The sequence below is a fragment of the Melozone crissalis genome, unplaced genomic scaffold (genome assembly GCF_028551555.1).
Source record: "Melozone crissalis strain CALT ecotype California unplaced genomic scaffold, PUWL_Pcris_2 ptg000026l_1, whole genome shotgun sequence".
NCBI classification, from domain to species: domain Eukaryota; kingdom Metazoa; phylum Chordata; class Aves; order Passeriformes; family Passerellidae; genus Melozone; species Melozone crissalis.
In genome coordinates, this window is record NW_026535804.1 from 7,586,541 (window position 1) to 7,834,584 (window position 248,044).

At 49.5% G+C, this 248,044-nt stretch overlaps 2 protein-coding genes across 2 annotated transcripts; both read left to right on the plus strand.

The window, feature by feature from the left end:
• The first annotated feature begins 62,396 nt into the window (after window positions 1-62,396).
• ELAC2 (elaC ribonuclease Z 2) lies at window positions 62,397-75,772 on the plus strand. The gene is made up of 24 exons (XM_054278632.1): window positions 62,397-62,590; window positions 62,667-62,717; window positions 62,794-62,864; window positions 64,095-64,159; window positions 64,726-64,783; window positions 65,241-65,309; window positions 65,782-65,931; window positions 66,411-66,469; window positions 67,233-67,291; window positions 67,382-67,454; window positions 68,233-68,345; window positions 69,228-69,326; window positions 69,510-69,648; window positions 69,725-69,810; window positions 70,774-70,883; window positions 71,133-71,229; window positions 71,340-71,478; window positions 72,347-72,385; window positions 72,519-72,628; window positions 73,040-73,139; window positions 73,209-73,329; window positions 73,527-73,605; window positions 74,219-74,363; window positions 74,918-75,772. The coding sequence occupies exons 1-24, from the start codon at window positions 62,397-62,399 to the stop codon at window positions 75,158-75,160; spliced, it is 2,469 nt and encodes an 822-aa protein (XP_054134607.1). The 3' UTR covers window positions 75,161-75,772.
• A 1,065-nt stretch (window positions 75,773-76,837) lies between these two features.
• Window positions 76,838-226,438, plus strand: DNAH9 (dynein axonemal heavy chain 9). The gene is made up of 70 exons (XM_054278578.1): window positions 76,838-77,251; window positions 79,411-79,607; window positions 80,220-80,378; window positions 81,677-81,807; window positions 83,092-83,303; window positions 84,479-84,712; window positions 86,133-86,300; window positions 87,338-87,454; window positions 88,687-88,837; window positions 89,965-90,068; window positions 91,180-91,184; window positions 91,403-91,468; window positions 93,265-93,391; window positions 94,445-94,700; window positions 95,724-95,965; window positions 97,034-97,169; window positions 98,191-98,387; window positions 98,956-99,383; window positions 101,166-101,388; window positions 104,509-104,675; window positions 105,495-106,365; window positions 106,978-107,108; window positions 108,187-108,313; window positions 110,872-111,024; window positions 112,939-113,064; window positions 113,928-114,167; window positions 115,089-115,249; window positions 115,837-115,993; window positions 117,166-117,270; window positions 119,016-119,173; window positions 119,496-119,634; window positions 120,954-121,241; window positions 122,057-122,267; window positions 124,432-124,559; window positions 125,209-125,317; window positions 126,135-126,282; window positions 127,346-127,520; window positions 129,607-129,780; window positions 130,798-131,005; window positions 133,934-134,099; window positions 134,967-135,069; window positions 135,990-136,229; window positions 139,218-139,379; window positions 139,628-139,824; window positions 142,337-142,499; window positions 143,419-143,542; window positions 144,689-144,831; window positions 145,782-145,943; window positions 147,262-147,495; window positions 151,957-152,217; window positions 153,386-153,811; window positions 157,339-157,458; window positions 161,350-161,538; window positions 162,734-162,963; window positions 165,522-165,644; window positions 167,142-167,346; window positions 169,133-169,297; window positions 171,724-171,864; window positions 174,518-174,688; window positions 175,611-175,733; window positions 186,541-186,734; window positions 190,103-190,251; window positions 193,958-194,085; window positions 205,658-205,885; window positions 207,612-207,803; window positions 208,062-208,253; window positions 208,986-209,156; window positions 211,811-211,993; window positions 219,319-219,708; window positions 224,986-226,438. Exons 1-70 carry the CDS (start codon window positions 76,838-76,840, stop codon window positions 225,211-225,213), a joined length of 13,446 nt encoding a protein of 4,481 aa, XP_054134553.1. The 3' UTR covers window positions 225,214-226,438.
• Window positions 226,439-248,044: the final 21,606 nt, after the last annotated feature.

A 248,044-nucleotide genomic window follows, 5' to 3' on the forward strand; every position in this document is an offset into this window, starting at 1 on the left:
GGCAGGGAGCCAGAGCACCATCACCTCCAGCAGGCAGCTTTACAGGCTGACACTATAAATGTTCTGTGCTCTCATGGATTTGATGCTGTTTTTATGAACTTGGAGCTCAGTGTGGCTGTTTAGTTTGAGATGAGCGAGGAATGTATTAATAGTTGGGTAAAGCGCGCTCCGAGCTTCTAATCTGACTGGGCTGTTTGCTTTAGGGAAAAAACACTTCACTTTTTCCATTCATTACTGTTCCTGCTCCTCAGAGGCTGCAGCCCCTGCCCCCAGCACACCGGGGCTGCTTTAACCCCTGTGCCACCCCACCCCAGCCACCCACGCTGTCCCACGGACAGGAGAGTGCTTGGCACAGTGACACAAAGGGTATCATCCCCTCAGATGGGCACAAATCCTAGTGCCAGGCACAGTGACACAAAGGGTGTCGTCCCCTCAGATGGGCACAAATCCTAGTGCCAGGCTCAGCCAGAGCTGTGGAGAGGCCATGGCACCTCCTAAAGCTGGGCACAAATCCTGGTGCCAGGCTCAGCCAGACCCAACCCCTGTCCCACTGTCCCATCCATGCTGTCCCATGGAGAGCAGAGCCCTTGGCGTGGTGACACAAAGGCTTCAATCCCCTCAGACCATGTTGAAACACAAATCCTAGTGCCAGGCCACCTCCATGGCACAGGGTGCCCATTCCTACCTGGGTGAAGGACACCATGGTTTGAACCCACCACTGATGACCCAGTGGGTGCCAGTGTGGGACACAGAGGGGCCTCCCCCACCCCAGAGCCCACACTAAGCCTGGATTCAGCTGAAGGACACAGCCCTGGCACCAACAGAGGGCATGGGAGGGTGTCTGCATCTTCCACTCACAGGGTCCCAGGCAGGGCCAGAGCTCAGCCAACACCAGGCACTGCAGCCCCCCAGCCCTGCTGTTTGTTGTGGGGCTTGAAAGAAGAGTGCAGAGCCTGTAAATCAGGACAGAGCTTGTCACAGAGCCTCTTCCACAGGAGATCAGCCCACAGCAGCCAGGAAAGTGGAGTGGCCATCCCTCTGTCTGTCAGCTGCCAGGCCGGGGTGGGCAGAGCTCTGGGCAGAGATCACACCTTCTCCCCAGGTAATGAAACCCCTCCAAACTCCTCCCTGGCTCAGAAACACCAGAACCCCCCAGGAGGGAGATGGAGAGACTGCACAGACCCTCTCTGCAGGGTGGCAGGAGGAGCAGTGGAGCCCCTCAGGGCACTGCCAGGCTCTCAGCAGGGACCAGCACCCCCTGAGCTCATCTCCCCCAGACCCAAATCCTCACTCTGTGTGTTCATCTCCCCCAGACCCAAACCCCCTCCCCTGCTCTGTGTACTCTGATCCTTGTACCCCTGACTGATCACCAGACAGATCCCCCTGCAGCAGACTTTTCTTTTCCATGCATGCCAGATTTTCACACAGTCCAAGCCCACAATTAGCCTCTGCAGCCTGTTCCCAAGCACTCTGTCCTATCCAATTTTAAATTACTCCAGCAATAGAGTGCTTGCTCTGTCCCCTGGGAGCCCACTCTGCTCCCAGAGATCTCAGTGCCTGCAAGACAGGGTTGTGCTGATACCCAGCCCACATTGTCCTGCAGTTCAATTCCCTGGGGGGCTCTCAGCTGTGCTGCCCCAGGCTGTTACATCTCCTCCACTTCCCTGCTTCTCCCATTTGCCTGTTTGCAGTGACCTTTCTGCTCAGCTGGTTTTCCCACTTTTAGCTCTTGTGCCCTTTAGGCTTGTCAGCCCCTTATCATTTTGTTTGGCTTTCAGAAGGGATGGGATCTCAGCAGGGTTTGGCAGAGGATTCCTGGGATTGCTTTCCAAATCCCTGTCAAGGCCTTTCTGCTCCAGCTTTGGATTAAGGAGGGCTGGTCCCTCCTCCTGAGGGGACCTGCTGGTGATGCTCTCACATCTGGAAGGATGTGTTTGCACCTTCTGTTTGCACCTTCTCTGCTCCGCGCTGTGTTTTCATCTTTCTCCTTGCAAAACCTGAGTTCTCCTGAGCTTTCTCCTTCCAAAACCAGCCTTGCTTTGTTGCGGAGAAGTGAAGAATTAATACTGGGTTTAGCACAACAGGCATTTGGAGCAGACACTGGTTTACACACGTGCACAGGTCATTTCAAACTCTCCCTACCCTAATTTACAGTGGGGATTAATGGCTTAATTAATGATTAATATGTGCTGGCAGATCAGAGCTCCAGTAAATCAGACTGAGAAGGCAAGCACAAGAACGCCATCAGAAATGTCAACACTGAGAAGTTTCTTCTGATTCTCATTAAATTGATGTTTAAAAGTCTCAACATTTTCTCAGCATGGCGAAAAAGGCAAAAAAGTTACTTCCATATTGTCTGATTACTGTACAAAAGGTAACAACATGATGCCTTGTGTACAGTAATACCTAATGTCATACTATAAGGTTGAAAAAAACCCCAAAACATAAAATTACAGCATATTAGTGAAACAGCACTTTTGCACTGAAGTGCCTCTAACACTTCATTTGTGCACATAAAGCATGCAAACTTCAATTATTCATTTAGACATTTTTGCAACAATAATGAGCATGGAAACCTAGCCAGTTGTGTGTGCTCTCCACAGAGCATCCAAGGAAAATGCTCAGCCCAAAACTCATCCCCATAATGAGCCTTGAGCTGAAGCACCCTCTGAGCACCCAAAGCACAAACCTTTCCTTGCCCTAGACATTTCATGGGAGGAAAAAATACACCTGGAAGAGGGAAGAATTATGGTGACACTGAAAATCTCAGCCTCATTTCCCAGCATATTTAACTGGAATTCTTTTTTTTACTTCTCTTGTGTCAGAATTCAGGACATCCCTCTGCCTGTCCTGGATGGCTCAAACCCCTGCCTCAGAGACCCTAGCACAGAGCCCAAGACCCCCGTGACTTTGATTTTGACCCATGGAAAAAATTACCAACCTTATATGAGGATCTGTAAGCCACAAAAAATTAAGTGGAATGATAGTTTGTCACAGGGTGAAAAATAGATTTTTTGGGGTTTTTAGAATGGGGGCTTGAGATCCCAAGATGGAGGAATTGGGGCCTGCCTTGTCCTTTTTCCTTTTTCTTCTTGGCCTCCATGTTCTGGGTGATGGTGGCATTTTTGGATTGGTTTAAGGTAGAAGCTCACTGTCTAACATAGGTGATGGGTATTGGGAAGTTATGGTAAATAATGTACAGGTGGTTTTTAGTATAAAAAGATAACACCACCCCAAGGTGGTCAGTGTGCTGAGTGGACCTGGGCAGGCCAGGAGAAAGAATTTTATAGATAAGGAACAATAAACAACATTGAGAATGGGAAATGAAGAGTTCTGACTCCTTCTTCGACTGCTGGGCTGGAAAAAGGGACTTTATGACATATCAGAGTCACTGTGAGCAGCAGAAATCCCAAGACTCTGGGTTGGTTCCCCCAGCTCCCCTCATTTTCCTTGTGAACAAGCACCCAGGTTTTGGGAGAGGTGAGGAAGGTGAGCAGCCTTCCTCAACAGCACCCTGATGTGCTGAGGGTGTGTGGGATGTGTAGGATTGATGGGGGCAGGACGGTCAGGATGGACAGAGATGAGAGATCTCTGCAGCCAGGTCAGGAACTTTTGATTTATTGCAAAGGGCCTGGGTGCAGGGCCCTGCTGGGAGCTGCCAGCCACAGCTCAGAGCAGGCCTGAGAGAAGAGAGGGGGAGAGAGGATGAGAGGGTGAGAGAGTAAAAGCATAAGAGGGTAAAAGGCAAGAGCTAAGAGGCAAGAGTAAGAGTATAGAAAGTTAGTAAGCGAAGTTCCCGTTATAATACAGTAAATCTTCTTCTGTGTCGAATATTCTGATTCTCACTGACCAATCTAGTACAATATACAAATCCTATAGCATTTAGATACAGCCTAAAAGAATCACTACATTACCATGCTGTGTTACATTTTAAACCCTAAAAACTCCTCTTTGGGCCCCTTCTGCCAAGCCAGCAGGGTCTGCTCTGACCCTTGGAGCTGTCTGCAAGCAGAGGGTGTTGTTCCATCAAAAGGGGATCACCTTCAGCTGGCCACACCATTGTTTTCCAGTTGTTCAGTAACTGAGGTATCTCAAAGCTTGCTTTCATTTCAATCTTGCTTATAGTTTCTATATTCTCAAAATCTTTTGCCAGACAATCATATTTATAAGGTTTTCCTGTTTCATCTTCCCCAACAGGGATGCTGAGGGCAGTGCAGGTGTGCAGGGTCTGGCAGGTGCCAGAGCAGGTGCAGGGCCAGGAGCACTCAGAGGTGCTGGCTGAGGTGTCAGCAGCTCCTGCTCCCCTGGAGGGATGGATATGGCCCTGATAAGCCCTTTGCCAGCACTCTGCCTGTCAGGAGGCTCAGAGCCTGGCTCTCACTGCGTTTCTACTGGCACATTGCACCTCTAATTTAGGAGAAAATCTGGCATCCCAGTCCTGCAGGGCTGCCAAGGGCTGCTCCAGATAATCTCTGCAAATAGAACGATGAGAAGGCTCCACTGGGCTGATGTCATGGGCAGAATTGCTGCCAGACCCAGTGAGACCCCAGCCTGCCTGTGGCCAGCCCAGCACCGAGGGGACAGTCCTGGCCTCCGGGTGGGGACAGGGCTGGCAGCTCTGTTCCCATGGTGCCAGGGCTGTGCCCGTGTGTGTGTGTGGCACTGGCTGCTGGTGCTGGGTGGAATTTCACCTCAGCTGAACCTTCCAAGCCCTCTGGGATCGTGGCCCTGTTGATAAACAGCCTGTGGTGAATGACACTGATGCCACCGCCCTGCTCTCCATCCTCCTCATGTCTGGAATGACACCAGAGACAACAAACTGTTCCTGCAGGGCTCATGGTGAGATGTCCCCGTGCCCCAGGAGCTGATGGGGGACCCCAGGAGCAGCTCCCTGAGCTGCTGGGGCCACCCTCCAAGCACAGAGAGCTGTTCCTTGGGCATGTGGTCACTCTGCAGCCCAGCAGTGCCTGCACAGCTCCTGGGTGTTGGATTTGCTGGGAATGTCCTGGTGAAGGCAGGAGTGATGAACCTGACTCCATGTTCTCAGAAGGGTAATTTATGACTTTATGATACTGTATTATATTAGTATTATATATATGATACTATCTATATTAGTATATTATATTAGTATTATATTAGTATATATTTTTATTTTATGATACTGTATTATATTATGATACTATATTATATTAAAGAATACTATACTAAAGAATCCAGAAAGGATACGTACAGAATGCTAAAATAATAATAATGAAAACTTGTGACTCTCTCCAGAGTCCTGACAAAGCTTGGCCCTTATTGGCCAAAGAGTGAACACAACTCACAGCAGAATCCAACGAAACAATCACTGTGGGTAAACAATCACACATTCCACATGAGCACAACACAGGAGAAGCAAATGAGATAAGAATTGTTTTCCTTTTTCTCTGAGGCTTTTCAGCTTCCCAGGAGAACAATCCTGGGCGAAGGGATTTTTCAGAGAACATGAATGCCACACCTGTGCCATGGACAGTCAGCACAGAGAGGGACCAGGGCTGCTCTCAGGTGTGACAGCAGCAGCCAGAGCTCCCTGCCAGGCTGGACCACTTGGGGAGGGAGGAAAGATCTTCCTGTAGCCCTGACCTGGGGTTTGGGGTGGCAGACTGCAGGAGTTTAGTGCCCACATCCAAAACCTCTTTCACAGCTCTGTCCTGCCCCAACCTCAACCTCTTCCCAAACCTCCTGACCCATCTCCTGTGATAAAGCAGCTCCCAGCCCTGCCAGACCATCCTGAGGGAGCTGGATGTTCCTGGCCCTCAGGAACACACCCTGAAACTGTTTGGAAGCTTTTCCTTCATTCTCACAGCAAGTTCAGATTCTCAGGAAGGGACTGATGACCAAAACCTGCAGCTCCTGTGCTGCCCTTGGCCATGGAACAGCCCTTGGAGGAGGAAGGGATGGGCACAGGGAAGTCCAAGCAGTGGATCTGCCAGGAGATGCACTATGAGGGGCCAAACTTCAGCTCCAGCCCATTCACACTTTGATCAAAAATTGGCAAGATTTAATGGAAAAACAATTCTTTCTCTCGGACCATGTTTTCTTTACATGCAGGGATTTTTTCTCTGATTTCCTTCAGCTCCCTCCTAAGCAATGAGGTAAGAGCCATGGTGCTGTCTGTCCAGCCTGTTTGTGTGGGACAGAATCCAGAGCAGGGCCTGTCTCTCCCTGGGGCTGTTCACAGGGCTCAGCACAGCACCAGCAGCAGCAGAATTCCCTCAGGCAGCTCCTGGATTAAACACAGCCAATGCAGGAATAAACTCCACAGGTGCCTCCAAAAATGACAGATACATTTGCACAAAAAACACACACACAGTGCACAAACAAATAATGAAAAGGAATCATAAAAGGATAATAAAAAGGAATCCTAAAAGGATAATAACAAGGAATAATAAAAGGATAATAACAAGGAATCCCTGGCTGTGGGATAAAAGCCATGCTGCACTTGGGGTGGATGTGCTGCTGCAGGTCCCATCTGAGCCATCCTAAATAGAGGTGGCAGTGCATGGATCAGGGTCTGTGCTGGCACAATGTCACAGAGTCACTCCAGGCATTTCCAGGCCTTTCTCTGAGCTGGGGTGGCAGCCAGCAGGACATGGGGCTCCTCCTGGTGCTAATGAGAAAATTACCCCCAGATCTGCTCTGCTGCTTCCAGCAAGGAGCCAGCTCTGAGCAAAGGGGGTTTGGCAGGCACAGAGGATGGAGGGTGGCTGCTGTGTGGTCTCTGCTTTTGGAACACCAGGGGCTCCCCAGTAAACACTTCCCACATAAAACCAAGCTGGTCTCTGTGGGGTGGCTGGTGCTGGGAGGTTCCTGTGCCCCAGGACAGAGGAAATGTCCTTTCTGTGGCTATGGGAATGATGGATGTGCCCCTCCTGCAGCAGTGCCACAAGCACCAAGTTCATCCTTTCTTCTCTGCAGTCAGGCCCCTCCAGGCTCTGCCTTGGCCAGTCTGTGCTCTATTGGTTTTTTGAGGTTTGAAGGTACTTGAGATGGTAGATCACACTTGGACTTAGGTGTTTATTATTTCTTATTAGGGAATATATTTATACATATTTACAACTATTAATTTGGTAGTTTTTTAACAGTAAAGTACAAAATGGCTAACTAGTTTTTGTTACAAGGTCTTTTAAGACTAAATTATCTAATTAAGAAATGACACAGATTATTTTCCCTTTTAACTCGATAACTGATCCTTTGAAGTGTGGACTTTTTTGTCTAATTATAAACTATCACTTAAACTTATGAAGAAGAAGGAAGAAGAAGGTGAAGAAGAAAGAAGAAGGTGAAGAAAAAGGTAAAGAAGAACAATAGAAGAACAATTTGCTTCTACCTTAAAACCTCCATCCTGCTTCATATTTATCACTATATTCTAAGACTCTAAACTCTTATGTTTTTTACTTTGTGATATTGCACACTTCTAACCAACTACACATTCATAATCTTAGTGTTATTAATGAATTTTGGAAGCCTTCTCCACAGCCTCAGGTCAAATGCAGTGTTCTCTTGTGGGTCTGTGCCTGTCAGCAGAGAAAGTTTAAATTCTCAGGGTTCCAGCAGTGCTGAGGGGCTGAACAGTAGCTGCTGTGTCCTTTCCCTTTCCTGGACCTTGCAGTCTGGAAAACTTTCTCCATGGATGAGGGTCAAAGTCAGGGCTCCCCTGGGGCTCAGGGCACCCCAGAGCAGACACAGAAATATTCCCTGTGCTGCCCTGGCTTTCCACACCTCTCCTGCTGAAGCACCAGCTCTGGGGGCAGAATCAATTCTCAGCTCCTCTGGTGGCCTCAGGCTGTGCCAGGGCAGGGTGAAGTTTGGTATAAGGCAGAATTTCTTCCCTGGAAGGGTGGCCAGGCCTTGGCAGGGGCTGCTCAGAGAGGGTTGGAGTGCCCATCCCTGGGGGTGCCCAAGGAATTCCTGGAGGTGGCACTGAGTGCTCTGGACTGGGGACACGGTGGGGATGGGGAACAGCTGGGGTGGATGATCCTGGAGGTCATTTCCAACCTCAGTGATTCTGGGATTCTGGGATTCCAAACTCAGTGATTCTGTGACTCTGAGATTCTAAGATTCAGTGATTCTGTGACTCTGGAATTCTGTTATTCAGGGATTCAGTGATTCTGTGACTCTGGGATTCTAAGATTCTGGGATTCTAAGATTCTGGGATTCTGGGATTCTGTGGTTCTAGGATTTTGTCATTTGGGGATTCTGGGATTCTGTGATTCAGGGATTCTGTGACTCTGTGACACTGTGATTCTGTGATTCTGTTATTCAGGGATTCAGTGATTCAGGGATTCTGGGATTCTGGGATTCCAAACTCAGTGATTCTGTGACTCTGGGATTCTAAGATTCAGTGATTCTGTGACTCTGGAATTCTGTTATTCAGGGATTCAGTGATTCTGGGATTCTGACCCAGCTGAGGAAGGCTGGCACATGGCCATCCACCCCTCCCAGCTGCCAGGAGGCACTGAGTCACTCTGCTTTCCAGGGAGAGCCAGGGCAGCCCCTTGGACTCTTCTCAGTGTCTCAGCAGTGTCTGAGCCTCAGCAAATCCCACCCGGCTGGGAGAGCTGGGCTGGGCAGGATGCTCCTGCAGGTGAAGAAATGCTGGGATGCAGCCTGGGCGTGGGGCTGGGTGGGCCCTGAGGGCTGCAGGAGCTGGGATGAATTTCCCAGGCTGACTGTAGGGGTCATCAGCCCTCAGCTTTTACAGGGCCTGTCAGCTCCCTCCTGCAGCCCTGGGGATGCTGCTGTCCCCACGGGCCACCCAGCACCCAGACAGACAGAGGATAAACAAACCCGGGTTTGGCTGAAGGACACAAGCCCAAATGCAGGAAGGGTTTCCCCCACAGCTGCATGGTGCAGGCTGGGGCAGCAGGAAAGCATCCAGCACTTCTGCTCAGGGCACAGAAAGCAGCTCTGAGAGGAGCCAGTGCGACAGGAGCGGCACCAGAGCCTGTCTGGTGATGGCGACCTGTCCTGGGAGCTGGGAGGGGTGGATGGCCATGTGCAGGCCTTCCTCAGATGGGTCAGAATCACTGAATCACTGAATCACACAGTCCCCGAACCACGGAATCCCAGGATCACCAAATCACAAAATCCCAGAATGCCAGAGTCACAGAATCACTGAGGTTGGAATCCCAGAATCCCAGAAACACTGAATTCCAGAATCTCAGAACCACAGCATCACAGAATCCCAGAATCACAGAATTCCAGAATTCCTGAATCCCAGAGTCACAGAATCACTGAGGTCGGAATCACTGAATCCCAGAAACACTGAATCCCAGAACCCCAGCATCACAGAATCTCAGAATTCCTGAATCCTAGAACCACAGAATCCCAGAGTCATAGAATCACAGAATCACTGAGTTTGGAATCCCAGAATCACTGAGTTTGGAATCCCAGAATCTCACAATCACTGAATCCCAGAATCACAGAGTCTCAGAATCACTGAGGTTGGAAATGACCTCCAGGACCATCCATCCCAGCTGTTCCCCATCCCCACCGTGTCCCCAGTCCAGAGCACTCAGTGCCACCTCCAGGAATTCCTTGAGCAACCCCAGGGATGGGCACTCCAACCCTCCCTGAGCAGCCCCTGCCAAGGCCTGGCCACCCTTCCAGGGAAGAAATTCTGCCTTATACCAAACCTCACCCTGCCCTGGCACAGCCTGAGGCCACCAGAGGAGCTGAGAATTGATTCTGCCCCCAGAGCTGGTGCTTCAGCAGGAGAGGTGTGGAAAGCCAGGGCAGCACAGGGAATATTTCTGTGTCTGCTCTGGGGCGCCCTGAGCCCCAGGAGAGCACTGACTTTGACCCTCATTCATGGAGAAAGTTTCCCAAACTCCAGAATCAACTGGAATCCACAAAAGTGTGAAATAGATTATAGACAGCAGTGTAGGTGCATCACTTGGTGAGAAATTGAGGTTTTGGGATTTTTAGTGTGTTGTGGATGGTAGCAAGATGGAGGGCACAGGGTGTTGTTCTGGGTTTCTCCTTCATGCTTCTCCTTCCTCCTTCTCCATGGGTTTGGGTGGCATTTTGTAATTGGGCAGACAAATCCACATTGGGGCTCTTTGGGATCAGTTATTGGGTTAAAAGGGGAAATAATCCAGGTGTCAGTTCTTAATTGGATAGTTTAGTCTTAAAAGACCTTGTAACAAGAGATTGTTGGCCATTTTGTGCCTTCTGATGAAAAGCTGCAGAACTCATGCTTGTGGTGTTGTTTTACTGATAAGAAATAATAAACACCTGAGTCCAAACATGAATTACTACCTCATATGCCTTCAGTCCTGACTCAGAGAAACCCACAGCTGGTACCCCCAGAGAGAGGGGGGATTGCTGAGAGCATCAGCCCTGCCCATGGGATCCCCCTGCTCCTGCAGCCCCCTCCCAGCTCAGCACCATGCACAGCACACACTTGGGTCATAATCCCAATCCAAAACAAATTTTGCCCTTTGGAGATTGGGTTTTATCCCTAATCAGGATGAAAACAACAAGTTTTCAACTGGCCAGTCTCGTGTAATGTGAAGAATGGCACTAGAGCCAACTGAAGTAATTCAGTTTGAATTTTTTTCATTGTTTTACTTCTTTACTTCTTATTTTTATGAGGTATACTGGAATAACAAAGTCAGTAGGATACAGAAACAAAAAGTCAAAACAAAAAATCAGGGCATTTCACCAGCTAATGCAAAAGCCAAGTATCTTGACATCAGCAGAATGTTTCATTTCAATGTTTTTTCTAAACAGATTTAGACTATGGAAAGTTTCCATTGAGTGGAATTGGCAGGAAGGTGTGACCACTCTCCTGGCAGGGCTGTGCACAGAGGAATGGGGCACAACCCACCTCACATGGGCACACATGGGCACCCTCCTGCCTTCCTGCAGGGTATTCCTCAGATTGAGGCCCTGGAAATCCCTGTGTGCCTGTGATGGAGCTGAGCTTGAGCTCTCTGAGAGCCCTCTGTGAGCTCTCTAAGAGCTCTGTGTGAGCTTTGAGCTCTTTGTGAGTTCTCTCTGAGCTCTCTATGAGATCTCTCAGCTCTGTGATCTCTTTGTGATCTCTTTGTGATCTCTCTGAGCTCTCTCTGGGATGTCTCTGAGCTCTCTGCCTGGCTCTGGGCACACTGTGCTCTCTGTGAAGCCCCCAGACCATGGAACACCTGCAGCAGGGTGACTCAAAGCTGCAGCACCATCCCTGATGTTGCCCTGATGTCTGCCAGGCCCTGCTGTCACTCTGGGGCACAGGAATGGGCTCTGCAGCTTGCTCCTGCCAAACCAGTGCTCCCAGGAGAGGCTGTGGTGTCAGCCAACATAGAGATTTGTCATCTCATATATTTACAACAGTTCGCTTATCATTATGGTGCAAGGATTCCATATCACCACAGTTTCATACTGCCTCGATGTTTCTCACAGGCATCTCCTCTAAGCACATCCTGATCCTTACAGCAGCCATCTGACCCCTCTGACTTCCATTCCCACCAATCCACTCTTTTATACCACTTGTTCTTATTTGCTACAGGTGTTGCCTGTTATCATCTGGTCTGCTCCTAATCTTTAGTAATTGGTTTCAGCTGCAACTCGTTGGGGGCTAAGATTACATTCTACATTACCTTCATTTACCCATCCTGTGTTCCCTACAGAGACTGGTGGGTTTGGATGCCCCTGTTGGGTGTCAACCTCTGTTCTGCCCGAGTGACAGCCAGCCAGCCCCCCTGGCAGGGGCAGAGAGTGCCCAGCCTGCACACACACCCTGGAGAAGGCAGAGCTTCCATGTCCATCCTGCAAGGGGGAGGCAGCCTGAGTGTCCCCTGAGGCACAGCCATGTGTCCTTGTCCCTCTGCAGGCTGCTGCTGCCCCAGCAAGGGGACAGGGCTGCTGTGGCACAGTGAGAGCATCCCTGCCCTGCCCCACACTGAGCCCTGGGGCAGGGGAAGGGCAGGAGTGTTCCTCAAGCCCTGGAGTTGCTGCTGTGGGCATGGAGCACCTCTCCTGTGAGGGAAGGCTGGCATTGTGCAGCCTGGAGAAGTTCCAAGGTGACCTAATTGTGGTCCTTCAGTGCCTGAAAGGGCTACAAGAAATATGGGGACACACTATTGACGAGTGACAGGACACAGGGAATGGCTTCCCACTGCCAGAGGGCAGGGCTGGGTGGGGTGTGAAGAAGAAATCCTTCCCTGGCAGGGTGGGCAGGCCCTGGCACAGAGTGCCCAGGGATCCCTGGCAGTGCCCAAGGCCAGGCTGGATGGGGCTTGGAGCAGCCTGGGACCTTTGAGATCTTTAAGGTCCCTTCCAAGCCAACCCATTCCATGATCTACCTGATAACCCAGGTGTCAGTGGCAGAGCCCTGAGCTCAACTGAGCTCCAGGCTGGAAACAGCAGTGCCCAGGCAGGGATGAGTCTCTCACAGTGCCAGGCATTGCTGCAGGGCTGTGCAGGATGGGATGAGCATCCCAACAGCGCCAGGCATTGCTGCAGGGCTGTGCCATTGCTTTCTGCAAAGGTCACACAGGAGCTGAGGGCTCCTGGCCAGGTCACAGTGCTGGGCAGGAGGATCCTCCCCATCCCAACAAAACCTCTGCAGGAAAGCAGCAGGAAATGTTCCCACCCCACACCAGCATCAACCCAAAAGCTCGAGACATTTCCATGAAAAACCAATGTTCCCCATGGATTGCCATGGCTCGGGACCAGCTGGGCTGTGGGAAGGAGGACCAAGGTCCTCTCCAGTGCTGGCAGAGGGGGGACTTGCCTGGAAGTGTCCCAGACCCCAGCTGAGCTGCAGCCCAGCGTGTTTGTACGGCCTGTCCCACTGCAGCTCTCCACAGCATAAATAAAGGAATGAGCACTTGAACCCCAGCCCGGGTCAGTACCTTAACGAGCAGACTGCAGTCCAACTTTCCCTTTGCCTTAATGAATATTAATTAAGCAGACACAATTGAGCAGCCCCAGCAGGACAGTTGAGGCATGTGCTGGTGCTGGGGTGTGCCCAGGGCTGTGTGTGCTCCCCTGGCTCTCAGGGCTGGCTCTGCTGTCCCCTCCCAGCTGTGACCCCAGACCATCCCTGCAGGGTGGTCTGCCCTGCCTGCAGGAGACAATCCCTCCCCAGCACCCCTGACCCTCCCAGATAAGACTTTGACTCAAACTACTGCATTCCTGGGTGACATTTCCTCTTGATTAACCAACGAGTTCGTTTTTTTCCTCCAATGAAACTCCATTGTGATGGAAAATTCTGATGCAGAGGTGAAGCTGCTGCTCCTCAGTGCTGTGGCTGTTGGCTGCTGCTCTGCTGGATCCCCAGGGTGGGTGGACACAGCAGCCTTGCCTGGCTCTGGCACACATGTGTGACCATGTTCACAGGGGTTCTTGGATGAGGGAAGAGATGAGAATGTTGACTCTATGCTTCAGAAGGCTTGATTTATTATTTTATGATATATATTACATTAAAACTATACTAAAAGAATAGAAGAAAAAGTTTCATCAAAAAGCTAGCTAAGCTAAGAATAGAAAAAAATGAAAACAAAAGTTTGTGGCACGGACAGAGAGCCTGAGCCAGGTGGGCTGTGATTGGCCATTTATTACAAACAACTCTATGAGACCAACCACAGATGCACCTGTTGCATTCCACAGCAGCAGATAACCATTGTTTACAGCTTGTTCCTGAGGCCTCTCAGCTTCTCAAGACGAAAAAATCCTAAAGAAAGGATTTTTCATAAAAAGTTGTCTGCGACATACATGGGCACACAGGGTGGGTGGGCACAGCAGCCTTGCCTGGCCTTGGCACACATGGGCACACAGCTCTTTAACTCCTGCACCACCAGCAGAGTCAGACATTACAGACATTGCTCTGCTGTGAAGCAGGCAGGTGAATTCACGTGGCCCAGGGCAGGGGAAATGATTCTCCACGGTGTCCTGGCACAGCTGGCAGCACAATGATGTGCTCCAAGGCTGGGATGGGGTTTGGGGAGTGGGGATGAGCTGCTGCTCTCACGCTGGGGACTGGGGAGGGCTCAGCCTCCCAGGAACAGCCATGCCAAGAGTGCATGATGCTCTCCAGATGCTCCCTCTTCTGCTCACAAAGGCAGAGATTGACACAATAAACAAACAATTTGTAAAATTCTTTAGTGAGGGCAAAAAACCCCACATTAACTGGAAACATGGATACCCCCTGAAAGAGTGCAGGAGGGGGGAGCATTCCCAGGACCTGATGTTATAGCAGTGGGTATGGAAATGGAAAATGCTCAGCCCTGGATCTGCAGGCAGGGCAATTCACCAGAGAATAGCAAATCCCCAGGCAATGCTGTGCTTTGCTCAGCAGAGGGGACAGGATGTGTCTGCACGTGCCTGGGGAGCTGGGGGTCTGTGCAGGGGGCACTGACACCTCCCTCACCCCACACTGCTGGGCTTCTCCTCATGGACCCTTTCCCTGCCCCAGGCAGCTCCAGGTGATGTGAGCACCATCACTGCCTCATGAGAGGGCTCTGATCACCCACTTTGGCCTTAGCTGACTTTGTTTAAAGCCCTATGTGCCAAAGATCTGTGATTATGTGAGAATCTTCTAGAAACTCTGTTTCCCTCCTCACCCACACTGCTGGCCTGGGCACCAAGTACATAAGAGGAGAAGTAGCTCCTCCTTAGCTGTGAACCTCAGAGTTTTAAACTGAACCATTTAATCCTGTGTGAGTAACAACTGTACTTCTGTAACTGGAGGTACTGAACCTCTCTACTCATCCACTATTTAATTACTGACTGCCCTTGAAATACTGCCCTTACTTGCAAACTCTCCATGACAGGAGAGGCTCTGGAGCAACACTGGAGCCTCACACCAGACCTCTGCACTGGGCAGGAGCTGAGTAAGGGCTGGAATCTCCATCTTCTCCTGGCTCTGCTGAAGGGAGCCAGCACAGGGCAGCAGTTCATGGGTCTGGCTACAAGAGGCAAGGAGGCCACGGTGCTGAAAAGAGGAGTTTTGGTTTTTATTGGTGAGACTCCTCAAGGAAGCATTGAGATCCTGTACTTTTCTTCAGCCTCTTGCTAACAAAGAACGTGGCCTCTTGTAGCCAGACCGATGAACTGCTGCCCTGTGCTAGCTCCCTTCAGCAGAGCCAGGAGAAAATGTAGATTACAGTGCAAGCCTGGTATGAGGCTCCAGTGTTGCTCTAGAGCCTCTCCTGTCACTGCAGTGACCAAGGAGAGCCCCATCACTGTCCCCAGGACACTTTTCTCCATCCCCCAGAGCTGGGGCAGAGGTGGAGGAGTCCCTTGTGTAGGAGTGATGGGGGTGGGATGGTCAGGATGGATGGAGATGAAAGATCTCTGAAGCCAGGGCTTGGAATTTCTGTTTTATTGCAAAGGGCCAAGTGCAGGGCCCTGCTGGGAGCTGCCAGCCACAGCTCAGAGCAGTAAAGAGAAATAAAAAGAGAAGGCAAGAGAGTGGTAAAGAGGATGAGAGGTCAAGGTTCCCATCACAATATAATAAATCTTCCTCTGTGCTGAATATTCTAATTCTCACTAACCAATCTAATACAAGATACAAATCCTATAGCATTTACATACAGCCTATAAGAATCATTACATTCCCATACTGTGTTACATTTTAAACCCTAAAAACTCCTCTTTGGGCCCCTTCTGCCAAGCCAGCAGGGTCTGCTCTGACCCTTGGAGCTGTCTGCAAGCAGAGGGTGTTGTTCCATCAAAAGGGGATTACCTTCAGCTGGCCACACCATTGTTTTCCAGTTGTTCAGTAACTGAGGTATCTCAAAGCTTGCTTTCATTTCAATCTCGCTTATAGTTTCTATATTCTCAAAATCTTTTGCCAGGCAATCATATTTATAAGGCTTTCCTGTTTCACCTTCCCCAGCACCCCTGGACATTCCCTGTGCTGTGCTGGGATGGGTGGCAGTGCCCTGGATGCTGCAGGATGGAGCTGAGCTGAGCTGAGCACAGCCTCCAGCCCAGAGCCAGCGTGGCCTGGCCAGGAGCAGCTCCAGGGATGGTTCAGAGCCAGAGTAAGGATGCTGCCCCCCCAGAGCCCCAGATTTCACACGACCTAGGTGGGCTGTTCCTGCGAGGCGCAGCCAGCAGCTGCTCCCTGCTCCTATCAGATAAAGCACCCAGGGCTCGTGTCAGGGACTCTCTAACAAGCAAAACCTGGAGAGGGAAAGGGGAGAAAGAAAAGCTGTGGGTTTGCTGCACATTCCAAGGCGCTTTGCAGAGGCAGGGAAGTCTTTCCTGGAGTTATTTCTGTCCTTCTGTCCCTTGTGAGGGGGGAAGTGGCATTGTCACTGCTAACCACGATGTCACTGGGCTGCTGCCTCTCCCTGATTCACCATCTCCAAATCCCTCAGCTGGCCCTGGCCAACTGTTACTTTGGCACTTCAGGAGGAAAAAGCACAAATGTCTGTGAAAGTCACCAAAATATTCCCCAAGTTTTCATCACTTGAATGAATGAAAAGAATAAAAAGCAGAGCAGGGGAGGGGGAGGGCTGGGCAGGGTGCAGAGAGCAAACAAGCTTGGTTTAGAGAAGCATGCTGTTATTCCTGGAAGTTGGTTTGTGGAAAGACAATTTCCAACGCCTGGGAAAAGTCTGGCTGCCCATCCCAGTCCCATTTGGGGCTGGTAACCACAAGGGCAGGCTCCCCTTTGCCATGCAATTACACAGTGTGAGCTCCAGAGCCAAACAGCTTCACCCAGCCCCAAGTGCTGCTCTCCAGCTCTGCTGCTGGCCTGGATGAGCTGCCCTGAACAATGGGCAAAACTCAGCACTCTAAGTGAGGCCACTACAGAAGATCACAATAAAATAAAATAACTTTCAATTTTTTAACTTTTAAAATATTTTTAATTTTAAAAAAAAAGTCTTAAAACTTCTTTTTTTTACCTTTCGAATTTTTTCAAACTTCCTAACTTTTAAGTTTTGTTTGCCCTTTCCCCTTTTTGCAAGTTCTGTTTGCTCTTCCCCCTTTTTCCACATTTTGTCATTTGCTTTCAGTTTGTTTTCTACAAACCCAAAAGGAATTGGTGATGCTGGGATTTGAAGGGGGAAGGGTGAATTAGAGAGCAACCAGTGAGAAATAGGTTTGGAGGTCTCGAAGAAGGTAGTTTTAAAATTGTATTCCTCACCAAAAAAAGAAAAAATATATATTGTATATATATAATAAAATATATAATATATGTACATCATATATGTGTATATATGTGTGTATATATATATATATATATATATATATATATAGGGGAGACATGGAAAACCCTACTGGTTGTTGCAGGATTGTTGTTCCTCTCAGTACAGAGCTGCCTTTCCTGTGCCCCAAGGCAGGCAGGAGAGTGTGGGTGATGTCCAGAGCTCTGTGCTGGAAGCCTCAGCACTGACCCAGGGTCTGGCTCTGTCCCTCCTCCAGCCCAGTGACACATCGTGCTGACCAGACCTGGTCCCTCCTCTAAAATCCCTCTGGCCTGGCATGCTCAGCATCCCTCAGCCTGGAGAAGCAGACAGACAGACAGACAGACAGACAGACAGACAGAGACAATTTCACCCTCCAGACCCCAGGGCTGTCTCCCCCTCTCATGGCTGCATCCTGGTCCCTCTCCTGGGGCATGGGAGGAGATTTCAGAGCTCCTGGCACTGCCTGTCCTGCCCACCTGTAGCTGCTGTCTCTGGAGCCAAAGCACCTGGGTTTGGGTGCACATCGGACACCTGAAAGGCCCCATTTCCTCCAGAATAATCCAATAATCCAATAATCCAGAATCCAGGCCCTTGGCTGCCTTCTCTGGGTGGGAAGTGCAGTGGGGCAGCAGAGAAGGAGTTTGGCTTTGCCTCCTCACACATCCTGGAGGTCTGTGAACCAATTCCAAAGAGTTGGGCTCTAATGTGCCTGCTTTTCCCGTCCTGTGTCCCTTTCCTGTTCACTGGAGCAGGGAAAACCCACCTGGAGAGGTTTCTGTGCTGGTTCCCCAGCAGAGCCAGCAGCTCTGCTCCTCCTTCCCCTGTGGGTGAGGAGAGTGGGTTTGTGAGGAGAGGGCTGCCCTGGGGGCATCAGGGTGGGCAGGGGGCATCTCCTGGCACAATGTTTGCTAAATAAACAGCGCTTTAAAATAAACCCCAGAACATGCATGTTCCTGAACTCAGGCCCATACTATTTGGGGACTCAGCAAAGCAAATAAAATGCCTATTACAAAATAACTATTTCAAGAAAATGCTGCAGAAAGATCCAGAGAGAACTCTGTGTTTTAGCATGGTCTGTTTACAGTGCATCACTGCTGCTCTGTGGAGAGCTGTGCTGTAACCCAGCAAAAATGCATCTGCATTCCTTCCCTGCAAAAATACCCATGCCCAGACATCACAGCAGCATCACAGCTATTTCCCTTTCTCCCTGCCTTCTTGTTGTGCTGTTGTTGTTTTGGTTCTCTTTGCTTTTTGGTGCTTTCCCAGCTCCTAGAGGATTGACCTAACATATCCTTGTGCTGTCAGTCAGACTCCTGGTGCTGCTCCAGTGCTGCAGGCTGGTGGCACTGCTGGAGTAGGGACACTGGCACAGGACATGGGTGGCATTGAACTCTGCATTTGGGGCTCTGCTGGAGCTGGGGACACTGGCACAGGGGCTGAACTCTGCATTTGGGGCTCACAGAATGATGATGCTTTCTGAAATGGTAGAGTGTTGCTCTGTGTATTCACAGAATTCACAGAATTCACAGAACCACTGGGTTGAGAGAGACCTTCAAGATTGAGTTCAACCCATCCCCAACACCTCACCCAAACCCTGGCACCCAGTGCCACATCCAGGTTTTGTTAAACACACCCAGGGATGGGGACTCCACCACCTCCCTGGGCAGCCATTCCAGAACTCTATCACCCTTTCTGTAAAACACTTTTTCCTGATATCCAACATGTATTTCCCTTGAGGCTGTGTGCTCCGGTTGTGTCAGTGCTGCTGCAGACAGAGCCCAGCCCCAGCTGAGCACAGGCACCTTTCAGGAGCTGTGAGAGTGATGAGGGCACCCCTGAGTCTCCTTTTCTCCAGGCTGAGCACCCCCAGCTCCCTCAGGGGTTCCTCTCAGGGTTTATGGGGCTGTCTCAGCAGTGCCAAGGGCACCAGGCACAGCCCCAGCCTCTGCCCCTGTCCCTTGTCCCTGTCTCTGTCCCTGTCCCAGCCCTGTCCCCATCCCTGTTCCCTGTTCCCTGTTCTCTGTCCCTGTCCCTCTCCCCTTTCCCTGTCCCCATCCCTGTCCCATCCCTGTCCCTCTCCCCTTTCCCTGTCCCCTTTTCCTGTCCCTCTCCCCTGTCCCTGTCCCTTGTCCCTGTCCCTGTCCCTTCCCTCCCTGCCTGCCCCAGGCTGGGTGGCCGTGCCTGTGCACAGAAGCTCCCAGGGAGTGCAGCTGCATCACCCTGTGCTTTCCCACTTCTCATTCCTCCTCCTGGCTCTACATCCCTCTCACATCCAGACAAGATTTTTTCCCTTCCCTTTTGCTGTTTATTGCTCTCCAACCCTCTCTGGGTGAGCTGAGCTCTTCTGGGACAGATTATTTACTAGAAGGTATTTGGTACATTGCTTTAATAATGAGAACAATTTTTATTTTTTTTTCAAAGCCCTACAAATATGTTTAAAATCTAAATACAATGAGGCAATGCAGCATCATTTAATAGTTCCAATAATATGCCAAGCCTGGGAATGACAAAAGCTGCCAGCAGGGTGCTACAAAGCAGGGTTCAGAACCCCACTGCTTCCCAGCTAAGCAGAAACAGATTTCCAGCAGTAAGACATTTGTGAACCATTGTGGAGGCTGCAGGATGGGGCGTGGAAGGAGCCTGGCTGCCTCTGTGTCACTGCCTTGCAAAATCCTTGGCACAGGCGTGCACCAGCGTCCTTGGAATTAAGGCCCTTGTGAAGACTTAAAGGCTTAGTGGACTAATATACTTAAGATGGATTTTTCCAAATATTATTCTAAGTCATTGAGAAACACCGTGTCCTGGTGCTGGTGTGAATGAGCAGAGCTGCAGGAGCAGCCACGTGTGCCAGCCCTGCTCCCTCAGGGAGGAGGCACCCGGCCCTGGGGGGCTGGGAAATCATGGAATTGGCATGGAATTGGCATGGAATTGGCATGGAATCACACAATGGACTGGGCTGGGAGGGAATTCAAAGCTCATTTCATTCTCCCCCTCTCTGCCATGGCAGGGACACCTTCCCCTGTCCCAGGGACACCTCCCACTGTCCCAGGTGCTCCCAGCCCTGTCCAGCCTGGCCCTGGGCACTGCCAGGGATGCAGGGGCACAGGATGGCAGGCAGTGTGGCATGTGCCATCCCTGGGGCTGCAGGGTGTTCCCAGCTCAGTGCCACGGTCACTGCCAGCTCCAGGAGGGACAAGGGACACAGGTGCTGTCCCTGCAGGGCACCCAGTGGGGCTCATCTGCACCCACAGGTGAAAATCTGATGAGCACCTCAGGGACAACCAGAGGGGTTTGGGGTGGAAAAGACCTCAAAGCCCATTCAGTGCCACCCCTGCCATGGCAGAGACACCTCCCACTGTCTCAGGTGCTCCCAGCCCCAATGTCCAGCCTGGACCTGGGCACTGCCAGGGATGCAGGGATGGGCACCCTGTGCCAGGGCCGGCTCACCCTGCCAGGGAACAATTCCTAACTCCCAATATCCCATCTCTGCCAGTCTGACTCTTTCTGTCCCTGGGGAAGGGGCAGCAGAGGTGTCAGAGCATCCTTGAGCTCCTGGGATGCTCCCCCAGGACACACAGACACCTCAGCTGTGCCACACCTCGCCTGGTGACACCTTGGCTCAGGGAAGTGACACAGGCTGGGCTGGGCTCAGGGGATGGGGAGAACAAGCCCAGCTCCCTCTGTACCCCATCCCTCCTGCTCCTGCCCCATCCTGCTCCCACCAAAGGCAGAGCTGGAGCCAGCAGAGCCCCACCAAGGCTGCAGAACTGCTCCCAAGCTGGGCACTGAGCCTCATTCCCGGGAGAAAAAGGGTGAGAAAATCCAGTGTGAGAGCAGGGTAAGGATGGAACCATCAAAGGCAACCCCAGCCCCGGGCTGGCCTCACACACCAAAAGCCCTAAAAAGCTGCTAATGGGAAAAGGGATCATGTTCATTACAGGAAAACAAGTTTATGATTGCTGCAGGAATGACATCATAACGCCCTGTGCCAGTTTAAACAATATTTGGGGAATTCATTTGTTTTGTGCTATTTAAAATTACAGTGTGGGAGCCTATTTAAATGCACTTGTGAGAGTGAGAGTGTGTGTGTGTGTGTGTGTGTGTGTGTTGATGTAGCCATGCTAATGTTTATTTAAATCTTTTTATTTATAAAATTGATGCTCCTACGCCAAAAATGGAAATTTTTCTGCTCTAAAACATCTCTGAAATAGTGGAAAACTATGGTATATATTTACATTTTTCCCTCACATTCACATCAGTGTGTTTATCATCGGGCATGGATTTTCATGGTGACACCAAAGGTGCTGCCACCTGTGAGAGATCCTCTGAAAAATGGCAAAAATGAGGAAATGAGCTGCAAAGCTGCATCACTGTCCGCCCCAGACACCAACCCTGGTACTGATGGATCTGCCACCAGCCCAGGGGGCAGGGGACAGCCTGGGGCAGCAGGGCCTGTCCCTGTTCCCTCTGAGCTTGCCCTGCTTTTCCCACACACTGTGCAGCACTGGGTAACACAGCCCCTGCCAGAGATCTGCTGGCACCTATCGAAACCCACAGGAAAATTCCTCTGTCTGCTCTGGGGTGCCCTGACCCTCCGGAGAGCACTGGCTTTGACCCTCATTCATGGAGAAAGTTTTCTAAACTCCAGAATTGACTGGAACCCACAAAAGTGTGAAATAGATTATAGAGAGCAGTGTAGGTGTATTACTGAGTGAGAAATTGAGGTTTTGGGATTTTTAGTGTGTTGTGGACGGAAGCAAGATGGATGGCACAGGGTGTCATCCTGGGTTTCTTCTTCATGCTTCTTCTTCCTTCTTCTCCATGGGTTTGGGTGGCATTTTGTAATTGGGCAGAAAAGTCACCATTGGGGGCTCTTGTGGGGTCAGTTATTGGGTTAAAAATAATCCAGGTGTCAGTTCTTAATTGGATAGTTTAGTCTTAAAAGACCTTGTACCAAGAGATTGTTGGCCATTTTGTGCCTTCTGATGAAAAGCTGCAGAACTCATGCTTGTGGTTTTGTTTTACTGATAAGAAATAATAAACACCTGAGTCCCAACATGAAATCCTGTCTCATGTGCCTTCAGTCCTGACTCAGAGAAACCCACAACTGGTACCACCACAGGCACCCAGATTTTTGGCTCCCCTGTGGGATGGAAGTGCCCCCTGCTTCTGGCACCACTCCCAGCACCACTGAGCGTCATGGCTGGGCATCCCTGTGCCCCAGGGTGAGCTGCCTTCCTTTCCCCTGAGTGCATTTGCTGGGAGTCCCTCCCTGCTGGTCCCTTGTACCCTTGGCACAAGGGCAGCCTGGGGGTTTCACGTGCTCCAGCCCTCCCACAGCACTGGCCATGCTGGGCATCCAGACCAGCCCTGCTCCTGTGGGGCTGAGACCCCAGCAGAGATGGAGCAGCATCAGAACCACAGAACCACAGAACCACAGAAATACAGAATTACAAAATCTCAGAATCCCAGAACCACAGAAATCACGGAAATCCCAGAACCACAGAACCACAGAAATACAGAATTAGAAAATCTCAGAATCCCAGAACCACAGAAGCACAGAAATCACGGAATCCCAGAACCACAGAATCACAGAATTACACAATCCCAGAACCACAGAATCTCAGAAACATGGAATCACAGAATCCCAGCAATAGAGAATCTCAGAACCACAGAAACCACAGAACCAACCACAGAACTACAGAATCTCAGAACCACAGAACCACAGAATTACAGAATCCCAAAACCATAGAATCACAGAATCCCAAAACCACAGAATCCCGAAACCACAGAACCACAGAATCCCAGAACCACAGAATCCCGAAACCACAGAACCACAGAATCAGAGAATCCCAAAACCACAGAACCACAGAATCCCAGAATCCCGGAATCAGAGAATCCCAGAACCACAGAACCACACAATGAGCCAGGTTGGAAAAGCTCTTTGTGTCCTCAAGTCCAAGCTGCCCTAACACCTCCTTGTCAGCTGAGTGCCCTGTCCAGGCTGTGTTTAGCACATCCAGGGACAGTGACTCCAGCACCTCCTGCACAGATGGTTCCAGTGCCCAAGAGCCTCCCTGCAGACCCACCCCAGGTCCAGGATCCCACCCTGAGTTCACCCCTGTGCTGCAGAGGGGGAAGTTTTAGCAGGGGTGATCCCTGCTGTCCCCAGCAGGCAGCAGAGCAGGGTGACCTGATGGACAATCCCCCATGTCCCAGAGGGATGCTGCAGCATTTTTTGGCAAGTTCCCCCTGCTTGGCTCTGAGGTGAAGGGACAGAAGGCCTCCTCCAGCCTTTCAGGAGGATGTACCTGTCCTCCCAGGCAGGGCAGAGCTGGTCTAGACAGCCAGGCCATAAATCTGCTGGCTGCTGCTCTGTGCAGCACTCCCACCATCACTGGGACGGAGGGAGGCAGCCCTGGCATGGCCTGATGGGGAGCTCAGTGTCCAAAAAGGCTTTTGAACAGCCTGTCTGGAAACTTTGGCAGGATCCCACAGGAATATATCCTAAATCCTCCCCTCCTGGGCACCTGGGAAGCTTCAGTAGCACCTTGGGGCCTCAGGATCAGGGCTCATGTGCATCCCTGATGGTGGGGGCATCCAGCAAGTTTTCCTGAAGTTTTCAGAGCACTCCTCTTCCTTTTTTAGTGGGGCAATGAGGCACAGCCCAAGCCAATTTCTTCCTCTGGATCTTGCCAGACTTTGAGTCCCAGCCTGGTCCTGGGTCCTCCTCGTGCCATGGACCAGAGTGGGGTCAGTGCCCTGACACTGGAAGCTGCCATGGGACATGGAGCAAGGCACCCCTGAGAGCTCAGCACCTGCAGCCTGGTGGCTTCAGGAGAGCACTGTCCCCTCCTGTCCCCTCTCACCACTGCCAGGGTAGCGGCATATATGAATATACCACTATATATATAATATATAATAAATAATAAATATATAATATATTATATAATAAATCATAAATAATAAATAGTAAATAATATATAACATATAATATATAATATATAATATATAATATATAATATATAATATATAATATATATTACATATTATATAATACATATATGTAATATATTATATATAATACATTATATAATATATAATATATAATATATAATATATAATATATAATATATAATATATAGTGGTATATAATTATTAATATAATATAATATAATATAATATAATGCCACTGTATATATGTATATTTTATATACATATATATATATAACTATATATGCTAGTGTTATAGTCCTTGATAATTATATCATTTCACATCTGTTATTGATTGTGTAATTATCTGAATAATTTCTGTATATATATGTGTATATATATGTATATGTTATATATATATATATGTATAAAAAACTATATGCCAGTGGTATAGTACTTGATAATGATATAATTTCACATCTGTTATTGATTGTGTAATTATCTGAATAATTTCTAATTGCTATCAGCCTCCTCTGCACCACATGCCTTGCTTTGCTCTGCTGTTTCCTCACCCTCACAATAAAGAGATGTGAGAAATAAGGGCTGGGATGGGCTGAGGAGGAGTCTGGCCAAGCTGGGCTGCTCAGCTCTCTCCCTTGGTGGGTGTCAGTGCTGGGAGGGCTGGGCCAGAGTCCCCAGGAGCTCTCTGGAGCTGCAAACCCCATCCCTGGCCAAGCCCTGTGGGATCAGCATCCCCAGGGGCTCGGTGAGTCGCACTCGCACACGCTGCAGCTGAGCACTGCTGGCACAGCACGGCTGGAGCGCTGAGAAACACTGAGTAAACTTTGTTTAAAGGAGACAGCTGTGCACTGGAATGAGCTCCACATGAGTGAGATTCCCAGTGACGTGGCTGCAGCTCTGCTGGAGTCTCCCACCGCCCACGGCGCAGTGCTGTGAGGGCTCTGTCCCCAGAGCAGCCTGCAGCAGGGATCTGCCTGGGGCTTTATTGGAATTATTGCCAGTATAGCCAGAAAGGACAGGCCTGGGCTTGGCTGGCCCTTGCTGCTTGACCAAAGGCAGCAACTGTGGTGATTTCACCCCAGACACACCTTTGGCTAATTGGATGTGTGGTGATTTCACCTGAGACACTTTTGGCTGGCTGGGTGTGTGGTGTTTCACCCCACAGACACTTTTGGCCAGCTGGGTGTGTGGTGTTTCACCCCACAGACACCTTTGGCTGTCTGGATGCTGCAGCTCGGTGCTTGGAGACAAGTCCAGGCTTGCAGGAGCTCAGGTTTACCTCTGGTGGAGTAGCTTCAAGGCGATGGTGAAGGAAAGGAGCTGGTTCTGATGGAGGGTTTGGATCCAGAGGTCAGAGGGTCAGAGCTCCTGAAGCTCAGAGGGTCAGAGTCCCTGAAGGTCATAAACTGTCCCTGAAGCTCATAGGGTCAGAGCTCCTGGAGCTCAGAGGCTCCTGTCCTCTCCTTGAGCTCCCAGGAGAGGAGCCAAGGGTTAATCAGCATCTTGGGGGGAAGGAGAGCCTGGGGGAGCACTCTCTGCCTGTGGGTGTGTTTGAATGAGTTCAGCTCCAGAGATTCCTGGCATTGTGGTGTTATCTCTCACGGCAGGGATGGGGACTGCACCCAGAGCAGGGTGAGGAGCAGCTCCAGCCAGGGCGGGTGCCTGGGAAGGGGCGAGGGAAAGGCACCAGCCTGGGTACCATGCCCATTCCAGCCTATAAAAGGCTCTTTGCTTGTCAGAGACAGAATTGACTTCCACCCCTGACAGCTCCTAAGCTCCAGTGTTTCCTAATAAACTCCATATCTTTATGCAAAGGAGTTGCTTCATATATACAAGATATGCAGGAGGATGAGGCTGGGAGCCAGACTGAGGCTTCAGGACAAGGGAGGGAACAACTTCTGCTTTGGGGAGCATCTTCTGCTTTGGGAACATCTCCCCCCTGATGGCAGGGAGCCTGGAAAGGGACAGCAGGGGTGTTCAGAGGCTCTAGGCAGGGCAGGTGGGTTGGGAATAGCTGGGTGCCCCCAGGGAAGCTGCAGATGGACAGATGGACTTTGTGTGGCCAGAGTTGGAAGTGACCCGACGGAACCTGCCCTCAGGGAGGGGTGGCAGAATGCAGCAGTGACCCCAAAGTGCCACCAGCAGTGGCTGTGCTGGCACAGAGGCCTGGGCACCCCAAAGAGCTCAGCCCCACCTCAGTGCCCACAGAGCTGCTCTTCCCCACATCATTCCTCTTCCCCAGCCCTGGCACTCCTGGCATTTGGGCAGCTTTCCTCTCAGCTGGATTTATCCCTCATCAGTCCCTGTTCACTGTGCTACAGACTTCTCCTCATGGCTGAGTACCAGCACAAAAATAATTAGCTACTGTTCCCCCTTGCCTTGGATTTCCTTCCAGAAATGAGCCAAAAGCAGGAAAGCATGGAAGAAAAAGGAAGGATAACCCTGGGCACCTGGGATCACTCTCTGAGAGGCCTCCTGGAGCTGCAGCCTGCTCCAGTTTCCATTTTCACAGCTGAAAGAGGAGGCGGTGACATTTTCTGCTCTGGATGCTCACAGCCCTGGGCAGAGCTGAGCACAGGTGGAGCTGGTGGCATCTCCAGGGGATTCTGGGTTTGTCCTGGGCAGGAACAAGACCCTGTGGTCACAAGCTTTACCTACAATGTCACAAGTGCCACCAAGTGCCAGGGTCTGTCCCTCCACACACTGCACCAGGCTGTGGTTGGTGTAATGAGGTTGTTCCTTCTGGCTGGCACCACCTGCAGCCACCTGGAGGACAATTTTCAGCTGCTGGATGATGAATCTTCCCTGGTTGAGCCATGGGACCCAGTCTGGCTCCCTACAGCTGCCCTGTCTGCCCCTCCCCAGGGGTTTGGATCTTCTGCAAGCAACAGCAAAAGGAACATTTCAGTGCTGGGTCAGCAGAGCAGCACTGGCTGAGCAGTGACCCATTCACAGAACTTAAACCCCAGAATCCCAGAATCCCAGAACCACAGAATCCCAGAACCACAGAATCCCAGAAGCACAGAATCCCAGAATCCTAGAACAACAGAATCTCAGAACCACTGAATCCCAGAATCCCAGAACCACAGAATCCCAGAATCCTAGAACCACAGAACCATTCACAGCCCTGCTCTGCCCCAGGATTGGGATGCTCCACTTCAGGATAGATGACAAAATCACAGCTCCCCACTCCTGCTCATCCTCTTCCTCCTGCCAGGCTGAGCTGCCCTTGCCCTGGGATTTATTGAGCCCACCAGCTCCTCACTGCCCATGGTCCTATAATGGCACCGAACAGCAGCTGGCAGGGACAGATATGCTGCTGTTCAGTGCCACAGGCCCTCCTGTCCCTGCCTGGCCCCTGGTGTGATCACAGGAGCTGTGGTGGCCCTGCTGGCCCAGTCCCACCCTGCTGGGGACCAGCAGGAACCCTCTGGGGCTGGGATGTACTGCTGGCAGCCAGCAGACAAAATGTCCTTAAATCTGAAATCCCCAGGGAAAAGAAAAACTCTCCATCTGCTGGGACAGCCGGGGGCTGCTGTGCCAACCCACTCTGACCTCTGCCCATGGCCTGGGCCCAAGGTCTCCTGACACCAAAAGGCAACGAGCAGAACCCAGTGGGGAAGAGTAAACACAGCCTGAGATCCCCAGTTTGGGCTGAGGAGGGCTGGGACACTGGGTACATTTCACAAGACTTAAGATCATTTCTGCTGGGGCGCTGGGTCAGGGCTGTGGGAGCTGGCCCAAGGTGAGCTGGCCCAGGCAGGACCTTGCACAGCCCCTCTGTCTGTCCCTCCCTGACCCAGCAGGACAGGCCAGGGGTACCTGGAGCTGCAGGGGCCAGGTGTGGGCAGGAGAGCCACAGGAGCAGCAGCAATCAGGCCTGGGGATGGGGCAAGTGGCTCAGCAAGGAGCTGATGCTCAACCACTGCTGCAGCATGACTTATCAGGCTCTGGGGTCACTTTTAGGGATGTACTGTTGGTCTTGGTGGGCCCCCATCCCTCTGTCACCATCCTTGGGCTGGCCCAGGCAGGGACCTTGCACAGCCCCTCTGTCTGTCCCTTCTGAGCTAAGAAGGTCCAGCAGGACAGGCCAAGGATAAACTGGAGCTGCAGGGCTCAGGTGTGGGCAGGACAGCCACAGGAGCAGCAGGCAGGGCTGACATGGCAGCAATCAGGTCTGGAGATGGAGCAAGTGGCTCAGCAAGGAGCTGATGCTCAGGCATTGCTGCACCACAATTTATCAGGCTCTGGGGTCACTTTTGAGGAGGAACTGCTGGTTTTGGTGAGCCCCCATCCCTCTGTCACCATGGGCTGACTCAGCAGGGTTGGCAGGCCAAGGGCAGCCCCCATGACCTGCCCATCTCCCAGCACCACCTGTAAAACACATTTTTCCCGAGCACCCCAAGAGCCTTTCCTTTGCAAAGCCACCCAGATAAACCCAACTTATTTAGCTGGTAATGTATAAACAGTTTATCAGCTTTGTGCATTTGCAGTGCAGCGGGATGGATGTTGTTCTTGGAATTCTGTTTGGTCATAATATTTAGAAGAGGGCTCTGATAGCACAGATAAGCAGCTCGCCCACAGCAGATGGCTCGTGAGACACTCAGCGGAGCCAACATTCTGTGGGGAATGAATAAACTTGTAATGCAAGTTGTTTGTAAGTGGTTTTAGCTAAATGTCACATGTAAGACTGCACAGACATGCTCTGTCCAAGGTGTTTGAATTTATAGGAGCGAGGATTCAAAGGCAGGGGCCAAATTTGCTTTTAAACTTCCTCAAACAAATGTACAGAGGATAAAATACCTCTGGGTTTGCTCTTGGAGCAGGGGTGTGAGCACGACACAGCCCATCCCTCCTGCAGGGCCTGGCCAAGGGCTGTGCTGCCCCTGTGCCCAGCCTGGGCTGGGTGAGCCAGGGCACTGTGACCTCAGCAGGTCCCACAGCCACTTCATGAATGACCTCTGCTGGGCTGGCTCATTCACCTTCCTGCAGAAGGGAAGCAGGGAAACCCTCTCCTCCCATGGAGCTTCTTCTTTATTCTCTCTTTATTTTCTTTATTCTCTCTTTATTTATTCTTTTTTATTCTCTTTTCCTTTATCCTCTTTTTCTTTATTCTTCTGTTTTTTGCTTTAAAGGTTCCTGCCCAGCAGGGCACAGCCTGTGCAGTGTGGTGGAAAATCAGCACCAGGAGCATGAGCTGCCTGGAGGGACTCAGCCCTCTCACAGGGCACCTCAACACCCAGAAGGGACCCCAGGAGTGGCTGCTCAGGACTCAGAGCATCCAAAATAGGAGAGAGGTTGAAGCCAAGGAGCGTTTGTCTCGTCCTGTGCTGCAGGAGTTAATGAATGTGGTGTTTGCAGCCCTCTCCATTCATCCAGCCTTCGCCTTCCAGATCCCAAAGAGCCACCCAGGTCACCCTGCTCTGGGATGTCCTCATGCCAGAGCTCCTTGGAAACTCTTTTGTTTCCAAAATCGCCCTCCTGCCCCAACATAACAGTGTTGGGCTGCTCTGAGTGCATCTCATAATTGTCCAGATTTATGAGGCCCCTACTGAAGTGTTGAAGACAGCATTTAGAGTCCCTCAGTTCTTGGTCTGTTTAATCCATTCCCCTTTTCCCTGGGTTGTGATTCCAGCTCAGCATGTGAAGCTCTGCCATTGCCAGCAGGCTCTTTCATTTCCAAAATGAGGCAGCTCAACCTCTCTGTGGTTCTGTTCCCTTCCCTCTCGTGGTCCCTCTGCACCTTTTTTACAAATTGTTTCATTGGCACATTGACTGCAGGCTGGGCACAGTGAGCAGGGATTGAAATTCCTGTGGCCAGCAGCAGTGACAATCTGCTTGCCCTCAGGATGGGGCCAATGTCCTGACACTGGGCCTTCATTCAGAAACCTTCATATTCTCTGAGGGCTTCTCAGTAGCATCAGTCCTACCACCTTCATCTCCACTCTGGGGCACTCTCTGAAGGACAGATCCAGGCTGCAGGTCACAAATTTATTGATTTTGGTGAAAGGGCTTGAACTTTTTCTTTACAGCCAGAGAAATATGAAAGTCAACAAATTGTGGGAGCCCCAAGATTGATATTTCACCCTGAGGCTGCCAGGGAGCACCTTCCCTTGGCACAGTCTGGTGGATCATTCCCTCAGGGTGTGAGTTATCCATGATCCTTCCCCAGAAAAGGTTTAATTGCATTTATAGCAGCAAAATTGCATTTATAGCAGCAATTTAACTGAAGGAATGGGACTGATTCACCTCTGAAATGAGAATTGACAAAGGATGCTCCTATACAGGATTCCTACATGATTCTTACACGATTCCTACCCATGCAGTTGGTCCTGCTTCTGCAGTCCCCCTCCCTAACAGAGGGATCTGCCCACTCCTCTCTGGCCCTTCAGCCCCACCAGAACCGTCTCCAGGTGCAGCAAACAGGGGTGGGCAGGGGCACAGGCTCTTTTGGGACTGTGAGTGAAGCAGCCACAGCTCCTGGGCTGGGTGCCTGCAGGGGACACTGCCCAGGACACCAGCGTGACACTGTGTGAGTCCCTGCAGCTCCAGGAACAGGCTGGTGACCTCAGAGCAGCCACAGAAGCTGAAGCAGCCCCAGCTGTCCCCTCCCCTGTCCCAGGGGTCCCTCCCCAGATGGGGTCCTGCCAGCAGCTCTCGCTCTCCATTGAGATGCAGCCATCGAACAATCCCTCTCTAATTGGCATTGTTTGCTAAAATTAAACCCCTGCTCAATGAAACACAGCCAGGAAGACACAGCTCCCCCAGGGCTTGGGCCCTCCCCGTCCCTCAGAGCGCTGCCCTCGTGCTTGGCCATGATCCTGCTGCAGGGATGGTGGTGGTGGCATGGCCAGGGAGTGGCAGACTGTGCCTGCAGGTCCCCCAGGTGCCCAGATGTGGCACAGCTGTCCTGGCAGAGGCTGTGAGCACCCAGCACAGAGCAGCTCTCCCTGCCCAGGAGTGTCCTTGGGGTTTGGGTCCATCCAGGATGTCCCATTCCCCTTGTCCCCAAGAAGTAACCAGCACAGAGATTCTCCTCTCCAGAGCAGGACAGGAAGGCAGATAGCAAACTTTGCATGCTGAATTTTCTGAAACTAACTATAAATGGTAAAAACTCAAAGTCTTGCTTTCTCTGGAGGTTTTCAAGCAAAATAACCCCAAGAACGGCAGCTTTGACTTTTACTCGGATGAGAAAACATTCTTTTATTTTGACATCATCTCTGTCCGTTTTTATCATAGGGATAAAGTGTCTTTTATCTGGACACAATGCATCAAGTTGCAGGGTGAGTCATGAAGTGAATCTATACAATGGAGCCAAGGTGCTGCTCTGGGGTGAGGCTGGCAATGTCCAAATGTCACCCTTGAGGTAGGAGGCAATAAACAGCCCTGTCTGCTCTCCAAAGAGAGGGGAAATGTCACTTCAGAGACACCCCCATGGGCTGGGCAGGGACCTGAGCCCATCAGTGAACCTTTCTCACACCTCCTCAATCCAGCAGGGTCTGTCCATGTGCCCTGGATTGCCTTACAGGGCCTGGCACGTGGGCAGCTGTGGGAGCTGCTGTGGGGTGATGCTCTGTCAGGCAGGGCTCAGGGGTTTTGTCAGGGTTTCCATCTGCTCTGTGTTCAGTGTCACACTCCCAGAGGATTAACTCAGGGTCTGGAAGGTTCCTGCACACTTTTAAGGGAAGGCAGCCCTTGCAGAGGGGTGCCAGGGGTGTCAGAGAGCTGGGAACAGCCTCATCCCTTCCTGGCTGCTGCAGACCCATGGCCAGAGCTACCCTAGTGACAATTGTGCCCCACAGTTTTTGGGGAGGGAGAGGGATGTCGGTGAATCACTTTGGCTCTCATGGAAAGCCTGTGTGACCTCCCTGGGGGCAGCAGGGCCACCTCACCCTCTCTGCTCCTGGAAGGGCTGCTGAGCCAGCTGGGGGTGAGGAGGAAGAGGGTCCCAAGACATACCACACACAATCACAGAATAATAAATGATAATAAAATGATAATAAAATCTTGTGACTGGCCAGAGAGTCTGAGACAGCTGGACTGGGATTGGCCATTAATTAAAAACAACCACATAAGACTAATCAAAGATGCACCTGTTGCATTCCACAGCAGCAGATAACCATTGTTTACATTTCATTTCTGAGGCCTCTCAGCCTCTCAAGAGAAAAAATCCTGGCAAAAGGATTTTTAATAAAACATGTGACATGTCTGTCACAGGCTGGGGCTCACAGGGCAGGAGTGGGTCAGTAATGGTAGGTCAGGGTGGAAATGTGTTCTGATCCAACAACTGGTTTGAGGGTACCCCTCTATGTCTGCTGAGTGCAAGGAGGGCACAGGGAACACCCAGAGCTCCCCAAGGCGCCAGGGCTGGGTGAGCAGCAGCACTGCACTGACTGCAGCCACAATCACAGCCCAGCTCAGCCCAGGGCAGAGGTTTCCTCTGGCAGGGACACTAAAGCATCTCTGCACCTCTGGGGGACACAGTGGGACTCAGCTTTCACCGTCTCCCTTCTCAGAGGGGTCTTCTGCTCCACAGAGCCCTTGCCCACCCCCTCTGTCCCCTGCACTCCTCCAAAGCCTTGGATTAAGATTCAAAGGTGAAAGCGCAGCAGGAAAGGCTTTGATACCCAGAGAGGGACCAGCCCAGGAATGTTACAGGATTTTTCCATGGCTGTTTCTTCTCAAGCATGCACACGAGCAGCAGCACTGGGTTGTGCAACTTTGCCTCAGTGCCTTTAGCAGCTCCAGGCAGGGAGACGAGAGTGTTATTTAGAATTACCCCTCCTTAAATCAGGCTGAGAAATCCGGACTGGCACGAGCAGCAGGATGATTCCAAATGTTCCCACTAATTAGCACAACACAGCATCTTTCCAAGAACAGGGGAAGCTCTGAGAGCTGTGGCAATGCAAATTCAGGCTGATGGAAGTGTGTGTCCTGAGGGTGGGTGGCCAAGCCCTTGTGGATGTGGCCTGGCTTGGCTCACAGCACGGCCTGAGCACGTGGCAGGGCTGGAAAAGCACTCTGATAAAGGCACCCTTCAGCAGCCTGATGCATTTGGGTGTGCTTTCCCTGGGGATGCAGCTCCTCTGAGCCTTCCACAGATGCTGAACTTCCACCCTGTGCTCCAGGAACACCCAGTGCCATCAGCTGCTCTCAGACCTGCAGGACACAGCTGTGGTGCCACAGGAACTGCAGGGCACCTCAGCCTGGGGTGGGATAGAAATGGAGAGAAGGACTCCTCACAGCTCCTTCCCATGTGCCTGCTGGTCAGAGCCAGGCAGAAATGTGTCCGTCAGCTTTGAAGGTCTCTTTGAAGGCTTTCCTGCCTGGCCCTCTCCCTGAGGCTGGGCTGTGGGAGGCAGGGGCCTACCTGGATCTCTGGGTACACAGAATCACACAGAATCCCAGAATCACACAGAATTCACGGAATCACTGGGTTGCAAGAGACCTTCAAGATTGAGTCCAACTCAACCCCAACACCTCAACTCAACCCTGGCCCCCAGTGCCACATCCAGGCTTTGTTAAACACACCCAGGGATGGTGACTCTGCCACCTCCCTAAGCAGCCATGCAGGATGTGTGTGGAGCGCAGCAGCAGACAGGGTGTTGTAGGAGGATAGAATATAAGTAAATAAAGGTAGTATAGCAAGTAATCTTGCCCCCTAAAGAGTTGCAGCTGGGTTAATTAATAAAGATTTGGAGCAGGCCTGATTTAACAGGCCACAGCTGTAGCCAGTAAGAAGAGGGTTATAAAAGAGTGGATTGGTTGGTTACTGTGATGATAAGGAAGAGTCAGTGCCTAGAGGAGATGCCTATGAGAAACATCAGGGAGGTACAAAACTCTAGCAATATAGAACCTTTTGTTCCGTTACCTTTTGCAATGTAATGGCAATAGAACTCTTACAATATAATGACACCACTGAACTTCCACCCTGTGCTCCAGGGACACCGAGTGCCATCAGCTGCTCTCAGACCTGCAGGACACAGCTGTGGTGCCACAGGAACTGCAGGGCACCTCAGCCTGGGGTGGGATAGAAATGGAGAGAAGGACTCCTCACAGCTCCTTCCCATGTACCTGATGGTCAGAGCCAGGCAGAAATGTGTCCTTCAGCTTTGAAGGTCTCTTTGAAGGCTTTCCTGCCTGGCCCTCTCCCTGAGGCTGGGCTGTGGGAGGCAGGGGCCTACCTGGATCTCTGGGTACACAGAATCACACAGAATCCCAGAATCACACAGAATTCACGGAATCACTGGGTTGCAAGAGACCTTCAAGATTGAGTCCAACTCAACCCCAACACCTCAACTCAACCCTGGCCCCCAGTGCCACATCCAGGCTTTGTTAACACATTCAGGGATGGTGACTCCACCCTGGGCATGGAAAGGAAGACTCTTCACAGCTCCTTCCCAGAGCATTCTGCAGACACAGCACCAACCCTCTGCCAGGTCTGCAGTGCTGGCCAGGAGCTCTGAGACAGGTGGGATGGATAAAGCATTTCAAGGAGGCTCAGGTAGCTTCTGCATCACCTCCCAGATGTGCTGGCCCTTAGAAAGTCATCTTCTCTTCTCAGCACGCCCTGCTCTGGGCCAGCCTGAGGGAGGAAGGGAGAAAGCTGAAACCCCAGTGAAATCACAGGAGGTCCCTTGTGGTTCCTGGCTCGAGCTGCTGTGGATCCATTTCAGCTGAATAAAGGATTATCTTGACAGCTTGAAAGCTGCTCTTAACCACAGCTTGTGCCCAACGCCCCCCAAGGCTGGGGGAGGCTCCATAAATCAGCAGAAACCAAATCAGTGAGAGGAGATAAGGGACAGAGCAGAGGTGTGACACTCTCTGACAAATGTCTGTGAGGTGGCAGCCCCAGGGCTCGGTGCTGCAGCCATGTGGGACACCAAAGCTCTGGGCTGATGGATGGCTCTGTGGGCCTGGCCCTGCTGCCACATCCTGCAGCACCTCACAATTCCTGCCCTGCTGGCCTGATGGGCAGGAGCTGGCTGCCAAAATCAGAGGGGTTTGGGAAAGCTGCAAAAGGCCTCAGAGACAGCAGAACTGTGGTTAGAGCTAAGCAGCAGCCATGAGATTGGTCAGCAAAAAAATTATTTTTAAAAAAAGTAGGAAAGCAAGGACAAATAGAACAATGCTCTGTGTATTAACACTTGTCTAGAATAACTCCCTAAGCTGCAGAAAAGTTTATCAGTGAGATATTAGGGAGTTCTAAGCTTACTAATGGAGTTCTGTGCATTGTGTTTTAAGGCTCACAAGCAGGTATTGTATTTGAAATAAGCAAGCATTGTTTAACCAGAGGTACCTGTGCTTATAGTGGTTGGATGGAACTACTGTCAATGTGCTTTTGCTTTGTGTGATTGGTCAAGAAGCTTTTAAAGTGAGTTGTAACATTAAATTCTGTGTCTGCTGCCTGGGATATGAGCTGCTGGCATCTTCCCATTGTCATACCCATGTAATGAGACTGATGCTGGAAAATCAAACAGCTCAAGGCAAGTTCCCAGCAGTCCTGTCCCGCTGGGGCTTTGTACAGAGACCCTGGCTGGTGATAAGAACCACAGAGGCTCTGGGGCCACAGTCAATTCGTCCTGGGCTGAGAAGAAGCAACAACTCCAGGAAATGAGGCAGAGGAGCTCCAGGCAGAGCTATCCCCAAGTTATTGTTCCAGGTTATTCCCAAGAAACCTCAATGGGAATCTCAGGGTGGACTCCAAACCCTCCTGATGGCCTGCACCACCCAAAGGTGGCAAAAATGCATCAGCTCAGTCCCTCATCCCATCCCTTGTCTCAGCCTGACTCTCTCTAACCGGCAGCTTTGCCATGACCCCATTCCTCAGGAAAAAGCAAAATGCTGCAGGAGGAGCAATGTCTCTGCTCTTCAGGGACTGAGAGGCAGGAGAGGAGGAAGAAACAGGCAAAACTCTGACCCCTCACTGCATGTTTGATCCTTCCCTCCTTCTCCTGTGCTCAGGATTCCCTTCCCTTTGCACCTCTGCTGCTCTGGGCATAAGAGAGAAGGAGGCAAGAAAAATCCCGGTGGGAAAGCAGAGTAGATGCAGCATTCTGATGGAAAACTGACTGAGTAGATGGAAACTTGGAATCCTCAGGAATCCACTGCAAAGCCTGCAGAGACAGCCTGGTGTCCCTCAGGAGTTAAGGATGTGCCCTGTGTGGGGAGCCCAGATGCATCCAGGAGGAAATTGGCCCCTATAATGGGATCTGTAAACCTACAGATCTTCCAGGGTGACAATTCTGGAGGCAAGTAAGTGTTTGAGTCCCCAGGGCTGCCCATGCAATGACCTGCAGGGTTTGCCTGAGGGGTGTGGACACTAAATCAGGTTTGTGTTCTCCTCAGCTCACTGAAAGCAGCAGTGCCTGGATTGGAGACAGTCTGATGGTCTCTGGTGACAACAGCCAGGAAATCCCAGCCTTGGCAGGGCCAGAGCTCCCTCAGGTCAGCTTTGGACCATCCCTGCACCCCAGAAATGGCCTTTAAATGGGGAGTTTTGAAGGTGCCAGCATCTAATTTCTCAGCTTCTCTTAATTTTTGCCTTCTTGCCAGTCCTCTTGCTTTACAGACAGGACATATCACTTCTTCTAAGTGCTCCATGACTCCCTGGCCAGGGCCTGTGTGAGGCTTTGGCCATTAATAACAGCCATGGTTCCATATCTCAACCAGCGTCCACCTCCCTCCCTTGCAGGTGAGCCCCTGCCAGAAAAGATTTGGGATCTGTGGCAAACTCCAAGGCTCTGGAGAGCCCTTGGCCTCCTGCACTGATCTCCAACCCCAACAGAGTGCAAGTTTATCCTGGAAGCTTTCATTGATACCCAGCCACGTTCGTCACTTGAGTCTCTGCAGACCCTCTGCCAGTTCAGGTGGGGTTTCTTGCTTCTCCCTTTCCCCCCAGCTCTCAGCTCTGCTTGGGCCAGCCCTGAGAGGTGCCTGGCTCCCAGCCACACATCAAGGGCTGGTATCAGATCTGGAGCTCAGAGTTCCTTTTTTATGGGGAGAACTTTGGCAGCGGCGGGTCCACCCGAGCCGGCTGCTGAAACCTCTCCCCCTGTCTGCTGCTCCAGCCATCCCTGCACCAGGGTGGAAGCCAAGCCAGAGACACCTCCTGGGCACATTTCACTCCTGCCCATGGTCTCTGACCCTCTGTGAGAAGAACAGCTCTCCACGTCCTGCCCAGTACAACCCCATGTCCTGTCCATGCCCTTCTCCTTCTTCCTGGCGTTCAGGCTGAAATCAATAAAATTGGCATATTCATTCTTTTTTTTTTGGAAATGCAAGGATGGTACTCCTGGCTTCAGGAAGTTAGATCAGCACATGGAGATATCCTGCTGGAGGAACGTTCCCTTCACCTTTCTTGTTTAATGTTCGAAGGAGGTTTTTATTATTTTTAATCAGTACAAAAATCAGACAAAAGCCACACTGTGCTGCAGTACTGAAAGTACATCCCAATAATTCAGAGTAAAATACCGTACGAGACAGGAGGACTCACTCCCCAAACAACCAAGAAAGAAATTCCTGGTTCAACTCCTAAAGACCTGGCCAATGCTGAGGATGCATGAGTTCCAAATGAGCCTGTATCTTAACACACTGCTGCACAGGTGGCTGAGAAAGCATTTAAAGGGTTAATGGCATCTTTCTGATCATTTGGGCACCATCTGGGCACACTGAGCTGTGCCCAGGAGGCAGGGATGGGTGGGAAGCACATTCCCAGCTCCAAGTCCCCAGCAGGGCGTGCTGGCCCCAGGGAAGGGCTGGCCCAGGGTCCATCCTGCTGCTGTTTTGTCTCTGACTGAGGGGTCAGGCAGCCCCAGGAGCTGTCAGGAGCTCCCCATGCCAGCAGGCTCCGTGTGAGGCCTCAGGGAGCTTGCACAACACAGCAAAAAGGGATTTTACATTTAGAACATTCATTGTTGTAAATGTAAAACACTTCACGTTCACAAAAACGTGAACACTTCATGTCTTCTTGTGCTTAGCAATGAGTGGGTGCTTTCTAGACTGGCTGGAAAAGTCTGAAGGGGAAGATGAAACAGGAAAGCCTTATAAATATGATTGCCTGGCAAAAGATTTGGAGAATATGGAAACTATAAGCGAGATTGAAATGAAAGCAAGCTTTGAGATACCTCAGTTAGTGAACAACTGGAAAACAATGGTGTGGCCAGCTGAAGGTGATCCCCTTTTGATGAAATAACACCCTCTGCTTGCAGACAGGCCCAAGGGTCAGAGCAGACCCCACTAGCTTGGCAGAAGGGGCCCAAAGAGGAGTTTTTAGGGTTTAAAACTACTCCAGAGTGTAGTTTTTAGGGTTTCCAAAGGGTAGTTTTAGGCTTAGCAGAAGGAGTCCAAAGAGGAGTTTTTAGGGTTTAAAATGTAACACAGTATGGGAATGTAATGATTCTTATAGGCTGTGTGTAAATGCTATAGGATTTGTATCTTGTGCTAGATTGGTTAGTGAGAATCAGAATATTCAGCACAGAAGATTTATGGTATTGTAATGGGAACATCACTCTCCCATCCTCTTTACCACTCTCTTGCCTTCTCTCTCTTTACCACTCTCTTTACTGCTCTGAGCTGTGGCTGGCAGCTCCCAGCAGGGCCCTGCACTTGGCCCTTTGCAATAAACCACAAATTCCAAGCCCTGGCTGCAGAGATCTCTGGTCCCCATCCATCCTGACCATCCCACCCCCATCACTCCTACAAAAGCCCTTCAGTCCATGGCTGCTCCACAGAGCTTCTGGATGAGGAGCTGGCTGTGTGTGCTGTCCTTCAAATCAATCTCCACCACTGGAAACATCTCTGGAAAGCTGATTTGGCAGAATTTCAATAAGAGCTGCCAGTCTGGGAATGACAGGTGTATTTGGCAGTGTCTTGTACAGCTGTGCATGGTTCCCACCTTCCAGGAAACACTCCCTGGGGAGCACTGGTCAGAGAGCCAGGCTCCACCAGAAACTCATCCAGAACTAAAGCTCAGCACAACCTAAGAGCCATTCCAAATATTTGTTAATAGAAAAAAAGCAAACAGAAATTATACACGAGGAATTTCAGTCTGAATCAAACTGCACATCATCATTTCTCACCATCCTTGTAAAGGCCTGTTGGTTTCCAAGTGCAAAATGCCACTGATAAACTACTTGCACTCCAACAAAGCCACCTGGCTTCCATCCTGACACTTGCATTCCCTTGGCTGACTTTTTTCCCCCCAAGAACACACTTTTTTTCTGTACAAAGCAGAACTCTCTTGTTCAGGAGAAAATTCAGAGGAGCTCAGCAAGGCTCTCAAATACCCAGAGGGACACTTGGGACTGTGTAGGGTCAGAATTTGGGCACAATGGCCCTGTGGGTCCCTCCCAGTTTGGGATATTCTTCAATTCTGTGATTCTATGAAACGTTTGTTGGTGTTTGCATTCAGACAAGAGGCTGGGGAGGTCTGTGTGTGTCAGAGCAGCCCAGCAAGATGAGGGATGAGCTCATGGGAGCTGCCATGACATCACAGGGCATGGCACCCCAGCCTGCTGGAAATGCCTGTGCTTGACAGAACCTTCCTGCACAGAACTGCAAACATTTATTCTGGAAGGCTCTGGATGCTCGTGGCTAAGAGCAATAAATACAGATTTCATTTCATGGTTAATACCCTGTCCAGGGTAAAATGCTCATTTTTAATATCGCTGCCTGCAATCTGACATTACCAACGAGATGTTGCAATGCAATCTCTGAGTCACTGAGCAGCAGATAATGGGATTTTCTTGAGTTCAATCTGGAGGAGTTGGCCCCATTCATCAAGCTCAACAAAACGATGCCAGAGAGTCTGCCAGAGAGTCTGTCTGGGCTGTGCAGCACGAGTTACGTGACCCAGGGCTGCGAGGAGAGGGGGGAGAGGGAGCAGACCTGGATGTCACCAGGGGGATGTCCTGGGAGGGTGAATCCCTCTCTCCTTCCTTGGGGTCAGCCAAGAGTTTGGGGTATGAGGGAGTCAGGAGTGACCATATCGCTCTGCCTTGGGTTTCAGGCTGCCCCAAGGGAGCTGCTGTCCCACAGCTGAGATTTGGGGTCTGCGCAGTCCCTGTGATATGGAGAAGTGGCCCAATGTGAGAGGATCCCAAGGGGGCTGCTGTCCCACAGCAGGACCAGGCACACCTGAGATTTGGGATCTGGGGGTCCTGGGGGCTCCAAGCATCTCTCCCATGGCATAGGGTAGGTTCATGGGCACCTCACTGTGTCCCCAGGAAAATGAAACCTATGGCCAGGTCTGGGCAGTCCCTGTGACATGCAGAAGGTCGCCAATGTGAGAGGATCCCAAGGTCATGCTGTCTTCTCCTTCCTTCTCCTGCCTTCTCTGGCCTTCTCCTTCCTCCTTCTGCCTTCTCCTTCCTCCTCCTGCCTTTTCCTGTCTCCTCCTTCCTTCTCCTTCCTCCTTCTTCATCCTCCGTCCTCCTCCTGCTTTGTCCTTGCTTCTCCTTCCTCCTCCTTCCTCCTTCTGCCTCCTCCTTCCTTCTCCTGCCTTCCCTTGCCCTCCAGCCCAAGCTGCCCAACAGGATCTCCCTGTCCTGTGGATAAAATCGCCATCCAGGCTCTGCTGAGGGTTGGCACTGAGGGCTGGGATCTGTGTCTGGGACAGGAGCTGCTGACCCACAGGAGACCTCCCAGCTCTGAGCATCCTACCCAGAACAAGTCACCACTGCTTGCTCAAATCCTTGTCAGTGAAATTTGGCATTCTGGGCGTCAAATTCGTAATTTCAAAGAGAAACTTAATTTTCCTACAAAAACAAACAAACAAACAAAAGCATTAATTTTATTTCCAATTAAATCTGGAAAAAACTCAAAGTGATTGAAGAATTTCTGGTTTTAATTGTCAAATGCAGAATGTTGAGGAAACTTGGAGAATCCAAAATAAAATTTTGGACTCAACTTTCATTCGCCAAAGGAGGGATGATGCCATCTTAAAGCTGCCAGATTTCAGATGAGCCTCAGTTTAATCGAGTTAATCTATATGTTGACAAAAAACACTTCATGAAAACAACTTTTCTCAGGAACAATTTCCATTTCCCAGTTTTGTGACCCGACAATGCATGCCAAAAGTCTCTAAGAGTGCTTTAGTTTATTTAACTGAAAAGCAAAATGACAATAAAGGGAATATTTAAAGTGAAGCTCTGTTCTGAAAATACATCCACTTAATGCTTAAACGATTCAGCTTCACAGAGCTGGAAACAATTATGAACCAAATCAATTGGGAGAAGGAATTTAATCATAAAAATGTGAATGCTAAGTGGGAATTGTTGAAAAACATTTTACGCGTTACCCCAAAACCACAATCCCACAATTGAGCAAGAAGGCAACACTGGTTACAAAGAAAATAGACAACTCTGGCTCATGAGGGAAGTGAAGACAACAGTGAAAAATAAGAAAACCATATATAACTTAAGAAAGTGGAAACTGATCCTAATGAATGAGAAGTGAGGAGCTGCAGAAAGCTGATAAGGAAAGCCAAGAGCTGAGAACAACGTTTGGGCTGCAAACCTGAGTGAAGGAGCAGCAACTCCTGTCAGTGAAAAGGGAATAATTATTGCTCTGGGAGGCTGTGGCTCGTGTTAGACTCAGGGTGGGTGCACCAGAGGCAGCAGCTGCAGCAGAAATCTGATTTATTCACCAGGGGCTGGGCATCACCTCTGGGCAGGGCCCTGCCAAGGCTGCCACCGACAGCAACAGAGAAATTTAGGGGAGAGAAATGGGATTAAAGCCAACTCAGAGACCTACAGAAGACAGAACATGTCAAACTAAGGCTCACCTTTTCCCTGGAATTGCCATTTGATTGATAAAATTATATTGGTGCTGTAATACACTCAGACTCCTGCAGGGCCATTGCACTGCTACATTTTGGTGAAGGAACCAGAACAATACCCAATTAACACAGGCCATATTTAACAGATTAAAGCTGGCTGTGGGGTGTCCCAGCTGTGCCTGTCAGTGGGAAATCCACACCCAGAGGGGGGAAAGGAGCTCCCTGGGGGTCAGGGCTGGGCCCTGGGCTGATCAGCTGCCTTATCAATGATCTGGAGATAGATTCAATCATGTGTGCTGGCACCGAGACAAACGAATGGTCACTGTGTGCAAGCAGATAAAGCAGCCACACATCCAGGGACAGATTATTGGCCACAGAGACAGCCCAGGGTGCTCTGTCATGGGGAGGGGTGGCTGTGGGACCCCAGAGAGTCTGCAAAGGTTGTGCAGGCTGTAGCTCCTCACAGGAAATCCCAGTGCCCTGAGTGCCCCTGGGTGTGCCAGCACCCAGCTCTGGGGCTCACTGGGCACGGGGATGTTGAGAGGCTGAGGAAAAGCTGGGAATTTGGTTATAGAGAACCAGCCCTGCAGTGAGAGTCCTTCAGAACACATCAAATTTACAGTGACCCAAACCAGCTCTTAATAGAACAGCAGAATCCCAGGTGGTTTGGGTTGGAAAGGACCTTAAAACCCATCCAGTGCCACCCCTGCCATGGCAGGGACACCTCCCACTGTCCCAGGCTGCTCCAGCCCCAATGTCCAGCCTGGCCCTGGTCACTGCCAGGGATCCAGGGGCAGCCACAGCTGCTCTGGGCACCCTGTGCCAGAGCCTGCCCACCCTCCCAGGAACAATTCCTTCTGTATATCCAATCTAAACCTGCTTTCTGTCAGTGTGAAGCCATTCCCCCTTTTCCTGTCAAGCCCTTTGTGGGTTCTCATCAGGTTCTGGAAGGCCACAATTAGATCACATTAAAGCTTCTCCTGTCCAAGTGAACAGTGCCAGCTGTGCCAGCCTTTGCTGCCAGCAGAGCTGCTCCATCCCTGGCATCATCCTGGAGCATCCCTGGGCTCTCTGCAGCAGTTCCAGCTCCTCCTTGTGCTGGGACCCCACAGAGAGACAGAACTTGCCCTGTGGCATCTCTCCCACTGTTTATTTCTAGTGGGGAATGACCCCCTATATGGAAATGGACAAAAACTCATAAAAGGGTGAGAACTCCTGACTCTGAGTCCATCCTGGGTCCATCTTGGGTGCAGCCCTGGCTGGGCTCTTGCACTGCCCAAGGTGGAGCCTCTGAGGCCTTTTAATAAATCCCCACTTTATTCCTTTAACTCTGTCCAGCCTGTGCTCCAGGAGCCTCTCCAGGCACCCCCAGCACTCCTGGGTGCCAAGAGTGGCTCTGGCTGCCCCTGTGCCAACATCCAGCATGTTTTCCAGCTGACCTGTGAGGAATGTGTGTCACTGAGGAGGATCTGCAGCCCTGCAGAGCACAGAGCACAGCTGCATTGTTTAAAAGTGCCTGATGCAGCAGAGATGATCTCAGGGAGATAACTCCAGGAGTGTGCTACAGCAACTACCTTCGCCAGTGGAAGATTCTTATAAATTCACTCCTCCTGCCATCCTTTTGCAAAGGGTCAGGAGATGTACTGACAATAGCAGCATGCAAATATTTCAGGACTTGGCCACACGCTGAGCAAACACTCTGGATAGTTTCAGCACGAGATTAAAATGCCAGATCAGCGAGCAGCGCTGCACTTTAAATATGCTCACTAATTTATGAAGTTTATTCTTAGCAAGCTTGCAGACTTCAGAAAGTTGAATTTCTTGCTGACAAATGGAGCTGGGCAGGCTGGGTGTGCGTGCTGTGGCCCCAGAGGCAGTGCAGGGGAGCAGGTCCCACTGAGCCCTGCATGGGCAGAGGCAGCAGGGCTGGGTGTGCAGACTCTTGTGCAGCCTCACAAGAGTACAGAACCAGGCTCTTGGCACACCCCATGCCCCTCCAAGGAGCTGCTGCCTCCCACTCCAGGCTCAGACATCCCTTATCTGCTTCCCCTGTGTGCTGTGGGTTAACTGCTCTGAGCAGCACTGCCAGCATCAGTCCCTGTGCTCCAGGAGCTGCAGCAGGGTCACCTCCCACACACCCCCAGGGCTGAGCCAACACCTCCCCTACCAGCACAGCCTCCTCCATGGTCCCCAAGGACAGCCCTGTTCCTTTTCCTGGCAGTGCTGTGCCCAGCACCTCCCATCTGCCTGTGCTCAGCCCTTGGGCTCAGGAGCTTAATGGTGATTTATCCCAGTCCAGGCTGATGGGAGGGGTCTCAGGTGGGACACAGCAGGTACCAGGAACACCCGCAGTGCCCCTCAGCCCTCTGCCTCTGCTGGGCTCCATGGCCCCGAGGAGCTGGGTATGGAGTAGCAGGGCTTCCTCGGGAGGGGACCAGTGCTAGCACTGCTTCTAAAGAGATAAGAGACAAGATAGATATAAGATAGACATGATAAATATAAGATGATAGATATAAGATATAAGAAGATGTAAGATATGAGATAAGATGATAGATGTAAGATATAAGGATAAGACATAAGATATAAGATATAAGATAGATATAAGATGTAAGAAATAAGAGATAAGAGATAAGATAGGTATAAGGTGGATATAAGATGTAAGGCATAAGATATAAGATAGATATAAGATGTAGGATGGTATAATATATATATAAGATACAAGAGGTAAGATATAAGATAGATATAAGATAGATATCAGATATATATTTTTAGTTTCCCTCTTATCTAATCTGAACTAAAGAGTGTGTTCAGGAGCCCTTCTGAAGGGCTGTGTGTCCACCTTTCACCACAACCAACCTGAAGATGAAGCCGGGCAGCAGGGCAGAGTTCTGGGATGGTGTTTGGAGTCCTGTGCACCAACACTTCCCAACCCTTGGGCCCGGTGACACAGGGATGCAGACAAGGTATGCTCTGTGGCACAGGGATGCAGAGGAAGGATAATCCCATGTGGCACAGGGATGAAAAGATGGGATGCTCTGTGTCACAAGGATGAAAAAAAGGGATGCCCTATGGCACAGGGATGCAGAGAAAGGAAAAGCCCTGTGGCACAGAGGTGCCCTGTGGCACAGGGATGCAAAGAAGGGATGCTCTATGTCACAGGGGTGCCCTGTGGCACAGGGATGCAGAGAAGGGATGCTCTATGTCACAGGGATGCCCCGTGGCAGAGGGATGCAGAGAAGGGATGCTCTATGTCACAGGGATGCCCCGTGGCACAGGGATGCAGTGAGGGGCCATCCCCAGGCCAGGAGCTGCTTCAGGGCCAGGGCCAGGCTGGGCACTGCGTGCTGGGCCAGCTCCTCAGCAGGGCAGTGCCAGCCCCCGTGTTGGTGCCCCCGTGCTGTGTGTGGGGCAGGGATGGCACAGAGGGCAGCAGGATCCCGTGGCTGGGGCTCGCAGCCATGCAGGGCCACCCTGCAGCTCCGGGAGCTGTCACTGCTGTCCTGCCAGGGAAAGGCTTTCCCAGGAACATCTCCTGAGCTGGGGGCAAATCCCACACGGCATCTCAACAGCAAAGGCATGTCCTTGTTACTCACACTGCAAATGGGCTGAATGTGCCTCTGCTGGGAGCTCAACAAACTCCTCTGCCCCGTCCAGCAGGGCTGGGTGATGGGAGAATGATCCACCAAAACCAGAATGAAACCAGTCCTCCTAGCTGGGTGCTGGATAAATTTCCCACCTAAAAACCCTTCTGGCTGGGTGATGAGAAATTTTCCACCTAAACAAATCCTTCTGGCTGGGTGGTAGATTAATGTCCCACCAAAATCAATCCTCCTGGCTGGGTGATTGGAGGATTTCCCACCAAAACCTGGCTGGCTGATGGGCAAATGTCCCACCAATCCTCCTGGCTGGGTGATGGGTAAATTTTCCACCTAAACCAACCCTCCTGGGAAAAGGCTGGGTGATGAGTGAAGTTCCCACCAAAACCAGTGCTCCTGGCTGGGTGCTGGATAAATGTCCCACCAGAATCAACCCTCCTGGCTTGAGTGATAGACAAATGTTCCACCTAAACCAACTGTCCTGGTTGGGTGATGGGTGAAGGTCCCACCCAAACCAACCCTCCAGGCTGGGTCATGGATAAATTTCCCACCTAAACCAGCCCTCCAGGCTGCTCCCCACGAGGCAGAGCCCTGTCTGGGGGCACACACCCCACACCCACAGCACCAGCCCAGTGCCATCCCTGCAGAGCTCAGCACACCCCCGTGCTGTGAGTGAGGGAGACACAGCCCTGTCCTGCTGGTGGCTGTCCCAGTGTCCCAGCAGGGTTCAGAGCCAGGAAACCCCTGGGAACAGCTGATAAGCCCTCTGCATCTGCTCCAGGAATGCCAGTGCAGGCAGGGTGCATTTTTTGGCTGGAGGTTGGGCCATAAATCAACCAGAAAAGCCCCCTGGCAGTTTGTCCCCCTCCCTGGTGCCTTCTCCAGGGCACTGCCAGCAGTGCCTGGGACATGGGCACAGGGCCTGGGGCAGTGCCAGGGAATCCTGGAGGAGCCTGGCAGTGCAGGATCTCCCTGCTCCTCATGCCCAGGGTGGGCTGGGCCCTGGAGGAGAGCGTGCCAGGGGGGCTGCCAGGGGAATTTGGGGCTGCCAGGGGGGTTTGGGGCTGATCCTGTGTGCAGTGAGAGCCCTGAGGGAGCCAGGCAAGGGCAGGGCTGCTGCTCTGGGGGCTCACATTGGGCTGGGGAGGTCCATCTCTGTGGAGGAGCAGGAGCAGTCTGGTGCCTCTCCTCTCTTCCAGAGAGGATTCTGTGCCTCCTGCTACTGCTCTGCTGGGTGTGGGGGTCTGTGCAGCATCCCTGGACCCCCCATCCTCCATGGGGCTGTGCTGGTGGGCCCACAGGTGAGGTGACACCATGAAAGGTGTCCCCCCCAGCACGCACAGGGGTACATCACTGAGCAGGGGACACTGCAGACTGTCTGTGCCCAGCTGCCAGCCCGGGATGGGGACATGCTGGGGGGTCAGAGGTGGGGAGGGGTCACAAATTTGCCACATCTGGCAGATGTGACACAGGTCCCTGGGGGCTGGAGGGGCCTCAGAGCTGGGGAGGTGACACCACTGCCATGTCATACCTGGGAGAACACCTCTATAGCAGGTCCCTGAGGGATGGAGAGGACTCAGAGCTGGGTGATGGATAAATTTCCTTTAATTTGGGTGAATGTCCCACCAAAACCAACCCTGGGAAGCTGAGGAGGTGACACCACAGCCCTGTCACATGTGGCAGAGCATCACCCCAGCAGGTCCCTGGGGGCTGGAGGGGGCTCACAGCTGGGGAGTGGACACAAATTTGTCACATCTTGCAGATGTGACACAGCTCTCTGGGGGCTAGAGGGGGCTCAGAGCTAGAGAGGCGACACCACAGCCCTGTCACATCTGGCAGGACACCACCCCAGCAGGTCCCTGCCCTCCAGCTCGGGGGTTTTGTCCGGGTTTAAGGCACCCCTGAGCCCAAGAGCAGGGATCTCTGGATCTCTGGATCTCTGGATCTGTGTCACCCAAAGCGCAGAGCACGAGCTCAGCTCCTCTCCAGTCCCAGGCAGGAAGGCCAAGAAATAAAGCAGGTACATTCCAGGAATGCTGCAGCAGCAAACACTGCATGAATCACATCAGGCCACGTCTCCTTCCCAAAAATCACATTTGGGGTGGGCACCCCACCTTTGGAGCTGGGCCCTTCCAGCACAGACAGGTCCTGCCCACCTGGGGTGGTGGAGGGGTGGGCAAAGCACCAGGCACAGGGAGGTTTGGGGAGCCATGAGGGGTGGAAGGGCCACACAACATCCCCCAGGCAGTGTCCCTGCTCCATCTGCACCCCCTGAGCTGCTCAGGGGCATCAAACCAACCCCACAGGCCTTGGCACAGCACCCTCAGATCCCCTGCTCCTCTGGAATATTTATAAATATCAGAAATATTTATTTATTTATTTTCTCAATCTTAAACCCCGCTGGAATGGATATAAATATTATAAATATTTATAAATAAATATTATAAATATATATATTTATAAATATACATTTATATATTTATTTAGGAATATATACTGTAAGTATGTTATGAATATTATAAATATTGATTTATTTGCTCCATATGAAATCCCACTGGAATATTTATAAATATTAGAAATATTTATTTATTTATTTATTTATTTATTTATTTATTTTCTCCATATTCAACCCCACTGGAATATTTATAAATATTAGTAATATTTATTTATGTGTTTTCTCCATATTAAACCCCACTGGAATATTTCTAGATATTAGAAATATTGATTTATTTTCCCCATATGAAACCCCACTGGAATATTTATAAATATTAGAAATATTGATTTATTTTCTCTATACAAAACTCTACTGGAATATTTATAAATATTTATTTATTTATTTATTTATTTATTTTCTCCATGTTAAAGCCCACTGGAATATTTATAAATATTAGAAATATTTATTTATTTTCCCCATATGAAACCCGAATGGAATATTTATAAATACTATAAATATTTATTTATTTTCCTGCTCCCACACAACAGCCCTGCCCTGCACAGCATGCCAGGGCTGGCCTGGCCGGCCTCCAGAAGGAATTGGAGTGAGACCACAGTGCCCACCGAGCACTCACCCCTGGCACAGCAGGGCACTCACCCCGGGCAGAGCAGGGCACTCACCCCTGCCAGGCATGGACAGCTCCTCATCCCCAGCCTCAGCCCAACCCCTCGGGCACAGGGGAGCAGCTGGAGCGTGCCCAGAGGAGGAGGAGGGTGGGAGGAAGGCCCATGGAGCACGCCCAGAGGAGGAGGAGGATGAGGGTGGGAGGAAGGCCCGCGTGCCCGGGATGCTCCAGCACTCCCAGGATGCAGCACAGCACACAGCACAGCCCCACAGGACGGAGCTTTCTGCTGGTTACACGTTTTGAGAAAAGCTGCTGGCAAAAATGCGCATTTTCTTTGGCCGTGTTTTGCAGGGATTTGGCAAAAACGTAACGTTAGTGTCTCCCCTTGAGAGAACTTTATTGAGTGGAACAAAGTGGGATATTTTTAGCTACCCATTGTTAGCTGCAGAACAAAGCCATAACTAAGATATTTTGTCTCTTACACTGAAATGGGACTATCAGACAAATCCATGTACAGTCAAATGTGGCTGCCCATTCACATGGAGCACGAGAGGGAAACTATTTTTAGCCTGAACACTCCACACAACGACCACATTTCCACATTTCCACATTTCCCCTCCACGCTGGACCACCAGAAAACACGGAGCAAACACAGAGAGGCAGCACCAGAGAGAGCAGCACTGGGCGGGGGGACCTGGGGTCACCTCCTGCTGCTGGCCCTGGGGACATTTGACAAGTGACATTTATAGGAGAGGTCGCCTAAAAAAGAACACTTTCATTTTTCTGCCTTTTGGGGTGTTTTACCCCCTGTGCTCGGAGCTGAAGTGATGAGAGTCAGGAGGAAGCAGTAAAGCAGGATACAGAGGGCTCTCAGAACAGTGCTGAACCCTGAGCCCTCCCTGTCCCCAAAACACTCGTGCATGGCCCTTCTGGGGGCTTCTAAATCCTGCCAGAGCAATGAAGCCCTCCTGGGGCTACCAAACAATCCTGGGGGCTCCCAAACAATCCTGAGGGCTACCAAAAAATCCTGCGGGCTACCGAACCCTGCCAGGGTCACCAAGCCCTCCTGGGAGCTATGAAACCCTGCCAGGACCAGCAAACCCTGCCAGGGCCACCAATCAATCTCTCCTGGAAGCCACCAAACTCTCCTGGGGGTCACCAATCTCTCCTGGAAGCCACCAAACCCTACCAGGACCACCAAACCCTGCCAGGGCCACCAAATCCTCCTGGAAGCCACCAAACCCTCCTGGGGGCTACCAAAGAATCCTGGAAGCCACCACACCCTGCCAGGACCACCAAACCCTCCTGGAAGCCACCAAATCCTCCTGAGGGCCACCAGTCCCTAGGATGAGGAGGGAGGATGCTCACGGGCAGCGCTGCCCCCTCCCCGCTCCATCCCCGCTGGAGATGCCCCGGCTGCGGTGCCAGGGCGCTGCTTTGGAAAGTTTTAACCCTTAGACACCCGAGAGCCCAGCCCGGGGCTGCTTTGGGAAGTTTTAACCCTTAGATATCCGAGATCCCAGCCCGGGGCTGCCCAAGCTCCCCGAGCAGCGCTCAGCACATGACATGAGCGTTTCTGTGAAGGATTCGGGTAACAGAAACAAAGCGCTCCATAAATGCCCCGGATTTCTGCGTGTGAGAGATGCCGGGAGCTTCTCTAAACACTCCTTGTGGGTTGCAGTGTGAGTCACTGAGAGGCTGCATTAAACACTGAGGGTTTGGTACGACCAGGATGACCCTGCACGGTTCAAGGAGCTGTGACACGCTCATGGCAGAGGAGGAGTAAAAGAGGGGTGACACCACAAAACTCAGCTGCTGGGGGGTCCCACCGCGCCAGCTGGGGTGGGAACACCAGAGAAGCCACCAGAGCAGTGTCCCAATGGCTGCAGCACAGATAGAAACTTTGGGAACCTTTAGGGAGCTCCAGGGCCCATCAGCTCCATCCTCCCCATGCTCAGCCACCTCTGGCTGCCAGGCTGGCTCTGAGTGCCAGCCACACCGTGTGCCCTGAGTGCCAAACACCTTGTGCCCGCTCCTGAAGGAGTGCCAGCTCCTCAGAGATCTCTCTACACTCCACAACCTGCCAGGTGCCGCTGGCACCCCTCAAAACCCCAGCAGCAGCAGGGGCAGAGGCGATGCCCGGCTCTGCTGTGTCCCCAAAGCTGTCCCCACACACCGTGTGGCACCGTGACCGAGCCGGCAGAGGACAGGACAACAAGAAGGAACATGAATTCATTACCTGAGGGCTTTTCGAGCGTCCTGCAGGAGATGCTGCTCTGCCGCTGCTCCGCGGCTCGGGGCTGCTCTGACCAGGGAGCACCGATCGTGTTTTATAAACTTGAAGCACAGTAAGAACGGGTTTAAAATAGAGTGAACGGAGCTGGTGCGGGTGGAATTAGACAAACTCTGCGAGCTGCTTTTCCAAAAATAAATTAACTTCTTGCAGCCCTCGGCGGAGCAGAGGCGGGGGCCGGGGCCTCCCGGGAGCGCTGCCCGAGCGCCTCTGCCGCTGCTGTCCCCTCCTGGCACAGCCCCGAGCTGGGGCTGCCCCATTGCTGGGGCTGCATGGCCAGGGGGCAGCCCCACCGCATCCCCCCCGGCCCCTCTGCACCCCAGCGAAGGGTCTGTGCACTGGGAGAGAGGAGCAAGGCACCTGAGGAGTCGTGCCCTGGCAGGATCCCAGCCAAGGGTGGCACTGATGGGGCAGTCCCTGCCAGGATTGCTGTCTCAGGGTGTGCTGGGCATTGCTGTCAGCCCAGCGAGGCCAGGCTGGGTGAGCAGAGCAGGGCTTGGCACTGCCAAGCGCCCCTGCTTGGGTGGAACTGGGCAATGGGGAGCAGCAGGAGGGGGCACAGAAAATCAAAGGAAAGTTTGGAAGTGTTGGAAAGGACTTAAAGATCATCCCATCCCACACCTGCCATGGCAGGGACACCTTCCACTGTCCCAGGGACACCTCCCACTGTCCCGGGCTGCTCCAAGCCCCAGTGTCCAGCCTGGCCTTGGGCACTGCCAGGGATGCAGTGGCAGCCTCAACTGCTCTGGGCACCCTGTGCCAGGGCCAGCCCACCCTGCCAAGGAACAATTCCTGACCCATATCCCATCCACCCCTCCCCTCTGGCAGTGGGAAGCCATTCCCTGTGTCCTGGTGCTCCAGGCCTTGTCCCCAGCCCCTCTGCAGCTCTCCTGGAGCCCCTTAGGGCACAGGAAGGGGCTCTGAGGCCTCTCTGGAGCCTTCTGCTCTCAGGGGTTGATCTCACACAGGTGGCAGGGGGAGGTGGCAGTTCCTGCATCCTGCTCTCCTGAGTGTGGCCTCAGGGACCCCACGGTCTGTCCCCACATACCTGAGCTCTGGGACATTTATTGAACTCTGCCCAGCCCTCCCAGAGCTGCTGTCACCTTGGGCACAGCAGGCTGAGCCCCAAAACAGGCATGGCATGACCTGCCTGTAAAGCCCTGCACATCCCCAGGGCTTTCTCCTCCCTGAGAAGAATGAGATATACATCCCCAGTGCTTCCTCCTCGCTGAGAACAAGCACAATGATGTCCCCCCACATGTGCCCTCAGTGCCACTGTGCTGCTGGGGACAGTGCTGGTGGCAACCCCTAAAAAACCAAAAAAACCAACCAAACAAATGAGCAAAACAAAGCAAAAATAAACAAACAAAACAATCCCTGTAGGTTTTTTTACACCAGCAGGGAAGCAAATCCCTCTTCCATCTGGCATCCAGGCCAAGGGCAGCTCTCCCTGGGCGGGCAGGATGCCACTCCAGGCAGGGAAAGTCCTTTTCCTGCTATTTATTTATACCCATGTGGCTGTAAACTCCCCCGCCTGCTGTGTCAGTGTGAACCTGCTGCTCACACTAACAAACACATCTCCCTTTGGTCAGAGCAGCAGTCCCTGCCTGGGGAGCTGGGGATCTCCACCAGCCCTTGCAGAAATGCCCAGCTCCCACTGGGTTTGTTTACACAGCAGCCTGTGAATTCCTTTTGGCAAAGCAGCTCCCGGTCTGAGGCAGAGCCCCAAAGGCCACAGCAGTGATGGGACAGGGTGATGGTCACCTGGAAGGTTCTTCAATGTCACACCCAGGAGAGCTCTGCTCATGGTGGGTTTGCACTGGGCAGAGCTGCAGTCCAGACAGAATATCCTTTAAAAGCAGGAGGGTTTTAGGACAGGCACAGAAAGGGGAACAGTGACATTTCTGGGGTGGAGAGGTGGGAATTTCTGTATTAACAAGTTTCTGTACCAATACAGAAATACCATTGTATTTGTATTATATTTCTGTATCAATAAGTTTCTGTACCAGTACAGAAATCCCAGGGCTCTGTGTATTTAGGGTGTTTTTTGTGCCAGTACAGAAATCCCATTGTATTCCTGTATTAATAAATTTCAGTACCAGTACAGAAATGCCAGGGCTCTGTGTATTTGGGGTGTCGTTCTGTACCAATACAGAAGTCCAGAAATCATGATGTGTTTGCACAGGGCAGAGCTGCAGTCCATACAAAATATCCTTTAAAAGCAGGAGGGTTTTAGGACAGGCATAGAAAGGGGAACAGTGACATTTCTGGGGTGGAGAGGTGGGAGTTTCTGGATTAACAAGTTTCTGTACCAATACAAAAATACCTGTATATTTCTGTATCAATAAATTTCTGTACCAGTACAGAAATCCCAGGACTCCATGTATTTGAGGTGTGTCTCTGTACCAATACAGAAATCTCAGGGCTCTCTGTATTTGGGGTGTGTTTCTGTACCAGTACAGAAATCCCAGGGCTCTGTGTATTTGGGGTGTTTTTTTGTGCCAGTACAGAAATCCCATTGTATTCCTGTATTAATAAGTTTCAGTACCAGTACAGAAATGCCAGGGCTCTGTGTATTTGGGGTGTGTTTCTGTACCAATACACAATACAGTTGTTATTTAGGTTGCCATCCTTAGAGCTCAGAGTTAAAAATCCACAGTGGGCAGTGGAACAACTCCCACTTCCCTCAGGTTCCTTCTGAGCCATCTCCTGTCCATCACTGCCCCAGCCCACTCTAAATTGGAGTTTTTGCTGCTTCAGAGGAAGATGCTCAGCTCAGTTTTGCCCCGCAGGTGGGGCAGGACCTTCCTGCAGCAACATCAGAGCATGGCCCAGGGTGAGGAGGAGAGGCAGGGTGGGCTCAGGGGCACTTCCATAGCAAGCCCTGCGTGCTGGCAGCAGTGCAACCCCACAGGGCACAGGGGATCCCCCTGCCAGCCCCACACCTGGAGAGTTGATCCCATCCAAAAGGAGCTGAAATGATGCTCAGCAGAGGGCTCAGCTCTGCCCTGCAGCCCAGGATGGGTGTGGTGTTGGCTTAGGGGCACCCGTGGGTGGCACAGAGGTGGCAGGAAGAGACAGGGCTGTCCCCTGGCAGCCAGCACTGATTCTTGGAGTCACTTGGTGCCCGTGGGTGGCACGGAGGTGGCAGGGACAAACGGGGCAGTCCCCTGGCAATCCCACGGAGCAGCCAGCGCTGGTTCTTGGGTCACTCCCAAGTGTGCCACAGTGCGCCAGGGGAGGCGGCGGTGTGGCGGTGGCTGTGTCACTGTGCACATTCGGGATGGGGACACCGGGGATGTCCTGGGGTGTTGATGAAGGGAACCAGGACGCGGGTTCGGCTGTGGCAGCACCCCGGATCCCAGCAGGTTCTGACCCAGCGGGGTTTTTGGCACGGCGTGTGCAGGGCTGGATTCCCGGTGCCGGCTGTGCACCAGGAGGTTTTGCTGTGAGCTTCGCTGTCTGTGCACCAGGAGGTTTTGCTGGGAGTTTCGCTGTGCAGCAGGAGGTTTTGCTGTGAGTTCTGCTGTCTGTGCAGCAGACAGTTTATTTTAGCCACGGAAGCAGCAGACGGCTGCAGGACCGCGGCTGGGGCTCTGTGGGCGGGCGGGGGCCGGCAGCCCGTGCCTCCAGCGCGTGTGACACGCGTTCGGTGTCACCCGAGGGGGAGACCTGCTGAAATATGAGCTGCGGGATCCCGGCTGCAGCTGGAGCAGCTCGTCCTGCAGCCCGGCTCTGCTCCCGCCCCGGGCCGGGAGGGCAGCGGGAGCCGCTGCGGAGAACGGGGGCTGCAGAACCATCCCCGGGCGGGGCGGGACGGACAGCGGGCAGCGGGACAGACGGGCAGCGGGCAGCGGGATGGACATCGGGCAGCGGGAGGGACACTGGGCAGTGGGATGGATAATGGACAGCGGGACAGACGGACACCGGGCAGCGGGACAGACAGACAGCAGGCAGTGGGATGGACAGACACAGGGCAGCGGGACAGACAGCGGGGAGCAGGACAGACAGACAGCGGGCAGCGGGATGGACACTGGGAAGTGGGATGGACAGACACCAGGCAGTGGGACAGACAGACACCGGGCAGCGGGACAGAGAGACAGCAGGCAGCAGGATGGACAATGGGCAGTGGGACAGACAGACACTGGGTAGTGGGATGAACAGACACCGGGCAGTGGGACAGACACTGGACACTGCCTCAGGGCCAGCAGTGAGGCCAGTTGGCTCTGCAGAGCCTTGAGAGCCACATGCCAGGGCAGACAGCACTGAAGACACACAAGGCACACAGCACCCAGGACACACAGCCCCTGCTGCAGCCTGTCCACCCCTGAGCACCCCCTGGCACCCTGCAGCCTGTGCTGGGGCTGCTCCTCCTGCCCTGTCAAGCCCCAATCCTCCAGGAGAGCTCCTTCCCTACCTGTGACCTGAAGGGATGGGGAAGGACAAGCTGAAGCCTTTCCTCAGGATACCCCAAAAATACATACACAAATAAAAATGCCCTTTCAGAGCCTGTGAAGGCCCAAGCTGCCATCAAGGGAAGACACAGAAGCCTCGTGTCCCTGCTGTGGGCAGCTCCATCACAATGCAAAATCCCAGGGCTCTGCTATTCGGGGTGTGGATGAAGGAGCCCCATCCCATGGGGGAAGTGGCAGGGTTGGATGCAGCTGCCATGCCCTGAGACATGAAATAGCTTCTTCACCCCACACACTGCATGTCTGGGACACAAACACTTCCCTTAGGCACGCAGCCAGCCCTAGGGATGCTCTCCTGCACCAGGATGCTCTGCCCTGTGGAGGAGGCCAAAGGGAATGGGGCACCTCCCTTGGTGGTGGCACCTGTGCCTGTGTGGGGACAACAGGACTTGTTCAGGGACACCCTGGAACTGGTGCAGCTGCTCCTATGCTGTCAGCAGCCCGAGGGACCCCAATCCCTCCTGGCCCCACTGCTGCCCACACCCAGCTGGGCATGGGGGCACCGAGCATGGGGCCGGCAATGCTCTCCCCACGCTATTCTTAGGAAGGGTAAAGTTTATACAAGAAATTTAAGCTTTAAGCCCAGGCACCATAAATAGTCTATTTTTCAAGGGCTTCAAGTCAGTTGTAGGCTCAAAGCCAGAGCCGAAATTTGGCAGCTGTCTTTGTTTAGTGATTAATTAAAATGAGGTAACAAAACGAGACATATCTATTAACGAGGGTATTTGCAGCGTCAGTAGAGGATTCCAAATGGCTGATTTTTTTTCCCCTTTTAATCTTCAAACCTCTCGTTAGGAAAACAAGCTCTTCCTCCGGGCTGGGAGGGAGGGGCCGAGCCGCGGCCCCTCGGCCGGGCAGGGAGGGGAGCGGCGGCGGGCGAGGCTTTATCTTTATGGTCCTCTTCCTTTAAACAAAGCAAACCTCTGCATAAAGATTTTTCCAGCTTGGAAATTTTATTAGACCTTAAAGTAAACTTCAATGGAGAGACCCTTGGCTGTGACAGAGGCGGGAGGGGGGAGGATTTGAGCATCGCCGGCCTCTCCCCAGCGGGTGCCACCCAGTGGGACTAAAATGGGAGTGATGCAGGCAAAGGGGCATTTTCCGGGCACTTTTCCACATTTGCCAGGCAAACAGGGCCAAAGCCGTGTTCCCTCCTTGTCTTGGGGAAGCAGTACACGGCATTTTGGGCACCCTGAGGAGGTGAGACCAGACGAAGTGACAAGGAGGAGGAGGGTGAGGATGGAGCCTGGGAGGCTCGTTCCCATCCGCCGTGCTCTCAGCTCATCCCTGACACTGGATGCATTTCCCAGCTCCAAAAACCGAGTGGAGCATGAAGCTGGCGTGTGTGGGAGGTGCCTGTGGTCAGGGGAGGGGGTTAAAGTGTGTGCAGGGGTCAGAGGCAGCTCTCAGGGGTGTGTGAAACAGGTTCACCCTCCCCGAGGCTCCGAAGGCTTTGCCACATGGGAAAGCACCCAAGTATGAGGAAAAGGGAAAAACATCCCAAAATAGTTTAGTCTTGTTTTCTGCACTGAGAGCCCAGACAGGGTGGGAGTTCTGGTTGTGTCTGAGCTAAAAATTACAGTAAATAGAGCAGTGGCTGCAAAGCCCCATGTTCTGGATAAGAGGAACATGTGCAAACGCCGTCCATCAGGGCGAAGCCATGCTGAGGTGAAGGACCATAAATAAATGAGGAGGGGGATGGAGTAAAACAAGCTCTGTGTCAAGGGTGAGCTGTCAGCCACCCACTGAAGCATGTGCTCACCCCAGTTTGGTTCATGGGGTGACTGGGAGTGAGGGGAAGCAGCTTTGAACTGTGGGACCACTCTGAGCAGAGCTGAGACCCCAGCATCTCTGTCTGCATGGGGCTCTCAGTGCAGAATATGGGATATGGGATATGGGGTATGGGATATGGGATATGGGCACCACTGAGCCCACTGGCACCTAAAGCCCCTCTTGGTTCTGCGAGGACAGAGCAGCTCTGGGCCCTCCTGCTCTCCCTGCACCACCCTCCAGGCCCATCTCAGCTGCTGGGGAAACCCCAGCAGAAATGCTGAGCTCTGGTTTCTGGAGGAGGTGATGGAGTGGGGGTCATCCATGGAACAACCAGAGAGGTCCTGAAGGGATCTGATCCTGTGGGACACACGAGAGGAGCAGGACGGGGATGGGGAGAGAGCTGGAGCTCAGGATTTGGCCAATTGTGGCCAAGTTCATGCATGAAGATTTGCAGGACCCGCATTTTAGATAGGTGTTGCTCAAATTTTCACTGCGTAGGCCTATTCTTCAAAGTGTAAGATTGCCAAAAACCTGAAAGAGAAATCCAGGAGGAAGGGGAGGGGAGGAAAGCCCACTGCTCCTCCTTGGGGGATCACTGTCCCAGGGAGGAACAAACGTGGGATACATCCCATAAATGCTCTGTGGCTCTCTTTAACCATCAGCAGTTGCCCACACCCAGCCTCAGGGCCCTGTGATAGTCCTGGGCTGGGTGAGCTGGTGAAAACCCAGCAGCAGCTTGGGGTCCTGGGCTGTCCAAGCTGTGTCTGGAGCTGGCTATGGGCAAGGTGCCACCCTCAGTGGGGCAGGGACAGGGTGCCACTGCAGGAGCTGGCTCTGCTCCCCGAGCAGGGGCCCTGCCAGCCCGGCCCTGCCGCTTGATTTGCGCTGGGGGTGCCAAAGGTGACACCGAGGGCAGGTGACAGGCAGCCAGCCGGGGTGGGAGCGCTGCCCTGTGGGATGTCCCGGTTCTTCGGAGAGGATGAGCCCGGAGGAGCAGCAGGTGCTGGGCAGGGACGTGCTGCAGCCCAGGGGCGGCACGGAGGGGATGGGGACAGTCTGGGGACAGCCGGGGGGCACAGAGCAGCCCAGGGACAGCGGTGGGAGAGCCGGGGACAGCCGGGGGAAGCGGGACAGCCTGGGGGGCACAGAACAGCACAGGGACATCGCGGGGAAGGGGTCAGGAGGGAGGCGGAGGGGCTCGGGCGCTGCCGGGACCCGCCGGGGCTGCCCCGTTCTTGTCCCCCGCCCGGTGCCGGCGGGACGCGGTGGCGGCGGCGGAGTCGCGGTGCCACCTAGGGCCGGAGCCGGGCCATGGCAGCGCCGGGGCTGCGGGATGGGGAATGGGGTGTGGGATATGGGGTGTGGGATATGGGGTATGGGATATGGGATTGGGATATGGGATATGGGATATGGGAATGGGATATGGGATATGGGATATGGGATATGGGATATGGGATATGGGGTATGGGATATGGGAATGGGATATGGGATATGGGATATGGGATATGGGGTATGGGATATGGGAATGGGATATGGGATATGGGATATGGGGTGTGGGGTGTGGGATATGGGAATGGGATATGGGATATGGGATATGGGATATGGGAATGGGATATGGAAATGGGATATGGGATATGGGATATGGGGTATGGGATATGGGAATGGGATATGGGATATGGGATGTGGGATGTGGGATGTGGGATATGGGATTGGGATTGGGATATGGGATATGGGATTGGGATTGGGATATGGGAATGGGATATGGGATATGTGATGGGCATTGGAATGGGGGAATGGGGTGGGGAATGGGATGGGGAAGGGGATATGGGATACAGGAATGGGATATGGGATATGGGATATGGGAATGGGATGGGGACCGGGATGGGAAATGGGCTGTGGGACAGGGCTGGGGAATGGGCTGTGGGAATGCACTGTTCTGTTCCCCCTCAAAGAAACAGGAATTGATTTAACTTATACTTTGCCAGGCAATATTGAAACTAATCCCAAGCCACTGCAGCTGGGTGGGGGTGTTTACCTTTCTTTTATTGAAAGAGCAGAAGGAAATATCCCTGGACTGGGAGGACTGGGAAAGGGAGATTGGGCTCTGCAGGGACCAGGCTTATCCTGCATCTGCTGCTCTGGCACACACAGGGCCAGGGGCTGGGGCAGATTGCAGATAAGAAAAGTAAACTCTTCTTAAATGAAGCCCCCTCGGTTACACCTTGCTGTTGGCTCCCTGAAATCATTCTACATTCAAATATTGAATTTTTCTCTTATTTAGTTGCCAATATCTCTGCATATTTATTTTTGGGGGGTTTTATTTTGAAGGTTTTTCTGGCTAAGGCAGTGCCTGTCATGTCCTGTGCCCCTTCTTGAGAATTTTTTCCTCCTCTGCCAAGTACTGTCATGATCTCTTGCTAAAGAACAAGAACTTTTCAGCAAAATGCCTCTAATCTGAGGGATGAGCCACCTGAAAGCTCACCTTTAAAGGTAATCCTCCCCACAATCTCCATTAAATCCTTCATGACAAAAGAAGCATTGTCAAATTGCTTTCTCCTCCTGGACTCCCTGTATGTTCCCCATCACTGGATGCCATTGGTAACTCAGTTATCCCTCAGGAACCACAGGTTTGCAGGGTAAATCTGATAGTGTAGGGATAAAATGTTTCTAAAATCATGAGATATTCAGGGGAGGTGGAAAGAAATGTTGGCCTTGGTAGGCCCTGGGAAAATTTTAGGCTTTACTGGATCATGTGAAACTGTGCCTGTAAAATCATTTAATGACTATGATAAACGATATGATTGTTAAATGATAAATCATATGATTGTTAAATGTGATAATTGTTTAGTAATTGCATATAATTATTATTTAAATGTAACAAGAATAATGAGAAATTATGTTTGGGGGGTTTGATGGAAATGACAAAATCCATGCTTGGATGAAATCAATGTATACAACAGAACAACAGAAGTTTAATAATGAATATGTAGTTATATAATGATAATAATGATATATATGTATGTGTATAAGTATATGTGTGTATGTGTATATATATATATATATATATATATATAATGATAATGACAAGGATATAAAAACGTGCTCTTTCTGAACCCATGTTGGGTCAGATTTGGGTCTGTACCCCTGACACCCAGAGCTCTTCAATAACAGCTCCTGCATAGAATCATTCCATGATTCTGTGTTTCTGAACAAATCCACCTCTGGGACTGTGCAGAGCCAAACTCAGCAGGATTTAATGTGAATCCTCTGAGCTGCAATGCTGAGAAAGAGGGGGCCCCTTTGTGAGACCCTCCTGCCATACCACTCTACATTCCAAAATCTTTCTGCTAAGCACACATATCTGTGAGACTTTCTTGTCAAACTTTCATCCTTCCCAACACCCTGTGCTTGGAACCAGCATCTTGTGGTTATTGCTTCACCCTCAAGATCTACTTTCCACTAATTTTACTTCTTATCTTGACCAGACTGGTTACCTTTATGAGCCACTGACACAGCCAAACTTCCCATATTGTCCTGTGCTGTCTTTAACCTGTGTGTAAACCTGCTCTTCTCATAAACCCAGGCTCCAGGGGATGATGATAATTATGGAATACACAGCAAACAAAGGGAAGTACAGATATCACCTTGGGGAAACCCAAAGATAAGGATCCCCCTTGGTCTGTCAGTGGGGTCTGTGAGGATATTGCTTTTAAATCTCCTTTTAAATCTCCCCTGTGTCATGGCTGATGCTATCAGTGCAGCTGGATGTTTGCCCACAGGTCCTGAACGGGCTCCTGGAATGGGGGAGAGGGAAGAGACGAGAATCTTGACTCCATGTTTCAGAAGGCTGGTTTATTATTTTATTATATATATTATATGAAAAGAAAATGATATATTAAAACCGTACTAAAAGAATAGAAGAAAGGATTTCATCAGAAGGATAGCAAGGAAAGCAAGGGATGATAATAAAATCTTGTGACTGACCAGAGTCCGAGCCAGCTGAATGTGATTGACCATTAATTAGAAACAACCACATGAGACCAATCACAGATCCACCTGTTGCATTCCACAGCAGCAGATAATCAATGTTTACATTTCATTTTCTGAGGCCTCAGCTTCTCAGGAGAAAAGATCCTAACAAAAAGATTTTTCATAAAATGTGTCCGTGACACCTGGTGTGAGAAATGGTTACTCACTTTTCACAATTTTAGAAAAGTTTATTAAACCTTATCAAAAATACAACAGAAGACTGATTGGAGAAAATATTACAGCACCAGGAGCAGAGAATTTCCCCCACTATGTGCTCAACCACACAATGGATTTTTAACCCTTTAACCCCTCCCAAAGTTCTGTGCATTGGGTCCTTCTTCCCGGTCCAGTCATGAAGATCATTCCTTAAATTCTGATTAGAGGTCAGTGTCACCACAGTGACAATCTGACCCTTCCAGATGTCCCAACCCCGGCTGTCCCTTGATGACAATGCAAGGGGCTAAAACATAACTATAAATGTATAAAACTTTTCTTAACCTATATTCATTATATTTGTCTATTATCGTATCATATACGTATTATTATACATGATATTTGTCTATTGCCAATCATGGCATTACTCATCTATCACACTGGGGAATTAAAAAAAAAAACCAAAACAATTAAATCTGTTTTCTAAAAAAGCCCTTTTAAAGTTCTCTCCCAAATTTGCCCTAAACCAAAACAAACACACAGGAGTTCAAAGGGGTTCTGAGAGGCTCAACCCCCTGATGGAGGTCAGGGCTCCAGGGCTGTGTCCCCAGAGCCCCGGCAGGGACCAGACACGGAACGCACTGGACCGGACATAGAGCTGGCAATGACCGGACACTGAACCGAACAGACCGGACACAGAACAGGCAGTGACCGGACTGAACAGAGAATCCCGGCAGTGACCGGATACTGAACCGGCGGTGACCGGACACAGAACGGGCCGGGCCGGACCGGACACTGATCCACCCGGACCGGACACAGAACCGCCCGGAGCGGAATCCGCCGAACACCGACCGGCAGAGCCCAGTCACGTGTGAGCAGCCGGGCAGCCCAGCGGCGCCTCAGGGGCGGGGCTGCACCCGCTGTTCTCACTTCCCATTGGTCCGTCAGCATGACGTAACGAGGGAGGGCGGTCCTCCGCGGGCATTTCTCTGCTCTCATTGGCCGCGGCCCGCCGGGCGGGGCGGGCACGCGGATGTGGGCGCTGGCGCGGGCGCTCGTGTGGCGGCGGCTGCGGGCGGGCCCCGGCGGCGCGGCCCGGGCCATGGCCGAGGGGCCCTCGGTGGCGGGCGGGTCCCGGCGGCGCCCCAAGGACGTGCCCCGGCACGTGTGGGCCCGCGAGCGGCGGCGGAGCGCGGGTACCGGCCTGGCGGGGCCCAACACCGTGTACGTGCAGGTGGTGGCGGCCGGCAGCCGCGACGCGGGGGCCGCCGTGTACGTGTTCTCCGAGTTCAACCGGTGAGTGCGGGAATGGCGGCGGCAGCGGCGGTGATGGTCCCCGGCCCGGCCCGCCCTGACCGCGCTGTCCCCGCAGGTATCTGTTCAACTGCGGCGAGGGCACGCAGCGCGCCATGCAGGAGCACAAGTAAGTGCGGGACACCGGGGGGACACGGGGGCACACCGGGGCTCAGCGGGCCCCGCTCACCCCCTGTACCCCGCAGGCTGAAGATTTCCCACCTGGACAGCATCTTCCTGAGCCGCGTGTCCTGGGCCAACGTCGGGGGGCTGCCCGGTGAGTGCGGCAGAACGCGGTCACTGCCCGGGGCCCGTGCGGTTTGTGGGGTGTTCCAGACGGCGCTGGGGACGGCGACATCTGCGGCTGGGCTGGGGCTCTGCGGCGGATTTGTTCCCAAAATCGCCTGAGCAGGAGGGGTTGGGCTGGGCTGGGGCTCTGTGCAGTGCAGACACGTGGTGAGATACCCAGACCCTGCCTGAGCAGCATGCCTGACTTCAGCTGCCCAAAATCTCCTGAGCAGGAGGAGTTGGGCTGGGCAGGGCCTGTGTGACACTGCAGAATCACAGAATGATGAGGTTGGAAGAGATCTCTAAGATCATTGAGTCCAACCTATGCCCTAACACCTCAACCAGACTCTAGCACCAACTGCCATGTCCAGTCTTTTTTTAAACACATCCTGAGATGGTGATTCCACCACCTCCCTGGGAAGAGCATTCCAGTACTTTATTATTCTTTCAGTGAATTTTTTTTTTCCTAATATCCAACCTATCCCTTCCCTGATGTAGCTGGAGACTGTGTCCTCTGGTTCTGTCAGAGACCAACCCCACCTGTCTGCAGCCTCCCTTCAGGAAGGTGTAGAGAGCAATAAGGTCACCCCTGAGCCTCCTCTTCTCCAGGCTGAGCACCCCCAGCTCCTTCAAACGTTCCTCACAGGGTTTGTGTTCCCAGCCCCTCACCAGCCTTGTTGCCTCCTCTGGATGTGCTCAAGCATCTCAACATCCTTCTCAAACTGAGGGGCCAGAGCTGGACACAGCACTCAGTGCTCACTGCAGACATGTGGTGGGACAGGCCCTGCCTGTCCAGCATGCCTGGATTCAGCTGCCCAAAATCTCCTGAGCAGGAGGTGTTAGCAGTGTTGCCAGCAGGGTATCAAGCTGGTCTTAGTCCAAAGGAGCACAGAAAAATTTGTGGGCACCATTTTGCTCAGTGCAGATGAGGTTAGGATAGATGGCTATGGGTCTTGTCCATTAAAATTATCGAAGTTTCCAAGAAAAGGAGGAGATTCATGATCTGTTCTGATGTCTTGCTCCAGATGAATTTTATCAAGATGTGTATTTTCTTTATCTGTAGAGGCAAGTGACATGTTGAAACTGCCACAAAATTCAGGTCCGGGTGCAGTTCTGTCCTTTGTGGAGAGGCCAAGCACTCCTGAACAGAGAGGGCTCTTTTGGGATCTGCCAGTGCTCACTGGAGCTGTGCTAAAGCTGTTTCTCTGCTTGCTCTTAGGGATGATCCTCACCCTGAAGGCCATAGGGCTCCAGAGGTGTGTGTTCCTGGGGCCACCAAAGCTGGTGAGTATGGCAAGGTGCACAAGGCAGAGCAAACCCTCAAAGGGTTAAAGCTCACCCTGGAACTGGGAGAGCTGAGAAAAGGGAATCTCTGTGCAGGTGTGAAATGCTGCTCTGAATTTGTGTCAGCATAAAGGGCTGGCTTGGAAATCCAAATCTCTTTAGTTACAGGACAGCAGAAATCTTCTACACTTGTCTTGTAGTCTCATATCCTGATAAATCAGCCTTTGGGAGGAGAGGATCTTTGTTCCCTTGCCTGCTCCCTCCCCATTTTACATTAACAGGAACTCAGTCTCTGCTCTCCTGTTTGATGTGGTCCTTGCCAGCCTAATGCCGTGTCTGGACCAGAAATTTACAATCCTCAGCGTTGTTGTAGTGATTCTATTTCCTTGCAGTTTCTGCTGACTAATTGCACGGCTGGAGGGGGTGGGGAGAGTGGCTCTTTCCCTTTCTGAAGGCACAGTGCCTGCCCTGAGCTGTCTGAGCTGCTCAGCTTGGTCTGGCTGGCTGTTTGGGGTGTTTGGCATGGCACTGCTCCTATTCCTGACAGCCTTTCTCCTCTTTTCCAGCAAAACTACTTGAAAGCCATTCGCCTTTTCCCTGGGCCCCTCAAAAGGATGGATTTAGGTAGGTCAGGGATGGGGAGCAGAGGAATTTGGAACTTGTTTCCTCTCTAGCCAAGGTTGCATTGCCGAGCGGCAGCCTCAGCCTCTGGTTTAGGTCCACTCAGAGGATGTTTTAAACATTTCTTTTGCTCTGATACACTGTTAAACCCCTCACAACAGTGTTTCCAGCTCTGTTTCTGCTCAGGCTGGCTGATTCAGACAGCATTTCGTTTTAAAACACTGAAGGCAGTTTGCTTCTAGAGTCTGCCAGTGAATTTGCTCATCATGGCACCATGAGGATGATGGGCTTTTAAAACTTTAATTGTTCATTGGAGTGTTCAGTTGGGCAGAGAAAGGGAAGGGGAACGCTCAGCAGGTTGTGTTAAAGAAAGACAAAGACACTTTTCTGATTTATATCCTTGAAGAGTGTGAATCTCTGCTTATGCACTTGTTAATGGTGGGTTTTGATCTCTTCCCAGCTGTGCAGTTGCACACAGAGCCTGAGTACAAGGATGAGACAATGACTGTCTGCCAGATCCCTCTGACAGGTGAGCCCTGCTGCTGCAGGGAGACAGGGGCGGCACAATGAAGGTTAAGGAGCAGCTTCTGAGTAAGCAGAGGTTCATTAATTTGCTTTTCTCAGGAGAAGCATCTCATTTAAATAGCATGACCTGCTGAGTCAGGCTTGTTCCTTAAGGTGTGGGTGGATGGAATGACCTGTGCAACATCCCTGGGTTTGGCTTTCTCAGCCAGCTGCATTCTTTCTGCTGCAAAATGTGATACTGAGGGTGCAGCACAGACTTGACAGAGTTTGGCAGTTTGGGGAGAAGGACTTGGATGAGGGATGGCTCCTGCAATAATGACTGCAGAATGCAAGTGCAAGCTAGACTGGGGGAGGAGCTCTGTATTCTGGTGCAGTTTAAACCTGACTGCCATGGAGGAGGGAATGGTACTCATGCTTTTCTTTTATGTTGCTGTGGATTGAGTGATCTTTGTCTGCTTTTATTGGACTTGGGACAGCAAAACCACTGGCTGCTGGAAGTTCACCCCCCCAGAGTCCTGGAGCATCTCCCCGAGGTGGAAACAGCCCTAAAGGGGACACAGGGCCTGGATCCCCAAGAGCTGCACAGCAAAGCTTGGAGGAAGGAAAAGAGAGCCCAAAGAAAGCAGGTGAAACACATGGAAGGGCCTTTTTAACTTTAATGAGATGATTCTAAGGGATAGGAATTTGTTCTCTGAGCCATTTGCTGTCTAAAAGTGAGGTTGGTAGAGAAACTCAGCTGGAAGGTTCCATGGAGCAGAAATTGTTCTTTGGAAGTTTGAGAACTTAAAAGACCTAGAAATTGGACATGATTGGTGCTTGGGTGTGATTTGTCCCTGTGGTGGTTTGCTTCTGGCTGGGGTAGATGCTCCAACCTTTGTAATTTAATTACAGGTGGATGCTGGGCTGATTTTCAGTCTTGGGTTTTAGTTTGGCTTCCTGTATTTGAACCCATGGGCTCTCTGGCCTTGGGTGTTCATAAGATTTTGCTGCTGGGCTCCAAGTTAAGTGGATAATGTTCCTGTTAATGCTTTAGCAAATTTTGGTATGTTTTGGTTCTAAGAAAAGCAAGTGATGATTTTTTTTTTGATTTTGCTTTGTTTTACAGGTGATGAGCAGAAATGTGCAAGGAAGCATCCTGAGCTGGTGACAGCTTTTCTTTGCAAAGTGAGTTTGGGCACAGGGTCTCTAAACCAACACAACAGATAAGAGAATAAAACAGGGTATTTCAGGGGGAAGGGACATACAGTGATCATCTATAACCACAGGATGAGTTGAGTTGGAAGAGACCTTAAAGATAATCTCATTCCATGTCCCTGTGGGCAGTACACCTTCCAGTGGATCAGGTTTCTCCAAGCCCCATCCAACCAGGGTTGAACCATCCAGTCCAGCTGCCTGGCTACTTCAACCTGCCCAAAATTTAAAATATATTATTAAGGGCATTAATAATCTCTTAAACACTGGCAGGCTTGGGGTATTGACCACTCTCTGTAAGGAAATGTTTCCTAATGTCAGCTTGCTGCAGGGGTTTAAATGAAGACAGTGTTTTCAGGTAGGACTTTGAAGCTCTAATGTGTTCCTGCTTTTCAAGTGTCAGAGTTGCTGTAGCATGAGTAGGAATGTGTAAACCTGGAGGTGTTTTTAGAATCCAGCAGTGGTTATGAGTGTACAGGTTCCATTCTTGCTCAACCCTCAGAGGAGGGCAGGCTGTTGTGCTTGCTTGGCTAGGGAGGGGAGCAAGAGGCAGCAGCATGATCCTGGAAAGTAGAGAGCCCAGAAAAGCCTTTTTGGGGTAAATTGGAGCAGTGGCTGTGGAACTGAAAAAGGACAAAACACTCCCTTGGTTTGTGGAGAAGCTTTTAAGCTGGCAGTACATGATCCTGTTTCATGGCCCTCTTAATTTGGGTGGTAATTGTGTTTGACTCCGCAGGTTCACCCAAGGAAAGGGAAATTCCTTGCAGCCAAAGCCCAGGAGTTGGGCCTGCCAGTGTGAGTATGAGAGCCCAGCCTGGGCCAGGGGGCAGCAGGAGCAGGCACGGGGGTTCTGGCAGCTAAATATTTCTGTGGCCTTGTTCTCAGGGGCACTCCAGCCATCCTTCCCATCATTACAGCTCTCAAAAATGGGGAGAGCATCACTTATGAAGGCAAAGAGGTAAGATGTGTCTGTGTTTTGTTGTGGCTGTGCCACTTTCCCTCCTTCATTGGGCTCCCAGGGTGGCAATTTTTATGCAGAATGCTTTGCCTGCCAGGACATCCAGGTTGTTGCTGAGTGTGGCATGCCTGGGGGTGTTGGGGTGCTGATCAGGGAATGAGCTCCTGTGTGGGTGTGGCTGGGTGTTCGCTGTTTGGCAGAGCTGCTTCATCTCCCCTCCCCAAAGCTGCTGCAGGGGTAGGAGTGAGCTGGTGGAGTTAATCCCTGCATTGTTTAAATGGGGGTTAAATGCCTGTGCAGCCATCACTGACACCAAAATAAACTCAGTAGTTCTGGGGTACAGGCTCTGCATCTCTAACACTGGAGTGAGAGGCAGAGCCAGCTCTGGCCATGCCCAGGTGTTCTGCAAGTGCTGATCCTGACCTGGGAGACAGGATCAGCACATCTTTGTGTCACAAGAATTTTATAAAGCCTTTTTGTCCTTACACATGCTTTTGCTACCATCTGAATCTGTCATGGGAACCTCAAAACTGCTGAAATTCTCCTCCTTGGTTAGGTTGTGGTTTCTGTGAGACCAGGGTTGGGATTTGCTGTTACACACATTGGATTTTGCTGTGAAATGAGAGCAGAAGGGGCTCCAGAGCTGCCCTGGCTGGGTGCACTGAGCTCTGGGAGTGGCTGCTGGGCTCTGTGTGACTGAAGGAGTCGGACACAGAGGGGCAGGCAGGGCTGTGTGTGCAGGCTGGCTGTGCTATGACCACTGTGTATCTGCCTGCAGCTCTTTCCTGAGGAGCTGTGCACCCCCACTGACCCTGGCCCAGTGTTCCTCGTGCTGGAGTGTCCCCACGAGGGCTTTGTGGATGCTGTCTGTGAAAATGAGACCTTCCAAAGGTAGGGCTGGGGCACCTGCAGGGCCTGGGGAAGGACCTGTGCTGAGCTTTGGTTTTGTTCTTGTTCTAGCTCAGGTGTGCTGTTTCTCATGGCTGATGTCTGAGCTCTTTGGCACTGTTAAGGAGCTTCAGATACAAGAAAGGATTTTGGTGATGCATTTTGGGGCTTTTAGGAAAGGCAGGACCTGTGGGTTCTGTGACTGCCATGGGCCTGTTTTCCCTCAGGGACTTCAGAGCAGGAATGTGCCCTGGTGTCTGCCTGGGGAGCAGTGCAGGCTGCTGGAAGCCTGGACTGCACATAACTCTGTAGGGCTTGTGCAGAAGCATTTGGGCTCCTGGAGGCTCTGCAGATGTTTTTAGTGGAGGAGAGGAACTGCCCTGTGGGGGTCAGTGGAGATGTCAGCAAATGGCCTGAGTCTTGTGGCTAGGGTGATGCAGTCCTGGAGCTCCAGGGCCATGCTCTGAAAATAAATCCCTGCTCTGCCTGCCTCAGGGGGCACCTCTGGCAGCACCAAAGGGGGAGAGGGGAGGGATGCCAAGGACTTGGACTGGAGCACAGATGGATGTCACTATAGGACATGAACACAAGCACACACTGCTGTTCTCAAGGTGAAGAAAAAAGGGGAGTTTATTTTCTGACTCCAACATTTGTAGTTTTCCAAAAGTGGCAGTGGATTGGAGGGTGACAGTGCCACCTCTCCAATGACACTGAACAAACCAACAGTCCATCAACTTTCTCCTCCTCCATAAAGGAACGCAAAACAATGAGTTATTTACAGAAAGTGTGTGAGAAAGTTTGCTACAAGTATACCAACATCAGAAGGCTTAGAAAATCTTAATAAATCAGGGTGACAGATGTTCTTTGTGCTTGCATGTGTCCCAGGTACCAGGAGGGAGCTGCTGAGCACCAGGTGGCCTTGGTTATCCACATGACCCCCGAGGCAGTGCTGCGAGACAGCCGCTACCAGCAGTGGATGCACAGGTATGTGTGCTGTGCTCTGGGCTCTGTCTCTGTGGGCAGAGCCTGTTCTGCTGCTGCACATCTTGTTCCAAAGTAAAGAGCTCTAAAAAGAGGGCTCTGCTGCCTCAGGTGAGATTTTTAGCTCAGTATGCAGATATACCCAGTTCTAACATGAAGCTGTTGGGCATTGTTGTCCTCTGGCAGATTTGGGCCTGGCACTCAGCACTTGGTGCTCAATGAAAACTCCTCTGCTGTGCACAACCCACGCAGCTACAAGATCCAAACTCAGCTGAACCTCATCCACCCAGAGATCTTCCCTCTGCTCACCACCTACCAGAGCAAGGTAATTCAGGCCCAGCTTGCCCCTGTGCCTGCTGCCCTCAGCAAGGGCTGTGTCTCACTTCACCCTCCTCCTGCAGGAGGCAGAGGCTGTGTGCCCTGTGCCCATCGTGAGAGGGGAGTGCCTCCTGAAATACCACTTCAGGCCACAGCAGGAGTGGCAAAGGTCAGTGGGAGCCTTTTTCTTCCCAGGTTTTGGGGGTTTGCTTGAAGCAGCTTTTTGGTGAGGGAGGGCACTGTGTCAGGATCCCCTGCAGATCCTTTCTGATGGCTGTGCTGGGGTAACTTTTGAGGGCTGTGTCCCTGCCCCTGAGAGTCTCAGACAAGGTGTAGCACACAGAGGAGAGAACCACTGAGAGCAACACCTGGCCAGTGCTTGGGAGTGTTGTTTCTGTCCCTTGCTCCTGTAGCCTTGTGGTCCTCTGTCCTTTGCTTTGACTCATGCTGTGACCCAGCTGTGGCTGTGGCAGAACAGATGAGGGCAGGGAGAGAGTTTTTGGGGAGTCTTACCTTCTGAAGACCTAGAAGGCCTGACATGAGAGCTGAGAGCTCTAAAACAGTTACTAGCATTGCTCCTTAGTGGGCAAATGGGTGAGAACCTTAAGGGCCAGGGACCACAGGGGGCAAGGGGATTTCAGCCACCATGGCTCAGATTTCTGTCCTTGCTGGGCACAACAGGAAGATACAGGTGCCAAGAAGAGTTTAAGCTTCTCTGTTGAGGTAACTGAAGACCTGTAGTGCTGCACATGCTCTGAAGCAGGCTCATGACACAGGTTTCTTACATTTTTCATCAGTGCCTGGATCTCTTTAGGGTTCTGCTCCTCTTGCAGGACCTTCTGTGCTGCCTTGCAGTGCCCTCTAGTGCCTGGCAGCTCTGGATGGGATGAAGTGCTATTGCAGCAGCTTCTCCACTTGGTGGAATGATCATTTCTGTGCCTGGCTCAGCCCAACCAGGCCTTTTTGGCACACACCACACTTGTGGATGTGTCTTCTCCAACCCCTCAAAATGGGAAGAGTGTTTGTCCCCTTGTTGTAGGGCTGTTTTGTCACAGGAGTTTGGCACTTTGCTCTGAAAAGGGCTGTTTCAGCTCCTGCCTTGCCCCATGCTGATGGGTGGCTGTTGTTGCAGAGATGCTGTGACTGTGTGTGATCCTGAGGAGTTTGTCAGTGAGGCTTTGGATCTCCCTGACTTCCAGACCCGTGTGAAGGAGTGCAAGGAGAGCCTGTCTGCTGTACCAGGTACAGATCAGGATCAGTGTGCTGGAAAATAGGAGCTCTTGGTGGCTCACTGCTTCAGAGCCCAGATGAAGCTGTGAAGTGGTGGGGCTTGTTCTGCCTTCCCTTGTAAACCTCCTGCTGAGGGGGGCAGAAATGCCTGTGCTGGCCATGTTGGCTCTGGAGTTACTGGGCTGGTGAATTAGATGGTGTCTGACTGGGCAATGTGCAGAGAACATTTGCCTCCAAATCCTTGCTGTCTGTTTTCTCTAGGAAATGTGGGTGCTTATCCTGAAATTGTGTTCTTGGGAACAGGATCTGCGATCCCAATGAAAATCCGCAATGTCAGTTCCACACTGCTGAACACCAGGTGAACCCCAGGGCTCTGATCTCTGCCTTCCAGCCCCAAAATCCCCCTCCCTGCCTGGCCCTGTTCAGAGCTCTGAGTGGCTTCTAAATGTCTCTGTCACCTCTCACCAGTGCTACCAGGTCCCTGCTCCTGGACTGTGGAGAAGGAACTTTTGGCCAGCTCTGCCGCCACTATGGAGAGCAAGTGGACCAAGTGCTGTGTAACCTCGTGGCTGTGTTTGTGTCCCACATGCACACAGATCATCACTCTGTGAGTCCAGGGGCTGGGAAGGGGCTTGTGCAGCTCTGCTCTGAACCTTGGGTTCAGAGCTACCTGGGTAGCTCTAGCTCAGGAATGTGGTCTGCCCTGTATGGGAATGAATCACACGAATTCCATTTTCTTCATGGTGGAAAAAGCCCATTCTTTATTATTAAGGAGGAGTTTTATTGTTATTTATATTAATATTATTTATAGGATGCTTGTTATTTATATAATATTTATATCTATTATTTATATATTTATTATGATGTATTTATTTATACCCCATAGTTATTAAAATTATTTAAATTATTATTATGGAGTTATGTATATAACTCCATTTTATACAGTTTTACAGACCTCAGGTGTGACTCCAATTGGTTAGTAATTTTCTTGCCAATTACTTTTATTGGTTAGCAACAAGTTGTTATTCTGTATTGGATGGTCACTCGAACCCCTGGTGTATATGTGCAGGGAAGTTGGTTGTGAAATATAGCTTTCATTTTTCTGTCTAATGGTGCAAAAACAGTTGATGCAGGTGCAAGTTGTTTTTTTACCCAGGAAAAAGGGTAATGAATGGCTCACAATAGGATTGCATTCACATGGGAACTTGCAAAATGCTAGCTTTGACAAGGCCAGCCACTGATTCCAGGAGAGCAGGCTTGATTTTATGAAGCCTTTCTCTATGGTTTTCCTACCTTACTGCTGCAGCCCTGCTCTGCATTCCTCTCTTCATTCATTCCCCAGGCACTGCTGAATCTGTCTGTGTTTCTAATCCTTCTCCCTTCTTGTTTATTCTGACTCTGGGCTTGCTGAGCTGTTGCCTCTGACTCCCCAGACAATTCTGATTCCCTTGCTGTGTCCTGTGTTCCCTTTGCAGGGGCTGGTGAATATCCTGATGGAGCGGAGGAGAGCTTTTGTGAGTACTTTCTATGCTCCTGAATGTGAGGTGAGGTGGAGAGGACCACCAGCCTTTCCCTAGCATTCCTCCTCTCTGATTTGATGTACACCTAGCACTGATTTTTTTTTTTTCCCCACCTTTGGTTTTTCAGGCAGCCCTGGGTCAGGATTTCAGCCCTCTGTTTCTGGTAGCACCTGAGCAGATCATGCCTTGGCTGAATGAGTACCACAATCACTGTGAGGAGATCCTTGGAGACATCAAGTGAGTGTTCTGTGTGGAGAAATGTCCTTGGTCTTTATTTAAGGCAAACTCATCCATTCCCCCAGCCCTTTGTTGGAGGTGGCTCTGACTCCTTCCACTGCCTGTAGAACAAGGATATGCAGTCTGCAGAGGGCAGGGTGGGGTTTGTACTCGGCTGTGCTGCTCAAATAGAGGTTTATGTGCAAGCTTCCCTTTGCTGTAGGAAAAGGAAGTTGGGCAAGAAGAAGAGTATTTGGTAATGGGGTAGAAGTGATTGGGTGAGTTACTGGGGCACCAATGAAAGCAGGAATTTATACAGGTCACCAAGGCACTGAACTGAGACAGGGAAACAGGAGAAATCAGCTGCTTGAAGAGAAGATCAGGTTTTATTTTGTACCTGTCCTTAATTATCTCTTCTTCCCTCCCTCCCAGAATGATTCCTTCTCAGTGTCTTGTGAAAGGCTGTGAGAACATCAGACCCAAAGCCAAGGAGTTTGTGAGCTCTCTGTTAGAGAGTTATGACCTGGCTGAGGTGAGTTCCTGAGCTAGGGGCTCTGTGGTTGGAGGGGACCTGGAGTCTAACACTTGTGTCCTTGTTCAGTTTCAGACCTGTGAAGTCCAACACTGTAAAAATGCCTTTGCATGTTCAGTGATCCACAAGTCTGGCTGGAAAGTAGTTTATTCTGGTGACACAATGCCCTGCATGGCCTTAGTGCAAATGGGTAGGTAACAAAACCCTCTGCTTGCAGCATCTCTTGGAGAAAGTTCTCCATCTGTCAGTATCCAAAGTGGGCATCCCCAAATCTTTGGTGCTGTGTCTGCCCCACAGTGAGGGGCTGAGGAGGGACAGGAGGGATCCTGTGGGCAGCTGGGCAGGTCAGTCTTCATCTGAGGATTGAATTTGTGATTGTTTGCACAGGTAAAAATGCCAACCTGCTGATCCACGAAGCCACGCTGGAAGATGGCATGGAAAAGGAAGCTATAGAGAAGACCCACAGGTGGGGTGTGTTCTGCTGTCTGTCCCTGCTAGGAAGGTAAAGGTAAAGTGCACAGCTGGGTGTGGTCCTTGGAGCTGGTGGTGAAGGGCTCAAGTCCTGTCAAAGATTCTGGTGTGTGTAGAATTCCTCTACAGTAAAGATGGGGTGTTGGTCATTGCAGCAGCTCTGAGACCACCACAGCTCCTCTCAACATCCCCAAAAAAAATGGGGAAAGCTTTCAAGCAGACATTGGTAACTCTACAAATAGAGCAGCCCGAGGGAAAGACCCTTGGCATGGGTACAACCTGGGTAGAAGAGTTGTTTTACCCCCCAGCTCCCTGAGAGCCCTGCAGCCAGGGGTTCCACGTGCTGCCCAGGCAAATGTGGCAGCAGCTGCTCAGCATTCCCTGCCAGGCACAGTTGAGCCTGTTGGCACCCCTGGGACAAGTGCCTGTTCCCAGGTTGTGGAGCTCTTAAATGCAAGGCTGCAACAATTACAGCTGCATTCCTGCACTCAGGGTTCTGTGGAAGTCAGAGAGCTGCCACCAGTCCAGCTGCCCGAGGGAGAGGTCTCTTAGTGTCCTGTGACCCTGGGTGCCAGCCTGGCTGTGAGCAGGGTGTGTTCCTTTTGCAGCACAACCTCCCAGGCCATCCAGACTGGCATGAAGATGAATGCAGAGTTCATCATGCTCAATCACTTCAGCCAGAGGTACGCCAAGATCCCACTCTTCAGCGAGGACTTCAGCGACAGGGTCGGCATTGCCTTTGACCACATGAGGGTGAGTTGGGAGCTTGGGGCCAAGCCTGGGAACGATGTCTAGGTTATTTTGATGGCTGCTCATGAATTAAATGCTCCTTTTGTATCAGTATTCCATCTCCTGAAGAGCAGTGTCTGAAACAGCTCCTTTAACTGCTGGCAGCAGATACTCTGTGTCACCCTTTCCCCACGCTGTTGTGAGCCAGGTGCTGATGGCCCTCAAATCCAATTCTTGGGTGCTTGCCTTGTGCCACCTCAAGTCTGTGCTTGCTATTCCCAGCCAAAAAACCTGATTTTGCTTCCATTCCCATCCCAACTCATCAGCTGCTCCAATGGCTTTCTGTAGCAGACAGAAGCTGGCTAAATGCGCTCGTGGCAGTGAGGGCAGCTCACTGTCAGTCAGAATATGTACTGGGCCGCAGCATTTCTGTGAAGCAAACATCAATAACTCGCTGAGGTCAGGGCTGCTGGGTGCTGGAAGGGGCAGTGCCCTGCTGCCTGCACGGGCCAAAGGCAAGGGGGAGTGAGGAAATCAAACTGCAGTTGTCACACAGGAGCTGTGTGCTTGTGTTTCAGGTTCGTTTTGGTGACTTCCCAGCCATCCCAAAGCTGATCCCACCCCTGAAGGCTTTGTTTGCAGATGACATCGTGGAGATGGAGGAGAGGAAGGAGAAGAGGGAGATGAGGCTGCTGAAGGAGACTGCCCTGGTCCTGGACAAACTCACCAGGGGGGACAGCACAGAAGCAGCATGCCAGAAAAGAAAACAAGCCAAGAACCATCAGGAACTGCCAGACAAGAAGCTTAAAACAGCCAACTGAGAGGGACAAGGCTGGGAGTGCTCTGCTCTAGAGAGAAGCCTGGCTCTGCACAGGCCTGGGCACTGCATGGTGCTGCCAGCACCACGGGACAGGGGCTGGCCTGGGCGTCTGGGTCTGCTTGCTCATCATGGATGTCCCTGGGCTGCAGCTCCGGGGGCTGTCAGCAGCACTGGTCCTTGTGGAGACAGGATCTGCCCACATAGCTCCTCTCCTGGGGGCTCACCAGTCTGGGGGGGAATTCTTCTTTTAACCAAAAATTCTCTGAACTGTTTTAATTTTGGGGTTTAGGCTATGAGGTATTGATAATGTAACAGCAGCAGGTGTGACCTTTGCAAGAAATCAGGTGTGAGAGGCCCTGGAGGGGCTGTGGGTTTGCCAGAAGGTGAGCATGTCTCAGCTGGGTATGCCCCCCTTCACTATCAGAACCCAGATGATAGGAGGAAAATTAACAGTAAAATGGGACCCAATTGTAGGGTTTAGGTTAAATTAGGGCTGAGAATACATCTGTACATTGGTGTTCCCATTTTATTTTGGTTTTCTCTGCTGGTTTTTTATTCAAAAGATCAGTTTTCCAAACCCTTTATTTAGAATCTGAATAAACCACTCGCCATCCTCCAGAAAGCTGTGTTGTGTATGGATCACTAATGAGGAAACAAAAACCTGGATTTCTCTGGCAAAGGACCTTGGCTTGGCTGGCTTTGGGGTAAAGACCAAGATCTTGCTCATCAGATGCGGCTCATGCTGGAGCCTCATGGCTGTGAGTGTCCCTGGGCAGATTGTGGTTCTGGATGCAGGGGACAGGAAAGTGACACAGCAGGCAGAGAGAGGGGAGGTCTGTGGTTAAGAGGAGTTTTTCTGAAGCTTTTCGTGGGTCAGCCTTGCTTCTTCCCTTGCCACTGCTGTCACTGCCTGTGTTTGGGAGTAGGAGGGGAGTTCTGTGCTGTTCCAATAAAGGAGTTCATTTTTGGAGGCAACTTTTAGACACCCAGGCCTAACTCGGGAGATGATGCTTGCACACAAGTCTTAAGACTTCATTTTGAGTTTATGGGAAATTAAGGGGCAAACTATCAGCAAATCTTTTGTTAATGAGCTCTGCTTTAGTGTGATGCTTATCTAAAGCAGAGACTGGAGAATTGACACATCTGTGTCCTCCAGAAATGCTGTGCAGGGCTTTTATGATTAGCAAGGAACTGGGGAAAACCAAAATGTTCCTGTCACTGGACAGGTGGAGGTAGGAGCAGGCTGAGGTGCCCAGGAGAGAGAACCTGGCTGGGGTGACACGAGCAGCTCTGGGACTGCACAGAATCCGTATGCAGCTTTCCAGGGAATTTCCAAACAGAAGGATCTATTTGGAAAATAGTGAACTGCTTTTCCCAGAAGAGGGTGTTAATAATGTGGAAATGCAGCGGGCACACCAGTTTCAGCTTCAGGTGGTTGCTGCAGGTGCCGGTGTTAGGAAAAAAATTCCCGCGGAGCGAGCCGGGCTGGAAAACTGCTTCTGGAGCTGCCCGGAGCTGCCCAGCGCTGCCGGGATGAGCGAAACGGGCCGGAGCAGCCGGAGGGAGGCGGCAGCGCTGGCACCGCCCCCGCATCCCGGCGGGGCACGGCAGCGGCTCCTGGGAGTCCCCCGGGCAACGGCGGCGGCTGCTCGCAAACAAAACGCTGCGGAGCCGGGGGATGGAGAGCGAGGGGGATCCCGGGTTAGCTGGGGAGGGTTCCCCGGAGGATGCCCGGGATGATGCCCCGGAGGGCTCCCCGGAGGATGCCCGGGATGATGCCCCGGAGGAGGCGCGCCTGGCCCGGTGCGCGGCGCGGGCGCTGGCGCTGCCCCCGGAGCGCTGCCGGCGCTGGGCGGCGGGGCCGGCGCTCCGCGGTTTCGTGCGGGGCGCGGCGGGGCCGGCGGCGCTGCTGGCCTGGCGGGGCCCGGGCGGGGAGCTGGGGCTGTGCCCCGGGCCGCCCCCGCCGCCCCCCGGCGCCACCAAAGCGCTGTTCTTCCTGCGGCCGCCCGCAGCCGGGCCCGGCCCCGCGGAGCTGCTGTGCGGGGACCTGCCCGCCGAGCCCCTGCCGCACTTCGCTGCGCTGGTGGAGGAGGTAAGGCGGGGGGAAAGTGGTGCTGGGGGCTGCAGAGCCCAATGGAACCTCCTAAATCATGAGCTGTGTGGGCTCTGGGTGTCTGGTAGGGTCCTCCACAGTCGTAGGATGGGTTCCTGAGAACGGAGCTTGTGCGAGTGTTGTCTCGGGGCATAAATCGGGCTGTTCAGTGGAAGGGTCAGGAAGTGGTTTAGTCAAAAATGCCAGCTTTGGGAGTTGGAGATGAGGGTTTGAATCCTTTCTTCATGAGATAGGATGGTGGAGTAACTCCTAAGAAGGGATTTAGTCTTCAATCTTTGGCTTACAAGACCAATGTTTTTATAAACTATTAGAGTTAATTAGAAGAGAAGCTGTGCTTGTCCCATCCTTGAAATCTTCAAGGCCAGGGTGCAACTTCAAGGCTTGGAGCAAACTGGGAAAGCAGAAGGTGTCCCTGCCCATGGCAGAGGGTGAACTTTAACATCCCCCCCAACCCAAACCATTCTGTGATTCTGGGATAGTTTGTGCTGTGTAGCACATCTCACACACAGCTGGTCCAAGCCCTGCTCCAGCCAGGCCACCCAGAGCCCAGGACCATGTCCAGGTGGCTTTTCAGTATCCCTGCAGATGGACACTCCCGTGCCAGCCCTCGGTCACCCTCAGGAAAGGGCTTTTCCTGCTGTTCAGAAGAGCCTCCTGTATTTGAGTGCCCTGTTACCTCAGGTGGGCCAATGTTTTCCCAAAGGGATCTTCAAGAGGTTCCATCAGGGGCCCAGTTGTCATTTTAACAATCCAAAAGAATACAAGCAGCTGATGGGACTGGTTATGACATTACTCTCATCAGCAGTCTGTGTGATTTGAGTAATGGAGACAAAGCCTGCTACTATTACAGCTGGAGATGTAGAAGGTGAGCTCTGTGTGCCCTGGAGTTGTTCTCCCTTCCCATGGCTCCCTGGACATGGTGGTTGCTCCTGCTGCTCCTCTTTGCTTGTGGTGCAAAGAACTTTCAGCCCTCTGGAGTGGCACCCTGGTTGTTCCTTTTAGATTCTGTGTCTGTTTGTAGCTGGTTTTGTATCTTTATCCTCCCCCAAGTCTGGCCACAGGAAGGCTGCTCATCACCGGGGTAACCTGGCTCTGATCCCAGGGAAGGTGACAGGCGCTGCTGCTATCCCAGCACAAGAGAGCCAGAGGCAGCTCAGCTCCAGGCAAGCCCAGCCCAGAGCCCCCAGCTGCTGAACTCCACTGGTAAAGACAGGAACCATGTTTGCGGGGCTGCAGGTTTGGGAAATAACCTAAAATGTGGCTCTGCTGTAGATCAGGAAGTACCAGAGGACCTTCCCTCTGCTTATGGGGCTGGCTGTGCAGGGACAGCCCCTGGCCTGTTCATCATCACCTACAGGGAGATGCTCGGGACAGTGAGGGTCTGCAGGTGTGGTGGTGTTCACAGGCATCCCAGGAAGAGGGAAGAGGTGAGGATCTGACTCCATGTTTCAGAAGGCTGATTTATTATTTTATTATATATATATTATTGAATATATATTATAAAATTATTATTATATATTATATATTATGTATATATTATGAAAACTTTACTAAAAGAAGAAGGATTTCATCAGAAGGCTAGCAAGCAAAGGAAAAAGAATGAAATGATAACAAAATCCTGTGTCTGACCAGAGTTTGATACAACTGGGTTGTGATTGGCCATTATTTAGAAACAACCACATGAGACCAATCCCAGATGCACCTGTTGCATTCCACAGCAGCAGATAATCATTGTTTATATTTTGTTCCTGAGGCCTTTCAGCTTCCCAGGAGAAAAAATCCTAGCAAAAGGATATTTCAGAAAATATCATGGCTACATCCAGGCTTGCCCAGGACCTCAGAGCCTGGTGGCCAGTCCACCCATAGTGCTTTTTGTCATAGAATCATCAAATCACAGCATGTTTTGTGTTGGAAAGGACCTCAAAGCCCATCCAGTACCACCCCTGCCATGGCAGGGACACCTTCCACTGTCCCAGGGTGCTCCAAGTCCTGTCCAACCTGGCCTTGGGCCCTGCCAGCCACAGCTTCTCTGTGCCATGGCCTCTCTACCCTCACAGGGAGCAATTTCTTCCTAAATCAAACCTAAATCTGCCCTCCTTCAGCTCTTCCCCCCTGCTCTCCCATGGCTCCTGTTGCAGGTGATTGTGCCCATCCTGACGAACCGGAGGAACCACCAGGGCTGGCCACGAGTGGTGTCACAGGACATCATCCACCACGTGCACAGCCTGAAAAACACTGTCTTCAAGGTTGTTGGCCAGGTGAAGGGCAAGACCTTGCTGCCTCTTCCAGCTGCCTCAGAGGGAATTGAGAACACTGATCCTAAAAGTGAGAAATTGTGAGTGCCAGCCCTTGCTCTCCACTGGGTTTTCCTCTGCTGCTGCATGTGCTGCACCTTTTGTGGATCCTCCCTGTCTGACATGGGGGCTCTTCTTGCTCCCTGTCCTGTGCAGCTCGTCAGGCTGCCAAGGAGGGGTATTTTGCTCTGTCTTTGGGGACTGTGCAATGATAGAAGCAGGAAAAGCTCAGGAGGTGGAGGGGATGAGGGCATGCAGAGAAGCAATGAACTGCTGGGATCACTGAGGGAAAACTCCAAACTCTGCAGTCAGGCTGCTCCAAGCCCTGCCCAACCTGCCCTTGGGCACTGCCAGGGATCCAGGGGCAGCCACAGCTGCTCTGGGCACCCTGTGCTGTTGTCTCCTCACCCTCCCAGGGAAAAATTCCTTCATCATATCTAATTTAAACCTCCTCTCTTTCAGTTTAAAACCATCCCTCCTTATCCTGTCTCTAACTTCCCTTGTAAATATTCTACCTCGTGAACTTCATTGTTTTGTGGTATTGAAACATGAATCTGGGCTGTAGCTGCAAAATCCAGCTGCCCATTGAGGTGGACCCAACTCAGCAACGCACATGCACGAGTGGAAAATGACCCTGATGCTCTTTCCTGCAGCTTGGAGCTGATCAATAAATCCCTTGTGCATGCCACCGAGTCAGCCATCATCGAGTGGAGCCAGCAGATCCAGAGAGTGCTGAGGAAAGAGTCCTCAGAGCCCCTCCTGCAAGGCACCAACCCCACCCCGAAGGTGGAGCTGCAGTTCTGGAGGAGCAGGTGCTGGGGATGCTGCTGGTGCTGGGGATGCTGCTGGTGCTGCTTTGGGTATAGGGGATGCTGCTGGTGCTGCTTTGGGTGCAGGGGGTGCTGCTGCTCTGAGCCAGGAGCAGCTGCTCCAGGTCATGTCGAGTCCTGAACCCAAAAATATTGCTAAAATCATGGTGATCTCTGAGTGTGAGGGTGGCTGGGCAGTTGGCTCAGTTTGGCTTGGTCCAGCCACAGTTCAGGGAATTTAGTTGGAAATGTGTTTGGTTGTCTGCAGACAGCCAGGACACAGCTTTGAGCCAACTGGCCAAGGAAACAAAACAATCTCCAGCAGAATCTAATTGACAAATCACTTCAGATAAACAATCTTCTGAACACATTCCACGTGTGCAAAACAGCAGGAGCAGCAAGTAGAGATAAGAATTGTTTTTCTCTTCCTCTCTCTGTGCTTCTCTAAGAAAAAACCCTGACAGAGAGAATTATGTCTCTCTGTTCAGAGAATGTGAATGGCACAATGGTGTTTCCATCACTGGGCACTCTCCATGCTGTCAGCTGGGGGTGCCACAGGGGGGTCAGATGAGCCAGGGAGTGGAATTTCAGCTGCCCTTTGTGCTGTGCTGGCTCAGGATGGCTGCAGACAGAGCCGTGCCCGTGCAGAGCTGTCAGCCGTGGCTGCAGGAACAGCACCTGGCTCCTTCTGGCACTGCCCTCACCTGAGCCTGGCACCAGCTCTGTCCTCCAGGGCTGGCCCCATCCCCTGCCAGCTCAGTTCAGACTAAAACATAGGCTCTTAAGCTCTAAAACTAAATGTTTCCTAAAGTGAGGGATGTTTCCTTTCTGGGTGAGATCTGTTTGCACTGCAGCCTGTGCAGAAAAGCCTCCCAGTGGCTGCAGGATTTCACCACTTCTGTCTCTCCAGCCACAGCCTTGTTCTTCTTACATCCTCTCTACTTTCCTGTGCTGGAGCTCTTTGCTCATGCAGGTACATCTTCTGCTTTCCAGAGGTGTGGGGGCTTCAGGAAAACTGCTTGGAAAACTTCTTGTGTGTCCTCCAAAAAACCCCGAAATCTAAAACAAACATGACCCCTCCCTCTAGATTTCTTATTCTTCAAAGGGTTTTTTTTCCCCACATAAAAATAAGTTCAGGACTCTCACTACTTGGAGATCTCAGTTCCAAACCCTGCTGTACCTCTCACTTCCCAGTTGTACACAGTCTGTGCCCCTGTGTAACTGCAGAAAATCCTGAGCTGGGGCTTTGGGGCGCAGCTGGGGCTGCCCCAGCCGGGCTGGTGACGTGTCCTGTGCTGCAGGTGTGCTGACCTGGAGGGCATTCACAGACAGCTGACGTCCAGGAGGGTCAGCAACATGCTGGAGGTGCTGGAGAGAGTGCAGAGCATCTACGTGCCCGCCTTCCAAAGCATGCTCGGGGATGTGGAGGCAGGTGAGAGCCTGGGGCAGCTCTGCCAGGTGCTGATTTCTGTCCTCTGCCATAGCCTGGGGTGCCAGGGCGCTATGCCCTCCCTGCTGGGGGACAGGGTGGCTTTGTGGGAGGGAGATGCTGATAAGGGAGAGTTTCTCCTTCTTAGTCTTGAGCTTTGGGGTTATTTGCACCTGTGCTTCTGAAAAGGCTGAGGTGATTGGGGTTGCTCAGTCCAGAGAAGAGAAGTCTCTGGAGTGATCTTATTCTGCCCTTCCAGTGCCTAAAGGGGCTCCAAGAGAGCTGGAGGTGGCTTTTTACAAGGGTTGGAAGTGACAGGACAAAGGCAAATGGCTTCATGGTGTCAGAGGTTAGATTAGGTGCAAGGAAGAAATTAGGAAGAAATCCTGCCATTAGGAAGAAATCCTACCCTGGCAGGGTGGGCAGGCCCTGGCACAGGTGCCCAGAGCAGCTGTGGCTGCCCCTGGATCCCTGGCAGTGCCCAAGGCCAGGCTGGACAGGGCTGGGAGCACCTGGGACAGTGGAAGGTGTAACAGGATGTGCTTCAAGGTCCCTTCCAGCCGAAACCATTCCATAGTTCTATGATTAGATGATGATGATGATGATTCTCTTCATGTTAGTCCACAGGTTTAGTTGCATGATGACATCCTGATTTTATTAAAACTCATCAATTTCATAAAAATGAATTAATTATTAATTCTGGAGTAGTTCTTCAGTGTGCAGCAACACAGCTCTTTGTGCCAGCACCACTCAGTTCCTCACCAGGACTGTGTGCTCCCCTTTGTGTTCCCAGCTCGCGCAGTGTTGGGACACTGTGTGTATATATATGTGTGTATATATATAGTGTGTGTGTATATATGTATATATGTATATATGTATGTATATATATATACACATATATATGTATGTATGTATATATATATATGTATATATGTGTGTATATATATGTATCTATACAAATATATATCTATACACAAGCATATGTATTTATATATATGTATACAAACATAGATATTTTTATATATACAAACATATATTTATATATACACACATATATATACAAACATATTTATATATTTATATATACACATATATATGCACACATATATACATATATATTCACATATTTATATACATATATGTGTATATATAAAATATATATGTTTGTGTATATATGTGTGTATATAAATATAAATGTTTGTATATATGCATATAGAAATATATATGTTTGTGTATATATATACACCCCCCCAGCCCTTCTCACCCCTTCTGCCCTTCCTCCCCCAGCTCTGAGGGAAGCTCAGGACATCGACCTGCACCTGACAGCCCTGCAGCAGCCCCTGGAGCGCTTGGAGGCTGCTGAGTTCAGCAAGGTGAAGCCTCTCCTGGTGCCCCTGCTGCACGTGGTGTGCTGGATCTGGGCCAGCTGCCAGCACTACAGCGTGCCCCTGAGGCTGGTGGTGCTGCTCCAGGAGATCTGCAACCTCCTCATCCAGCAGGTGAGGTGTGCCTGTGGCACCTGGGCTTGACAGGGAGGGGTTTAGGGAAGATGAAACAGGAAAGTCTTATAAGTATGACTGCCTGGCAAAAGGTTTGGAGAATATGGAGACTATAAGTGAGATTGAAAGGAAAGCAAGCTTTGAGATCCCTCAGTTACTGAACAATTGGGAAACAATGGTGTGGCTGGCTGAAGGTAATCCCCTTTTGATGCAATGTGGTGGTGTTTGTCCTAGGACAAGGGAAGAGATGAAAATCTTGATTCTATGTTTTAGAAGGCTGATTTATTATTTTATTATTTATATGATACTAAAAGAAAATGGTATAGTAAAGCAATACTAAGAGAATAGAAGAAAAAATTTTATCAGAAAGCTAGCAAAGAATAGAAAGGAATGATAACAAAAGCTCATAACTCTCAGAGGGTCTGAGCCTGCTGACTCTGATTAGCTATTAATTAGAAACAACATGAGACTAATCAAAGATGTGCCTGTTGCATTCCACAGCAGCAGATAATTCTTGTTTTTCTTTTCCTCTGAGGCTTCCCAGCTTCTCAGAAGAAAAATCTTAGCAAAAAGATTTTTCTGAAAATATCATAGTGACAAATGAAATAACACCCTCTGCTTGCAGGCAGACCCTACAGCTTGGCAGAAGGGGCCCAAAGAGGAGTTTTTAGGGTTTAAAATGTAACATAATATGGTGATGTTATGATTCTTATAGGGTGTGTGTAAATGCTATAGGATTTGTATATTGTACTAGATTGGTTAGTGAGAATTAGAATATTCAGCACAGAAGAAGATTTATGGTATTGGAACGGGAACTTTGCTCTCTTTTACTTCCCCTCTCACTCTCATCCTCTTTTCCCCTCTCTCTCTTTCTCTTTACCACACTCTTGCCTTCCCTCTTTTCTTCTCTTTCCTTGTCTGAGCTGTGGCTGGCAGCTCCCAGCAGGGCCCTGCACTTGGCCCTTTGCAATAAACCCCAAGTTCCAAGCCCTGGCTTCAGAGATCTCTGGTCTCCATCCATCCTGACCATCCCACCCCCCTCACTCCTACAGGAATTCTCTCTTCCTTTCCCCTGTGCTTCCTTCCAAAGGGATTCTGACTGAGAGGAAGGGTCAGAGCTGTTCAGTTTGCTGTGGCAGCAAAGGGGCATCTCTGGTGTGTTTTGGTTCTTCCAGGCTGTGCTGTACCTGTCCCCAGAAGATCTGCTGAAAGGAGAGGTGGAGGAGAGCCTGGGCAAGGTGCAAACAGTGTTTGACATCCTGAGTGCCTTCAAAGGGGCGCTGGAGGAGAGGAGGGCAAACCTGCAGGTGTACTATGAGCCAGGCCAGCAAGTGAGGAGCTGGGACTTCCCCTCCAGGCTGGTGTTTGCAAGGCTGGACAGCTTCCTGCAGAGGCTGGACATGGTGAAGGTGAGAGGTCCTGCAGCCATGAGCTGCCTGGCTGGCACCTTCCCTCCCTGGTGCCAGGGGATCACTCTGTGCCCTCTGGTCCCCCTGACATCAAGGCCAGGACTTGTTTGCCCAGGTCCTGGTCAGTGCCTGTGTCAGGTTTGCTGCTGTGTGCTTGTGGTGGCTGTGTCAGTGCTCCCAGGGCCCTCTGGGACTGGTGCTCCTGTTGGGACAAGGGGATGGGGGTCATGGGGCTGTGGTTTGCATGGCTGGGAATAAACCAGGACAAGCTCTAAGGTTTCCTGGAGCATTCAGAGACACCCTGGAGCATCTCCTGACTTGGACAGGGGGCCTCAGGAGGAGCAGGGACACATTCCAGATCCCTCACCAGGGCATCCCTTCCCATCCCAGTGTGTGCCCAGCTGTGGGGTGTCCCTGTTTGCTGTGGTTGTGAGGCAGGGCAGGGACAGGGGGTGTTGTGAGTGCCATCATTGCCCAGCATGGCTGAGGCTTTGTGAGTGCCTGTTACACAGTGTGTAGCTGTCACACAAACACTGTGCTCACCTGTGAGCTCTCCTGTGGGTACCAGCTCACTGCAGCTGCTGGGCACACTGCTGGTGTTCAGGAACATATAATCACAAAATTATTATATGCAGGTGCTTTATTGAAGAGCTCTGCGTGTCAGAGAACACAGACCCAAATCTGACCTGATATGGTTTCAGACTGAACGTGTTTTATATTCTATCATTACATAACTTACATATTAATTATTAAACTGACATTGTTCTATTGTATACATTGATTTCATCCAAGCATGGATTTCTTGTGATCCCCTCAAACCCCTAATATAGTTTCTTTATATAACTGTGAGATGTGATTAGATATAATTATTGTCTAATTTATCATATACTGACTACACAGGTGCAATTTCACATGATCCAGCAAATGCAAGGCCTAACATCTCCCAGGGCCTACCTTTAACATTTTCCCAGGGCCTATAAGCCTAAATTTATTTCTAACTCCCTGAAATTTCTGTGGTTTTAAAATCTTTTACTATCAACAATCTCTGATTATGGATGAGCTGTTCCCAGGTGGGTAGTCAGGTGGGCACTGCACTGGCTGCTTGTGCCTATGCAAGGCAAGGTCTGGGTTGCTTTTCTCCTTCTCTCATTCCCTGCCCTGGAACACATGGTTTTACTGGTTTAGCCACACTGTGTAACTCTGCTCCTTCCTTCAGGAACTGTGTTGAAAAGCAGAGTGGATGGCATCTGTTTTAAAACCACCCAGTTGTAGAATCACAGGGTGGTTTGGGTTGGAAGGGACCTGAAAGATCATCCTGATTCAATCCTGAGGATGGCCCAGGGGCAACCATGGCTCTGTGCTGTGCTGACTTGTCATCTGCTTGTGGCTGAAGCTGTGTGTGCCTCCTCTGGCTCTGCAGGGCCTCCTGAGCACAGCCCTGGACCTGGCCCAGCTGGAGAAGATTGAGTTTGGGGGCATGAGAGGGAAGGCCCTGGGCCAGCAGGTGCTGGCCATGCACGAGGAGTTCCAGGAGTGCTACCAGGTGTTCTCAGAGCGAGCCTACGACTGCCTGGAGCTGGCCAACGTGGTAGGTGGGGCCCCTGTGGGGATGGCAGCAGCTCATCCTCCTCTCCAGGGAACAGCTCCCTCTGCAGCAGAGCCTGGCTCCTCCTTCCAGCTCCTTTCTCCCTTTGTGGGGCTCTGATCTGTCCCTGCAGGGGACAGGGAGCTGCTGGCCTTTTCTGCAGGCACTTGGCAGTTCTGGCAGCTTCACATCTCAGAATCACACCATGAGCCAGGCTGGAACAGGCCTTTGAGGGCATCAAGTCCAAACTGTGCCCCAACACGCCTCATCAACTAAACCATGGCCCTGAGTGCCACATCCAGCCTGTTTTTAACATGTCAGTGACTTCCCCACCTCCCTGGGTAGATGATTCCAGTGCCCAATCTCTCTTCCAGTGAGGAATTTTTTCCTGATGTCCAACCTAAAGCTCCCCTGGCACAGCTGAAGTCCAGCATACCTTGCTGTTTCAGTGAGTTGGAGCTTCTGTGGGTGTTTGGGGTGGTGGCATGGTATTCAGGCCAGTTCAGGGTAATAGAGTGTGGAGATACCTCCTGTCTTGCCTCCAGCAGAATTTAGGACTTGTTGGACTGTGGGTCCATCCTGGGGGACCTTGAGCTCAGCCATGGGATGGGATAGAAGTGTCCTTGACTGTGGAGGAGTGTTTAAATTCCTGGTGAATAAGACTATACATCCATTCAGCTTATACATACATTCATTCTTTGCTCTGCTTTACAAGAGTGTGTTTTACTTCAGATTGTTTCTCCCCACAAACACACAATCCCATTTTAAAAGCCATGAAAGATGCTGCTTTTCATCTTCACTTGGACAGCAGCTGTTAAGAGACTCAATTACCTCTGGACCTGTTAGGCAGGAGCCAAATGCAAGTGTCTCTTGCTGCTGCACAGCACAGTTGATTCTGGAAGCATTTCTGGCTCTAAACTACAAATATACCGAATCTGTTCCTGGTGAATAAGGAGAGCAAACAGCTCTGGGCAGGGGGGTGGCAGACACGTCCCCAGTGCCCTCTCCCAGCCCAGGACCTGCTGCTGCCCTTCCCACAGGAGTTTGAGCAGGATGCCCTGGAATTCCAGCAGAAGGTGCAGGACATTGACCGGCGGCTGGGCACCGTGTTCAGCCAGGCCTTCAGCGACGCCCCGGGCATGGAGCACATCTTCAAGGTCTGTCTGTCTGTCTGTGCCTCCCCTCCCTCCCCGGGAGCCCCACTGAGAGCCCAGACAGGGCTGCAGCTGGAGGCTGTGCCCGTGGGATGGACAAGGGGACAGTGACATTGGGTTGGACTTGGGGACGGTGACATTTTGGGTTAAACTTTGGGACAGTGACATTGGGATGGATTGGGGGTGGTGACATTGGGATGGACAAGGGGGCAGTGACACTGGGTTGAATTGGGGGCAGTGACATTGGATGGACTGGGGGCGGTGACGTTGGGTCAGACTTGGGGACAGTGACATTGGGATGGATTTGGGACAGTGACACTGGGTTGGATCGGGTTGGGCTTGGGCAGGTATGCTCGGCCCTGTGGGTCCATCATGAGCCCTGGAGCTGGGGGTGTCCCTGCTCCTCATCTCTTGACACAAACAGCAGAGTTTGCTCAGTTGGGGGAAGAGCAGCCAGAGAAATTATTCACATCAGCGTTTTGGATGGCAGGAGTGGCACTGGTTGGCCTGGGAGCTGGAGGAAAGGCTGCTCTGAGTTCCAAGGCCAGGTTGGACAGGGCTTGGAGCACCCTGGTCTAGTGGAGGTGTCCCTGCCCATGGCAGGGTGGAATGAACTGGCCTTTAAGGTACCTTCCAACCCAAACCATTCTGTGATTCTCTGATTTCCTGGTGAAAACTGTTGTTAAAACCAGGTGAACATGGTTAATATCAATTTGTTAATACATGGATTAATTTCAACCCTGAAAATTGAGGTTTTCTAGAAATGAAGGGGCTTTGTTTACCAGTGAATCTATCCTGCAGAGAAAGTAAATGGTATTTTCTGAAAAAAAAAAATCAGAATAATTGTAAAAATTACTATAGAAAGTGGTAAGTGATAGCATTTATCTTTAAGTTGTTTTGGGGTTTTTTTAACTAGAAAATTTTGAAGAATTACAATTGGAATATGGTTCACCCATGGAACAGGCCTGAGCATTTCTGTAACAAAGACATCCTTTGTGATATGGTTTAGTGGTGGGATCAGTCAAAGGTGATCTTGGACTTCTTTTCAAACCTTAATGACTCCATGAAAGGCAGGAACTACTTGGGAAAGCAGGGGAAAAACGTACCCTTTGACAAATGTCCATCAGGGCAGACCTCAGAGTTACTGAGGAGCTGAATCAGTGAGGAAAATCCCAATGGGACTTTATGCAGGAGTTTGATCTTTCCCATTCTTTCCCTCCTCCTTCCCTGCACAGCTGCTGGCCATGTTCTGGAACCTTCTGGAGCGCCCTGGGGTTGCTGCAGTTGCTGCTGACAAGGTCCCTGTCCTGCTCAGCATGTTCAGCTCTGCCCTGGACCAGGCCAGGCTCACCTACAGCAGGCACACCCAGGCAGGGCTGCAGCTCGGTGGGTGCCGTGTCAGGAGGAAAATGGATTTTACAGGAAACTGCATTTAGGCTCATTTAGATGGGGGGAAATAATTTGCTTTTGTTAAGGACACCAGAACGTCCCAAATTGCAAAGGATTTCAGCTTTCCTGGTGGGAAGTGCCTGGGAATGCCCTGTTGGTGGCATTAAAGCAATGCCAATGTCCTTGTTTGAAATGTACATGTGTGAAGTGTGGGTAATGCTGGAAATGCAAGGGGGAGGTTGGAATTTGGGGTTTGATCAGCCTTTCCCAGGTTTGTTATTTCCTGGGAATGCTGGCACAGAAGGGAATAGGTAAATTCGTGTCAGGAAGACTGTTCTGGAAGCAGAGAAGTTGCAGGAGAGGCAGCACTGATGGAACCAGTTCAGGTTAACAAGGGGAATGGGGAGATTCATGGAGGGCAAGTCCAGCATTTGCTGTGGCTTTGGGGAGCTCTCTTCTGTGGCTCTGAGATGGGATGGTCAAAGCCAGCTCCCAGCCAGAAATCCCTTTCTCAGTGTCCCTGGGAAGGAGAGAATTCCCCCCAGTCTGGTTCCAAGATGTGCCAGGCTTCTCCTCTGATCCCTTATTGCAAATCCACAGGGGGGTTTGTAGGTCACAGAGTGTGACAGTGTTCACAGGGGTCTGAGGATGAGGGAAGAGATGAGGATCTGACTCCATGTTTCAGAAGGCTGATTTATTATTTTATGATATATATGACATTAAAACTATACTAAAAGAATAGAAGAAAGCTTTTCATCAGAAGGCTGGCTAAGAATAGAATAGGAAAGAATGATAACAAAGGTTTGTGGCTCAGGCTCTCTGTCAGAGCCAGCTGACTGTGACTGGCCATTAATTAGAAACATCCAACATGGGCCAATCAAAGACCCACCTGCTGCATTCCACAGCAGCAGATAATCAATGTTTACATTTTGTTCCTGAGGCCTCTCAGCTTCTCAGGAGGAAAAATCCTGAGGAAAGAATTTTTTCATAAAAGACGTCTGTGACAGCAGACCTCAATGGAGTAACAGAGGCTGGATTTCAGGGAGGGAGCCTGGAGCCCAGGGCAGCTCTGTGGGTGCTGTGAGCTTGCAGGGCTGATGGAATCTGTTCCCTGTGCCCTGCAGGGTTCCCCCCCCTGCACAAGAACGCCCCTCCCGTGGCCGGAGCGCTGGGCTGGGCGCGGGAGCTGCGCGCGCGGATCCAGGGACCCTTGGAGCACCTCAGGCACGTCCCAGGGCTGTGAGTGTCTGCTCCGGATGGGCTAGGACCATCTGGAAACCTCTCTCTGGGGGTTCTCTCTGTGTTGAATGCTATCCAATGGCTGTTGTCATTATAGTGCAAGAGTTCTATTGTCATTACATTGCAAAGGTTCCATATTGCCAGTTTTGTACCTCCTTGATGTTTCCTGTAGGCATCTCCTCTAGGCACTGACTCTTCCTTGCCCTCACAGCAGCCAACTGACTCCAGTTCCCCCTCAACCAACCAATCCACTCTTTTGTCACACTCTCCTTATTGGCTACAGCTGTGGCCTGTTAAATCAGGCCTGCTCCTAATCTTTGCTAATTAACCCAGCTGCAACTCTTTAGGGGGTAAGATTACTTGCTATACTTCCTTTATTTACTTGTATTCTATCCCCCTACAAATGGCTGCAGCTGAAGCAGTCCTTAGTGAGGAGGTGAGAAGTGAAGAGGTGCCCTGGAGCCATTCACTTCCCTGCCATCTTGGTTTTTTGAGGAAGTTTTTAAATTGGGTTGGTTATTAAGTGATTGAGAGGCACTGTGGGACAGTAGATAAGCTCCTCAGCTTTTAACAGAGCCCTAGGTTGTAATTAAAATAGATATTGCAACCTTTCCCACTGTAATTCCTCCAGGACCCAGTTGGGAGCAGCCCAGCTCTTTGGTGATAACTTTCTCAGAATTAAGCAAAGGAACAATCACCCAAGATCAAGAAAACAAACAGGGCTGGAATTCTCATGGTCCCTGCTGCATTTAGCATTGATTTTACCCCTCTGTGTAGAGCAGTTACAAGACAAGTCCTTCAGCAGGGAGGTATGAAGCTCTTTCCCATGTGCAACTTGAAGGGGAGAAAGGATTGAAAAGGAAAAGTGAAGATATGTTTATATATAGATTTATATTATATATATTAACTATATAGTATGTTATTGCATATATTTTGTATTTTTTCTATACATTATATAGAAATACATTTTATACATTATATAAACAGCCATTTTCACAGCTGTGACCTGCATTTAGTTGAGCACAACTGTGACAGAAAACTGCCAAGGGCAAAATGTTCAAAAGTGATGTTTGGTAACATTACAGTGATTTTTCCAGCAGCCCTGGCTCCTTCTCCCATCTTAGCTGCTTCTCCCCATTTTACAGCAGGGAAACACCTGAGAGAGAGCCCAGGGGGCTGGGCAGCCTCGGACAGGAGAGGATTTGGGGTGAAATCCAGGCAGACTGTGCCTGCAGGCTGTGGGGGACCATGGGAAAGGGGAAATGCAGATTCCAGCCCCCAGGACTGAAGGTGATGAACTCCTGTCTGTTGTGCTGCCAGGAGCTTGGACTCTGCCCGTGGAAGATTGGTGATGCAGAAATATGAAGAGATGATCCAGCTGCTCGACAGGTACAGGGGGCTCAGGAAAGCTTCCCCTCCCCTGAGCCACCTGCCAGAACATTTGGCAGCCCAGGGCTTGGCAATGTCCCTCTCTAAGCCCAAGGGAATTCCCTGCCTAGAGAGGAGGAAGGAGCTGGCACTGGGTGCCTCAGGTTTGCTGGGATGGCTTCAAGTGAGATTCCTGCAGGGGGAACAGGGGCTCTGCAGCCCAGCAGGAGCTTCAGAAGGAGCTGCTTTGGGGTGGAGGAGCTGCCCTGGTGGAAAAACCTGGGCTGGGAGAAGTCTTTGTTCTCTCCCTGGCTGTGTTTGCAGTGGCTGTAACGTGGATATTCCACAGCTGGACCTGGGGGTGACTGTCCAGGACTTGGATCTCAGTGTTTGATGTTCCACCTGGTTTCTCTGGGCTGTCCCTTGAGAGAAACCCCTTCCCACTGTGACAGTGTTCACAGGGGTCCGAGGATGAGGGAAGAGAGGAGGATCTGACTCCATGTTTCAGAAGGCTGATTTATTATTTTATGATAAATATTATATTAAAACTATACTAAAAGAATGGAAGAAAAGATTTCATCAGAAGGCTAGCTAAGAATAGAAAAAGAATGAATGATAAGAAAGGCTTGTGACTCAGACTGTCTGTCCGAGGCAGCTGACTGTGATTGGCCATTAATTAGAAACAACCACATGAGACCAATCACAGATGCACCTGTTGCATTCCACAGCAGCAGATAATCATTGTTTACATTTTGTTCCTGAGGCCTCTCAGCTTTTCAGGAGGAAAAAATCCTAAGGAAAGGATTTTTCATAAAAAATGTCTATGACCTGGATCCCTGCAGGCCCTGCTCCCCATGCACACTGGAGGGAGCTGGGATGAGCAGAGCCCACCCTGGGTGCTGCAGGGCAGGTGGAGGGAACCCTGTTCCCATCACCAGAGCAAGGCTGGGGGGTTCAGCAGAGCCTTCCAGAGAGGAGCAGCCCCACAGGGGGTGTGGGGTGAGCACCTCGAGGTGCTGTGTCCTGGGTGCTCAGGTGACAAGGTCATTCAGAGCAGACTTTGTCACTGGCGAGGGGCTGTCCATGCCCTGTGAGATGCCAGGAGCCCTCCTCTGCCCTCTGTGCTCCCATGCCAGGGGTGCCATGGCCTCACCTAGCCAAGTGAGCTCAGCTTCAGCCACTCCAGCATCCCTGGGGCTTCAGGAATCTGCCCTGCTCAGACCTTGGAAACCCTCAGCTGCTGATATATCACATCAGGCTAAATGCTTTGGAAAGTCCATCTCCAAATCTGAATTCTATGCTAAAACTGTGTCATGGTTTGAGAGGAAGTGAGTTTTTTGGGTCAGGGTGGTGATGGACCGAGAGTTAGTGATCTGAAAGATAGATGCATTAGAAATTTGGTGGGAGGAGGAGGAAATGTTTTTGGAAGGTTTTCGTTTTTCCTGTGTGTTTCTTTTTACATATAGTTGTAGTTTAGTTAATAAAGTTTTCTCTTCTTTATTTCTAAGTGGGGGCCTGCTTTGCTTATTCCTGGTCACATCTCACAGCAGACACCAGAGAGAATGTATTTTCATGGGAGCAGTGGCATTGTGTCAGTGTCAAACCATGACAAACTGGTACCTGAGAGAGCTTTGCCCTCCTGACTTGATGCTGCCACTGCTCTTTTGGGTGTTTGCCTTGTTGTTGAGGTGGCATGGGTGGGTTTTGAAGATTCCTTCACTTTCTTCAGTCCTCAGAGTGGAGTTGGCTTCCCCTCAGTTACAGCTGCACTCTCTGGTCTTGATAACTGTGTGGTGCAAGTTTCTCTTTTCTGGCAGGTATCAGGAGAAGCTGTATTTGGACTGGTCCCAGACAGTGTCAGAGAAATCCCAGTACAACCTGGCCCAGCCTCTCATCCGGCGAGAGGCACAGAGCAAACTGATCAGGGTCAATTTTGATCCCCAGGTAAGAGCTGCTGCCCCTCCAGCCCCCACAGGACATGTCCCCAGGCTGTGGGGGACACCTGGGAGGCTTCTCTGTGCCTTGTGGGACCCCTGCCATGGGGTTAACAAGGCTCTGCCATAGATCTGCTCTGCCTAAATAGCAGCATTAATTACAGTTTGAGCAGAGCAAATTGTGGTTAAAGGCAGTGGCTGAAGTCCCTCAGGAGACAGAGGTGTAACAGCATGTCCACATCATACTGGTTGATACTGGTGTGGGGAGTGATGGGACATCATCTACAGACACACATTCATGTTGTGTGTACCTGGAACCCGAGCTTCTGAAAGCTGTGAAAAACCCAGGGAATTTTTGTTTTGTGACTCCAGAAATCTTTGATGGAAGGTGGCACCAGAAGGAGCTGAGTCAGTGGCTTTGAGGCTATGGTGCTATTTTAAAATTATTTTTTATACCAGTCAACCCAGCAAACCAAGAGAGCTGGAGCCATCTTATCTTTCACTTTGATAATGGCCAATGGCTCTTGCAGAACAGCATTGCTGGGACTTGTGATGGGGCTCAGCCTCCATCTGAAAGGGGAAGCACGTGGATGGGGATGGCTGAGAGTACCAGAGGTGATGGTGGCTTTTAGAGGCTGATTGGTGCTTAAGAGGGAAGGAATCCAGAGTCAGAGATCAATGGGAAATGGACCAGGAGCTGTCCAGGCCCTTTCCAGCTTGCTGCTTTGGGAACAAACCAGCACGACCAGCAGAAGGGGTTGGAGGGAATGCCAGGAGCTGGTAGGCCTGTGCTGACCAGCAGGACCCCCCCTGTGATGATCAGAACAGGTTGCAGGGAGTTCCAGGAGGTGGCAGGGCTGTGCTGACCAGCAGAAGGGGCTAGAGGGAGTTCCAGGAGCTGGGAGGGCTTAGCTGACCAGCAGAAACCCCTGTGATGGTCAGAAGGAGCTGGCAGGGCTGTGCTGACCAGCAGGACCCCCCTGTGATGGTCAGAAGAGGCTGGAGGAACTGCCAGGAGCTGTTAGGGCTGTGCTGAGCCCAGCTCTGTGCCTTGCCTCCCCAGCTAGAGGCCGTGCTCAGGGAGGTGACCTACCTGAGGCGCAGCGGGGCAGGAGCCATCCCCCCGGCAGCAGCTGAGCTCCATTCCTGCAAGGAATCCCTCTGGCAGCTGGTGGCCAGCCTGGAGCTGATGGCCAACAGCTACAACAAGGTCCTGAGGTCCCTGCTGGAGGTGGAACATCCTTTGGTGCAGGGGCAGCTGCAGGACATTGACGTGAAGCTAAAAGAGGCAGAAGAAACGCTGACCTGGAAGACAGAGGGTGAGCTGGCTCTGTGTGATGTTGGTTTTCCCAGCTTTTACTGAGATGGGGCAGCTGAGAGGTGTTTTAAAAGATTTTATTGGATCATCAGTTTCAATGAATAGTGAGACAAATGTAAAACTCAACTCCATTCCATCAGAAGCCAGCCCATTTCCTGGTTACAATACTTTATAAATCTTTTTCAGCCTATTAGCTTTTGCCCCACAATGCTGCTGTTACTTCTAACACCAATCATCTCTATTTTTACCTATATTTTTTACCTATATTTAACACAAATCCCCTATATTCTTACCTGTATTTTTACCTATATTACCTATATTTAACACCAATCACCTATATTTTAACCCATATTTAACACCAATCACCTGTATTTTAACTATATTTAACACCAATCACCTATATTTTTACCCCACATCATGCTACAATGCATCTTTCACAATTCTAATTCTCTAAAATACCTGGTGTTTTTGCAAATCTACATTTTGAAACTTGTTGAAACTTTTTTCCAGTTCAATCCCTCTCTCAACAATGTCATCTCTATTCCATGGCATTATAGTATATTATAGTATAGTATATTAAAAGAATAGAAGAAATTATTTCATTAGAAGGTTAGCAAGGAATGGAAAAAGAATGGAATTGGAATGATAATAAAATTTTGTGACTGACTAGACAGTCTGAGCCAGCTGGGCTGTGATTGGTTATTAATTAGAAACAACCACATGAGACCAATCACAGATGCACCTGTTGCATTCCACAGCAGCAGATAATTATTGTTTATATTTTATTTCTGAGGCTTTTCAGCTTCTCAGGAGAAAAAATCTTAACAAAGGGATTTTTCAGAAAATATCATAGTGACAGTAGGGGAGAGGTAGAAGTGGCTCTGCTGCTTGAGGTGGTGAATCTCTTACTTTAAGGATGAGTGAGAAACACATGAGACCACGGGGAAAAGGTCTGAAGGAGAGAACACCAGAGCTTGGCCCAGCTGCTCTGGAAATAGAGGCTCAACCATCTCATCTTCCCCAGGTGTCTGGGATCACATCTCCGGGGTGGTGAGTGATGTCTGTGACCTGGAGCAGAGGGTGCAGAAGGCCAAGGACAACGTTGAGGAGATCCAGAGCATCGTGCGCTCGTGGGGATCGCCCATGCTGGAGAGGAGGGATGCCAAAAGGGAGGCAGTGCTGAGCCTGGAGGAGTGCCAGCAGCGCCTGGAGCGGCGCTACAGCCTGGTCAGGGAGGCTGGGCACAGGATCCACTCCCTGGTGGAGGTGAGGGGGCACCTGCAGGGCTGGGGGGCTCCTCAGAGGCTCCATGTGGTCCCTGTGGCTCTGGAAACATCCGGAGTGCTTTGCCTAAAATGAACTCCCTGAACCCATTTGATAACCCACCCCGGGGTTAATTGGTGCTGTCTCTGAGGGGTGGGGTGGGGTGGGGTGGGGTGAACTGGATGGGGTGTGGGGCTGGCTGGGCTCCCAGCCCCGGGCAGGACCAGCTCCAGCCAGAGAACGGTCTGGCTGCAGCCCTGGCTGCTGGAGAGCCACTAGAGGGGAGTGGTGCATCGGGATTGGGATGCTGCTCCCAAAGAAAGGAAAAATCCCCTCTGAGGTGTTACCTGGGAACAGGGGCTCTGGCTGACCCTTTGGTTTCAAGCTCTGTCCTTCTGTGCAGCAGAAGGTGATGCTGAGCACCCAGGGAGAAGCTGAGTGACAGGGGAGAAACTGCTCTCCCAAACCTTGGTGCTTCCCAGCAGTTTTGCCAGAGCTCAGAGTCCTCTGCAGGCCAGGAGAAAGCCCAAAGCTCTGCTCCTCACCTGCCTGGAGCCAGGTGTTGTGCATGTCAGGGACAGCTCCTGGCCTGGAGGAGAAGGGTTATGGGCCCAGCCCTCTCCTGGGGATCATGTCTGGCCTTGGGCTCTGAAGAGAACCAGATGGGTTCATCAGGATGGGCCTTTGAGGCCCCCAGTTCTCCCTGCCCCAGGGGTGCAAAGCAGCCCCAAGTCCCATGGCCTCAGAGAAGAGGGAGGAAAACACATGGAAGATCTTCCAAGGCTCTTCTGCCCTCCATTTTCACCTTGACATGTTCCTGGAGACCAAGCAGCCCTTGACAGGAGCAAATTGTGGCCACGCCCCAATAGGAAGATCCACCTCAACCAGGCTGGCACTGCTGTGGTGCCCAGCATCAGCCCTTGGCTGTGGGGCAGGGATGCCTTCACAAAGCATCAGCTTTCAGCATCAGCACCTCCTTACCCACACTTAGTGAACCTGTATTACACTCAAGGAGGATTTTTGGGCACACTCAGCCCTGCTGTGTGTGAAGGAATCTTCTTTGTGTTCCAGGAAAACCAGAGCCTCCTACGTGCAGAACCAGCCTCTGATGCCTGGAAGGGGTATTTGGATTATGTGGATGAGATAGTCCTGGATGGATTCTTCACTGCCATTGAGTGCTCCCTGAAATACCTCCTGGAGAACACAGGTGACACCTGGCTCCTGTCCCCTGGCTGCAGGGGCTGCTCAGCCTCTCCAAGGGGACATCTCTGGTTGTGCCCCCTTATTCTCAGTGGTTGTTCTCCTCTTCCTGGCCTCTCCAAGGGGACATCTCTGGCTGTGCTCCCTCATTCTCAGGGCTTGTTCTCCTTTTCCTGGTTTTCCTTTGGCACTGGAGTGTCCAGAAGGGGAGGGTGACTCCAGCACTGCCCACTGGAGCTCAAGGGGAGGGATGGAGATGACAGCACTGTCTGCAAGGGTTAATGGACAGAGACACTTGAGGCTGCTCCCACACCTGTGCTTGGACATCAGCCACCTCCCACCCTCCCATGCCCAAAGCAACAGGGTGGCACCATCCCTCCTCTGTGGGCAGTCTCAAGAGCCAGTTCTGCTCCTGAAAGGCACAAAACAAAACCCTCTGGAGGGCAGAGGTGAGCTGGGCTCAGGAGTGCCCAGCCCTCCTTGCTGTGCTGAGAGCAGCTTGTGTGCAGCTGAAGCACATCCCCAGGAACACTTCCCTTCTGGATGTGAGGCACAATGAGCCGGAGAATTGCAGGCAGTTCTTCACCATCTCGTTAAAAACTTGCCTAGGTTGTCACATTTGCATCTGGCTTCAGTTTCTGGTTGCTGTTGTGATTTTCTTTGCATGCTTTTCACCACTAAATTAAAGAGCCACTTGGTTCCTGTTGTTTTCCTCCTCTGCAAGCACTTCCATGCTTGCACTGTTCAGCTCTCAGAGTCCCTCTGCATTACCTGAAGAGCTTTTCCTCCTCAGGGTGTTTTCTGCTTCTTACATCACTTGTGTCTCACCTGTTCCCCACTGTCTTTGGTGGGTACCACAGCACAGCTGGTTTGCCAACACCTCCATGGGTTGTGCAGGCCCCAGTGAGTGTGTGCCTGCCACCACCCCCTCCTGCTGTCCCTGCAGGCCATGTGGCACCTTGTAATAGGAGATCAGTGGCTTGAGATTCCTTGAAAAGCACCCTGACATCTCTCTTCTTCCCTGCCAGATCCCAAGGCAGGGCTTGCTCCCCTCTTTGAGGTGCAGCTGGATTTGGTGATCCCAGATTTGGTGTTTCGCCCTCCCTTGGACCCTGGCACCAGGGATGGCTTCTGTGACATGGTGGAAAGTCTTCTTCAGGGCATCTTCCACATCTCCTCGCTGGTGCCCCAGCTGGCTGCGCACAGTGGCTTCAGCCACTACCAGGTCTGTGCTCTGGGGCTTCCCTGGGCTGGGGCAGTGAGGAGGTGCCATGTGCTCCCACCTCACTGTGCTCTGCTCTCCCTCTCCACTCTCTCCTTTCTCCTCTCTGCCTTCTCTCCTCTTCGCTCCTTTCTCTCCTCTTTCCCCTCTCCCTTCTCCCATTTTCTCTCTTTCCTTTCCCTTCTTCTTCTTCTCTCCTTTCCCTTCTTCTCTCCTTTCTCTTCTCTCTCCACTTTCCCTTCTTCTCTCTCCACTTTCCCTTCTTCTTGTTCTCTCTCCTTTCTCCTCTTCTCTCTCCACTCTCCCTTCTCCTCTCTCCTTTCCCTCCTTCTCTCCTTTCTCCTCTTCTCTTTCCTTTCCCTTCTTTTCTCTCCTTTCTCCTCTCCACTCTCCTTTCCCTTCTCTCTTCACTCTCCCTCCTTCTCTCTCCTTTCCCTTCTCATCTCGCCCTTCTTCTCTCTCTTTTTCCTCCTTCTCTCTCCCTCCTTCTCTCTCTACTCTCCCTCCTTCTCTCTCCACTCTCTCTTCTCCTTTCTCCATCTCCCCTCTCCCTTCTCCCTGTGCCCCCCAGGCTGCCCTGGAGGCCATGCCCTTGCTGTGCTCATGGCGCCAGGAGCTGCTGGCGCGGGCTGAGACAGCGGCCACCGCGTGCCGCGAGCACCGCGCGGGGCTGGAGCGGCGCTTCTGCCACCTCCTGCTGCAGGACAGGAGGGACCTGGGCCACCACCTCCTGCTCCAGGACAGCCACCACCTCCATGTCCCCATGCCTGCAGACACCGAGCAGGGGCTCCCCGAGGCACCGGCCACGCTGCAGCAGTTCAGGGAGCAGCTGGGCTCCTACGAGCAGCTCTACGAGGAGGTGGCTCGAATGCAGCCCCTCTGCACCTTCCAGGGCTGGCTGAGGCTGGATGTGCGGCCCTTCAAGGCAGCCTTGCTCAACGAGATTAAAAGGTGGAGCTTGGTGTTCAAGCAGCACCTCCTGGACCATGTCACGCACAGGTGAGGGTTGGTTCTGCCTGTGATCATGGAAATTCTCTTGTCTTGGTTGGGCTGCTTCATTTTCCACTCATGGCTGAAGGATAGAGAATCATGAAATATCCTGGGTTGGAAGGGATCCAGAAAGACCATCCAGTGCAGCTCCTGGCCCTGCACAGGCACCCAAACAATCCCATCCTGGGCATCCCTGGGAGCATTGTCCAAACACTCTTGGAGCTCTGGCAGCCTCAGAGCTGTGGCAACCTCCAGAGCTAATACAGGAGCAGGAGAAGGGCTCATGCTGCACAGCAGCTCCATCCCAGCACTGAATCTTCCATGCCCTGGTCTCTGCTTGTGTGTGAGCTGTGGGAGCAGTGGCATCCCTTAATACCCCTGACATCCCTGGGGCCTCATGTAGGGTGTTAGACAGTTTGTGCTTGCCCAAGGTATGTGTTCTGCTTCTCCTGAGCCAAATAATCCCATCTCTGCCAGGGCACTGGGCTTGCATTATTGGATTTGATGGTGGCCATCAGTAAATCTGCATCAATGTTGTGAGGTTTCTAAAAGCCTCATGATTTAGGTAGCCTGGCATGAGCAGTAATGGGGAGGTGTCATGGAGCAGTTTGGGCTCCAACTTTTGCATTACCACGTGTTCCTTGCCCTGAAGAGCTGCTCAGATCTGTGCAGGACAATGCCCTGGGTGATTTATTGGTCACAACTGAAGGTTGTCCTAGGTTGTGGGTGCTCCCAGGGGAGTGCTCACAGACATCTGAAGAGGAGGCTGCTGCGTGGGGTGGTGATGTGATCTCTGGTGTGCTTTTCAGCACCATAAATCTGTTTGATAATTTCTTTGCAAAGAGGTTTAGTGTGGCAGAGAATGAGCATTTAGGAGCTGTTATTGAGAGTCCCTGAGTCAGCAGTTTAGTCTTTATTAGGTGAAGTATTTAAGGATACTTTTAGGCCCAGCAGCATCCAGAGAATTTAAGCAGACACTTAAGAAGTGTTTTGAGACCCAGGAGCCCAGTGCTCTTCTGCTCAAAGTGCCCAGTAGCTGGTGAGGTTAAAAACAGGATAAGCAGGTGAGGAAATGTGTCCTAAAGACTTTCCTGTCTGTGATAGTTTGTGGCTCAAGGGCTTTGAGAGACAGGGATTTTAATTTTAAAGACCTGGAGGGATTTTTTCCTCCCAAAAATGTACAGTTGCTTTTCTGAGCTGCTGTGAATTTGCATCACCTGCAGGAGGAAGCTGCCCTGTGAAGAGAGGCAGTGCAGGAAGGACAAGCCCTGTTTGTTACAGCTTTGAAACGTCTCAGGTTCACGTGGGGAGCTTGGATTCTCATAGTGGAACAGATGGGGTGAAAACTGTCACAGAATCCCAGAAAGGTTTGGGTTGGAAGGGATCTTAGAGCCCACCCAGTGCTACCCCTGCCATGGCAGGGACACCTTCCACTGTCCCAGGTGCTCCAAGCCCTGTCCAGCCTGGCCTTGGACATTTCCAGGGATCCAGGGGCAGCCACAGCTTCTCTGGACACCCCATGCTGGTGTCTCCCCATGCTCCCAGTAAAACTGGGACAGTAAAATCTGTGCTCTCAGACAGCCCCTCCTGAGCTCCCTGTCTCTGTTCAGGTACTCTCTCTCCAACTTGAGAAGTCCCAATCTTGAAGGAACCTGTACCATATCCAGGGATACCTTTGAGCAGGAATTCCAGTTCTGAGGCTGGATATTAACTCCAGAGGAGCTGGAAGAATAATAATTCCAGAGGAGCTGCCCTCATCCTGTGCTTCCTCCCCTGCTTTGTGCTCTGCAGCTTGGCTGACCTGGACGAGTTCATCCAAACTGCCGAGAGAGGTTTGAGCAGAAAGGTGGAGAAAGGTGACTACAGTGGCTTGGTGGAGGTCATGGGTCACCTGCTGGCTGTGAAGGAACGTCACAGTGCCACTGATGCCATGTTTGAGCCTCTGAAGGAGACTGTTGAGCTGCTGAGGGCCTATGAGCAGCAGCTGCCTGAGGAAATCCACCAGCAGCTGGAGGTGGGTGAGGGTTTGTGGTGGGCACAGCAGTTTGCCCAGGAGCAGAAGGCAAAGGGGGCAGGAGTGGAGGAGCATCCCAGGGATATTCAAGGTTCCCTGTCATTAGAGGGCCTCATTGGGCAGCGTTTTGCTATTGCAGGATGTGCCTTAGTAGCTCTAAATGTTGAGATTTTTTTCTTTTAAAGCAGAGATTAGGCCTTTTGTTATGTGTGAAAAACATGGAATTGCCTGCTCCAACTCCCAGCGATTGCTCTTGAAAAAAAAATTAATGCATTTTCAAATCCATCTGTTAATTATGTTGAATTATAATTATTTTTAAATAAGCTGGTTCTTGGCAGCTATGGAGATGGGGAGGATAATGTTGGCAGAGGAGCTGCCTTCCCACAGGACTTCAGTTCTCCTCTGGGTCGAGACCACCAGATCTGCTTTACCCAGAGGAGAGCCCTGGGAGCAGGTTATGAAAATATTTTGGCATCTTTCCACATCTGGCTCTTATGAGTCAGTTCTTTGGGATTTCCTTTCTTTTCTGCAAAAGGGACCATGAGAAGGTTGTAGGACATGGTGAGTGTTGGGGGACAGAGACAAGCCCTGCCAGCTGTGTCTTCATCCACCATAAAGCCCACTCCTGTGGGCAGCCCAGCCCCACTAAATCCCCCTGCCTAGCAGCTGCTGGTGTGTTCCTGCTTGTGCAAATACCTCCAAATACCAGATTTGCTTTGCTGATAGAAGAAATGAGGGTGTGGAGCAGGAGCAGCCACCCAGATGCAGGAGACAGCCAAAGAATTGTTCTTTCTGGTGAGTGACAGCAACACTTGTGTGTGAATGATTCATTCCCTCCTGTGTGGAGTGGGAAAAGCAGAAGTTCCTCCAGGCTCCTCTCCCTCCCTGGAGATGGATGGGCTGGAGCTGCTGCTTGGAAGGAAGAGAAGGAGGTAGCTCTGTGAGTGGTCATGGATGGTGATTTCTGCTGAGACTGTGGTGAAAAATGCCAGTATGAGACCCAGTATCAGGAGGGGCTGGCCCTGCCCTGGCCATCTCTGATGTCTCAGAGCTGCTTGCAGCTCCTTCCCTTCTTTCCATGGTGGGTTTCCATTAATCTCCTCAAGAGTGTGAGCTGGGATGGAGAGAAACCTAGAATCTTTCCTGTGGGCTTGCACAGCCCATGGAGAGGAGGGGACCTGGGGACAGCAGAGCCCTTGGCAATCATGGAATTGTCAAGGTTGGAAAAGTCCTTTAAGACGATAAAATCTCACCATCCACTCAGCATCACAACTGTGATCACCTCTAAACCACATCCCCAGGTGCCACATCTACAGGGGTTTGAACACTTCCAGGGATGGTGACTCCACCCTGCCCGGGGCAGCTTGTTCTGATGCTTTACAACTCTTCCTGTGAACGTTTTTCCTCATATCCAATCTAAACTCCCCCAGGAATAACTTGGGCCATCCCAACCTCTCTCCCTTGCAGTTTTAGCCATGGGATCTGTGGCTTTTCCCATTCCATGGTTATCCATGAGCAGATCCCATTCTGCAGAGCCCCACCTGCCTCCCAGCAGTGTGGCAGCAGCTCTCTGGCCACAGAGAGCAAACACAAATCTTCCCAGGCATTTTCCCTGGGGAAAGCTGTGAGAAAGCTCAGAGAAAGAATTAAAACAAATCTTATCAGCACTTGCTGCACCTGTTGCTAGGCAAATGTGGAATGTGTTATGGAGATTTGTTTACCAAAGGGTGGTGATGTATTGTATTTGTTGAGATTTTTGTGGGAGGGAAGAATGATGTATTTGATTTTATGTTTTTAGAAGGTTAATTTATTATTTTATGATACTATATTATAATAAAGAATACTATAATAAACTACACTAAAGTATACAGAAAGGATACTTACACAATGCTTAAAAGATAATAATGAAAATTTGTGACTCTAGAAAGAGTCCTGACACAGCTTGGCCCTGATTGGTGTGAGTTGTTTTCACTCATTGACCAGAATCTAGTGAAACAATTACTTGTGAGTAAACAATCCCTAAACACATTCCAGACGAGCAAAACACAAGAGAAACAAATAAGATAATAATTATTTTCCTTTTTTCTAAAGCTTCTCAGTTTCCCAGGAGAGAAGTCCTGAGCAAAGAGATTTTTCAGAAAATGTGAATACCACAGTGATGTTTTGCTTGGTTGACCAATGAGGTCAAAGCTCTATCAAGCAGGCTAGAAAGGGTTACAGGTTTCTTAAGGATAGAGTAAGAATATGATATAGAAGAATAAAGCAATGGTTCAGTGTCACTGACATATTTTATGAAAAATCCTTTTGCCAGGATTTCTTCTCCTAGGAAGCTGGGAAGCTTCAGTTTCCCCATGTTTTACTCCTTAGGAATGTGATTTGGAGAACTGTTTATCCAGATGTGAAATGTTTTTAATTAATGGCCAATCACAGCCAGCTGTGTCAGACTCTGAGTCTGTCACGAGATTTTATTATTAATTCTTTTCTAACCTTATGGTGTCTCCTTTCTCTTTCTTTAGTATAGTTTTAGTATAGCATTTATAACATATAGCATAACATATTATATAGTACAGTATAATATAGTATAATATAATATAACATAGTATAGCTAATACAATGCAATACACTACACTACACTACAATATACTATAATATACTACAATATAATATTATATTATACAATATAATATAAAACATAGTGTAACATATAATATACTATAGTATAATCTAGTACAATAAAATATAATATAAAATATAATGCCAGTCTTCTGAAACATGGAGTCAAGATTCTCATCTCTTCTCTCATCCTGGGGACCCTCAAACACCACCACAGTTCAGCTTTCTGCATCATGGAGTCAGTGCTAATCACACAGTGCTAATTACACCTTCTATATCATGGGGTCTGTGCTAATCCCATGTCAGGGGGATCCAGCAGTGCCCTTGTGCATCATGGGGTCAGTGCTACTCCCCCTGTGTCAGGGTGACCCAGCGGTGCTGTTGTGCACCGTGGGGTCAGTGCTAATCCCCCTGTGTCAGGGGGACCCAGCAGTGCCCTTGTGCATCATGGGGTCAGTGCTACTCCCCCTGTGTCAGGGTGACCCAGCAGTGCTGCTGTGCCCGCAGGAGCTGCCGGAGAAGTGGAACCAGGTGAAGAAGCTGGCCGTGGCCGTGAAGCAGCAGGTGGCCCCTCTGCAGGCCGCCGAGGTGACCGCGCTGCGCCAGAGCTGCGCCGCCTTCGATGCCCAGCAGCAGTGGCTCCGCGAGCGCTTCGTTAGGGAGGCTCCCTTCAGGTACAGCTCTCCCAGCACCAACCAGCCTCAGGAACATTTGAAGGAGCTGGGGTTGTTTAGCCTGTCTCAGGTTTGTTGTTGTTGGAATGGCTTTTGAGGTGTTAAAGGGTTTTTTTTCCCAGCCCCGCGCTCGAAGGAGAAGTCAGGATTCTTTGGCTTTGGTTTTCAAGGTTGTTTATTTTCTCTTATTTAATACATGCTTTTTGGATCTGCAGAGATTTGTTCAGCTGGTCAGGTTGAGGCACACTGAGAGCCCTCAGGGCGGCGTTATCTTTTTAAAAACTACATGTACTTTATTTATAATAATTTTAAAATACTTATCACTTATGTTAGACAGTTTGTCTTTAATCTAAAAGTGCTACTATCACAGCAGAAGATGGAGGACAAGAAGAAGAATGAGAAAGACTGGACACGTCTAGATTCCTCCATCTTGCCTCCTGGACTCCCATTTTAAAAACTTTAAAATTCTACATTTTCACCTGGTGATAAATTCATTACCATTCTATTCAAAGTCTTGTGGCTTGTAACTACACACAAAGTTGGTAATTGTTTCCATGGGCTAAAATCAAAGGCACAGGTGCTGAAATCTTAAGGCATCACCTGAATGTCCTGGTGATGCACAGCTCTCCTCCCTGCTGTGCCTGCAGTGCCTGGGAAGAGGTTGGGTTTGGGTGGTGTCAGCAGTGCCATGTGGCTCAGCCATCAGGGTGTAGTAGAGACCTTTCATCTCTCCCATGGCTCTCAGAGCCTCTGTTTGTTTTATTGGTCCTTTAGAAGTTATTACAGTGTCACTTATGAAGAATAAATGTTTATTTCTAGGTTTGACACCAAAAAGCCTTATCAACTGCTGGATGCAAAGCACATGGAGATTAAACAGATGGAGTCAGCCATGACCTTGATTTATGAATCAGCTGGTCTGTTTGAAGTCATGGTGCCGGAGTATAAACAGCTGAAGCAGTGCAGGAAGGAGCTGTGTCTGCTCAAAGAGCTCTGGGACATGATCTCCCTGGTGAACACCAGCCTTGAAGACTGGCAGACCACCAGATGGGTGGGCATTAACGTGGAGAACATGGACCTGGAGTGCAAGAAGTTTGCAAGAGAGATTCGGAATTTGGACAAGGAAATGAGGGCGTGGGATGCTTTCAGCGGGCTGGAAAGCAAGGTGAAGAACATGCTGAAAGCCCTCAAGGCTGTGGCAGAACTTCAAAATCCTGCCATCAGGGAGAGGCACTGGAACCAGCTGATGCAGGTGACGGGCGTGAGGTTTGTGATGGACTCGGACACCACCCTGGCCGACCTCCTCACGCTCAACCTGCATGAATTTGAGGGGGAAGTCCATGGCATTGTAGACAAAGCAGTGAGAGAAATGAGCATGGAGAAGGTGCTGAAGGAGCTGAGGGTGACCTGGAGCTCCAGGGAGTTGCAGTATGAGCCTCACCCTCGCACCCACACCCCCTTGCTGAAGTCAGATGAGGAGCTCGTTGAAACTCTAGAAGACAACCAGGTGCAGCTGCAGAATTTGATGTCCTCCAAGTACATTGCCTTCTTCCTGGAGGAGGTGTCTGCCTGGCAGAGGAAGCTCTCCACTGCTGACTCCGTCATCTCCCTCTGGTTCGAGGTGCAGCGCACGTGGTCTCACCTGGAGAGCATTTTCATAGGCTCAGAAGACATCAGGGCACAGCTGCCCCAGGTACTAGCCCCCAAATCCCAAATTCCTGCTTGGGAAGTGTTGAAGAAGAGGCTCCATTATTAAATGGGGTTATCTGTAGTGCCAAATCCCCAAAAGCAGGGCTGTTCTCCTGCTGCCTTGCTCCTCTGGAGGCTCCCTCAGTGCTCTGATTGTTCCCCCAAGGATGTTTTTGTGCTTGAGCTGTGCTGAGGGGCTGATCTTCTCCCTTGTAGCACTGCATGGCAAACACAGAGTTCCTGGGTGCTGGCAAACACAGTTCTTGGGTGCTGAGTGAGAGCTGCTGCCTTCCTTCAGAGCTGTAGGCATGTTCCCTCTTCCTTCAGAGGGGAGAGGACTGAGATCATTGCTCAGACACTGCAAATAATCAAACAGAGCTGGCCCAGGCAGCTTTAGCAGCTTTCCCTTTCTTTCCATCCACTCTGGTGCTGGGGGAGAGCAGCTTTTCTCCAGCTGCTGCTCTGGGGAGCTCCTCAGGTGCCTCCAGCCCAGCTCCCAGTGTTATTCCAGGCTCACAGCCATGCTGAGTAGGAGCAAGCCTTTCACTGCTCTCAGAGGTTGGGATCTCTCAGAACACCAAGAGAACATTGCTGTGACCTTTGTGTCCCTTTGTAGGACTCCAAACGTTTTGAAGGCATTGATGTGGATTTTAAAGAACTGGCCTATGAAGTTCAGAAAACCCCAAATGTGGTTGAAGCCACCAATAAAGCAGGTCTGACCCAGCAGCTGGAGGACATCCAGAGTAGGTAGGTAGAGCATCAGTCCCAGGGTTTTGTCAGAGGCTGGAATCAGCCATGACAAGCTGCACCTGTGCTCTGAGGCTTTTTCTGAGGCTCTGCTTGCTCTGCAGTCACAAATCTCCAGCTTTTCTGATCTTTCTAAGTTTCTGTATTTGTGACCCATCACCCTGTGAGAGTGGGCAGGCCCTGGTACAGGGTGCCCAGAGCAGCTGTGGCTGCCCCTGCATCCCTGGCAGTGCCCAAGGCCAGGCTGGACATTGGGGCTGGGAGCAGCCTGGGACAGGTTGGGCTTTGAGCTCCCTTCCAACCCAAACCCTTCTGTGATTTTGTGATCAAACAAAGCAGAGCTGAGCCCATTTAATTTACAAAATTATCCCTGTGTAGCCTTGAGGCATCACACAGCTCCCTGAGACAGACCTGAGTGCCCTGGAATGGAGACGCTTCTCACTTAACATATGAATCTGCCTGAAAACCACTTCAAAGTCCATGCTAAGCTGTTGTGGCAGTAGCAGCTCTCCATTTCAAATAAGGATTTGATTTTATTTTCAATCGAACAAGGCCAATGTTCCTCACAGAGAATGTTATTTAGGAACTTTGTAAGCTCAGCAGCAGTTTAGCATGTGAACACTGCAAGATTCATTTTAGATCGGAGCAAACAACTTTCCTTTCATGCTTTGCAAACACAAAAAGCTGAGTTGGTTGGAATCAGACTTTAAAATGTGGCTCATTAGAATAAAAGCAGTTCTGGAAATGTTCATCCCAGTGGATGCCACCACCTGTGGCAGCTACGAGCTTGTCTAAAGCAGTGGGGTCAGACTGCAAACCTTTCCAACCTCTTCTTCCACTTGTGCTTCTACTGTTTCATCAGGCTGCCCTGACTCCTGGGTGTGTGACCCTGGAGTAGAGTGAGCTGTGAGTTCCCTTGTGCTTTGTGGGTCTGTTCAGGGCTGGGGGAAGGAGCAGCCTGCACGCTCAGCTTGTGCCTGGCATTTCCCCATGGTGGGCAGAACCTGCCTGAGAAGGGCAGCATGAAGCATGGCAGGGTATTCACCCACCTGTCCTGGGCTCTGCTTTGTCTCCCCAGGTTGTCTCTGTGTGAGAAGGCTTTGGCTGAATATTTGGACATGAAAAGGTTGGCTTTTCCCAGATTTTACTTCATTTCTTCTGCAGATTTATTGGATATTCTTTCCAACGGCACCAACCCACAGCTGGTAAGGCTTGCGCTGCATTTTCAGGGGTGTCACAGTGAGAGGTGTTGTCCTGGGACTCTCCTCAGTGTCCTTTCTGCAGGGATTTTCTCCCATCCTATGTGGATTAACAACTCCTTCCCAGCTGATCTCCACCTGCCATCACTGACAGGCAGCCCTGCCCTGGCTGTTGTCTGATCTGATCTTGGGAATGCTTGTGGCAGGTTCAGAGAGCACCTTTGTGGGTTTTGTGCCATAAAAACAGGGCTTTGCTCCTCCTGGGATACAGTGAGATTGCAGAAAAATGATCTCATCCAAAACTTGTTGCTGATCTTAGATCCCAGCCTGGGATGGCACCAAACAAAGAGCCCTAGGCTGGGCATTCCAGTGTGGGAGGGCTGAGCACTGGTGGCTTGTAGAGGGTTGGTTTTTTTAGGCAGAAGAGGCAATTTCCAGGAAGTGCCTCTTCCTTTCCTCTGTAAAGCCTGTGGGATGTCCTGAGGGCAGGGCAGGGATGAGAACAGCCTGCGCAGGTCAGCTGCCAGGTCAGACAGTGGCTGTGGCCAGGTGGTGTCTGGCCCTGCACTGGCTTTCTGGGATGGGCTCTGCATGCCAGGTGTGGGGAATCCCCCCAAGCACACCATTCCTCCTCCCAGATCCCCCCAAGCACACATTCCTCCTCCTCCCAAATCCCCTCAACACACCATTCCTCCCCCAAACACACCATTCCTCCTCCTGGCTCGGCAGGATTCCTGGATCATCCCAAGGAGGAGCTGGCAGTGACACTCCTGTTGTAAGAAATGGCTTCCCAGTCCCCTTCCCCCCATTCCCAGGGATCAGAACCCCCTATCCCCCATGGGCACAGTTCACAGGATTCAGTCCTGCAGGTGCTGTTCCATGTGGAGCTGCTGTCAGGGAACCTGGGCATTGCCAGCCCCTTAGCCTGGCAAGGCCCTGCCCTGCCCAGCCTGCTTTGGGAGGCATCAATTATCCTGAGGTTGGTGTGTGAACCAAATCAAAGTGTTCACAGCAAATGGAGCCTGTTGGGTAAGGAATCAATTCCTTATTCCACCTTTTAGCAGTGAGCAACCTCAGCCTCCTTAAGCTTTTCCTCTTTTTCAGCGTTTGTGTCAGGATGTGAATGGGGCAGGCTTGGAAATGCTCTTGTTGCCACTAACCTTTAACTCAGCTTGGATGTGTTTGCTGCTGCTGGGTGATTTCAGCCCACAGAGTGTCATAAATACACAGCTGATTGATGCTTAAAATGGAGAGAGAGAAAGAGAACACAGGAAGCAGAGAAAAGCTGCTGTGCTGAAATGCTCCACGGAGTAAAGAGAAATTCCTGGTGCTTTCTGTTATTCAAAACTATTTGCAGTAAAATCAAAGTAAATGTCAGACAGGATCATACATGGATACGCTCTCAGCCTTTCCACTGTAGTTTCAAAGCCTGATAATTCCTAAAGGAGGATTAAATAGACAATGATATTATCCACTTGAACTGGGTATTGAGCTGGTGCAGGTTCAGGTGCATTCTGGGCTCTGGTGGCAGAGCTGTATCGAGTGCTGGAGCACAGCCAAGGCCCTGCAGAATGGCCAGGGGCTGGGAGAGGACAGTGGGGGTCGCTGAGCCTGCCCACTTGCAGGGGAAAACCAGGATTCCATGGTTTGTGTAAGATTTGAAAGGATGTGTGCTTGTCCTGGTGGGGAAGCCGAGTGTCCATTGCTTCTTGATCCACTTGGCACCTCCTGGGATTCAGCCAGGTAAGAAACCAATTTGGGCACCTGTGGGACAGTTCCTGAGGAGGGGCTGGAATCCTCTGTGAGGCAGGGAGTGAGAACTGGGCAAACAAACTCTAGGATGGATTACAGGATAGCCTGAGCTGCAGGGAACCCAACAGGCTCATCCAATCCAGCTCCTGAGAAGGACAGCAAGAGGCTCCTGTTGGCAGCATCCTGGCTACAAGTGAGAAGATGTAGTGCTGATGTCCAGGTCATTCTTTGTGAGCAGGACTGTGACTGTCACACCTCTACTGCTCTCTGCTCTGCCTGTCCTGGTCCTTGATCTTGAGTGCTGTGTCCAGTTCTGGCCCCTTAGTTTGGGAAGGATGTTGAGATGCTTGAGCACATCCAGAGGAGGCAATGAGGCTGTTGAGGGGCTGGGAACACAAACCCTGTGAGGAACGTTTGAAGGAGCTGGGGCTCCTGGAGAAGAGGAGGCTCAGTGGTAACCTCATTGCTCTCTACACCTTCCTGAAGGGAGGTTGTGGACAGGTGGGGTCGGTCTCTGACAGAACCAGAGGACACAGTCTCCAGCTATGTCAGGGAAGGTACAGGTTGGATATTAGGAGGAAATTTTTCACCAAAAGAATAATAAAGTACTGGAATGCTCTTCCCAGGGAGGTGGTGGAATCACCATCTCTGGGTATGTTTTAAAAAAGTCTGGACATGGCACTTGGTGCTATAGTCTAGTTGAGTGTTAGGGCTGGGTTGAATTCGATGGTCTTAAAGGTCTCTTCCAACCTCATTATTCTGTGATTCTGTGTCCTGTCCCCCTCACTTCATTTACACAATCCCTTTGGCAGGTGCAGCGTCACCTTTCCAAACTCTTTGACAACTTGGCCAGGCTGAAATTCCAGGTGGACTCTGAGGAGAAGATAACCAAGGTTGGCCTGGGAATGTACAGCAGAGAGGAAGAATATGTCCAGTTCAGTGAACCCTGTGACTGCAGTGGGCAGGTGAGAGGGGAGACCTTGTGTGTCCAAGCTGCCTGGTGGAACCTGCTCCCACCTCCCCTTGGGTGGGCATCCCTGGCCCAGTGTGGTATTTTTGAGTCCCCCAACATGGGAAGGACAGATGAATTTGACTCTGTTTTTAGAAGGTTAATTTATTATTTTATTATATTATATTATATTATATAAAAGAATACTGTATTGAAACTATACTAAAAGAATAGAGAAAGGCTACTTACAGAGAGTTTAACCAGATAACAATGAAAAACTTGTGACTTTCTAGACTCCTGACACAGCTGGACTGTGATTGGTCATTAGGTAAAAACAATTCACATGTTTTTAAACAATCTCCAAACACATTCCAAAGCAGCAAAACACAGGAGAAGCAAATCAGATAATTATTGCTTTCATTTTTCTCTGTGGCTTCTCAGCTTCCCAGGAGAAGAAAAATCCCTGGTGAAGAAATTTTTCACAAAATATGACAGTAACAGCCAAGGTCTTGTAGAGTTCCACTGCACTGCCTGCATGGGAAAAGCTGGAAGAGGTGGTGTGTAACCTAATCCTTGCTTACACCACAGCTCTAGTCCTGCTCTGGATGGGTCCTCACAGCCCATGGTGTGAGGAAGGGCTGTGGCCTATTCTTTACTGGGCTTTTTAGTTTTAATTCCCGAGAGATGTTCTGAAGGTTACTCTTACCCTCCCCGTTGGGAGGGGATGCAGACTGAAAACAGATTAAATTATTCCAAAGTATTTCTGCCTGTATACCTTTGGAAATAAAAGGGTTTTCCCCCTGTTTTCCAAATCTTATTTCATGGGACGAGTTAAAGTACAAAATTTAAGAATCAAATTACTGCTCAGCTTTTCTGTCCCTGTAGCTGCACTTTCCTCCATGGACTGTTAAAGGAAGCTAAAGTAGGTAATACCAGCTCTGAGCTCCCTGGTGATGGCACTTGGCATTTCAACTCTCCTCTCTGAAATACTAAATACTAAATTCAGCAGGAATTGTGAAATACTAAATTCAGCAGGAATGGTGTTCCCAGCATTCGCTTGCTGCTGGCAGATTGTGCTCCGGTCCCACAGGTGACTCTGCCATGGCCTGGAGCTGGAATACGCTGAGCTCAATTGCTCCTCAGTGGAGTTCAGTGTGGTTCCTCCTCCAGCTGGATTTCCACAAAAAACCTCTCTGTGAGAAGATGCTGATCTTGCAGGAGCAGAAATGGCTGAGTTCTCCAGTCTGGAAGAGGCCTGGGGCTTGTTTGACTGGAGAGCTGAGCTGCTTGTCCCCCTCATTGCTGAGGGATGAGGGATGGCAGGTGTGTTCCTGGGATCATCCCTCATCACCCAGGGGTGAGAAGCAGGAATGTTCTGGGTTTATCCCTTATCACCCAGGGGTGAGAAGCAGACGTGTTCCTGGAATTTAACCCCTTCTGCAGGGGTTATGGAATTTAACCCCTTCTGCAGGACTTGTGGCTGGGTTGCCTGCTGGACACCATGAGGGCCATGGTGAGGGATGGGATGGATGCAGAAATGGCTGAGTCCTCCAGTCTGGAGGAGGCCTTAGGCTTGTTTGGCTGGAGAGCTGAGCTGCTTGTCCCCCTCATTGCTGAGGGATGGCAGGAATTCTCCTGGGATCATCCCTCCTCACCAGGGGTGAGAAGCCAGCCTGTTCTGGGATTTAACCCCTACTGCAGGTGGAGGTGTGGCTGGCTCGCCTGCTGGACGCCATGAAGGCCACGGTGAGGGATGGGATGGGTGCGGAAATGGCTGAGCCCTCCCGTCTGGAGGAGGCCTTAGGCTTGTTTGGCTGGAGAGCTGAGCTGCTTGTCCCCCTCACTGCTAAAGGATAGCAGGCATTCCTGGGATCATTCCTCATCACCCAGCAGTGAGAAGCACTGTTCTAGGATTTAACCCCTTCTGCAGGTGGAGGTGTGGCTCGCTTGCCTGCTGGACACCATGAGGGCCACGGTGAGGGACGGGATGTGCGCGGCTGTGGCGGCCTACGAGGACAAGCCCAGGGAGCAGTGGCTCTTTGACCACCCTGCCCAGGTACGGCCCCTGCTCTTCTCTGCTTCCAGAGGGGTCTGGGCTGTGGATGGGAGTGTTTCTGTCCAGGGGAGAGAGGAAGGGTGTGGTTGCTTGAGGAGTTAAGAGGAAGAAAATGGAGATTTATCGAGAGGCCTTCAAAGGCCACACCCAGATGGTTCCAAGATGGAAGCAAAAGAGGGCTCTGTCATGAGATCTCACATTTGTATAAATCTTAGTCCATTTGCATATAGGACTTAACTGCCCAATTAATAGCTTCAAATTATGAAGTCTCATCCTCCTTGCTTGCTTGCCCGCCCTCTTCTTCTTGCATTCTTTATGCTTTGGGCCTGAAGTTTGAAGAGATTGTCCTTGAGTCTCCGGCTAGAATGGGATTGCTTTGTCTCCACCATCCTGTGAAACGATCCCAGTAAAACTTAATATAAAACTAAAGCTGCACACCAAAGAACAGAAAAACCTAAAAGCTAAGGTATCAGCTGGGTTCTCCTTTCTCCTGGCCATCTCTTGATGGGTGCGCAGGCTGAGCTCTGGGTCACAGCAAGCCCCTACCCCCAGTGGGGTGAGAGAACAAATTGATGGGGCCTGACTAGAGGAAGGAGCCCCTCTGGCAGTCTCCCATGTGTTCAGACATGAGAAAGGGGCTCATTTACTGAAAAAGCAGCTGCTAATTGTGTCTGTCACTGATGGGAATTTCAATTTCAATGGATGTAAAATGGATCCCTGCTCTCCTTCCTGCTGTGATACTGTACAGCAAAATTTCATTTCACATCAGAGATGCCTCATCCCTGACCTCCCCATAGCCCAGACCCTCTCAGAGGTAAGAAAACCTGGTGTTGCCTTGCTATTGAGCCACTCTGTTTCCTCAGGTGGCTCTCTGCTGCACCCAGATCTGGTGGACAGCTGAGGTGGGCATGGCCTTCTCCAGGATGAAGGAAGGCTATGAGAAGGCCATGAAGGAGTACCACAAGAAGCAGGTGGCCCAGCTGAACGTGCTGGTAACCATGCTGCTGGGGCAGCTCTCCAGGGGCGACAGGCAAAAGATCATGACCATCTGCACCATCGACGTGCATGCGCGGGACGTGGTAGCCAAGATGATAGCACAGAAGGTTGGTGCTCCCAGCTCCGTGTGAGCCATGCTGGGCTTTGAGGGGGAGATCGTGGAGGGACAGACCAAGGACAGGCACTGGGGGCACTGCCTGCCTCAGCAGGGCCATAAGAAAAAGCATTTGGATTTTTCTTTTCTGTAGCTTTCTTGGTCTGATGTGGACCCACAGGGAATCTCTTGGGATTTGTCCACCACTCCCACACTGCCTGTCATCACATACTCCCAGAATGGTTTGGGTTGGAAGGGACCTTAAAGCTCTTCTCATTCCAACCCCTGCCATGAGCAGTGACACCTTCTGCCATCTCAGAGTGCTCCAAGCCCTGTCCAGCCTGGCCTTTGGCTCTGATACCTTCTGGGCTCCCCTGGCAGTGCTGGCAGGAGTAGGGGGCAGGAGGTGGGTGTTCCTCTGCTCCAGGGGTTTTCCAGATGTCTTCTGTCCCATCTGGGGTGCCAGAACTGATGCCTAAAGAGGCTGACCTGGGACAGAGACTGGATAGAGCTAAAAGAATAAAGCAGGGATTTATTGAGAGGCCTTTAGAGGATACACCTTGGGCAGTACCAGAGCTCAGCCATGGCTACACCCAAGATGGATCCCAGTCATGAGTTTTCACACTTTTATGAGTTTTGGTCCATTTCCATATTGGGGTTAATTGTCCAATTACAGCTCCAGGTCATGAAGTCCCATCCTCCTTGTTTGCTCTCTCAGTTCCCTATTGTTTATGCATTTTGGGCCTGAAGCTTGTATCGATTTTCCTTGGTCCCAAGCTGGAAAAGGGTTATTTTGTCAACCTACCTTGTAAAGAAAACCTACTAACACTTAACACAAAGCTCAGAGCTACACACCTAGGCAGCACAGAATCTGAAAAACATGAAAGCCAGAACTTAAAACACCACCCCTGGCCTCCCTGGTGTCCCTCTGCAGGTGGACAATGGCCAGGCCTTCACGTGGCTGGCGCAGTTGCGGCACCGCTGGTCGGACGAGGAGCGGCACTGCTGGGTCAACATCTGTGATGCTCAGTTCCTCTACTGCTATGAGTACCTGGGCAACACCCCCCGGCTGGTCATCACCCCCCTGACCGACAGGTGAGGCCCTGGTGGTGCCACCTCAGGTGGTGGTTATGAGATGTCATGGACGCATTTTATAAAAAATCCTTTCATTAGGATTTTTTTCTCCTGAGAGGCCTCAGAAATGAAATGTAAACAATGATTATCTGCTGCTGTGGAATGCAACAGGTGCATCTTTGATTGGTCTCATGTGGTTGTTTTTAATTAATGGCCAATCACAATCCAGCTGTCTTGGACTCTCTGGTCAGTCACAAGATTTTATTATCATTCCTTTCTGTTCCTTTCAAGCCTTCTGATGAAATCCTTTCTTCTATTCTTTTAGTATTGTTTCAATATATAATTTTCTTTTAATATCATATATATAATAAAATAATAAATCAGCCTTCTGAAACATGGAATCAAGATTCTCATCTCTTCCCTCATCATGAGACCCCTGTGAACACCAGCACAATGAGACATAAACTTTAAGGAATTTAGGGATTTTAGAGGAGCTAAGATTTTAGTTAGAAATAAGCTTTATTGTTGTAAAGCTTGTTTGTAAAGACAAATCTGCCATTCTTCTGACCCAGCTCAGTCTCTTTCCCCTTTTCCCTCGTCCTATGCAGGTGTTACATCACCCTGACCCAGTCCCTGCACCTGACCATGAGTGGGGCTCCTGCAGGCCCTGCTGGCACTGGCAAGACAGAGACCACCAAGGACCTGGGCCGTGCCCTGGGCATCATGGTCTACGTGTTCAATTGCTCCGAGCAGATGGACTACAAGGTGCTGTGTTACCCTAAAACTTTCTGAAAAATCCCTTCATCAGGATTTTTTCTCCTGGGAAGATAAGAAGCCTCAGCTTCCCTATGTTTTGCACTTCTGGAATGTGGTCTGGAAATTGGCTATTAGTTAAAAATAATTTACGTGTTTAGATAAACAATCACAGCCAGCTGTGTCAGACTCTCTGAGTCAGTTACAGGTTTTTATTATTCATTCCTTTCTAGACTTCTGATGTATCCTTTCTCTATCTTTAGTATAGTTTTAGAATATAATATAATTCATATTATAGTATAATATATTATAGTATATAATATCATAGTATAATATAGTATAATATAATATTATCATAAAATTATAAACCAACCTTCTGAAAACATAAAGTCAAATTCTCATCTCACCTCGTCCTAAAAACCTCACAACACCACAGTGCTGCTCCCCCCAAACTGGGGCTGCTCAGGGCCCCTGGGACCTGCAGAGTGGGAGTTATCCAGCTGGACTTGCTCTGATCCATCCCCTCTCCTCTCATACCTGCTGCCTCCCTTCCTGCTGAGCAGCTTTTCATGCTCCTCCTTCTTTTTGTCTCTGAGACTTGCACAAAGTTCTTGAGGAGCAGAACTGAGCTGTGCTTTCTGCCCTGCTCCACCTTTCTCTTCCCTTCTGGAGTTAGGTTCCACATGAAATTCTTCACAAATTCTGGCCTGTTCAGTGGAGACAGAGGCTGTGCTGATCCTTTCCCTCTCTTCAGACCCACAGGACACCTGTCCCAGGTGTGGGGACAGAGCTCTCCTGGTTCCTCAGGATCCTCTGCTGGTCGTGGTGCTAATCCCTGTGCTCTCCAGGGGCACTGGCTTTGGTGGCCTTGGACCGTATTTTATCCAGCTGAGGTCTCTCATGGACGTGGGGCCATCAGTAACTCAGCCCAGGTGACCTTTGGATGGAACCAGAGTGCAGAGATGTCTAGAGAGGGCAATTAGCAAATCAAGTAGCAAGATGTGCAGAGCCATAAATATTATAATTGACTTGTGCCTGCTGCTCTCCTGGACTTTCTAAATACCCACAATAGACTGTAAACTGCTATAAATAAACAGGCAGGGAAATCAAATCCATTTTTTGCTGGAGTAGATTCTGTTTGTGATTTCACTCTTGTAATTTTATTTTATTTTTTTTCTTTTCAGTCTTGTGGGAATATTTATAAAGGCCTTTCCCAGACAGGAGCCTGGGGCTGTTTTGATGAATTTAACAGGATCTCAGTTGAAGTCCTTTCTGTGGTTGCTGTACAGGTAAGTGGAGAAAAGTTTGTGGATAAATACAAGTCAGCCTTCCTTCCCTCCCTCCCACAGGGCCAGAACAGAAGGATTTGAGTCCTGGGGAACTTCAGTGCTGAAAATTGAGTTGCTAAAATTTCAAAGTTCTTCTGGTCCGGTCCCCAGTGTCAGCTGTGAGTGCAGGTTTTGGGATCCCAGTGTTTGACTGAGGTGCTGAATTCTTCCTAGACCCACTTTGGGGTTTGGCATTGTAGAAATTAAGGTCTACAGCCCAGAAGTTTCTACACTTCTGTAAATGTCTTGGTCAAAGGAATTGTTCTGAACCCCTCCACGAACTCCTCACTTTCATCCCTCTTTGTCTCATCATTGTACCTCCTCTGATGTCCCAGAGAAATCCCAGGCAGGTACAGGTGTTTGCATGTCCTTCCCTCTCCACTTCCCTTCCGTCAGGTTCTAGCTTAAAGTTGTCATTGAAAAACGCCTTTGAGGATCTTAAAATAAAAGGGGAAGCTGAACAAAAGAAGCCCAGATATGACTCAGCTGCTAATGATTCCCTGGCTCCTGGCTGGAGCGTGGTGTCTGAGCGAGCAGGGCTGTCACTCCATCATCGCCTCTGCTGCTATTAGAGGGTAACCATGGTGATGGTTAATTGGCTGCCTTAGTCATGCAGCTCCTGTCGATGTGAGTCCTTACGCTGAGAAACTCCCTTAATTGCTTTGCTTTAAGGTGGCAAACGGGTGAGTTTAGGGCAGAGATAGATTCCTCCCTGATGAAGTGGTGTTAGGTGCTGCTCCCTTGGGAAGTGGGGAAGGAAGGTCTGGCTGTAATGGACTCGGAATGGGAGGTGGGCAGTGAGGTGGTGGAAAGGAAGGTGGGCAGTAGTGTGGCCTGGCTGTGTTTGCTGTTTAGGAAAACGTTTTTTGTCACCCTGACTTTTTAAGATTTTCTAAGCCTTCAGATGTTGACATTCTTGTAATGAACTTTCTCATGCACTTTATGTTAATAACTTATTGTTTTGCATTCTTTTATGGAGGAGAAGAAATTTGATGGATTGTTGGTTTGTCCAGCGTCATTGGAGAGGTGGCATTGTTACCCTCCAATCCACTGTCACTTTTGGAAATCTATAAATGTTGAAGTCAGAAATTTAAAGTGCTCTTTTTTACCTTGGAGAGCTGCGTGTCCACGATATTATTTTGTGTCCTATAGCAACAGTTTTTTACAGAAAGAGAAAATGATCTGCTTGGGGAGGTGGGGGAGCCACCATCCCTGGGTTTGCTTAACAAAATATTGGATGTGGCCCTGGGTGCCAGGGTTTAGCTGAGGTGCTGGGGCTGGGTTGGACTCAATCTGAAAGGTCTCTTCCAGCCTGCTGAGTCTGGGATTCTGTGACTCACTCAATGGGAATGGAAGGTGGTCTGGCTGTAATGGAGCTCTTTGGAAAGTGGGGGATGAGGAAACAAAGCTGCAATCAGACAGGTAGAAGAGACCAGCCAAGTGTCTTATGAAGCAAACTCTTGAAACTCTTTTCAGTTTGACTGTCCAGTCTTTTCAGCTCCTTTCTGTTTTGTCAGAGTTGGATTGTGATGGGAGACACACAGATTTACCCCAAACAGTGCAGAAAGCTTTATGTGGTCAGTAAAAACCCAGACCAGAGCAGTGATAATCCTCACTCATCATGGGCCAAGAGCAGGGAGGGCAGCAGGGCTGTCTGAGGGTTTTCATAGCTGAACACCAGCACTGAGCACTGCCCTGGTCCCCAGGTAAAGAGTGTGCAGGATGCCATCCGGGAGAAGAAGAAATCCTTCAATTTTCTTGGAGAAGACATTAACTTAGTCCCCTCGGTTGGGATTTTCATCACCATGAACCCTGGTTATGCAGGACGAACCGAGCTACCTGAGAATTTAAAAGCTCTCTTCAGGTGAGTCGAGGTCAGGTTTTGTGACCTGTGTGATAAAACTGGCAGAAATTGTCTTTTGGAACATCCAGACTTCATTTTGTTGGGAAATTCACTGGCATTGGGGATTCACAGTGGTTTCAGCCTTGTGCACCAAGCCTGGATGAAGGAATGCAGGGAGCACAAAGGAACTCTGTCCTGTGCCATGGGAAAGGCACTGTGGGCAGACTGGGAGAGTGTCCAGTGGCTCACTGGAGCAGACCTGGAAGATAAAGCTACAAATCCACTGCCCTCAAGCTCTGTAGTCAATGTTTGCTCTGCAATCCTTTCCTGCCTGTGTCCCTAGGCCCTGTGCCATGGTTGTGCCAGACTTTGAGCTGATCTGTGAGATTATGTTGGTGGCTGAGGGCTTCCTCCAGGCCCGGGCCTTGGCCAGGAAATTCATCACACTCTACCAACTCTGCAAGGAGCTCCTGTCCAAGCAGGTGAGCCCTCTGCTGTCCTCTGGATCCCCAAAATCAGGGATGTGATACTCTGCTATTGATACCCCAAAATCAGGAGTGTGACATTCTGCTCTGGATGCTCAAAATCAGGGATGTGACACTCTTCTCTGGATCCTAAAAATCAAGGATGTGACACTCTGCTCTAGATCCCCCAAAATCAGAGATATGACACTCTGCTATTGATACCCCAAAATCAGGGATGTGACATTCTGCTCTGGATACCCAAAATCAGGGATGTGACACAGTACAATGACATTTTCAAACTGCTCTCCTGGAGGATCTTCAGGGACAGAAGCATTTGACCAACTGCATTAACCTCACTAGTTTTTGAATTGGAGAGATTTTTCAAAAGCCTCAAATGCCACTATGATTGGGGCAGTATTCAGTGACCCTTTGCTTTTTCTCTTAGTTCCTATTGATTCTCCTGCCTGCAAGGGGTTCATGATGACTGTTGCTCTCTTAGTCCAACTCAATACTTCTCTGTCATGTCAAGTGTTGACCATGTAAGGTCACCTCCAGTGCAAAATCTTGGTTAATCAGATTTTAACTTGGCGTTGTCTGCATAGATCAAAGCTGGGGTGAGTTGAATCAGGACTCCAGATGGAAAACCTGATCTTGGCTGTGCCAACATGAGCTGGGGTGGGTTTCTGCCTTCTCACAGAAACTTTGTGCTGTGAAGCTGGAGGCCCTGTGGGAGCTTTGGCCTCCCACACAAAGCAGTCAAGCTGTTGGGCTGTGCTCTGCAGGGTCTCAATGGAGCACAGATAGAAGGATGTTGGATACTTGTTGGATTCCTTGAGGATTCCTTTCCAGCAGTGTCCTCCCTGCCCCTGCTTGGTGGACTGTGCCTAGGACCAAATGTCCCTGGTAACCTGGTGAGGGAGAAATTTGGCTGTCTCAGAATGGACTAACAAGCCTTTCACCTCATTAGCTCCTGTAGAGCCAGGGCTCTGGCAGGCCTTGCTTAACTTGCACAAAGGCCAAGGTTTTAGGGTTTAGGGGGAAAAAATTCCTTAGGTCTCCAGAGTGCAAGTCCTGCTGCTGACTTAGTGCCAGCTCTGAGCCCATGTGATGGCATGAACAGCTGAATTATTTGGCTCCTTAATGCTGTCCCTGGTGGGAAGCTCACCTTGTGAATTAGAGACTCAGGCTGGTGGAGGTCTCTGGCCACGACACAAATAAAGAATTTGGTTCCATTTCCATTGCTGACTGCCATGGCAGCTGGGACTGCTGGTTTTTACCCCTGCCTGGGCATAAACTCACCCCTGTTTTTATTTCTTTCTTTCTTCCCCCTCACATAGGACCACTATGACTGGGGTCTGAGGGCCATCAAGTCAGTGTTGGTGGTGGCAGGCTCCCTGAAGCGCGCAGACCCCGAGCGGCCCGAGGAGCAGGTCCTGATGCGCTCCCTCCGTGACTTCAACATCCCCAAAATAGTGACAGACGACGTGCCAGTGTTCATGGGGCTCATTGAGGACCTGTTCCCTGCCCTGGACGTGCCTCGGAAGCGCGACCTGGATTTTGAGGCTGTGGTGAAGGAGGCTGTGCTGGAGCTGCGGCTGCAGCCCGAGGACAACTTTGTGCTCAAAGTAAGGGCAAGGGGTTTTCTGCTCTGTTGGGGTGGTGTGAGGGTCCCCAGGAGGAGGTGAGAGATGAGGATTTGACTCCTTGTTCTCAGAAGGCTGATTTATTATTTTATGATATTATAGTAATCATATTATATGATATATGATATATATGATATATGATATATTACATATTACATACTATATATTACATATTACATACTATATATTACATATCATGTAGTATATATATGATATATATTAGATGTTTTCATATTAGATATTTTATTACATTATCATAAATTTTATATTATATATATTTTATAATATATTATACCTATTCTATTCTATAACTATACTAAAGAAAGAGAAAGGATACATCAGAAGGCTAGACAATAATGAATAATAAAGACCTATGACTGACCAGAGAGTCCGATACAGCTGGACTGGGATTCATCATTAAGTAAAAACAATTCACATGCTGGGTAAACAATTCTCCAAATCACATTCCAAAGCAGCAAAACATGGAGAAGCTGAAGTTTCCCAGCTTCCCAGGAGAAAAAATCCTGACAAAGGGATTTTTCATAAAATATCATGGTGACACTGCTTTACCTGCACTATCAACAGCCCAACTGGGTTTTCTCAAAATCCCTTTGTGTGTCTGGGGCTCTTGTATAGAAATTTGTGACCCAGCGGGAGCTGATTTCGCAGAATGATTTGGGTTGGAAGGAACCATAAAGGACATCTCATTCCAACGCTAAGCCATGGACAGGGACACTTTCCCTTTGCACATTTGAACTTCAGTTTGGCGTGTCTGATGTCTGGCAGTGTTTTCCCAGGTGGTGCAGCTGGAGGAGCTGCTCAGTGTGCGGCACTCCGTGTTCGTGGTGGGGGCTGCAGGCACGGGCAAGTCCCAGGTGCTGAGGTCCCTGCACAAAACCTACCAGAGGATGAAGCGCCGGCCTGTGTGGACAGACCTCAACCCCAAAGCAGTCACCAATGATGAGCTCTTCGGTGTCATTAACCCAGCAACCAGGGAGTGGAGAGATGGTAAATGTCCTTTGGTGGCTGAATTTGGAGATAAAAGGGATGTTTTTAATGAAGCTCCTGAGTGGATGATGGGTCTCTGTGTGCAGGTCTCACAGCCCAGGTGCTGTTCCCAGCTGTGTGAAGGTTTGCACTTGGAAGGACATGTAGGGTGTCACAGCTTTTTGGGAATTTATCTTTTTGCCAGAAGGATAATCATTATGTTCGTTAACACCAGTGCTTCCCAATTCCTAATTAAAGCAGGTTGTTTTTTGGGGCTGGGCTGCTGATGGGAGAGAATTCCCTCCTGCCCAGTGCTGTGCACTGGGGCCCCCCAAAAATTGTTATTTCCAGGTTTCTATAGCTGGACACTCCCAGCAGCATTTGAGAGGTGTTTTTCCTCTGAATATCCCTGCCTGATCTCCAGCACACGGTGTTTGCCAGGCTGCTGATCCTGATTGCTCCTGAGGAGGATGAGATGAGCATTTAGACCTGCTGAAAGATTACAGAGATGCAAAGTGCAAACGTTGGCTTGTGACTAATCCAGAAAGGCAGCTTTGATTCCCTGGGAGCTGAGGGGGAGGTGAGGGAGGACAGCTCTATAAATCATCCTCGGCCAGAGGTCTGCAGGAGAAGGAGCTGCCACCACCTCCCCTTCCCCCTGCCACCACCCCTCCTGCCCCCTGCTCCGCTCCAGTGCCAGGGTTAATTTCTTTTTAATTGTGATTGGGTACCCTAAATCAAAGTGACAGAGGGAAGTGTGGGATGTAGCCAAATCTCTGCAGAGAGAGCTGCACGTTGGGGATTGTGGATCAGGGGCTGTGGGTGGCACTGGACGGCAGGAGGGACATTGGCAGGTGGCTGTCCAGTGTTCTAAATCCTCTAATGCTTCAAGAGAACTTACAAGGCTCCTCTCTGATGGCCCAAGGCAGATATTTTCTGCATTAACCATTCCTGGAAATGTTGTTTCTTGGTGCCAAAGAGCAGCCAGGCCATTTTCAGCACAGCCTGACAGGAGATGATGCGTCCCCTTATGGATCAGCTCCTCCTTCTCCTCTTCCCGAGTTCATCCTGTCACTCATTTCTGCCAGCAGCTGGGAAGTTAGGTGGAAAAAGGCCCCACAAGGGAATCCTAAAAGTGTTATTTGTAGATCCAAACTCTCCTTTCAAATCTCAAAGCCCCTCTGTGGTGTGGATGCCCGAGGTTGGGAGAGGGGCACTTCCCTCCTGCTGCTGCTGTGGCTGTGATGCTCCCAGGCAGGAGCTGCTGCTGGCACTGGCAGTGTTGGAGAGGTTTCCAAACTGTGCCCAGCATGAGGAATGGAGCCCAGGCAGAGCCAGGGAGGTGTTTTTTATCTGTGACCCCCTCTGTAGCTGTGTGGCTGAGCTGTTCTGCACAAGCTTTGCTTGGGTCGTGCAGTGCCACCGGCGGCTCCTGACCTGCATCCTGAGGGAATGGCTGGTCCTGGAGAAACAAAAAGCATGCCTGTCACAATCCTCCAGGAGAGAGGAGAGAGGCTGCTTTTAATGCTTGCCTGATGTTCCTTCATGCAGACCAGCCTTTCCCTAGGTATTTCCTCATGTGGAGGAGAGTGATGGTTTTGTGGAGCTCTCATTTGCCCTGCAGTACTTCTGCTCTGTTCCCAGCTTCTCACTCTTCTTAGCATTCATTATTTACTCCCCTTGAGATTCTGTATATTCTCTGTCTCCTTGATTTTACTGACATTTTGTTCTGTCACTCAATGTCAGTCTGGGCTTGTTCTCCCCTCAGTCTCACTAAAGCCATGACCCAGTGTTTAAAGCATCTTGATTTTCCTGATATACTTCAAACCACAGGAAACAAAACCCAAATATAAGAATTTCCAAGGCATATTCAAATAGTTTTCTCTGCATTGTGTAGTTTGTGGGGTTTGTTTTCTCTGAGTACCTGCTCTTAATTTTTCCTATGTCTTATGGTTTTCAGTGGGAATGAAGCTCATGTAGGCCCACAGTCATTCTCAGTGATAATAATTCTGATAATATTTTTTCTCTTCAAAGCAGATCTCATTATACAGTATTATTTATGTCCAGATGCAAAGAGTTATGAATGTATAAGGGGAAAGCATAATTTTTAGGAAACTGCTGGAAAAATCTGTTAGAGCAGGTGACAACTTCAATGTTCATCAACATATTCATGTCACCCTCCCAGGACTGTTTTCATCAATCATGAGAGAGCTGGCCAACATCTCACATGATGGTCCCAAGTGGATGGTACTAGATGGAGATATTGATCCAATGTGGATTGAATCTCTGAACACAGTGATGGATGATAATAAGGTAATGGATGTCAGATGGTAAAGAAGCAGGTATTCCTTGTAAGGGGTGATTCAGCCTGGGAGAAATGCAGATTGTAATAACATCTCCTGGAATAACGCAGCTGTGTTTCCTCAGACACACCAAACAATATTGCATAAAGGCAATGGTGCATGAGGGAAATAAAACTTATTTTCATTGGAATTTCCCTTTTCTGGAGAGACGTGCATGTGAGTAATTGCAAAAGTCCTGATCATAACTTCAGGCCCTTTAGAAGTAGGGTAGGTACATAATTCTGTCTTTTCCCCACACTGAGGAAGTGCTTTGGATTTGTGGAAGAGAGAAGGAGCATTCTGTGCCTGTCAGAAATCATGTCCTGGAATCCTGCTCCATCCCTCTGCTCATCCTGGTGCCTCCTTTGGGCTCTCTCCAGTAGCTCCAGCTCCTCGCTGTGCTGAGCCCAGGGCTGGGGCAGCTCTGCAGGTGGGGTCTGGCCTGGATGGTGCAGAGGGGCAGAATCTCCCCTTGTCCTGCTGGGGCTTCAGCCCTTTGCTGCTGTGCCTCAAGGAGCTGGGCTGGGCAGCCAAGCCCAGCAGTTCCAAGTGCTAAACACTCTTCATTCCTGTTCCTGGCAGAGCTTCAGCTGTCTGTCTGTCTGTCTGTCTGTCTGCAGGTGCTGACCCTGGCCAGCAACGAGAGGATCCCTCTGAACCCCACGATGAGGCTGCTGTTTGAGATCAGCCACCTGTGCACGGCCACCCCGGCCACCGTGTCCCGGGCAGGTGGGTCCTGCTGGGCTGCACCTGGGGCTCTTTGCAGCCCTTTGTTGGCCAGCTTTAAGGGAAATATAGGTTGGATATTGGGAAAAAGATTTTTACTGAAAGGGTGATAAAGTTCTGGAATGACTGCCCAGGGAGGTGGTGGAGTCACCATCCCTGGGTGTGTTTAACAAAGCCTGGATGTGGCACTGGGTGCCAGGGTTTAGTTGAGGGGTTGGGGCTGGGTTGGACTCAGTGATCTTGAAGGTCTCTCCCAACCTGGTGATTCTGTGGTTCTGTGAAAGCTGCCAGGCTGGGAGCACAGCTGCCTGTGGTGTGCAGGGGGTGTTCCTGAAGCTCACAGACCTGGGAGGATCCTGAGCCCAGCCCCACTTGTGGTCTGCCATCATCTGGGGGGTTTACTCAGTGTTGCCACTGCTGCTGTGGCTGCAGCACTGCTGAGAGAAGTCTCCTGCACAGCTCTGTGTGTACCTGATGAGGAGAGAGCAGCCTCTATCCCAAAGAGCTTTTGGAGCAGTGCATGGGAAGGGGAATGAAGGTGTCCCCTGGTGTCTGGTGCCCAGAGCAATAACAGGGATCAGGCAACAGCCTGTTCCAAATTTGGGGCAGGGTCCTGAGAGGTGTCCTGGTTTCCTGAGTTCCATCTCTTCACTGTGAATGTTTCTCCTCTGCAGTGGGGCAGGAGGAGGGGACAGGTAATGAGGGACCAAGTGTATTTGACAGGGTTTTGGTTGTTTCAGAGAGTAGCTGAAAGTTCCTGGTGGAAAAAGGGAGAGCCCCTGCTGTGTCCTTACCCTTGTCTCTTCTCGTGCACCTCAAGGGATCCTGTACATCAACCCCTCAGACCTGGGCTGGAATGCCCCCGTGAGCAGCTGGATTGACCGGCGGGAGGTGCAGTCGGAGAGGGCCAACCTGACCATTCTGTTTGACAAATACCTGCCTGTGTGCCTGGACACCCTGAGAGCCAGGTACCCCTGCAGGCTGCCTTTGTCCCCTCCAGAGGGCAGGAGGTTGTGGTTATTAATTATTGTGGTGTTTGTGAGGGTCCCCAGGATGAGGTGAGAGATGAGAATTGACTCCTTGTTTTCAGAAGGCTGATGTATTGTATTGTATTATTTATATATCATATATAATATTGATTGTGTTTTATTCATTATAATTGTCATATTTATTATAATTATGTTTATTATAATTATAATGATATATAATGTAATTATTATCATTATATATAATATATCATAACATAATATAATATTATAATATAATATTATAATACCCATACCTGCAATTTCATTAAAAAAATAAAAAGAACAAAAGTCAGTGAAGAACTGAACCTGGGCGCCCTCAACCCCAACGAGGAGGTGTCAGGAGGAGCTGCTTGAGTGCAAGTGTTGTTCTTTGGGACTGGGAGCTGGGAATCTTGCTGGGGAACTGCTCTCTGGGAGCCCAAACTTTAAAGCTTTTTCAGCAAAGCCCATCAAGTATCTCCAGCTCTCTGTGCTGAGCAATTGTCAGCCCATGAAATCCCCAGGATTAGCTGCACCAGCCCCGAGCTGAGTATTTTGGTAGCTCGCTTAATTCAGAAATTGTAGAACCAACCTTTCAAATGGCTCTAATTACTTTATGGAGGACTTCAGTGCTGCTACAATATTAGTTTGGAATTCTGTAAGTGTAGCTTAAACGAATGTAAAATGGCAAGATGAAAGGTTTTATTTTATTACTCCTCTATTTGACCGCTTTTGAACTCCTGGTGCTCCCAGGAAATCATTGCCTTCAGCAACTCCTCCATTTTACTTCTTTCAAGAGGATCAAAGTTTTTAAATGCCGGAAACTTCTGATTACTGTTATTATGTGTGTGTGTGCCAGTGCCAGCAGGGCCAGGCAGAGGATGGGTGTTCTCTTCTTCCTGCTGACAAGGAAAATGCTGATATTCTGCCAAAGCATTCCTGCCTTGCTTTCCTGGGCTGGGAGCAGCCCTGGTGCTTCCCCCAGTTATATTTCCCAATTATGTTTTCCATTTCCATCCCTCAGATTTAAGAAGATTATTCCCGTTCCTGAGCAGAGCATGGTTCAGATGCTGTGTTACCTGCTGGAATGCCTCCTGACAGAGGACAACACCCCTCCTGATTGTCCCAAGGAGCTTTATGAACTTTACTTTGTCTTTGCTGCTGTCTGGGCCTTTGGTGGCTCCATGTTCCAGGACCAGGTAAGAAGAGATGTGAAGATCAGCAACTTTCAAGAGACATTTTATTGCCTTTTTTCCCCTATTTTTTTCTATTTTCCCAGACCTAAAGCTGTGTCAGTGCTGGTGTTTGACCTGGAAACCTGAATTAAACAATCCCTTTCATGAAAGGCCTCATTATCCAGGTGGTAGCACTGGAGAATGGCCAAGTTCAGCGTGGTGCTCCCTTGGTAACATCACCTCGAGGCTGCGGAGAAGCCAGACCAGCTTTCATGGTCCTTATGGAAGATTTAACACTCCATTCCCTGGATGCCAGCTGGGAAAACCTCAGCCCTGCTTCTGTCAGTGGCTTTTAAGCCAAGCCTGGGGGGCATGGTTTAATTCGGAAAATGGCCCTTGCCCAGCACCTCCCTCCAGCCCCTCACTGTAGCTCGAACATGGTTGGTGGCACTTCGACATGGCATTCCCATGCCACAGCAGCCAGCCCTGGCATGGCAGGGCCTTGGCACAGCTGGGTGTGTGGCAGGAGGAGCTGGGAGCAGGCTCAGCATCCCTCTGGGAGGATTCTGGGTGTTGCTGCTCTGTAAATGTCAGGCAGGAGAGCGTGAGCAAACAGCGTCCGAGCGAGGGGGAGCCTGATGAAAAATGATCCAATATAAAAGCTGTTTATTGCTCCCTGCTGAAGGTGCCCTTCCTGGTGACCTTTAGCTGCTGAAATGTCAGGAGAAACAGGCTGGAAGGCTTCCCACTGCTCAGTGTTTGTTGGTGGGGAGCGGGGCCCCTCTATAAAAGCAGATGATAGATTTGCCATTTCCAGGCCCTCAAATTAGCAGAAATCCACACGGGGTTTTTGTTAAGGAAGCAGTTTGAGCTCGACACCATTCTGGCAATAGAGCTGGGGCTGCTCCACTTAAGGGCTCAGCCCCTCCCAGCACTGGGAGCCGGGCGAGGCAACACTGTGAGAAAGCTTTTAGCAGGGCTGCACATCCCTTTTCTGCTGCCAGGCTGAGGAGTTGTGACAGCAGGAGGAAGGAGATTACAGTCATTCTGCCTCTCTGGGCAGCACGAGACTGCAAAACCTTGGATGCTAATAATGTGGTTTTCAAATCCTCTGGTCTTTTGATGTGTGGTGGCTCGGGGAGCTTTTCAGAGGACACTCAGTTCAAAGCCGGAGCCTGAGCAGTCCCTGGTCCCACCTGCTCCCAAAAGCCTCTGTGGTGGCTATGGGGAGGAAAGACCTAATAGAGATGCCCCAGGAACAAACTGTGCTGCTCAAACTGGCTCAGTGATGCGTGTTCTCTCTCCCAGACATCTTTTTAGCAGCATTTTCCCCCTCCTTCCCCCCTTGTTTCTCCCCAGGGCTGAGGGCTGCAGTCCCTGTGCTCTGCGTGGGAAGGGTTCACACAGTGGCTGGCCCAGTTTCACAGAGGAGACCTGAGGCAGAGAAGGGGACTAAGCACATTTTGCAAATCCTGACTCAGTGTCTAAAGGAAAAACTGTCACCCCAGCTCCAAAAGAAAACTTCAGATGCTTGAAGATCTTCATGCATGGAGGGATAGAAGAGGGAAAAGCAAGAAAGCAGGAGCTTGCTGGGTTCTGTTGCCAGCAACCACTCTCCCATTCTTTGCTGAACTGGGGTCTGCTGCTCCTGCTTGGAAAAAGTCCAGAAAACAACAACGAAGTGTTTGCAGGGTGGTGTGATTTATGAGGAAGAGATTTGGTATGCATGCTCTGACTGTCCATGGCCACGGATGGAGATGGATGTGGTGTCCTTGTCTGTTGGAAGAAGTAGGCACCAAAAATCAATCAAGTGTCTGTTTAGTCATAGGCACGTATTTCTCTTTTTCAAATTGATCCATCTGTCTAATCTCAGACATACTAGGAGTGATCAACACACAGGATGAATTATTTAGGGGAATAAATAGGAGTGATGAGAAAAAATGAAGAAAATGAAAAATTAGACTTAATAATAGGAAAAACTATAAGATTGTTATGCTGTGGAATATATTTTTAAGGATTAATCCCACTCTGGTGGACTGGGATAAATAACATTCTCCATCTCTAATAATTTCTCTGGATTTGTCTAATTTCTCCTCTCTTTACCTGGCAGCTCGTGGATTACAGAGTGGAGTTCAGCAAGTGGTGGGTGGCAGAATTCAAGACAATCAAGTTCCCTTCTCACGGCACAGTCTTTGACTTTTACGTTGATCCAGAAACAAAGAAGTTTGAGCCTTGGTCTAAACTCATCCCCCAGTTTGAGTTTGATCCAGAGGTGCCACTGCAGGTAAGTGACCTCAGCAGGCTGCTGGGCTGGAGGAGTTCCTGTGTTTCAGTGACTGAACTTGGGTGTTTCAATGAAGCCTAGTGAAAGGCCAGGCACTGATGGAATTCTTTATTGGATACAACTAAATCACCCATCTTTTCTTGCTGTGCTTTGGCAGTAACAGCACAACCTCCATCCATCTTCCAAGCAGGAGTGATGTACAGCAGGGGCAGGGAGCTGCTGTGCCCAGGGTGGTGACACAGAGCAGGACAAAGCCTCTGAGACACCAGGACTTGTTGTCATTCTTGTGGCTGTAAACAGAGATGGGTTTACGTTTGAGCCAAGAAAAGAGTTCCTCAGGTGGTGAATTGTGCTTGCCAGTTGCACTCCTGTGTTTTCTCAGAAGTTCCACAGTGAGCAGATGACTTGTAAAAATCACCATTGATTTAGCAAGGTGTAATTTTCTGGGGGGGATCCAGGTGCTGCTCCCAGGGGTGTGGTGGTGTTTGCAGGGGTCCCAAGATGAGGGAAGATATGAGCATCTGACTTCATGTTTCAGAAGGCTGATTTATTATTTTTTGATATATATATTAAAAGAAAATGATATATTAAAACTATACTAAAAGACTAGAAGGAAGGATTTCATAAGAAGGCTAGGAAGGAAAGGAATGGAATGATAGTAAAATCTTGTGACTGACCAGAGAGTCTGAGCCAGCTGGCTGTGATTGGCCATTAATTAAAAACAACCACATGAGACCAATCCCAGATGCACCTGTTGCATTCCACAGCAGCAGATAATCATTGTTTACATTTAATTTCTGAGGCCTCTCAGCTCCTCAGGAGAAAACATCCTAACAAAAGGATTTTCCATAAAATATGTCCGTGACAAAGGGTCTCCCCTGAAAAGACAGGTTTTAATGGTTGGCAGCATTGGATATTGATTTGATGGTTCCACAAACATCATCCCTTCCCTAAAAGGCTAAAACCTGAAGGGATCAGGGCAGGGGGCACTGAGGTGGTGCTGTGCTGTGCCCCCAGGCCTGCCTGGTGCCCACGGCTGAGACGGTCCGGGTGCAGTTCCTGGTGGCCAGGCTGCTGCAGCGCCGGCGCCCCGTGCTGCTGGTGGGCACTGCTGGCACGGGCAAGTCTGTGCTGCTGGGGGACACGCTCTGCTCGCTGGATACCGACGCCTTCCTGGTCAAGAAGGTGCCCTTTAACTACTACACCACCTCTGCCATGCTGCAAGGTAAGCTCTGAAACTGTGCTGGGGGGGTTAGGGTTGGATATCAGGGGGAATCTGTGCATAAAGGGTGGTTGGGGATGGGAATGGGCTGCTCAGGGAGGTGGTGGAGTCAGTCTCCCTGGAGGTGTTTGACAAAGCCTGGATGTGGCACTCAGTGCCATGGTTTATTTGACAGAGTGGTGTTAGGTCACAGATTGGACGCGATGATCTCAAAGGTCTTTGCAGCTGGGTTAATTCTGTATCATTCTGTGACATTCTGTGTCATTCTGTGTGATTCCATGTCATTGTGTTTCATTGTGTGCCATTGTGTGATTCTTTGACGTTCTGTGTGATTGTGTCACATCATCACTCTGTGATTCCGTGTCATTCTGTGTGATTCTATGTCACATCATCATTCTGTGTCATTCTATGCCATTCTGTAATTCTGTGCCATTCTGTGACATTCCTGGGGCACCCATTGTGGTTTGGAGCAGGATGTACACTGAGAAGCTCAAGAAAAGACCCCTGGGTGAGTTGCCCATGTTGTTGTGGGCACACTCACAACCCCACAGTGAATCTCTCTGCTCAGCAGAGCCCTACTTTTGTGGAGATGATGTTTTCCAACCTGAGGATTTGCATTCTTAACCCCACCACTCTGGTTCAGAGTTGTGCCAAAGCCCAGGCTTCAATCTGCTGCAGTTTCCATGGCTTGTATTTGACTTGAAGTGTTTTTAACATGCTGGAATTGAAGAATAAGATGGGTTTTTTGGAAAGGATCCAAACTGTCCTCGGTGTGCAATGATGGGAGCTGCATCTCGATTAGCAGTGACGATGGTGCTAATGGCCACGTGCAGGCTGGAAGCCAGGCCTGTTCCTGGGGCTGTGTTCCTCTCCTGCCACAGCCCAACATGTCCCACATCAAGTGCCACCCCCTGCCCAGGGGCACAGAGCTTGCTGACCTGGGGGGCTCAGACCCTGAGGAATTTCTTGCCCCAGGGAAGCCCTTCAAGAAAAAAACAATGGGTAAAACCTCCTATTTTGGCAATTCTCACAGCCATGGGCAGTGTGATAGGTGCAACCTCCCTTTTTCCTTTTCCTCCTGCTGTGGGGAGTGCCCTGGGTTGGGAGGGGGCTCAGCTGGGTGTTTCCCACCTGCCCAGGTGAGTGTGTGCAGGTGTGGGGCAGGTAAAGGGTGTCCCTATTGCTCTGAGCTCCAGGCTGAGCCCTTCCCTTCCTTCCTCTGCAGAGCCCAGCACATCTTCATCACAGGAAAGTGTGATTTATGCTGCCTGGCATCCTTCCCCACTGCTCATTTTTTAGTTAATTTGTCCCTTTTTGTGGAGCTTGTCAGTTGGCTGCTTTTTTTTCATCCCAAGCAGGTGCCTCTTTAGATTTGTAAAATGTGAATCCAAAGCAGTTTGGGATTCTAGTTTTTATTTACTTTGCAACCAAGAGCCAACCTGAAAGCTAGGAATTTTTAGTCATGGTGCCTGTTGGGACAGAGATTTTTTAAGGTGCAGATCTGCACTCTCGAGGGGAAGCACAGGGATGTGGTTCAAACAATCATTGTGGACCTGTAGCTTACAGATTTTCATGTGCATGGGAGCCAGATTCTCTCTGTACCCAAACCTGAGCACATTTTGGGGATTTTCTTTGGTTTATTGTGACCAAATCCCATTTCCTGTGGAGCCTGGACCTCTGGTGTGCTGGTCCATGCCCTCTTGGACCTCTGCTCCTCCATCAGCTCCATCCTTGCTCTCATTCCCCACCTTCCCCCTCCAGATCTGCCTTGAGAAAATGAGAATAAATGGTGTTTTTTGGGGTTGGGTACTCTTCCCCCCTTGGCCATCAGGGTGAGAGGGGCCACACTTGCAAAATATGAGTGTTTGAGGGGCTGATGGGGATGTGTCAGGACCCCCGAGCAGGGACCCTGCAGGATTATTGTGGGATAAGCTTTGAATTAAAATGCAACTTCCACAAACATGTCACTTCATCCCCAGTAATTGCATTTCACTATGATGAATCTCCTGCATCCTTGTTTAACCTCGAAAAGGGCTGATTTTATGTGTTAATTAAGGCCTAATTAAATTTAAATTAAATGCTTATTTGAAACACTTAATTTGACTTGCTACCAGAAATTTCAAATATTGTGGTTTTATTGAAGGGGGAGAGAGACTCCACTGAGGAAAAATCTATCATTTTTCTAAGCACAATTCATGGCTTTGTGCAGAAGTGTCTGTGACAAGAAAACAGCTGAATTCTTAGTGGGTAACCAGGCTGTCTGCAGGGCACCCAAGCAGGAAACAAATGGGGTTTTAAAAGATTCGTGGTCTGAAAAAAAAACCAACCCAGAATATAAATTTTCCCTAATAACTTTTGCCCTTGATAAGGGATGGCTGAAGTGTGCATTTGCACAAAATTGTTATCAAAACTCCCAGTTGTCCCTAATTACAAAGGATTGCTCCTTGCCTTGCTGCTGCTTACAGGAGTGGTGATAACCCCAAAACTCTGACAGTGAAATAAATTCTGCCTCCATCTCCAGGATGGCTGGGAGCACCTGGGAGTGAGGATGGGCTCCAGGAAAGCTTCTGGCAGGGAATTCACCCCAGAAAAGCTGCTGCTGTTTGCTTTGCCCCTTCCTGAGGCAGTAAAGGTTGCTCAGGCTGCAGTGAAAGAAATCAATAACCTATAAAACATTTTATGCAGCAGTGTGGGGTGATCTGCACTAAATATCATTCCAGCATTGTAAATACTCCCAATATGCTACAGTCTAGAGCAGCACATAACCTCAGCCTTCTGCTAAAACAAATGGGAATTTTCCAGAGCTTCCAAATGAGTTTTCTCTTCGTGCTCTTCCTTCCTAAAAAGCCACAAACCTCACAGGTGATCTGGGAGGGCTGGGGCTCCCTGCAGCAGGCTGAGCACTCACCCCAGTCCCTGCTGCCCCTGCAGGTGTGCTGGAGAAGCCTCTGGAGAAAAAGGCTGGCAGGAATTACGGCCCCCCAGGCACCAAGAGGCTGGTGTATTTCATGGATGACCTGAACATGCCCCAGGTGGACGCCTATGGCACCGTGCAGCCCCACACCCTGCTCAGGCAGCACCTGGACTATGGACATTGGTATGGGGCTGCTGGATTGCTCTGGGGTGGCTAACTGGGAGATCTGCACTGCTAAAAGCAAGAAAAGCAAAAAAGCAGAAGTATTGACACCAGCTGGGGTCTCTGTACAAATCACAAATGGGACAGGACTGCTGGGAACTCACCTTGAGCTGTTTGATTTTCCAGCATCAGTCTCATTACACGGTTATGACAATGGGAAGATGCCAGCAGCTCATATCCCAGGCAGCAGACACAGAACTTAATGTTACAACTCACTTTAAAAGTTTTTTTGACCAATCACACAAAGCAAAAGCACATTGACAGTAGTTCCATCCAACCACTATAAGCACAGGTACCTTTGGTTAAACAATGCTTGCTTATTTCAAACACAATACCTGCTTGTGAGCCTTAAAACACAATGCACAGAGCTCCATTATTAAGCTTAAAACTCCCTAGTATCTCACTAGATAAACTTTTCTGTAGCTTAGGGAGTTATTCTAGACAAGGGTTACTACACAGACCATTGTTCTGTTTGTCCTTGCTTTTCTACTTTTTAAATAATTTTTCTGCTGACCAATCTCATGGCTGCTGCTCAGCTCTAACCACAGTTCTGCTGTCTCTGAGGCCTTTTGCAGCTTTCCCAAAACCCTCTGATTTTGTAGATTCCCACAAAGCATAATATTTGATTGAAGCCCATATTTCCCTTAAGCTGTCATCCAACAAAATTTCTTCTTCTTCACATTAAAAGCAGCAGTGTGTGCGCTCGTGTTGTTTCGTGTCCTACAGTGACAGAGTCTCATGCTGTACTGACTGAGCTAGCTGGGCAGACATGGATTGTTACACCCAGGGGTGTGTGGTCACCATCTGTGGCTTTTGCTGTGCCCCAAGGTATGACCGGAGCAGGCTGTCCCTGAAGGAGATCAGCAATGTGCAGTATGTGTCCTGCATGAACCCCACTGCAGGGAGCTTCACCATCAACCCCCGGCTCCAGGTAAAGCCCTGCTCCATGGGTGGGTTGTTCAGGTTCAAGGCTTCAGACCCTGCTGTCGTTCAATCAGTGGAAACAGCATGAAGTGGTTAATTCCTGATGGAATTTCTCCCTTCTTTGTGTTTCCTCTTGTTTTACTGCCCAGTGGAAGGAAGAAGTCACAAGTTCCCAGGCAGCTGGACACCCACTCTCAGGAAAACTTCTGGTTCAGACAGGCAGATTTTATCTTCCTCTAGCTGATAGTTACTGCTGGACCATAGTTCAGTTCTTGAAAGTCTTTTGGTGGTCAGGCACTGGAACTTGCAGCCCAGGGAATGGGTGGAGTCACCAAGTCTGGATGTGGAGTCACCAACTCTGGATGTGCTCAAAAATGAACTCCAAAATGGCACTCCACAGTATGTTTTGGGATTTGTTCAAAGGTTGGACTTGATCTCGGAGGTCTTTCTAACCTTATCTATTCTGTGTTCTCTTCCTCTGCAAGTTCTTCATCAACAAAGGGTCTTCTTGAGGTGGCACCTTCTGGGGCTACTCCTACCAGAGACAGGCCTGGGCTTCACCAGGGGTCTGTGGGGCCTTCAGACCTGTCAGCTCATCAGTGGACTGAGCTTCCCTTGTGAAATGCCACTGAAAATCCCTTGTTCAGCCAGCAGAAGGTGTCTCCTGCCAGCTGTCCTCTGCTGGGAATTTGGGTGGGGACATAGTTCTGGTGGACTTCAAATCCATAGAGCATCCCATGTTGAAAGGGACCTCCAAAGATCATCTGGGCCAACCTTTCCTGGGAAGTGGAGCCCAAATGAGATTGTTCAGTGCTGTGGCCATTTACAGAGACGACACTGACATGGGAGGTGGTTTCTGTCTGGCACTCACCTGGGAGATGGTTTTCATCTCTCTGACCTTTCCACCTCTCACTTTCTCTTCCTCAGCGTCACTTCTGTGTCTTCGCTCTCTCCAACCCTGACCAGGACTCCTTGTCCAGGATCTACAGCACCATCTTGGTGCAGCACCTGGCCAGTGGGAACTTCTCAGAAGCTGTGCAAAAATCAGCCCAGCAGCTCATTGCCCTGGCCCTGGGGCTGCACAGGAAGGTGGCTGCCACGTTCCTGCCAACAGCTGTCAAGTTCCACTACGTTTTCAACCTCAGAGACCTCTCCAATATCTTCCAAGTAAGTGCAGCTCCTGTCCTGTGCCGTTTGGAGTTTGTGCCTGTGTCAGAGGCAGCTGAGGTCCCTCTGGCCCTTGGTGAGCCAAACACAGTGTCTCATTTAGCAATGACACAGCATGGGTGTCCGCTGGGCTCAGGGGGTGACCTGGAGCCATTCCCTGATCCCTGGTTGGTTTTGAATGGATTCCAGAGTCATCACCCATGACTGTGGGGAAGATCAGTCAAAAGCTTATTTACTTTCCAGCCTCCTCTGGCCAATGGGGAGGGATGTACAGCTCCATAAGGAGGTGTGGGTTTTGAGGGGTTTGAAGTTCTCTGGCTGGAAAAAGGACAAGCTGTAGAGAGCTTTGGGCTCCTGACCTCAGCCCTTTGAGCAGTGGCTGTTGTCAGGGTGCTGGAGCTTGGCTTCTCTTGGTGATCTCCACCCCATGGTGTGGTGTGGGGGTCCATGGCACTACCCCACCACACTGGGAAGTACCTCCTGCCTGGGGCAGGGGCTGGAGGCTCTGGGGGCTGCTGGACCTGAGGAGAGCACAGCTGGTTTTGGTTCAGCTGCTCTGCCAGAGCCAGGGCAGCTTGGTGGCTGTACCAGCATATCCTCTCAGGTGCTCAGCATTGAGCATGCAGGCTGGCAGTTAAAGAGCTGATAAATCCATCCAAACCAGGTTTGATTTTACCACTGAAACTGAATCACCAGCCACTGTACCAAAGTGAAATGTTGTCCAGAAATGTTGTCTTCCATCCTTGGTGAGATTTTGTTTTCCTGTTTTCCCCAGCAGTCTCGTGCTTTGGAGCAGCTGGTGTTACTGTTTAAAGAGCCTTTCAGGCTTTCAGGCTGATTAATAAAATTTGATAAATTCCTGAGCAGCCACACTGAGGGTCAGCACCGTAGCCTGCTCTAAACCCCCAGCTGGTCATTTGTCACTGTCCTTGTTAACATCTGCTTCACCAAGTGGGCACGTGGAAGTTCAGAGCCTTGTGCCTGCCATCAGAGCGGAGCTGGAGCAGAGACAGACAGGGAATCTGGGACCTTGAACAAGTGAATAACTCCACTGAGGCAGGAAGGAGTCAGAGCTGTCACTGTGCTCAGCTGAGCAGCAGCAGCTCGGATGTGAGATGTGGGTCTGGGGAAATCCTGCCTTCCAGTTAATCTGGGCTTTGGGAGGTGCAGGGAGAGAACATTTCAGAGAGAAGCATTTCAGTGGGAGGCCTCAGATTGTGCCAGGGTTGGGGGAGTAACAGAAAACATCCTGCCAGATCCCAGCTCTGGGCCAGAGGGTGACAGGAATGCTCCTCATTCTCCTTTCCAGGGCTTCCCCATCCCCTTTGTTAGTTAGTTTCTTTTAAATGTTGGCCCCTATTCTCCATCCCAGATGCAGTGACCCACAGACACATGCCCTTCTTGCTTTTGGGTTGTGGGGGTCTTTAGATGCAGTCCCTTTAAGAAAGATTGAGTGACTTTTAATTTTAATCAGTTTAGGATCTGATTTTTCCTTCCTCTCTTTGAGATGTCAGCTTTTCTCACCAATTTTTTTTTTCCGGAATAAATAAAATAATTTGACAGCTGTAATGACAGATGTGAAACCCAAACAATCTGAACCATGGACCAGTGAGCTGAGAGGGCCTGCTTTACATTGCTTTCAATGCATTTAATATTTAATGTATAAATAATTAGATGTTAGGAATAAAAGCTGTCTGTTTAATTCATACCATTGAAAACCCTGTGTGCTGTTAATAGGCTTAGTATAGGCGACACCTCTTTGAAATATAATTCTTTTATGCATTTTAATAGAGTTCATGGTAAACATACTGTGCTAAGCAGACAGCAACTGATATTTCCTGCAGGCAGAATGCACCTAATTAGAATTAATTGATTAAAAGAAAAAATAGCCACCAGTAACATTTCCAAACCTTTTTTTCCCTTCTTGACAAAGCACCCATGGCATGGGGCTGGGATGGGAGAACCACATGTCTGGGCTGGTGCCTGGCTCTGCAGAGCCCCAATGCTGAGAGCAGGACCCCAGCCTGGCCAGGGGAGGCTGGGTGGGGGATTCAAATGGGTTTAATGAGTGTAAACCTTTAAAATAATGTGGGAAACGTTCCCAGGGCTGTGGGCAGCAGGCTGAGGTGCCTGGCTTTGCAGGGTCCCAGATGCTGAGAGCAGGAACCCAACTCAGCCAGGGGAGGCTGGGTGGGGGATTAAAATGGGTTTAATGAGTGTAAACCTTCAAAAGAAGGTGGGAAACATTCCCAGAGCTGTGGGCAGCAGGTTGAGGGAGGTGCTTCTACCCCTCTGTGCTGCTTTGTCAGACATCAACTGAAAGACTTGTCCAGCTCAGGGGTCCCAGTACCAGGGAACCTCCCAGGAAGGAGCTGGAGCTGCTGGAAGGAGCCCAGAGGGACACCAGGATGAGCAGAGGGATGGGGCAGCTCTGCTGGGAGGAAAAGCTGAGAGAACTGGGGTTGTTCAGCCTGAGGATTGCTCTGAAGTGAACTGACTGTGGCCTGAAGGGGCTCTGAGAGAGCTGGAGCAGGACTTTGGGCAAGGGATGGGGTGACAGGACAAGGGGGAATGACATCCTACTGACAAAGAGGAGGTTTAGATGGGATCTTGGGAAGAAATCCGTGCCTGTAAAGGGTGGTGAAGCCCTGGCGCAGATTACCCAGAGCAGCTGTGACTGCCCCTGGATCCCTGGCAGTGCCCAAGGCCAGGTTGGACATTGAGGCTGGGAGCAGCCTGGGACAGGGGAAGGTGTCCCTGCCATGGCAGGGATGGGATGGCATGATCCTTATGGTCCCTTCCAACTCAAACCCCTCTGGGCTGAGAAGCATCTTTGGGAGTTTTGGGTTCACACAGGACACATTCCCTGGGTGTTTGGTGTGGGGTTGCTCAGGTGCAGGTGGCTGTGAGGGGGACTCAGCCTGGTGGTGCTGGGGTGGAATCCCTCAGGACCAAGCTGGGTTTCCTGGCTGTCTTTGCTCTCCACAGGGCCTGCTGTTCTCTACCCCTGAATGTCTGAAGCAGCCCCAAGACCTGGTGAAACTCTACCTGCACGAGTCAAATCGGGTGTACCGGGATAGGATGGTTGAGGAAGTGGATTGGGAAACTTTTGATAAAATCCAGCGGGAGATAGTGAAGAAATGCTATGACGTAAGTGTGGAGGTCTGATGAGGTCTAATACTGATGAGAATGGAACAGAATGGGTTTATTGGAAGGGAAATCAGTTCTGGGGATTTTCCTTTCCCTCTCTTTCACTCCTGAGCCCGTTTCCCCTTTTCCAACAGCAGGTGCAACTGTGTGGACATTAAAAGGCTGCAACACCATAATTCCTTTGGAAGGTGGCTCCGAGCTGCAGTGGGTTTTCCTGCATTTGTTCTCTATTTTCTTCTCTTTTACAGGACATTGAGGACACTTTAGAGCAGGCCAAACACATGAATATTTACTGCCATTTTACCAAAGGCCTTGGGGAACCTGGCTATAGGCCAGTTCCAAGCTGGGAGGAGCTGAACCACATCCTCGTGGAAGCCTTGGACAGCTACAACGAAGTCAACGCTGCCATGGACCTGGTACTGTTTGAGGATGCCATGAGCCACGTGTAAGGGCTTTTCTGCCTTTATTCCCCATCATTTGTCTGTGCAGATGGCTTTGTGGGGTTTCCTAGAGGATGTAGGAATATGGATCCATGGGCTGAGGCAAATAATTTGTAGTTCTACAGGGCGAAGTGCCAGGTCTGCACTCTGCATAAACATTTCTCAGATGTGACAACATTTAGGTGCTTTTGTGTCTTCCCTTGCCAGCCAGGACAGAACTGGCTGTACTGGGCTTTCCTCAAATGCTGACTGTTGGTTTAGGACCACATTTACACAGACCCTTAGAGGGATTTTCCTCTGTATAAAGTAAGATTATGTGCATTCAGCCTACTGCTTTTAAAGGATGGAGGCATTTAAACTGCTTTGATCCTTTGGAAAATCTGCTTGCATGGAGATGCCTGGGGGTGCAGGTGGATTCCAGCTGGAAATTGGACATGTGGGACTATATAAAAATAAGCCTCCTGATGATTATTATGAAAGCTGTTTACATGCTTTGGGGGGACCTCCAGCTCTCACACAAAGCCTGAGGGAATCCCAGCAGGGACACTTCTGGGTGCTGGGATGCAGAGCTGCCCTTAGGTGGCTTCAGGAGATGGAGCTGCCCTGGCAATCAGAGCTTGAATTTGTACAGAAACCCTGTCTCAGGAGGTGCAGATTTGGGACTCTAAGCTGGGAGGAAGCCCCTGACCTGCTGCAGCCAGGGTGGGTGGTTTTAATTCTCACTGGACCTGGCAGCCTATTATATATATCTATATATATGCAGGAGTAGCATTTTCATATGTAAAAATATATATAAATACATATATATATGTGTGTGTGTGTGTGTGTATGTATTTGTGTGTATATCTATACAAAAATATATATACGTATTTACATATATATAAAAATATAAATATAAAAATAAACTATATAAAATATATGTTAATGTACAATATATATAAATATATTAATATATAATTGCATATATTATTTTGATATATTTTATTTCTATTGTATATAATATAAACAATATAAGTATATATATATATAATATGTATAAACACACATACAAATTTGTCTGTTCCAAGGGCTCTCAACCTGTGTTCAGTCTGGGCATTCCCTCCTCCATCCATGGGGGCGATGGAATCAATCTGCTGTCCTGTTGTCCATGAGTCCTTCTGCTTGCATTGCCTGCAGAATGGTGTCAGGAATATTGACCCTGTGCTCCTCTTGCACTTTACATAAATCGGGATTTGCAATTGGAATTTGCAAAACATGGCTCTGCCCCTCCGGTTCATACTGAGAATAATGAGGAAAGGAAGATTTGAGCATCCAGCAGCACTTGACAATTTCACAGGAGCTGAGTGAATCTCATTCACTGCATTTGGAAATTGCATTTGGCTGAAATACACAACTTCTTCCATCTCAAGTAGCTTCTGAATATCAGCTTGAATTTGCTGAAGATTTTCAATCGGGAGAGAAAAAGAAGGAAAAAAGATATTTGATGACTTAATATGTGTAGGGCCATGGGGGATACCTGTCAGTCACCTCATCCAGGGCTGTGTCACAGCACAGAGCACATCAAGGCAGGGACAAGGGCAGAGCTGGCTTGGGTAATTCAGAGCAGGAATGCTAAGGCTCTCCTCACAGTCTGGATTGCTTTTGTGGAAATAATTTCACAGAAATTATTAAATTATAAAAAAAATCTGTCAGAGTCTGTGCATAGATTATGGAACACTGGAGTTGTAATAAAGCAGAGTAGTGTTTCTCAGAGTCTTAAATGAAAAATAATTAGATTAATCCAGGAAAATAGTGAAGGGAGCTGAATAAAGGAATGGGGCTTGTGTTTCAGACTCTGGACAGGGAGAGTTCCACAGGTGGGATCCTCTGGACCCCCTTCACCTAGCAGGGAACATGTGGGGGTGTCAGCATTTGCTTAAAGAGAACAAAAGGGAGAAAAGAGTTCACCACAGGACTCTCAGGTGAGCACACCTGGGAAATAACAGCAAATTCATTGTAAAAGTGAGAAAATCTCACACTTATGTAGTGATGGTGTGGATAAAAGGAACAGAGATTGTTTTCCAGGCAGGTTTGTGCCATTCCAGCCGGGTGTGGATGTTCTGTAATGCTCAGTAGGGCTCACCTGTGCACAAATCCCAAAGCCTTGAGAAGAGAGAGGGGCTTTTCTGGGGAGGGGGGTCAGAGCCTTGAATTTTGCTCTGTTTTTGCATGTCAATTAACATCCTTTTCCCCTTGCACTCCCTGCAAAGACCTTCACTTAAACATTGTTCTGTCCAGCAGGACTTCGCAGGTGGGAAAAAAAATAGGCACATTTTAAATTTCCACCAAACTTTGGGGGTGTTTTTGGACAGGTCTCATCAGAGATGAGCATTGATTGCTGCCACATCTCCGAGACTGTGTTCTGAGCGGGGTGAAGAATGGCAATTTCCTAGTGAATAAAATATGTATTGAGGAGCAGTGGGCAGAGAAATGGGAGAGCAGTGTTATTAATGAGAGGTTTTGCATGGCTCGGTGCAGCTGCCGTATCAGCCGTGTCCTGGAGGCGCCGCGGGGGAACGCGCTCCTGGTCGGCGTGGGAGGCACGGGCAAGCAGAGCCTGACCCGCCTGGCTGCCTTCCTCAGCTCCATGGAGGTCTTCCAGATCACCCTGAGGAAAGGCTACGGCGTCCCTGACCTCAAGGTGGGGGACTTGAAATGGAGGGGAAGGAAAAAAAACAGCAGAGCTTGCCCTGAAGGGGTGGTGTGTGATGGGAGAGAGAATGGGGAGAATGATTGTGAGCCCAGGTGGGCAAGAGGTCAAGGCCACCTGGGATGACCCAGCTCTGGGGTGGCAGCAGGGCCAGGGTAGTGCCCATGCCCTGTGTTGGCACTGCTGGGACACCTCCAGTGCTGAGGACAGCTCTGGGACAGGAAGGGTATTGAGGGCTGGAGCGTGTCCAAGGCAGGGAACAGAGCTGGGGAAGGGGCTGGAGCAGCTGAAGGAGCTGGAAAGGGACTCAGCTTGGAGAACAGGAGGCTCAGGGGGACCTTGTGGCTCTGCACAGCTCCTGCCAGGAGGGGACAGCCAGGGAGGTCGGGCTCTGCTCCAGGGAACAGGGACAGGAGGAGAGGGAATGGCCTCAGGCTGGGCCAGGGCAGGCTTAGGGTAGATATTAGGGAATATTTCTTCACTGACAGTGCTGTCCAGCCCTGGCACGGCTGCCCAGGGAGGTGGTGAAAAGCACACCCCTGAAGGGATTTAAAAGCCATATGGATGTGGCTCTTAGGGACGTGGGTTAGTGATGGCCTTAGCTACTCTGGGGAACAGTTGGATATGATGTCCTTAGAGGGCTCTTCTAGTGTAAATGAGATACTGAAACACCCAGAGACAACATGCTCCTGTGGAGAGGAGCACATGCCTTGCTGGAGTGTGTGTGCCCAGGGCTGCAGCCACACCTGGGCTCCCCTGGCAGTGCCCTGAGAACATTCCAGCCCAGCACTGAGCCTCAGCCCTCCCCTGTGTTGATGTTCTTAGCCACTGAGCTGGTTCTGAATGATCCCATTTCTGTGCCTGGCCCATGCTTTGCAGCATGCAAGCCCTCCTGGTGTCCCCCCTGCAGGCAGACCTGGCAAACCTGTACCTGAAGGCCGGGCTGAAGAACGTGGGCTCTGTGTTCCTTCTGAGCGACGCGCAGGTGGCGGACGAGCAGTTCCTGGTGCTGGTCAACGACTTCCTGGCATCAGGTGCAGCCCTCGTGTTACAGCAGCCTCCTCCAGCCAGGTCTAATCAGCTCTCAGAGGTCTATAACACACCCAAGATGGCTCAGCTACCCTTGGAGGTGTAAAAATCAGCAGGATGGCTTCTGTTGCAATGTTGGAAATAAAAAGGTTTAATAAAAGGCAAAATAACAAACAGAGAAAAACCAGGCCAGGTGCTCCTGGTAAAACACCTCACAAAAGCAATTAGGTTTTTTGTTCTCTTCTAGTAAATTGCCCAGGTGGGACTTTTTAGCTTCTGTCCAATTAGCTATCCTTAAATTTGAGGTGAAGGCCCTGGCACAGGGTGCCTAGAGCAGCTGTGGCTGCCCCTGGATCCCTGGAAATGTCCAGGGCCAGGTTGGATGGGGCTTGGAGCAACCTGAGATAGTGAGAAGTGTCTTAATTACTTGTTTCACTTGTTGTCATTATCTGGAACAAAATATACCTTTAAATCTTTTTGATGAATGAGCAGATTTCTGATTAGTGTATTTCCCTAAGTGATCAGTGCACATATTGAAAGTATCTGGCTCAATAATGATGATTTTAATCAAATCAGAATCCAGAAAGGAAGTGAATGTGTGATATACTAAGGAAACACTAAGAAAAAAAATATGGTTGGTTGCATTTTTGGCAAACAGCTGCTTAACTATTAACTTATAAAAGTTTTTTACAAGATTTGTAACTCATAAAATGTTTGGATCATCTGGGAGTTATTTGGCCACTGCTGGAAAGGGCCCTGAACAGCTGCAAAAATTTTACGTGTAATTAATGCACTTGCAAAACTACAATGATTTTATAATACGTATGGCATATTAGGGATTTGAATATTTCTTTTTAAATCTAATTAGACTGCAGAGCTAAAAAAACAAATTGATTTTCTGTACCTTGACTCTATTCTATCATCCTTTCCCTTGTGTTTTATAAGGAAGTTTGCTCTCACAGATGTTTGTTTTTCAGCAGAATGACCTTGTGTGCCCCTTTGCTGCTTCTGGGGCTCAGGGGGACCTGGTGCAGGGGTTGTACCTGAAAAGGGGATGTCCCTGAGCCCCTGAAGAGGGGGACAGCAGCTTCCCTTTGCTCTGAGACTACAACGTCCACATGTGCAAACCCAAACATGCCCTTCTCTCCTAGGGGAAATCCCAGATCTCTTCCCTGAGGATGAAGTTGAAAACATCATCAGCAGTGTGAGGAGTGAAGTCAGGGGCCGGGGGCTGGTGGATTCCAGGGAGAATTGCTGGAGGTTTTTCATCGAACGCGTCCGACGGCAGCTGAAGGTGAGATGGAGCACAAAGGGTTGGTGCTGAATGATATTTTGCCTTTCTCCTTTTATAGATTCTCTGTGTTCTTCACACACATATTTGTAGCCTGTTATTGTATTAGTAGCTAGTTCCAGTACTTTTCCCTAGCCAGAAAGACAAAATTCCAGAGTTCCAAGCCCCAGGAGGTACAAGGCCTTCATCCTATCGTGGTTTTTCTGTGTACCAAGGCCAAAAAACAGCTCTTCAGGACATAGATTTGTAAACAAAGTTTAGTTTCCATCTGTGGTCCATTTGCATATTGGATTTATTTGTCCAATTACAGCTTTAGGTTATGAAGTCCCATTCTTCTTGTTTTCTTTCTTCAGTCCAGGTTGTTTTTGCTCTTGGGCCTGAGATTTGGATCATTTGTCCTCGGTTCCAAGCTAGAGAAGGAATTGCTTTGCCTCCTATTTTGGGAATCCAGGACTCCTGAGCAACTGACCAATATCATCAAGCAGAGGCTGTTTATTGTTTACATTACACACATATTTATGGATTCTACAAACTTAATAGTTTTTAAATATATTTTAAAAACTAATATACTAGTTTTTACTAGTTTTCATTACATTTGTAGCTAGTTTTTTAATAGAAAATACAGAAAGAACCCTTAAGTAATTTTGTTTGTTTATTGTAGTTTATGTTTCAATGTTTAAGAGGCCTTTCTTATCTCTTTTTACATTGTTTTCTCTCAGTTAAAGTAGTTTTGTGAGTATAAGTTTTTTGTGACAACAGGTAGTTTTGAGCACAGACTAAACAACATATCTTATCTATGTAAGAAAATTACAGACTTTATAATTTAAAACGGTGCATTTTACCAAATCTGAAATAGATTTATATCTTATTAAATTTTCACTGTTTCAGCGGCAGGGCAGGTGCTGCTCTCCCTGCCCCTGCCCTGCCCCTCAGTGCCCTGTCCTGCTCCTCAGGTGGCTCTGTGCCTGTCCCCCGTGGGCCCCAAGCTGCGCCTCCGCAGCCGCCGCTTCCCGGCGCTGGCCAGCTGCACCACCATGGACTGCTTCCAACCATGGCCCCGCCAGGCCCTGGAGTCCGTCAGCCTCCGCTTCCTGTGGGACATGGACACCCTGCAGGTGAGCACCACACAGAGCCTTTGCTGGGACACTGGGGGACACTGGGGACAGTGCTGAGCACAGCCAGGGTGGGGTATTTTCAGGGTCTGCTATGGCAGGAAGGAAACGTGAATCTGACTCCATGTTCTTAGATGGCTAATTTATTATGATATGATATGATGTTATCTCATAGAATATTGTATATACTATACATAGTATACTACATAGTATATATAGTATACTATGTTGTGTTATAATACGTTATATTATGTTATACTACACTATATTATGTTTTACTACACTATGTTATGTTATGTTATACTATATTATACTATATTATACTATATTATACTATATTATACTATATTATACTAAAACTATACTAAAGAATAGAGAAAGGATATTTAACAGAAGGCTTAATAAGATACTAATGAAAAACCTGTGACTCTCTCCAGAGACCCGACACAGCCTGACCGTGATTGTTTATCCAACATGTGAATTGTTTTTAGTTAATGACCAATCTCCAAACCACATTCCAAAGCAGCAAAACACAGGAGAAGCAAATCAGATAATTATTGCTTTCATTTTTCTCTGAGGCTTCTCAGCTTTCCAAGAGAAGAAATCCTGGTGAAGGGATTTTTCAGAAAATATGACAATGACACCAGAGGTGGCCCCATGTCACTCATGCCGTTACAGGGAAGGTTGGGTTGGCTTCAACACATCCAGGTGGCTGTCCAGAGGGGCATCACTGGTGGCACTGAAGTGCTTTAAACTCAACCAAACCATCACTGAGGCACATTCCACATTTTTTTGGAGCTCTGCCAGCACAAGGGCAGCCCCAAACCTGCACAGAAAATAACCTGCTGCTCTCCCCACTTGTGTCTGAGCCTCTGGAAATCTCAAGGGCAAAAATAGGTCAAGTTCTCAGCGATGACAATCTGCTACTAGAATAGAGATTCATTTCTGTTTATTTAGCTTTTCCAGGCGAGGTTTAGGAAGAATAAAGCCTACAATGTTTCTTTTTAGGAGTGTGCACTCTTCCCATTTGAACAGGAGAAAAGCCCAAAATTATACTTAAAAGAGCTGTTATTTTGTAGAGAAATTGCTTGGAAAAAGATAATGTGAGATAAAAAGATATAAAAAAGGGGTATAAAGTAGAGGAGCAACAAAGTTATTTTAGAGATAAGAGTGAAAAGGGATCAGCTGAGGTGTTACACCCTGGATTGTGCTGCAGCAGAATCAAAAGTTACCAAATTCCTTTCTATTCAGCACAGACCTGTGTTTATATATAGTTTTCTATTTAAAACAGTTTCTCCTCATCTTCCCATCTTCCCTTTAGGATTCAGTCAAGGATTCAATAAGCAAATTCATGGCCCATGTCCACATCAGTGTCAACGAGATGTCCCGGCTGTACCTGAGCAATGAGTGCCGCTACAACTACACCACCCCCAAGTCCTTCCTGGAGCAAATCAAACTCTACCAGAGCCTGCTGCTGAGCAAGGACAGGGAGTTAAAGGCAAAAATGGAGCGCCTGGAGAATGGCCTGGAGAAGCTCAAGAGCACCTCTGCACAGGTAAGGACTCCTTGGGGTTGATTTTCCTTGTTTTTCTTGTCTGGTTCAAGGGGCAGCTTTAGAGGGAAGAAATCTGGGCTGGATCCTGGCTCTAGTCTGGCTTGAGCTGGGTTTCTGGAGGAACAGAAGTGATGCTCTGCACTAGAAAGGAGAATGGAGAGGTGTGTGCCCAGACTCTGCTCTTTGGGAGGTAACTGCAAGATTTCGGTAAGTAAAACGAGATTGGGATCCAGCTGGCTCTGCCATCCTCTTTTAATGGTTAAATTTCAGCTGTGGTGACAAAACAACTTAGAAAATACAGGACAGTCAGTGATTTTTGGAGTTGCATTCAGGAAATCTACAATAACCCCAGCAAGACTCTTTCAAACTAAGCAGTGCATGCTGTTAAAATGAGGCTGATGTTCATTTTTCCTTTTATTATGCAATCCATCTTTAAGGAAGGTTAACACATGCCTGAAATGCACATCAGTCATCCCAAAATCCCCCAGCTGAAGACTCCCTCTGTCACTCTCCTCTGGTAGTGCCTAGAAGTTGTTCCGGGTGTTTCCCAACCCTCTCTGCAGTGACACCTACATCTGTTGCTACACTCCCATTTTGCTCTCCATTTCATATTCTGTTAACTCTCACAAATGTTTGCTCACAAAGCTTCTCCAGTGGCAAATGAGCTCTCCTGGGGCTGCTCTGGAGGAATGCAGGGGGCTTGATGAGAAGGAAGGACTGGCAGGTCCATCCCCTTCCACACATCTGCTCTGGGGCGTGCTGGGGGCATCAATCTCATCTGTCACACTTGGGGGACACAGCATGCCTGGAGGTGATGGATGGGCTGGGCTGGTGCTCTCAGCACTGATATCTCCATCTGCCTTCAAACAGGCTCTGCTCACTGAGCAGGGCATGGCAGGGGTGGGCACTGCCATGTACCCTGTGCAGGTTTTAGCATCTCCTTTGGAGGGAAGGGGTAGCAGAGAGCAATGGTGGCACCCACCAGAGCCGTGGGGCCGTGTCCTCACTGCCCAGCACACACCTCACTGCCCAGCACACACCTCACCCTGTCACCAAACTACAGGGAAAACAAAAACCCTCCAACAATGCTTTTAGTGTTAGAGAATTGAGGCATTATTATGTTCTGGCCAGGATGTGCAATGGAAATAATTTCATACACACATAACCGAGGTTTGCAGAGAAAATCATTCCATGGCACATGAATTTTGCCAGTTTTTTCACAAACTTTATGCAGTCAAAACACATAGAGGTTCATTGGTTCAGTGTTCATTGATATCATGGAGTTCTTAGACTTTGGTTTCCTGTTGGTTCCAGATCTCTTCCCCTCTGATGCTAATTATGTTCTCATTACCTCTGGTTGCTAATTGGGTTTCATTCTTATTTTTCTTTTCCCAGACCAGGTGTCTCATTCATGCCAGGGGTGATGTTTGGAGCTGATGATTGTTATTTTTTCTGTACCTTCTATGCTATTCCCAGTCTGTTAAGATGTTAAATTCATCAGGCCTCACCTGGTGGAATAATGCTCTGGAAGGAAACAGAAATTCCCTTCCCCAGGGACAAAGGAAAACAAACCTGCTGAAATTATAAATTTTAAATTTTAAACTTGCTATATTTTCCAACAACCTCACCTCACCCATGCAGGCAATAGCTCTGATGGACCTGTGAGATGCTGCTGTTTTTTCAGGACTCTCCAGTGTTGGATAAAGTGGATTAGGTTTATTTTTTGGGAGAGAGCAGTTAATATGAAACGAATTTTTGAGAACGAGTCCCTGGGTCTGTTGTGACACATGAGAATCTTTCAGGCTTCTCTTCAGTGGGTGCTGTGTGGGCAGGGTTCTCTGCTGAGCCACAAAGCAGAGGTGGGGGACTCGGAGGCAATGGTTAAAATGGGAAAATCAAATCCCAAGAAGGATGAAGAGCACAGTGTTGGTGTCTGGTTGCAGTGAGGCTGGGCTGAGACGTGCCTCCTTGAGCAGGTAATTAAGATGCAGAGCAGTGAGGACAAACATGTCAAATTCAAGTCTAAAATTAGCACTGGGGGCCTAAAATTAAACACCTAAATTACCAGATGTGCGCAATAGTCAAAACTGCTGTTGATTTGAAAGCAGAGTGTGGATATTTATCAGTATTGGAAATCATACCAGCATGTTCAATCTTGAACATGGGTTTAAATGGCTGAACTTTACATTCAGCCATGGAAATACTTGGGGCTGAGGAAGTGGAGAGTCCTCTCTCACTCAGGTGTGTCACCTGTAGGTTGTGTTGGGAGTGATGTGCTGAGGGAATTTTCAAAGTAAAGATGGAGGAATTTGATCCCTGGGTATCACCTGGCTGTGCTGTAGCTCTGGGGCCTGGTGCTCATCCCTGGCATTCTCCAGGACTCAGTTAAGGATGAGGTTTGTGTAATTCTGTAGGCTCAGAGTAGCCTCAGCACTAGGGGCTGTTGTATCAGAAGCTGCAGGTATTTTTTACTTTGCTGTTCCCATTTCAAAATAACCTCTCTGCCTCTTTTCACAGTGGTCCCCTCTTCCTCTACCCCCTTTTATTTTTCTTTCCTGTGGAGATTTGGCCACCTGGATGCTGCTGACCAACTTTGCTCCTCCAGCAATGTTTTACAAGCACCTCTCCCTGCGGCCAGTGCATCCTCAGCACTCAGGGAAGCTGAAGCCTCCTTCCCAAAGCCTCCTTCCCGTTAGGAGATAATGGATTGGGAAGACGTGTGGGATGAGTCATTTGTTTTTCAGAGTGCTGTGTGCCACCAAGAGGTCAGCACCCATTGCTGAGTAATTCTGAGGATGGCTGTGGTTAATATTGCATCACTGCATTCCACATTCCAGCCTGCCTGCCGCTATCAATTAATCGCTGACCTTTTGATGTATTTTGTGTTCTTGAAACAAGGCAGGGACAATCAGATAAAATGAGTCTTCTGGGAGCCTGCCCTCCAGGTTTTCTTCTCTTCAATAATTTTTCTCATGCTGTTCTGGTGGTAGGCAAGGGCTTCTCCCTTCCTTTCCCTGATGAAGTCACAGCACATTACCCTTGAATTTCTCATTTGCTTTGCTCTTTGCCTTTCCACCTCACATTACTAATTGCTTATCAGATTGTTCTGCACTCAGGAAGCTGCTCACAGGTTTCTCATGGAATCACAGAATCACAGAATTCTTTGGGTTGGAAGGGATCTTAAAGATCATCCTTTTCCACCCCTTGCCATGGCAGGGAAACCTTCCACTGTCACAGGGACACCTTGAACTGCCCCAGGTTGTTCCAAGCCCCATCCAGCCTGGCCTTGGGCACTGCCAGGGATCCATGGCCTCCCACCCTCCCAGGGAAGGATTTCTTCCTGATAGCCAACCTAACCCTGCCCTTCTTCAATCTGAAGTAATTCCCAATTGTCCTGTCGCTTCAGGCCCTTGCAAACACTCCTTCTCCAGCATTCTTGCTTTTCTAAAATCCTGACAAAGTCATTTCCCCTTCCATTGTGCTTGGCAGGGCATTGTGTGTTGCCCGGGGCTGAGCTTACACCTGCTCTTTGTGCTGCTGTTGAGTGCCTGTGGATTTTAATCCCCTGCTTGTTTTGTCCTGGCCCTGTAAACCCCTGGAGCTGCTGTTTGTGTGTGTATCCAGCACACAAAGGCTGATTTCTGGGCAGAAGGTCACAGCCATATCAGCCATCAGCAGAGCCCACTTCAATTTCCTGCAGCCCCCAGAGAGCTGGAGCTGCATAAGGAGCTGCTGCTGGGTTTGTCACACCACGGGGGGATTCTGTGAGCCTGGATTTACAGCTGTGCCTTTGTCCTGCTGAGAGCAGTCCCACAGAGCCAGGAGCAGGGCATGGTGATGGATGGAGGGCGTGTGGAGAGCCCTGAAAAACTGCTCTCCACATGCAGCCAATGCCAAATGTCAGCAGCTTCAGTTCATGGACTGCAGGCTGTGCTCTCCCTTCTGGTATCACAATGGTATCACCAAAACCAGTGGCTGCTTTCCTTCCTGTGAGTATTTGTATGTGGGTAAAGATGTACCCCAGGAGCTCTAAGGGAACATTTGCCAGCCTGAGATCAGGCAGTGAAAGCCTCTGTGCTCTGCCCAGAGTCTGGGTGAGTTCACTGAAATGGGGATTTTACAGGAGGTTTTCTGTCTGGAGGTGAGAGCCTCTGTAAGCTTCCCCTCATGCAAAAAATGGGGATTTTAGCAGCAGGTTTTCTGTCTGTAGGTGAGAGCCTGTGTGATCTTCCTCCTGGGCAAACGCTGCTGAGGGCTCCTGTGTGTGAGCAGGGGTGAGGAGCTGCCACCATGGCCATGCTGGTGGAGTTAAACACGAGGAGTCAGCAGAGTGAAGGCATCAGCAGGACTCTGCTGACACCCAGGGGTCCCTGCCCTGGGATCCCTCACTGGGTGTGAGGCTGTGCTGAGCACTGGGGAGCAGGCAGGGCAGCCCAGCTCACACAAATCTCTGCCCTGCAGGTGGATGAGCTGAAGGCCAAGCTGGCAGCCCAGGAGGTGGAGCTGAAGCAGAAGAACGAGGATGCTGACAAGCTGATCCAGGTGGTGGGGGTGGAGACAGAGAAGGTGACCAGGAAGAAAGCGGTGGCTGATGAGGAGGAGCAGAAGGTGGCCCTCATCGCCCAGGAGGTGGAGCAGAAACAGAAGGACTGTGAGGAGGACCTGGCCAAGGCTGAGCCTGCCCTGGCAGCTGCCCAGGCTGCGCTCAACACCCTCAACAAGGTGAGGGTTCCCTCAGTGGTTTTCCTCCTCACTGGGGGAGAGGGGCTGTGTCCTCTGATGTCCCAAGGTCTGCGCATTTTATTGTCCCTTCTCCAGCTCCCTCCCTGCTGGTGCTAAAGTGTATAAAAAAGGATTGGATGTGGCACTCAGTGGCATGGTTTAGTTGACAAGGTGGTGTTTGCTCACAGGCTGGACTTGCTGATGTCAAAGGTCTTTTCCAGCCTGGTTAATTCTGTGTTTCTGGGGTTCATGGTGGAACTTGGAGCACCCACAAGGCTGCACCATGTTCCCCTTCACTCATTGCCATGGAGAGGAGCAGACAAAGCTGGTGTAAAGGAAGATGTCACTGGGAAAAGGTGTGATCAGGAGATTAGCATTACTCTGATTGCAGGACATTGGTTTTGGAAGGAGTTTTTGTGCCTTGAAGGTTTGTTCTTCAAGGGTGCTCCAGAGGTTCCCCTTTGATGTGGCACTCAGTGCCATGGTTTAGTTGAGGAGGTGGTGTTGGCTCATAGGTTGGACTTGATGATCTCAAAGGTCTTTTCCAACCTCGTTCATTCTGTGGTGCTATGATGTGCCTGAGAGATGGACCCACAGTTTGTTTTGGTCTGCAGTTCATGCATAGTGTGATAGCAAGTTTGAAAACTTGGGAAATCAGGAGTTGGAGACAAAAATGGCCTTTTGGTTCCTCCAGTGCCGTTTGGCTGCTTGCTCTGTGAGGATGCCTGGGCTTTCTCAGCAGCTGCATTCCCTGAACCCTGAGGGCTGCAGGATGTGGGAATCAGAGGATGGATTTCGCCCTGGCATCTCAGCTTGGGTAGGAGGGAGCATGAGGGGAAGCTCTGGAGGTTGTTTTAGAGGGTCTGAGCATTATTTCTATAGGTTTCATTCTTATTTATCCCAGTCCTGAGAGGGCATAAAACCTCCTGCTCCCCCAGGAGCCTGGGGAGGAGCAGAGTGCCGTGCTGGTCCCAGGTGGGATGTCAGGAGCAGGGAATGGAGCAGGTGTGCTGCAAACATGCAGAGCAGTGATCTAAAGGCAGCACTGCTGGGGCCCAGAGGAGCCCAATTTATCAGATTGATAGCCTGGGAGCCTGACTCTATTAGTGGCAGAGTGAAAAGAAAGCCCATTCATTTTTACCTAACAACCTTGTTTTCCCCTTTTCAGACCAATCTGACGGAGCTGAGGTCCTTTGGGTCACCTCCTTCTGCTGTCAGCAACGTCACAGCAGCCGTGATGGTGCTGACAGCCCCGGGAGGGAAGATCCCCAAGGACAGGAGCTGGAAAGCAGCCAGAGTGGCCATGGCAAGGGTAGACAGCTTCCTGGACTCCTTGATCAAGTTCAACAAGGAGAACATCCACGAGAACTGCCTGAAAGCCCTGCAGCCCTATCTGCAGGACCCCAGCTTCAACCCCGAGTTCGTGGCCACCAAGTCGGCGGCGGCGGCCGGGCTGTGCTCGTGGGTGCTGAACATCGAGCGCTTCCACCGCGTCTTCTGCGAGGTGCAGCCCAAGAGACAGGCCCTGGACAGGGCCAACGCTGAGCTGGCAGCAGCCCAGGACAAGCTGGCCACTGTCAAGGCCAAAATTGCCGTGAGTGACATTGGGGGGGCTCGTCCTGCTTGTCCCAGCTGGGGGATTCCTCAGCTTGGGCAGATGTGCTGCTCGGTGCTTGTGTTCTAAAGCAGGGTGGGAATCCAAGGGATTGGGGGGTTGTAGGGTTTTCTGTCCCTCCTGTTGCACTGGCAGCCCCAAAATCCAGCCCTGTGCTGGGCTGAGCCCATGGTGGGCAGCAGGGAGGGGAGGGGGGTTCTGGCCCTCTGCCCCTGTGCTCAGGTCAGACCCCACCTGCAGAGCTGCCCCAGCACAGGGAGGAGCTGGAGCTGCTGGAGAGAGCCCAGAGGAGCCCATGGAGATGCTCCAGGGCTGGAGCCAGGCTGGGAGAGCTAGGGGTGCTCACCTGGAGAAGGGAATGCTTCAGGGAAACCTCAGACCCCCTGCCAGGGCCTAAAGGGGCTCCAGGAGAGGACAAGGGATGGAGGACACATCGAATGGCTTCAAACTGAAAGAGATGAAATTTTGATTAGTTAAAGGGAAGAAATTGTTCCTTGGGAGGCTGGACAGGCCCTGGCACAGGGTGCCCACAGCAGCTGTGGCTGCCCCTGGATCCCGGGCAGTGCCCAAGGCCAGGTTGGACATTGGGGCTTGGAGCAGCCTGGGACAGTGGGAGGTGTCCCTGCCATGGTAGGGGTGGGAAAGGTCTTTAAGATCCCTTCCAGCTAAAGGAATTCTGTGATTCCTTTGGCTGAATATTGCTGCTTTCTGAATTTCCTCTGTTCTTCTCCAGCCTTGCTTGCACCCAAAGAGGAATGCTAAATAAGAATCCTTGTTATTCCCACTTAATTTTTTAAATGTAATTTACCTCTTCTCCTGGGCCCTCAGAAAACTCATTATCTCAAACCAGGGTGTTCCCAGTGTGCTGCAGAGGGCAGGGGATGGGACCTGGAGGCTGATTCAGTGCTGGGAGCACAGAGCTGGGCTGGCTGCACACTCAGTGCCTGCTTTTGCAGGATGACAAGTGCTCTTGCAGGAGCCTCATTTGTCACGGCACAGCTCCCTGGCAGCACATCTTGGATATTATTTGGATTTTTGCTACTTAAAAAAAAAAAAAAAATTAAAGAAATCCCTGAATAGAAGAAATTACAGCGTGATTAAAAGTGCATTTCCACAGAGTGCAGAGTGAGACCTTTATCGCTTTCCTTCAGAAAATTATCTCTATGTAAAAACACATCCTGCTTTATCCTGCTTTCCTCCCTGCTCCCTCCCAGCATGATACCTGTTAAGAATAAGCTGTGGGAAGCAGCTGCTCTGGTTTTGGGGTGGTTTGGGGTCTCTCTTTGGGAGTGGGATCCCCTCCAGGGCTGGGCTGTTGGGCTGGACCCACAGCAGGATCAGGGTCCCAGTGAGTGAGGTCCCTCTGCTGCCCTCACCCCCTCCACCACACCTCACCCTGTTAGAAAACACATCATTCCCTTGATGCTTTCAAGGGCTTATCATTCTTAAAATGCTTACTACACTTTTTAACTAAAAATACAAGAGAATGGTGCAGAACTCTCTGGCCTCCCCTTCCTGCTGCAGATGAAAGGAGGCACCTGAAGCAGGGATGGATTTAGAGGGCTTTGGTGTCTAATTCTCCCACCTCAGATGTGCCATACAGTGCTGGGGAACTTTTTTCATCCCTTTATGTTTCTCTTCTCCAAAGCTTTTTTTATGCCTGGGCTTTTTATTTTTTTTTCCCTCAAAGGAGTGGGATTTTGTTAAAGAAAATTGCAATCTTTGGGGAGATTACTGCTGCTCCTCTGGCAGGCTCTTACAAAACTGCCTGCTTTAGGGGCTCTCTCCTCTCTGCAGATGGGGAGTGAGGCAGGGTGGCGTGGGATGGATGTGGAGGTACATCCTTGCTTATCTGGGATCTCTTGGATAGCTTCACTGCTGGCTGCTGATTCATACCTGCTCACAGCTGGGCCCCAAGCTGTCTCATACTCATTTTTATTAATAAATGAGGAATTTCTGATTGTCCAAAACATTAAGGACTTTCTGTTATTTTTTCCCTACCTGGGAATTGAGTGCTCTGCACCTGGGGCTGCTGGAGGTAGGAGTGAAAGGTGTGTCCACATCTGCACACAGCTGTATTTGTGTGCCCCTGGTGGGGCCCTGCAGACCAGATATATTTATATATTTTAGAGAAAATCAATTATCAGCTCGTGCTTTTATAGTGGAATGTGATATACCTGAGCCTTTGTAGGCTGATAGATCCACATGCACACAGGGACAGAAACTTTTGGTGTTATTGTTCCAAGGAAGGTCAAGGAGAGGCTGCTTTGTGTTTGCCAGTATCCAGGAGAGCTGCAGAGATCTCTAATATAATCCTTTTTCATTTTTGGGTTTGTTTCTAGTGTGTAGCTCAATGTTAAAGTGATTTACAAGCAGTTTAGCCTTAAGCAGTCTGCATTGGGTGCAGATAAAATCAATTATTACTTTTCTTATCAGAAGTGAAATGCTCCAAGTGCTTGTGGGAGCTGTTGGTTTGGTTTAGATCTGAGTGCGAACAAGAACAGGGCTCTCCAGTTTTCTCTGCAGGTACTTTGGCTCTTGCTGCCCTCCCAGTCCTGACCTGCACAGGACATGGTCCCACCTCGCTGGGGCAGCTCTCAGAGCAGAACCATTTAGCTCACTTGTTATATTCCTTGCTGGAAACAGTGTGAGGGCATGGTTTGGAGAGGGTTCAGAGCTCCAGGAGCCCCTTGGGGATTTGAATAGGACCTGGGGAATCAGCAGAGCCTCAAGGACTGCTCAGAGACAAGGGGCTGATATATCAAATTTGGGTTCCTCAGCTGCCTGCTCATTGCTCAGCCATAGCATTCCTCATCAGGGCTCAGCCAGAAGCCCCAATAAATTCATTTTGAGTGTCCTTTGCCTCTGCCTGTGCCGAGGGTGTGAGTTCCAAGCAGTGGCACAGCCCAGCCCTGCTCTGTGCTGGCTCCTAGTGCCAGCCCTGGATGGATGAGCTGGGCTGGAGCTTGGCCAGCTTTGGACAAGGGTTTGCCTCAGGATCACAGGATCCCAGAAGGGTTTGGGCTGGAAGGGATCTCAAGGCCCATTCAGTGCCACTCCTGCCATGGCAGGGACACCTCCCACTGTCCCAGGGACACCTCCCACTGTCACAGGTGCTCCCAGCCCCAGTGTCCAACCTGGCCTTGGGCAATTCCAGGGATCCAGGGGCAGCCAGAGCCTGTCCACCCTCCCAGGGAGCAATTCCTTCCCAATATCCCATCCAGCCCTGCCTTGGGCAGTGGAAACCATTCCCCCTTATCCTGGCACCCTATCCCTTGTCCCCAGTCCCTCTCCTGCTCTTCTGGAGCCCTTTTAGGCCCTGGCAGGGGCTCTGAGCTCTCCCTGGAGCCTTCTCCTCTCCAGGTTGGACACTTCCAGCTCTCTCAGTCCCCAGAGCAGAGAGATCCAGCCCTTGGAGTGTCTTCATGGCCTTTTGGACTCCTCCAGCAGCTCCAGGTCCCCCCTGAGATGTGCTGTTCCTGACCTCTCCTGTTTTTCTCCGGCAGCGCCTCAACGAGAACCTGGCCAAGCTCACAGCCCGGTTTGAGAAGGCCACATCAGACAAACTCAGGTGCCAGCAGGAAGCTGAAGCCACAGCCTGCACCATCACCCTTGCCAACCGCCTGGTGAGTGCAGCAAGTGCAGCTCTGGTGGCCCCAGGGGGAGAGACAGGGCTGGGCTGAGCACCCTCCATCCTCTAATGGTTTGGGGAATGTCTCCTGCACTGCTGTCACTCTAATTTTTTCTGAAAAATCCCTTCACCAGGATTTTTTCTCCTGGGAAGCTGAGAAGCCCCAGAGAAAAATGAAAACAATAATTATCTGATTGCTTCTCCTGTGTTTTTCTGCTTTGGAATGTGGTTTGGAGATTGTTTATCCAACATAGGAATTGTTTTTACTTAATGACCAATCACAGTCCAGCTGTGTCAGGACTCTGGAAAGTCACGAGTTTTTAATTAATATCTTCTTAAGTTTTCTGTAAGATCCTTTCTCTATTCTTTAGTATAGTTTTAGTTAATATAATATAAGTACAGAAAATAATAAGTTAGCCTTCTAAGAACATGGAGTCAGATTCTCAAGTCCTCCTTCATCCTGGGGACCCTGAAAATATCCCACACTGCAGGAAGTTTCAGCAGTGAAAATACTTTTACAGAGGTTGTTTCCATGAGGTTGTGGCAGAATGTCTTCTCTTTCTCAAAGAAACCAGGAGAGGCAGCTGCAGAAAGTGTTGTTGTATTCCAGATGGTTTGGGGCAGCTCTGGTCATTAAAAGTGCCTGGCTCTGCTGCCATCTCAACTCCTTCTTGGGGCTTAAATGTGTGAGCAGGTGCTGATGGGCCAGAACAGTGGGAGTCAAAAATGGCATCATAAAAACAAAGGTGTGAACGTGCCCGTAGCTTTGCAGGGTCTGAAATGACGAGAATTAGAGAGAAAAGATCTCTAAAACCCTCAGTCTCCTCCGAGCCAGAGTACAAAGGTTTTAGAGAGAGGCCTATGAGGAACTGGAGATGGATTTTGCATCAGGAACTGTAGTGACAGGACAAGGGAGAATGAGGAAATTTAGTTTAGATATACAGAAGAAATCCTTCCCTGTGAGGGTGGGCAGGCCCTGGCACAGGGTGCCCAGAGCAGCTGTGGCTGCCCCTGGATCCCTGGCAGTGCCCAAGGCCAGGCTGGACACTGGGGTTGGGAGCACCTGGGACAGTGGGAGGTGTCCCTGGGACAGTGGAAGGTGTCTCTGCCATGGCAGGGGTGGCACTGGATGGATTTTAGGTCCCTTGCAACCCCATCCATACCATGGCTCTGTGACTCTGGGACACCACATCCCAGGCCATGCTGGTTACATCTCTTCCCCACCCCGTGACGTGGGAACAGCTCCCAGTCTCAACAATTCTGTGATTTTTTACTGTCAACAATTCATCATTTCTGCAGTGCAGGCAAGGAACTGCTTGCATCCCAATTCCCTGCTGTGCACTGCACACCATCTCCTGTGCCACCCTGGCTTTGATCTGGGAGCAGGGCCCGACAGCCCTCGCTGATGTGCAGCTCATTTGACATTCAGGAGGTGTCACTGGTGTGGCTGTGGGTAGAAATGAGTTCCCAGACTTTGAAACAAACACTGAAGTTGTATAAAGAATGCAAGTGAATGCAAGGAGGGATGCTTTGGATTGACAAATGAACCTGGGGGACTGAGGCAAGCCCAGCTCTCACAGTGCCATGCTGGCATCTCATGAACTTCAGGTGGCCTAAGGAGGATGCTCCAGCATCCAAAGGACAGGATCTGTGCAGCAGAAAGGGAGGCTGGCTGATGAGTGCTGTTTGTGAGGGGGTGTGTGCTAATGCAGAGGAGGAAATTTAGTGATGACAAATGCTAAATAACGTGTGCAGGGAAAACAAACTGTAATCATGCAGTTACATGGATAGGGCCTAATTGCACTATTATCACTCACAGAAGAGCTCTTGGAGTTGTTGCAGAGAGTTCTCAGGAACAGCAGTGTGGCACTTGACAGGAGGAAAAAAGACAAATTGAATATTACTAATTGGTAGGAAAAAACTTCAGGAAACAGAAGTTAAGCGTCATTGTATTGGGTCTGTCAGTGCCTGCATCCCACATGTGCCCACCCTGTCTAGGAAGGCTGTGGGCAGCCTAGAAAGGCTACAACAAAGTACAAAACCACTTCCACATGAGAAGAGAGGGAATGAATTAGGGGTGTTCATTTTGGAAAGGTATAGAAGCTTCTGAAATCATGGCTGATGTGCAGAAGGTGGGTGAGGGATGGTTTTTCACTTTCTGTCATTACCAAAGGTAATCCAAGGAGTAGCTTTTAATTTGCCTCTTGCTAAATAAAAAGAATTCCAATGATTTCTAGGATCTGGTGTGGGAGATACCTGGGGTGGCTTGAATGTATTAAAAGTGGCAGTAGTGTGTGATCCAAGGAAAAGAGAAGAAAAGACTTCCAGGACTTAAGGAGGAAAAAATAACCTGAAAAAATTAATTAGGAGTAAGGAAGCACCAAGGACCAGGAAAATCAGACCAATAAATATTTCTTTGTCTTAGTGGGCCTGCCTCTGGATCCCTGGCAGTGCCAAAGGCCAGGGTGGACAGGGCTTGGAGCAGCCTGGGACAGTGGAAGGTGTCCCTGCCATAGCAGGAGGTGGCACTGGGTGACCTTTAAGGTCTCTCCCCACCCAAAGCAGTCTGTGATTCTGTGGTTGTATGAATCATAAATGAGCTGGTGTGTGGGAGCTCGCACTGCTCCGCAGTGATGATGTCAATGTCTGTAAAGAATTGTAAAAATGATCCCAAGTGATGGAGGGATGAAACACCACGTAGATAAATGTAATGTAAAGTACCTTGGAGAAACGAGGTTTTACTTCACAAGGCCTGTAAGTGATGCTGAGCTGATTGTTATCACTCAGCAATGAAAGGATGGAGTTAAGAGTGCTGTGAGCTCTGTGCTCCCAGAAGCAAAAAGCCCTCACCAAACCCAAAGCCCCTCTGAAACTGGATATTAGGGTTTATTAGGAAAAGAAGGGAGAACAAAACAGAAAAATCCCCATCTTTCTCTGTGAATACCTTCTAAATAAATCTTGAATGGGCAGCATCACCGCCAGCCCCTCTGCTGCACCTCAAAGGCTGGAGGAGAACGGGAAATGGTGCAGAGGCAGCAACAATAAAAGGAACAGGATAATAAAGATTGCATCACTCAGTGCAGATAACGATTGCAAGGAAAATCAAAAGGCTGCTTCTGTCTGAGGAATTATTGAAGAGGCTAAAGCTCTCCAACCTGAAAAGAAGACAGCACAGGGGTGCTGAGGGCTTGGAATCCTGAGTGGTGTAGAGAAGCTGGTGCCAGCAGGATTGTTCCCAGGTTTTGCACTGGACAAATGTTTCAGCAACTGAAAAGTTCAGGCAGCACATCAAAGGATGTACTTTGTGCAGAAAGCTCAGCTGAACTGTGGAACTCCTGCCCACAGGATGCTGTAGGTGCCAAAAGTTGGGCTGATATCCACAGCAGTTTAAGCTCGGTCATGAAGTGAAAACCCATCAGTGGCTGTTCAGCACAGGGATTTGAGCTCTGGGTCAGAAGATCCTGAAGTCTGCAGCTGTGGGAAGCTGTAAGCCGTGTCCAGAGCTGTGCCTGTGTGTGCAGCATTCCCAGGACAAGGGCTGCTGTCAGCTGCAGGAGCTGGGCCTGGGGTGGGGATTCCAGAGGGGAACCCAATAACATCTCAGCTTAGGAGATCCTGGCTGTTTATCACGAGATCCTGGCTGTTTATCACAAGATCCTGGCTGTTTATCAGGGGGAATGGAGGTACACGATGGTTGAAGTAGAGCTGTTTGATCTGGAGTGTCTGCAGGACAAGCAATGCCATAGAAACGGCAGTGAGTTTGTGTTGGGAATGTGAAGGTGGCTCTGATCCTCAGGAGGCAGCTGGAATTGTGCTGGAAACAGGACTTGGTCAGGTTCACGTTCCATGATTGTGCAAATGTTCATTTTGACTTGGGAATTTGCAGGTTGGGGGGCTCGCCTCTGAAAATGTGAGGTGGGCTGAGGCTGTGAAGGACTTCAAACAGCAGCAGAGCACCTTGTGTGGAGATGTCCTGCTGGTCACAGCCTTTGTCTCCTACCTGGGCTACTTCACCAGGAAATACCGCCAGGAGCTCCTGGATGGCATCTGGAGACCCTATTTGCACCAGCTAAAAGTAAGTCCTGACTGCTCTGAGAAGCCATTGTTTCTGGGATTAATGTGGCCACAAATCCTGGTGCCCACAGGGGATCTCTCAGGTGAGGGACATCACTGTGTCCTCAGGATGTGGCCATGCACTCCTCCCTGGGGATAATGTGGTATCCTTGCTCAATGAAGTTCCTCCATGTACACAGGAAAATCCCAAACACAGAGCCCAGCTCTGCAGTTTTGTCCATGGCCATGAAGGAGGGGGGAATGTGGAGAAGGAATTGGAGCAGGCAGAGCTCGCTGCCAGCTCTCCAGGAGGCTTGGAAAAACTCCAGGTGTTTTTTCATTCTGGACATGAGCTCTGGTCGTGCTGGCCATGCCTCTCAGCTGGTTTTACCCATGTCTTGCTGTTAGGACCAGATGGAGATCATTGTGCTTGAAACTTGTTTAATATTTCACTAATTTTAACAGGTTCCTCATACAAATGGTGCCAAGAAGCATTTAAGTAAGGTCCCAGAGATGCCCAATTCAAAGGGCTGACCAAAGCAGACAGTACCTTAGGCTGAGAGAGGGAAACTTCATTCTGTATTTCTTAACTGAGCCAGAAACTTAGTTAAGACATGGTTTCAAAAATGACCTGGCTGTGCTTAGAAATGCCAAGGAAGTGCCTGTAATTCCAATGGAAATGAAAGGCCCATTCTGCTCAGACACCTGGCACAGGTAACTCTGGCTGGGGCAGCTCTGCAGGTGAGGTCTCACCTGAGCAGGGCAGAGCAGCAAAATCCCTCTTAAACCTCCCGATCCCACCGCTGCTGACACAGATAAACACCACCTAACCCTTTTTACCTCAGCCCAGCTTTCCACCTCATCCATCTTTCCCTGGGATCGGCAGGAAGCCTTTCTGTTTGCCTGGCAGGTGGCGGTGCTGGTGACTCCGCGGCTGGAGCCGCTGGTGGCCATGGCAGCATGGCGGAACCAGGGCCTGCTGCCCTGGTTTTTTACGTCAGCCAGCTTTCCCTGGGATCTGCAGGAAGCCTTTCTGTTTGCCTGGCAGGTGCCGTTGACGCCGCAGCTGGAGCCGCTGTCGGTGCTGGCGGACGAGGTGGCCGTGGCGGCCTGGCGGAACCAGGGCCTGCCACCCCTGCTTTTTGTACCTCAGTCAGCTTTTCACCTCAGCCAGCTTTTTATGGGATCTGCAGGAAGCCTTTCTGTTTGCCTGGCAGGTGCCGTTGACGCCGCAGCTGGAGCCGCTGTCGGTGCTGGCGGACGAGGCGGCCGTGGCGGCCTGGCGGAACCAGGGCCTGCCTGCCGACCGCACCTCCAGCCAGAATGCCGCCATCCTCAGCAGCTGCCAGCGCTGGCCCCTCATGGTGGACCCCCAGCTGCAGGGCAGCAAGTGGATCAAAAACACCCACGGGGACGCGCTCCGCGTGATCCGAGCCGGACAGAAAGGGTAACACCGTGCTTCTCTGGGAGGGAGGGGTGCTGAAGGTGCTTGTGGCTGTGGGGATGAGCCTGGAGATGGCGGTGGCTGTGGATGAGGAGGTGGGCTGCTGTCGGGATCTCTAACTTGTCAGAGTGACCCCAAGAAAAGTTGGAAAGTCTCTTTTCCCAGCCTGGCACTTGAAGAATGAGTCAGAGCTCTTCATTTCTCGGTCTCAAGATTGTTTATTGCATCTTATCTATAAAATTCTTTCTCCTGCCCTGCCGAGGTCCATCCAGCATGGCCGTTCCAGGCACTCTGCCTGCCCCTGGGGCAGTGTTATGTCTTTATACTAAAAACTACGTGTACAATGTTTACAATTACTTTCCAATACCTATCACATATGTTAGACAGTGAGCTTCTACTCTAAACCAATCCAAAAGTGCCAACATCACAGCAGGAGATGGAGGCCAAGGAGAAGAAGGAGAAAGGCTGGACATGCCCAGATCCCTCCATCTTGCCTCCTGAACCCCCATTCTAAAAACCCCAAAATCTAATTTCCATCCCCGATAAATTCATTATCATTCTACTTAAACTGTCGTGGCTTGTAATCCTTCACGTGAAGGCTGGTAATTGTTTTTTTCCAAGGGCTAAATCAAAGGCACAGGGGTGTTGGTCTCACTGCCAGGGTCTCTGAGCCCCCCGACAGGGTCTCCATCCTCCAGGGCAGCCAGAGGAATTTCCTGGGTTCCCACAGCCTGCTTTGAGGTTGGCAGTGAAGCTCACACCCAGGGCTAGAGGGTCAATGAGCAGGCTTGTTGTTTTGGTCAGGATGAGGGCTGGCAGCAGTGGTGTTGGGGTGTTGGGTGGCTGGTTGAGGGTCTGATGGCTTAACTTGGATGCAGCAACCTTCCCAGAGAGAGGTCCTGCAGGAGACAACTTTCTGGGGGTCTCAGCTGAGAGCATTTCAGCTCTCAGTGATTTCAGCTCTGCCTTGCCAGGTGTACCCTGGCCAACACAAGGACAAAGAGACAGGAGCATGGTGTGGTTATTTCACAGTTAGCCTTTATTCCAGCACTCTGCAAAGGACACCAGTGATGGCAGCTCCCTTCTGAACAGGGCAGAAATTGGGGGTTTTATGGGGAAAAGCGTGGATGGTAAAAAGGGGGAAAAAGCAATCGGTCCCAACAAATCTACATGGGGTTCCAAAGGATCCTGGGGACTCACCATGACCAGGGAGAATTTCTCAGTCCAGAAGGGTTTGAGAAGATCACCCATTCCAGGGGTACCACTCCATGCCTATCTGTCTCCACACTGGGGACCCTTCTGGCGGCCTTAGAGCTGGCTTAGGGAGGCAGAAGGTTGGTTTTACAGGCCTGTGAGGAGTGTGGCAAGTCATGGGAGGAAGGCTAAGGCTGGGTTTATGGGCAGTTGGGTGGTTGGGGTAAATGTGTATGGTAATAGGCCTGATAGGTCGATTGGTAGGAGAGTGCCACATAGTGAGCCTGAGTTGTGCCTGCCCAGGGTGTTTGGTGAGCACTGGGCACTCATCTGTACTGAGCCAGTAACACTGAGGGAAACCTGCCACTATATCTGCTCACATTATCTGCTGGTTCATTACCAAAATGACAGGTTTCTTATTAAATCAAGAGTCTGTTTAGTGCTTGGCTCTGTTACCATAGAAACCCCTCTGAAGCTGGTGATGGAGTGAGCTGAGGCTCAGTATCAGACAATTCCAAACTGGCTTGGCTTGGAAGGGACCTTGGAGACCATTCAGTTCCCCTCCTGCCCTAGGCAGGGACACCTCCCACAACCCAAGGGGGCTCCCAGCCCTGTCCAATCTGGCCTTGGACGCCGCCAGGGATCCAGGGGCAGCCACAGCTGCTCTGGACAAAAGGCCTGTGTATCCTCCAAAGGCTCGTTGTAGCTGTAATGTCCCGGTTAGCTTTTATTTTTAGGGTTAGAGTTCTGAAAACCACAAAGCCCAGAGCTCCAGGCACCCTGCAGCTGCAAAGGACATGAGAAGGGGAAACATAGCACTGCCACAACACGGTTTCCTCCACAGCTTTTTCCTTGGAGCCAGCCTTATCCAGGAGGATCCTAGGAGAAAGAGACAATTTGTGTATGGAGCAGTCACCATGTGCCCTGGGCACAGTGTTTCATTTCCTTGTTAGGAATGAATTTTTCCTAAGCGTGACTCTCAGCTCTGGGCAAAACAGACCTGAAATCTGCTCTTCATCTTTGCTTTAAGATGAGCTGTATCATTTGGCTCTGGAGAATACAAAGTATGTGCTGAAAATAACTCCAGGCTGTGCTAGCTTTGCTCAAGGCTGCCCGGGGACAGACTTGGTGGTCACTCTTGTCCTTGGGATGTTTGGGGCCTCATTCTCTCTGTTGGACTGCCAGAACTCTCTCTGTCAGTGCCACTTTCTGCACCAGGGACTGGCACCACCTCAGCCCTCTTCCTCTCTCCAAATGCTGGCACCCACCTGTAGCTGCCACCATAATGAGGGTCCCCTCTGTCCCCTCCTCACTGACAGTGTCACATCCTGCTCTGCTGCAGGAAGCACCAGTGCTCTTTCCCACAGGTATCTGGACACACTGGAACAAGCCCTGGCTGCTGGAGACCTGGTTTTGATTGAGAACCTGGAGGAATCCGTGGATCCTGTGCTGGGGCCGTTACTGGGGCGAGAAACAATCAAGAAAGGCAGGTGAGCTCGGGGGCTTGGGGACACGTATGGATGGGGGCTGGGGCCTGCTGTGCTCTCTGTTCCTGCCCTCAGACCGTGGGTGTTCACATCCAGCAGCACTAACATCCTGCCTTCAGCAGAGAGGGTGTTTTTAATCAGGCAATCACAGGTAATTCAGCCATAGGATGGCTTGGAAATCAACCCGGATTTCTCATTTCATTTCACAGCATCATTCAAACCTCGTGTAAAAGAGAGACCTGTAATTCTCCCATTGTATGCTGACCTTGAGGTCTGTAATTGGCTGTTCTGACACCAAATTATTACCAAAATAGCTGCTGCTGTGTTGTGAAGTAAAAGCAGCCTTGAATTTTAGCAAACACCGCACAGTGTTTAGAAATGCAGCTACAGATTTCAGCATCAAGTGTTTCTTAATGAGGTCAAGTTCTCATGGCAGCTGCTGGTCACCTCCAGCTGAGAGGAGATCAGCAAGGGAGGCAGCCAGGGGGCTCTTTTCCCTTAAGTTCTTTGAGGGTTATTTCTCTGCTTGCCTAAAACATCCCAGGCTGTTGTGAAGTGGTGGACAAGGCAAGCTGTCTACAGAGTTTGCTGGGGAAAACGTCCTGGGAAGGGTGGCTGAGCATGGGTTTGGCTGCACGATGGAGGATGGAGGGGCAGGATTGGTCCCAGGGCAGGATTGAAGTGTTTGGAGGATGTTGAGAGGGGGATGCAGCAGGGAGGGTGGCAAATCTGAGCCCCTCCTCCAGTGGAACACTCAGGCATCCCCTTTTGTGCATCTCTGCTCTCAAGTCTCCCTGTGAAAACATGTATTTGTTAACAAAGGGAAAATAAGTCATAAACCACAAAGAAAATCCCAGGGTTTTGTGTTTCCAGGCCTCTCCAGAATCCTCTCCTGGCCCTGCTGCCCACCCCGCTTTGGGTGCAACCCAGGGCATAGTTGGATTTCTGGGCTGGGTTAAACTTGGGTTCAGAGAATGTTAGAATCTCCTGGGGTCCCTGTCAGCTATAGACTGCATGTCAGCAGTGCAGAGCAGGAGGGTGCTGGGTTTTCCTGGCTGATGGCACCTCCTTGGAATGGCAGCCACCACCCTCTATATGTGGCTTCACTTGTCAAGCTCAGTGCAGCTGCAGAGCTGGCCTGCTCAGAGCCAACACTCTGGGTAATTTTAGCCGTGACCAGTGAAAAGCTCAAGGCTGAGAGGCTTTTCCTCCCTGTTTTTGGGAGAATTCAGCCTCTGCCCAAAGCCAGGAGAGTTCATGGTTGGTTGGACTGGTTGTGCCACTGCTGGAAAATCTGAGCTTCCTTAAACAGGATCCAAAATTGAGGAGAGACTCTCTGGGGTTTTCACCTTAAATAAGAATTGATTTAAGCATGCCCAGTATGAATTAAATCATGATTTCTGTGAGGAATGCCAAGTATTTGGTGCTGCCACTGACTGAGACCACCGCGTGTGCTGTGGTGACAGCTCCCGGCTGATGCTCCTTCTGCTGAAACCCCAGGTACATCAAGATTGGGGACAAGGAGTGTGCCTTGCACCCTGCCTTCCGTCTGATCCTGCACACCAAGCTGGCCAACCCCCACTTCCAGCCCGAGCTGCAGGCCCAGTGCACCCTCATCAACTTCTCTGTCACCCGCGACGGCCTCGAGGAGCAACTGCTGGCGGCCGTGGTGCGCCTGGAGAGACCCGATCTGGAGGAGCTGAAGGTGAGCTCCTGGGAATTGTCTGTGGGAGCATGTAGAAATCATCAGCAGCATCGTTATTACACTTTGAATTTAATTATAATTATTTTAATTATTGATATTGTTATTGATATTGTTATTAGTATTGTTGTTGTTGGTCTACACTGAGACACCTGACCTGGAGGACCTGAAGATCAGCACTCGGGAATTCTCTGGGAGCAAGTAGAAATCATCAGCAGCATTATTACACTTAGAGTTTAATATAATTATTGTAATTGTTAATATTGTTATTGATATTGTTCTTAACATAGTTGTTATTGGTCTACACCAATAACAGAGAGACTTGACCTGGAGGAGCTGAAGGTCAGCACCTGGGAATTGTCTCTGGGAGCATGTAGAAATCATCATCAGCATCATTATTACACTTATAATTTAATTATAATTATTTTAATTATTGATATTGTTATTAGTATTGTTGTTATTGTTGTTGTTGTTGGTCTACACTGAGAGACCTGACCTGGAGGAGCTGAAGGTCAACGCCTGGAAATTTACATTGGGAGCAAGTGTTACAATCATCATTATCATAATTATATTTTATTTTTATTTTTATTATTGGTATTTTTTAATCTTTGTTTTTAACAAACAACATTTCATATGCCAGCTTGCAGATGTTGCTGAGCTCCTCACAAAATCAGATTTTCCTTGTATGACAGACATTGAGGGGTTTTTTCCCCCTTCACCCTTCTCTTTTCTTGGTATTTTGAGAACCCTCGTACTTAATTTTCAAGGTTTTTCTCAAAAAAATTCTTTTTATTGTCCTCCTTCTCTGGTGACTGAAAGCTGAGTTTCTCATTGCCTCAGGTTTTTTCTGGACTTCACAGATTTAATTTTGGAAGCAGGATTAATTTTGCTTAATTTTCAGCATTTGTGGCAAAGGATTCTCTCTGTAAATATTGTGAGGCTGGAAATGATATTTTTCTCTTCTGGTTCTTCCTCCCACTTTGTAACAGGCCAAAATATTTTCTCTCTCTCTCTTAACAAGTATGGCTTTAATTTCAAGGCAATTTTATAAAGAAAATCCTCCCTTCTGAGGACAGCTTTAACAGTGTAACAAATACGAATAATCCTAAATATTTTCTGAAAGTGGGAATAAATTTACTGCATGTGCTCACTCATTTTCTGCCTGGCCTGGGTTGGAACTGCCTCTTCTTCTCAGTTTTAGCCCAGCAAGCCACTGGTGGCAGTGGGACCCTGAGGGCAGGATAGAAATGGGAGCAGGACAGGAGAGGCTGTCAGTTATGAGCCTGAGATTTCCCTGTACTCATGTTGGTACCCAAAGGATTTCACTGCTGGTTTTGCCACCAGGTTTTAACCCTGTGTTCCCCATGTCTAGTGGGACTGCTGTGGGCTGGAGTGGTGAGGGCAGAGCTTCAGCAGGAGGGGTGAGGAGCAGCTGGGGCTCTCCAGGCTGGCTTGACCCCAAGAAATGAGCTGCAAAGACACAGGATATGAGTTTTGAGATGGGGATAAAGGTTTTTTTATTCCTGATTCATTTCCAGTGTTTTCCTACATTTCTAGCAACAGGGATCAGTTCTCCTGATGCCTTCTGTGCTGTTCCAGGTGCTTTCTGTGATTGTTGGATAAGGATTGATCCCAGACCCCAGAACTCTGTCCATTCCCAGGAGAGCAGGAATCAGCACTGCTGGGCCATGGCAATTGTCAGTGGGAAGCCTGTTCCCATGTGAAGCTGATTCATCCTTAATTTACCACATCATTTATGGCTAAAGCTTCCTGGATTTATTATTTGCAGTCAGATCTCACAAAGCAACAGAATGAATTCAAGATCACCTTGAAAACGTTGGAGGACAATTTGCTCTCTCGGCTGTCATCAGCATCTGGGAATTTCCTGGGAGACACAGCGTTGGTGGAGAACCTGGAGAGCACTAAGAGAACAGCTGCAGAGATTGTGGAGAAGGTACAAAGACACTGATAGCCTGGAGAAAAGCATGTCTGTGCTCCTTTAAGGATTTCTGGGTGGAATGTAACCTCTGCTCTGCCCATCTCTGCTCTGTCTGCTGAGCAGGGAGTAGAAATTGGTATAAATGGCAAATGCTCTTCATTCTGGAGAGCTCCAGGCCATTTAGTTCTTTGGAGCTTTTTTTTTGTGTTAAATGACCTATTTAAGACCAAGAGAAAACATTGGTGCCTGATGTGAAGACAATAAAATTTACACACTGTATCAAGGCAGCTTTAAGCTGTTCCAGCATAATCCTGGGTACATCACACTGCCTCTTAGGCTGGGTTTTAGTACTGACCAGGGACTGGAGTCTGTGATCTCAAGTAAATCTGAAAGAACTCAGGTATTTCATACCCTTTTATTCCTCAGAGTGTAAATCAGCATTTGTGTGAGCACTGCCAGCTGCCCTTGCTGGCTGCAGGGGCTTAGGTAAATGCCCAGAGGTTTTTCCTTGCCACTGAGGGAATTTGGGAGGTGTGGTTCCCATGCCAGGACTGTCCCAGTGACCAAGATATTGAGTGATCCTCCCTCCATTAAAAAACAGAATTATTTTCCCTTCATGGTGCATCAGGTATTGGAATAATATACTGCAACAATCAGGTGCATTCAGCTCCCTGGGGAGGGGTTTCTTGAAGCCCCAGAAGAGGTGTTGAGGGTATTTTTTGATGTGTGGAAAACTTGGCATCTCCCCCTTGAAGTAGGTGTTTTGGAAGTGCTTCACCCTCCAAACCAGCTGTGCTGTACAGCTGCTCACTGCCAGCAGTGCCAACAAGGCATGGATTTTAGAGTTTGCACCTGGATTTTATGTGTTTGTGCCCACCTGGAATGCTGTGGAAGAGCCCTGCTAGAGGTTCAAGTCAAGCCTCACTCTCCTTTTGGTTTGCCTACCCAAAGAAAGGTGTGCAGCCAACATTTTCCTTGCTTTGGAAGTTCTCCCTGTTCTGCAGATGAAGAGCATCTGTCTGGCCCAACTCAGGCTGTGGGTTTGGCAGAACTGTTCCTGAGTCCAGCCCTGCTCATGGGGATGTGCCAACATCCCACAGACCCCACAGCAGATTGAGGCTCATCCTGTGCTTCCTTGGGGTGCCTGCTGGCTTGTTCTGCCACAGGGAGCCTAGGAAGGGCTGGACAGGCACTTCTTGCAGTGATAGGACAAGGGGAAGGGCTTCAAGCTGAAAGTAGGCAGATTTAGGTCAGATGTTAGGAAGAAATTCTTGGCTGTGAGGGTGGGCAGGCCCTGGCACACATTGCCCAGAGCAGCTGTGGCTTCCCCATCCCTGAAAGTGCCCAAGGCCAGGTTGGACAGGGCTGGGGGCAGCCTGGGACAGTGGAAGGTGTCCCTGAGTGGAATGAGAAGAGCTTAAAGGTCCCTTCTAGGATTATGTGATCTCATTGCATGGTTTGCTGGGCTGGCTGGGTCAGCACTGTCCCAGCAGCTCCTGACCATGGTGCTAGACCTGTCTGTCCTCAGCCAGGGACTAAAATAAACCCCAGCAGTCTCAGGGATGGCACTTCTTGCTGCTGAGGTGGAATGAAAGAACAAACAGGAGCAAGGTGATGGTTCTGCCAAGGAGGTTTTCACATGTCCATAAGAACAGCTGCAGGGCCCTGCCCAGGGGGGTTTGGTGCTGCTGAGGAAAGGCAGCAAAGAGCTGCTCTAAATGAGCAGCTCTCAGCCCTGAGGAAGCTGCCTGGAGCAGCACTGGGGCTGCTCAGCCCAGGGTTGTTAATGGCCTGCACAGGAGGGGGGCAATTAGCACCAGAAACTCATGGATGAGAAATTGAATTCCAGTCAGCAAAGAGCAGGGAACCGAGGGAGAAGTCAGGAAAACTGGGTATGGGGCAACTGGGTGGAAAATGCAGTTAAATGGAGGGTTCCAGAGGGAGAGGATGCTGGGGAGGGCAGCTCCAGCCTGGTCCCATGGTGGTCACTTGTGGCTTGCCCTGATGGCTTTGTGGCCAGTCTTTATCACTGCAACAGGCCCCCAGATGGGTAATAATTAGTATAGACTCTGTATATTACAGAAGAATGATTAATAATCTTCATTAAGAAACCCATTGCTCCTTTTTATACCTTAGTTCAGTACAGGCAGAGTTGATTGGTCCTGTAGTTAAAACACCATTACCATTGGTTAATTAAGAAACCACCCTTTGGTAAACAAATTTTCATAACACATTCCACATGTGCACAATATCAGGTGCAGTAAGTTAAGATAGGAATTGTTTCTCATTCTTTTCTCTGATTTTTTCACAGCCTTTTCCCAGGACAATGCCTGGAAAAGTTGTGTTTCTGTCTTTGGCCATGGAGCTGCTGCCACAAGTGTGGCAGGGATGTGGGCAGTGCCCAGGGGTGTTGTGACAGGATTTGTGCTGTTTCCTTGCAGGTGCAGGAGTTCAAGGTGACAGAAGGCAGGATTAACGAGGCCAGGGAGCAGTACAGGCCCGCGGCCTGCCGCGCCGCCATGCTCTACTTCACCATGAACAAGCTGCACAACGTCCACCCCATGTACCAGTTCTCCCTGAAGGTACCTGCCCTGTGCTTCTGGGGTTCATAAAATCAGAATTCACTTCTCCCTGAAGGTACCTGCCCTGTGCTTCTGGGGTTCATAAAATCAGAATTCACTTCTCCCTGAAGGTACCTGCCCTGTGCTTCTGGGGTTCATAAAATCAGAATTCACTTCTCCCTGAAGGTACCTGCCCTGTGCTTCTGGGGTTCATAAAATCAGAATTCACTTCTCCCTGAAGGTACCTGCCCTGTGCTTCTGGGGTCCATGAAATCAGAATTCACTTCTCCCTGAAGGTACCTGCCCTGTGCTTCTGGGGTCCATGAAATCAGAATTCACTTCTCCCTGAAGGTACCTGTCCTGTGCTTCTGGGGTCCATGAAATCAGAATTCAGTTCTCCCTGAAGGTAGCTGCCCTGCTGCCCTCTGCTTCTGGGTTCCATAAAATCAGAATTCAGTTCTCCCTGAAGATACCTACCTTCTGGGGTCCCTAAAATCAGAATTCAGTTCTCCCTGAAGGTACCTGCCCTCTGCTCCTGGGGTCCATAAAATCAGAATTGCAGTCACAGAGTCACAAATCACACAAAGTTGGGGTTGGAAGGGCTTTAAAGCTCATCCTGTTCCACCCCTTCCTGTTCCACACCTTCCACCACCTCCAAACCCTGCCCAGAAGAAGTTACACCTTTAATGTTCTATGAAATGGAAAACTTTTTGTCCTATAAGAAAGATATTTTGGGGGATAGAGGGTAAAATGAGCATCCTGGTCTGCAGCTTCTTGCAAGTGATTTCTTACCTTGACAAGTGACCTGGAAAAAAGAATTGAGGAGACACTACAGAATGTTGAGCCTCATCCACAAAGAGGCTTTTCTTTTTGATAGCTACAACTCGTTTGTTGAAGTAATTTTATCAGAAAAAATGTACAGAATATCTTTTGTGCCTTTTGAAAGATTCATCCCTCTCACATACATAATAGATCCGGGGGTTCCTGAGGTTTCACCTTTAATCTGTGTCTCCTGCAGTTAGTTTGTTTTATGTTTTCCAGTGAACATTAGCAGCGTGTATATATACATGGAAAATTATTGGGGGAAATGTTTTTATCTAATAAATTTTGATGGCAGATCATAAAACATTGTGTAAAGATGCACCGGGATGATTTTAGAATACTTGCCACACAGCTGGGAGCCCATTATAAATTAGAACACAAAGATTTATGTGCTGCTCTGCAGCATGTTTTAACACAATTTAAAGAAACGTTAAGCAGGAAAATGCATTCTGCAATTATTTAATAATGCATTCAGTATCAGTGTTACTTTAATTTGTCAAGGCATCATTTTTCCTTTGTAGAACCCTAAAAATCAGGCTGCCAGCATGGTCATGCCTTGTCCAGTTGGTGCCATCACTGTGTATTGGCCTGGTTATTTCCTTTAGCTGGGCCCAGCACACGCAGCCTTTGCAATGCTAAGCAGAGCTCGGGGTTTATGCTCTTGTTAATTTTCTTTTTCCAGCTGTATTTGATAATTTCCCCATCCTTTTAATTTGGACAACTCTGAAACTTGTTTGTCTTTTCTCATTTAGATCAGAAATGCTGTTGCAATAATCCTTAACCTCTTATATAAGAGGGTTATTCTCAATGCAGACATCCACCCTTGAGGGTACTTCAATGATTCCTTCAGCTCACTGCTCCCTGCCCTCCTCAGCCAGTCCTTTGCTGGATCCAGACAGTAAAACACTCATGGGACTTAAAACAAAAAAAAATTTATTTTTACCATTTTTACTTTTATTGATTTTTTTGAGGAATTGCTCTTCTCTGAGTTGAAATATTTGTGCAGTGGGAGATGTGCTTTCCTCCTCTGCCCCACTCCGCTAAGACCCCTCCTGGAGCAGTGTCCAGCTCAGGGGTCCTCAGCACAGGAAAGTTGTGAGCATGATTGAGCAGGTCCAGAAGAGGCAATGGATATGATCCAAGAGTGCCTCTATGGAGCCAGCTGGGAGAGCTGGAGACAACTGCATGGAGAGCTCAGAGCCCCTTCCAATGCTCTCCAAGAGAGCTGGAGAGGGACTGGGGACAAGGGATGGAGGGACAGGGCACAGGGAGTGGCTCCCACTGCCAGAGGGCAGGGATGGATGAGATATTGGGAATTAGGAATTGTTCCTTGGCAGGGTGGGCAGGGGCTGAGGTGGAATTCTCAGAGCAGCTGTGCCTGTCCCTGGATCCCTGGAAGTGTTTGAGGCCAGGCTGGACAGGTCTTGGAGCAGCTGGGACAGTGGGAGGTGTCCCTGCCATGGCAGGAGTGGCACTGAGTGGGTTTGTGTTGGAGTTTTCCCCATGGAGTTTTTCCCCTCTTTCCTGGGAGCTCCACTCTCCGCTGGCTCTGTTTGCAGAGGAAGTGGTTGTGCCATCCCAAAGGGAGCACACTGGGCACAGAAAAATCTCCTGTACCCTTGTGTGGCAGCTCCCTGTGCCCTGTTGGGGTTCCAGGGGATGTCACTACTGCCAGGTGTCCCTGGGGATGTCACCACTGCCAGGTGGTGTCACCTCTGCCAGGCAGAGCCAGGGGCTGCTTGGTCTCTGTGTGTTCCCTGCGAGGCAGGATCTGAGCTGGCATCACTGTGACACCCCAGGGGTGTGCAAAGAGCATCTCTCACTGCTCCTTCCTGCTGTGTCTCCCTCCCAGGCATTCCAGGGGGTGTTCCAGAAGGCCATGGAGAGGGCAGCCCCTGCTGAGAGCCTGGCAGGGCGGGTGCTGAGCCTCACAGACAGCATCACCTTCTCCGTGTTCCAGTACACGGCCCGGGGGCTCTTCGAGAGGGACAAACTGACCTTCAGTGCCCAGCTCACCTTCCAGGTACCAGCAGCACCCTGTGTGCCAGGCTTCACTGCCAGAGCAGCCCATGCAGGGGCTTGATTGTCTTCTCTGCCTCTCTGGGAATCACGAAATCATTCAGGCTGGGAAAGCCCTCCCAGACCACTGAGTCCAGCCTGATCCCCACCTTGTCCCCAGCCCAGAGCTCTCAGTGCCACCTCCAGGAATTCCTTGGCACCTCCAGGGATGGGCACTCCAACCCTCCCTGGGCATTTCCAATCCCTGAGCTCTCTTTCCAAGGGGAAATTCCTGCTGTGCCCACCCGGAGCTGCCCTGGCCCAGCCTGAGGCCGTTCCCTCTGCTCCTGTCCCTGTTCCCTGGAGCAGAGCCCAACCTGGGGCTGTCCCCTCCTGGCAGGAGCTGTGCAGAGCCACCATTTCCCCCTGATCCCCCTTTTCTGCAGGCTGAGCCCCTTCCCAGCTCCCTCAGCTGCTCCTCACAGGATTTTTTCCTGCCAATAACAGGCATGGATGCTGTGCTGGATTTGAATTACACTAACAAAGGTTATTTGAGAGATTCCTGCTTGCAGGACCTGCAGAAAATGGCAAAGCAAACTGGCCTGGAAGGGCTCTTGCACTGAACCTAAAGAAGTGCCTGCTGCAGTGCTGCTGTCCCATGTCCACAGTGTTTGTATAATTTTTATTTTTTTGTCCAATCTGGCTCTGCTGTCAGGGCCTTCTCCTCAAGGTGCTCTCCACGTGGAACTCAGCCTTTACTATATGGCTTTCCCAACCTTTTTCCTCTTGCCAACTCATTCCTGGTCCTCTTTTGGGACACCTACATGATGTGTCCATCACACCTCTCCAGCGCAGGGCACTCTACATTTCAGCCACACATTTTTCAAGCATGTTAATTGAATAATTAATCTGCTGCTCTAGGATATCTTGTTTGTTTGAAATTACAGATACTTCTGATGAATAAAGAAATCGACCCAGCAGAACTGGATTTCCTGCTCAGATACCCAGCACAGCCTGGAGTCACAAGCCCTGTGGAGTTCCTGTCTGACCATGCCTGGGGAGGAATCAAGGTAACTGATCCACAGAAATCAGCTCCCTTTATCTCCTCTAAAACCCTCCAGAGGGTCTGTGGTGTTGTGAGGCCTCCAGGATGAGGTGAGAGATGAGAAGTTGACTCCATGTTCTCAGAAGGCTGATATATTATATATATTATATATCAATCATATCATATCATATATCATATCATATCATATATTACTATACTAAGGAAAGAGGAAGGATATATCAGAAGGCTTAGCAAGAATGATCATGAAAGCTCATGACTGATTCCTCAGAGTCCGACACAGCTGATGGTGATTGGTCATTAATTAAAAACAATTCATATGTTTGGATAAACAATCTCCAGGCCACATTCCAGAACAGCAAAACATGGAGAAGCTGAGGCTTCTCATCTTGCCAGGAGAAGAAATCCTGGCAAAGGAATTTTTCAGAAAATATCATGGTGACAAGGGTCCTTGTGGCATTTGGTGAACACTGCCCTGAAGGGCAGCACAAAAAGGCCACAGACATGGAGAGTTCTGCAGGTCCAACACTGCTTTTGAGTATAGATTGATCTTTAGTATAGATATAATATAATGTAATGTAATCTAATATCATGTAAATAAGTCTTTTGTGAACTTGGAGGGAGATTCTCATCTCACACCTCATCCTGTGGACCTCACAAACACCACACTGCTGTTCATGAGAAGGTTTCCAGGTCTGCTGCACACCTCAGGTGTCCTCAGTGTTCATCTGATGGCCCCAGGAACTGCACAAGAGTCACTGCCCAGTAATCTGCACTAATTTTATGAATTTCAAGACTTTCTGATGGTGAATTTTGCATTATCAGATACCAAATACCCTTCAGATTGCCTTTTGTGATGACTGTGTTATTGATTTTGCTATAAATAATATGGTGTCAACTTTTATTAGTGTTTCTGTTGATGTCTGTTGGTTTATTAACCTCTGAGGTTTTGGCAATTCTAGTTACTTGAGGCATGGGTTTAGTAAAATCATATTTTGTCACAGACTGCTATAATTAGGTTAATTAGTCATGGATTCTGCACAGTTTATTAGCAGGCTAAAATCTCCTTTTCTTATATCAAGAAGATTAAATACTATAATAAATTGTTTCTTCAACAAAGCTTGAACAAAGTACGCTTCAGATTTATATTTCAAATTCAAAGTGAAATTTAGCATTCTGCTGATTTTTCACAGAAACATTGCAAATGCTCCAGCCCAAAGGACTCCTTTTGCCAGGGGGTTCTGGCCAAGATAGTGCCAGAAGAAATCAATATTGATATTTGTGGCCCATTCTGAGCCTCCCACTTTGGGCACATTAACTTCCAAGGAAACCTCATTAAATGTTGAGGGCTCTGGGCATGCAACTGGCCTTGTGTGACTTGACTTATTATTTATTGTTGGGGCTTGATTAATAATATATAGAGGCCAATAATCCTTTGCAGTTGCTTGGCTGTTTGCAGCTTGTGGTGCTGGAATTTAGGAAGCACTCATTTATGATTTAGTTTTCCAGCTTCTTTCAAGTGCAGCACAAAGTTTCACAGAGCCTTTTGCTGTAACTGTGTGCCAGGTAAGTTTGGTATTCACCCCTGGATGAAGAAATCCTGGCCAGAAGGAGGTGGTTTGTAGGGAAAGGGAATAGCTTTAATTATATCTGCTGAGAGACCTGGGAAAACAGGCACATTTCAGGCTCTTTGGTGCTTCTTTAAAGCTGAAACAGGAATTGAATTCAAGCTAAAGGCTGAGGAGAGCTGCTCTGCGCTTGGTTCTGTTCATCAGTGAGATGTGTGGGAGGCAATGGCACCTGTGGAAGAGCTTTGCCTGGCTCTGGAGCAGGGGAGGTGTTAGAAAGGGCACAGTCATTGCCTCGGTGCCAGCCCTGCCTCTGGGTTACTGAGCATTAGCTCAGAGCAGGAAGGGCACAGAGTTCTGTCATTTAATTAAAGCAGTGCCTTTGCTGAGCCCCTGCCTTTGGTGCTCAGTGGAGTTGGTCATTTCAGTCCTAAGGCCTCTCATTTGCAGGGGCTTAGCAGTGATCCCTGGAGAAGGCAAAAGTGTTCTTTTGTTCCTATAATGAGGTTTTCTGTCTCTTTTCAATTTCCTTTATTGCAGCCTGTTGTGCTGTTCTTCCCCTCTGTGTTCCCAGAGTCTGCCTTGAAAGTTTTTATTTCTGTTGGTACTTCTGAAAGCCTTTTCTGTGTCCATGCACAGCTGGCCATGTCTCCTGGCTTGGCTGGTGATATCCTCACTAGGAAGGAAATGTGTGGATACACATTGTCCATGCACAGCTAGCCATGTCTCCTGGCTTGGCTGGTGCTTTCCTCTCCAGGAAATGTGTGGACACACCTTAGAGCACAGTGCTGCTGTGGCCACAGCCAGGTGCAAATGCCACTTGGGAATGCTCATTGTGTGATTGAATTAACACAGAATCCATGCAGATATTGTCCTCTGGAGGGTGACTTTTCTCTGAATTAATCTCTGAGTCGGTGCTCTGTGGTCATTTGTACCCTGTGTGAAGGCAGGCAGCCCTGTTGAGCTGTTCTTGGTCAGACAGCTCCTGTCATGGCTCTTCTCTGAGCATGATGGTGAAATGATTTAATTTGGTTTTAGGGTCTTTTTTTTGGGTCTTTGCTTGGTCTTTCAGACTTGTGATGGTGTTCACAGGAGTCTTAGGGTGAGGAAAGAGACGAGGATTTGACTCCATGTTTCAGAAGGCTTTATTTATTATTTTATTATATATATTATATTAAAACTATACTAAAAGAATAGAAGAAAGGATTTCAGCAGAAGGCTAGTGAAGAATAGAAAAAGAAAGAATGATAACAAAGGTTTGTGGCCCGGGCTCTGTGTCTGAGCCAGCTGACTGTGATTGGCCATTAATTAGAAACAACCACATGAGACCAATCACAGATGCACCTGTTGCATTCCACAGCAGCAGATAATCATTGTTTGCATTTTGTTCCTGAGGCCTGTCAGCTTCTCAGGAGGAAAGATCCTAAGGAAAGGATTTTTCATGAAAGATGTCTGCCACACAGACTGTACCCAGATTCAGCAGTGAGGTGAGCCAGCAGTTGTTTGCTGCCCTGAGTGCACACAGTGAAATTCCCTTGAGCTCCCAAACCAGAGCCACCTGCAGGGTCCTGCCCTGCTCTCATGCCCAGCCATTTCCTGAGAGCAGGAGAGTCCACCCAAGCCAAGGCTGAGCCAGCAGGACAGAGCTGGCAAATTGTGAGGCTCACCCTGAGCTGTGCCTGGCCACCTCCTGGAGGAGCAGATCAGCAGGGAGGGAGCAGCACCTTCTCCTTGCTGTGCTGGGCTCTGAGACCCACAGCAGGAACTCCTGCAGCCCATGTCTGACCTAGCCTTACTCTGCAGGTGTGGGTTTAGGCTGAGTTTAGACCCTGGCTCAGGCACAGCCTCACACAGGGCACAGTGCCACCTTCTGCCCACACCAGGGGTGTTCCAGGGGTGCAGCAGAGCCTGGGTGTGTGCCTGGCACAGACCCCCTGAGCATCCTCTGGGCCAGCTGGGCTCTCCTCCAGCTTCCCCACTGCTGATGGAGCCACTGGCTGTGCCCTCGTGGTCTTCAAACCCAAAACTTTTTGGTTTTGGCCCTAACCAGGAGGTGAGGGCTGTTCTGAGGCTGTTCCCTGGGACCCCAGGATGCCAGGCTCTCCCAGCTCCAGCTCCTCCATGGTCCCCTGTGGCTCCTCATGGTGCACGTGGCTGTCCCCATGTCTGGCTGTTCCCAGGAGCTGGAAATGTGCATTTCCCCAGCCTGATTTTCTTTGTGACATTTCCTGCAGTGCCTCTTCAGTGCTGAATGCAGATGTGTCCCACGGGATGAGTGCAGTGAGTTAATGCACAGCAGGAGTACACCTGGCCAGCCTGGATTACTTCTTATCCCAATCATCTCCCTCATCTTTTTCTGAAGAGGAAGAATTTTCATTATGTAGATATGAAAACCCCACTGAAAGGGCATTGTTTAATAGATGTGATGTTGAATAATGAGCTCTAAATACTGAATTCAGCTTTCGAGGAGGAGAACAGCCCTAGACAAAGTCGTATATTAACTCCATATTTATAATTTTGCAGAACGCAGATGATAAGATTGTGTATGTGGCTTAGGAGATAAAATACCAAATCATATCTTTTGCATTTAAGAAAACTGGATTGGATTTTTTTTTTTTTGGACAAAAGAAAAAAAATCTCTCTTCTAACTTTTCCTTCTTGCACTTTTTAGATGAGGAAATTTTTCATTCTTCTCCAAGATTCATTGTGGCACAATCTGCTGCATACATTGTGCTCTCTGTGCATATGCAATGTCCTTTGATCAGGCTGGTCAGACAGGAAAGGCTCGCAGCTCACAGCTTCCCTCCTACATTCAGGATTATTATTATGCAAGAAAATCATAGTCTTAATTAAATATCTTCCATTAACTCAGTTCTTCAGATGTAAAGCCTTTTAGAGCATCTTTGATAGAAAACATTGATTGTGACACTTCAATGGGCATTTATCTGCTCTCATCTAGAAGATTCCTAAGGACATTCTTCTGTCCTCTGTATCAAGTCTCAGAGAAATATTCCCAATGTCTCACAGAAATGCTACTTGAGAAGGTTTTACCTTTTTTTTTCCCCTTTTCTTTTCTAACCTGCTGGCTAACGATCTGATGCTTATCTGAAATATGGCACAGATTGTGATCGCATCAAATATTTAAGGACACACTTTGTCGGTTTGATTGCAGAGTGGAAATTGAGTTTTTCTGGATGCTCTAAGCCTCTGTCTTTCCCTCTCAATCCTCCCTGACACAAAGCCTGCTGTCAGTTGAGCATTTGGAGTATAAAAGCCTCTTCACCCTCTAAATGGGAGGAAAGAGAAGTAATGGCTTCATCCTGCCCTTGGGTCACACCAGAGGGGCTGGAAAACAGAGGGGGTGCTGGAGACAGAGGCTGTGCATGAATCCAGGTGTGCCCAGGTGGGAAAGGGGCCAGTGGCACCTGGGCTGTGGCAGCGGGGCCAGGGCAGTGCCCATCTCCTGTGCTGGCACTGCTGGGGCACCTCCAGTGCTGGGGACAGCTCAGGACAGGAAGGACATTGAAGGGCTGGAGTGTGTCCAGGGCAGGGAACAGAGCTGGGGAAGGGGCTGGAGTAGCTGAGGGAGCTGGAAAGGAGCTCAGCCTGGAGAACAGGAGGCTCAGGGGGGCCCCTGTGGCTCTGCACAGCTCCTGCCAGGAGAGGACAGCCGGGGGGAAGCTCTGCTCCCAGGGAACAGGGACAGGAGGAGAGGGAGCAGCCATGTAGATGTGGCATTTGAGGTCCTTTTTAACCTAAACAATTCTCTGATTCAGTGCTGAAGGACCTATTGGAGCTCCTCAGTGTGTGCCAGAGCCCTCTCCCTGATTCCTTTCCCTGGCTGTGGTGGTTCACATGAGGAGCTCTGGAGATTGCAGACCCAGTGCTCAGCTTGACTCTGACTGGCAGTGACCTCTGGAACCCCAGGAGTAAAACCAGAGCTTTCCCTGGGTTGGGGAACATTAAATGGGATTTTTGGAGGCTCTCATGGCCTGTGTTTGGTTCCCACAATGTGAGCTCAGAGCAGCAGTGGACCCCTGTACCCCAACAGGAGCCTGGGGCCACCCTCTGCCCTTCACTCAGACACCTGAAAACACAACTGTGAGAAGAGACTAAAGAAAGGGGAAAAGTTCTGCCTGAGGACCTCAAAACTGAGAGGCCAGGAAGGTCTGATCTCCAAGAGATTCCTCTGGAAGGGAAAAAGCATTTGGCTCCCTATGTCAGTAAAGAGAAGAAATATGCAGGAAATATTCACAACAGGCAGTGGACCTTGAGGGCTTTCCAGCAAGGGACACCTGGAGCAGCTGCCCCAGCTGAATTCTTGCAGAAAATGGGACATATTTTCTCTTTCAGTTTTGCTGTGTGTTGGTCCATCTGGGATTTATAACAACCAAATCCAGGGAAGTTTTCAGAAATCCACAAGTACCATCCTTCAGCTGCCCTGGGGGACCCATGCCTGGCTTCTGATTCTGGCTGTGTGTCCCTGATTGCTGAGAGGCATCCAAGAGTGAAGAGGAAAGATGGAAAGCACGGCTTGGGAGAACAGCCTGACTTTGCAAGGCCTGTTCTCAAACCCACTTGAACAACCTTTTTAGAAAATGCAGAGAAAATGTCAACATGAACCCATCTGGGAAACATCTCAGGCGAAATGAGGAAAACATGGTGGGTGGCTGTAAGCAATGAGAATACAAAGATTGTGACTAAGTCTCGTTTCTGTTACTGACCTTTCCCATCAAGTGGAGCTGGCTCTAAGTAGGCACTGGTAGGAAGGAGATGAGAGCTGAAGCCATTGTCCCCCAATTTATGATTTTTCACTGGAAATTTTCTGAGGAAAGATGCTGAGATCTGATCCATCACTCATCAGACTGCTTGTGGTGTCCATCCTACATGCTGTGATGCCCTGGGACCCTGCAGATAAAAAGGGGGGGTTTGTACAGTGATGGGGTGAGGCTCTGCACACCTCCTGTCCCCATTACAATGTAAAAGAAGCAAGGAGGAGTTTGAAGGGAGACAGGGGCATACAGTGCCTTGAGCTTGTCAGTCAGCTTTTATGAAAGAAATAAGGAGGGTTAAAATAACATTTTTGGATTGAAAGTTGATTGAAGCTTGCAAACCCCATCAAATCTTTATTTTCACCTTGGTAGAGATTTTTCTTATGAGTTAAATTATTCAGGTAGGGCGGCTAAACAGAAAATAACACCTTCAGTGTATGAATAATACAACCCAAAACCTAGGATGGGAGAGATTGTAAATAATCCATCATCTGCTACATTAATTCCTCTAGTTAACAGTAGTATTTAAATGGAGCAATTCATCTGCCTGTACGTCTTTTTCCTGAGTGATCCAATCTATCAATTGAAGCCAGGTGCAGCTCTGGCTCTGCCATTCTCCCAGGAGCTGTCATTTTCCAGCTGTTTGTGAGGATGCTGCTTTTCCTAAAGACTCCTGGGCCAGCTGCAGCAAATGAAAGAAAGGAATTATGAATTTTGGCTGAAATGTGCCCATGGGCAGTGTAAAACCTTTACAAAGTGCTTGGGGATCACAGAATTGTGGAGTTGTTAAGGTTGGAAAAGATCTTCAAGATCCTGGAGTCCAACCTTCTGCTGAATCCCACCATGGTCACCAAACCCCACCACAAAATTCACCCACGAGCCACTCCAAACCCTTCCAGCCCACCAAGGACCTCTGTGGATCTCTGCTTAAAAACTGTGTAACTCAATTCATAAATTCCACAGTTCCTTAATTCTGCAAGTGCAATCGTGACTAATCATCAGGATTTAATCATCTCACCGATTATTAAAACTGGGAGAATATTAAATATAATTTCTTCCCAGTGTTGGCAGGTTGTGTGATTTTTATAGAGACATGTTTGATGTTCAGTGTGTTCCCTACAGAACATAATTTTTTAAAGCAGAGGCACAAGGTTTTTTTTAAAGAAAAGCAAGATATATTATAAAAACTGAAAATAAAAACCAGGTACAACCTGAAGCCTCAAATGATAATGATAGATTTTACAAAACCCCTCAAATTCCTTTATTTTGTATTCCTTCTGTCTTTTAAAACTCAGTCCCATGGCTGCTGGGGAGGGTGGTTATAGACTTAAATGATAATGATAGATTTTACAAAAACCCTCAAATTCTTTTATTTTGATTTCCCTCTGTCTTTTAAAACTCAGTCCCATGGCTGCTGGGGGGTGCTTACAGACTGGGTGTTGGGAGTGTTCTGGCAGCTTTGCCTTTACTAACTCTGTTTTATTTTCACCCTTTTTGTGTCAGTACAGGGCTCAGCAATGAGGTGATTTTGCCCTGCCTTGCCCCAGAGCTGTTCTCTATCCAGGTGATTCTAAGGCTGGCTGTTTTAATTATGGAAATACTTTAAAATGCAAAACAATCTCTTTTTTTAAAGGATAATTCCTTTTGGAACTGAGGGGAAGAAAAGACTGTTAATATATGTGTTTGGAGTTTTTTAAGATTTTAAACATCTTGTGAAGCAACACCTCAACTTGAGGCCAGTTTGAGCAGATGGCTTCCTTAGAACAGTTGCCTTTAGTGATCAGAGCAAGTAATAAATGTCCAGAACTTGTTGTGCTGTGTCTGGCAGCAGGACATTCCTCGTGTGCAGCAGCAGTGGCAGCAGCCCTGGGGAGCTGTTCTCCTCTCCACAGGCTCCTCTGCATTCTCAGGGATTCCTCTCCTCCCTGGGTGTCCTCCCTGTCCCCCCAGATGATGTCCCCACAAAGATCCCCCCATTCCCTCAGATCCTTGGGGTGTGTGGAGTCTGTGGTGGCATCCAGGATTCCTGTCCTGGAGCCAGTGCCTTATCCTTGCTGTGTTTCCTGCAGCTGTGGGGGATTGGGAGAGCTCATGTGGGGATGTGTGAGCCCCAGGGAGCTGCTGAGGCTCCAGTTCCACAGAAATGCTGCTTCTCACTCAGACTAGGAGCTGCCAGAGGAAGCTGAAGTGATAAAGCAACTTGTCTGTGACTCACTGGATGGAAAACCACTTTCTCTGAGAAGATAGTGTGTGATGGCGTTCACAAGGGTCCCAGGATGAGGGAAGAGATGAGGATCTGACTCCATGTTTCAGAAGGCTGATTTATTATTTTATGATATATATTACATTAAAACTATACTAAAAGAATAGAAGAAAGGATTTCATCAGAAGGCCAGCTAAGAATAGAATAGCAAAGAATGATAACAAAGGTTTGTGGCTCAGTCTTTGTGTCTGAGCCAGCTGACTGTGATTGGCCATTAATTACAAACATCCAACATGGGCCAATCACAGATGCACCTGTTGCATTCCACAGCAGCAGATAATCAATGTTTACACTTTGTTCCTGAGGCCTGTCAGCTTCTCAGGAGGAAAAGTCCTAAGGAAAGGATTTTTCATAAAAGATGTCTGTGACAATGGTGGATCCTTTTTCATAAAAGATGTCTGTGACATGGTGTAAACAGCCCTGTTTTGCTGGAAAAGTCTCATTTTGAGATATAAACTCAAGCCCCTGCTGTTTCCAGCCACCAGAGGTGATCACAGTGTGGGCTGCAAAGACAAGAGCTCAAGTCCTCCAGCCCTTTGGATCCTTTTCTATTTTGACCAATATTTTTTGTCTCCCTCAATTTCCATGACAACTCTTAAGTGACAAAAGTACTTTTCATTATGTGGACAGAAATAGATACCCTGCACAGGTTGATGTGCAGTTCCCATCTGCTGCCCCAATGTACCACTCCTGCCTGGGAACAGGGATCCTTTAGTGCTGGGCTAAGTTGCTTGGAAAAATTCACTACAGGGGTATTGAAAAGCAATTAATATTCACAGAAAGATTACTGATCTAGAGACCTTTCACTCCTCTGGCTTTTAAATATAAGCATCTCCCATTCATAACATCACTCCTAATAAATGCTATTAACATTGTTGACTAATGACAATTTTAGTGTTTATTTATATAATACAGAGGTTTTATTTGCAATTAGAGCTTTCATGATTCTGCAATATGTTGTTCAGGGAGAGAGGGAGACCATCATTCCTGATTACATGTCTGTCATTTAGACAGAAAAAAGCAATTTTTCAGAGTCTCCCTTGTTAACATCAGCCAAGAGACTTCTCGAAGCAGCAGCAGCCAAAGTTCTGAAGTGATATTTTAAGTAAATCACGTCAAAAGTCAACAGTGAGAAGATGTTTTATATAAGCAGTTGCACTTAGAATTCCCCGAATTCAACATTTGCAGTTGTGTTCCGCTCAGCCATGAGAGGTGCACTGAATGCATTTACTGCTGCAAGGCCAAGGGCTTGGCAGATCAGAACTTGTGCCATCATTCCTGGAAACTTCAGTTTCTTATGTTTGGTGCTCTGGTTTCTGGGTTTTTCACAGAAATCAGGATAGGGTGCTGAATTTGGAGCGAGTCCTTCTGTCGCTGACATTTCTCCTCGTTAGTGCAAATCCACACATGGAAACAGCAGCTGTTGGATCACTTCTGTGCTCACAGTCTCCATGGAATTCTCTGGATCCCTGGGAATTTGGCATGGGGATGATGCCTGGAGAGGCTCCTGGAGCAGAGGCTGGACAGAGTTAAAGGAATAAAGTGGGGATTTATTAAAAAAAGCCTTCAAAGGATCCACCTTGGGCAGTGCAAGAGCCCAGCCAGGGCTGCACCCAAGATGGACCCAGGATGGACTCAGAGTCAGGAGTTCTCACCCTTTGATGAGTTCTGCTCCATTTCCATGCTGGGTTCAGTGTCCAGTCCCAGCTCCAGGGGATGCAGTCCCACCCTCCCAGGTTGCTCTCCTCCATTCCCTGTTGTTTGCACTTTTTGGGGCTGGAGCTGCTGCGGTGTCCTTGGTTCTGGGGCTGGAAAAGGATTGTTCTGTGTGCCTGAGCTGTGAGGGGACCTTGCTGACACTTTCTGTGGAGTTCAGAGTTATTTACCAATGCACTGCAGAGTCTGGGAAATAGGAGAGCTCCAAACAGGAGAGGAGAATTGTTCCATTTTGGGGTAGTTAACAGGGTGTGCAGGTTGGTGCCAAAAACTTTGATGAACCATCCAAGGAGATGGATGGTTCCAAACCATCCAACCATCTTTCCCTTCCCTGGAACCATCCAAGGAGAATGGACAAAATCTGGTCCTGATGGGTTTCTGCCATGGTGCCAGGCTCCAGCTCCCTGGTGGAGCAAAACACAAGGAGTAGGTAGAGTTAGAAAAATCCTGAGGCACAGAGGATTGTTCTCCCTGACCTTCCTTGAATTGTTCCAGGCTCTCTCATCCATGGAGGAATTCAGAAACCTGGATCGGGACATCGAGGGCTCTGCGAAACGGTGGAAGAAGTTTGTGGAGTCCGAGTGTCCAGAGAAGGAGAGGTTCCCCCAGGACTGGAAGAACAAGTCGGCCCTGCAGCGCCTGTGCATCCTGCGTGCCCTGCGGCCCGACCGCGTCCCCTGCGCCGTCAGGTGAGGCTGGGGCACCCCTGGGGGGCAGAAGGAGGAGCTCAGGGGTATGCTGGGATTTGGGACTGTCAGAGCATTCTTAGCATGGGAATTCTGCAGCGTGGTTTCCTCTCAGAGGTCTTGAATGAGCCCAGTGAGGGTGGGAGGCACCAGCACAGGGTGCAGGTGGGGCTGCCCCTGGATCCCTGGAATGCCAAGGCCAGGTTGTCCAGGGCTTGGGGCAGCCTGGGACAGTGGGAGGTGTCCCTGGGAAAATGGAAGCTGTCCCTGCCCATGGGATGATCCCTAAGGTCCCTTCCAGCCCAAACCATTGTGTGATTCATTGATCTCTGAACTCTGCAAGGCAATCAACACATGGGATTTAAGTGGAATTTCTTGCTTAGTGGGATCCAAGCTCCCTGCCACCACCAGGGATGGAGCAGGGATGGAACAGTGTAAGGAGGGTGTGGGGCAGCCCTGCCAAGTCATAAATTGGCATCACCACACAGCTGTTACACATCTGCTGCAGTCTGAGCTCAGGAACATCCATTTTAGTAACTAGATCTGTTTGAGCTTCTTTAAGATCCCAGAATAGGAGTAGAAGTAAAGAAAAGTCTTATGGAGGTTTTCTCTTTTTTTTTCCCTGTAAAATGCAAAATTTATGTGCTGCTGGTTCTGAAAGTTGTAGTGCTGAATTATGTAGTGAAGGTAACTGGGCGAGGCTAAACTTCCTGGAGTCACGCAAAAGCAACCTCCTTGTTCCAGGACAAACTAAAGGTCTTTCACTCCATGAGGATTTGGTTTTGCCTTCTCCGGCCAATGTTTTGGCATTTCTGGGATGTCTCTCATGCTTCTGTTTCTCCAGTAGTTTATATTCCTGCACCCCCTGATGTGCACACAGCAGGGTGTTTTACTCAGTGTATGAATTACATCTGTTTGTGCTTCAAGGTTCACAGAAAAGCACAGATGAGACTGAGCGAATCTCCCTGTGGTCACTCTTATTATTTTTTTACTAGGATAAATACTGCAGTTTATCATAATACTAATACTAATCCATCTTTTTTTCATTTCTTACTCTTATGGCTGGATTCTCCATGTGTCTCTCAGCTGAAAATATTGGTTTTCCTGTTGTTGTTTAGCTTGAGTAAAATAAGCTCTTGGAATTTTAGGTGCATTTATGCAACTGTAATTCATTTCTTTTTTACTCAGACAGCTCAAAAATAACAGGAATATCAAATTCCAGCCCCTTTCCTGTCTCTCTTTTATGAAAAGGGAATCCAAGTTCAAAAGCTTGGCTGGATATTTTTAGGGTTTGGGCACATCAAGCTTTTCTGTTTGCACAGGAGTATTTAAATGGGTTTTTGTATTGTTTTGTTTTGCTTCTTATCTCAAAGTGCAAACAGTAACAGTTCACTGAGCCTTCCCCAGGACTCTGGGGACTCTTCTTGAAATACAACTCAGTTATCAATATCTCAGTGTGCCAGCATGAAACACCTCACTGGTGACCATGGACATCATGACCAGTCCATGGGTGCATTTTAGGAGTAATATTGTGCCATGGGGGATTTTAGGTGCCCTGGAATATCCCAACCTCATTTCCAGCTGCTGTTCACGAAGCTCTAAGCCCTTTTGTGTCCCACCTCATGTGTCCCTGCTCTGAGATGATGGTGCAGGATTTCTTTGGAATTTAAGATGATCCAAGCCTGTACAGGCTCTGGGAAATTGGGGATTTCTTCCACTCTTCCTAACAGATCCCTGGGGATGTTTGCCTAGTCTGGTTCATTCCCTAGGCCTAAGGAACATCAGGAGAAGCCCCTGACTCACTCCTTAGACCTTCAGGGCCAGCAGTGCACCAACAGCTGTAATTTCCTGAGAAAGGATTATCCCCTGTAAATCTCTTTTCCCCTTCAATCTTATTGAAGAACATCAGCAAAAAGCTTCTTGTAGCACCTTGTGTTTCTCAGTCCCCAAGGCACTGTTTCAAAAAGCTGAGATGTGAAGTAAAACAAGAATGTTGTGGCCTTAAATCTGATGGACTTGGTTAAATTTTGTGAGCTGAGCCTTTCCAGCAGCAATTTTGACCCTGAACAGAAAAATCTTCAACCAAATCTTGACCCTGAACAGAAAAATCTTCTTGAAAGAGAGATACCAAAAATGTGGAAGCTTTTTTTATTTTTTTAATTGCAAACCCTTAGGCATTTCTATTCCAACTGCCTTTCAGCAGTCCTTGAAGGAGGTTCTCAGCTCTCTTAGAAAGAATTTGGCTGCCTTCAAAAGGCCTGAGTAATCCATCTGAGCTGCAGCAGCATTCCTGGGGTTTGAATATAACATTGGTACCTTTGAATCAGTGCTCAGTGCCTGTATCTTTGTAAAGCACTGATGTCAGGAGCTCACCCTGGGGGAATCCAGCCAGAACATTCTCCACGCACCGTGCTCTGTTCCAGCAGCTGCTGTGGAGCTGAGCCTTTCCCTGTTCACTCCTTTGAATTTTCCCTTGTCACTCTCATGCTAAGGCTCCATGCTCCAGACATTCTTAGAGCTCTTCCCTTTCAGCTCTGCAGATCAAAGCAATTGTGTAAATCATCTGGACTTTGTGTGGATGGCTGCTTCCTCTGCAAGGCTGCTTGGCTTGCACAACACGTGGCAGGTGCTTGTATCTTGTACCTTAACTCATCTCTTCCCTCCTGAGATTCCTGAGTCAGAGCTTGTATAGTGCTTCTGAATGCAGCTCCCACTGCTCTCCCTTCCTATTCCCTTTGTCTGCCAGGAGCTGCTGTCTCCTGTGGCATCCCAGCCCTGCACAGAGCACCAGGCATTGCTGCTGAGGGACAGCCCAGCATACAGAGCCTCCCCACAATAATTTCCTGCTCATTTTCCTCATTTCAGTTTCTAAATCATTTGAGGGATCAAAGTGAAAACTAATTGCAGGACAAGACATATGAGGAGAGGCTGATGGAGCTGGGAAGGGGCTCAGCCTGGAGAAAGGGAGGATCAGAGGGAACTTCTGACTTTGCACAGCTCCTGACAGGAGGGGACAGCCAGGGGGGTCAGGCTGTGCTCCAGGGAACAGGGACAGGAGCAGAGAAAACAGCCTCAAGTTGCACCAGGAGAGGTTTAGATTGAATATTAGGGAAAACATTTCCAGCTGAATGATTTTAAAACCCTGGCACCACCCCTGTCAGTGCTCAGAAGTGGATGGGACGCTTGAGGACATGGTTTAATGGTGAACACAGTGGTGCTTGACAATGGTCACACTTGATAACCTTGGGAGTCTTCTCAAACCTTCATTCTGGGATTCACAATTCTGGGATTCCATCATAACTAATTCATTCTTCACAGGAAAATCTGCATTTTTCTGAACAAAGTGGCAATTTTTTTTTTCTCTCTGGCAGAGATTTTGTAGAAGAAAAGCTGGGCAGCAAATACGTGGTGGGGAGATCCCTGGATTTTGCAACGACCTTTGAGGAGTCAGGGCCTGGCACCCCCATGTTTTTTATCCTGTCCCCAGGAGTGGACCCACTGAAGGATGTGGAGAAGCATGGTAAATCAATCCTGTCCCCAGGCACAGCACAGCATTGCTGTTTATCTGCTGCATTATTATCTTAGCACGACATGCCTGTTTTGTTTGGGTTTTTTTCCCCTCATCTCTTTGTAGATAATGAAGTAATTTGTTAAAAATAGATAATTGTGAGAGGATGCAATGGGATTTTGCTTTGGTTTTATTGTTTTTCTTAAAGTTTTTTTTTTTATTTTCATCTGAAGTTTAAATTAAACTTGTCTTTTTCCTGCCCTGCCTGGATTCCCAGTGTGGTTCACAGTGCAGGGGTCTCTGAGTTGGGTTTGTGCACAACCTGTAATTTACATCAGAGATCTCTCACACACTGTCAGATGCTTGTTGCCAAGAAGGGTTGAACCAGAGGACCCTTGCGGTCCCTTCCAACCTGCTATTTTGTGATTTTATGGTCACTAAAAATAAGCAACAGCTCCCTGTAACAGATTGCTGCTTTGTGGCAAAGTTTCCAGCTTTCCTGCCATCCTCCCTGAGCTGATTTCCATGTGGATGCTCAGCTGTGGAGCTGTCAGCTGGCTCCAAAGGGCCTTCTGTGAGATGCCTCCCTTGGGAAGGCACTGATGCCCCTGTCCCCAATGGCTGCAGCCTCTGCTGTGCTCCAAAGCTGCCCTTGTGTGGAATTTACTCTGGGTCTTGGCTCCACTCTGGAAAAATTCTCATTTTCAGCCTGAACATCCCTCTGGAGCAGAGGAGTCTGATGCCTTTGGGGCTGAACAGGACAAAACATCATCCAGGCTGGCACAATGACTTGTGCTTTCCTTTTCCTGTCTACAATGCACCCAAAATAATGTTTGAGTGAGCCTTTACCAACATGGCCAGGAGCAGCTGTCAGAGCTGGTAAACTTTGCTCATTCTGGGGAATTCTTGGGCTTAGCTTTGCATTTCAGGCTCCTTCTGCCCCCAAACCTGGTATGATTACTGGAAATTGAAGGGACACCCCCAAAAGAAGCTCTTGTGGTGTCTCTGGCTTCCCTTTGGAGCCACCTTGGTGATTCTGTCTCTCCCTGTTATTTTCTTGTAAAGGAAATGAGGCACTAAAATCAAACCATGAGTGCTTTAATTGGAATTGTAAAGATGAGTGTAGCTGAGCACCTGGGGTTAGCCAGCCAGAAAAGTTACAGCAAGAAACAGCAAAAAGAGAAGGAATTAAATAAAATCACTGCCACAGAGCAGCTGCACTGGCCTTCCAGCTGCCTCACTGGGGTTTTGCTTGTTATTAGTATTTCTCTGTTCTTCATTAGGTTTTATTAAAGTGCAGGATAATTCCTGTGAATGGAAGTCAGCTTCGTGCAGATGCTGTCCACCCATGGGAGCTTTCCTTGGCATCACAGGGAGGGCCCTGCAGCAAACACTGCTGGGCTGGAAGGGCTGGAAGGGCTTTGTGCCCTCCTTGAGTGCCCATCCCCTCCCCTCTAAGCCAGCAAGGAGGGAGCAGGGCTGGCACTGCCAGGGCAGGCTCACTGATACCCCTCTGCAGTGGAAATAATAATAATAATAATAATAATAATAGTAGTAGTAGTAGTAGTAGTAGTAGAAGTAAGTGATGCTCATTTATTACTCATCCCCTGGCCTGGGGTTTTGCTCTGGTGTGATGGTGTTCACAGGGGTCTGAGGATGAGGGAAGAGATAAGGATCTGACTCCATGTTTCAGAAGGATGATTTATTATTTTATTATATATATTATATTAAAATTATATTATAAGAATAGAAGAAAGGATTTCATCAGAAGGCTAGTGAAGAATAGAATAGCAAAGAATGACAACAAAGGTTTATGGCTCAGACTCTGTGTCCAAGCCAGCTGACTGTGATTGGCCATTAATTAGAAACAACCACATGAGACCAATCACAGATGCACCTGTTGCATTCCACAGCAGCAGATAATCATGGTTTACATTTTGTTCCTGAGGCCTCCCAGCTTCTCAGGAGGAAAACTCCTAAGGAAAGGATTTTCCATAAAAGATGTCTGTGACAGCCTGGCTCCGTGATTTGCCCCATCCCCTCTCCAGGCAGAGGATCTTGAAGGCAGGGGAGAAAATCAGCAGCTTTCAAAGCTGGCAGCAGCCAGAGATGGTGGGAAACAGAGCTGGGAAGTCTGAGATGTGTGGAGAGCTGTGTCCCAGGGGAAGCTGTGCTGAGGCTCAGCAGAGAGCTGGAATTTAGAGGTTTGTTCTCCTCATGGCCATCTTTTCCCAGTCCTGCACCACAAGATGGTTCCTAAGCCTTACAAGACAAATCTTTTCTTTGTGTCTCTCTGAAACCTGCCTGCTTTTGGCAGGAATTGGGAATTCAGGGCACACCATCTGCAGGAAAGCAAACCTGCATGCAGAGATAAGTGTGGGCAATCCCCAGGGATCCCTGTGGGGATGAATCCTGGCTCCCTGGCTGAGCCAAACCCATCCTGGGGATGTTTGTGGGGCTGCTCCCTCCTGCAGCACACTTTGGGTTTTTCTTCTGAGGTGCACAGAGCAGAGAGAGCTGGGTGTGCTGTGAGAGGAGCAGCAGGACAGACCCAAAACCTGGCCAGGAGATTTGCAGCCATGAGCACAGAAAAGATCTGAACCACTGGGATGCTCCAGAAGGACCAGGGGAGGCTGAAGGATCATCAGAGACCGGTGAGGGGACAGGAAGGGCAGCAGGGCAGGGAATGACAGGGATGTGGGGTTCCTGGAGAGGGGAAAATCACAGACATGGGGCAAATCCCAGTGTTGCAGAGATCTTTTATAGAAAATTCTTTCTTTAGAATTTTTCCTCCTGAGAAGCTGACAGGCCTCAGGAACAAAATGTAAACAATGATTATCTGCTGCTGTGGAATGCAACAGGTGCATCTGTGATTGGTCTCATGTGGTTGTTTGTAATTAATGGCCAATCACAGTCAGCTGGCTCTGACAGAGAGCCTGAGACACAAACCTTTGTTATCATTCTTTCTTTTTCTATTCTTAGCTAACCTTCTGATGAAATCCTTTCTTCTATTCTTTTAGTATAGTTTTAATGTAATATATATCATAAAATAATAAATCAGCCTTCTGAAACATGGAGTCAGATCCTCATCTCTTCCCTCATCCTTGGATCCCTGTGAGCACCGTCACATCCCAGAGCCAGGGCACCACCCCAAGGCAGGGGATGGATGATAAATGAACATCAGTTGTGAGGATGAGTGATAAATGAACATCAGTTGTGATTTCCTCTTCCCAGCAATGCAGAGTGAGCCTGCCCTGGAGGGACACTGGGATCTGTCCCAAACCACCCCTTCCCATGGGCTTTGCTGAGAAACCTGGAGGGTTTCTCTCTGCTCTCCAATCCCAGGTATTTTATCTCATTTCAGCTGCCCTGTCCAAGCCCAGCTGCTGCACCCAGCCTGCATTGCAGGGATTTTTCCCCACCCACTTGTGGGTGTTCAAACCTGGCTAATCAGCAGGAAAAGATTTTAATTTCTTATCACTGTAAAACGTGTTTTTACACCAGGTTGAAAGGGAATAATGTTCTTTAAACAAGAAACACTTTGTAATAAGGTACCTTTGTGTGGATGCTGCACTGTAATTAAAAGAGTTTGGGGGAAGCAGCTGCTGGGTGAGCACTTGGGCAAGGAGTGGGTGAGAGCCAAGAGAGGTGATATCAGGAGTGTGACAGCTCCTGTGCTAGGGTTTGGTACCTGAACTCACTCCTTGTTCCCTCCCAGGGAAGAAGCTGGGCTACACCTTCAACCACAGGAACCTGCACAACGTTTCCCTTGGGCAAGGCCAGGAGGTGGTGGCTGAACAAGCTCTGGATGTGGCTGCAAAGGAGGGACACTGGGTCATCCTCCAGGTAAGGGGCTGGGGGCCAGTCCTGCCCCTCTCCCAGCTTGGTGTCCCCTCCATAAGGACACAGTGTCACCTGTGTGTCCCCAGCAGCCACCTCTGCCTGGGATCAGGCTCTGTCAGGTTGGGTTTCTGCTCCTGGAGCTGGTGGTGGGCAATTTGAAGAAATTTGTAGGGGCAATTTGAAGAAATTAGCAAATTTCAGCCTCCCAAGCAGATTTGTCCCTTCACCTACCCAGGGAAGCAAGAGCTGTGTGGTTGTGTAACTAAAATCAGTATTTCCCTGTCGTGGTTTTAATCCCCTCACAAAAGAACAGTTTTAGTGTGTGTGTATCTGGACTGTCTGGGAAGGAAGAGACAACTTGAAGGAACTAAGCATGGCCTCCCAGGCAGATTTTGTCTCTTCAGCTACCCAGGGAAGCAAAGGGGAACACAGCAAAGGCTGTGAGGTTGTGCAACCTAAGTTTGCACCTCCCTGTCATGGTTTTGGTCCTTTCACTAAATGACTGAAAACCTCAGTGCAAAAGGTAAAGCTGAATTTTATGCCTTGCTTGCTAAATACAATGCCACACCTTCTCCAGGAGGAGATGAATGGGCAAAACTACAATTTTATTAATGCTGAAATCTCCTCTGTGTTGTTTCTGCACTCTGAGATCAGTTAAGGAACAACCTCACTTGTACTGGTGGATTAGGACAAGTGTGCAGTGCAGGAACCTGTTCCACCCTTTCCTGTGCCTTTGTTTGCTCTATGACTGAATGAAGAGCTCTGTCCTGAGAGCCCTGGGCTCCTCCTCTGCCCCTGAACCTCAGAGAGCACAGAGGGACCACTCAGGGAGGGAACTCTGCAGTGGGGCTGGCTCCCCTGGGTGCCATTCACATACTCTGAACAGAGAGAGACAGAATTCCCTCCCAGGACTTCTGGAGAAGGCAGAGACAAAATTCCTTCACAGGATTTTTCCTAGCAAAGGCAGAGACAAAATTCCCTCTCCCAGGATTTCTCCTGAGAAAGGCAGTGAGAAGCACAGAGGGAAAGGAGAAAACAATTCTTATCTCTACTTGCTGTTCCTGTTGTTTTTGCACATGTGGAATGTGTAATGGAGATTGTTCACTTACAGGGATTTGTTAAATGGACACTGGTGAGGGTTTTTTTGGACTGATTGGCCAATGGGGTCAAAGCTGTGTTGTGATTTTTGGGGACAGTCATGGCTTTTTCTTTAGTATAGGCTAATACTAATACTACTACCAATAATAATTTATATAAAATAAATATATATAATATATATTACATATATGATATATATAATAATATATAATAATATAATAATAAATTTAATAGCATTATTATTAGTACTATATTATATACTATACTAAGGTATTATTAATAATAATATATTATTATATACTGTACTAGATAATATTATAATATGAATAATAAAATATTATTGATAATATTATTATTCATATTATTAATTGTATAGTATTATTATAGTATATTATAATACAGTATTAGTGTAATATAGTATAGTTTAAAAAAGCTATACACTTTTTTCAGCCTCCTGGATCAGGGGGTCAGAGCTCACTATTCCCTACCTTGAGGACACCCTACATCAATACCCCTGAGCATCCCAAACTGGGGAAATGCTACCAGGTCACATCACAGCCCCACAAAACCCCTCAGAGCCTCTGGGGTGTGGGAGGAGCTCTGTCAGGGGCTTTCTGGAGCCCCTCATTCAGGGAGGGTTTGGGTTTGCTGATGTGCACTCAGTGATGTCAGCTCTCATTACAGGTTTTGGGAACCCCTCTGATTTCCTTGATGTGGATTATATAAACTTTCATTATCACTGAATTGTTTGCATAAAATTAGATTAAGACAAAGCTCTGAGCCCTGATCTGAGCCCTCAGGCCTGGTTACGAATTGAAATTAAATATCCTTGATATTTTGATCCTAATTTTTGCCTTTTTTTTTTTTTTTTTTTTTTGCAAGCTCCCTCTGAGGTAAACAATGCTGAGCTACTCTAGAAATTTTAATATTCAGAGGGCTGCAATCCTGGCATCTGCCTTTGAGGTGGTGCAGATGGAAATGTGCAGCCTTTTGAGCTGTTCAGTAATGCAGAGTGAAAAGTTATTTTCTACAGTGCTGGTGTGCTGCTGTAAAGGATCTGTCAGCAGTGCCAGGCCCCATGTGCTGTTTCAGTGCTAACAGACAAGCACTGGGGGCCTGAAGGGTTTTTATTGCATCCATTCCCATCTTCTCTGGTGGTCAGAGCAATCAGTAGGAGGTTAGGCAGACACTGAAGGCTAAATGAGGAGAATTCCTCCCTGGGAGGGTTCCCAGAGCAGGTGGGGCTGCCCCTGGATCCCTGGCAGTGCCCAGGGCCAGGCTGGAGCTGCCTGGGGCAGTGGGAGATGTCCCTGCCATGGAGGGGTGGGATGGGATGATTGGGTTCACTCAGGAGTGGATCAGAGCAGTGTTTGCCATTGGGTTTATCTAGCAAGATCTTTCCTGAGAGGCTTTGGTGACAAATACCTCACAAACAGCTCCAGGAGTGTTTGTACAAGATCTGGAATGACACAGATGACTCAATTTACGAAAGTGCCACAGGATTTGTGGATCATTGCATTAATAATAAAAGAGAGGCCAGAGCAGATCTCAGGGTAATTTTACCCAGATTAATTAAACTCATTATTTGAAGACTGTATCCCACCCACAGCACAGTTATACCCAGGCTTCCCATTTGTTTTTGAGCAGACAAAAAGCAACTGTTAGCTTTGCTTCAGTATTTTATCATTCCTGACCAACAGCTCGGCTCACGTGTAGCAGAGTTCCTCACACCCACGTTCTCCAGGACAAACATTGAGGGGATCATCTGGGTGGCTTTTGCACATGTGGCTCATTACTGGTCCTTGATTGGGACCAGACATAATGAGAGTCACATGCTTGGAGCATTAATGAGCCAGGGAATGAGGTTTGGGAGGTTTTTGTTGGATGACAGGAGCAGGATCACTGCTGTGCTGGGAAGGGCTGTCCTAGGGCCACTTCCTCTCAATCCTGGTCCCTTCTGACACCACAGGAGGCAAAACAAAGACAAAAACACCCTGGGAAAATTCCTCAGCTCACTCTGAAAATGGAGATTTTCATAAATGACTCATTTAATGAGCGAGAACAGCAGAAAGCCTTCCAATCCTCCATTTCCATGGGCAGATAATCCCCCTCACCCTGGCAGAGCCTGGCCAGAGCTCCCTGCCCGTTCAGCACCAGTTGCTCCTGTCTGGTGGCTTCAGCTTTGCTGAGCTCTAGTACTGGGTGCTGACAGATGAGTGAAACCCACAGCTAAAATAATTCTCTACAAATATAAATGGTCCAGCTGCAGAATAGGAGCCCCTGAGGCCAAAATGCAGCTCTTTAAAGGAGCCTTTGTTACCTGAGGGCTGCAGGATTACCCAGCTCAAGCCCAGCAGCTGCTCTGCTCCTGCCATTGGTGCTGAAGGGCTGAGCTTGATCTCTGAGCTCCACAAAACTCCATTTATAGCAGGTTCAGCCTCTGGGTCTCCTTAGCAGCACTTCAGGGGTTTGGAGGGCTTTGAGCAAGGGGTAGCTCCATTGGGGGGTTCAGGCAGAGCTCACTGCCAGCTCCTCGTGGCTCTCGGGGGCAGGAACAGCTGGGCCCACAGCTGGAGATGGTCTGTGCAGCCTGGACAAGAGATGATTCCATCACCCGACATGGTGGGGAGTAAAGACCAGGCTCTGCCAGTGGTGTCTGGTGATGGGGACAACCTGGAATTCAGGAAATTCCATTTCAATATAAATACCATCCTTTTTTTCCCATGTGAATGGCCAAACAGGGGATGGAGTTGCCTGTAGAGTTTGTGGTGTTCTCATCCTTGAACAGATCCAAAAGCTCCTGGGCCTGTTCCTGGGCCACTGCACTGCCTGGCCCTGCTTTGAGGGCTGGGACTGGGGGTGCCAGAGATGTCTCCAGCCCCAGAGACTCTGAGATCTCTGCATTCCAATGCCTGTCCATGGATCTGGTGTTCCTGCTGCCTGCAGTGTCCTCTGTGCAGGCAGGAAGGAGCTTTGCCCTCAGCCATTAGTTAGCACCAGCTGTGTCTGCTCTCTCTCCCTCTCAGAAGCCCTTGCTGATCCAGTGGCCATCCCAGTCCCCAATGGGGTTGATCAGCTTAACAGCAAAGACACAGAGAAATCTGTTTGTGTTTGTTCAGATGCATATTTGAATGCACTGATGCAGGGAAGAGCTCAGACATTAAATATTCCCAATTTAATTGTAGTCTTCACCCATTAGCCAAAATGTCACTTCCCTCTCTTTGTGATCAAGTTAATTTAATTCTTGAGCATCTTTCCATTTTCCTAGGTTGCTGCTTCACTGAGTCAGGTTCACGGATTAAATTGAATAACAGTGAGCTCCTGGAGCAAAACTGTGTGAGATTCATCACTGTATCAGAAATCACAGTGTCCCAGGATGGGTTGGAAGGACCTCTGGAGATCATCTGGAGACCCCTCTGGTGCAGCAGGGTCACCTGGAGCACAGGTCCAGAGGAGGCTTCAGGATGAGCAGAGGGATGGGGCAGCTCTGCTAGGAGGAAAGGCTGAGAGAACTGGGGGTGTTCAGGCTGAGGAAGGCTCTGAAGTGAACTGACTGTGGCCTGAAGGGCTCTGAGAGAGCTGGAGAGGGACTTTGGGCAAGGGATGGAGGGACAGGACACAGGGAATGGCTTCCCAATGACAGAGAATGGGTTTAGATGGGATCTTATGAAGGAATTGTTCCCTGGGAGTGTGGGCAGCCCTGGCACAGGTTGTCCCTGGATCCCTGGCAGTGCCCAAGGCCAGGTTGGGCATTGGGGCTGGGAGCACCTGGGGCAGTGGGAGGTGTCTCTGGGACAGTGGGAGGTGTCTCTGGGATAGTGGGAGGTGTCCGTGCCCATGACAAGCAGTTGGAACTGGATGAACTTTCAGGTCTCTCCTAACCCAACCATTTCCATGGTTCTGTGATTCTGACACCACATCCCAGGCCAGGCTGGTGGCAACTACAGCCCATGCCATGCCCTGGGCACAGCAGTGCCCTTCCCTGTCCCCTGGGGTCCTTCAGCACCACACAGTGTGCAGGGGCAGGGCAGGGCTGGCTCTGGCTGTGCAGCCTGGCTGGCACAGGGATGGAAAATCAGGGAATGTTTTCCCTGAGGTCTCCCAGAGAACAAGGCTGTGTACAAACATCAGTTCTCCTTATTGGAGGAGTGATTAGTGAGGAGGGCTGGAGGAGAGGGGCACTCTGGGGCAGGGCAGGGTGCCCAGGTGCTGCCAGCACAGGGAGGGGAGCCTGAGCTGCTCCGTGTCCATGTGCTGCTGTTCCTGATGGTTGCCATGGCAATGCTGGCTGTGATCCGTGTTCTGTCTGTGCAAGCACAGGGGCTCGGCAGGGAACTCCCAAAGGGAACCTCTGGGGCTCCCATGGCCCTGCACGGGCAGCCCAGCCCTGCAGCACTGCCCTGAGAGGGGATGGGATGGGATGGGGTGGGATGGGCAGAGTACAGGGGATGGGCAGTAGGCATGGGCATGGGATGGTCAGTGTGCAGGGAATGGTCAGTGTGCAGGGGATGGTCAGTGTGGGTGGTCAGTGTGCATGGTCAGTGCACAGGAGATGGTCAGTGTGAAGGGGATGGACAGTGGGAAGGGTCAGAGGAGATGGTCAGTGTGCAGGGGTCTGTTCCACATTGCCCACTCTGGCTTGTTACTGATAACTGACCCATCTCTCAATTACTGATAACTGACCCATCTCTCAGTTACTGATAACTGACCCATCTCTCAGTTATTGATAACTCACCCATCTCTCAGTTACTGATAACTCACCCATCTCTCAGTTACTCTGAACCACGTGTTCTCATTAGATGTGTTCTTTCAGGTTTTGTTACCTGTCTGCTGAGAATTAATTTGCAAAGTTTCTTTCCAACCTGTGAATCCCTTCTGCAGTGTCCCTGTCTGGCCTGGGCAGATATATTCATTTGAATTATGAATTCTTAGTACCAGCCCATGTTTGGCTGCATCTATTCCTCTTTTTCATCCCTTCTATCACAAAAGGACAGGATATAAATGCACTCAATTATCACTGGACTGGAAATATTCCCTAAGTTGGCTGTTAGCAGGCAGTGATACCCACAAATAATGATCACTGGTGTCATGTCAACACAAGCAAAAGCAATTATTTTTGAGGCATCTAACACCACAAAAGCAGATGTGGGAAGAAACTACCAATTAGAGATGAAAACACTTAAGGTCAGATATGCAGACTATGATTAAACTGATACTTAATGCACGATTTTTCTTTTGATATTTTGTTGAGCTCTTTCCCAGCTTTATTAAATCTCTGTGGTGTTGGCAGGACTTTGGTTTCAGGTTTCTGTCCACTCCTTCCTCATTGTTTGATTTGTTTGTAGAGTGAATGGGTTGTCTGGACCTTGGGATGATCTGATCTCCCAAAATCCTGAAATCCTGAAATTCTGAGTGCATCAGGCCAGCAGTGGTGCAGCAGCACTCCAGTGTAATTGCATTTTGCCTACTGCTCCTCACACAGTCCTTGTTTGTGAGAAAACAACTCCAGAACAATCCCTTTGCCCAGGCATCTCCTCTCATCTGATCTCCCAAAATCCTGAAATTGTGAAATCCCTTTGCCCAGGCATCTCCTCTCATCTCTCCCCACACCCCAAACTCCATCTCATCCACGCAGTGTGAGCACAACCCTAAATCACTTCAGCTGAGGAGACTGAATTTCTGCAGTTCTAAAGAAAAATATTGTTCCCAGCCACATCAATCCAATTTGGGGCAGCAGAACTGGAGGCAGCAAAGTGTCAGTGGTTCCCTCTAACAGCAATTCTCTTGGCTCACCCCCTCTCTGAGAGCTGACCCATCCCTCCAGCAGGTTCAGATCCTGACAGAAGTGACAGCAGCCACCACTCTGTCCCAGCCTGAGGCACCTCAGCTTTTCCTTTCCACAGTGTTCATCCTGTTCTGCACTCCCAGCTGGGATCTGACCATCCCTGGCTCACCTGGAAAGCCAGCAGGGGTTTCTGTGTTCCCATGGGGGAGCCCCTGGTGTGTCCCTGTGTGGCACCAGCCCCTGGCACTGCCAGCCCAGCTCCAGCACATCCACAGCCCCAGGGAAGGGGACAGAGGTGCTGGAACAGGGCAATAATGGGATCACCACCCCTGGAAGGGCTCAAAACCCCTGTGGCTGTGGCACTGGGGACCTGGGTTCCTGCTGGGCATGCTGGTGCTGCTGGTGTGATGGATTTGCTGCGTTTAATGCTTTTTTTTTTTTAAAGCTTTTTTCCAGCATTAACAATTCTGTTTCTCTCTGTGACTTCCAGCTCAGCTGCACTCTGTGATTCTCTCAAGTCCCCAAACACCCTGAAGCAGTAAATTGGCAGTTTAGTTCTGTGTCACATGAAAATGCACTTCCACTTTCTTGCAGCCTGCTTTGCTCACCCTTCACTCCCTCCCTCCACCCCAGGCTCTGCTCTCTCCAGTGGGTGAGTCCCTCCTGATGGAGTGTCTGCTTTTGTGGGAGTTAAATCCTGCAGGATTTAAGAGCAGTGGGATCTGGGTGCTGTTTACAAGATGAAGGCCCACCATGGATTTATGGAGTGGCAAAATCCCGTTTGCAGCTTTATTCTCTGTCCCTCTGCTCTTGCATTGCCAAGCACTGAGATTTTATTTGCAGGAAATAACTGTGAAGACTCCGAGCTCTCTTCCCTGAGTGATAATAGTTAATTTTGAAGCCATCAGTGTGTGTATCTGTAGCTGGGGTTGTTTTCCTGAGTGCATTACTTTGCATCTATCACCAGTGAATTCCTGCTGCAGTGTCATTGCCAGTCACTGAGAATGATGGCATCCTCCTGCAGCTCTTCACTACCAGCCTTTATTTGCAAGACTTCAAATGGCTTTGTCTTATGAGTTATTTTGTCAGCTCACCAATCATTTACTCTTTCAGCTGCTTTTTTGATATGGTGAGGAGTTAAAACTCCATCAGTAGCCTCCTTACCCCTGTTGGCTGTGTTTTAACTGGTTGGTAGCCTGTGAGATTTTCCCTTTTCCCTGCAGCAATACTGGTTTGGGGAAGATAAAGAGCTGGTACTGATCAAAATCCACGTCTGGGGATACAGGGACCCCACAGAGACAATTCCTGCTCTGTGCAGGGCCTGCTGCTGGTGTGGGGGTGCCTGGGGACATGTGTTCTCCAGCCTCCAAAAAGGAATTAATGGGGATGAGCTGCTGTGTTTAACCCCAGGTGGGAACTGGGCCCCACCTGCTGCTCCCTCACTGCCCAGGGGTGGGAGGGAGCAGAATATGGGGTTAAAAATGAGATTGAGATCCAGACAATGCAGTAAGAAAAGCCAAAGCTGCCCAGGTGGGGAAGCCAAGTAAGGAATTCATTCCCCATTTCCCCAGGCAGGCGGGGGCTCTGTCACACCCTGTGGTGACTGGGGAAGGCAAGCACCCTCCCTGCCAACATTCCTGCTTTCTCCTGTTCCTGCTGAGCAGGATTCCATGGGCTGGGACAGCTCCTTGTCCCCCAGGCTGCTCCTTGGCCGTGTCCACCCTGCCCAGCAGGGACTGACAGATCCCTCAGTGTCCAGCACTGCTCAAACCCTGCCTGGGGACAACAGCATCACCTCCACCCCACCCCACCCACACACCAGCCCAGGCTGTGATAGCCTCACATATCTGAGCTCTCTGAAATGGGTTGGAGTTTCAGATTGCCGTTCTTTCCTAGCTGGTGCTGTTGGGGTGTTACTATAGGACATGAAAAAATACAAGTGCACACTACTGTTCTCAAGGTGAAGAAAAAAGGGAAGTTTGTTATCTGACTCCAACATTTATAGATTTCCAAAAGTGACAGTGGATTGCAGGGTGACAGTGCCACCTCTCCAATGACACTGGTCAAACCAATAGTCCATCTACTTTCTCCTCTTCCATAAAGGAATGCAAAACAATGAGTTATTTATAAAAAGTGTGTGAGAAAGTTCACTACAAGAATGTCAACATCAGAAGGCTTAGAAAATCTTAAAAAACCAGGGTGACATTGGAGAGTGACTAGTGTCCTGCTGGAGCCCCTGCCAGGCTGGCTGCTGCCTCCTGAGCTGTGCTGCACACTTGCACATGTGGGGTCCTTGGGGGTGACCCCATCTGCTCCCAGAGACCTCTTCTCATTTATTACCTCATGGACTCCTCTGAACAGCTCCTCATCTGCTGCTTCAGCTCAAGAGTCCTTGCAACAATTAAGGGATTGAAGCATCTGTTACATGAGGAGAGGCTGGGGTTATTTAACCTCCAAAAGCTGGGGTTTGGCTGGGATTTGGATAAATTTGGTTTATTGGTATGTTTAATCCCTCCTGGTAGAAGAGGGAGTCAAAACCTTCATAGTGTGAAAGAGCAAGAAGCAAAGGGTCAAAACTGAGATACAAATTTCCCTTAAACTTTCATTTCATTTCACTGTCTTATACTATTTTTTGATTTAATATTTTACTGTGAGTGTGGTTGAACACTGGCACACATTGCCCAGGCAGGTTGTGGAGACTTCAGCAAAAATCCAAAACCCCACTGGACCCAGTTAAAAACCTGCTCTGGGTGACCCTTCTGGGAGCAGGAGGGTGTGATGGATGATGTCCAGGGGCATCTCCAGCCTCAGGGTTTCAGTGATTCCACCAGCCTGGACCAGTGAGAGCCTCCTCAGGAAAAATTCCTGCACATTTGGGCTGCTTTGGGCTGGCCTGGCCTTCCATGGGCTCTCCCTGCAGACCTTCACCATGTTACAGTTTTATAGACTCTCTGGTAGATTCCTGGTTTATGGAAAAGGCTTTATTATTAGCTTTTATGGTTTTCAAAAAATTGCTTCCTGTAAGTACTTTTGGACTTTACCATGGCTGGCTTTTGTGTTCTTTTCTGTTTTTTCTCATTTGGACACAACTTCCACTTTCTGAGGAATGTAATTTTACTCCTAATAATCTCCATTACTCTGCTATTTAACCATGAGAGCTCTTTCTGCCCCCATTTATAGGTGATATATATTTATTCTCAGCCTCTAATATGGTTCCTTTATGTAATTTCTTTGCCACCTCCAAGCAGTTTATCTTTCTGGCGGCTGCTTTTAATTTAGGTTTAGCAAGTTCCTTGTCCTTTCTTGGACTGGGATAAATCACCATCCCAAGTGCCTGTGAACACAGCCAGTTTGGATTGCACACCTGCCTTCAACACAAGGGTAGTTTAGCCCACAAATCCCATTCCTAATATAACAAAAAAGCTGTTTTCTTGCCTGGAAACTATGATGCTGTATAGGACTCCAGGGGAAAAACTGAGGCTTAACTTCATCCATTTCACCATCTCCCCATGATTCTGCTTAATCTTCTGAGGGATGTGTCAAATTAGTTGCATGAATAAATAAATCCTTTTGTTTTAAAAGACTTTGTGAAATCACCTGATTGACTTGTTTGCCCAGGAGTTGCTATGGAAGGTCCTCACTGTAATTCTGATCAAAATGTTCAAAATGTTTTTGTCTGAGATCAGTGGGGCTGGGGGTAGAAATAACAGCTTTGCTTCCCCAGGAATAACAATTTTTCTCCCCAGGAACAACAAATTTCTCCCCAGGAGTAACAACTTTACACCGAGGAGTAACAACTCTGCTTCCCAGGAATAACAACTTTACACCCCAGGAATAACAGCTCTGTTCCCCAGGAATAACAATTTTTCTCCCCAGGAATAGCCTCAGCTGGTATTGCTGAAATGAAGAGAATTCCAGCACCAAGAGCCCAACCAGCCCAGCTGTGACTTGCTGATTTATACTGAATATTTTGAATTTTCAAATGTCCTCGCTGCACCTGGCTCTTTGGAGCTGGGAGCTGCGCACAGACACCCCTGTATTCAGATTTTTAGTTGGTTAGAGTGATTTTGAGATAAGTTAGAAGGTTTCTTTTTTCAGCTCGGTGCTTGAAGAAGAAGTTAGAGCTTTTCAGGTTTTGGTTTTAAGGTTGCTGATTATATCTGTGGTGGTTTGGCAGCAGTCCCATTGGAATTGTGGCTGCAGCCCTCCTGCAGTGTCAGGGGTGGTTCTGTTGGACCGAGGGGGTCCTGTAGAGAAGGACGGATTCTTCCTCTGAAGATCCAGTGGAAGAAGAGGCAGCTGCTGTTCCTCTGGGGAATCCAGTGAAGAAAGCCATGCTGATATCTCAAAACCTCTGGATTATATCCAGTTAGGAATGCTTGGCTCCTCCCTCTGGGCTCCCATCTCCCAATTGGATGCTGTAGTTCTTATCAGCCATGCAGTGACATTCCATAGCTGTTATCAGCAGGTGTCCCCTCCCAAGGGAAGTGTGAATGTGGTCACCCAAAGAGAGAGATAAGGCAAACTGCCCACTTGACAAAGGTAATCTGCCATACAGATGACAATTGAAAACATCTTGCATTGCAATTTTCAACAAGAGGGCATCCATCAGTGGGCTGGATTTGGTGCCTGTCCAGCCCATGGGGGTGTGGTGGGGGCACTGAGCAAGCTTTGTCCCTTTGTCCCTGCCAGAACATCCACCTGGTGGCCAAGTGGCTGAGCTCCCTGGAGAAGAGGCTGGAGCAGCTGAGCCAGGGCAGCCACCGGGATTTCCGCGTGTTCCTGAGCGCGGAGCCGGCGCCGTGCCACGAGAGCCACATCATCCCCCAGGGCATCCTGCAGAACTCCATCAAAATCACCAGCGAGGCGCCCACCGGCATCCACGCCAACCTGCACAAGGCCCTGGACAACTTCAGCCAGGTGGGAGTGTGACCGTGCTCACAGGGGTCTCAACCTTAGCCATTCTGAGATTCTCTCCATAAAGTTTCTTGTTATTTGGGATGAGGCAAGAGCAGCCCCAATTGTGGGTCATAGGGCAGCTCACAGCTGGTTTTGCACTGGTATCTTGGTGTGGAGAGAATCCCAAGAGCAGGAGGGAATGTTGCTGAGCAGGTGTGGGGGGAGGCACCATGCAAGGATTAATGCCAGTGGTCAGGGAAGATTATTCCATACTTATCTACTGCCATTCATCATCCTGAGCTCCACTAAATGTCCTGGAGAACAAGGGAGGGGAGAACCTTCACCCCAAGTAACATTTTCATCCTGCCTCTGCTCATTTCAATCAATAGTAATTAGCATTTTCTAAATTGCTGGAGGATTATGAAACATCTCTTATCAGAAATCCTGAAGCGAGTGGGTGGGGTCCCTTTTACACCTCATTTCCCTGCTTTATACAGAAGAGACGTTCAAATTTAGCTTTCAGCTGAAGGCTACAAAGAAGGCCCTTTATTCTGTGCAGGGGAAATTGTTCTGCTTTGTAGCTGAAGAAGAATTGACAACTGAAGAGAGGCCGAATGAGAATGAACTGGGTTGTTCTGGGGATGTTTCCTGAAATGAGAAAGGTGTTCTGCATGTATTTGAAGCAGGTTTTCCTCACAGTGCTGTTAAAGGGAGCTTAGAGTGCTGCCCAACTCAGGGAAAAACAGGTTTTGGGATGTTCTTGATTGTCACATGCACTTGGTCAATGTCTTGCACCCTCTAGAGTAATGGATTCCCCTTTTCCTGCACAGATCCTGGGCTCTGTGGTGGTCTCAGGGGATTAAAGGTCTAACATGGCATTTTTTAAAGATAAACATTGGACGGGGCTTGGAGCAGCCTGGGATGTTGGAAAGTGTCCCTGCCCATGGCAGAGGACCTGGAAAAACATGGACTTTAGGGTCCCTTCCAGCAGAGAATTCTGTGATTCTGTGGCTCCCTCCCCATCTTCCTGGTGAGGGATGTTGAGCACATGCAGGTGATGGGGCGTTGAGTGGGTGCACGTGTCCTTCCTTCCCTGTGTGTTTTCCTGTGCAAAGCCACTTCAGCAAATATTAGATCAGAAAATATTTGCCAGTTTGCCAACAAATCTGCAATGCAAAGCCACTGACTTTGAAATACATGTGTGTGTTTTGTATCACATGTGTAATAAAAAAATGAACTGAAGGACAATTTGGTCAGCCTCTTGTCCCAGGTAACCAGCGTCAGCTGGGAAGGTTCAGGTTGGATATTAGGAAAAATTTTTAAACTGGAAATTTGGTAAAGCTCTGGACCAGGCTGCCCAGAGAAGTGGTGGAGACACATCCCTGGAATTGTTCAAAAAATACGGTTCACAATTAGTTGTGCATGGGGGTATTTGGTTGAAGGCTGAACTTGATGGTTTGGGGGCGTTTCCAAGCCTTGACCTCTGATTCTGTGATTCACACTATGTAAGCCCGGCGTGTTTGAGTTCCCTGGGAGTTGCTGAGGCTCAGGGCAGCTGTCCTGTGTTGCAGGACACCCTGGAGATGTGCAGGAAATGTGTTCCCAGGGAACATGGATTATATGGAACTTGATTTGGGGGCATTTCTGAGCCTTGACCTCTGATTCTGTGATTCACCCTGTCCTAAGCCCAGCGTGTTTGGGTTCCCTGGGAATCACTGAGGCTGAGGGCAGCTGCCCTGTGTTGCAGGACACCCTGGAGATGTGCAGCCAGGAGAAGGAGTTCAGGAGCATCCTCTTTGCCCTGTGCTATTTCCACGCGGTGGTGGCGGAGCGGCGCAAGTTCGGCCCCCAGGGCTGGAACCGCCCGTACCCCTTCAGCACTGGGGACCTCACCATCTCTGTCAACGTGCTCTACAACTACCTGCAGGCCAGCTCCAAGGTGGGGGCACCACGGGGGGGCTCTGTGGGGGCTTTGAAGCTGTCCTGAAATGCCATTTCCTTGGCATCTTTGAGTTTAGAACTTCACAGTTCAGGGCGCTTCTGGAGGAGATGGGAGAGCTCAGTGCCACCCGCACTGTGCTGTACCCCAGCTTTCCTGGGGCAGGGTTTAACTCCTGCCTGGTGTTTGTTTGCTGAGGGGGGAGCTCTGAGGGTGCAGGGCAGTGCCTGGGTTCAGCTCACCCTGGTCCACGCCCAGGTCCCCTACGATGACCTACGCTACCTCGTGGGTGAGATCATGTATGGAGGGCACATCACAGATGACTGGGACAGGCGGCTCTGCAGAACCTACCTGGAAGAGTTTATCAAGCCAGAAATGCTGGAGGGAGAGCTCTGCCTTGCTCCTGGATTTCCCCTTCCAGGGAACATGGATTATAATGGCTATCACCAGGTAAGCTCTTTGTTTGCTGGCATTATTTATACATGTAAATGGAATGTCTCCCCTAAGTGCCCTATAATCTACCTTAGGAGGCAGGAACAGGGCTGCAGTGCTCCTGCACCGTTCCTCTTATTTCCCATTATGTTTTGTTCCTGTGGATGTTTCAGCATTCCCCTGGATGAACCAAGTCTAATGGTAATTTGCTACTTCATCATGGGCTCATTCTGTTCATGCATGAATAGAGCAACTGTATTGGTGCTCGAGACTTAAGTGGGGCTCCTGGAAAATTACATCCACATACTGTTTGCTAAAATGGCCCTTTCAAGCTCTTTTTATCATCAGTTTTGATGAGAATCACTGAAGGGTCTTGTTGATCTACTTACTGATCTCATCTGCTCTTTGTACACAAATGCAGAGGCACATCAGGCTGGTTTTGTTCATAAAACTTAACTACTGGAAGCTCAATTCCCACAAGAGATTTCAGGATGCTGATGCTGAAATGCACAGCAGATAATTGCTAGAGAAGGTCCAGTCTGAGACAAGGAGCCAAGCTGAACTCCAGCAATTACAGAATTTTCTCAGCAGGAGCAGAAGCAGCTCTGTAAACATTTGTACTCTCCTTCCTCCATCACTTCCCTGGTGTTCAGCCTGGGCTGACCTCTTGGGGGATGACTCCAGCACTGAAGCTCTGCAGGCAAAGTGCCCTGGGCTGTTCCTAACGTGCTCCTGGATGTCTCTGTGCAGTACATAGATGATGCCCTGCCTCCAGAGTCCCCCTACCTGTACGGCCTCCACCCCAACGCCGAGATCGGGTTCCTGACGCAGCACTCGGAGCGGCTCCTGCGCACAGTGCTGGAGCTGCAGCCCCGTGACAGCAGCACGGGCCAGGGAGCTGGGGGCACCCAGGAGGAGATGGTGAGAATGTAGATGGGGAGTGGGGACCCAGGAGGAGATGGGGAGAGTGCTCAGGGGCACCCAGGAGGAGATGGGGAGAGTGCTCGGGGGCACCCAGGAGGAGATGGGGAGAGTGCTCGGGGGCACCTAGGAGTAGATGGTGAGAGGGTTCAGGGGCAGGGGGAACTCAGGAGGAGATTGTGAGTGTGCTCAGAGGCAGGGGGCACCCAGGAGGAGATGGTGAGAGTGCAGAGAGGGAATGGGCACACAGGAGGAGATGGGGAGAGTGCAGAAGAGCACTGGGGACCCAGGAGGAGATAGTAAGAGCGCTCAGGGGCAGTGGGCACCCAGGAGGAGATGGTGAGAGTGCTCAGGGGCAGTGGGCACCCAGGAGGAGATGGTGAGAGTACTCGGGGGCAGCTGCTGGGGTTTGATACCTGTGTCATCCATCAGGCTTGTCCATGGTTCTGTGTTCTGCCTCTGCCTGCGTGAAGGCTGGTTTTATGCAGAACATCACCCTGGTGGGATGTAATTGAGTGTTGGCAGTAACAGGACAGTGCCTCTTAATTACCCCGTGCTCTGCAGAGCCTTCGTTATCATCCTCTGAAGGTGCTGCAAATAAACCTTCCCTGAGCAGCAGTCCCTGTGCAGCCCTGTGACTGGCATAGCAATGGGCACCTGGCACACTGCCTGCCACCCCCAGCGTGCCACCCAGAGCTCAGCCCTCCTCCTGCAGCTGCCACCGTGTCCCCCCAGCTCCCCAGGGCCTTGTAATTCCTTCTTTCCAGCTGAACTCCTTTGCTGCACCTGTGTCCTGGGCTGATCTCAGCCCTCCCTGTGGAAACTCACAGCTCGTTAAAACACGGCCCAAACATCCCTGACAAGATCTGGAATCAGCCAACACATGCTCAGGTTTTCACTCCTGCAGTCTTAAGGTGCCAGCTCTGTGCTTGAAGATCTGCAATTTAATGAGTGGCTAATTGCAGCTCATAGAGAGCTGTGGTTTCACACGAGTTTCCTTTGGCTTGGTGTGAAGCTGGGGAACTGACTGCCTTCCCTAAGGGGCTCCTAGAATTGCCCAGCATGGTCAATTTTCAGTTCATACTCAAATTTGAGGTGAGGGGAATAATCCAGGGGTAGCAAAGCCAAACAAGATGTACAGAGATAGCAAATGTGAGTTCCTCTTCTCCCCTCCCACCCCTTTTGTTATTGAAACACAGATAAACTCCTCAGCCCAGAGAAGCAAAAGGATCCTCCAGGGAGTGCCCCAGCAGTGGTGCCACAGTTGATGACCACCCTGCAAACTGCTGGTGACAGTCAAGAACACTCTCACAGGAGCACAGAAGTCCTCATGGCTCTGTCTGGGAATAAAATCTGCCTCAGAGCAAGCAGAGTGTGCCCTGCCTTGTGCCTGGGGACACACTCCCACAGCTCATTTTCTTCCTGAAGTGATCCCTGTCATTATCCAAGCTGTCCCTTCCACTTGGTCCTTGGATGGGAGTGAGCAAGGCCTTGTCTCAGCTCCTCCACTGAAGGATTTCCAGCCCTGGTTTGGCTGAGGTGATTTGAGGGAGCTCCCAGGGAAAATGTGAGCCTGTCATTTTCCCGAGGCTCTGACAAGTCCAGTTCCTCCCACAGACCTCTGAGGTCACACTACAGCAAACGAGCTGTAATTGCTGAGAGGGAATCAGAGCCACAGGGGCCTGCAGGGGAATTTCAAATGAGCAGATATTTCTGTGGTGCCCCTGAGGTGCAGTTGAGGAGCTTTTCCAGCTTTAGCCACCTGTGTGGCTGCAGTAACAGCCCACACATCATCACTGCTGGCAGGGTTGGGAAGAGCAGCAACAGGAGGGAATTCGAGCACAGAGTCCAAAATGTGAATATTGGTGGCCCTGGCTGTAAAATTACCCTGCCCTAGCTGGCACTGGCCCTGCAGGCCATGTTTGGCACTTGGGATCATAGAATTTTAACTGTGTTATGTGTGCCCAAAAGGTGTCAGCAAGCAGAAGTCTTGCTCAGGTTCCAGCTCAGAAGTAAAGCAAAGACCTTCCACATTAAACCTGGGAAATGCAGCTGAGCCCAGGGACAGCAGGGGCTTCATGCCTCACTGTCAGAAAGGGGTTTATTTAATTATTTAGACACTACAAAGATCCTCTTGCACTGGAGATTTCCCTGTTTAGTATCTAGAGTTCTGAAGAAGCTGTGGTGGTGACCAGAAAATAATTCTGTTTCGTTATGCTTTCCTTCCGTGGCCCCATTAGTCCGGAATGCCAAATTCAGCTTAAAATTCAATTTTATGTAATCACCTCTCTCCATCAGTACACCAGAGAAAACCAGCTCATAAGCTGTGTTGTCCTGAGGCTCAGCTGAGGCTCTAGCCCCATCCATCTCCTCGTGAGTGTGACCTCAGGAGAAATAAGAGAGCCGAGAAGGGAGGAGGCTGCCACATGTCACAGGGACATTTTAAAACCATCATTTTGCAAGCTGCTCATCTGATATTAACTTCTGTCAGCATTTGGGTTTAAATAGGACAGGGTAAGCTCTTTGAAAGGTGCCCAGGGCTGACAGGGATGGTTTTGGAGGCACTGACAGGGCAGAGGGAGTTCTCAGAGTTCAGGTTGTGAGCCTGGACATCACCCACCAGCATCGCCCTCTCTCTCCTCCCTTTGGCACAGGTGCAAACCCTCCTGGAGGAGATGTTAGAGAAACTCCCAGATGAGTTCAGCATGGCAGAGCTGCTGGCCAGGCTGGAGGAGAGGACTCCCTACGCCGTGGTGGCCCTGCAGGAGTGCGAGCGCATGAACACGCTCACGGCCGAAATGCGGCGCTCACTGGGCGAGCTGGAGCTGGGCCTGAAGGTACTGGTGGCCTGAGGGGCTCCTGAAACACAGAAAAGAGGATAAATTGGGGGTTTATTAAAGGTCTTCAATAGGAACGCCTTGGGCACTGCAAAGCCTTGCAGAGCTGCACCCAGAATGGGTGATTGATGCATGGAGAGGCTCCTGGAGCACAGGCTGGACAGAGTTAAAGGAATAAAGTGGGGATTTATTAAAAGGCCTCAAAGGATCCACCTTGGGCAGTGCAAGAGCCCAGCCAGGGCTGCACCCAAGATGGACCCAGGATGGACTCAGAGTCAGGAGTTCTCACCCTTTGATGAGTTCTGCTCCATTTCCATGCTGGGTTCAGTGTCCAGTCCCAGCTCCAGGGGATGCAGTCCCACCCTCCCAGGTTGCTCTCCTCCATTCCCTGTTGTTTGCACTTTTTGGGGCTGAAGCTGCTGCGGTGTCCTTGGTTCTGGAGCTGGAAAAGGACTGTTCTGTGTGCCTGAGCTGTGAGGGGACCTTGCTGACACTTTCTGTGGAGTTCAGAGTTATTTACCAATGCAGTGCAGAGCCTGGGAAATATGAAAGATAAAACTGAAGGCATCTCAATGGTCACAAGTTTTTTATACAGATATCAGTTTGGTCTGTTTGCACATCAGGGGTTAATTATCCAATTACAGCTTCAGGTAATGAAGTCACATTCCCCCAGTTTTCTCCCCACAATTCACATTTGTTTATACTTTTCAGGGCCTGTGGTGTGTCCTTGGATCTCAGAGGGACTGTTCTGTGTGAACAAAATGTGAAGGCAGTTAACTACACTTTATGTGGAGTTTAGATTTATACACTAATACACTATAGGATTTGATAAATACAAAAGCTGAAATCTTAAGGTATCAGTAGGAGAGCTGGAAAATCCTGCAGGATGCTGCTCAGGGAATAAAAGGGGTCTCAGGAAAGAATTCGCTGCTGGCTGCAAAGCCAGCCTGGCTCCACAGGGCTCACAGGAGGATTTGCAGTGGCATAGTGTCCACAGGCACACACAGCAGTGCCTGGCTTGTGGGAACAAGGGATGAGCACTTCTGGCCACCCCAGATTGTGCCACAGCAGCAGCAGGTCACTCACAAACTGAGACATGGCCTAGTTAAAGGTGAGCCAAAAATCAAACCTTTGCATGAAATGTCCAGGAGTGGGGGGAGCTTGGAACAAAATATCTCAGAGGCACAGGCTGAGCTGAAAGCAAAAATTGGCTTTGTGTGAAGGCACAAAATGTCCAGAACTGTAAGAGAAAAAGACTGAAATCACAAGAAAAGATACAATTCCCTTACTGGGTGTGAGCCACCTGCTAGAATGTCCCCATCCATGGGGTTCCACTGTAGCTGATCCCCACCCTGGTGTGGAACCAGACTCTGTCCCAGACAGGGATCAGCTCTGCCCCAGGCAGGGATCCCATGGATCTGCTCTGCTTTAGACAGGGATCCCATGGCTCAGCTCATCCCTGTCTCTGCACCAGGCAGGGATCCCATGGATCTGCTCTCTCCCAGTCAGAGATCCCATGGCTCAGCTCATCCCTGTCTCTGCCCAGATCAGGGGTATCTGTGTCCCCCTGGCTGCTGCCTTTTCCACACCCCTTGGGATGCAGATTTCTGGTTCTGCAGGGTGTGAGGGAGGGCTGTGATTGATGCTGCATCCACTGTAGGAGACGTCACCTCTGCATCTCCCCCAGGCACTCAGTGGGACAAAACAGAAAAGGCTGCTCTGCCCCTTAGGGATGAGCCAGCAGGGATCAGGCTGCACTGCCAGGGAGTGAGGAGCTGCCTGGCAGTCCTGGTGCTCTCTGACAGCCCTTCCCCTCCAATTTGCCACCCCCAGGGACCCTTCCCCACTGCCAGCTGCTGTCCATCCCTTGGGGAGGCACATGTGCAGCACAGCAATGCAGCCTGGTGCTGGCAGAGCAAAGCCTCAGCACTGCCCTGCCTCCCCCTCATGCCACAGCTGGGTCCTGGGGCATCCCCTGCTCCATCATTTCCAGAATTGCAGGCTGTGATCCTGTGATAGATGAGTAATGCATTGATTGGCTCTCACAATTAATGGACAAATATCATGTATGTAGGTTAAGAAAAGTTTTATAGATTTATAGTTATGTTGTATCCCCTCACATGGTTATCAAGGGACATCTGGGAGGGTCAGATTGTCACTATGGTGACACTCACCTCCAGTCAGGATTTGAGGAAGAGATCTCCACCACTAGACAGCAAAGAAGGGGTTGATAGACAGAACTTTAGGAGGGGTTAAAAGGGAAAAAACCTCCATTGTGAGGGGGCTGAGCACATGGCAGGGAAAATCTTTCGCTGCCAGCACCGTAACCTTTTTTCTTTACTCAGTCTTCTGTTGTATTTTTGATAAGGTTTAATAAACCTTCCTAAACTATGACAGGTGAGGAGCTATTTCTCACAATCCCATCTCAGGGGCATGCTGAGCTCCCACAGCTGATGTGCACAGCATGGCTTGGACCCAGCCTGTTCATAGGAGAGCTGAGGGTGGGCAGGGAGGGCCTGCCTGAGATGGAATGACATCTCAAACCTCTCCCAGGGGCAGCTAGAAAAAGAAACCTTCAGCTGCCCACCCTGCACGAGGAGGGGCAGGCTTGGCTTGGGGTTTGGGCACCAAGCTGCTCCCAAATCCCAGCTGCAGCCTGGAGCAGCAGCTGCAGATGTGTGTGCACTGCATTGGCTGCTGGTGCTTGTGAAAGCAGAGATATCCTGGACACAGGTGTGGGTCAGTATGTGCAGCCCGTTTTGAAAGAAGCTGATATTTATGTAGTCAATTATCATAAACAGATTTCTCTTATTTTCTAGCATAAGGCAGTGGAATTGAAAATTCCATTTCCTGAGACAGGTAAACAGAAGTGATTTAATGTTTCAATCCCAGAGCCCCAAACAAGATATAATTGTGACTTGGACAAGGGGTGGCAATTAGATTTCATGTGGGGAAGAACGTGCTGTTTAATATTGGTAGGGGAATGAGGGGATGCAGAGTGGGCAAACAAACCACAAACAAAATTAACCCCAGGAATCTGTAACACAGGCTGCAAACCTCTCCCCAAACCCTGCCCACATCATGGCAGGGAAGGAGATGGGGTCTGCAGAAAAGGCTCCTCAGAGGGCAGAGGCAGCCCCTGAGCTGGAATTCAGAGAAATCCTGGGGCTGAGACTGGAGGAGAGCAGCAGAGCAGAGCAGCATTTGGCATTTCTAGTGTTTGGAAAATCTGGTCTTTGCTGCAGACACACATCTGCAGGCTCTGAGAGGCCATCAGTGGCAGCTCCAAGAACCATGGAGTCCTTAAGGCTGGAGAAGCCCTTTGAGATTCCCAAGTCCAACCATCACCCCAGCAGCAGCACCGTGCTCACCCCTAAACCATGGGCTCAGGTCCAGATGGTTCTTTGGGCACTTCCAGGGCACTTGGGCTCAGCTGGTGCTGACCCCACCAAGGCTGGGGATTCAGTCCCTGGTCTAAGAGTTGGACTTGATGATCCTTGAGGGTCCCTTCCAGCTGGGAATATTCTATCAGAATATTCTGTCAGCCTGTGGCTGGTGACTGCACCACAGCTTGTTCCAGTGCTTCACAGCTTTCCTGAAGAAAGCTTTCCTTATATCCAAACCAGGGTTCTCCTGGCAAAACTGGAGCCCAGTTCTTGTGTCTGCAGCCAAAGGCCACATGTGGGTCCCTGCAGAGCTGAATTAAAGCTTGTGCATGACCCAAAACCCTGCTCAGCATCCCTCCCATCACCTCCCACACCTGGGGGACCACAGAGCAGCCAGAGGGGCTGAAGGCTCTTCCTGGTGCTGCCCTCACTTGACTCTGGGCCTTGCACTGAAGAAATCCTGCTGTAACTGCCCTTGCTGACAATTAAAGAGCTGTCAAGGCTCCTTCCTCTCTGGGGCTGGGGCCCTGCACTGACAGCACTCAGAAGAGGAGAGCTTACAAGCCAGGCCCCACAGAGTTCAGCAGAGAATAAATAAAGCCCAGAGAAAACAAGGCTTATTGTTTTTAACTGACTGAAGGATCTGCCAAAAGAAGGCGATTCGGAAATGTCACGCCTAATTTGAATTTTTGAATAATTCATCGTGTCGTCCTAGCGGAAAGTGATTGTTTGGTCCAAAAATAGGAGACATCCCATTAGGAGGAAGAGAAATTGCAATAGACTGGTAGCCATCAGAAATAACTGGCATGTTGCATTTCAAAGCCCTTTGTTCTGGCTGGCTTGGGTGGAACCAGAAGCTGGGCTGAAGCACTTGCATGTTAATGTTGTACCAGCCTCATCTTTTGCAAGCAGATCCTCTTCTTTGCAATTTGGGTGAAGGATGAGCCTCCAAAATGAGGATAATATATATTGTAAAATAACAAAGACCAAATTTTGATAGGCAAGCTGGGTATTAAGTGAAAATAACCTGAACTGAGGAAACAGTTTGTGTCTGTAGAGTGCTCATCTTGAGGGAATGGCTGCAGGCTGATTAGGATTTCCTTCAAGGGTGTCTTTAAATGAAAATTACTCCCAGCGTTTGGGAAAAAAAATTTAAAAAGTAACTTGAATAATTTCTGACGCACTTTAGTATTCAGCATCTGAAATGCAAATTTATGCATAATTGTGTTTGGACAACTCTATGAGATTGCTGCTGTAGATGCTTTGAACCCTCACAGGAGACTCAAAGCATGCTTCAGTGTGCAGACTTTAAAAATTGCTTTTCTCAAGCCTTGCTGAGAATTACATTTGCTAATTCATTTGTTTCCTGAAAGTAAAACTAGACATGATATATGATCGAGGGGGGCTGTCTTTAAATCAATTTGGCTGCTCACGCACATTCTGCCATATTCTTGCCCATGTCACAGCACTTCCAGGAGCACAGAATGATCCTGTTCCAGTGTCCTGCTGTGCCCAGTGCAGCATTCTTGCTCTCCCTGCATGGTCCTGCCATGACTTCAGCCCAGCCCATTGATGGTTCCTCTCTGTGTCCAGTTTCTCCTGAGGATGGAGATTGTGATGGAGATTTCCTCATATTTTAGTGTTAATTGCAAGTGCTGCTTCTTCCAGCTCTTCATTTCACCTTATTTGCTGTTGTAGCTTTGAAACCCATCTTAAACCCTTTGTCCTCAGGATTTTCTCTATCCATCTGCTCCCCAGGGTGTCTCTGAATCCCAGATCAGGGACTGCCTCTGCCCTCTGAGGAGCCTTTTCTGCAGACCCCATCTCCTTCCCTGCCATGATGTGGGCAGGGTTTGGGGAGAGGTTTGCAACCTGTGTTACAGATTCCTGGGGTTAATTTTGTTTGTGGTTTGTTTGCACACTCTGCATCCCCTCATTCCCCTACCAATATTAAACAGCACATTCTTCCCCATATGAAATTTGATGTCACACTTTGTCCAAATCACAATTCTGTGACTAGATTTGGTGATATTAAATGTCTTTCTCAGCTGTCAGTGTGTCCTAAAGGGCATGGCTAGCACGGGAACAAACTGCAGAGATCTTGAACTGCTGGGCTCTGCCAAGCATTGCTAAACAACTGTGGGGGCTGCTTTAAGAAGATTTCAACTTTTTCTAAAGCTTTCTGGATTTTTGTGGCCCCAGCAAAGGGCACCTCTGCTGACCTCACTGCTGGAGGCACTGAAGTCCTGTGTAAGAACAGTTGGAATCTTTTAATGTGAATAGACTGACCCAATTCCCTCCCCCTTGTTCTCAGCAATGGCTCCACTGGTTTCAGTTAATCTTTCCAAAAAACACTTTGCCCGAGGCAAAGAGAAATTGTAAATGAGATAAATTTTGGCCAAACGATAAGGGAACAAAAGGAAGTGTTTACAATGGAGAGCAGTGATGGACATTATCTGTGGGTCTCCAGAGTTCTGGGGGTATTGTACCCCTCCAGCTGAGCACAGAGCTGCAGAGATTGAACTGTGGAGACCATTCCATACCAGGGAAGCTCAGTTGGCATTTGCAGATTTTCTCTTTTTATTCTGCTTGGTTTGAGTGAGCCAGAATCACAGAGTTGGTCAGGACATTGCTCCAACACCATCCTGAGCAGAGACAGGCAGAGCAGCTTGTTTGGACCATGCCCTGGTGGGTTTTGAACATTTCCAAAGATGGAGACTCCACTGCGGACAACCTGTTCCAGTGTTGTCCAACCTCACCTTGTCTTTCAGTGGAATGTCCTGGAATTCAGCTCTTCTGGCAGAACTGATACAGGTTTCTAAAGGCTTTGGAACTAATTAATTGCTGCACAAAGGAAAAGTCAAACCTCTCTCTTTATCTCACTTGGCTGAATCATATCTTACTTTGTTGTGCTCCTTCCCTGCTGTGGAAGGAGCTGTGATTACATTTGCAGACAACATGTGGAGTCAGAAAATCTTGCACTGCAAAGCAGTAAATGAGGGGAGGAGTGAGGGGAAGTGGAGGAGAGGAGGGGGATAGGAGTCAAAATAACAAATATTTGGACAGTTTTAGAGTAGATCATCAGAAACTCCAGTATCCTGCCCTGGCAGTGAGCAAGAACAGCTTTACGCCTTTGAAAATCTATGAGTCCATGAGAGAAAACAGAAATAACACCAGCACAACTGAGGGACACCCCTACTGCTGTCATTATACACAGTTTTCCCTCTCAATAATTTTTTTACAGCAGGATGCAGAAATATGCAATAGAAAGTGTGCAGAAAAAACCCAAACTCATGAAGTCACCCAGAGTATGTGGCCAGCAGTGTCTGTGTGGGATTCTGTGCTCTTCTTCATGCCCTGGCCCAGCTCTGCTTCCAAGCAGGCTCTGCTGGGCAGTGTCAGTGCTGACTGTGCTCTTTGTGGTGCTTGTGAGGGTCCCCAGGATGAGGTGAGAGATGAGAAGCTGACTCCAAGTTCTCAGAAGGCTGATAAATTATTATGTTATATTATGTCATGTCATGTCATGTCATGTCATGTCATGTCATGTCATGTCATGTCATATTATATTATATTATATTATATTATATTATATTATATTATATTATGCTATTCTAAAACTATACTACAGAAAGAAAAAGGATACATCAGAAGGTTTAACAATAAAAAATAATAAAACCCTGTGACTCCTCAGAGCCTTGACACAGCTGGACCACAATTGGTCATTAATTAAATTAAAACAGTTCACATAGAACCAATCAAACATTCACCTGTTGTTGGTGAAAAATGCCCAATCCAAATTCCAAAGCAGCGAACACAGGAGCAGCAATCAGATAATAATTGTTTGCATTCCTCTCTGAGGCTTCTCATCTTCCCAGGAGAAGAAATCCTGGGCAAAGAGGATTTTTCAGATAACATCATGCTGACACCCTTTCTCCTCAGGGGGAACTGACCATGACCAGCGAGATGGAGACCCTGCAGAACTCCCTTTTCTTTGGCACCGTGCCTGAGTCCTGGGTGAGGAGATCCTACCCTTCCACAGCCAGCCTGGGCTCGTGGTTTGCTGACCTGCTGGCCCGCAGCAGCGAGCTGGAAGCCTGGACCAGAGACTTCTCCTTGCCCTCCACGCTGTGGCTGGGAGGGTTCTTCAACCCCCAGGCCCTCCTGACGGCCATCATGCAGAGCACAGCCCACAAGAACAGGTGGCCCCTGGACAGGATGGCGCTGCAGTGTGACGTGACCAAGAAAAGCAGAGAGGATTTTGCCAGTGCTCCTCGTGAAGGGGCCTATGTGCACGGGCTGTTCATGGAGGGAGCACGCTGGGATGCTCAGGTGAGGTCTGCAAGGCTCTGGGGCTGAAGGAGAAGCCACAGGTGTGGCTCTGTGTAGCAGCATCAGGGGTAGGATGGTTGGGATGGACAGAGACCAGAGATCTCTGCAGCCAGGGCTGGAACTTGGGGTTTATAGCAAAGGGTGTGAGTGCAGGGCCCTGCTGGGAGCTGCCAGCCACAGCTCAGAGCAGGCCCTGGAGAAAAGAGGGGGAGAGAGGATGAGAGGGTAAAGGGTAAGAGAGTAAAAGGGCAGGAGCGTAGAAGTGTAAGAGGGTAAAAGGAGTAAGAGAGCAAGGTTCCCGTTACAATATAATAAATCTTCTTCTGCGTTGAATATTCTAATTCTCACTAACCAATCTAGTACAAGATACAAATCCTATAGCATTTACATACAGTCTATAAGAATCATTACATTTTCATTCTGTGTTACATTTTAAACCCTACAAACTCGTCTTTGGGCCCCTTCTGCCAAGCTAGCAGGGTCCACTCTGACCCTTGGACCTGTCTGCAAGCAGAGGGTATTGTTCCATCAAAAGGGGATTACCTTCAGTGGCCACACCATTGTTTTCCAGTTGTTCAGTAACTGAGGTATCTCAAAGTTTGCTTTCATGTCAATCTCACTTATAGTTTCCATATTCTCAAAATCTTTTGCCAGGCAATCATATTTATAAGGCTTTCCTGTTTCATCTTCCCCAACAGCCCTGAAATTCTGATCCAACACTCTCTACTTATTTGTCTCTTCTGATCCAACACTCTCCACTAATTTTTCATAAATCATCTCCCTCTCTGCAATGGTTTTCCATGAAGGAGAGGAAATTAGGGAAAGCTGTGCCCTCCATGATGGATGCCATTTCATCACATCTCCTTGGGCAGTTCAAAGCTCCAGGCTGTTTTTTATTTTGCTCTGGAAATGGCCTGAATTGGATCTGGGAAGCCACAGGCAGCCAGGAACGTTGGCAAGGGCTCTGCTGGGAGATGGCAGTGAGGATCTCAGTGGGTCAGCTCAGATCTCTGCTCTTGGAGTCTGGGCTCTGTTCACACAGACAATCCCAGAGCCCTGTCCAGCTCCCAGCTCTGCTCCCACAGCTCCCTGGCTGTTCCCTTCCTCACACAACCCTTGGGAGATCACAGCCCCTGCCGCAGGGAGAACTGGATTTCTGCTGCCCTAAAAACCTGACAGAAATCAGCTGGACACAGAGAGCTGTTAAAAATTCCCAGTCCTGCATATCAAATACTCCATTTAAGAATCAAATACTCCATTCCAGTGCCTGCTGTTATGTTTTCTTTGCCACTATGACCAGAAAATGAGTTCTGTCTGGGTTTTACCAGCTGGAAATGGAGAGTGAGAGGTTTTGGTGTTGCAAAGCCAGAAATCTTTGGGAAATACTTGGCTTCTCCCCTCTGCCTCCCTCCAATAACTGGTCTGGGTGATTGCATCCAGCAATGGGATTTGTCTTCAGAGACCATCCCAACACCAGGAAATGTGGTTTTCTGATTACATTTTCCTTGTGATTGAAAGATACTGAGCAATTATATTCATGGAGCCATTCATAATCTCTGGGTATCATGCTTCAATTTATTTCAGAAAGGAAAAGGATATTTTTATGGGCTGCTGCTCCCACTGAAATATCATTTCTACCTAGTGGAACTATTCATTTTACCTATAATCCAGCGAGTACCAGCGTGCATTATTGGATGCAGGACTTTTAAAACAGGTGCACAGCTCTTTTGGGTTGTCTACTCCTTCCAAATTAATCCTCTGATAAAAATGGCAGGCCACGTTTAGAAGAATTCCTCTGGGGAGCACCTCCACTTTTAAAAGAATATTTCACATTTAGGTTGTGCCTCCAAAAAAGGAAAGAGTCCTTCTATGTTCTGCTACTCACATTTTTCTATTTATTTAAACATTTATGTTTGCCCTTGGGTGTCTTAAATTTATAAAACATTCATTACAAAACAGCAGGCAGCTATTAGATGAAATGAAACTAAGCAGATTATTTTGGGTGCAAATGATCTCTTGCTGCAGCCCTGTTAAAGTCACTGGGACTCAGTGACAGTCAGAGGGATGCTGTGGCTGGGGACACTTGAAGACCTTTCATCTCAAGCTGCTGGCTGATCCTTGGCTTTCTTGATCTCTGCAAAAGAGAGCTTGATGCCAAGAGTGTGCCCTGCCCTCTCCAAGGGGGTTGGAACGTGGTGGGACAAGGGCAGGAGTGGGTTTCACACCCATTGAGCTTTGGCAGCTGTGCACAGCACATCCCCTGCCATGGAACAACAGGATCCCAGGCTGGCTTGGGCTGGAAGGGACCTTAAAAATCAGCTCATTCCACCCCCCCATGGGCAGGGACACCTTCCTCTAACCCAGGCTGCTCCAAGCCCTGTCCAGCCTGGCCTTGGACACCTCCAAGGGGCAGCCACAAGGCAGGGCCTCACCACCTTCACAGGGAAGAGTTTTTTCATTCCCCTTGTCCAGCTGAAGCCACTGACCTCATGACTCAGGGACCACCTTGGAGTGCTCCTGGCAGGTTTCTTGTCCCCTTCCCTGCTGGCTCCATGTCCCCTTCCCTGCTGGCTCCTCGTTCCTTTCTCTGCTGGCTCTGTGTCCCTTTTCCCTGCTGGCTCCTTGTCCCCTTCCCTGCTGGCTCCTTGTCCTCTTCCCTGCTGGCTCTGTGTCCCTTTTCCCTGCTGGCTCCATGTCCCCTTCCCTGCTGACCCCAAAGGGGCTGTGGTGTGAGGAACCTGTGCTGGGACCCTGTCTTGGTTTGAAAAGACAGGTGTGTGCTAAGGAAGGCAGGAAACTCCCCTAAAATGGAAAAAAACCCTCTCCCTCTGAATTATTATAATTTTGAAATGAAGAGGTTCTCAGGCAAAGGTATGAGAGCAGGAAAAAAAGTTCTTTATTAGGGAAGAAAACAAAATAAACAATGCAGTAAACCAAAATAACACTGATAGAGTCAGAATAGGACCTTATACTTTGTGGATCAGGGTGTTGGCAGCAGTCCCATTGGAGTTGTGGCTGCAGCCCTCCTGCAGTGTCAGGTGTGGTTCTGGTGGAGCAGGGATCCTGTAGAAAGGTAGAGTCTTCCTCTGAAGGTCCAGTGGAAGAGGCAGATGCTGTTCCTCTGGGAATGCAGTGGAAAGGCTGCTCTTGTATCCCAAAAACTCAGATCATATCCAGGTAGGAATGCTTGAAACCTCAGATTATATCCAGGTAGGAATCCTTGGCTCCTCCCCCTGGGCGGAGCATCTCCCCTTGGGATGATGGAATTTCATCAGCCATGCAGGGACACTCAGTGGCCCATGAAGAGAAGATAATTAATAACTAATGGCGCATTAACAGAAGAGATCTCCTGGAGGGAGGATTGCTTGTGGAAGAGATAAAGAAAACTGCGCCATGAACAGAAGATAACTGCCCCACCCCACTCTCAGTTTCCTGCTGGGAATCTGGGACAAGCAGAAGTGAGGGATCCTTTAGGAGCTGAGGCTGAGGGATCCTTTAGCAGCTGAGGCTGAGCTCTCCAGGCACAGAACAGTGGCTCTGCACCACGAGGGCTGTGCTGCTAGTCAGGAAGAACTGCTTTCAGAGCAGAATTAATTTTCTGATGATGAGAGCGATAAAAAATGCAAATGAGAATCAGCCCAGACATAACAAAATGATATCTTACATGGAGGTACCTCGGGAAGATTTCAGCTCTTGTTAACCCAGAAACAGGTAGAATATCTCTTGGAAATTACATTTGAAGTATTCTCAGCAGTAAAAAAAAAAGAGAAAGACTTGATTAAAACCCAGTCTCAGGAATGAAAGGTGTGAATTTAAGAAGAGTGCATAATAATGTTTCATAAATAGCTACTTTGCAAGGTATTATACGAATTATTTAATGTTTGTTCAGCACGTTGGAAATATAAAATCCTAAATGAGAGTTGGATTTTTCATAGCTGAGCATAACAGATGGCATTAGTACAATTAAACCGAGGTGTGTGGCAAGGGGGATGATTTTTCTTTGCTCGTTACAGAACTAAATAAACTGCTGGAGAGGCTGAATCTCACCCCACAGCTCTGATCTGAGAGCATTTGGAATAATGATGATATGTGAAGCTCAGCTGCAGTGAGAGGCAGTTTCTTTAGTGCTGAAAAGTTTCGTTTTCATTTCCCTGTTTATTTTCATTTGGTCTCTCTAGCCTCCATTAGGCAGTTTTCTCTGGAAATGGATTGATGTGCAGGGTATTTTATTGTCATGAAGAGAGAGAGAAAATGTCAGAGAGACCCAAATTAGAGAAACAAACTTGATTTCTTACCCTGGCAGGGTTCTCTCCCTCTCCTGCAGTGGGCAGCCTGCTGGGCAGGGCATTGCTTGGAGGAGAATAATGGGACTTGATATTTATTGGTGATATTCCCTCAGAAAAGTCATTTTGAATTCTCTTGCTTGCATCATGAGAGTGGGAATAAGCCTGTGGTGGCTTTTGGGGCTGTTCTCCATCCCCATGGTTCAGGTGTCCAACCTTTCTCCCACCACAAGCAGCACCTCCCACAAGGTGATTCTGGTCTGAGAGATGATGATCTCTGAGAAAGAGATGCATGAGAATAATCCCAGGATCACTGAGGTTGGAAAAGATCCCCCAGCCCATCCAGGCCAAGCTGTGCCCAATGCCCATCTTGTCCCCAGCCTATCCAGGCCAAGCTGTGCCTGATCCCCACCTTGTCCCCAGCCCCAATCACTGAGTGCTACATCCAGGTGTTCCTGGGACACCTCCAGGGATGGGCGCTCCAAACCTCCCTGGGCAATGTTTAATCACCCTTTCAACTAAGAAATCCCTGCTGATGTCCACCCAGAGCCTGCCCTGGCCCAGCTCGAGGCCTTTTCCTCTTGTCCTGTCCCTGTTCCCTGGCAATAGGACAAGAGGAAATGGCCCCAAGCTGCATCTCAGTAGAAACCAGGAGAAGAGAAGTGAAACTTTGTTGATAATATGGCTGGACAGGGCCAGGGACACTGTCCCCACACAAATTCAGCTTGGATGTGAGGGTTTGGGCACCTGGTGGGAGTGCAGGCAGCTGGAGCTTTGAGATTATCTACTCTGGTGAGTTGAGGAGGGTCATGGTGAGACAGGGAGCTCTTGGATCCAGACCTCCTTCCTCAAAGAGGCTCATCCAGCCCCCTGACCCTGGAGAAGCTGTTTGCACTTCCCCAGCAGGAGCAGCTTGGATAAACATCACATGGGTTCAGGTCCATCAGCTGGTGGACGCCTTGGGGATGTGACCTTTGTCTCCTTCTCTCTGCAGGCCGGGACCATCACAGAGGCCAGGCTCAAGGAGCTGACCCCAGCCATGCCTGTGGTGTTCATCAGGGCCATTCCTGATGACAAGCAGGACACCAGGGGCTTGTACCCGTGTCCTCTGTACAGAACACGACAGAGAGGCCCGACCTACGTGTGGACTTTCAACCTGAAAACCAAGGAGAACCCGTCCAAGTGGGTGCTCGCTGGGGTGGCCCTGCTGCTGCAGGTCTGAGGCACCAGCACAGGCCCTGCTCTGCAAACCCCTCACAATGTCACAGCATTTAAACAGTTCAATGCTGAGATTAACAAATTCCATCTCTCTGATGGATTCCCAGGTTACCTCTGTGTCCTGGGGATGTGACCCAACAGGGCCTGTGAGGAAGGGACAGAGGTGCAGGGGACATGGCCCAGGTTGGTGGCTGCTGTACATCAATATCCTGTAATTCCTGCACTGCTGCACTCTCGGGTTTGGTGTTGCTGAAATGGCTCCCCAGGTATTAAAAAGTCTTTTTTTCCAGCTCTGTGACAGAAGAAGAAGTTGGGATTCCTCAGCTCTGCTTTTCAAGGTTGTTTATTTTCTCTTATCTGTTACATTCTTTCTCTGACCTGCTGAGATCTGTCCTGCAGGTTGGTTTGTGGCACAGTCCCTGTCCTTGGGGTGGTGTTGGCTTTTTATACTGAGAACTACACGTACTTTATTAACAATAATTTCCCAATACTTATCACCTACGTTAGACAGTCTGCCTCTGCTCTAAACCAATCCAGAAGTGTCACCATCACAGCAGAAGATGGAGGACAAGAAGAAGAAGAAGGACGGGACATGCCCAGATTCCTCCATCTTGCCTCTTGAACCCCCATTCTAAAAACCCCAAAATTCTACTTTTTCACCCTGTGACAAATTCACTATCATTCTACTCAAACTCTTGCGGCTTGTAAATCTTCACACATAGTTGCTAATTGTTTCCATGGGCTAAAATCAAAGGCACAGGTGTTTGTGACTCTGTGCCAAGGTCTCTGAACCCCCTGCCAGGGTCTGGAGTCCTCCAGGACAGCCAGAGCAATGTCCTGGGATCTGACACTGCACTGCAAGATCCCAGCCCAGAGCCTGATACACCACACCCAGAGAGTGCTAAACTTAAATCTGGTTTTTATTTCTCTTCATGATCCAAAGCAGTTTTAAAATCATCCATCAGTAAAATCAGCAGCCTTCTCCAAAACACTCAAATAGTCCAGTGGCTTGTGAAATCCTCGAGAATTTATTCCTTTTCCCTCCATGAGTGTTTCTTTGTGGTGTGTGTGATGTTGGAAGCTGGGAGGTGAGCAGATGTTGTGGTTATCAGCTGTGTGTTGCTAACACCCCTGTAAATCTTAGAAACACTGGAAATGCTGTTAATATCCAGTGTGCTCAATGGAATCCATAGTGAAAGCACAGCACAGGGAGGATTTAAGTGAATATGTTGTGATGATAGATACTTACTAATAAAAGTAATTGTTCCTGGAATGGTCTCTGGAAGCTGCAGGTTTACTGAGGTGAGGAGAGCACAGGGGCCAGGTGGGAGGAACACACCTGGCACACACCTGTGTGGGTCACTGGGCTTTAATCCCATCTGGAATGGGAGAGCAGTGAGGACTGGAGTGTCCCTGGTGCAGAGGGCACAGAGAGGTGGCTGGGTGGACACCGTGGCAGTGACAGACAGAGCATCACTGAGCACACAGAGGTGGGAATGGCATCTGGGAAAGGACTGGTTCCTGGGAAAATGGGGTTTTCCTGGGAAAACTGGGCTTTCCTGGGGAAATGGGGCTTTTCCTGTGGAAATAGGCTTTTCCTGGGAAAGCTCTCTGCTTGGAGTCTCACACAGGGTCTGGGTGACATTTGCTGTCCCTTGTCACAATAGAGATGGACAAAACACTTGTTTCTTCATGCAGAATAGCCAAACCTTTATTCACATAACCCATGTGTTTAATATTGTTCATTTTTTTTTGTGCTGGTGAATGCTTTGCCTGTTAAACAAACAGGGTTTTTCCCATAAATTTTCCCCATAGCTGTGTTTATGGGCCATGTCAACTTATGGGGTGCTGACTTGTTTGCCTGTGCTCTCTTTCTGCTTGGTAAAAACATCATCTTGTTTGAGGTGGGTTTATCCTTTGCTCTAAGCCATAAAAACCCCTTCTAACTAACACACCCTTTGCCTCCTTGGTTAGCCAGTAAGACTGGCTCAGCAATTCTTTTCTTCTATATCAAAACTTGTTTCCATCTCTATTCCTTCTTCAGGCTTGTCGTGGTTTGACCGGAAATGGGACATCTGGGATATTTTGTTTTGCTGTGATTACCAATGGGTAATTGGAATTTAAGATGGGCACTTAGTTTGACCAGTGGGACATTTGGATCCGCCTCTTGAGACTACGAACTCAAGGGGTTAAAAGCAGGGCTCTTGGCCTTCGGAGCCCTCTTGGGATTTCCGGCGTGAAGAAGTCTCTCCCCCGGCCCAGTTTCTGGCTGGGCTGGGGGAGGGGAGAGCCACGTGGGCCATCTACGGTAGGCCCGGGTTCGGAGGAAGGGTGGCAGACCCTTGAGCGACCTGTTTATTCCCCCCCCCAGAGAATGCAGCCCGTGCTCGAACTGTATATCTTGAAACTTGATATCATGTGCCGGCAGGCAGCACGGCTGGGAGGAGAAAGGGGGGGGCAGCGGGCAGTCCGGCCGCCTGGGAGACCTTTTAACCCTTTGGGGAATGAAGGCTTCGCAGAACATTGCCTTTCCTGGGAAAGGGACAGGAGTGGAAGATGAAGGAAGAAAATTAGGCCAGTAAGGAGGGTCTGGCAAAGGGAGAAGAGAGATGTTGAAGGAATGGAGGAAGATGGAGTGGCAGTTTTTGCTGGACTCTTTTTTGTTGTATTTCCATGGACTGTTTCCTGGTGAGGCAGAGGCTGTATTGCAGGGGGAAGCGGAGGCTCGGCGTCAAGAGAGTTTGGTTTTGAGACCCCTCGGCCCCAGGGGGTATAGAAGACATGGGGGGGACAGAGGTCCCAGGATTGTGACTGTACTCTGCTTGGAACGAGACGAGGCATTCTTAAAAGGCCCTGAAGGCAGGCCCCTGCCCCATCCCATGCCAGGTGGTGAGAGCACCTCGGCATGGAAAGGAGATGTCACGAGGTAGCAAGATACCGGGCGGATTGCTGATTGTGACAAGAAGTCCGTGGCACAAGGAAGGACTCCGTCTATCCCTTATGAGCTGAAGATTTGATTTTTTTTTTTTCCAAAGGGTGGTGCCAGACCGAGTGTGGATAATTTTTTGGGAAATGTAAATGTGTTTGGGAATTTGGTGGGAGGAGGATAAGGAAGTGTTTCTGTGTAGTTTTCATTCTCCTTGTTTTTTTCCCTGTGTGTGTGTAGGTTAGTAATTGTGTGTGTAGTTTAGTAATTGTGTGTGTAGTTTAGTTAATAAACTTCTCTTTATGTTTAAGTTGGAGCCTGCTTTGCTTATTTCCTGGCCACATCTCACAGCAGATATCAGGTAAAAGGTATATTTATGGGGGCCTTGGCTTTGCCAGGCCTAAACCATAACAAGGCTCTACATTTAAAAATCTTTCTGCTAAGCATCCATATCTGTGAGACTTTTTTGTCAAACTTTCATCCTTCCCAACAACCCCCAAAGTCAAGGAGCACCTCAACAAACACCACTCATCTGGAGAGGTCCCCACTTGGCAGCTCTGGCCCTGATTGGGTTCAGGAGCTGGGGAAGGGGGACAATCACCAGCCAGTGCTGCTCCAGTGTTCACAGGGTGGCACTGAAACTGAAATCTGACAGAAATCCAGGAAGCTGCAGTGCTGATCTCCCTCCCCAAGCTCTGTCCTGCTCCTTCCTTGCAGCACCTGGAGGCACCATTCCCTCATGGCTTTGCCTCTCAAAGTGCCTTTACCCCAGCCTGGCAGGTTTCACACTTTTACCCCATGGAAGGGAAGAAGCTGGGGGCATGGAGGACTTGGCTGCTGCTGGGGTTACACCAGGACAGCATTTCTGTGGGCACAGTTTTGTTTCTCAGAGCCCCATTTCAGACTGAGGGATTTTAGGAGTGGCTTTGGCATGGGGCAGAAGTTGTGCCCAACTCTCTGCCAGTCCAGGGGATCAGCTTTGCTCCCTCTGAGTCATCCAGGAGGGTGAAGTCCTCAGGCTTGGCAGGAGATCCAGAGGAACTCTCCTGTCCTGAGCAGCACAGCAGGAATAAGAACATCCAAAATCCTCGTCCTTGCAGTCCTGTGTCGCAGACATCTTTTCATATAAATTCATTCCCTTAGGATTTTTCCTTCCTGAGAAGCTGAGAGGCCTCAGGGACAAAATGTAAACGATGATTATCTGCTGCTGTGGAATGCATCAGGTGGATTTTTGATTGGCCCATCTTGGATGTTTATAATTAATGGCCAATCAAGGCCCAGCTATCTCAGACAGAGTCCAAGACAGAGCCTTTTGTTATCATTCTTTCCTTTCTATTCTTAGCTAGCCTTCTGATGAAAACTTTTTTTCTATTCTTTTAGTGTAGTTTTAATGTAATATATATCTTAAAATAATAAATCAGCCTTCTGAAACATGGAGTCAGATCCTCGTCTCTTCCCTCATCTGAAAACCCCTGTGAACACCATCACAGTCCTGGAGAATGACAAACTTCTGGATGAAGGGAAGGAGGGAAAATTCTCTGGTAAGAACTTTGTTTAATTGCTAGGCACTGTCCCCAAGGCACAGCCCCAAAACATTAATGATGAAGGAGCTGGTTATGGCTTAGCAAAAGCCATTTGCAAATATCTAATGGAAGGGGGAGAGCTGTCTTAAGCTGGGTTCTTGAAATTGCCTCTAACCCATAAATGAGGCACCAGGGTCTGTAGAGTATCCCCTATAATGAGTGCCTGCTAGAAGAGGTCTGTTAGCTGGGGAAAGCTTTGCTATTAAATTAAATCCCTCCCAATTTAAATTAAAACCTGCCAATTAGATATGAAATCCAAACTGGTCACTTCCCACAGCTCTGCAAAGTTGGGCACATTAAATTCTCTGTGTATTTCACCATGCAGGAGGTTGAGATGCATAAACAGAGCACTGCTGAATTAAACACAAAAGAGAAGGACTGGAAGGAAGTTCATTGTGCTCCAGATAATCCATCATGCTGAGTTAGTCCTTCACTGGGACATCTTCAAGGCTGCTTTTACCAGAGGGGACCCTGTGGCTCTGCACAGCTCCTGACAGGAGGGGACAGCCCCAGGTTGGGCTCTGCTCCAGGGAACAGGGACAGGAGCAGAGGGAACGGCCTCAGGCTGGGCCAGGGCAGGTCAGGGTGGGCACAGCAGGAATTTCCCCATGGAAAGAGGGCTCAGGGATTGGAAATGCCCAGGGAGGGTTGGAGTGCCCATCCCTGGAGGTGGCACTGAGTGCTCTGGGCTGGGGACAAGCTGGGGATCAGGCACAGCCTGGCCTGGGTGGTCTTTGAGATCTTTTCCAACCTCAGTGATGCTGTTTGTGACTCCATGTGATTCTCAGTGCTCTGGATGTGGGATTTCCTGCCATTCTGGAGACTTTTACTGTCCTAAATGTTGCAGAAAACTTTTATGAAAAATCCTTTCCTTAGGAGTTTTTCCTCCTGAGAAGCTGGGAGGCCTCAGGAACAAAATGTAAACAATGATTATCTGCTGCTGTGGAATGCAACAGGTGCATCTGTGATTGGCCCATCGTGGATGTTTCTAATTAATGGCCAATCACAGTCAGCTGGCTCAGCTCTCTGTCTGAGCCACAAATCTTATTCATTCCTTTCTATTCTTAGCTTAGCTAGCCTTCTGCTGAAACCTTTTCTTCTATTCTTTTAGTATAGTTTTAATGTAATATATATAATAAAATAATAAATCAAGCCTTCTGTAACCTGGAGTCAAATCCTCATCTCTTCCCTCAACATAAGACCCCTGTGAACATGGTCACACCTAAACTTCATTCTTCTTCTCTTTTAAAACCTTTCCTCCTTTTCCCAGCACAGCAGGGCCTCTCTCTGCTCAGTGTTGCCCGCCAAGATGCCCCTGGACATCCAGGAAAGGAGAAGCTCAGTGACTCCCCAGGCACTGCCTGCTCTTTCCAGAGCCACAGCCTGAGCTATTCCCTTGTCAGCTGAAGAAGAATGGTCTGTTGACAACAAAATGGATCCGATTGTTTTATTATATATATCTCCCTGCATAATTCACCAGTTGGGCAGGCAGGGTAGTGGGGAGATATTTATAGATACTAGAAATGTCACCAGGGTGCTCATTCTTCATCCTTTGAAAATCATCACAGGAAAGAGTTGGCTGCAAAATGCTACAAGAGGACGGTGAATAATTTGATGCTTTAGGGGGTGGAAAAAAAATCTTGACAGGCATGAGATTTTTCCAGCCATATCTGCCCAAACCAGGCAATTAAATCCAGCTGGACAGGCTCTTTATTAGGAGTGATTCATTAGTCAAAGGTCAAGGTTTTCTATCCATGAGCTCTTGGAGACAGCTGCCCACTTGGCAGTGCCATGTGCACCTTCCTCTGCTCTCCTGGGCTGGGCTGGAGGATCCCAGCACGGGCAGGAGCAGGAGCTGCTGCAGAGCCCAGGGACGCTCCAGGATGATGCCAGGGATGGAGCAGCTCTGCTGGGAGGAGAGGCTGGCACAGCTGGCATTGCTCACCCGGGCAGGAGGAGCTTTGGGGTGAGCTCAGTGTGGCCTTACAGGGCCTGAAGGAGCTGCAGGAAAGATGGAGAGAGAGAATTGACAGGGGCTGGGGACAGGACCCAGGGAATGGCCTCAGACTGACCCAGGACAGGGCTGGATGGGATATTGGGAATTGTTCCCTGGCAGGGTGGGCAGGCCCTGGCACAGGGTGGCTGCCCCTGGATCCCTGGCAGTGCCCAAGGCCAGGATGGGCAGGGCTGGGAGCACCTGGGACAGTGGGAGGTGTCCCTGGAACAGTGGGAGGTGTCCCTGACATGGCAGGGGTAGCACTGGGTGGGCTTTGATCCCTTCCAACCCAATCCATTCTGGGATTCTGTCATTTTCAGGCTGTTTAATAACAGGGAGCACATGGCTGCTCATGTTTACATAAAGCAGGGGGCCCTGGGGAGTGACTTTGCCATCACTGGAACAAGTCCCACCAGGTATTGTCCAGGCCAATCCCTGAGGGTTCTCTCTGCCCTACAGCCCCTCCATCCTGGCCCCACTCCTTCACCACTGAGCTCCCCACACCTGCTTTACCCCTGCCCTCCCTCCAGCATCCCAGCACAGCCCAGCTGGGCAAACAAGGCTTTAAACAGCCAGATTGGTGTTTGGGGGTGCCCAGGGGGCCCCAGCCTGGCTCTCAGCCTTTCCCTGCATCCGTGAGGCTGCTTTGGGCCTGACTCCTCCAAAGGTCTGTGGTCAATTGGATAACTCCAGTTTGGTGACATTTTGCAAAGAGATGAAAGCCAGAGAAGGAAAATTGTGCTATTGAACACTGAATGTCAGGTAAAATTGACTGAACTCTCCCAGGACAGAGAAATGGCTTTTCCACAGCCTGGTAATGTTGTACCTGCTGCAAATTATAATTGGCAGAGGAGCACAGTTCAAAGTGGAGTCTTCACAAATGCTTTGTAGTGGTGTCCCATTCTCTGGGGTTAACCAGCTCCATTTTACTGCCACTGTTGCTCACAGAGCAGAGGAAAATGAGGAGCAGACACACAAAGGAGAGCCTGGTGGCTGGGCAGGAGATTGGCTCTACTGGGGCAAATTATTGCAGCTATTCCTGGGCACAGGCAATGCCCAGGGATGCAAATCCTGCCCATGTCACTGCTGCAGTGTTTACAGCACAGGAGTAGCTGTAACATATCAGCAAGATGCATTCGTTTTATAACGTGGCATTAATACATTTAATTAGCAAAGGCTTATTAGATTCATGTCTGTTATTATGCATTGTTTTTTAAATGACTGTAATTGCCCAAACAAATCTACAAATGTATTTACCTTGTTCATGGCTGTGAGCCTCATTTAAAAAGCTTTTAGGCTGTACAAGACGTTCATGGAGTTATAAGCAGCCCCTCTAATTGGAGTGCTGGTGTTGCTGTCAGTGGAGAGGGTGATTTGAGGCTGGAAATAATTTGTCCAAAGGCCTTGAAACCCACTTATGTGTGCAAACTTTGGGGTTCACTTATAGGAAACTCCTAAAACCTTCATCTTGATTAGTGCCAGAAGAAATGAGGAGAAACCCTGAGCCTGAATTTGGTATTTTGGTTCAATGTTCCTGAGAATCCAATGGGAACTGGGATGAAGGAGCTGTCAGATGGAGCAGCCCCAGTGCCTGAGCCCCTCTGGTCTGTGGGAAGGGCTGGTTCAGTGCCCCAGCCTCCCTGTGGAAAATTCAGAATATTTGTGGCATTGTGGGAGACTTGATGAAAGCCACATGAGGAAAAGTGGCTCATGTCCATGAGGGAGGTATTGTCCAGGTCAGCAACCCTAGAGACCCTGGCACATTCAGGGCATTTTGAGGATGATCATATAAAATCACAGAATTACAGAATGCCTGAGGTTGGAAAAGATCTCAAAGACCATCCAGGCCAAGCTGTCCTTGATCCCCACCTCCCCAGTCCAGAGCACTCAGTGCCACCTCCAGGAATTCCCTGGGCACCTCCAGGGATGGGCACTCCAACCCTCCCTGGGCATTTCCAAGGCCTGAGCCCCCTTTCCATGGGGAAATTCCTGCTGTGCCCACCCTGAGCCTGCCCTGGCACACCTAAGGCCGTTCCCTCAGTCTGTCCTAAAGCTGAGTCTGTCCCAGCTGTGCCACCCCCCTGCTCCCCATGGCCCAGAGGATCCAGGGCTGCCCGGGGCAGAGTGAGGGGCCAAGGAGGAAGAGCTGAGCTGTGCCCAGCTCAGCTTTTGGAGGAGCTGGGGACCCCTGATGTGATGGTTCCAGGCTCATTTCTGGGGAGGAACTGAGGCCATTCCCTCTGTGCCTTCCTTTACCAGCTCTGTGACAGTGGGGTGAGTCACCTGTGGCTGCTTTGGGTCCATTCAAAGGTTTATCTCAGAATCAGAGAGTTATTAAGGTGGGAAAAAAACCTCTGAGATGATCAAATCCACCCTTAGTCTGCTCCCTGCTTGGATCACAATGAGAGCTTGGGATCTAGCAACTCTTCACCAATAAATGAGCTGCTTGTTGGCATTTTCCTTCCATTTGTTACCGAAATTGTGAGGCTCCAGCCCCCTCCTGCCCCCTAATATCACACTGTAATCTTCCCTGAGAGATCCTCCCTTGCAGGGAGAGGAGAGAGGAGAAGAGAAGAGAGAAGAGAGAAGAGAGAAGAGAGAAGAGAGAAGAGCTGGCACAGCACCAGTGCCAGGAGACGTGCTGGGGACCACAAGCTGAGAGCCTCATGAGATCAGCCCTCACTTCCCAGCACAAAAAGGCAGCACACAGGGCACGAGGGAATGAGGTTTGGATCTGATTACAGTGGAGAAAGATGTCAGCCCTGGAAATTAATTATCTGCTCTTGAAAAGGAGCAAGTTCTCCAAGTTAATGACAATTAGCAATAGAAAATTGTAGAGGGGGGAAAGGAAAAGGAACAAAAGTGAAACGTTCTCTAAAGAAAGGTATTGGGAGGTAAAAGAGCCACAAGCAGAGAGGCAGTTCTGACTAAAAGCCTGGAGGGTGGATGGTGTTAGCAACTGCAAATAGAATTGAATGGAGAACAACTGCAAAGGAGAAAAAAGGAGTTCTTCACAAAGCAAAGCTGGAAGATGTGGGAAATTGCTGAGGAAAGCTGACAGCAGTGGGAGAGAGCCTGTACCAGGCAAAATTACAGTCCTGGGATTCCTTCCCAGTGGGTCAGGTCTCACCATGGCTAGTGCTCAGCTCTGATCCCTCCTTTGCCAGAGGGACAGCAGGGTCTGGTGGTTCTGAGGTGAATTTTGCACACTGGGAGATGTTTACCTCTGCTCCTAAAGCAGGGGAATGAATCCCTCCCTCTGCAGCCTGACAGGGCTGTTGGCACCTCCTGGGCTGTGCCCTGGGCTCCAGAGAGATGCCTGGGAATTCCCAAAGCCCCCAGGTGAAAAGGCCACAAGGGATGGCCAGATGGGATGAGGAGAATATGGGTGGAAGGTTATTAATGCTGGATTAAAGGCCAGCAAAGGCAACTGCTGCCAGACTTTGAGGCTTTGTAGGACTTGGGTCTTGTCGGACAAACAAAAGATGCAATTCCAGGTTGGGCTGACAAAGGTAACTGCATAATGGGCTTAGTCCAGGGGAAGCATTAAATTTCATAATGCGTCATCTGCTAATTATAAATAAAATACATAAAACCATAAAGGAAATAAAACTTCCCTTTGGGAAATGCAGAGGGAGTGGGTGGGGATGGCTGCCTGACAGATCGGAGAAAGTGATTTTGGGGCTGATGCCTGAAAAGCCTCCTGGAACAGAGGCTGGACAGAGTTAAAGGAATAAAGTGGGGATTTATTAAAAGGCCTCAAAGGATCCACCTTGGGCAGTGCAAGAGCCCAGCCAGGGCTGCACCCAAGATGGACCCAGGATGGACTCAGAGTCAGGAGTTCTCACCCTTTGATGAGTTCTGCTCCATTTCCATGCTGGGTTCAGTGTCCAGTCCCAGCTCCAGGGGATGCAGTCCCACACTCCCAGGTTGCTCTCCTCCATTCCCTGTTGTTTGCACTTTTTGGGGCTGAAGCTGCTGCGGTGTCCTTGGTTCTGGGGCTGGAAAAGGATTGTTCTGTGTGCCTGAGCTGTGAGGAGACCTTGCTGACACTTTCTGTGGAGTTCAGAGTTATTTACCAATGCAGTGCAGAGCCTGGGAAATACGAAAGATCAAATTTAAGGCATCAGGGCTAATTAGAGAACCAATTGTGGCTCCATCCAGAGATCACAGAGGAGCCAGCTCAGCCTGGTGGTCAGTGAGCCCAGGTGCCAGCTCTGCCTGCCCACAGCTCTGTGCTCCTGTCCCTGCTTGCATCATCCAGGCCACTTTCCTCATCTGTCCCCTCTTGGGACTCATTTGTCCCCAGCTTGTTTGGTGTGGAACATCTGGGCTGGGGCAGGGCCAGCATCTGCTACTGAGGCAGGCTGGCAGGTGGGACAGAGGGACAGAGGGACAGGAGGGACAGAGGGGCAGGAAGGACAGAGGGACAGGAGGGACAGAGGTACAGGGACCTGTGGCACTGACAGAGCCAAGGCTCAGCCCCACTGCTGGGGCTGGGGGCAGCAACAAGCAGCACCTCTGCAAATCAATGAGACATTTGGGTGCCAGCTGGGATCTCCTCGAGTGCAGCTGACCTCTGCAGCTGGAGCAGAGCCAGGAGGCAGCAGGATGGAGCAGATGACAATAAAACACCTCTATTAACACTGCCAAGGCAGGAGGGTGAGGAAGTGCTTTGTCAGGAGCCATCTCCTTGCCCTCCATGAGCACACTGTGCTCATTTAATGTCTGGTTTAATGTTGAGCTGTGTCTAAAGAACAGGCTGAGGTTGCTGGGAGTGAGAGCTTCCCCCAGCCTGGCCATCACCTTTGCTGGCTCATCCATGGCCTTGTGATGAGCTGATCACAGCATGGCAGCCACAAGGGTTCCTCCAAACCTTCCCTGTGGCCCCATCCTCAAACTCACCCTGAACCCTTCCAGCTCTCTGTTGTGCTGTACACTGTACATGCACAAGAAATATTCATCATTATTTTAATAATGTATGATCTCCAAGATATCGTGGCAACCAAAAGGGCTGCATTGGGAAATCAAGATGCATCTGGTTCTTCCCTGGAAAAGAGAACAGCCTGAGGCATTCCATTGCCCACATCCATCCTCAAACAAGGCAGCAAGCCAATGCTCTCAGCACTGCTGGAGGATTGTTCTGTGGGTTAAATCTGCAGCAGAAGAGCCTGGGTTTCAGGGAGGTGGATCAGCAAGAACAAGGAAAAGGGCAGCCCTCAGGGAGATCTTCCAAAGGCCTGTTTGTACTGGGAAAGCGCAGGATGTTTGCTGGCTGGCAGGTCCAGCTCTGCTCACTGGGAGGTGAGAGCTGCCAGCACATGGCTGGAGATGGCCAGGAGATTGATAAGCAGTAGCCATGAGATTGGTCAGCAGAAAAATTATGTAAAAAGTAGAAAGTGAGGACAAATAGAACCATGTGTAAAACCCTGAGAGGATTTTAGTGCTTCCCCATGTCATTCTTGCACTTGGTTACCCAATATTTTAGATTCCTCAGGAAATCAACCTCCCCTTGGAAAGAGTAGCCAGGACAGTGTGTGAGGGGACTCCTGGAGCATGTGGGGTCAGCTGGGGCTGAAGGATGAACATCTCTCTCTGCCAGGCCTGCTGGGGAGCTGAGGATGCTCTGGAGCTGCTCCAGGGAGCAGAGTGGTGGGTGAAACCATGCTGGACCCAGGACACAACTTATACTACAGAGATACCTTTAAATAATTAAGAGTGGGAGAGTTTATTAGTTCTAAGGGTGCTTGTTCCTGTGTCATCCTTCCTGGGAAAGATCTGCACATTTTTTCCCTCTCTGAAAATGCCTGGCTTCAGCTCCCAGGCCCTGCTCCTGTTGCTTCTCCCAGTTTATTGAGGAGCCTTTCAGAACTTGGTGTTTTTCCACATTAAGCCGCTCTGTGTTGTGAGCACATTGTCTTTCAAGTGTCTCCTCAATTAGCTAAACAGGTTGAGGTTTTAAATCCTTCACTTCAAAGTGTTCTCTTCCACCCTCAAATCATTTTTATGGCTCTTTTTGCACTCGTTCCCTTTTTATCATCCCTCTAATGTGTGTGGATGGCCTCAGCCCGTTGTCCCCAGGGGCTGGAGTCACCTCCCTGCCCTGGGAACATCTCAGAGCAGAGCTGGCTCCCTTGCTGCTGAGTCATGGTGAGTTATGGTGCTGCTCTGACCCCTCAGTCCTGGGCACTGCTGGCACTTTGGGATCAGCTGCAGAGCCCTGCCAGAGCACCAGGGAGCACAGGAGAAACTGAACAAAACTGTGTGAGATGTGGAGGGGATCCTGCCATGCTCAGCACCCTGAGGAACAGCTGCTCTGGGTTTGCTCTGTGTGCTGTGACCCCTCTGCTCTGGTTGTCACTGCCATCCCCAGTGGAGCTGAGCGAGGGGCAGAGCTACAGAATAAAGCAGGGATTTATTCAAAGCATCTCCTCCATGGATCCACCTTGGGCAGCACAAGAGCCCAGCCAGGGCTGCACCCAAGACGAACCAAAATGGTCCCAAAATGCACGAGCAGTCACGGGGTCTCTCACTGTGATCAGTTCTGCTCCATTTGCACCTTGCAGTTCATTGTCCCATTCCAGCTTTAGCCCATCCAGTCCCACCCTGCTTGTTTTTCTCTCTCCAGCCCACGTTGTTTGTTCTCTTGGGGCTGAGATTTGGATCATTTGTCCTTGGTGCCCAGCTGGAACAGGAATTGTTTTGTTTCCCTGCTCTGTGCACAGAGCTCACATCCCCTGATGTGAACCCAGACCCACACACTAAAGCAGCACAGAATCTGAAAAATATAGAAACTAAAACCTGAGGCATCAGTGTCAGCACCAGCCTGAGCTTCCAGGGGTGAAATGACCATTCCACATCATCCCCATTGCCTGAGTATCCCCTGCCAAACCCCTCCATCAGCTGATTTAGGGCTCCTCTGTTCCAGCAGCCCCTCTGGGAGGGCAGTGCCTGCTCTGAGACCTCTGGTTCTGATGGGAAGATGCATTCACAGTGTCCTGGAGAGCAGGGCAGTTCAGACTTGGGGACACATCTGGATGTGGTGGCTATGAGTTTTGACCATGTAGAGTTTATTTAATTACAAAGCAAGGAGGTGGCTGCCAGCAGAGAATGAGAAATTGTCCTGTTTTACATGGAGAGCCTTTGGATTCCAGCACAGAATGCCTTTGAATTCCAATGCAGCAGAGCCCAGACAGTGAGTAATAACCTCTTCAACAGGTGCTAACTTGAATTTACCTTGGGAAAAATACGTGCACTGGAAGGCAATTAATCAGATAATCCAACATTTGACTAAATCCCTTTCTTGAACTCTTTGATCTCCTCAATTAGCTGCTACCAGGCTGCCTTGGAAAAAAATACCTTCCAACATAACAGGGCTGAGTGAAAACCATGAATGAGCAGCCCCAGTGCTCAGGGCAGGGCCAGAGAGGGGGCAGCAGGTCAGACACAGCCTGGCCTGCCTGGGGGAGATGGAGAAACTGCTGCTGCAGCTGCTGGGGGCTCTCCCTCTTCACCCACAGCAGGATCTGCTGTTCTCCTGTGTCACCATGATATTTTATGAAAAATCCCTTCACCAGGATTTCTTCTCCTGGGAAGCTGGGAAGCTTCAGCTTCTCCATGTTTTGTTGCTTTGGAATGTGATTTGGAAAATTATTTACCCAGAATGTGAAGTGTTTTTAGTTAATGACCAATCCCAGTCCAGCTGTGTTGGGACTCTGGTCAGTCGCAGGTTTTTATTATTCATTCCTTTCTAGCTTTCTGATGTCTCCTTTTTCTTTCTTTAGTATAGTTTTAGAATATAATATAATGTAATATAATGTGATATAATATAATGTGATATAATATAATATAATATAATATAATATAATATAATATAATTTATATGTTAATATAATATAATTTATATGTAAATATATATTATATTATATATATAAAATATATGTTATGTTATGCTGTGCTATGCTATGCTATGCTATGTTATGTTATGTTAATAAATCAACCTTCTGAGAACAAGGAGCCAAATTCCCATCTCTCACCTCATCCTGGAGACCCTCACACCACAGCAGTGGCTGTGCCATGGCAAGCAGCCCAGGCTGGAGGGACAAGGAGAGCTGGTGGGTGATGGTCTCGCTGCACTGAGCTGACTGCAGCACTTCAGCAGCGTCAGGGGGCTGTGGTGGTGCAGGAGATCAAATCACAACCAAGCCAAACTGCTCTGGTGGTGAAGCTTGTCTGGCTTGTATTTACAGCCAGCTCTGCATGTCCCCAGGCCTGTGGGAATCCATAAAATCAGAGGGGTTTGGGAAAGCTGCAAAAGGCCTCAGAGACAGCAGAACTGTGGTTAGAAATAAGCAGCAGCCATGAGATTGGCCAGCAGAAAAATTATTTAAAAAGTAGGAAAGCAAGGACAAATAAAACAATGGTCTGTATATTAATGCTTGTCTAGAATAACTCCCTAAGCTATAGAAAAGTTTATCAGTGAGATATTAGGGAGTTCTAAGCTTAATAACAGAGCTCTGTGCATTGTGTTTTAAGGCTCACAAGCAGGTATTGTATTTGAAATAAGCAAGCATTGTTTAACCAAAGGTACCTGTGCTTATAGGGGTTGGATAGAACTCCTGTCAATGCGCTTTTGCTTTGTGTGATTGGTCAAAAAACTTTTAAAGTGAGTTGTGACATTAAGTTCTTTGTCTGCTGCCTGGGATGTGAGCTGATGGCATCTTTGCATTATCATAACCATGGAATGAGACTGATGCTGGTGAATAAAACAGCTCAAGGCGAGTTCCCAGCAGTCCCATCCTGATTTGTGATTTGTACACAGCCCCCAGCTGGTGATAAACCCAACCTCCCTCCAAGAGGGCACAACAAGGAGACCACCCTATGGCCACCCCATTGCCAAGCAGTCCTCATTTACCCACCTCAGAGACCAAAAGCAGCTCTTCAGCCCATGGAGGGGATGTTTCTGTGCAAACACAGCCTCCAGCAAAGCCTGGGTAAATGCCTCTTTATTTTGCTCACAGCAGGCAGTGCAATTTGTCTCTAATGAGCACTAAGGCTCTCTGCTATCACTCAGAGCAGTCATTCTGGACTCTCTGCTGGCATGAAGGAGGCTCAGGGGGGCTCTTGTGGCTCTGCACATCTCCTGACAGGAGGGGACAGCCAGGGGGGTCAGGCTCTGCTCCCAGGGAACAGGGACAGGAGGAGAGGGAATGGGCTCAGCCTGCATTAGGTTTGGATATTAAGTTTGGATATTAGATTGGATATTAGGAAAAAATTCTTTATGGAATAAGTGCTGAGCTCCTGAGCTTGCTTTGGATCACTGCAGCCACTGCCACTGTTGCCTTCTGATGCAAGGCGAGGCGACTTGGCTCTGAGGAAATGGCACGGCGACTTAAACTCTCTAGGGTCACTCGGGCTAAGAACACACGCTAGCACCAGTATGGTGGACAGTCTAAAGGCCTTTATTGTCTCGTCTCGTCGGGTTTTATACTTGGCAAGTTTTTTCTCTACGTCAGGGGGTCTTACTTTACTGTAATTGGTTAGTAAGGAGTAGAAAGTTACTAATGTTAGGGGGCACTACATTCTTGGGTGATCTCTTATTACTAGAAGTTAGGGGGAGAGGAATTCTACTGCTTTCCGTGACATTGCGAGATTTTCCAAGCGCCTCTTCCTATCTACTACATGCCACATAGCCCCTGAGCAGAGCCAGCTCCTAAAGGGCTCTGGGGCAGCACTGTGACCCTAAACCCTCTGCAGCCCCCTGAGCCAGCCCTGAGCTGCTTTCTGACCGGGTGCAGCCTTGTTCCAAGCAAGGAGAGGCAGCAAGGAGAGCAGAGAAACCTTCCTGGGCACGTGTGGGTGACAGGGACGCCCTGTGCAGGTCACCTGTGAGGTTTGTCCCCCCTCAATCCCCCAGCACCCCATGGTCACTGCAGGGCTGAGGCTCTTCTGGCAGCAGCCGAGCTTTGTCGGCAGCCCTGAAGCTCAAATTCAAATAAATAAAAAAGTGCTTCAAATTCAGGGAAATAAAGAAGTGCTTCCCAAAGCTGGAGGCAGAACAGAAGAGCTGCTACCTGGCATCTGGACAAGGAGAGAGGATGGGGAGCTGCATCCTATCCCCAGAGTGCTCCTGACTCACTCTGTGCCTGGCATGAGTCACTTCCCAAGGTCTCTCCTTCCAACGTCCCCTCTGCTCTGCAGGGAAAGGAAATGCTCCTGAAAGCTCTTCCAAGCCCCATTCATTATTAAATGCTTTTAAGTGTGTGACTGCAGGGGCAGAAACACCTTGTGGGCACAGATCCTCCTCCCTGGGCAGAAAACACCCCGGGGTTGGAAGGAGCTTCAAGTGACAGGAGGACTGGCTGAGCCGTGGAGAACAGCTGGGAGGAAGGTGGATTCCTGTTCAGAGCATCCCTGTGGCAATGAGGCAGTGCTGGCAGCCTCCCAGCATTTATTGGAGGCACACAGCCCCCATTCTGTGTCTCCTTGACAGTTTTATTTCCAGGGCAGTGGATCTGGCCCCAGCTTTCAGCAGCTGCTCCTCCTGAGCCTGGATTAAAGAGCTGTTTAATACCCTACACTTTTCACCCCCTAAAAGTGCTCATACGCAGTGACCCTGTCACCTCAGCATCTCACTTTGAATTAAAATGCTGAGCTTTGTAAAAACCTCATTGAAAACCATTTTCTCAACTCTGTTTAGGACTGGAATGCCTTTCCACTCAGATATCCATGTCCACCCCAGCAGCCCTGCTCTGGTCCCTGCAGGTCTGAGAGAATTGGTGGCATCAGGACATCTCCTCTTCAAAGGACCCAGCCCACCCTGACTCAGAATTTCCCTCTTTTGTGGCTCTTTCATCCTAAATTCTTTGCATCTCCTGAAACTTTCAGCAATGACAGTTTCACCCTTACCCCTGGATTGCTGAGCTCAGTGTTGTAAGTGTGTGTGGCCTTGCCCTGAGTGTCCAAACACCCCCTGAGGTGGCCCTTAGAGGGTGAAGCCCTCTCTGAGCTCCTCCTTTGCCACCAGCTCCCCCAAGGATGTGCAGGGATGAATTTCCCCCTCAGATTATCCAGCAGCACCTCAGGATCCAGGGCTGTGGGAAAGGTGGAACTCATTGCACCTCCCCTCCATCCTGCCAGCCCCAATTGGAAGAACTTCAGAGAATTGATTGGAGATTGTGTGACAAGATCTGCTTTTTCAACCCCACACTGGCAGGTGTTAATTACCCTGCAGTCCTTAATTTACTCATCATTTTCCAGTATCTTTCCAGGGCAACTGGGAGCAGAGCTAATCCTTACTTTGGGAAACATTCCTGGTGTTTTTGCTGGGGGAAGAGTGGCAGAGCTGCTGGGAGGATGTGACTGCTGGAGTGGCCACTCTCACCTCAGCAGCACCTCTGGGGCCTCCCAGCAGTTTTCCTGCATTCTATCTTTCCAGGAATGGGCACAGTCCTGTCTTTTTCCATGTGTGAGCACCCCGAGCCTTCCCAGGTACAGGAATTGTTGCTTTGCTGCTGGAATGGCACTGCTGTGACAAGGGGACACCAGGCCCCTGCTGTAGGAGTGACAATGGACAAAAACCCAGTTTAATTGTTCCCTAGGTGCCTCCCATCATTCCCATCCTTCCAGATAAGTGTCCATCAGCTGCTCCTGTTCTCTGCTGCCTCTGAGCCCCGCCCTGAGGCTCCTGCAGGGTCACAGGGACCTGCCCAGCCTGTCCCTCTGCTGAGGCCTGCCCAGCCTGTTCCTCTGCTCAGACCTGCCCTGTGCCCCATTCCCAGGCAGGGATCACAGAATCACACAATTAACCAGGCTGGAAAAGACCTTTGAGGTCATCAAGTCCAACCTCTGACCAAACACCTCCTCATCAACTGAACCACGGCTCTGGCTCAGCCTGGGTCATCCCACCACAGCACCCAGGGCGCTGCTGCTGGCCAGGGGCTCCTTCTCTCCTGGCACAGCCATCAAAGTGTCCCTCTGGTCACACTTGGGATGTCCTACCCTCACCAGGGGTGGTGCCAGGCTGCCCAGGCCACCACAGCACCTGGGACTACCACCAGGGAGGCTGAGGAGGTCACCAGTGAGGCCAGGGAAGGTGAATTGAGTGAGCCAAACACTGAGCTCTGCACCTGAGTGCTGCCATAATTAACACAGGGCTTGGGAGCAGTGGGATTTGTTGTCTTTTGAGGTAGGAATCCGTCCCAGCTTCATCTCTGTCACCGCTTGCTGTCATCACCACAAATCCTGACGCTCTCCTCAATAACTTTTATGGCAAGTGGAGAAATTAGCTAATTCCCCATTGCTCCATCCCCACTTATTAGTGCTACACAGAACTGAGTAATTATGAATAGAACTGCCAGGCAAAACGAAACTTCTGCCTGAAAAATGCATTTTAATTAACTCTGCTGGGTCCACATGCTCCTTGGGAAGTGCTGATTGTGCCTGCTCTGCTCTCACAGGACACCACAAGCCTGGCCAAAGGGCTACAAAAGGACCTTGCCTTCCCTCTGAAACCACCTTTAAGATGAGGGTCAACTTTTCCCAGCTGGGATTTGGGCTTAGGGAGAGCACCTCAAAGCTGGTTTGATCTACTAAAGTTCAATCTACTTAAGTTTGGTCTACTAAAGTTGAGCAGCAAAGTAACAGAAAGATACAGAACCATTGAATTACAGATGGGTTGGGTTGGAGGGGACATGAAAGATTATCCAGTGCCACCCCTGCCATGGCAGAGACACCTTCTGCCATCCCAGGGTGCTCCCAGCCCCAATGTCCAGAATTCTTTGGGTTGTAAGAGATCTTAAAGATTGTCCTCTTCCACCCCTGCCATGACAGGGACACCTCCCACTGTCCCAGGTGCTCCAGCCCCAATGTCCAGCCTGGCCTTGGGCACTGCCAGGGATCCAGGGCAGCCACAGCTGCTCTGGGCACCCTGTGCCAGGGTCTGCCCACTCTCACAGGGAGGAATTCCTTCCTAAAATCCATCTAAACCCAGTCTGTGTGAAACCATTCCCTGTGCCCTGTCACTCCATCCCTTGTCAAGAGTCTCTCTCCACTTTCCCTGTTGGCTCCACTCAGGCAGCCCCAGTCAGCTCATCTTGAAACCTTAATTTTTTCCAAGCTGGGCAGTCCCAATGTGCCAAAAACTGAAAACAGATTTTGGGGCTTGGTGAGTGAGTGATGGAGAGGTGACAACCCCTGCCCCACACAAGGCAGCAATGGGAATGATCCCTGGGGCACCAGCAAAGGGAAATATGGAATTATACATTTCCTTCACAAATGTCAAGGAAAAAGCCCTCACCACATTTCCCAGCTGGGCAGAGTGGTAAGGAAGTCCAGGTTTAGAGCTGGTAGAAATAAAAATGGAGTTTGACCCCTCTGGTGTGTCAGTGGGGGCTGCTCAGCCAGACCCACCCTGAACTCCTTGGAGCTTTCACATCCTGGAAGGTGATGGGGAAAATCCTGCGTGTGCTCCACTGCCAAGGGCAAAAGCAAAGCCCCTGTGGGAGCCTCACCACCGTGGGACATTTCACAGGTTCCAACTTTGCCATTCAGGGCTTTCTAGGTGGAGAAAATGTCATGGTTTATGGAGGCAAACTTAAGGAAGGGCAAGTTTAAAATAAAGTCTTCCAGGCTTGTGAGACAAAATTGTCTCACAGAAAATGGTAATGTCTCTCTGCTCCCCCTGCTTTTTCCTGGCAAGATGATGAAATGCAGTAAATAAATACATAAAAATAATGAGTCTTCCAGACCTTGCAGCATTCATTTTAATAGATGCTATTTAACTACACACAGAATCACAGGTATCTACCTTTCAAACGCTGGTTACAAAGATTGGGAAGGCTGCCAAGAAAATGGCTTTTATTTCCCCCCAATAGATATCAAAAAGAAACAATTTATATGTTGAAATTGCCTTTATTTTTTAATCCATAAATAGTTGTTACTGACAAAAGTGGAAAAATCCTTAAGACTCTAAATTTTACTAAACTGATAATATTTTTGTTTACAGTACATACAGAATGTGCTTTTACAGGTAAGTATAACAACAAGAATAATACAGAGAAAAACAGTCAAATACTGCTCATCTTGAAGCTTGTTTAATGGTTAACCAAGAGTCTGTGCAAAGTTACAGATACAAATGTACTTCCTCTTCAGTACTACTGTATAATAAACATGGAATCCATAAACTGGGCTAAAGCACAAAAATATCCACTTAACCCCTCTTAGGAAATATTGTCCCCCGAACTAAAAATGTTACAGTAAGAAGTGTCGTTCTCAGAGCCAAGAAATTCTTGCTACAAAAATGTCTCAGGGGTTTGAGGGTGGCGGAGCAGAGGGTGAGGGGGAGAGGCTCCTCCTGGCAACAGGGTCAGATGGAGAGATCCAGGGGTGGGGAGAGACCTCCTGGGATGAGGAGAGACCTCCCAGGGTGGGATGGAGAGCTCCAGGGGTGGGAGAGTCCTCCAGGGATGGAGAGAGACCTTGTGGGATGGGGAGAGATGTTCAGGGGTGGGATGGAGACCTCCTGGGATGGGAGAGACATCCAGAGATGGGGAGATATCTCCAGGGATGGGGAGAGACTTCCTGGGATGGGGAGAGACCTTCTGGGTTGGGGAGAGACCTTCTGGGGCGGGGAGAGACCTTCTGGGGTGGGGAGAGACATCCAGGGACAGAGAAAGATCTCCAGGGAGAGAGGGAGACCTCCAGGGATGGGAGAGACCTCCCAGGATGGAGACAGACCTGTAGGAATGGGGAGAGACCTCCTGGGATGGGGAGAGACCTCCTGGGACAGAGAGACACCTCCCAGAATGGGAGAGACCTCCAGGGATGGAGAGAGACTTCCAGGGATGGGGAAAGACTTTCCAGGATGGGGAGAGACCTCCAGGGACACAGAGAGACCTCCTGGGACAGAGAGAGACCTCCAGGGAAGGAGACCTCTTTGGATGGAGACCTTCTGGCAATGGAGAGAGATCTCCTGGGATGGAGACCTTCAGGAATGGAGGTCTCTTGGCATGGAGAGAGACCTCCTGGCATGGAGATTCCTGGGATGGAGAAAGACCTCCCAGGATGGAGAGAGACCTTCTAGGATGGAGACCTCTCAGGATGGAGACCTCCTGGCATGGAGACCTCCCGGACATGGTGTGGCCACGGTGGAGAGCTGGGGTGTGGGAGCAGAGATCTCTCTCAGATTAACACTGACACACTCAGACAGCCCCATCCAGCTCTCCCCTGGCCTTGGGTGAAGCACATTTGGCTTGTCCCAGCTGGGATTTGGGCTCAGGAGGGCACCTCTCACCATGGAGAGCTGGGAATGATCCCTGCTCCCACCTGCCTGTGGACACACAGCACAGGAGTGGCTGTTCCCCAAGGAGCAGCCCCAACGTGGGCTTATTGCTAACAACACTCACTAGAAAATATTTAAGCCCCTTTCTCACACCTTTCCCATCTTTCACTCATCTGAAACACACCTGAACACCAAATCTGTTCATGCCAAAGGTGTTTCAGCAGAGCCCCTCCTTCCAGGTTAAGCAGTAAATCTGAAACTAAACTAAGACAAGCTATTTCTCCATGAGCTGAACATGGCAAATTGATCACAAATAGAACACACATCTCAAACACAATTAAAGTTATCCTGTTCCATGGAGATTTTGTTTGTGGTGGTGGAAGAAGATGAGGATGTCTTCCCAGCTACCAGGAGCTACATAAACCTGATGCCAAGCTCCTGCAGATTCCTGGTGGGAATGCTTCTGACAGAACAGAAATGTGCATGTGGGAAGCTCAGGTTCCTGGGAGCAGCTTTGCAGCCAGCCATGCTCAGCAGACAGAAATTAAATCCAGGCCAGGGAAGGAGGGCTTACTCCCAGACAACTGTCTCTGTTTCTTCCCACCCACCCCCATCCCCAAGTAACAGATCATCATTTATAAAAGGAACATTAAAACATTGAAAAATATTTCTTTTCTTTTTTTTTTTTTTCCTTAAAACACGATTCAGTGGCATTAGAAGGCTTTTTATGACAAAGTTTCTGTTCCGTGTGGTGCTGTGTGTGGTTCATTAAAAATAGTTTTCCACATTTCAAAGAATGATTCAACAAGGTTTGGAAGCTTCAGTTGGTATAGGGTCAGTCAGAACGTGTTGATTGCATTTTACAGTATGTATGTATATATATATATATATTTGTATTTATATACACATACACAGAGAATTGTATAAAACCCAGTGCAGCCATCCAGGACATGTTGCTGCTCAGGGAATGCAAATAATTATCAGCTTGTAGGAAATACTATAAATTTTCTACATCCCCCTTCCCCAGTCCCTGCACATGCACTCTGGGAG

Excerpts from the sequence above, each read along its gene's own strand:
- ELAC2 (XM_054278632.1), top strand. The coding sequence starts at position 62,397 with ATGGCCGAGGGGCCCTCGGTGGCGGGCGGGTCCCGGCGGCGCCCCAAG. Across the intron at positions 64,784-65,240 it reads CCTCAAAAGGATGGATTTAG|CTGTGCAGTTGCACACAGAG; the intron begins GTAGGTCAGGGA and ends ATCTCTTCCCAG. Across the intron at positions 71,230-71,339 it reads TCCACACTGCTGAACACCAG|TGCTACCAGGTCCCTGCTCC; the intron begins GTGAACCCCAGG and ends ACCTCTCACCAG.
- DNAH9 (XM_054278578.1), top strand. The coding sequence starts at position 76,838 with ATGGAGAGCGAGGGGGATCCCGGGTTAGCTGGGGAGGGTTCCCCGGAG. Across the intron at positions 77,252-79,410 it reads TCGCTGCGCTGGTGGAGGAG|GTGATTGTGCCCATCCTGAC; the intron begins GTAAGGCGGGGG and ends CTCCTGTTGCAG. Across the intron at positions 171,865-174,517 it reads TGTACCAGTTCTCCCTGAAG|GCATTCCAGGGGGTGTTCCA; the intron begins GTACCTGCCCTG and ends TCTCCCTCCCAG.